This window comes from Pan paniscus, chromosome 8 (genome assembly GCF_029289425.2).
Source record: "Pan paniscus chromosome 8, NHGRI_mPanPan1-v2.0_pri, whole genome shotgun sequence".
NCBI classification, from domain to species: domain Eukaryota; kingdom Metazoa; phylum Chordata; class Mammalia; order Primates; family Hominidae; genus Pan; species Pan paniscus.
In genome coordinates, this window is record NC_073257.2 from 24,326,728 (window position 1) to 24,582,202 (window position 255,475).

The following is a 255,475-nucleotide window of genomic DNA, read 5'->3' on the forward strand; positions in this document are numbered from 1 at the left end:
ATGGTTTTGGGGTGGTTCCAGTGCATTACATTTATTGTGCACTTTATTTCTATTATTATTGCATTGTAATATGTGAGGAAATAATTCTACAACTCACCATAGTGTAGAATCAGTGGAAGCCCTGAGCTTGTTTTCCTGCAACTACATGGTCCCATCTCGGGGTGATGGGAGACAGTGACAGATCATCAGGCATTAGATTCTCCTAAGGAGCACGCAACCTAGATCCCTGGCACGCACAGTTCACAATAGGGCTCTTGCTCTTATGAGAATCTGAAGCCACTGCTGATCTGACAGGAGGCGGAGCTCAGGTGGTAATGAGAGTGATGAGGCGTGGCTGTCAGTACAGATGAAGCTTCACCCAGTCACCTGCCACTCACCCCATGCTGTGAGGCCCTGTTCCTAACAGGCCACAGAGCAGTGCCAGGGGTTGGGGACCCTTTGTCTAGATTATTCTTGGCACTTTTCCCTTCTATTTTAAATTTGAGATTCGTCTTGTCCAATTTCAGAAAAAATTCTTATTGAAACTTCAAAAGAAATTACATTAAATCTATAAGTCAGTTAAGAACGGACATCTTTATGACATTAAGTATTTCTTTTTATAAACATGGTATCTGTTTGAGCTTTCTCCATAAGTCTTTTATAGATGTATCCTTAGTTCCCTATTTTTTGTCATTGTTACTTTTTTTTAATTTCTTTACATAAAACTGAATTTCTGTTTGTTGCTGGTGTAGAGAAACACAGTTGACATTGTGTATTGATTCTGTCGCCAGAAAACTTGCTAACTATCTTATATATTCTAGTAATTCTTGTATTAGGGTTCTCTAGAGGGACAGAACTAATAAGATAGAAATACATTCAACGGGGAGTATATTAAGGATGCTGACTCACACGATCACAAGGTGAAGTCCCACAACAGGCGTCTGCAAGCTGAGGAGCAAGGAAGCCAGTCCCAGTCCCAAAACCTCAAAAGTAGGGAAGCCAACAGCGCAGCGCAGCCTTCAGTCTGTGGCTGAAGGCCCGAGAGCCCCCGGCAGATCGCTGGTGTGAGCCCGAGTCCAGAGGCTGAAGAACTTGGAGTCCGATGTTGGAGGGCGCAACGGGCTCTGCTGCGCAGCGTGGGGCACCTTGCAAGGCCCCCAGGAGTGACTTCTGGATTTCCTGAGCAACTCCAGACACGGGGAGGAGCCGCCAACCCCTGCAGCCAACTCTCAACGCATCTCAGAATTAAAGGGAAAGAATGACACCCCCACAGCCATCAAAACCGAAGTCCTTGTTTCCTCCCCTGGCTGGATCCCGGGGGTTGGAGAAAGCCCGCCTTGGCAGCCGTGGCGGGATCTGTGATGCAGGCAGAGCCCTCCAGGCCCCGTGCAGGTTTCATCACCTGCGGTGCGCACCTTCCCGAAAGGGTGGCGTGTGGTCAGGGGTCTGTGCGGAGACCTCCTGGCTCTCCCCACACGCGGTAGGTATTCGTGCAGCCGCGTCACGCGGAGGCCCCACTCTGCGCGGCCAACACAGGGTCTTCCAGCCCCTCCTTCCCTGGCTATGTGACTTGTAGCCTCATTCTGGGAACCTTCCCCAGCTACGTGACTTATACCTTGATTCTGGGAACCACAGAGTTCAGCCCTCGGTGCTGAAATGGGAGACGTGCCCCCTGCCCCCCGCAACACCCCACCCCGTTCCTCACCCACCACCCTCGACACTGGGCTTTTCTCAGAATCCAGAAAGCCCAGGGTACCCTCTGCACGCGATCACCTGCCCTCAGTGGCCGCAGCAAGCTGAAGTGTCCCTTCCCCCTTTTCCTGCCCGACGCCTGCAGAACCAGGACGGAGCGGCCCTCTTGGACGTCCTTCTCCACCTCAGGGCCCTCCCAGAAAACAGTTTCCAGAGTTTCCCAGACGTACCCTTCGCTAACCCATGCTCTCTCCCATTCTCCATGCAAGAAAAGAGTGAGACCTCCTTTTCTGGAAATTTCTAAAAATAGGTGAGAAATGCATCTATTAGAGCTGGAGAACTGGGGACTGCCCAGAGAAACGTCTCCTCCAGCCAGCGCTGTCCGCGGCCCCAGTCAGTCCCCCGCTGAGTGGTCTGAGTGGTGCTGGTCATCTCAACAGGGTGGACCGGCCACCAGCCATGCCCCTAGGTCACGATGGCCCTGGGCACTTTGACATTTTCCCCACCCGGCTAAAATTAAGATTGAACTGCCCTGGGAATAGGGCCCACGTGCTGTGCGTGCAGGGACCCATGGGTTGTGTTGTCTTCTCTGAGACCATAGATGGAACACTCCAGATGCTCTCTAGGCCATCTGGAGTGTTCCTTGAGTTTCCGTGGGCCCGTTGGGGAGCAACATATTGGGCATGGTGGTGCATGCCTGTCATCCCAACTACTTGGGAGGCTGAGGCAGGAAGATAATTTGAGCCCAGGAGTTTGGGGCTGAAATGAGCTATGATCACACCACTGCACTCCAGCCTGGGTGAAAGTGAGACCCTGTCTCATATACATGCATATATACCTACATGCGTACATACATAGATGACCAATACCAGCTGAGTGCAGGGGCGGGCACTTGTCATCCCAGCTACTCAAGAGGCTGAAGAGGTTCACTTGAGCCCAGGAGGTCAAGGCTGCAGTGAGCTATGATTGCACCACTGCACTCCAGCCTGGGCGACAGAACGAGTCCCTGTCTTTAAAACATTTTTTTTAAGAAAGAGAGAAAGAAGGAGACATGGGAAATGGTTGGGGATACTTGAAAACCTTCCTGAAAAAAAGTGAAGTCGAAGCTGAGCTTCAAGGACCAGCCAGATTTTTACCAGGGCAGGGGACAGCCCAAGCAAAGACGCAGGACCGGGAAGTACAGAAAGTGCTCAGGAAACAGCAGAACTGCAAATATTAAAGCAAGAGAATCAGCAAGGGACTAGAGGGCAGCGGTCATTTGGGGGCCAGGTAGAAGAATACAGCACTGGAGGGGCTGAATTTGGGAAGCCATTGAGCGTTTTTGAGTAGGACTTGGCTGTGAGGGGTTTCTCAGGCAGCCCAACATCTGGAAACGTGCTCAATTCCTGCTTTCCCACTTACTAGCAACAAAGGAATGGAGTCATTATTACGGCTGCAAGGTGTCCCTGAAATTCACATATGCCAAGCCTCCTGGTCCTTTTCCACTAATGTAGGAAAAAAGAGAGAACTCAACAGCCTTATGAACAGTAATTGACTTCAGAGCCTTAATGTGAGCAGCATCAGAAGTTTCCACGCTGAGCCTCCCGCGAATAAAGCATGACAAACTGCCCTCTTCCCTTCTCAAATGTGCTAACCAACAAATCAAACCTTGGGGTGAAGGACAGGTCACAGCTCTGCCCCTCTCTGAAATTCAGAAGCTGCTCCAGCAGGATTGAAGGAACCTGGGCTTCCCACGTTAACCTCTCAGCTTCTGTTCTCTCCCAGTATGGCTTTTATTGTGAGAACTGGGTCATCACAAAACCATCTGGAAATGCCTGCCAAGAAGGCTCCTTCCCCAGAGTACCTGCAGCAAGCCCAGGTGAAATGGAAGGCCTTCGAGATAGCACACAATGCTGTCTGCGGATAGTGATCAGACCCCAGAGAGGGTGGTCAGGCTAGTGCTGAAATGTCACACTACCCTGGCGCATGCCCATCCTCCTGTTTCAGTTACGAGATACTTTTTCACTTATTTAAAGATATCTGGCCAATGCCACCCTACGACATCTCTTCAATGGGCAAGAAAAGGAAGACTATATGTTTACAAAATATATTTAAATATTTTTCCCCTGATCCAATGTTGATGGCTTTTTTCAAATAATTAACTGAAAACTATTTTGCTAAAAAAAATCATAGTGTGTTATTCCAGCACTGTCTTGTTTTGTTTTGTTTTTTTGAGAAGGAATCTTACTCTGTGGCCCAGGCTGGAGTGCAATGGCATGATCTCAGCTCACTGCACCTTCTACCTCCTGGGTTCAAGCAATTCTCCTGCCTCAGCCTCCCAAGTAGCTGGGATTACAGGCGCCCGCCACCATACCCAGCTAATTTTTGTATTTTTAGTAGAGATGTGGTTTCACTATGTTGGCCAGGCTGGTCTCGAACTCCTGACCTCAAGTGATCCGCCTGCCTCAGCCTCCCAAAGTGCTGGGATTACAGGAGTGAGCCACCATGCCCAGCCATAACCTGAATTTTATTAATGTACCAAAGGAACTTACTATGGAAAGGTACCTTTTAGCAAATGCATTTATGAAATGAAGAATTATTTTGCCCTCTTAGAAACACTTCAAACATTTGTGTTTTCTTAGAACAACTTTTAATGCAATGTAAGCTAGAATGACTTCTTCATTCTGTAATTCCACTTATTAAATTAGATGACTTCTTGCTCATATGTCATATTGCATGCTAGCGTCAGATCTTAATTGCTTAGCCTGTTCAATTGCTGAATCTAACCTGGCCTGTTCCTCTTTGGAGCTCGTAAACACTTCTTCCCGGGAGAGGAAGGACAACAGAAAGTCAATGAAAATTAGAGTTAATTTTGTTATTTTTAGTAGATTTTGGAAACGGACTGATGAAAGATGAAGCTCAAACCAATTATGGAATTATGTCTGTGTATCAATTATCCCTGCTCTCCTGACATAGTTGCTTGAAAATGGGCACATGGAAAAACCCCATTGAGAATAATTATTCCCCCAGCATAACACACGGTTTACAAGGATGGCCCATCTGCTCTGCCTGGGGGTGTCAGAGAGAGGAGCAGCCTGTATCCTGTGGCCAGGTCTGCCTCTCACCTGCACGGCCTCGACTTTCCTCTTTGTCACTTGTGACAGTTCTGGCTAAAGGCTTCCAAAGAAGACTGAAGAATGACGTGACGATATGCAAAATGACGACGTCTGTGTAGTATGCATCCCGTGGCATGATCTCTTTGTGGCTTCTGAGTTTTGCTTGAATGTAGGGCTTTTGTCTGTCTCCAGCAGAGATGATGCTTTAATCTATGTCCGCTGTGCCCATGGCATTCTTCTATTTGGGGTTTTGTTGATACATGGAAGCACCGAATCTTTTCATACACATAAAACAGCACTTTGTAGTTGGCATTTAGTAATTCTTCATGGACACTTGAGAAAGATTTTGATGCTTTCCATCAAAATCTTGATGGATTTTTATGAAGTTTTCAACCTTTTGCTAGGAAACACAGCTTCTATTTTGTTATCATTCTCCCTGTAGCCCTTCCTCTTCGTATCTATCAGTTCTCTCTACTTAGATGAATATTTAATAAGGTGAGATTTCCACATTTCTAATGAGATTTCCACATTGCTCATGTTTATTACAATTCCTTAAACTCTCATAAAGGTTGTGCTTTTCCCCAATACTAATTTAATAACCTTGAAAAGGTCAACAATATGAGCACAAGTCCCTTAATGGGCTTTATAGAGAGCAAACTCATGGAAAAGGTACTGCTACACCAGGCAACCAGAAACTCATGAACAGCAGCCCTGGTGAAAAGCAGACAGCGGTAGACCTAGAGTGATCACTCTGCCACTCACTACATGAGTGAGACAGAGCAAAACATTGAATCCTTTTGAGCCTCAGTTTCCTCATCTGTGCAATGGGAATAACAACACCTTCCAAGGCTGTCGTGAGAATGAAACGTGCGTGAATCAGTTTTGTAGGCTATGAAATGGTATAAAGATACAAGGTGATATTATTTATACACCTGAAATGTGAGAAAGAGGGTGTCTAGGCTTTTTAAAGAGCTTAAGGAAGAGGACGGGGGTGGGGGCCTGAGACAGAAGATGATGAGCCCAAAGGGAAGGTGAGGAGCCAGCACTTAGTAATAGTAAACACATTTACCTCATGAGTTCTCTCACATATGTGGAGACTACGCACCTAATGCCACAGGGCAATGGCACGCACACGAATTTTTTTTTTTTTGAGACTGAGTCTCGCTCTATCGCCCAGGCTGGAGTACAGTGGCATGATCTTTGATCACTGCAACCTCCACCTCCCGGGTTCAAATGATTCTCATGCCTCAGCCTCCTGAGTAGCTGGGATTACAGGTGCCCACCACCACACCTGGCTAATTTTTGTATTTTTAGTAGAGATGAGTTTCACCATGTTAGCCAGGCTGGTCTCAAACTCCTGACCTCAAGTGATCCACCTGCCTTGGCCTCCCTAAGTGCTGGAGTTAACAGGCGTGAGCCGCTGTGCCCGGCCATGTACATGAATATATAATTCAAGCATCTCCATGATCTCCAACTTCTTTTTTTTTTTTTTTTTTGAGACGGAGTCTCACTCTGTTTCCCAGGCTGGAGTGCAGTGGCGCGATCTCGGCTCACTGTAAGCTCTGCCTCCTGATTCACGCCATTCTCCTGCCTCAGCCTCCTGAGCAGCTGGGACTACAGGCGCCCGCCACCATGCCTGGCTAATTTTTTGTATTTTTAGTAGAGATGGGGTTTCACCATGTTAGCCAGGATGGTCTCGATCTCCTGACCTCATGATCCGCCCGCCTCGGCCTCCCAAAGTGCTGATTCCAGGCGTGAGCCACCGTGCCCAGCCGATCTCCAATTTCTGGAGGTCACTATTTTATTTAACATCAAAATAAAATGCCTTAAGTAGTTATAATAGGAGCATCTAGAACACTTGCTCCCATTTCTTTAACATATTCAGGAGCAAGGGGGTTTGCTTTCGTTGTTGTTGTTGTTGAGAGAGGGTCTCGGTCTGTCGCCCAGGCTGGAGTGCAATGGCACAAACACGTCTCACTGCAGCCTCGACCTCCCAGGCTCAAGCGATCCTTCCATCTCAGCATCCCAAGTAGCTGGGACTACAGGCGCGTGCCACCACTCCCAGCTAATTTTTGTAATTTTTGTTAGAGATGAGGTTTCGCAACATTGCCCAGGCTGGTCCCAAACTCCTGAGCTCATGCAGTCTACCCACCTTGGCCTCTCAATGTGCTGGGATTACAGGAATGAGCCACCGCACCCAGCTGGCTTTGTTTTCTTACTCATAATCACTGACTTCTCTGCATTCCTCCAAACCGTCACGCCCAGCTCTATTTCAGCCTCTACTTGCTTTCCTGGAAATGACAGGATGCGACCCCAACAGCTGCTAACACCAGGCTGGCGTCACTGAAGTTCAGGGAGCGCTGAATGTCCACACAATTTGCAAACACTTCAAAGTGAACGCCCGACATCATCGGCCTGTTAACGTCCAGGCCATGTCCCACATAGAGAACGCTTTACTTCCACGTCTGCATACATAGGTCCTGGCCTCGTATCACATTGCCACGTAGCCCTCCCTCCCCTTCCCCCTACAGGCCCTCTTCAGGGCCCCAGTCCCCCTCTGAGACTCCCATGGATCATTCCTGTTTCTGTATCAGGCAGTGATTTAACTCCTTTTTTGTTTATACTCTCCCATCTCAAGCACTCCGAAAAGAGAAACTGGCCTTTCACAATGAAATAGAGGTGATGGATGGATGAACGCATTTAATAAGTGAGATGCCCGGCAGATGGTTTCAAACACGGTTCCCGAGTGGAACCAGAGTCAGTGCTCAGCTTGTTAAACAAAACAAATAATGCCCAGCGGTGGTGATTTTTCAGGTCATCATCATCGAGGTAATATTTGAGGCCAGGGTGATGAATGCTTTTGCCCAAGGAGAGCTGTCTGAACCCCGGGCTGAAGATTCAACTTTGGGAAAAATACTTACATTTAATGGATGATCCAAACAGCCAGATGCCTGAGAAGTGGATAAGACGTACGAGAATACAGCTTTAGAATCGTGGTGGGAATAGAACCGAGACACCAGGCATTTAGAAAATAAATGGCGGATGAGATAGTGAAGGCAATAAATAGATTTGGCCTGCTACAATCTCACGTGAACCATTTTGAAAGTTAGTAAGCATTTTAAGAAAAGCCAAGAAAGAAAAAAACTCTCTTTTTCTTATTGCTTTATATTCCCGTAACTGGTTTATTCAGGACTCTCAACTTAATGGGGTATAAACATGAAATGGTTTTATTGCCGTCAGTATCTGTCCCAATGCTTCTTCGTTGAATTTCCATTTTCCACAGAGTGGCAGTACATCAGTGATCAGATGGGCCAGATTTAATAATTTTTCTAACATCTCACATTTTTTACTTAATAAGCAAATTAAATTAGACTAGCCTAATAACCAGTCTCATTTTTATAGCTAAGATGCAGCCCTATTTTTTTTTTTTTTTTTTTTTGAGAGGGAGTCTCACTGTGTCACCCAGGCTGAAGTGTAATGGTGCGATCTCTGCTCACTGCAACCTCCACCTCCTGGGTTCAAGCGATTCTCCTGCCTCAGCCTCCCCAGTAGCTGGGATTACAGGCGCCTGCCACCATGCCTAATTTTGTATTTTTAGTAGAAATGGGGTTTCACCATGTTGGTCAGGCTGGTCTTGTAATCCTGACCTCAAGTGATCCACCTGCCTCAGCCTCCCAAAGTGCTGGGATTACAGGCGTGAGTCACTGTGCCCAGCCCCTACTTTTTTTTAAAAAAAAGGAAAATAACAAATGTTGGCAAAGAAGTGGAGAAGCTGGGACCTTCATACATTGCTGGTGGGAATATCAGATAGTGCAACCACTGTGGAAGACAGTATGGTGGTTTCCCAAAAAGTTCAACATAGAGTTATTATAGAATTAGCATAGAATTCAGCAATTCTTCTTCTGGGTGAATACCCCAAACCACTGAAAGCAGGGACTCAAACAGATATTTGCACACTTCTGTTCATAGCAGCATTATTCACAATACCAAAAGGTGGACACAACTGCAATGTCCGTTGGCAGATGAATGGATAAACAAAATGTGATCTATGCAGACAGTGGAATAGTATCCAGCTTTAAAACATGAGATCCTGCTACATGTTACAGTATGAATGAACCTTGAAAACATTAGGCTAAGTGAAAGAAGCCAGTCACAGGCCAGGTGCAGTGGCTCACGCCTGTAATCCCAGCTCTTTGGGAGGCCAAGGTGGGAGGATCACTTGAGGTCAGGAGTTCAAGGCCAGCTTGGCCAACATGGCAAAACCCCATCTCTACTGAAAATACAAAAATTAGCCAGGCATGGTGGCAGGCACCTGTAATCCCAGCTACTCAGGAGGCTGAGGCAGGGGAATCGCTTGAACCCGGGAGGCAGAGGTTGTAGTGAGCCGAGATTGTGCCACTGCACTCTAGCCTGGGTAACAGAGCAAGACTCCATCTCAAAAAAAAAAAGAAGAAGAAGAAGAAGAAAAAGCAGCCAGTCACAAAAGGATATATTGCCTAAAATAGGCAAATTCATAGACAAAGTAGAATGGTGGATGTCAGGGGCTGGCAGAGGGGAGAATGGGGAGTTACTGTTTAACTGGTGCAGAGCTTCAGCTGGGGAAGTTGAAAAAGTCCTAGAGATGGGTGGTGACGATGGTCGCACAACATTTTGAATGCACTCAATGCCACTGAATTGTACCCTGAAACACAGTTAAAATAGTACATTCTATGTTATGTATATTTTACCACAATAAAACAAATTTAAAAAATTCAGTCGTAGGCATTTGAGAGCTTCCATTTCAAACTCAACTGCCCGCCCATCAGCCCCTCACCTTCTCGCTCTGCCCCTCGCACCAGAACTTTCTGTGCCCTTCCATGTAGAGACTTGGGAAGTGAAGGGTCCCCTTCCATTGCCTTGGAGGGACTTGGAGAACTGGGGTGGGTAGAGTTGTCCCATCGTCTTCCCAGACTCACTGAGCTTCCAGTGCTTCAAACCTCAAAGGAGCAGATCACTCCGGTGAACTCCACAGCCTGGAGACGGGCACAAGTGTCACAGGTCTACCCCTAACCTCAGTGCGAGAGGGACAGAACCAGATGTGGCACCATCCTCCTGGATCCCAGAGCACTCGCGCTGACGCCTCTTACCAGGCCCAGCTCTGTGTGGCCTGGGAACATCTGTGTCATCTGTATCTTAGCAAGAGTCCAGCTGGAGAGAGATGCTGAGAGCCCCATCTTGCTGAACTCCTTATGAGTGATTGTCTCAGGACACGCCTCCTTACTTAGCTTCAGGGATCAAAGGGACCCCTTCTCCTCTGTGATAGGAAGAATTCTAAGACAGTCTCCACGATCCCCACTCCCCACCCTGGTATAATCATATAATCCTTCCTCTTGAGTATGGATGGAGCCTGTAAATATCCGTAATGGAGCTCGCTTCCGTGATAATATTACATCACCTGGCCAAGGGATAGCGCGGATGTGAAGTCCTAATCAGCTGACTGTGTGACCATCAGAAGGGAGACTGCCCTGGGTAGATGGACAAGGAGGAATACCTCCTTCCCAGCTCCTGTCACCAGGAACACTGACTGTACCTCCACATGGCTTAGGACCCAAAAACCTCCTTAGTTTGGAAATGAGGGTGGGGTTGGGGTGTCATTGGTGGTAGAGTCAGTTCAGACCTGCCGACCTCAGGAAGCCCTAGGATGTGGTGAGCTCCTGGTGACATCTTGAACTTGGACTGTGAGAGCTAATGAGAACCTTTGGCCCTGAGGTTTGGTCCTATGTTGCAATTTTAGGACAACAGGAAAAATCCCACTTAACATTTTATGACGGGCAGTGGATGGCAGCGTTTGGTGTGTTTCTCCTTTCTTTTCCTGTTGTGGTTCTCTGTAGGAAGAGTTGTTTTTTTTTTTTAATCCTACTTACCAATTTAGAAATTGAAATAAGATATGTTAAGTGTTTCCAGGAATTGTCAGTAAGGGTCCTCCATCATCCCCTCCACCAATATCGCAACACGGAAATACAACGGAGACTGAGTACCTGAGAGCCTGCTCATAACTAAGGTGCTCTGCCCAGAACCCGGCGTTGGATCTGTAAGGCTCAGGGACACACCTGGGCCTGCTGCCACACTAAGGGGGCAGCTCTCCTGCTGCTGACCCCTCTATCCTGACCCTACAAGTGGGATAAAGAGCTCAACTCAGAATTCAGAATTCAGGAAATGAACACCCTTCAGTTCAGGGGCAGATGGGAAAGGAAGTTATGTCATGAGTCACCACTGAATTCATTGTATGGAAAAATTAGAAATCTGGTATTATGAAATACCCAAACTGAAAAGGCTTGACAACAATGAACTTCCCAGAAGGGTAACACCAGCTCCCAGCGTGCGCCAGGTCCTCTCCGTACGGTGCCCATCTTCCCTTTCCGATGGGCCGCCTCCTATGTCTGTAACACAAACAGAACTGGGTTTCAGTGGGGACCCCTGCTGTTACCTGGCACTCACCTGAGGCCAATGTCACTCATATTCAAATCTCCTGAAAACAAAGTTCACTCGCAAAGCACTCAGGGAGAATGTAGGTTTTACTGGAGGTTTGGTGGGAAGCTGGAGGTTAAAGGATGCCTTACCTAGGAAACTTCCTGAAGCTCTTCTTTAAAAGAAAGCCTTGGCCAGGCGCGGTGGCTCACACCTGTAATCCCAACAGTCTGGGAGGCCGAGGTGGGTGGATCACCTGAGGTCAGGAGTTCAAGACCAGCCTGGCCAACATGGTGAAACTTCATCTCTACTAAAAATACAAAAATTAGCCAGGCGTGGTGGTGCATGGCTGTAATCCCAGCTACTTGGGAAACTGAGGCAGGAGAATTGCTCCAACCCAGGAGGCAGAGGTTGCAGTGAGCCAAGATCGCGCCACTGCACTCCAGCCTGGGGGACAGAGTGAGACTTCATCTCAATCAATCAATCAATAAAAGCCTCGCTTTCTCTCTGCAGCTGCCTTACCTTGATCTCCCCAGATACTGCAGGGTTCCCAAGCCAGTTTCAACATCCTGCCAGAGTGGCCTACTCCATCTGCAAACCGAAAACTAGCCAGAGGTCAGCAGAAGCAAAACACATAGTCCTCAGCAAAATTTTAACTGCAGACACTTCTCAGGCTTATCTTTAGGGAAATCATCCTACCTGTTGCTTCATTTGCAGAATCACTTATATTCTATCTGTGGATTAATTAATTGTTAGCCATGAATGGCTTCCCATCTGATTCTTGCCTGTAGCCCCCAACCCCTCCTGGACTATAAGTTCCATGCAGGCAGGGGAGTTTATCTCTGCTGTTCATGGTGGCATCTCTCGGACCTTATGCACAAACAGCACAGAACAGACCACAGTTTATTTTTGTTTTTTTGTTTTTTTTAGAAAGAGTCTCACTCTTGTTACCCAGGCTGGGGTGCAGTGGCACGATCTTGGCTCACTGCAACCTCTGATTCCTGGATTCAAGTGATTCTCCTGCCTCAGCCTCCCAAGTGGCTGGGATTACAGGCATGCATCACCACACCCAGCTAATTTTTTTTTTTTTTTTTTTTTTTTTTTTTAGGTAGAGACAGGGTTTCACCATGTTGGCCAGGCTGGTCTCAAACTCCTGGCCTCAAGTGATCCACCCACCTTGGCTTCCCAAAGTGCTGAGATTACAGTCATGAGCCACCATGATTGTCCTCACAAATCATTTTTGAATGAAGAATAAATGGGTGCCATACACCCTCTGGCCCTGTTTGGATCTCAGTCACTTGCAGTTCCTAAAGTTTGCACAAACAACACTTATTTCTTACCAGACACCATTTGGAGACCTGCTTCTCTTTCAGAACCCTTATCATTAACCTTAGACATCACTACTGTTTTCTTCCACAGTCAAACAAAACAAGACATGTGTTTCTCTTTCAAAATATAGGCCTGGAATATGGACAAGGCGGCACATCACTCCTGCTGGGTGTGTGAAACTAGTTTGTTATCTTTTTATAGCTTTTCTCTAAACTTGTCACCAAAAAGTCTCCAGGTCATAATTTCCTCATCTGTAGAAATAGAATAACTTTTAACTTTCTTTCTTTTTTTTTTTTTTTTTTTTTTTTTTGAGACGGAGTCTCGCTCTGTTGCGCAGGCTGGAGTGCAGTAGACAGTGGTACGATCTCGGCTCACTGCCACCTCCACCTCCTAGGTTCAAGTGACTCTCCTGCCTCAGCCTCCAGAGTAGCTGGGATTACAGGCACCCACCACTATACCTGGCTGATTTTTGTATTTTTAATAGGAACGGGGTTTCTCCATGTTGGCCAGGCTGGTCTCGAACTCTTGACCTCAGGTTATCCTCCTGCCTCGGCCTCCTAAGGTGCTAGGATTATAGGCGTGAGCCACCTTACCTGATCTTCTTTTTTTTTTTTTTTTTTTTTTGATCAGGAAACTTCACTAACAAGTTGTCCCTGAGATGCATCAATCTCCTCTTCCTTCCATACACCTATCAAATATTTATTGAAACTTTGTGGACGGGCATGGTGCCACTCGCCTGTAATCCCAGCTATTCAGGAGGCTGAGGTGGGAGGACCACCTAAGCCAAGGGGACAGAGGTTGCAGGGAACCATGATCCCACCACTGCACTCCAGCTTGGGGCACAGAGTGAGACTTTGCCAAAAAAAAAAAAAAAAGTTTGATATAAGCCAGATTCTATGTTGTGCACACTGGCATTTATTGTCTCATCTAAACAAATGAAATATGTTAGTGTTTGTTCATTATAAAAAGAATATGAGGCCAGAGTGGTGGCTCACGCCTGGAATCCCAGCACTTTGGGAAGCCAAGGTGGGCGGATTACCTGAGGTCAGGAGTTCAAGACCAGCTTGACCAACATGGTGAAACCCTGTCTCTACTAAAAATACAAAATTAGCTGGGTGTGGTGGTGCATGCCTGTAATCCCAGCTACTTGGGAGGCTGAGGCGGGAGAATTGCTGGAACCTGGGGGGCAGAGGTTGCAGTGAGCCGAGATCACACCATTGTATGCCAGCCTGGGCAACAAGAGTGAAACTCTGTGTCAAAAGAAAAAAAAGAAAGAATATGAAGTTACAAAAGAAAGTTTGAAACATATACAATGCTATAAATAAGAATTACACATAATTACATCCAGAAAGAGTAACTGTTATCCTTTTAATATATTTCTGTCTGGGTTTTCTGTATATACATGCATTTTCCATAGCTGAAGTAATAATTTACATACAATTTTGAAATGTTCTTTTTTCTCTCTTAACAATATATTTAGGTATTTTCCTGTAGTTCATAAAAAATTCCTTTTTTTTTTTTTTTGAGACAGAGTTTCACTCTGTCGCCCAGGCTGGAGTGCAGTGGTGCAATCTCAGCTCACTGCAACCTCCTCCTCCCAGGTTCTAGAGATTCTCCTGTCTCAGCCTCGCGAGTAACTGGGACTACAGGCATCTGCCACCACACCTGGCTAAATTTTGTATTTTTACTAGAGATGGGGTTTCACCATGTTGGCCAGGCTGGTCTTGAATTCCTGACCTCAGGTGATCTGCCTGCCTCAGCCTCCCAAAGTGCTGGGATTACAAGTGTGAGTCACCGCACCTGGCCAAAAAAATTCCTCATTTTTAACAGCTGCATAATATTTATTTAAACTTCTCCCTGATTTGGGGTATTTTGGTTGTTTCTAATTTCCTGACGGTATGGAAAAGGGAGACAGTGTGTACATATCTTTAAGCATAAATCTTTGTGATTATTTTTTATTTTTTCCATAGAAGCCCTAGATATGGAATTATAGGGTCAAAACACATAAACATTTTAAGCTCTTGAAATATTTTACAAAATTGCTTTTCAGTTAAGTTATATCAACTTATGTTCCCACTAATTGTATTTAAAATTGCCCATTGGAGCTGGGTTCAGTGGCTCATGCCTGTAATCCCAGCATTTTGGGAGGCCGAGGCGGGTGGATCACGAGGTCAGGAGATGGAGACCAACCTGGCTAACATGGTGAAACCCCATCTCTACTAAAAATACAAAAAATTAGCCGGGCGTGGCGGCACGTGCCTGTAGTCCCAGCTACTCCGGAGGCTGAGGCAGGAGAATCACTTGAACTTGAGAGGTGGAGGCTGCAGTGAGCCAAGATCGTGCCACTGGACTCCAGCCTGGGAGACAGAGCGAGACTCCATCTAAAAATAAATAAATAAAATTGCCCATTGGCTAGGCATGGTGGCTCATACCTGTAATCCCAGCACTTGGGGAGGTCGAGGCGGGTGGATCGGTTGAGGTTAGGAGTTCGAGACCAGCTTAGCCAACATGGTGAAACCCCATCTCTGCTAAAAATACAAAAAATTAGCCGGGCGTGGTGGTGCACGCCTGTAGTCCCAGTTACTCAGGAGGCTGAGACAGGAGAATCGCTTGAACCTGGGAGGCTGAGGTTGTAGTGAGCTGAGATAGCACTACTGCGCTGCAGCCTGGGGGACAGAGCAAGACTCCATCTCTAAATAAATAAATAAATAAAATTGCCCATTTCTTTGCACTCCTGCCAGCATTGAATATTAGAACCTGAAATATATTTTCTAATTTATAAGGTGAGAATATTGTATATATTTAACATTTTTATTTTTGAAATTACTAGGTAACCTAAACCCTTTAAAATATAATAACACACACTTACACAGATATACGCATGGCTAATTACTAACCACTTTAATTTTCTCGTTAAGGAAATTTTCCCACAGACTTATTAGGGTTTTCTTATTAATCTGTGTGTACTCCTAAAGATGCAATTAAATCTTGGATTTGTTATGCAGAGTTTTGTCATTTCAGATTTTTTTTTTTTTGTCTTTTAGAATTCTGTTTGCAATATTTTTAGTTACCAGAATTTTAAAAATTTTATGTAATCTAATCTAATGGTCATTTCCTTCCTGAGTATTCCGTTTTTCTTTCCTCACCTTGAGATCACATAAATATTTGCCTATATGTTCCCCTAATTTTAAAATTTTTTTTTGTTTTTTTGAGACAGGATCTCTCTCTGCCTCCAACCTGGAGTGCAGTGGCACAATCACAGCTCACTGCAGCCTCAACCCCCGCCAGGCTTAGGTGATCCTCCCATCTCAGCCTTGTGAGCTGCTGGGACTAAAGGCATGCACTACCACACCTGGGTAATTTTTGTATTTTTTTGTGGAGACGGGGGTCTCATTATGTTGCTCAAGCTGGTCTTGAAATTCTGGGCTCAAGCAATCCTCCTGCCTCAGCCTCCCAAAGTACTGGGATTACAGGTGTGAGACACCACGCTCGACCTTAAAATTATTTAATGTAGCTAGAACATCTTTCAGCATATAATGACAGGTAAGGGCTTAACTTGATTATCTTTTCAAATTACTACGTTTCTTACCTCCATTTACTGAGACTCCATCTCTTTTTCATTTATTTTTGATGACTTTTATCACATATGAAAGTGGACACTACCTTTTCCTGGGTTATATTGTTCTATTATGATACATTTCATCAGTAAAGCCTTAGACTATGTTTCAATAATAAATAGGTCAATTGCCCATATTTTTCTTCATTTTCTTAATTTTGTTAACTTTTCTCACCTATTATTTGTTCAATTTGTTCAGATACACTTTAAAATACTTTCATTTTAGCCTTATAGGGTAGGCGTTAATAGCCTCATTATATAGATGAGGAACTGAGGCTCAAAAAGGATAAACAGCTTGAGGTAATAACAAATCATGTCTTTTACATCTCCCCTGTCAGATCCAAACTGCTGTCGATTTTTTAGTAAAGTTATGAAATTTTCTTACCTTTCTTTCTCCTTTCCTGTCTGCCTCCCTCTAGTGGTCATGATATATATTACAATATAGTACAGTTTCTGAAGTCTATTTATTTATTTATTTATTTTTGAGACGGAGTCTCGCTCTGTCTCCCAGGCTGGAGTGCAGTGGCGCGATCTCTGCTCACTGCAAGCTCCGCCTCCCGGGTTCACGCCATTCTCCTCCCTCAGCCTCCGCTACAGGCGCCCGCCACCACGCCTGGCTAATTTTTTGTATTTTTAGTAGAGATGGGGTTCACCGTGTTAGCCAGGATGGTCTCGATCTCCTGACGTCGTGATCCACCCACCTCGGCCTCCCAAAGTGCTGGGATTACAGGCATGAGCCACTGCGCCTGGCTCTGAAGTCAATTTTATACAGTAATTAATGTACTCCTTTATAACATGAAAAGACATAGCTTTTCTTTTTAGCTTACTTTAAAATTCTTAACCTATATAAAGTTCATTAATATTTCTTTAATATTTGGGGGTCATGTATTATCAGGATTTTCTTAGCAAAGACCAGCCTCAGAAAACATTTATGAAAAAGTCAAGTGACATTACAGTGAAATTTTAAAAATTTCATAAGTTTTAAAACTGTAACAATACAAAGACCCTCCAGATATTTCTTTGTTCATTTCTTTTCCTATGGACATTATCTAAGTACTTTCATAAATAACTATCTTTATTTACTTATTTTTGAGACAGACCCTGTCACCTAGTCTGGAGTGCAGTGGCGCAATCTCGGCTCACTGCAACCTCCACCTCCTGGGTTCAAGCAACTCTCCTAGCTCAGCCTCCTGAGTAGCTGGTATTACAGGCATGTGCCACCACGCCCAGCTAATTTTTGTATTTTTGGTAGAGATGGGATTTCGCCATGTTGGCCAGGGTAGTCTCGAACTCCTGACCTCGGGTGATCCGCTTACCTTGGCCTCCCAAAGTGATGGGATTACAGGCATGAGCCACCGGGCCCGGCCAAATAACCATCTTTAAATTTCCCCCTGTAAACCATTTCTTTTCCTCTGACCTGGCTTCACTGTCCTTTCTCACTTTTTAGTCCCTTTGTGCGTTCAGTTGTCATAAAGGTGCATAGGCCAGGGGGACATCAGGGCAGTGGGCCAGCCTGAGCTAACTTTCTGGCCAGGTCTGTGCCAGGCCACAGGAGGGCCACCTGATCATAATTCCCATAAAGATTTAGGACATGCTAGCAGGGGCTGGCCTCACATCCCTAACTGCCTGTTGGTTGAAGCCTTCTCAGTCTCATTTTCTTCCTTGTTTATTTTCTGCTTCTATTTTTCTGCCTTTTTCTTTTCCCCTTCTTCCTTGCCAACCCCATCATCCTTCAATCTCATCCCTCTCGTTTCTTTTTCAACTGTAAGAAAAGGCACCATAAAAGTTTAACCAAGCAAAAAGAATAATAATAAAAAGAAAAATAATTCTAGGAAGCATTTATCAACATTTATCAAAATTATCATTTGTCAAAATCAAGGGAAAATTTTTTTTTTCTCTTGATCTGATTTCCTTAAAGGGCCGGGCGTGGTGGCTCATGCCTTTAATCCCAGCACTTTGAGTGGCCCAGGGGAGAGGATCACTTGAGCCCAGAAGTTTGAGACTACCGTGAGAGTTAGACCCTGTCTCTACAAAAAGAAAAAAAAAAAATTAGCCAGGCATAATGGTTCGTGCCTGGAGTCCCAGCTTGGGAGGCTGAGGCAGGAGAATCACTTGATCCCAGGAGTTGGAGGCTGCAGTAAGCTACAATTTCACCACTGCACTCTAGCCTGGGCAACAGAACCAGGCCCTGTCTCAAAAAATAAAATAAAATGAATTCCTTAAAGACAGCAGCTGCTATATTACCTGTCACCTATAGGTAGATGTTTAATATTACCATTTATTATGTCACTTCATGATAAATGCGTTCATATTTAACACAACATGAGACAAAAATGTAAGAGGGAAAATAAAAGAACATAACCAGAAAGCTTAGGTTTATTATTCACTGAGGATTAAGGATTGTCAGAGTTGATTGTCTCCTGGATTTTGTTCAGAAAAAGAGGATAATAATACTGACCCAATTAAGTAGCATGTTGGGTAGATTAAAGTGCTTTGTAAACATTAATTAAAGATGCAGGGAGTTAGGTGAGGCCAATGTGTTATTAGAGGAAAAGTTTTCTTCCCTTTAATCAGGTATCTCTTTCTGGGGAGGGCAAAGAAATGACCTCAGGACTAAGGCATTGGGGCTCAACCCTGAGTGGGGCCAGTGACTCAGTCATTCTGTGCAACCATTTCCTTCTTAGTTTTCTGTAAAATGGGAAGCAACACAAACATTTTGGGAATCTAGGTTGTTACAACGTTTGTCATTTGAGTATATAACAAACCCTACAATTAATACAACCCCATAACTCTTGCTTTCTCCCTGCCTACTGAGTTAAACCCAGTAACATTAACTTCCACCAACTTACAAAAGCCTTCCGCAACCAGCTATTAACCTTGGGAGATATTTCCACGGTGATAGCCTGAAGAAGAAAATGCAACGAGCCATGGGGTCAAAAATTCTCCCATGAGTTTCTTCAGCTGTCTGAACCTCAGCTTTCCTGCTCTGTAAAATGGGGTTAAGAAACCAGAAAACCATTTTAAGGATTAGATGAAATAATGTATGTGGTGTATGCACATTAAATGCTGTGTCTGAGGGTACAGGTATGCAATAAATTGCATCAGCATTATTAAGTATAAAATAGCCTCTCAAAGCTGACCATAATAAAAAACAAAAGAAAAAATTAAAGGCCAGGTGCAGTGGCTCAGGCCTGTAATCCCAGCACTTTGGGAGGCTGAAGTGAGAGGATCGCGTGAGCCCAGGAGTTCGAGACCAGCCTGGGCGATACAATGAGACTGAACCCATCTCTACAAAAAATTTTAAAATTAGCTGGGTGTGGTGGCATGCACCTGTGGTACCAGCTACTCGGGAGGCTGAGATGGGAGTATCACTTGAGCTTGGGAGGTGAAGGTTGCAGTGAGCCAAGATGGTACAACGTGCACTCCAGCCTGGGCGACACAGCAAGACCCTGTCTCAATAAAAATTAGATTAAATTAATGTCCCATCTCTTGCAAGCTTCAGACACACATCCCTATTGCTTTTCTCCGCGTGGGTCGCTCGGCGATGGGGTTGGGGATTTTCACGGTGCTGTCCCCCAACTCGAACTTCACACCTTGACCGAGGGCCCCCGGGAGGCGGCCGCGAGGTCCCCCAGCGCGACGGGGCCCGGCCCTTTAAGCGCCGCGGGCGCGCGCAGTGCGTGCCTAAGGATTGCGAGTCCGGGCGGCGCGAGCGCGCGGCGGCGGTGGAGCGCGCGCGGGTGGGCGCGCACAGGGAGAGCGCGCGGCGGGGCGGCCCGGAACAGTCTGCGCCAGACGGGCGGCTGCGTGAGGGCTCCGGGTCGCTGGCGGCGTGGACACCTGAGTCCCGGGGTAGGGGTCTCCCGCGAGGTGAGTGCGGCCCTAGGACTCCGGGCAGGGCTGGAGCGACGGGAGGGCGTCCTGGCGGCGGTGGCGGCGCTGGGCTCTGGCTGGGACGCCGGCGGTCGGGCAGAGAGGGGGCGCCGGACCCTGCCTTGGCGCGCTCCTCGCTCTGACTAGGGGAGCCCGGCGCCGCCGCAGAGGCCACCCGGTGCCCGACCCCCGACCCCGGGGCGTCGCTGCCTCTTCGGGGACCTCGGAGTCGGGGCGCGGCAGGGAGCGCGCTGGGTTCCGAGTCTGGGGCTATCCTGAGGGCTCGGGTGGAGGCGGGTTTCCCAGCCTTGGGCGCAGAGGGTCCCCGCTGTCCCCACCGTCCGTCCCCCAACCCGGGACCCCTCTCCTTTGCGCCGTGGGACCCCATGCGGCCTCGGGGAGAGGGTGCGGGTCCGACACGGCGGGCGGAGCCACCTGTTCCACCCGGGCCCCCAGGTCCTGGAATCACGCGGGGATGTGCAGGGTCTGCCCAGCCCAGCGCGGCGGGAGGGACTAAAATAGAGGAGAAAATGTGGCCCGTGTGATGAAATTGAACAAAAGGCAGTAAAATAAACTCCAGTATTTCTCCAAGGCTTTGAAAGTTTCCCAGTATTGTTTTACGGAGTCTAAATTTAAGCATGTAGTTGTTTGGTGTATTTTTTTTTTTTCCTTAACTGCAGGAACTAACCTCAGAAAACTTTTAACTCTACCAGAACCTAGTGCGTGCAGAGCAGAAAAGTTAAAGTGAGTGAAGGAAAATGAGTGTGTGTGTGTTTTTCCACCCTAAACAGAGTAAAACGTTCAGATCTGTAGGAAGAAGGTTCTTTCTGGCTCCAATTTTAACTGAGAACATTTTTTAAAAATCGGTATTTCTGAAAGGTATCGAAAGACCAAACCAGGCATACGTGGAAACTTGAGGGAAATACTCATAGGAGAAAACTTTATTAAAAATACTTTTTACATTATTTTTTAAAAACACGACATAAAAGTGCCCCAGCATGCACTAAAAAGTTTGCCCTCCAAGTTCCGTGTCTGAATGTTACTGATTGTTTTTCTAGGTGGAGGAGGTATTTTCGTTCATGAAGCCAATGTGGAAATACAAACAAATGCCCTATTGACTTGGGATTGGGTGGGAAGGATGGAAGTTGTCTAAAATCTTTCTTGCCAAAGTTGACAGCGTATGTATGGAATCTTGTGTGTTTTCTTGTCCAGACTAGTAATAGCCATGATAAAGCGACTGGATTATATTCCTTGGTAACAGCACTTCAAATGAGCTTTCTTTGAAAATTTTAGATGCTGATGATTTAAAAGTAACACATTTTCTCCATTACTAGAAATCAGAAATCCAAAATTAGAGTGATAGTGAAGCGAAGGCTGGAAAGAGGAGCGATGCTTTTAGGAAGGTCTGAGCGTGTTTGAATCTGTGGTTGCTGGGGGTGGGGGAGTTGCCCATTAATTCATTCAGGAATATTTGTAGACTGACCACCTACAGCGCGCAGAGCCGTGACTGGTCATCCAGCATACAGTCATTTCTAGATAATAGCCACATGGCCCAAACTGATTAAAACCAGATCAAGCAAGCCTTCATCGGCAGCTGAAGAGATACCTGGCCTTGGTTCCAAAGTTCTTAGACACCCAAGGCGCCCAGAGTTGGCACTGTGTGTTGATTTGGAAGATCATCTCAGATAACTCCAGGAGTGGAGCCTGGAAACCTGAAGGAGGGAGAGGAAGGGCCTGCGTAGAGCAGAGCTGAGAACAGGGGAGCCTCTAGAACTAGAAGTTCGAAGTGCATCTTATCTGCAGTGTTGTGGGGCAGCTGCCGGTGGCACAGAGGCCATTCGGGAGGTGCCGGGGGAATCCTAGGAGCATCCCAGAACCTGAGCTCTTTCCTTTGACGGTGAAGGCCATCGTTGCGTTTCACTTTCCTTTGCACTTGGTGGCTTGCTTCCTAGGTGCCTGTGTGCTCTAAGAGGAGGGCCTTGCAACTCCGCCCCTGATTGACTGCAGCCATCCCCGCTCCACTCTGAGGGGTCTCCTGGCCACCATAGGAAAGCCTGTGTTCATGGAGGCACTGCCCTCTGCACGGGTTGTGTCCAGCCAGTGGCATCAACAGCCTCTGCCTGCGGAACTCACAGTGAAGCTGCCGCTTTCCATAATGCCCTTGTCCCCTTTCTAGACTGGCAGCATTCATCTTGAAACCTAAGAGTATTTTAAGAAAGTTGGTGCTAGGTTTCTAATCTGTGCTTTCAGGATTGGCAGGGAAGGACTGTATGGGGAGAGCGTTCTGCCTTGTCGGACAGGGATGGGAGAGCTCTTCGTGAACGTGTCTCTTCGGACTAGGTATTGCCAGAGACTGTAGCACTGTGAAGAGGTCATGCTGTTTATCTTTTTTATTATAGTCAAATACATAGAACATAAAATTTACCGCTTTAAAGTGCACAAATCAGTGGCATTAAGTACATTCCATTCCCAAAGTTATGCAATCATCACCACTATCAAGTTCCAGAACTTTTTCATCACTCCAAAATGAAACCCATTAAGCAGACGATTCCCATTGCCCTCTCCCAACCTCTGGCAGCCACTGATCTCCTTCTGTCTCGGTAGATTTGCCCCTTCTTGATGTTTATACAGATGGAATCTTAAAATCTGTGGCCTCTTGTGTCTGGCGTCTTTGACTTAGCACAATGTTTTTCAAGGTCCGTCCGTGTCGCGGCGTGTATCGTTGCTTCCCTCCTTTTTATCGCCGAATAATGTTCCATTGTGTGGACAGATCGCATTCTATTTACCCATTCATCAGATGAATGACTTTGGGTTGTTTCCACCTTTTGGCTATTGTGAATAGTACTGCTATGAACCGTTGTGTACAAGTTTTTGTTTGAACACCTGTTGTCAATTCTTTTGGGTCGGTACCTGAAAGTAGAATTCCCGGGTCATATGGTAATTCTGTGATTAACTTGCTGAGGAGCTGCCAACTGTTTTCTATAGCAGCTGTACCATTTTGTGTTCCCACTAGCAACGTGTGAGGGTTCTAATTTCTCGACATCCTTGTCAACCACTTGTTATTTTCCCCCGCCTTTTTATTTATGTATTTATGTATGTATTTATTTATTTTTTTGAGACGGAGTCTCTCTCTGTCACCCAGGCTGGATCTTGGCTCACTGCAAGTGATCTTGGCAGTGGTGTGATCTTGGCTCACTGCAAGCTCCGCCTCCCGTGTTCACACCATTCTCCTGCCTCAGCCTCCTGAGTAGCTGGGACCACAGATGCCGCCCACCACCACGCCGGGCTAATTTTTTGTATTTTTAGTAGAGTCGGGGTTTCACCGTGTTAGCCAGGATGGTCTTGATCTCCTGACCTCGTGATCTGCTCGCTTCGGCCTCCCAAAGTGCTGGGATTACAGGCATGAGCCACTGCACCCGGCCTTTTTTTTTTTTTTTTCCTCTGACATAGGATTTCACTGTGTTGCCCAGGCTGGAGTGCAGTGGCACGATCTCAGCTCACTGCAGCCTCAACCTTCCAGGCTCAAGTGATCCTCCCACCTCAGCCTCCAGGGTAGCTAGGACCACAGGCACGTGCCACCACGTCCAGCTGTTTTTTTGTGTTTTTTGTAGAGACTGGGTTTTGCCATGTTAGCCAGGCTGGTCTCAAACTCCTGGGTTCAAGCGATCTTCCCACATCTGCCTTCCAAAGTGCTGGGATTACAGGCATGAGCCACCATGCTTCGCCTTCCTTTACAAAAAAAAAAAAAAAATTCCGGTCCTCCTAGTGGGTATGAAGTAGTATCTCACGGTGGTTTTGGTGCATTTCTCGAACGACTTCGTTGCTGGACATCTCTTCAGATGCTTGTTGGCCACATCTTCTTTAGAGAAATGTCTGCTGAGAACTCGATTCTCTTTGTGTTAGCTTTCGTATCATGAAATTTTGCATGTGACTAAGTACAGTTATTTGTATAGGGCTCGGTTTGTATATTTAGGTTCCTTCCTAAAGCTTCATTCTGTTGTGGGTTTTTTCCTGCTTTCTCTTCTAGGCTGCTGCTGCTTCTCCTTGGAAGCCAGTTGTCTGACTTGTGCTTTGTCATTTTTAATCTTCTGCCTGTTGTAGTTCTTGACCCCAAGCCTGGGGTATTGATCAGTTCATCTGGCAGTACAGTATTTATGGATTGACCACGTACAATGTGCCAAGCTGTTGGGCGGGTCATTGGGCATACAAACATGGAAGCCCTTTTTTTTTTTGAGACATGGTCTCACTCTGTCACCTAAACTGGAATGCAGTGGCACAATCACAGCTCACTGCAGCCTCGACCTCCCAGGCTCAGATGATCCTCCCCCCTCAGCCTCCAGAGTAGCTGGGACTACGGGTGCGTGCCATCATGCCTGGCTGATTTTTGTGTTTTTGATAGAGCTGGGTCTCGCTGTGTTGCACAGGATGGTCTTGAACCCCTGGGTTCAAGCAATCCCCCCACCTTAGCCCCTGAAAGTGCTGGGATTACAGGCAAGAGCCACCTTCTCTTTTTGATACACGTCTCTTTGTGATGTGCACAGATTACATTTTTTTTTAATTAGGCTAATGGGCATATCAGGATAAAGAACGGTACTGCACTGGAATTTAAGGGATCTGTGTCAGGTTTCAGCCCCCGATAGCTGTGTGGCCTCAGGGTTCACCCTTCACCCTTCTGGAACTTGGTTTCCTGGTCTATAAAATTTGGGGTAAGGCTGAATGACTTCTCACACCTTGAAACTGGAGTTTCACTATAGCTTTCCTTTACAAACCGGATTCTGGGGGTATTTCAAACCATGTAGTTTGCACATATTACTTAAAGGAACTCTCTGTGTGAAAAAAAAAAGTCTATACTCTTTTGTACTAGACTATAAACAGGTGAGTTGGGTCCATTGCTGCCTCCAAAAATAGTACAATTGATATTTTCTATAAACAGAGCATTTTGGCCGGGCACGGTGGCTCACACCTGTAATCCCAGCACTATGGGAGGCCAAGGCAGGCGGATCACCTGAGGTCAGGAGTTTGAGACCACCCTGGCCAACATGGTGAAACCCCATCTCTACTAAAAATACAAAAAATTAGCTTGGCATGGTGGTGGGTGCCTGTAATCCCAGCTACTCGGGAGGCTGAGGCAGGAGAATCGCTTGAACTCAGGAGGCGAAGGTTGTAGTGAGCTGAGATCACGCCACTACACTCCAACCTGGACGACAGAGTGAGACTTTATCTCCAAAATAAATAAATAAATAAACAAACATGCTGAGAGTTTAAAGAGTTGTAGTGAAGATTCGAGTTCCTAACACGCTGGGAATACGGAGGTGACTAAGGCAGTGTGGGCCCTGCTCCCATGAAGCTTTGCTTGGGTAAAGGAGACATTCAGTGTCCGACGTGAATTGATAACAGAGACCCACAGGTGTTTTGGGAGCAGAGGACAGAGTGTCTTTCTGTCAGGGGTGTCAGAACACCAGCTGGAGAACGTAACATTTGAGCTGGGCCAACAAGGGCAGCATAGGGGACAATTTAGGCCAACATGGTGGAATTGAGGAGTCAGTTATTATGCTGCAAGGGGTTAGCCTTCCAGTTGGGGGCATGGACCAGCGAAGCTTTCTGAGTAGGTTGCAGTGGCAGATCTTGTTTCCCGGCTCTCCTGTGGAGTAGACGTTTACATATGGAGGGATTAACTTGAAGTTGAACAGGATGTCAGGGACTGAGGAAGGCAGCATAGAAAAAGGAGGATATAAGATGGTATGAACAAGGGGAAGACACCTAGGCATGTCAACTGTCGAATTGAATTTTAGGTTCAAAAAAAAGTTTTTTAAAAGTATTACATACCCGGGCATGCTAGATCGTGCCTGTAATCCCAACACTTTGGGAGGCCAAGGTGGGAGGATTGCTTGAACCCAGGAGTTTGAGACCAGTCTGGGAAACATAGGGAGACCCCCATCTACAAAAAATTAAAAAATTAGCCAGGTGTGGTAGTGTGTACCTGTAGACCCAGCTACTCAGGACGCTGAGGCAGGAGATGCTTGAGCCCAGGAGGTTGAGGCTACAGTGAGCTGTGATTGTGCCACTGCATTCTAGCCTGTAAGACAGAGCGAGACTCTGTCTCAAAAAAAAAAAAAAAAAGTGTTGTGCTACAGTAGAAAGCTAGAACCAGCTCTGTCAGACTTGCCAAACTGACTTAGAGGCGCTGTACCGTGGTTTCTTCATATGCCACAAATTGCCCTCCATCTACACCAGGTAACCAATGAATTTGTTGCATGAGCTCCTGCTAATGCCAGCAGTATCACTTTAAGAATGAGATGGCACTAAAATGTGCATGAGGTGAGTCTGCTCTGTTAATTTTCTTTTTTTTCTTTACTTCTGATTTTTTTTTTTTTTTTTTTTAGACCAAGTCTTGCTCTGTCACCCAGGCTGGAGTGCAGTGGCATGATCTTGGCTCACTGCAGCCTCCACCTCCTGGGCTCAAGCAGTTCTCCCACCTCAGCCTCCGGAGTATCTGGGACTACAGGCGTGTGCCCCCATGCCTGGCTAATTTTTGCATTTTAGTAGAGACGGGGTTTTGCCATGTTGGCCATGCTGGTCTCGAACTCCTAAGCTCAAGTGATTCACCTACCTCAGCCTCCCAAAGTGCCGGGATTACAGGTGTGAGCCACTGTGCCAGCCACAATAGGCAGTTTTTCAGCCCTCCTCTCCCCACTCCATGGACCTTCCCACCTTTTGGAGTCTCCCGTGTCCATTATTTCACTCTGTGCATTTATGTGGACCCATCGTTCAGTTCCCACTTGTGAGAACATGCAGTGTTTGACTTTCAGAGTTAGAGTTTGACTTTCACTTAGGATAATGCCTTCAGTTCCATCCACGTTGCTGCAAAAGACATGATTGCATTCATTTTTATGGCTTAGTAGTCGTCCGTGGTGTTTATATACCACATTTTCTTTATCCTGTTGTCTCTCGATGGACGCCTAGATTGATTCTGTGACGGTTACTGTGAACAGCGCCGCGGTAAAGATGCAAGTGCAGGTGTCTTTTGATGTAATGATTTCTCTCCCTGTAGGTAGATAACCAGTAGTGAGATTGCTGGGTCCTGTGGTAGTTCTAGGTTTAGTCCCTGAGAAATCTCTATTCTGTTTTCCATAGTCGACTCTACCCTTGAGCTACTTAAAGGTGTCCTGATTTCTCTGAGAGAGGTTGATAGCCATTCCTTGGACTTCTGAAAATAGTCACATGGGAACTGTTAGTTGGAATCTTCCAGTTTTTTCAACAAACATTTGGTGGTCCCCATTGCTTAAAAATGTGCTAAAAACCCCTGCTTTCTCTCTGCCCTATTAAAACTGGGTAATGCCTTTGTGCCCACAGGCTTGGATTGACTTGAGGAATTTGCTAGCAGGTTCCCCAGAGGTATAGGAAGAGCGGGAGGAGAAGCAGCCTCTAGCTCCTGCCCAGGGAGGAGGTGGTTACTGGCCTCACCTTACTGACATCATCCATCATCTGGCTCACAAAGGGACTGGTGGAAGACGAGGTTAAAAGTTTCATGCTTTGGATTCCCACCAGGAGGTCTTGTGTGAGCTTGTTCCACCCTGGTGTGGATTTAAATCTGTTCAACTTGAGATAAGATATGTAAATCAGACCACGGCTGCCAGTCTAACCAGGTGTTATAAATACCAGTGCTAAATGAACATGCTCTAAGCCAGCTTTCTTTTCACTGGGAGCGTGGATTAAAAATTCAGCCAAGAATTTTGAGCTTCTTGGGGTGGGGGTGTTGGGGGAGCACTGTAGAACCCTATAAAACAATAAGGTGTAATAATTCCTTCCTAGCAAGAAGTACTACATTTATCTCATTAGTGAAGCACATATTGGGTGCTTGGTAATATTTGCTAAGCAAATAAAGACAAAGCACACAAACTTGTTTCACAAAAGTAGAATGACTTCAACTGGAATTTTCTTCTATCCATGAATAATTTGCTCAGGAATCCAGAAATGTAATAGACATACCAACTGTCCATTTTTCAAAAATGAGCTGAGTAAAAAACGTGCAGTGTCTCTCTTCACAAACATTTCTTTTTTCAATTTTCATTATTTTCCAAAACCTCGGAGATTGATACCAGTTTGCAAACATTGCATCAGCTAGAACTGTTCCCCAGCTAGACTCTGCTCTGGTTGACCTCCCCTCGCCTTCCTTCTGGGTCATTCCTTTTTGTTACTAGGACCCAATCAGATGTCTGGTCAAGATTGTTTTCAGGTGAGATTTTGCTTTAGGAAAATCTGGTTTTGGTATCTTTTTCAGTGATGGCGAACCGACAGTAGGAAACTTCTTCCCTCGGGGCCTGTTAAAACCCAGCCTCTCTAGGTAAGGCGACCTGGTGAACTTGTTTGCTTTAAGTGTGGGCGAATCAATTACTTCCATGTGATGTGTGGCTGGGAGTAAATCACTGCTCCTATTAACACAGCTGAAACTATTCACAACAGAGACAGTTTGAAATCAACCTTGTTTTTGTACATTGTTCAGAAAGTGCTTTTTATTTTAAAAAAATTAATTTAAAATTAAAAAAATAAGTGAAAGCATGATCATTCTTCCAGGAAGTAGAATTACTAGCCTTTTAAAATCTGTGTTTAAGGTTCTAAGTTCTTACGTAAGGCATTTCAGAAGTAAGGGAAATCCCAGTTTGGAGGAAAAGCAGAATCATAGGAAAAGGGTGCTAAACCGTGACCGCATCGATGTTTCAAACTCCAGAACAAAACTGCCCACACTCCCAGCAGCCAACTTCCACCTGGATCTTTCTTTGATCTTCAGTGCTGGGATATAGTCCTAGTTTGCTTAGGGAGAATTTTTGGAAGCATTCTTTTCTTTCCAAGGTTTTTTTCTTGAAATTGAGAAATAGCGCAGACTAAAGAGTAGTTGCTTCATATGCTTCATATTTATTTTACTGCAGCCTCTGTATTTCTGTGGAGGCCCATTTTTAAGATTAATTTTGGTCATGGATTACACGTGTAGATGCATACACATTCATATTGACATGGATTACCTGTTAATATTGGGAGGCGTTACTGGGTTAGCGTGTGTAATGTTTATTGGTGTCAACTTTTTAATACATCGTTATTTATGAAGCTGGGTTAAACATCCTTTCTACTGCTGTGTGTTTAAAGTCACTCCCCTCCACCGCCCCATGTCCCGATTTAAATGTATAAATTGGATGAGATTAATTTCTCTTAAATTGGAAGGACTTGATCTATAAATATGGTGGAGAGGGAGGGATAATAACCACACTGATGTTAACATGTTTGAAACTACTCTTAAGTATTTAAGCTTTTCTTTTAGATCCAAGGTCTGTTTTTAGGGTGCTCTTTTTTTTTCTATTTAGATGGTTTTAGAGTTTTGTTTTGTTTTTGAGACAGGGTGTCACTCTGTCACCCAGGCTAGAGTGCAGTGGCTCAGTCTTTGCTTAGGGCATCCTCCACCTCCCAAATTCAAGCAATTATCCCACCTCAGCCTCCCGAGTAGCTGGGATTACAGGCACACGCCACCATGCCCGGCTAATTTTTGTATTTTTTGGTAGAGACAGCATTTCACCTTGTTGGCCAGGCTGGTCTCAAACTCCTGACCTCAAGTGATCCACCCACCTCAGCCTCCCAAAGTGCTGGGATTACAGGCCTGAGCCATTGTACCCGGCTGGTTTTAGAGTTTTTAAATATGAATTTTGGTTACGTAACAAATAGTGATTAAGTCTGTATTTTGTGACAAGTATTATACAAAATGTTGTGGCTTTTTTTTTTTTTTTTAGTTCTTTTGCTGGGTGCAGTGGCTCACACCTGTAGTCCCAACTCGGGAGGCTGAGGCAGGAGGATTGTTTGAGCCCAGGTGGTCCAGGCCAGCCTGGGTGATGTAATGAGACCCCATCTCCAAAAAAATTTTTTTAATTAAAAAGCTTTGCCGGCTGGGTGTGGTGGCTCACACCTGTAATCCCAGCACTTTGGGAGGCCAAGACGGGTGGATCACCTGAGGTCAGGAGTTTGAGACCAGCCTGGCCAACGTGGTGAAACCCCATCTCTACTCAAAATACAAAAATTAGCTGGGTGTGGTGGCTGGTGCCTGTAGTCCCAGTTACCCTGGGGGCTGGGGCAGGAGAATCTTTTGAACCCAGGAGGCAGAGGTTGCAGTGAGCCGAGATCACGCCATTGCACTCCAGCCTGGGTGACAAGAGTGAGGCTCCATCTCAAAACACAAAAAAAGAGCTTTGCCTACAAGGAGTTTATCGTCTAATGGAGGAAAACAAGAATTACATGCAGAAACCTTATGGGATCAATTGTATCCAAGTGGGAAAAATGGCACATAGAGTGAGCAAGTGGTGGGTATCAACAGCAGACATGAGAGTCCGGCGGGGAGGCCAGTGATGAAGGAGTCACGAAGGCTTGACCATGTTCGGTAGAGTTTTTGAGCCAAGCTTTGAAGCCTGGGAGGAGGGCAGCAGGGAGGCAGTGGGAAGGGGTTCCCAAGTGAGTAGCTCTTTCTTTTTTTTTTTTTTTGAGATAGAGTCTCGCTCTGTCGCCTAGGCTGGAGTGCAGTGGTGCAATCTCAGCTCACTGCAACCTCTGCTTCTCGGGTTCAAGCGATTCTCCTGCTTCAGGTTTCCAAATAGCTGGGATTACAGGCACTCACCACCACACCCACCTAATTTTTGTATTTTTAGTAAAGACAGGGTTTCACCATGTTAGCCAGAATGATCTCGATCTTTTGACCTCGTGACTTACCCACCTCGGCCTCCCAAAGTCCTGGGATTACAGGCGTGAGCCACCGCGCTTGGCCATGAGTAGCACTTTCATAGGAGACCTGGTTCAAATTGTGGAAAGGAAGGTGGAAGAGACAAGGCTAGGCCAGATTCTAGAGAGACACTTTTTAAAGCCTCACGTTCTTACAGATCGGCTCCTTGGCAGTACAGATGAGGAAAATGAAAACTCAGCCACCTGGCAGGGCGTGGTGGCTCATGCCTGTAATCCCAGCACTTTGGGAGGCCGAGGCTGGTGGATCATCTGAGGTCAGGAGTTCGAGACAAGCCTGGCCAACCTGGTGAAACCCCATCTCTACTAAAAATACAAAAATTAGCCGGGTATGGTAGTGCATACCTGTAATCCCAGCTACTCAGGAAGCTGAGGCAGGAGAATCATTTGAACCCAGGTGGTGGAGGTTGCAGTGAGCCAAGATCGCACCATTGCACTCCAGTCTGCAGACAAGACTCCATCTCAAAAAAATAAATACATAAAACTCGGCCACCTTGCCTGGCCTGTGGTATCAAGAGTAAACTGGGATTTTAGAAATGTTAGTTATTGAGGCTGGGTGCAGTGGCTCACGCCTATAATCAATCCCAGCACTTTGTGAGGCTGAGATGGGTGGATCACCTGAGGTCAGGAGTTCGAAACCAGCCTGGCCAACATGGTGAAACCCTGTGTCTACTAAAAATACAAAAATTAGCCAGGCATGGTGGCAGGTGCCTGTAATCCTAGCTACTTGGGAGGCTGAGGTAGGAGAATTGTTCAAACCCGGGAGGCAGAAGTTGCAGTGAGCTGAGATCATGCCACTGCACTCCAGCCTGGGCGACAGAGTGAGAATCTGTCTTAAAAAAAAAAAAAAAAGAAAAAGAAAAAGAAATGTTAGTTATTGCAATATCTGGTAGTTTACAGGTGGGTGTGATATGAGTGTTGGTTTCTTTTGACCTTGGAGGAAGAAAACGCTCTAGGAGCCCCAGCTCCTCTTACCTCTGCCTGAAGTTTGCTCTGTGCACTTGTGTATGAATGTGCAACTTTGGTGTGGTGGGGACAGGGATGACATGGACATTGGGCTTGGTGTGTGAACGTAGAGAAGGAACCAGGCGTGTGCTCAGAGCTCTCGGGTGTGTCACGATAACTAGGGTAAAATCCTATTTTTACGAAATAGTCTATAAATTATTTTTAGAGTAAAAAGGAAATGGTTGATTTAGTCTAAGGGTTTGTTTTTGTTTTTTAAAGCCCTACTTAAGTCGAATAATAGAAAACAAAGAATGTATGGACTCAGTTTCCTTCAATTTATGAGTTGAGTTTAAAAAACTCTACAAGAGTCTTGACATCATTCATTGCTTCCTTTTGCAGTACATTTATTATAAAACTCATTTTTGTTAATACACAATTACATAAAAATAGGAAGTAACACAGAACCAGATGGAAACTATGAAAAAGCAGGACTCTTTTCTTCGTTTGAGTAAAATCAAAGCAAAGTGCCTGTCACATAGAAGACACTGATGCCTGTTCACATGGATGAATGTCGTCAAGAGCCACTAGCCTTAGGGCCAACAATAGCTGTTTTGTGTTCACTGATCTTTATTTTCACCCACCGCTTCCCCATATGAAGAAGCCCACTCATGGTAGTGAGCGGGGTGATTCAGAAAGAGTTCCCACCGTGAAACGCTCTCATTCATGATGCTCTTGAAGGTCAAGGAAAACACAGCTTTTTGAAAGGGGCTTGGCTGTTAAGTCACCATATAGGGATTTTTGGGGGATGTGGCTTTATTTATTTATCTAGAGACAGAGTCTCACTCTGTCGCCCAGGCTGCAGTGCAGTGGCACGATCTTGGCTCACTGCAACCTCGGCCTTCTGGGTTCAAGCGATTCTCCTGCCTCAGTCTCCCGAGTAGCTGGGATTACAGGCGTCCACCACTATGCCCGGCTAATTTTTTTTATTTTTTTGAGACAGAGTCTCACTCTGTTGGCCAGGCTGGTGTGCAGTGGTGTGATCTCCACTCACTGCAGCCTCCACCTTCCAGGTTCAAGCGATTCTCCCATCTCAGCTTCCCAAGTAGTTGGGATTACGGGCGCATACCACCACACCCGGCTAATTTTTGCATTTTTGGTAGAGATAGGGTTTCACCATGTTAGCCAGGCTGGTCTCGATCTCCTGACCTCAGGTGATCCTCCCACCTCGGCCTCCCAAAGTGCTGGGATTACAGGTGTGAGCCACCACGCCTGGCCAGGATGTAGCTTTAAAGACAATTTCTTTCCTAAGATATGTTTATTCTATATTTTGGAACAAATCTTCACAAAATTCATGGTATGCACGCCGGCCCCTTCCTAGCGTGTTAGGTGTGCACTTTGACCCTGCTGTAGTGTGTAAGTATGCTCACTGACCTCTGCCCTACTGTATATCCTGACACAGGAAGGGGGATGTCTTTTAGAAGCTCATTTCTACCTCTTTCCCAGCTCAACTGTGCTTGTCTTGACTGCATCTTAAAAGTGCTGGTTAATGGTGGGTGTCTGGACAAGGTAGGAGAGTCTATAAACCTATACCGAAGTCCTCTCTTATACACGGTTTTGCTTTCCATAGTTTCAGTTACTTGCAGTCAACCGTGGTCCAAAAATATGCGATGGAAAATTCCAGAAATAAATCCTTCATAAGTTTTAAATTGTGCACCATTCTGAGTAGTGGGATGAAATGCGTCGTTCTGATCCATTGCCTCCTGCATGCGAATCCTCCTTTGCCCGGAGTCCCCACCTGCCCATCACTTAGTAGCCAACTCGGTTCTCAGATCAGCTGTCTATGTGGCCGTGCTTATGTTCAAGTCACTTTTATTTAATAATGGCCTTGAAGCAGAAGAGGCATGATGCTGGCTGGTAATTTGTATATGCTGAAGAGAAGCTACCAAGTGCTTCCTTTAAGTGAAAAGGTGTGAAAGTTCTCAACTTGGAGAAGAAAAAAAAATCAAATGCTGAGGTCGCTGAGACCTACTGTAAGAACAAATCATCTTCTGTCTGTGAAGGTGTGAAGAAGGAAAAAGAAATTTTATATTAGTTTTGCTGTCACACTTCATACGTTCAAGTTATGGCCACTGTGTGACAAGTGCTTAGGGACATTTGTAGGTAGAAGACATGAACACAAGCTCCGATTGCTGGCAGACGGGTTGGGATTGGTGCTGTCTGCAGATTCAAGCATCCACTGAGGGTCTTGGAACATACCCCCTCAGATAAGGGAGAACTGCAGCAATGTAGGTACATGGGGTTGTCTTCAGACCCAGCCTGGACCTGTTTTTGTGAAGTGTTTGCAATGGCAATGAGTTGCGTAACATAGACATACTAAGCAAGATTGGTTCTACATCACTTGGTTAAGGGGAATAATTTTTCCATTCACGTTCAGAACTACCAAAGACAGTAATTACCTTGTGATTTGGTTGAAGCTGTCTGTAGGGAATCCAAGTCTTATAAGACACGATTTCTTTCCCTCACATTTCCTCAGTGCAAAACCTAATAGTAGAATGTGAGAAACTTCATATTATTTGTTCCAGCTTAGATTCTTCAGTAAAGTGCGTTGGGTTAACCGTTCCCTGGTTAGTTGTGAGCTGAACTGTGATGCTAGAAAAGGTTACCTTCGGGGTTTTTCCTCTTCCTGTTCCTACACCCTTGCGGTCTTCGGACTTCCCTCCTGAATTGCCCCGGGGTTTCTAGGTGGTGCCTGTCTTTTCTTCCCTCATTAGATCATAACTTATCTGCCTGTATCATCTCCTGACATACTGGGTCTTTCAAAGGCTCCAAGGTGCTGAAATGACCTGATAAATCATTTCTTTAACCTCCAGGAAACCTTTCCTTTCTGTGTTGGTAGCAGCCAGACTCAGGTGCCCTCCGGTGAGTGAGGCGGGCGGGTGTCTATTTTAGAACAATCAGGTCATGCCCCCGACACACACTCACCCCCCAGACTCACCAGTGGCATTCGAGCCTGGCTATGCATGTAAAATACAGCGCTGGGTTTTAAATGTACATGAATAGAATTGCATTAAGAATCTAACTCTGACTTTTCATTGAGTGCTTTGAAGGTCTGTGCATGGCCTCATCCAGCTGATCTAACTGATATGCAGTATTCCGTAGTAAGCATTTACCACGTTTCTACTTATAGAAAGTTCATGGTAGGCGAAGAACCTGGACTGCCACCAACTCTTCTCAACAGCAGGCAACACTGTAAACCCATCCCGGCACGTGTTTCCATATGTTCCTAGTAGACAGCTCCCCTGGAGTGAAGGCTGAGCAGTGGAATGTGTGGCTCGTAGGACACGCTTAGTTTCTCTAAGTATTGCCCAGTTGCCCTACAGAAAGGTTGTATGAATTCACTCCCAGCAGGTTCACCAAGGTTGACCCACATTCTTGCTGACACTTGTTATTTTTTGTCTAATTTTTGCCACTCCAGTAGGTATTAAATAATGTAGTAGTTTTAGCTTGCACTTTTTTTGTTCACTAGTGAGGTTGAACATCTGTCTTGTACTTCATAATCATCTGGTTTCCTCGTTTGTACACTGTCTAATCATATTCCTTGTTCATTATTTTTTTCTGAGTTTCTTATTAGTTTAGAAGGTTTTGTTATATTCTAGCTATCAATTCCTTATACGTATTAGACATAGTACATATCTTCTATGAGCTGGCAGCTTTTCTCTTAATATTGTCTATGGTGTCCTTAATTTTTATGTAGACAGATGCATTGAAATTTTCACCTTATAACTTGTATTTTTTGAGTCCTAATGAATAGAAAGATTAATAGAGCAAAATAGGAAATTCAGAAATAGAACCAAAAACATATAAACATTTAGTACAAACAACATTAGTATTTCAAAACAGTGGTAAAAGTTGGTTCCTCAGTACTTGGCACTTGAGCTGTCGGATAACCTTCTTGGCTTGAGGGCAGGGAACAGGTCTCTACTCCACACATTACACTGACATAAATCCAAGGCAGATCAGATATTTAAATATGAAAAGTGGAACCATAAAAATGCTAGTAGAAATTCAAGAGGTATATTCTATATTCTTAGGGTAAGAAAGGCCTAAATTTGCAAAAACACAAGCTATAAACAAAAAGATTGATAAATTCAACTACATAAAAATAAATTCTTTAGGTCATATTACAAATTTTAAAAAAATACTTGCGATTTATATCAAGCGATTTCTGTTGGATAGAAATAAAACTTTCCAGTCTGTTTCACTGCTGTCTATCCTAGTACCAGTGCCTTGTGTTTTACTTACTGCTACTTTATAATAACTCCTTGGCCGGGCGCGGTGGCTCACGCCTGTACTCCCAGCATTTTGAGAGGCCAAGGTGGGCGGATCATAAGGTCAGGAGTTCAAGACCAGCCTGGGCAACATGGCGAAATCCCGTCTCTACTAAAAACACAAAAATTAGCTAGATGTGGTGGGGGGCACCTGTAATCCCAGCTACTCGGGAGGCTGAGGCAGGAGAATCACTTGAACCCGGGAGGCAGAGGTTGCAGTGAGCTGAGATCATACCAGTGCACTCCAGCCTGGGCAACAGAGTGAGATTGTCTCAAAAAAAAAAAAAAAAAAAAAGACTTAAAATACAATATGGAATAGCAGTGGTGAAAATAGGAATGATTTTTAATATTTTCCAGTAAGTATGGTGTTTGCTGTCATTTATTTTTATTTTTATTTTCATTTTATTTATTTATTTATTTATTTTTGAGACAAGGTCTAGCTCTGTCACCCAGGCTGGAGTGCAGTGGCCACGATCTCAGCTCACTGCAACCTCAGCCTCCCAGTCTCAAGTGATTCTCCTGCCTCAGCCTCCCAAGTAGCTGGGACTACAGGTACACTCCTCCACCCCTGGCTAATTTTTGTATTTTTAGTAGAAATGGGGTTTCGCCATCTTTGCTGGGCTTGTTTCAAAAGCCTGACCTCAGGTGATCCTCCTGCCTTGGCCTCCCAAAGTGCTGGGATTATAGGTGTGAGCCACCATGCCGTCCTCATTTGTTGTCATTAAAAAAAAAAAAGAAAAACTCTTATTTAGTTAACAAAAAAATTCCTCCTAATTTGTGAAGTTTTAAAAACATTTCTGCATAATTTTAAGTTTCTCAAATGCTTCTTTCATCATCTATTGAGATGATTGAATGGCTTTTCTAATTTAACCTGTTAATGTGCTACATCACGTTGGAAAATTAATGTTAGGCCAACCTTACAATCTTGGGATTAACTCTTCTTTATCATTATTTGGTTTATAGACCCAGTTTACTAATAATTTTATTTGGGACTTTTTGCATCTGCATTCTTAAATGACTGGCTTGTCATTTTTCCTTTCTCATATATTCTTTGGGTTTTGGTGTCAAGGTTTTAGTAGCCTCAAAATTAGATAGTGGGGGCCAGGCGCGGTGGCTCATGCCTGTAATCCCAGCACTTTGGGAGGCCAAGGCAGGTGGATCACCCTGAGGTCAGGGGTTCGAGACCAGCCTGGCCAACATGGCGAAACCCTGTCTCTACTAAAAATACCAAAATTAGCTGGGCGTGGTGGCTCATGCCTGTAATCCCAGCTAATTGGGAGGCTGAGGCAGGAGAATCGCTTGAACCAGGGAGGCGGAGGTTACAGTGAGCGAAGATTGCACCGTTGCACTCCAGCCTGGGCGTCAGAGTGAGACTGTCTCAAAAAAAAAAAAAAAAAAAAAAAAAAAAAAAAATATATATATATATATATATATATATATGACGGTGGGGGTTGCTTTTCTCTTCTCTGGAAAAGTTTGTGTAAGGTTGGAGTTATTTGTTCCTTGAATGTTTGGTAGAACTCTCCAGCAAAACTTTCTCACCTGCTTTTCACTATTGAAAGATTTTTGTCTGCCGATTCATTTTCATTAGTGGTTATAAGACTTCAGACTTTTTATTTTATTCTTGAATAAGCTTTAACGAGATATTCTTCCAGGAATTTGTCCATTTCATCCATGCTTTCAAATTTACTAGCATAAAATTGTTCATAAAAAACCTTTTCGACACCCATGGCACCTACAGTTATGTCCCCACTTTTTATTCTGATATTGTTCATCCATTTTTCCCCTCAGTTCTGTTGAACGTTTGTCAATTTTATTAATATTTTCAAAAACCAATTTTTTGTTTTATTTTTCTCTACTGTATGTTTTTCTATTTAATTTCATGTTCTTTTTCTTGTTGATTTTGTATTTATTCTTTTGGGTTTTTCCTAACTTAAGTTAGATGCTTGGTTCATTAAATTTCAGCCTTCTTGCCTGATGTCACAGGCATTTCAGTGATGTTTGAGCTGCATCCCACAGGTTTCTGTGATTTACTTATGAGTATTTCTCAATTCCCAATATTGTTTCTGAGAGTTATTTAGAAGTATAAATTCCTAGTGCCTACACACATGGGGTTCTTCCAGTTACCTTTAGTCTATTGATTTCTAATTTAATTGCTTTGTAGTAAACAAATATATATTTGATACCAGTCTCTTAAAATTTGCTGAGACTTGCTTTCTGACCCCATGTCATCAGTTCTCCTACGTATTCTGCATGAGTCTGAAAGAATGTGTATTGTGAAGCTGTTGCATATAATGTGTTGTAAATCTTGATGAGATCAAATTTCCCATTATATTGTTTAAGTCTTCTGTATTCTCATGCTTGATACATCAGTTGCCAGGAAAGGTGTGCGAAAGGCCAGGCTTCCTAGCACTTTGGGAGGCCGAGGCAGGCGGATTGCCTGAGCTCAGGAGTTTGAGACCAGCCTGGGCAACATGTGGAACCCCATCTCTACTAAAATACAAAAAATTTGCCGGGTATGGTGACGTGAGCCTGTGGTCCCAGCTACTTGGGAGGCTAAGGCAAGAGAATTGCTTGAATCCGGGAGGTGGAGGTTGCAGTGAGCTGAGATCGCGCCACTGCAATCCAGCCTGGTTACAGAGTAAGACTCAGTCTCAAAAAAAAAAAAAAAATCCAGTGTGACAATGTTTTTATTTTAACTGGATCATTTTCCATTAAATGTAATTATGCAAATATTTACATTTTTATCATAATTTGTGCTTTTTATTTGTCCTCTTCTGTTTTGTCTTTTGTCCTTGCCTTCTTTTGGAATGATTTTTTTTTTAATCTTTCATTTATCCCCTCCTCTAATTTAGATGGTAAATGTTCTGGGTTTTTTTTTTAGTGGTTTCTCTAGAAATTTTAACATGAATGCTTATACAATTTTAAAGTTGGTCAACATTTTAACTTCCTCCAAAACTCAAATCCCCTCCCTCCCGTGTGTGTGCTGTCACTGTGGCGTGTTTCAGCTCTGCCTTGTAGTAGAAAACAAGACTGTTTGATATACTGTTTGTTTACATTTACTCGCATTTTTAGTCCAAATCTTTCCTCCCTGAAATAGAGCCTTTTTAAAACTGTGCTCTATTGGTAGCCGACTCGCTCTGTTGTTACTTATATAGAAATTTATAACATTTTCCTTTGGTCTTTTTTTTCACAGACTTTTTTTAATCTGAGGTACAGATTTTCAGCGGTTATAATCTTCAGCAGTTTTTCCCAAATATATGTATGTATACATGGACATATATGTGCGTGAATGTGTGTATTTTTCAGCCTGTCTTGGTTTCAGATGAAACAGAACTCCTCATTTTCTATACTATTTTGCCATTGTTCTTTTTTTTTTTTTTTTTTTTTTGAGATGGAGTCTTGCTCTGTCGCCCAGGCTGGAGTGTTGTGGCACGATCTCGGCTCACTGCAAGTTCCGCCTCCTGGGTTTACACCATTCTCCTGCCTCAGCCTCCCGAGTAGCTGGGATTACAGGCGCCCGCCACCATGCCCGGCTAATTTTTTGTATTTTTAGTATAGACGGGGTTTCACCATGTTAGCCAGGATGGTCTTGATCTCCTGACCTCGTGATCCGCCCACCTCGGCCTCCCAAAGTGCCGGGATTACAGGTGCGAGCCACCGCGCCCAGCCTTGCCATTGTTCTTGAAAGAATATTTTTATAGGCCAGGTGCAGTGGCACACACCTGTAATCCCAGCACTTTGGGAGGCGGAGGCAGGCGGATCACCTGAGGTCAGGAGTTCAAGACCAGCCTGGCCAACATGGTGAAACCCCATCTCTACTGAAAATACAAAAAAAGGCCGGGCGCGGTGGCTCACGCCTGTAATCCCAGCACTTTGGGAGGCCAAGGCGGGCAGATCATGAGGTCAAGAGATCGAGACCATCCTGGCCAACATGGTGAAACCCCGTCCCTACTAAAGATACAAAAATTATAGGCGTGTGGTAGCACACACCTATAGTCCCAGCTACTCGAGAGGCTGAGGCAGGAGAATTGCTAGAACCTGGGAGGCAGAGGTTGCAGTGAGCCGAGATCGCACCACTGCCTTCCAATCTGGACGACAGAGTGAGACTCTGTCTCAAAAAAAAAAAAAATTAGCCCACCGCGGTGGTGGGCTCCTGCAATCCCAGCTACTTGGGAGGCCGAGGCAGGGGAATCACTTGAACCTGGGAGGCAGAGGTTGCAGCGAGCCAAGATCATGCCACTGCACTCCAACCTGGGTGACAGAGCGAAACTCCATCTCAAAAAAAAGAATGTTTTTATAGTACATATAGGTTTAGGTTGAGGGGTTTTTTTTTTCTCAATGTGATTGTTTCCATTGTTGCTGTTTCAAGAAGTCAGTCTAATTATCACTTCTTTGAAAATAATCTGTCTTTTCTTTGAGTGCATTTGATTGATTGAGACAGGGTCTTTGCCCTGCCCCCTAGGCTGGAGTCCAGTGGCATGATCACAGCTCACTGCCACCTCCAACTCCTGGGCTCAAGTGATCCTCCCACTGCAGCCTCCCCAGCAGCTAGGACTATAGGCATGTCCTGCCGTGCCTGGCTATTTTTTAAATTTCTTATAGAGATAAGGTCTCACTATGTTGCCCAGGCTGGTCTTGAACTCCCAACCTCAAGAAATGCTCCCACTCAGCCTCCCAAAGCACTGGGATTACAGGTATGAGCCACTGCACCCAGCCACTTTGAATATTTTTACAGTATCTTTAAGTTTTTCAAAAGGTAATACATTCATATGGTTAAAAAAGAAAAGGTAATTATATTTCTAAAAACTCTACATTTAACTCTTGTCCTCAACTCACTTCTACCCCTCACGCCCAACAATTGTTCTTGACTTGTATATCCTTCCAAAGTTTCTTATGCATGTAACAACAAGTACAAATATACATTCTTAATCTGTAATCTCTCGGTTTTACACAATGCATAGTATTTTATATATAGTCCTGGACTTTGCATTTTTTTGCTCAGTAATATACCTAGAGATCTTTACTCATCAGTACATGGAGAGCTTCCTCATTCTTTTTTATTTTTGAGATGGAGTCTCACTCTGTCACCCAGGCTGCAGTGCAGCGGCACGATCTCAGCTCACTGCAACCTCTGCCTCCTGGGTTCAAGCGATTCTCCCACCCTAGTCTCTCGAGTAGCTGGGATTACAGGCATGAGCTACCACGCCTGGCTAATACTTGTGTTTTTACTAGAGACAGGGTTTCACCATGTTGGCCAGGCTGGTCTCAAACTCCTGACCTCAAGTGATCCGCCCGCCTTGGCCTCCCAAAGTGCTGGGATTACAGGCATAAGCCACCACTCCCAGCCTTCCTCATTCTTTATACAGCTGATTAGTATTCAGTTACATGGATGTATTCTATTTAACCAGCCCCTTATGTGAGACACTTAGGTTATTTGGGGGATATTTGTTATTACAGACAATCCTACAGTGAATAACATTATAAGGTTGGTGCAAAAGTAATCACGACTTTTGCCATTGAAAATAATGGAAAAAAACCTGATTACTTTTGCACCAACCTAATACATATGTCCCTGTGTGTGTGTGCAATTTCTCAGTAGGATAAATTTCCCCAAATAGAATTGCTAGGTGCCTGGGAATATATTTTACATTTTGATAGATACCATGCAGTTGCCCCCAGAGGGGTTATGCCAGTTTACACCCCCACCAGCGGAACCTCGGAGCACCTTGTTTCCCCACAGCCTTTTAACTACGGTTTTGAGGCTGCTTTCAAGATTTGTAGCTGCTTTTAACTTTTTCTTGTTTTCGGTGTTCTGTGGTTTCATTGTGATTGTCTAATAGTACATTTAAAATTTGTATTCTGTTTGGGATTCATCAGAATTCCTCTGTCTGTGACTTGATGTCTTTATCAGTAAGCAGGAAATAGAGGATACACACAAAAATGAATAATTGAGGAAAGTTTAATACATAGATTATTTACAAAAAATATAGGCAGGGTTAGGGAAAGCAACAGAGGATGGTTCGGTACCTAGAGGACAGCAACACTCCGTAGCTGTTAGCACCCCTAGGCCCTGGGGGAAAGGGAGGGAGCTGTGGAACCTGGGGAGGGAGCTGAGAGGAAGGGCAGAGGCTGGGGTCCTCGGCAGGACCCACCAGCCTGCAGGGAGCTGGCAGCCTGCCTTTCATGCTGGGGTCTCATTGGCTGGACTCAACCAGCAGCCCCACAGCAAGGGTGCCCATCTGATACATTCCTGCTCCTGAGGCAGGAGAGTGAGGCTAGAGAAAGATGGAGAATGGTTCTGGTGGGGGGACCCTCAGACTGAAGCTATACCACCTAGTATCTTTCATCCATTGTGAAACACGCTCAGCCATTGTCTCCTTAAACATTACTTCATTCATGCATTCATTCATTCATTTTGGAGATGGAGTCTCACTCTGTTGCCCAGGCTGGAGTGCAGTGGTGCGATCTCGGCTCACTGCATCCTCCACCTCCCGGTTTCAAGCAACCCTCCTGCCTCAATCTCTCAAGTAGCTGGGATTATAGGTGTGACCCACCACGCCCGGCTCATTTTTGTATTTTTAGTAGAGACGGGGTTTTACCATGTTGGCCAGGCTGGTCTCGAACTCCTGACCTCAAGTGATTCACCTGCCTCGGCCTCCCAAAGTGCTGGGATTACAGGTGCGAGCCACCATGCCCGGCCTTGAACATTACTTCTGCCACATCAGCTCTCCTCCCCTCTGAGAAACTCCAGTTAAACACAAACCTTAGACATAGACATAAACTTTCTCAACCTGTGTTGGGTCTCTTAACCTCTCATTGGTTTTCACATCTCTCTGTGCTACAATCTGGACAAATGATAGGTTTCTTCAGATCATTTTTCTTTCTGTCATTCTCTCTCTAATTTGATCTTCTGTTTATGCCATCTGTCGAGTTTTTTCTTTGTTATCAATTTTTTCTTCATAAAAAGTTGTATTTGGTTGTTTTTCACATTACTCTGCTTATTTTTTAGGTCGATAGCATTTCCTCCTGCCTGTCGCTGGATGCAGGGAGTCACAGGTGTTTTATATTTCATCCAGCGCTGAAACAGCTTTGAACAGGCCGGCCAGGCCATGGAGTCTGTCTAACTGCCAGAGTGGAAAGTTTCTGGGATTTGGTTTGGGTTTTGTTTGTTTGTTTGTTTTAGAGATGGCCAGCTCTGTCACGCAGGCCGGAGTGCAGTTGTATAATCATAGCTCACTGCAGCCTCAGATTCCTGGGCTCCAGCCATCCACCCACCTCACGAGACTACAGGCACGCACCACCACGCCTGGCTGATTTTGCTATTTTTGGTAGAGTTGGGGTGGGGTCGGGGGGCATCTCTATGTTGCCCGGGTTGGTCTTGAACTCCTGGCCTGAAGCAATCCTCCCACCTCGGCCTCCCAAAGTGTTGGGGTTACAGGCGTGAGCCACCACTCCCAGCCTGTCCAGGGTTTTACCTTCTCTTTTCTCCAACTTTTTCCCATAGCTCATGACTAGGCTCAAGTGTCTCCTATTCTTAAAGAAAAAAAAGAAAAACATAAATATATGTGTATATATGAATCCAAAATGCTTTTCTTCAACCCCATTTTCCTCTACAGCTATTGCCTCATCTCTCTTTTCTGTTACTCTTTTCACCCCAAATTCAAAAACCACTAACCATCTGCTTCCAGGATTGCTGTTCCCAGCGCAGCCCACTGCAGTGTGATTTCTAACCCGCCTTCACAAGGTCACCTTAGTTGATGGAGTCAGTGGCTGGTTTTTAGTCCTTATTCTGTTTTGTTGTTTTGTTTTGTTGCTGTTGTTGTTTTGAGACGGAGTCTTGCTCTGTCACCCAGGCTGGAGTGCAATGGCGCAATCTCTGCTCACTGCAACCTCCACCTCCCATATTCAAACAATTCTCCTGCCTGTCTCCCGAGTAGCGGGGATTACAGGTGCCTGCCACCACGCCTGGCTAATTTTTTGTGTTTTCATTAGAGATGGGGTTTCACTATGTTGGCCAGGCTGGTCTCAATCTCCTGACCTCAAGTGATCCACCCACCTCGGCCTCCCAAAGTGCTGGGATTACAGGCGTGAGCCACCGTGCCCAGCCCTTATACTGTTTTGAATTTCTGTGGCTTCTGTTACTTCTCTCACTGTTGAAATGTTTTCTTCCCTTACGTCAGCCACTAAAACTTCGTGGATTCTTTCTCTTTGATCTCACAGCTTTTCTCTTCTTACCTGACAGCCACCACAGTTTTCACATCTTCATCGTCTCTTTTGTGAACTGATAAAATAACTTGATAACGGTTTTTATTACCTCTTAAATAATCTATTGAATAGTTAAGATGTGCAGCATTCCAAAGATAAGGAGATCATTTGGTAAGAGTGCGTGTCCCTCCATCCTCGTCTTCACCCATTTCTCTTCCCAGAGTCAGCCATGGTCATTTTCCTTGTGTATCTTTTCAGAGGTTGTTTGCGCATAAAACCATTCACAGACATATTTTGTTTCCCTGTCAAAGTGGGAGTGTGCCCCACTCTGGTTTGTTTTTGTTTTGTTTTGTTTTTGTTTGTTTGTTTTGTATTTTGAGACAGAGTCTCACTCTGCTGCCCAGGCTGGAGTGCAGTGGCATGATATCAGCTCACTGCAACCTTTGCCTCCTGGGTTCAAGCAATTCTTCTGCCTCAGCCTCCCAAGTAGCTGGAATTACAGGCACCTGCCACCACGCCCGGCTAATTTTTATATTTTTAGTAGAGACGGGGTTTCGCCATGTTGGCCAGGCTGGTCTCGAACTCCTGACCTCAGGTGATCCACCCACCTTGGCCTCCCAAAGTGCAGGGGTTACAGGCGTGAGCCACCGTGCCTGGCCCCCCACTCTGTTCTTTCCCTTGCTTTTTAAAGCCAAATGTGTGGTGTTCAGTTAGCCTCACTGCTTTCAGGGCCTTCTCTTGGTTCTGCCCACCCTTCAGACCATGGCCAGAGTCGTCTTTCTAAACTGTAAGTGGGTCCTGTCCCTCTGCAGGGCGTAAACCTCCCTTGGTGCCCCCCTACCTGTCGGCAAAGTTCAGAAATCAAAGCTGCTTGTACTGAGGTCCAGCTGACCTCATCCCCGCAGTTTGCACCTCCCTCTACCTGTTTTGCAACCCGTGTTGTATCTTGTGCTTGAGCTGAGTTCACTGCTTTATCCTGAGCACTCGCCATTTTTCAAACAGGCTTACATTTCCACATCTTTGTTGATTCTTTTTTCTGTTAGGAATGCCCATGGGAGTGGGTGACGTTGAAGTGGTGTTTCAAGAGTTTGTTTAACGAGCTAGGTGTGGTGGCTCACGCCTGTAATCCCAGCACTTTGGGAGGCCGAGGCGGGCGGATCACAAGGTCAAGAGATCAAGACCATCCTGGCCAACATGGTGAAACCCCGTCTATACTAAAAATACAAAAATTAGCTGGGCGTGGTGGCTCATGCCTGTAGTCCCAGCTACTTGGGAGGCTGAGGCAGGAGAATCGCTTCAACCTGGGAGGTGGAGGTTGCAGTGAGCTGAGATCGTGCCACTGCACTCCAGCCTGGGCAACAGAGTGAGACTCCATCTCAAAAAAAAAAAATCCAAAAATTAGCCAGGCATGATGGCGGGCACCTGTAATCCCAGCTACTCGGGAGGCTGAGGCAGGAGAATCACTTGAACCCAGGAGGCGGAAGTTGCGGTAAGCCGAGATTGCAACATTGCACTCCAGCCTGGGCGGCACAGCAAAACTCCGTCTCAAAAAAAAAAAAACAAAAAAACAAAGAGTTTAACTAGCTTTCTCCTTAAATCTTAGGGCCATGGTGGGCCCTCCTGGACTCCCTGTAATGGCACTGAACATTGTTACATATCTGTCTTCCCTTACAGTTGGTGCTATGTGGCAGAATCACTTGTGGAACTCCTTAAAAACACGCACACTCCCAGCCTTTACCCCCATAAATATATTCTGTAGGTCTAGGTCTGAGTCCCAAAGAGCTTCTGATCCATTGCCTGGGTTAAGCATCAGTGCATAGATGGGCTCCTCTCTGGAAGGGAAGCCTCTGACTCATCCGCCTTTCTCTAGTACCTGGAATCTCCCCAAGGTGAGGTAGGAAAATAGTAAGCATCAAAGAATATGCTTAGGCTAGAAAGGAAGATGGGGTTCAGATGGAAGCAGGTGATGACTGAATGGCTGAAACTTTTATTCTCAAGCCTGTTGGGAATGGGTTAAAATTGACTGCTTTTGGGAGAGTGGTAACAATTAAGTGATGTTTCAAGATTAATCCAACTAGAGAATCCGGCAGAAGTGTAGAGAAGAGGGAGAAGGCAAGGAGGACAGCAGGTGGCGGCTGTAGTTGGAACATGTATCCCAAAGCTCATGTGTTGGACACTTAATCCCCAGCATGGCCATGTTGAGGGGCAGGGACAGGAAGAGGTGGTTAGCATTTTAACATTGTTATTGCAGGAGTGGGTTCACTATAAAAGCGAGTTTGGCCCTTTCTTGTGCTCTCTCTCTCTCGCCAGTGATGCCTCCCGTTATGTTACGGTACAGCAGGAAGGCCTTCAGCAGATGTGGCCCTGGATCTTGGATTTCCCAACCTCCCAAACCACAAGCCAAATAAGTTTGTTTCTTGTACAGCAACACAAAACAGATGAAGACAATGGCTGTGGCAATAATGTAGGCACGTGCTAAAATGGTCCTGAACTTGGGTGTGGGACCAGAAGGGAAGTGGATACAACTGACGTCGTAAAGGAAGAGTCTGCAGGGCTCGGCAGCTGGCTGCTTGTGAGTGGCAGGGAGGGGAGGAGTCGGAAACATCTCCATGGCTCATTTGTGTGACGAGGCTGCAAGCCCCTGTGTCTAGGGATGGGCGCTGATTAACACAATGTGGCTCTGGCGTTTGGCAAAACCAGCCCTTTCAGGGGAATGGCGGGAAGACCTGGTTGCTTGAGCTGCTCCGTATACCCGAGTGTGGCCATTTGCTCCTGAGATGATGGCGGGATGGGAAAAGGAGGGCTTTGTGCGTAACACCATCTAGGTCATTCTAGGGCCTCCTGGAATGTACAGGGAAGGTGAAGGGAGCTGCCTTTCTCTCCTGGCTCCACAACCCACCAGCTCTCCTAGGACCATTGACTTTGTCTTTATTTTACTATTTGGAATAGTGGCAACTTTATGTATATGCATATCATCTTCTGGTTTCCTAGCCTTGCTCTTAAATCACCATTTGATGTGTACCGATTGAGCAGAAATGTGTTTCTTTTTAAATCTGTTTTACAGAGATGTCTGTAAGGTTTTTCAGAGGAAGTTTTCATGGTAATGCTTGAAGTCTTAAATGACAGGTTCCCCTAAAGGTGTTCAATGCAGATTGCACTTTCTCCACAAATGGTCATGTTTCCATTAATCAGCAAGAGGCTTATTCCTATGAGTCTTCTTTGGTCTTCTAGAAGGCTTTGTTGAACTGTCTAACATGCCGTTCAGGGGCTGGGCTGGATTTCCTGCTAAAAGGGTCAGAGGACCAGACATAGTGGCTCACGCCTGTAATCCCAACACTTTGGGAGGCCAAGGCAGGCGGATCACTTGAGCTCAGGAGTGACTCCTGAGACCAGCCTGGGCAACATGACGAAACTCTGTCTCTACAAAAAATAAGCTGGGTGTGGTAGTGCAAGCCTGTAGTCCCAGCTACCCAGGAGGCTGAGGTGGGAGGACTGCTTGAGCCCATGAGGTCAAGGCTGCAGGGTATTGTGATTTTGCCACTGCACTCCAGCCTGGATGACAGAGTGAGACCTTGTTTCAAAAAAAAGTAGCCAGGGTTGGGGGGGGGGGGCAGTCAGAAGACTGTATGAAATTAAGGGGCTTACAGGGGACAGTTTCAGTGTCTTTGCTCCTGGAAGTAAAGATGGCAACTTCCTCATAGTTTTAACCTGGGGTACTTTACTTTTGATGTACACATTGCAATAGCATGAGGCTTCCATAGAGTCTTCAGTTTCGGAGATGTCAGCCAGGCTCCCCATGGTAACATGTTAGCTCTTGTCACCTCCCCTCAAGTCTGAACTGTAACAGAGCTGGAGAAGCAACCACAGTTTATGGTGTCTGAGGCAGAAAAGCCAGGAAGAGCCTGAGTGTGAAAGAGCTTGGAAGTGCAGAGGAAGATACCACATTATTCTGTCATATTTCCAGCAGCAAAGTCATCTTGAATATACCCATCTTTCCTTCAGATTATTCCGGCTGGGCATGGTGACTTGTGCCTATAATCCCAGCTACTCAGGAGGCCGGGGCAGGAGGATCGTTGGAGCCCAAGAGTTCAGTGCCAGCCTGGACAACATAGCAAGACTCTATCTCTGAAAAAAAAAACAACAACAAACTTTTAAAAATTATTCTTATGTGTTCAGAATGGTTAACAATATAAAGGAGACATGGCAGTCAGCATCCTCAAACCGGTTGACTTAGCGTTTCCCAATCGTCTTTACCCTAATGGTCGAGTCTGAGAGTGGAGATGAATCTAAGCCATGTTTTTGAGGGATTGAGGCGTTTTACAGTCTCGGCTTACTGACCATTGTCATTCGTGTTTGGTGTCTCTAGGAGTGAGCTGTTGCCGTAGAATGGGCTGCTGGCTCCTGCCCTGCTTCCTGTGATCGAGGCGGCCCTGAGGACTCTGTGGAGATGCCTGTAACCCACCGGAAATCAGACGCATCTGACATGAACTCGGACACGTCCCCCAGCTGCAGGCTCCGAGCCTTCAGCAGAGGCGGCAGCCTGGAGAGTCGAAGCAGCAGCTGTCGCTCCAGAAGCTTCACTTTGGTGAGTGACAGTTTTTCTTTCATGCTTTCCTGTGCCTGGGTCAGTGGATTTTGCCTCAATCCCTCTCCCTTGAAGGAATATTTTAGCAGATCTTTTTGGGTCAACTAGCTTGATGTTCTGGAATACTTCTTTGTGAAGTGGTTCTTTATTTTTAATCATCTTAAATTTTGCACAAATACAGAGCATTACCCATAGCCATGGAGCAAATCCCTCGCTGTGGCCAGTAACTCATGGCTGCTTAGACCTAGACAGGACCAGGCCCGGGGCAGAAACCAACCCAGGCAGGAGCGCTGCTGAAGAGCTCACACGATAAACACAGTTGACTCTTTTTTTTTTGAGACAGAGTCTCACTCTGTCCTCCAGTGGCGCGATCTTGGCTCACTGCAACCTCCGCCTCCCAACTTCAAGCAGTTCTCCTGCCTCAGTCTCCCAAGTACTGGGATTACAGGCCCGTGCCACCACACCCGGCTAATTTTTTTTTGTATTTTTAGTAGAAACAGGGTTTCACCATGTTGGCCAGGCTGATCTCGAACTCCGCCCACCTCAGCTTCCCAAAGTGCTGGGATTATAGGCGGGAGCCACCGCGCCCGGCCTCCCAAAGTGCTGGGATTATAGGCGTGAGCCACCTCGCCAGGCCTCCCAAAGTGCTGGGATTATAGGTTTGAGCCACCGCGCCCGGCCACTCAAGCTGATGTTTCACTCCTGTGCAAGTAAAGATGCTTTTGTATCCTTCTCAGAATCCAGACCCTTGCATAGCTTTGGGAACTTTACAAAAAGAGTTTGTGAAGTTAAGAGGATCTCGTACCTTCCCCGGTGAGGACATTCATCTTTCAGGAGAGGGGAGACCATGACACTCACTCCTAGAGGGAGGAGCACAGGAGAGAAATGGTTCCCTGGGCCTCACTAGGAACCACTGGGGGCACCTCTCAGGTCCTCTCCTTCCAGTGGGAACGCCAGTTTCCCTCAGATACACTGAGCCATAAAATTAGCCTCAGTTACGCTGAAGCTAGATATACATGGTATGGGGTAGTTATTAGTAATGACAGAATTTTCTAGACCCCCACTTGCCTATTTTCTTTTTTAAAACCATTATGGTAATATGCGATAAATATTATTTAATTGGCCGGGCACAGTGGCTCACGCCTGTAATCCCAGCTCTTTGGGAGGCCAAGGCAGGTGGATAACCTGAGGTCAGGAGTTTGAGAACAGCCTGGCCAACATGGCGAAACCCCGTCTCTACTAAAAATACAAAAATTAGCCGGGCGTGGTGGCGGGCACCTGTAATCCCAGCTACTTGGGAGGCTGAGGCAGGACAATCACTTGAACCAGGAGGCGGAGGTTGTAGTGAGCTGAGATCGCACCACAGCACTCCAGGCTGGGTGACAGAACGAGACTCCGTCTCAAAAGAAATGCCCAGCACCCAAGCAGCGCTGGTGCCAGCTTCTCCTTCCCTGGTGTCCTGTTAGTGTCCAGGTGGGGCGCCATTCCCCTTCATCCTGCCGCCACCATCTTGTTTGGATTCATGCTCCTCCTTCCATCTCCTTCTCTTCTCCGTAGACGTTTAAATTATTTTTTCTTTGATCGCTAAAGGTGAGGTGGTAAAAGGGAACATTCCTTCCTCCTATTGCACACATTTCTTAATTCTACCAGTTTTATGGGCATGAGTTTGATTTTAAATTAAAGGATTCCTGTTCTACCCAGTTCTTTCCTATCCGGTAAATCATCCAGTAGCACTCCCGTGGTATATGTGATGTTTCTGTCTGTTCCCTGCCGTGCCTGTCCCTGTATATCATAGGGTAGAATAATGGAAACAGCATTGTAAAGCCCACTCATAGGATGCCCATAATTAAGTTACGTCTACATGGTATCTGTTTGGGATCACAGAATTCTGCTGCATATCCAGCCTTAGACCTGTTCTCCTCCTGATGTTGGAGGAATGTTCTGGTCGCGTTTCCTTGCCTTCCCCTCAGGCCTGTTAACTGTTTTCAGGCATTTTCCTCCAGGGACAGTTATTGAGCTAAGTTTACTTGTCATCTTATTATTTCACAGTTGTGTACTTTCCTTTAGAACTAGCAAAATGAGAAAATATGGCATTTAACTTTAAATGACAACTAAAGTGGTTTTTTGTTGTTTTTGTTTAAGACAAGGTCTTGCTCTGTCACCCAGGCTGGAGGGCAGTGGCACAATCATAGCTTACTGCAGCCGTGACCTCCTAGGCTCAAGTGAGCCTCCTGCCTCAACCTCCCAAGTAGCTGGGATAACGGTTGCAGCAGCACCACACCTGGCTAATTTGTTAAATTTTTTTGTAGAGATGAGGTCTTGCTATGTTGAACAGGCTGGTTTAGAATTCCTGGCCTCAAGCAATCCTCCTGCCTTAGCCTTCCCAAGTGCTGGGATTATAGGCATGAGCCACCATGCCCAGCCTGCTGAAATTTTTTTTTTTTTTTCAACCTCTGCCTCCTGGTTTCAAGTGATTCCCCTGCCTCAGCCTCCCGAGTAGCTGGGATTACAGGCATGTGTCACCATCCCCGACTAATTTTTGTATTTTTCCTACTAAAGTTTTTTAAACAGTCACATGACACTTGATTTTCACAGAGCCGCACTTAGCAGCCAGTCCCTATCACAGCATTACAGCGTCTTTAAACGTCATACTCCACTTTTTTGGAAGTGTAAATTCTGAGTGTAGCTATAAGTTTTATTCTAACTCATCAGGTCTTTTTTTTTTATGTGACTTTTCTCTTTAAAACAAAAATCAACCGTAGCAGTCTCTTCAATTAAGCGGTGTCCTTTAATTCCCAAGGTCATGAAAGATTAGTCAACAGCGTTTTTAGGCCTCTAGGTTGTACGATATGTAAATGCACCTCTTAGAAGGCTCTTTAAGTAAAGCATAACCTAGTTAGGCTGTGGGTTTCTTAAGAAAGAAAACCTCGTTCCCATTTATAGAGGTTTTTTTTTTTTTTTTTTAAGCAAACATTATTCTTAAGATAAGGCCAGGTGCGGTGGCTCACGCCTGTAATCCCAGCACTTTGGGAGGCCAAGGCAGGCGGATCACGAGGTCAGGAGATCGAGACCATCCTGGCTAAGACGGTGAAACCCCGTCTCTACTAAAAATACAAAAAATTAGCTGGGCGTGTTGGCGGGCGCCTGTAGTCCCAGCTACTGGGGAGGCTGAGCCAGGAGAATGGTGTGAACCCGGGAGGCAGAGCTTGCAGTGAGCCGAGATCGCGCCACTGCACTCCATCCTGGGTGACAGAGCAAGACCCCGTCTCAAAAAAAAAAAACGAAAAAAGAAGATAAAAGATGAACACCTGATTTTAATTGAGAGTACCCTAAAGTTTTAAGTGCTAGTTGGAGTGTCACCTGGTATATAACAGATCTTTGCTCATTAGAAACTTTTCTCCTGAGCCAGTGCAAGTTAAAAATTTAAAAAGTGTCCAGGTTTGGTGACGCACAACTGTAGTCCAAGCTACTTGGGAGGCCTGAGGCAGGAGGATCACTTCAGCCTAGGAGTTAAAGGCCAGCCTGGGCAACATAGCAAGACCCCTATTTCCACACAAAACAAATACATAAATTCTAGAAGATGATCTCAAATATTTTTTAAAGTTAAAATAGCCACTTAAGTAGGATTGTTGACGCTATCTGTATGGCCACAATTATGACTGAGGCTGTTCTAAGAGGGCAGTGAACATGAAGTTTTTATTTCTCAAGAGGCTAGTTGTGTGTGTGCATTTTTTTGGTAAAGAATCCTGCCTGTGAACATTTTTTAATGAAAGGTATAGGTAGAACTAGAATGAGTTGTCCAAATCCTAGAATATGTGGCTACAAAGGCATCCCTTGAATTATGTCTTTTCATTTGAAACATAAGAGGGCAGCTTTGATGTGTGTGCAAGGCGGTGCTTCCTGACAACGTCGGGAGTGTCCTTGTGGAGCTTACTACCTCGAGAGGTGATGCAGGCACAAAATAAAAGGCCCGAGAAGGGCTTGAGACGTCCATATGTGACAGCTCTCCTCTCCATGGCTGCTGCAGGCGGCTCTGGGTGTTTGGTTACCAACGTCACCCTCTAAGGCCTGTGTCTCCAGGGCTCACCTCGTCTCACAAAACCCCCTGGGTGCACGGCGAGGGCACGGTGCTGCCTCACACCAGTGTTCCCAGGCTCTCGCTCTGAATGAGGTCCTGAAGTCGGGTCTGCCTTCACACATCCCGAAGCTTCCTCTAGAAGAAAATAGGATTTGGCTGCTCGGAAAGGGCGGAGAGCTCTCCACTCGCATGGTTCTCAAGGAGCGGAGCTGGAACAGCATGGCTGCTTTTGTGAGGGTGGCTGGGGACATCCCAAGTCTACCTGTTATTTGTTTTTACCTCTGGCTTGGGCAAAAACAGTGATCCAAATTTATGAATGAGTTTTTAGGATTTAATATTTGATGAACTGTCTCGAATCCCCCTCTCCCTACGCCCGTAAGTGCTGTGGCCCTGAAGTCACACAGCGGTCTGTGACCAGGCAGCCGGCAGCTCCTGAGCCACCCTGTTCCTCCAGAGCACTTGACACCTTTGGCCCCACACATGGCTCATGGACTAAGAAGGCATGGCAAGCACTGGGGGACTTCCCACGTGGCCAGGCCAGAGCAAAGTCTGAGGAGTGTGCTAGAAATCCGATGTGCTATTTGCTCTGTGACTTCAGGAGGGGACACTGAACCGGAGAAGCCTCGAGGGAGGAGCCACCCCATCAGCCATAACCCCGCCCTTTCATGCTGCCTTCTCACCCAGCTGGAATCCAAATGGTCCTGGTCAAACAGCTGCTTTAAAACATAACTCAGCAGCTTTTCTAAAAGGCCAATTCAGTCAACATTTCATAAATGCCTACTGCATATAAGAACTGAGAGGTGATGGGACAAGACTCAGTTTGCCCCCTTTTAGGAACTCACCATATAGTGGCGAGGCAGCCATGGAGGACCCAAGCTCATGAGGGTCTCGGAGCGCCTTAAATGCTGCACACTTGGGGTGTGTCTGTCTCAGTCAAGATCTCTCTGTGAGAGAGAGAGAGAGAAGAAAGCAAGATCTGTATTACCTGTTTAAAGACACTGAAGGCAGCCCAGGAGCCCAGCCGTCATCTTGTGAAGCCATTATTCTTTGGTTTTATAATCAAAACTGTACACGTATCTCATTCTTCATGGGTTTGGGTCTCTTTCCTGCCAGAAGTACAGGTTTAAGTGAGCCATCTTGAAACGTGACAGTAGTATCTAGCTAGAAATAACCATTATTGGCCGGGTGCAGTGGCTCACGCCTGTCTGTCATCCCAGCACTTTGGGAGTCCCAGGTGGGTGGATCATCTGAGGTCAGGATTTGGAGACCAGCCTGGCCAACATGGTGAAACTCCGTCTCTACGAAAAATACAAAAATTAGCCAGGTGTGGTGACGCGTGCCTGTAATCCCAGCTGCTCCGGAGGCTGAGGCAGGAAAATCACTTGAACCCAGGTGGCGGAGGTTGCAGTGAGCCGAGATCGCACCACTGCACTCCAGCCTGGGCAACAGATGGAGACTCCATCTAAAAAAAAAAAAAGAAACCATAATTAAACCTTTGTCCCGAAACTGTGGGACGCTCCACCTGCACTTACAGTCTCTCTTCCGAGGTTGCCGAAGTGGGCGCAGCACTCAAGCTGAGCAGGAAGGGGCTGCCTGCATTTTCTTCTCTCTGCCCCTATTCTGTTTCAGCTCCGAGGGGGTCTCTCATCAGGTTGGATTATTAAATCAATAAAGCATTGCTCGAATGTCAGAGAGCTAACTGTGGTGTTTGTAAGAAGACACCACATCACACTCTGCCTAATACCTCGGTACCAGCTAGCCCAGGCTGCCAACTGAGGACACGGGGGTTCAGAGACACCTGGCTCATCTCCAGACATTTTCTTAGCCATCAGCAGCTTTTTTATGATTTTTTTTTTTTTTTTTTTTGGTCTAGACTAGAGATGAGTTCTGCTGCTTCACATTTTTTTAATCCCTCACAGGGAGTTGCCACAATTGTCTTAGTCTGCAGTTAAACTAAATTTCTTTTTTTTTTTTTCCCCCAAGATGAAGTCTTGCTCTGTTGCCCAGAGCTGGAATGCAATGGCACAATCTCAGCTCAGTGCAACCTCTGCCTCCTGGGTTCCAGCAATTCTCCTACTTTAGCCTCCCAAGTAGCTGGGATTACAGGTGGGTGCCACCACGCCTGGCTAATTTTTTTTTGTATTTTTAGTAGAAACGGGGTTTCACCATGTTGGCCAGGCTGGTCTCAAACTCCTGGCCTCTAGTGATTCGGCCTCTCAGAGTGCTAGGATTACAGGCGTGAGCCACCACGCCTGGCCAATTCAGCTGTTTTTTAGGTAGGGGTTACTTCAGTACACGTATTTTAAGCCTTCTCAGCATTTTTGTTCAACCAACCAAAGATTTGATTCTAATCTGTGCTGGTATAGGAATAGCTAGGACTTCTCGACCTGTTGCAGTTTTTTAAAAAGTTGTCATCTAGCTTTTTATTGGGCTGCTGCCCTCAGAGCTTGAATGGGGCTTGGATAGACCTTTTTTCTGCCATCTCTGTGCAGGAGTCAACAGAGATCGGCTAGACTGGGACTTTGTTCTCTACGTGGGGGCTTGTTCTGGTGCATTATAATTACCTTTGTATGTTCAGCATTTTGAGTTTTCTGGTTTGAATGCCCTAGAAATTCTCTCTTCAAAATCATATCATATATTAGGGTAAAAATACATTGCTCACATTCTTGAAGCAAAGCAATATTTCCTTCAGAGACTTGTCATTTCTTGAAGTCAGCATGGTAGGATAGAATATGTGAGGGATGGGCCCGGCACAGTAGCTCACGCCTATAATCCCAGCACTTTGGGAGGCCGAGGCGGGTAGATCACAAGGTCAGGAGTTCGAGACCAGCCTGGCCAATATGGTGAAACCCCATCTCTACTAAAAATAAACAAGTTAGCTGGGCGTGTTGGCAGGTGCCTATAGTCCCAGCTACTCAGGAAGCTGAGGCAGGAGAATCGCTTGAACCCAGGAGGTGGAGGTTGCAGTGAGCCGAGATTGTATGACTGCACTCCAGCCTGGCAACAAAGCGAGACTCTGTCTCAAAAAAAAAAAAAAAAAAAAAAAGGAGGGATGGTTTTCTAGCCTGTTCTTTTAACATCTGAAGATGTGTATCCTTAAAGAACTGCCATTTACTCCACAATCCAAACTGGTACATTAAAAAACATCATTTGGGCCAAGCATGGTGGCTCATGCCTGTAATCCCAGCACTTTGGGAGGCTGAGGCGGGTAGATCATTTGAGGTCAGGAGCTTGAGACCAGCTTGGCCAAAACGGTGAAACCCCATATCTCTGCTAAAAATACCAAAAAACAAAAAAGGCCGAGTGTGGTGGTGCAGCCTGTAATCCCAGCGATTCGGGAGGCTGAGGTGGGGGAATTACATGAACCAGGAGGCGGAGGTTGCAGTGAGCCAAGATCACACCACTGCACTCCAAGCTGGGAGACACAGTGAGACTGTGTCTCAAAAAAAAAAAAAAAAAAAAAAAAATTTGTGAGAAGGGAATTTTCTTTTCTGCTGTCCGCCGCCTTCTACCTTTCTAACTAATAGGGACAAACTTAACGCTTTCTCCAACTCACCCTTGCCCAAGAAAGTGGCTATTTTTGCTTCTCATTTCCTATCTACATAGTTCCTAGGGACCTGAATCATTAGCAAACACCTCTTCCAACAGCACCCAGCCCTGCAGGAGCCTCCACTGCGGGCTCCAGCTCTCTCCCGCCTCCACGGACCACCAGGCGATGCCTCGTGCTTTTGGATTTTTTACTATAACAGCTTTATCGGGATACAAGTCACATAGCATACAGTTCACCCGTGTAAAGTATACATTCAATGGCATTTAGTGTACTTACATCCCCACAGTCCATTTTAGAATGTTTTCCTCTCCTGAAAAGAAATCATGGCCCATTTGCAGTCACTGCCCATCCCTGCCCCTGCCCTCACCGCCATGACCTGCTCCCCCAGGCCATCTCTTTCTTTTGGGCATCTCCCGAGGGAGGGGTAGACAGATTCTCCCTGCCAAGGGCCACAAGCCTCTTTTCTGACCCTGAGGCCCTGATCCCTTCCCCACCGGCGCTCTCTGCTTCTGCCTCTCCTCCCCTCCCAGGGAAGGCAGATCTGGGTTCACTGTGGAGGGTGGCTTCGTCCCCCAGGATTAGGCAGCAGACAGCCCACAGCATGGCTGGCCCTGCCTTGGGACTCAGGGCACAAGGCCAGACTGACTACAGAGAAGATGCTTGGGATACACACCAGGCGCCCAGCACTCACTCCAGTCCCACACCCTAGAGGGGCTCGGGTAGGTTGAGGATGTGAGAATCTCAGGCTTCCAGGACCTGGGAAGCTGCTCACCAACTGGCTCAGTGAAAATGGATTTTTGGGCTGGGCACAGTGGCTCACAACTGTAATCCCAGCACTTTGGGAGGCCAAGGTGGGTGGATCACGAGGTCAGGAGTTTGAGACCAGGCTGGCCAGCATGGTGAAACCCCGTCTCTGCTAAAAATACAAAAATTAGCCAGGCGTGGTGGCGGGTGCCTGTAATCCCAGCTACTCTGGATCCTGAGGCAGAAAATTGCTTGAACCCAGGAGGCGGAGCTTGCAGTGAGCCAAGATCGTGCCACTGCACTCCAGCCTGGGTGACAGAGCGAGACTCCGTCTCAAAAAAAAAAGAAAATGGATTTTTGTCTCATTTTATACAAATAATAAGTAAGAAGAGGAAGAAAGAACCCTGAGGTGAGACCGTGAGCGGAGGAAGTCTGGGATGAAATGTATGAGGCCTGTGTGGGGATCCAAGCAAGGGTCAGTTGATGCTTGTTAGTGTGTGATGGGAAACAACAGAACAAAAGCAAAAGCAAGTATGCAGCTGGGTCAAGGCCGGGCATGGTGGCTCATGCTTGTAATCCCAGCACTTTGGGAGGCCAAGGTGGGTGAATCACTTGAGGTCAGGAGTTCGAGACCAGGCTGGCCAACATGGCGAAATCCCATCTCTACTAAAAATACAAAAATTAGCCGGGCATGGTGGCGTGCACCTGTAGTCCCAGCTACCCTGGAGGCTGAGGCAGAATTGCTTGAACCTGGGAGGTGGAGGCTGCAGTGAGCTGAGATTGTGCCACTGCACTCCAGCCTGGGCAACAGAGCAAGACTCCTAAAAAATAATAACAAATTATTTCCCATATTCAGTATTTTCTGTACTATAACCAACATGATCTTTCCAAAATGCTGTGTGGATGACTGTGCCTTGTTCCTTGTTGCTTAACTCTCATCCAGTTCTTTCAGGTTATTGACTGACATGTCATTTCCTCTCTGAAGTTTTTCCTACACAGACCCCTTTCCCTGGAAGCGTGGCTTGGTAACCATGCACGCTGTGTTTCCATCACACCCCAGGCTCACCTTGTCATAGGAGTTCCACACTCTAGGGCAGTTGCTGATCTTATCTGAAGCCCTCGTTGGGTGGTAAGCTCTAGACAGCAGGAGCATGATTTATACTGTGGTACTGGATTGTGTGCTTAGCAGGTGCATGTGTGTGGCTGTGATTCAGGGGATGCTGTGGGGGTGGGCTGAGGTTTGAAATCCGGCCGTGAAAGTAGGTGAGATGCAGCCGTGCACGGATGGGTGTTGCTGCCTTAGAAGCCGACATAGGAAGAGCCAGTGATGGACTTGAGCAGGGAGCAAGAAGCGACAAACCATAGCCTGTGGCCCGTAGCTGCCCCCACTCCGTGCTTTTGTAAATACAATTCAGTGTAACAAAAGTGAGGCTCATTCCTTACCTTGGTAGAGTTGAGAAGCTGCTACCCTAAAGCCTGCATAGCCCAGAATATTTACTACCTGGCCCTTTACCAAAGAGTTGGCCATGCCTCCCGAGGAATATAAAGGAGAGAATGGTGGAAAGTTAACTGTGAAGGGTAGGCGGAGCCATAGCAAATACCTAGGAAGACATAGGGCAGAAGACGTGCAAGATGTCTACACTGGAAACTATGAGAAATCATTGGGAGAAATTAAAGAGCCAGATCTGTGCATCTAAACTGTCAGCGCATCAGACTCCCTGGAGGCTGCGTCCAACACAGACTGACAGGCCCAGCGCCTGAGAGTTTCTAATGCGGCAGGTCTGGGATCGGACCCAAGAATGTTTCTGACAAGTTCACAGATGCTGCTTCTGGTCCAAACACCACACTTTGAGAACCACACATCTAAATAAATGAAGCCATGAGCCATATTCATGGGTCAAGAAAAGATCGCAGAGACATCAGTTCTCTGCAATTTGAGAAACTTTCATGCAAATCCCGCTTAAAGTCACCACAGGGGCATGCGTGTGTTTATGTGAATATGGAAATTGACAAACTGATACTAAAATTTATGTGGAAATAAAAAAGGACTAAGAAAGCTAAACAGACTTAAGGAAGACTTTAAGAACTCCAACAAAACCGGAGGACTCTGCCAGATATCAAGACTTACTATAGAATGGGCACAGTGGTTCATGCCTACAATAACACCACTTTGGGAAGCTGAGGCCAGAGGACTGCCTGAGCCCAGGAGTTCAAGATCAGCCTGGGCAATGTAGCAAGACTTTGTCTCTACAAAAAATATATAAAAATTAGCTGGGTATGGTAGTGTTTGCCTGTAGTTCCAGCCACTGGGGAGGCTGAGGTGGGAGGATCACTTGAGCTGGGGAGACCTAGGCTGCAGTGAGCTGTGATTGTACCACTGCACTGTAGGCTGGGCAACAGAGTGAGACACGGTCTCCAAAAAATCAACAAAAGGCATATACGAAACATCAATATTTCATTATGTATATGCAAATATTTCAAAATGTGAAAAAATCCAGAACACTTCTTATCCCAAACATTTCCGATGAGGAGTACTCACCTGTATTATGGAGAAAAAAAAGCTCAACATCATTAGTCTTCGTGGAAATGACACTGAAAATCACAGTGAAATATGACTGCATTCCTCTCCTTCAGGGCGCTAGAGCAACCAGCCCTGCCGAAAGCAAGTGTCAGTCAGTACAACCACTTCGGAAAGCTGTGTCCACCCACCCAAGCAGACACACATCTTCAGACCCGGCGATTGTGCATAGGTTTATATCCAACAGGTACGCATTGCTTATCTTCCCTAGCAATGTTCTGCCTGCCTACCTAACCCGTGCCTAGGTATCTCTCCTTTTCCTGAGACATCCTTCTTTCAGGATTAAGCTAATAAGACTAGGCTAGCTTGAGAAATTTGCATGTGTTCTTGTGTTTTCATCCCCAAAACAACAGTGTACTATGCTTTCAACTATAGTCTCTGAAATTGTGTAGACCACAGGCTCTGTATGGGCCTGGGAGTTAGATGCTTTGGGTAGGTGGGCATTTGAATACCTCTCAGATCACAGTGTGGAAAGCATCAGACTACACCACATGGATCAGCTCTCAATCACTTCTGATAAGACAAAAAAAAATACATTAGCAGGGCACAGACGTGCACCTGTAGTCCCAGCATCTCTGGAGGCTGAGGCAGGAGAACCACTTGAGCCCTGGGGGCAGAGGTTACAGTGAGTCAGGATCGCGCCACTGCACTCAACAGCCTGGCAACGGGAGTGAAACCATCCCCCCCACACACACACACAAAAAGTACAGCAGAAGCAGAGTCCACACTCATAGTATTATAGAGTCAAATAGTCTATAAGGTTTATAAAAGCATCAGTCCGCATGTACCACCTCCACTTCCTACTCAATGGGAGGCAACAGCTCTTAACTCTACCTATTTGTTATTTACCTCCACTATTGACATATTGCTATATATCCTTTGTCTTTTTTCATGTGTCTGTATTAAGTATGCACAATTTCAATCTGAGACAACTCTGTTATGGTGTCGGTGTGTATATTGCTGTACACAGATGATAGATAAATGCTTTCTCTCACATTAGTTTTTCTGTGGTTGATCATGGTTTCAGTTTTGCTTGCATGGTTTCCTTTGCCACCGTTGGGCTTGTTGTGAACTAGACTACTTGCTGAGCGCACAGGTGGCTTCCTGGGGAGCCCTCGTTATTCTGGGATTCCCTGCAGCTTTCTCATGTGGACGCTTCTGTTACCTGGCTCCGTGTCTTCTGTCTGGGTTTACTCCGTGTTTAGAGGAACAGCTACCCTTCCTGACTACCCTGCAGTGGCTTCCTCAGACAGGCTGACATGGGAGATCAGATTGAAGACCTTCCATGACTTAAAAACACCTTTATTCTTCCGTAGTTCTAATTAATAATCGGATTATGTATAGGATCCTAGTTCACAATTTATCCGGGTTTTGAGCCCCCATTGTCTCCCGGCTTCTGGTGTTGCTGCTGAGAAGTCTGTTGCTGTTTTCTGATTCCTGATCTTTTGTTTGTTTAAATTGTTTGGAAGTTATTTCAAACTTAATGAAGTTGTAAGAATAGTACAGAGAACTCCCAGCTACACTTTAATTAGATTCACCAATTTTTAAATTTTTTCCACATTTTAACATGTGCTCTCTCTATATACACAACACACGCACACTTTATTTTTTCTGAACCATTTGAATGTAGTTGCTACATAATGCTCCCCTCAATACTGAGGTACATTTTAAAAACAAGGATATTATTCTCTTACGTAACTTAGGCAGTTATCAAATTCTGATTTCTGAATTTTTTTCTTTTTTCTTTTTTTTTTTTTTTTGAGACAGAGTCTTGTTCTGTCACCCAGGCTGGAGTGCAATGGTGCAATCTTGGCTCACTGCAACCTCTGCCTCCCAGGTTCAAGTGATTCTCCTGCCTCGGCCTCCCAAGTAGCTGGGATTACAGGTGCACACCACCATGCCTGGCTAATTTTTGTATCTTTAGTAGAGACAGGGTTTTACCATGTTGGCCAGCCTGGGCTCGAACTCTGGAGCTCGAGTGATCCACCCACCTCAGCCTCCCACAATACTGGGATTACAGGCATGAGCCACCGCACCTGGCCTCTGATTTCCGATCTTTTGTATGTGACCTGCTTTTTCACTCTGGGAAGCTTTCCAGATCTTTTCTTGGCTTTCAATATTCTGAAATGTCACAATGATGCATACCTTGGCATGGGTCTGTTTGATTTTTATTCATTAGGTTGTACACTAAAGACCCCTTTCAGTTTGGAAACTCACGTGTTCCTGTTTAGGGGCATTTCCCTGAATTATTTTATTTTATAACTTCTTCCTCTCATTTTCTCTGATTTCTCTTTCTGGAACTCTCATTATTCACATAGTGGCCCTCCCAGATCCATCCTTTGATTTTCTTATCCTTTTTTTTCATAGTTTTCTGATTTTACAACTTTATCTTTTAGGCTTTTATTTAGTTTTTCATTTTTTTGTGCTGTTAGTATTTTTTATTTATTTCTAAGTCTTCTTTTGTCCTGTAAAGAAAAAAAATCATGCTGTTTATGGATTCAGTATCCCCTCTTATCTGACAACTGATGATAGCCTTTTTGAAGTTTTCCATCACTCCACATAGTTCATTTCCTGTAAGTTGCTTTTTTATCCTTTGATTTTGATAGCTGTTTCACATTAACAGTTTTCCTCAAACGCTCGGTGGTTATTAGATATCTGCGCATACTCCAGAGTAGGACAGTAAGAAACTGCTGCACAGTTCTACACTGGGATTCGTTGACTGTAATCTTTACCTGTGGATTGATCTTGCTGGGGAACCCTGGGGATCAGCCTTTTTTGGCTCTTGGATTCCTCGGGTTCCCCGGAGATGACGTGCACAGTCCTCCGTCTGGAGGGCGGTCACTTGGCTGCACTGACAGCCCACACTGTTAACACGGCACTCCACCGTCAGCTTTGCTCCGTGGCCCCACTTCAGGGTTCCTCTGTCACCTTTTTCGAGAGTAACTGGCGAGTATTGTGCCGGGATGAGCTCATTGCTTCTGAAAGAGACTTTCAAACAGTTCAGCTCTCTTCACCGTCACCTCGCCCACACTTCCAGAGCCACTCAGCACCTCCAGGGCCTGAGCTTCTGGGCAGTTCTTCGGGACGCAGCAGGTGGGTCACTGGCTTTCCTGGGCCTTCTCAGTCAGTTTCCACCTGTCCTGCTCTCCGGCTGCCCTGCTTTTGGCTGTTGGATTCTTCAAGTTCCCCAAAGATGATGCGTGCTCCACCATCTCTCTTCCTGTTATTTTGTCGTTGTGATTTGTGCCTTAAAAAAAAAATCCCTTCGTTTTAGTAAGGTTTCTGGTGAGAAAGGAGATAAATATGTGAGTTCAATCCACCATCTTTAAGCAGAGGTTTCCCGTGATTATGGAAAAACAAGTGTGTCGGATAGCAGTAGGCTGACTGCAGCTCTCCAGTGTGCTCCCGAAAGGGTGCTTTTTGTCATTGACTTGCTAGGAACCCCAAGGCGAGGGCCCGTTATAACAGCTTTGAGGCTCTGTTATTTGCTCTGCCTTTCGGAACACGTTCTCTTCCGTCTGGGTGATGGAGAGGCACACGCAGGCACTGTGTGGCAGGGTACTCTCGGGACACAGTGAGTTCCGCCCTGGGCTATGGACCAGTCCCAACTTTGCTTCAGCTTTTGTCTCTTTAGTGAAGCCAGTGTTTGTTTTCTCTCTTCTGTTCCCAATCCCTGTACTCTAGGATGATGAGAGCCTGAAGTACCTCACCCATGAGGAAAAGGACGTCCTCCTGTTTTTTGAAGAGACGATTGACTCCCTAGACGAGGACTTTGAGGAGCCAGTGCTGTGCGATGGAGGAGTGTGCTGCCTCTGCTCCCCATCTCTGGAGGAGAGCACCTCCAGTCCCTCTGAGCCTGAAGATGTCATCGACTTAGTGCAGCCAGCACCTGGCGCCGGGGAAGCCGAGGGCCTTCCAGAGGGGACCCAGGCAGCAGGTGAGGGGGAAGACAGGCCATCCCTGGGATGTGGTTTCCTGGTGTCTGTGAGACCCAGAGATACTTCTTTTGTGTTCCCCTGTGTTTGCCAGTAGAAGTTGTTGAGTCTTACCAGATTTTTATAGGGGAAAATAATCCTTGGCAGTTTCATCATCCAGCAAAGGGAAATGCCAGAGGGACTAGAATAAAGAATGGAATGGGCCGGGCGCGGTGGCTCAAGCCTGTAATCCCAGCACTTTGGGAGGCTGAGGCAGGTGGAGGATCATGAGGTCAGGAGATCGAGACCATCCTGGCTAACACAGTGAAACCCCGTCTCTACTAAAAAATACAAAAAATTAGCCAGGCATGGTGGCGGGTGCCTGTAGTCCCAGCTACTCAGGAGGCTGAGGCAGGAGAATGGCATGAACCCGGGAGGCAGAGCTTGCAGTGAGCTGAGATTGTGCCACTGCACTGCCAGCCTGGGGGACAGAGTGAGACTCCGTCTCAAAAAAAAAAAAAAAAAAGAATGAACTGTGCACATAAGTGGAGTTTACATTTTTTTAAATACACAATGCATACATGCACAGAAAGAAAATTGGAAATGGCTTCCAGGTAATTATTCTATTTTACAGGCTGGGCGCCATGGATCACTTGAGGCCAGGAGTTCAAGACCAGCCTGGCCAACAGGGTGAAATCTCATCTCTACTAATAATACAAAAATTAGCTGGCGCACACCTGTAGTCCCAGCTGGTCTGGAGGCTGAGGCACAAGAATCACTTGAACCTAGGAGGTGGAGGTTGCAGTGAGCTGAAATCGTGCTACTGCACTCCAGCCTGGGTGGCAGAGCGAGACCCTGTCTCAAAAAAAGAAAGAGAATCTAATACCACTGCTGACGTGGCAGGAGGTGGAGCTCGGTAATGCGAGCCATGGGTAGAGGCTGTAGATACAAATGAAGCTTCACTCGCTCACCACTCACGTCCTGCTGTGCGCCCCAGTTCCTAACAGGCCAGACTAGTACCAGGGTTGTTGGGGATCCCTGAGCTGGAGGGAAATGGGCGGAGAGAAATATCTTCCAGTTTTTTTCCCCGATTGGAAAGGATACTGGAAACAAATGTGGCCAAGGGGTTAACATTGGAAGGGATGAGGAAACATTACTTTTGCCCTGGTAAGGATAAAATACTGTCATTTGTCTTGAGCCACTAGAAATAAAGTGTGTACACATGTATGTCTTTTAAGCAAGGCTATGTATTACTCAGAACTTCACATACTACGGTTATGGATTCCATGTAAATATGGAGCTTGGTTTGCAGCCATCTCTTCAAAGAGGAGAAGTAATGTACTGTACATTTTTACTGTACTTCTGCTTCGAAATAGAGTTCCAAAAGTAATTTGAACCAGCCGATTCTTTTAAAATGTGAGATCACGTAGTCATGCCAAGGAAAACACTCTTTGAAAAATCAGCTACACCTGTCCATCTGTTCTCTAACATTATATTTTCATAACAATTTTTCATTTTTCTGAGACAGGAACTCGCTCTCTCACCCAGGCTGGAGTGCAATGGCACAGTCCTGGCTCACTGCACCCTCCAACTCCTGGGTTCAGATGATCCTCCCACCTCAGCCTCCCAAGTAGCTGGCACTAAAAGCATGTGCCACCATGCCTGGCTAATTTTTTTTTTGTAGTGATGGGGGTCTCACTATGCAGCCCAGGCTGGTCTCGAACTCTTGGGCTCAAGTGATCCTCCCACCTCAGCTTCCCAGATTGCTGGGACAGGTGTGAGCCACCACACCTGGCATATTCATAACAACTTTAAGTGCCCACAGAGTACAGAGGAACATAAAAAGATACGAATTTCAGGTTTTTTGTTTTGTTTTGTTTTTTTCTGAGACAGAGTCTCACTGTGTCACTCAGGCTGGAGTGCAGTGGTGCCATCTCAGCTCACTGCAACCTCCGCCTCCCAGGTTCAAGTGATTCTCCTGCCTCAGCCTCCAGAGTAGCTGGGACTATAGGCACACGCCACCACGCCCAGCTAATTGTTGTATTTTTAGTAGAGACAAGGTTTCACCACGTTGGCCAGGCTGGTCTTGAACTTCTGGCCTCAAGTGATCCACCTGCCTCGACCTCCCAAAGTGCTGGGATTACAGGTGCGAGCCACCGCGCCCGGCCCAGTGTTGTATTGAGAGACAGATGCATAAGTACAGCAGTGCCAGGTGATCTGTGACTGATACATGCTATGTAAGGACTCAGAGGCAGGCCTGTTAAATTCTCTGTCATAGAGGAAAGTGACACAGCTACATGTCCTTCATCCAGAAAGACCTGCTGGTGTCGGTGTGTGCCACACACTTTCTAGCCTCAATTTCCCCTTTGTAAACTCCCCTGATGAGTTGGTCACTACTTGCGTCCTGTCCCAGCCTCAGGGGCTGGAGCCTCAGCAGCCCACATGGACGGAATGTCTCCTAGGTGTGGACTGTCTGACTTGCAGGGCTATCGTGATTTGTCCCTTATCAGCGTGAGGTCATGAGCATGACATACCACCTTCTCCTTCCCTAGTCCCGGGAACAGGGAGAGAGGAGTTGACTCACAGGCAGCACCGGCGAAGTTGGTGTCAGGTCCAGGTTGAGGCTCTTTTCAGTTCAGTGAGAGGGAACTTCATGCATTTACTTTCACGTGGGCCGGTGGCTCACAGGCTCCTCCCTCGTCTTCCAGGGCCTGCACCTGCTGGGAAGGAGCACAGGAAACAAGATGCTGAGACTCCTCCACCTCCGGACCCCCCGGCTCCCGAGACCCTTCCTGCGCCACCACCCCTGCCTAGCACCCCCGATCCCTCCAGGAGGGAGCTGCGCGCCCCCTCCCCGCCGGTGGAGCACCCCAGACTCCTGCGCTCTGTTCCCACGCCCCTCGTTATGGCGCAGAAGATCTCCGAGAGGTTGGCGGGGAACGAAGCCCTCTCGCCCACCTCCCCGTCCAGGGAGGGCCGGCCCGGGGAGTGGAGGACACCTGCCGCCCGGGGGCCCCGCAGTGGAGACTCTGGCCCGGGGCCCAGCCACCCGGCGCAGCCCAAGGCACCCCGCTTCCCCAGCAACATCATCGTCACCAACGGCGCGGCCTGGGAGCCCCGCAGGACCCTGTCCAGGGCGGCCGTCAGCGTACAGGAGCGCAGGGCGCAGGTGTTGGCCACCATCCACGGCCACGCCGGCGCCTTCCCCGCCGCGGGGGACGCGGGTGAGGGGGCCCCAGGGGGCGGCTCCTCCCCGGAGCGGGTGGCACGTGGCCAGGGCCTGCCGGGCCCCGCTGAGAGTCTCCGGGCAGGGGGTCAGGCTCCGCGGGGCCCGGCGCTGGCCAACGGCTTCCCAAGTGCGCACGAGGCCCTGAAGAGCGCACCCAGCTCCTTCGCGCCCGCCGGGAAGTCCCTCTGCTTCCGCCCTGGCCCGGCCCTGCCCAGCACGCGGGCCCGCCAGAGCTTCCCCGGGCCCCGGCAGCCCAACGGCGCCCAGGACTGGCGCCGCGCAGACTCCCTGCCCCGGCCCCAGGGCATCACCGTGCAGTTCGCGGGCCGCGGCTCCTCGGAGGAGGCGCGCAGGGAGGCCCTGCGGAAGCTGGGGCTGCTCAGGGAGAGTTCGTGAGGGCCGCGCGGGCTCCGGTCCACCCTGTTTCTCCCCACCCTGAAGAGAAGGTGAAAGAGTCGCTGCACCCAGGAGCTGTTTGGCCTAAAATGGAAGTGACAGCGGGAGCCCCTGCCCTCTGTGGCGCATCAGAGTCTAGAGGTGCCTGGCTGGGGCCTCCTGGCTGAGTCCGCACCGCAGGCTCCAGCCACCGGCACAGAGAACTCTTCCCTAAAGGAATCTGGCCGAGGGCTTGTCTCCCTTTTCCCAAGAACTGAGAGAGAGAATAACCTGTTAGACCCATAGGTTTCCGTGATGTGTAAATGCCATCTTTTGGGGGTTGGGAGGAGCAGGACTGGTCTGATTATCATTCTTGAGTCTCATCTACCCTCTTCTCGAAGTACATGACATGAAAGTTCAGATCCCTTCCACTCAGGATTCTCGCCGCCTTTTCTAAGAAAATAATAAAAAAAAAATGCTTGTTTCATTTTTTAATGTCTTAATATACTTTTGTTTTTGAAGGGTGAGGCATCATGGTACTTTGCTTTTGCTTCTTGACGTACTTTAGTTTGCCCAGTTTTGTTTTTTACTGAAAACTGAAATGAAACCTTTAGATATTGAGTTTTGGGAGTGAAATGGAAAGGTAATTTTGAGAAAGCAAGTCTCATCAGACTCTGAGGTCTGGGACGTGTGCGTGAGCCTGTGTTTGTGTGTGTATGTTTTTAGATACGTACGTGTCAACACATACATGCCTAGGTATCCTGTGTGTCCACATGCATCATTATTACATAAATAGAAACTTCTGAACACCCTCCTAAGTCACTACAGGATGCCAGCGCTTCCTATTCTTGGGTAGACAGAGCCACCTCAGCATCCTGATGGATGATACAAGAAATTGTTACTTCCTAGTATGGAAGTGTCTTAAGGACACGTCTCCATGATATTTTGGTGAACCCAAAGTGCTTTTTCCTCAACAAAATGTTCCTCTGTTCCCAGTTAAAGTAATATTCCCTGCTTCCAAGTAAGCAAGACTGTTCACTAAAGAAGGAACTTTTTAGAAAACTAATCTCCTTTATCATCTAATTTTAGTTCTGCATGTTCCGAGGTAGCCAGTCAACAGAAGGAAGCAAAAGATTCTTAAAGATCCACCGACTGTCATGTTCCACAAGCAAGATCTCAGAGTAGGGAAAAACCAGTGAACGAGGTTACATAGCAGGAAAAGAACCGGTTTCCTCCCAGACTATGTCTTACACGCTGAGTTATGCCACAAGCGTTATTATCAAAACTATTTAAGGCCGGAGTCTTAGACCTCTAAAAATAGACAGGAAGGGCTGCCCTGAGCAGTCACACCCTTGTGTTTTTATGTCTCCGCCAGCGCCGTAACAGAGCCTGTTTCTTTCCCGTTGAGTATTACTTAAATTCAGACTTAAATGTGCTATGAAGGGCATTTTTCATAGTATCCCATTTGCCTTGTAAGTTATATAAAGTGCATGATTATAATTTTTTCCTTAGAAATGCAATATTTAGTTTCATCCAGCTCTTATTCTCATGAATAATAACCTCATAGATTCTTGATCTTAATTTAAATAGGTGCTTTAATTTTACAGCTTTCAAAAGTAGTTAATGTAAATTTTACTCCTGTTAATGCTGGATTGGTTTAAAGGATTTATAAGGGCTGTGTTTACTCTTTACAAAGCAAGATGCCGTACAGTGTTCAATAATAGAAGGTCTTGATACAACCGACATTGTAAATATTCTTTATACATGAGGACTGCGTCTTTTTCGCTGACCCTATGATTTCACTGTGAGTAGGGTGAACTGGACTGCATATTAGTTTATTTGTTGCCATAATCACATATTTGAAAAATAAATTTAAGAGTTTTTTCTTAAGCTTGTTTTTGCATTGCATGCTATATTCTCAGTTACTTTCTTTTAAATGGTTATACCCTTTCCTTCTATTTGTTCATAATTTCTTCTCTTTATTCATAGTTACACTGACTGTCACTCTGGTCATTTCTTGTGTCTAAAACCCTACTAATTATAGCCATATGTTTTGCACAAAGTTCAAATTATAGCTGCTGCTAAACTAACCTTTAAGTGTACTTATGTTAGCAAACCCAGTTTGTGGAGAGGCATTAGTTTCCTTGCCATAATTACGTGATGTGATTTCTTAAAGGTCATCTGGTTCATGGTAATTTGAAGGACCGTGCATATCTCAAAGCAAAACCGTAATGGAAAGGAAAGATGAAGTGTTAAATGCCCCACTTTTTCCCCCAAGTTATGCTTGAAATCATTCTCCACTTTTACAAAACTCTTTATCTTAATGCTTAAATCAGAAAAAAAAAAAAATTACCCGTTTTTTTTTTTGAGATGGTCTTGTCTCCCTCTTCCCAAGAACTGAGTGAGAGAATCACCTTCGCCCAGGCTGGAATGCAGTGGCATGATTTTGGCTCACTGCAACCTCCGGCCTCCCGAGTAGCTGGGATAATAGGAACGTGCCACCATGCCGGGCTAATTTTTGTATTTTTAGTAGAGATGGGGTTTCACTATGTTGGCCAGGCTGGTCTCGAACTCCTGACCTCATGTGATCCCCCTGCCTTGGCCTCCCAAAGTACTGGGATTACAGGCATAAGCCACTGCCCCAGCCATATCCTTTCCTTTTCAAAAGGTGTGTGCAAATGGCCAAACCAGAGTCCCACGGGCAGATGGCAACACCAAACACAGGATCACAGCATCAGCCGCAGTCCTCTCCCTTCTCCTCCCCTTTCTGATACTTGGTTCCTAGCATGCATACCCAACTTCGTGAGACTGGCAGAAATGTTGATCTTTGCTTCTCCCCTGCCCGCATTCTCCTGTAAGGCTGGCTGAGGAGAGAAGGGACAGGAAAGACAGACACAGATCCTGGGATGCTTTCATCAAGAATTCGGGGGACAACTTCTCCATGGTGTTTAATGATAGAGCCCTCGGCTTCATGAATTATTGACCAAACTCACAGGCATCTGAGGGCGGCCCCAGGCATGGGGCTCGCAGCCTACACTGCCTGCCTGCTCTTCAGCCCCTCCTGGGCTATACAAGCTGTCTTCTGACTCTAGGATTCCTCACTCAAAATTCCTGGTGCAGAGTTCCACTGTAGGATGCCCATTTGAAACCAGCTGTAAAGAGCTGAGCAGAGGTGATGAGCAAGGCCTTATGGAAACCTTAGGATTGACTGTTTTATTAAAAAACACAAAATCGGAAATACATTCTCTTGGCTGGTGGCTCATGCCAGAAATTTGGGAGGCTGAGGTGGGGGGAATCGATTGAGCCCAGGGGTTCGAGACCAGCCTGGGCAATATAGTGAGTCCCTATCTCTACAAAAAAAAAAAAATAGCCCAGCCTGGTGGCATGCACCTATAGTCCCAGTTACTAGGAGGCAGAGGTGGCAGTATCGCTTCAGTCCGGGAGGTCAAGGTTGCAGTTAGCCGAGATCTTGCCACTGCACTCCAACCTGGGCAACAGAGCGAGACCTTGTCTCGAAAAAAGAAAAAAGAAATGGATTCTCCTTAAATTTCCACACCTCTGGCTGTGAGGATTCTGACTTGTCAGAGGATTTGGTGGAGTTTTTTTAAATATACAATAGGTAATCTAAGGAAATCAGTTATTTAATGGTTAATAAAGAGGAATGAAAGAGAAAGATAAAATATGACAACAATTTACTTTTATCGAGAAACTCCTGCCAGGCGCCGCGGCTCACGCCTGTAATCCCAGCAATTTGGGAGGCCGAAGTGGGCGGATCACAAGGTCAGGAGATCGAGATCAGCCTGGCCAACATAGTGAAACCCCATCTCTACTAAAAATACAAAAAGTAGCCGGGCGTGGTGGCAGGCGCCTGTAGTCCCAGCTACTTGGGAGGCTGAGGCAGGAGAATGGCGTGAACCCGCGAGGCGGAGGTTGCAGTGAGCCGAGATTGCGCCACTGCACTCCAGCCTGGGCGACAGAGCGAGACTCTGTCCCCCCCCCAAAAAAAGAAACTCCTAACTGCTGTGCTGTTTTCCCGATGGTGACTCCCCTCAGGAAGGCACTGTTTCTCTGCGTGTATTTATCGCTGTGACGTGGCGAGATTAATAAACTTGTTTTCCCCTAAACTGCTTCCCTGAGTTCTTAAACTTCTGGCATCAAAGAATGGTGAACTCTGAGGGAGCAGTCGCCTTGTTTTCCTGTTTCTTCTCATCTTGCCTGTGGTCCCCGCCAGGGCTGCTGGGGGGAGGAGGAGGGGGAGGAGGAAGGGGAGGAGTTGGGAGTGCTCACCTGGAGAGGTTTGTGTTTTCATTGAAACGACAAGTCACCAAACAGGTTTTGTGTCTTCTCTTCACAAGGCTTTTCTCTCCCCTGCTTTTAAGTAGGGGGAACAAGTTCCATCTCCTTTTCTAATCTGCTAGTTGGACAAGCCCTGCTTTCAAATAGCTGAGGAAAGAAGACAGAGCTGCAAGCCTCCGTTTCCTGGGAAATCACGTGCTCTGTCATTGAATTTGAAGCGGAGGCGTGGCTGGGAACCCAGCTCCACGTGGCCTACCTCCCCCAGGCCTCTGGGGCTTCTCCCTCACCGCCAGAATCACCACTTTCTCTCTGCATGAAAGCCTTGTGGGGGGATCCAGCCAGCCACAGAAGAAAAAGCCCGGGGGCCCTCCCACCCCACGCTTTTCACCATGGCAACAGTCCGCCCTGGCGTTTGACAGATAAAGGCTTTCTGAAAGGCCTCTTCCAAACAAGATAGCAGAACTCAGCCCTCTGCATTCCAAATCCACAAGACTTATGAAATGCCCATCACTCAGCGAAGCAGACTTCATGCTTCCTCCTGCGTATTGTCCTGGGGGAAGACGGGGAGCCAACCCCCAGGAGCCCAAAAGGGTGTCCTCCAGGCTTGCTTTTTATGTAGACTGTAGGAGCTTCCTATGCAACAACCAGCTAAGAAGCCACCGCATGGTGACTCCCAGTAATGACCTAAACAGCCTCAAAACGGCAAACTCCAGCCTAGGGGAGAAGCACCCCAATCACCCTGCAGAGTGCAGCAGGGTCACAGCGCCCCAGCATTGCCTGGATCCCACTGCAATCCCCAGATCTGAGTGCGGGGTCCACAGCCAGACCTCTCCGCCCTGGGCACAGGAGGATGTGGAGCAAGGCGGGGTCGGGCTGGGTCCCCTCTTGCTTCACTGCTTGGGTTTCAGGCAGGTTTTCCTCGCTCCTGAGGCTGCTTTAAAGCCCTGGTCGCCCTGTTCCCCACTGACCCTTGCTTTTGAGGTTCGGGAGCATCTGGAAGTACAACCCGCTCTAGGCATGCTCAAAGCCCCAGGCCTCTCTGCTGCAGGCTGGGTAGACAGCAGGAACCCCAGGCCAGCATGCGACCCCCACCCCCATATCCCCTACTGCAGTCAGAGCTGTGACCAGCCCACCCTAGCCCAAGATCAGAATTGACATTTGCAAGCGGAGGCGGCTGGAACTCAGTGGTTGATAAACAGGTCACCCTTCATAAACTTTAACCTCAGAGTGTTTGTGTATGAAGCAACGCTGCCAACAGTAGTGACCTAAATTCTGGAAATGCCTTTCAGGGGTGGGGCTGAATGAACAAGGGAGCTGCGTGCCGGGCCTGCACAGCCTGCGCACATGACTAAGGGACAGCTCCCATTCAGGCCCAGGCTCCTTTGACTGCGGGGCTGGCACGTTGCCTTTCACCCCATGAACTGCCTGTGAGTGTGAGGATGGCAGCAAGGGACCTGCCCTTGTTCCTGAAGACACCCTGGCCCTCTGTAGCCCTTATGCAATGGCCCAAGTCCTCATACAACCCATGTCCCTGACAGGTTACGGTGCCGGCAATGCCACCTGGCCACCTTCAGTTTCCAACTGGTTCTCGGACTGTACAAGCTTCCTGGTCCTTGAAATCAGACAGACTGTATCCCTTTTACCTGGCTATTCACTTGGTGTCTGGTGTATTGAATTTGGGGAAAATAATCTCTGCTTGGGAAGATGGTTTTCAAAGAGTAAGAAGGCTTAAGAAGGCCTGGCCATGCCCAGATATCGGAGCAGCTGAGGTGCCCCATCTCCTGCGCCTGCCTTCCCAACTCAGGACTGAGGGGCTCACATGGCCGTGACTTCCCTAATTCATCACCCACGTGACTGTGAAGCTTTCTGTGAGGCTCTTCATTCTTCAGCCCAGTCTTTGTTTTTGTGTGTGTGTGTTTTTTGTTTTTTGTTTTTTTTTTCTGAGATGGAGTTTCTCTCCGTCATGCAGGCTGGAGCGCAGTGGCGCCATCTCACCTCACTGCAACCTCTGCCTCCCGGGTTCAAGCAATTCTGCCTCAGCCTCCCTAGTAGCTGAAATTACAGGCGCCCTCCACCACGCCTGGCTAATTTTTGTATTTTTACTAGAAACAGGGTTTCGCCATGTTGGCCAGGCTTGTCTCGAACTCCTGACCTCAGGTGATCCACCTGCCTCGGCCTCCCGAAGTGCTGGAATTACAGGCGTGAGCCACCGCGCCTGGCCCTTCCGTCCAATCTTAAAAGCCACAGGAACTGAATTTAAAAACATCTATCATGTAAAACAGTTGGTGGCAGTGGGGAGATGCCAGATATGACAGTCTCATTCGTTCATTCATGCATTCAGCCAATCTTTGCGTCCCTTCCATATGCCGACACTGAGCAGTGCTAGATGGTGGCTCCTTTCTCCCTACGGCCACCTGACAGGTGGGGCCGTCCCAGCAGCTTACACATGGAACAGGGAGGCTTCACTTCTCTCCTCGGGTCCTCTGGGGGCTGCTGCGGGTGCCCTGCCCTGGCGGCCGGGCTGCACCCTCCAGTGTGTCCTGCCCTCTTGCTTCCCTTCTTTCCTTGCCACCCACGGAGTCACTTCCTGAACGAAACTGGCCCCCTTCTCCCCATAGCTCCTCCTGATCTTTAGGTAGGCTTCAGGGGCATAGTAATAGGGACGGGGCCACTTAGAGGGGTGACAAGAAAAGGCAGCTGAAGGCTGGGCCATTTGAGGGCAGCCTTGGCAGGAAGAGGGAGTGGGGGCAAAGGGCAGTTTCCAAGAGGAAAAAGGGAGGTGGGGGGTGAGTCTGGGCCTGAGAAGGGCCCCCAAGGCAGTGGGTGGGGAAGGTCCTTGATATCTGGTGCCTGTGACCTCGGCCTTGGGGACCCAGCTCCAGGCAGGTCCTTTGGTGGCCTCTGTCTCCCTTCCCCCACTTAGGAGCTGGTTCTAGAACCTGGAATTGCCTGTAGGAGTTTCCAGCGCCCCAACGTGCAGGACTGCCACGCACAACACGGCTACACAAGCTCCCGGGGTTGCCCGATCAGCTCCTTGGCAGGCCTTTGAAGCCGTGGTTGTTGCTAGAAAGGCAAGGAGGCTTCCGTGGAGAGTCCAGGGGCCTGGCTCCAACCCAGTATCTGGGCAGCACTGCGTTGCCCAGGCCTGCCTCTGCCTCCACCCCGACCCCAGCTCAGGGGGCAGCAGGGACCAGGTGGTATTTCGCCTTACACATTTACAGCTGCAGCTCCATCGTGACACAGGTACCCTACAAACTGTTGGCCCCCTCCTGCCCTGTCACAAATTATCACAATTCTGCCAATATTCCTCAGTGGCACTGCTGACATTTTTGTCTCTGTTTTATTGGGTGTGCCGGCTGTCAAGGAACTGAGGTCTCCTTGCCTTGGGAGGCCCCACACTTTGTCTAGTAACCTTGCTATCATTTCGATTATCTTTTGTAAATTTCTCTAGAAATAACTACTTTCAGTGCCGGTTTAGGCCAGGTTTTTGTTCTTTTTTTTTTTTTTTTTTTTTGAGATGGAGTCTTGCTCTGTCGCCCAGGCTGGAGTGCAGTGGCGCGATCTCTGCTCATTGCAAGCTCCGCCTCCCGGGTTCACGCCATTCTCCTGCCTCAGTCTCCGGAGTAGCTGGGACTACAGGCGCCCGCCACCACGCCCGGCTAATTTTTGTATTTTTAGTAGAGACGGGGTTCACCTTGTTAGCCAGGATGGTCTCAATCTCCTGACCTCGTGATCCTTGGCCTCCCAAAGTGCTGAGATTACAGGGGTGAGCCACCGTGCCCGACTAGGCTGGGTTTTTAAAATCACTCAAGTTTTCCTTTTAAACCAGATTTTTGTTTTTTTGTCAGCTCAATCGTCCACCTCATACAGTTTTGATTCCAAGGGACTGCTTGCTGTTTCTAAAAACCAGATCCTCCTGGTTTCAAAGGTACATTTTGCTGTCAGTGTACCCTGCTGGATTTTCAATTCCACATTGAAGCCTGCAGCTTCCAGAGGAGCCCAGAGCCGGTGGAAAGCACAGAGCACACTGACTCAGGAAGTACAGACAACTGGGAGGTTCCAAAGGCTGAGGGGCCATTACACTAGATCATTCTGTGTGGCCACAGAGAGGACAGGTAGAGAGATTTCGACTCAGTCCGGGGAACTGTAGAGCACTCAGACTGCCTGGGATGGAAAGAGCCATTCATAAGAACATGGTCTCCCCTCCCCATGACGCGCAGAGGCAGGGCCAGGGCTAGGGAGAGAGACTGTCCTCAAGGACCGGCCTCAGCAATGCAAATGTCAGGTGCTTGGCGTGTGCCTGGCTTACACCTTCCTCATCCCCATCATCACCGCAGGGAATTCCTACATGGCCCTGGGAACTCGGGAGCAAGACCAGACGCAGGAGTGAAAGCCCATGGGCCTGGCAGCCCCAGCCAGGGACAACCAGCCAGTCCTGACTGGCGACAACCAACCAGCTCCAGCCAGGGACAACCAACCAGCCCTGACCAGGGACAACAAACCAGCCCCAACCAGGGACAACCAACCAGCTCCAGCCAGGGACAACCAATCAGCCCCGACCAGGCACAACCAACACGCTCCAGCCAGGGACAACCAACCAGCCCCAGCCAGAGACAACTCACCAGCCCCAGGAAGGACAACCAACCAGCTCCAGCCAGGGACAACCAACCAGCCCTGACCAGGGACAACCAACCAGCCCTGACCAGGGACAACCAACGAGCCCCGACCAGGCACAACCAACCAGCCCCGACCAGGCACAACCAACCAGCCCCAGCCAGGGACAAACAACCAGCCCCAGCCAGGGACAAACAACCAGCCCCGACCAGGGACAAACAACCAGCCCCAGCCAGGGACAAACAACCAGCCCCGACCAGGGACAAACAACCAGCCCCAGCCAGGGACAAACAACCAGCCCCAGCCAGGGACAAACAACCAGCCCCGACCAGGGACAAACAACCAGCCCAGCCAGGGACAGACAACCAGCCCCGACCAGGGACAACCAACCAGCCCCGACCAGGGACAACCAACCAGCCCTGACCAGGGACCGAACAACCAACCAGCTCCGACCAGGCATAACCAACCAGCCCTGACCAGGGACAACCAACCAGCCCCAGCCAGGGACAAACAACCAGCCCCGACCAGGGACAAACAACCAGCCCTGACCAGGGACAACCAACCAGCTCCAGCCAGGGACAAACAACCAGCCCCGCCAGGTACAAACAATCAGCCCCAGCCAGGCACAACCAGCCAGCCCCGACCACAGACAACCTATCAGCTCCAACCAGGCACAACCTATCAGCTCCAACCAGGCACAACCAGCCAGCCCCAGCCAGGCACAACCAACCAGCTCCAACCAGGCACAACCAACCAGCCCTGACCAGGAACAACCAACCAGCTCCTACCAGAGACAACCAGCCCCCACCAGGGAGAGGCAGCCCCAGCCACCCTGCATCGTGGGCCCCTCCCTGATAGTCAGTGGGGACTTCAGCAGAGCAGCCAGTTTTACATATACATTTCACCACCCCCTGAGAAACAGGGCTTTCCCACTTTCTACAAATATGTGTCCAGAGTTTATTTTCCTTCCCCGGGGCTGGGCAGGCCTGGCTTCCTGCTCAGAGACAACACGGGAGGAAGCCGCCCACCCCAGCGCAGGTTTTTCCACGTTCCCTTCCTTGCCCGTGGAAATACGGAGCTCTTCTTAGAGCCAGGCCCTCCCTGTGCCTCCCTCCCAGCCTCTTCTGATGAGACAGCACTGAACCCGGACCAGCCCGGCCCAGTCCAGGGACACTGGAAACTATGAGGCCCAGAGTCCCACGGCCACCTGGGCTGGCACAGAGGAGGTGATTGTGTAAACTGCAGGGCCACAGGCCCCAGCCTGGCCATCACGCACAGCACCCTCAGGCCAAGGCTGCCCTGACCTCCCGCTGGGGCCTGTGCAGAGGTGGGACGACCCAGGCCCAAGTCCCAGCCGCCGAGGGAGAGGAGGACCGCCCAGTAGGGAGCGCCACCTGCCCCTCCTCTGCCTTCTAGGTAGGGGCCTGGGGCCCTGCCCACGAGCCGCTCTGCCTCCGCCCATCCTGCCAAGCCAGTGCTCCTTCCAGAACGGAAAGGCAACCCGCCACACTGCCTCCCAGACATGGCCTCCTCTGGCCTTTCTCCGGGAAGCCTCCACCAATTCCCCACAGCTTCCCTTGGCCGGGCCCCACAGCTCTCCTAGAACTCTGATGGCACCGGAAACTGTTCCTGTACCACCCGGTGCCGCTAGGAGAGGGCAGCGTCCAACAGGAAGACCTGGGCCCGAGACACAACGCCGACTCTCCCCTGCTGTGTGCACTGAAGTTACCAAGGAGAGGGAGGCTGAAAGACTAAATGATTAGGTCGTGGATGTGCAGGACTCGTGAAAACTGCCAGCCTAGCACAGTCTAGGGCAGGGCTTCTGACTGCAGGCCCCTGACGGCAGAGCATGCAATGGGGAATCTGAGAGACACACACATGATCAGACTCGCCTCACGCCTGATGGATCAGAAACTCTGGGGTGGGCTCCAGGAAGGTGGGATCTCAATGCACTGGGCTGGCAAACAGAACCCAGCGCGCTCCCCCGAGGTGCACAGGAGGAGATGCACGCTCAGGCGCAGCACAGGCATGGGGCTGTGACCTCCTGGAGGTGGGGCCCCACTGTGCTAATCTCTGCACCCCCAGTACCTAGCATGGCATCTGGCACATAGTAGGTGTTTAATAAGTAGCTCTTAAAGTGAATCACTGTGTGAACACTGATAAACAAGAGTGGCTCAGAAGCGTCACCGTGAGCATATGTCACAATTAGGAAGCAGAGAGTCCAGCTCAGATGAGAGAATAGTAGGCCCAAGCCACTTTCTTAGTCGTGAGCATGACCACCAATGACCGGAGCAGCTTCCACCTCACACGGAGCCAGGCCACACTTCCTGCACCCCCGTACGTGACCTCCGGGTGTCCCTCGAGTAGCTCACAAGGCCACATCTGGATGTGGCCAGCTATTCCTTTGTTTGTCCTTCTAGCATGTGGCGCCTGTTATGTGTGTCCAAGGCCATCCTGAGGATACAGTGGTGAGCAGGACAGACACAGCCCCACACTCCCCAGGCTCGCAGTCCAGGGGAGGGGAGAGGACAGACAAGTGATCAAGCTACTTGCAAGAAGGCGTGGCAGCACCGTGACAGGGGAGACATGGGGCTGGGAGACCAAGTACGGGGCAGTGGTCAGGGAAGGCTGGAAGGACGCCAAGGGGAATATTCTAGGCAGAGAGCACAGCCTGTGCAGAGACCTAGAGCCAGTCAGGAGTCAGAGGCGTGAGGAAGCGGGGGGCTACCCACGTGGCGCTGTCAGTCTCTAAAGTCCCTGTATAGAGCACTGTGCCACGAGTGGGGGCACCCTGCCCACACAGGCCTCGCAGTCTAGCAGTCATTCAACAAATACTCGGGCACCATCCTAGATGCTGGAGATACAGTATAACAAAAGCAAAACACGAAGCAAGACTCTTCTCTTGAGGAGCTTGCCTACTCTCATGGTAAAGACAGAAAGCAAAGCCAAGAATGGTGCTTCAGGGTCAAGCAGAAGTCATGGATGGAATCCCTGCCCAGGAGAGACTGGGTGGGGCCAAGGAAGTTGAAGGCCAGTGTCATCACCAGGTAATCAGGAGTTAGGAATGTGCCAGCTCACCCAAGTCACAGCCCTGATCTGGCCTCTGTGACTCCAACCTGATGGTTTCAGCCTCCCCGTTTGCAATCAAAGGGAAGGTAGCCAGGCTTTCAGGAGAGGAAGGAACAAGGCAGAGAAGACTATGCGAATTAAGCTTATTATACTGTACCACCATATTGTACCATGAATATTATGCATATTGTACTGATCTATGACATGATACTGGACATGTATTAGACTTATACTGTACTATAATTATGCTACACATATTGCCCTATACTAGGCTACACTATATGTACTGTACTACAGTAAACAGCCTAATGCCCAACTCGTAATCCACATTTAAACGTTCATACAACTAAGCTGAGGTTTTTTTCAGCTGAGAATAAGGAGCCGTTTGTCCTGCTTGGCATTTGGGACCCGAGAGAGTGTCATGTCCAAAGCTGGTTTTCCATCCGCCCAAGTACCAGATCTGGTCTAGATAAAGCAAAGGAAGTGGTGAATGACAAGGCCAGGGAGGCTGTTTGTGGGTGAAACCTCACCGAGGCTAAGGCTAATAACACTTAATGGGAGACTGAATCCCAGACGTCAGCCGCCCCGGCTGATCCTCTAATGACAGGCTGTGTGGCGAGTGTGCTTCCTGGGTTGGCTGCCGTTGGAGGCATCACCATGCGTGGGTCCTAACCAGGTATTGTCTGAAATAGGGCTTAGAACAAAACCCACCTCACATTCACACTTGCTTCTGTATTTCCAAAAAAGTGTTTAGGAGGGAGGAAATGGGCAGAGGTAGGAGGTAGAATGACAATGAAGATGGGCTCTGGGTTGGGCCTGCCACTTAACGGAAGGTACAGCCTGGCCCAAGTCACCTCCATTGCTGGGCTTCAGCATCATTGGATTAGTCAGGATGGATGAGGCTATGCAGTGGTAACAAACAGAGCCTGTGATCTCAGCGGCTTAACAAAATAAGCTTATTTTACTCACACTTCGTGGGCCAGGCATCCTTTTTCTACCCTGTAGCTACACTAGCAGGAACACGTGGCCTCTGATGCTCCCAGAGGCTGTAGGGAAGGAGAGGGATTTGGAGGGTCTCATGGATTCACCGGAGGGCAGGCCTGAAGCTGGCTGGCATCACCCTTCCACGTCTCACTCACCACACAGCCACACCCACCGCAGAGGGACCAGGAAATGCAGTAACCTCTCCAGGAAGCAGCAATGCCATGGGGAGAGCATGATCCAGTCCTCACCCCCTCAGCTGTTCAACCCCTTCATTCGCTCAGTTTGGGGAGGGCACCTAGTATGTGCCAGGCATCATGTTAAGTGCTGGAGCCACAAAGGTCACTGTGTCCTCAATAAGTTCAGTAAGTGAGACACACGAAGCAGTGTCACACTAGAGTTCTGGACAGGTTTCTGTGGGAGCAGCAAAGAGAGGCACCAACCCAGCCCAGGCAAAGGAGGTGGGCAGCAGTGTGCTGGTAACTGTTCAGCAGCTGGCTCTCCAAAGAAACATGTTTACTTATAAATTTATAAATTCTAATGATACAAAGGATACAGAGCACACAATTTACAAATAATGTTAAAAATTCAATTTCACATAACAGATTGATGCTCACAGAATTTTTATTGATTTTTTGCCAAACATATTCAGCCATGATTTGACAGAGTTGCATCTTACTCTGCTCTTTCCCCAAGTATCCTTAAATCCAGTAAGTGAACAGCTGGTAAACCATTTCTCACCTTCGTGTTAATTATTTTTATTAAACTGAAGCCTCTTTTTGGCTTTGGCAGCATGTATTTCTGAACTTGTTAATGACATGAACAACTTCTTTGCTGAATCACAGAATAATTTCCAAATGCGAGAAAAATATTTCCTCCACTTTTTGTGTTATTCACAATGGAATGGCTACAGGTACATGCACTGTTAAGTTTAATCTGTATTACTAACATCACTGTGAAGAATAATCAACAGAACCATAAGTCAAGCCTTGATTTACAGCATTTGCCAATTGCAATGGTGTAAATATTCACACCGTGGCCCATTTCCAGCTATCAACCTGACGGTGTCGAGCTCAGAGTCAGGAAGAGACACGCACGAGCAAACCATCACGTGGTGGTCTCCCTCCACACAGACACAGTGGACACACATAACATCCAAAGTATAGAAAATAGTGATATGGGCCAGGCACGGTGGCTCATGCCTATAATCCCAACACTTCGGGAGGCCAGGGCAGGCAGATCACTTGAGGTCAGGAGTTTAAGACCAGCCTGACCAACATGGTGAAACACCTCGTCTCTGCTAAAAATACAGAAAAATTAGCCGGGCATGGTGGTGCACGTCTGTAATCCCAGCTATTCAGGAAGCTGAGGTAGGAGAATCGTTTGAACCCAGGAGGTGGAGGTTGCAGTGAGCCGAGATCATGCCATTGCACTCCAGCCTGGGAAACAGAGACTCCATCTCAAAAAAAAAAAAAAAAAAAAAAAAGTGGTATGATTAGGAAGTCATGAATTTAGAGTACTTATTACCTTTGTCTTATTATTTGATTGTACATTTGCCTAATTTTAAAATGATGGCTGTGTTTAACACCTGGCTTGTAAAATTCCTGAAATTGTACCCATCAGTCTGGCCAGCCTGGACAAGCCAGCTCTAGCAGTCAGAGAAGACAGGGCCCGGCCTATGCTGAGTGACTGGATGCCTTGGAGTTAGTGATTCCGGAAGGAAAAGGCAGGCCAGTGCAGAGCCAGCAGCCAGGGCTAAGACAAAGGGCAAAATGTTCCCGGCTTGAACAGGGTGACCACACAGCCTACCCACAGACTGGCCAGGGCAGTCCTGGTTATGCTTGGTGTCCCCCAGTCCCTTTTAGTTTCAAAGCATCTGTTTAGGATGGACATTACATACTTTCCCTGTGACACTTGCAGAGCTATGGCCCTCTGGGTCCCTAGAACTGGCTGAAGAGGGAGTGGGCCAGGCTGGTGAGCAGAGGCCAGGTTGGGAGGGCAGGGGTGAGTGCAGATGGAGGAGGCCAGGCTGGGAGGGCAGGGGTGAGTGCAGATGGAAGAGGCCGAGCTGGGAGGGGATGGGTGGGTGGAGATAGAAGAGGCTGAGCTGGGAGGAGATGGGTGGGTAGAGATGGAAGAGGCCGAGCTGAGAGGGGATGGGTGGGTAGAGATGGAAGAGGCCGAGCTGAGAGGGGATGGGTGGGTGGAGATGGAAGAGGCCGAGCTGAGAGGGGATGGGTGGGTGCAGATGGACGAGGCCAAGCTGAGGGCAGGGGTGGGTGGAGATGGAAGAGGCTGGGCTGAGAGGGCAGGAGTGGGTGGAGATGGAGGAAGCCAAGGGAAGGAAAAGGTGGTGACAAGAGTGGCAGGCACTTTCTGGGAAGCTGGAATAAGGGAAGGCACTGGCAGCCATCCGCTGGTGCCAGGGAGAGTTCCATTACAAGGAGCAACTGAACTCAGCTGTCTCCAGAGCCAGGGGCTAGGTGGGCGGCTTCTCCAGGGGAACAAGGGTGCCCCCCGTCCCTGATCAACTAGGGTGTCTGTCATTCATTGTCGGCCTTACAACGCTGGTGAGGGAACAAGAAAAAAAATGCACACGAAGTTCAAGTGCTTCACACCTAGCTTTCCAACACATAGGAGGAGACGGCAGGAGGGGTCAGAATCCCCGACCTGTGGGAGGCCTGGGACTCCTAGGTCTCAGCTGGAGCCCCCCAGATAAAAGCCCCCTCGGAGACTGGCAGGGGTGGGGTGGGGTTGTTCCAGCAGCCAGTTCCCATCACTCTCCCCCTCAGCCAGCAGCCTCCTGAAGGCCCAAATCCCGAATCTTTCCTGGCCTTCTTTTCCCTCCAGTGGGGACTGGGCATAGCTGGCCCGTCTCCTGGAAGACAGAGCCAGGACCAGGCCAGCAGGCCCTTCACTTCCTCTGCTGCCAACGTGCGAACACACCCGTGTGTGGTGTCCAAAGCCAAGCCACTCTCTGGCAAACCAGCGAAAGACAGAAGATCCCCAAACCCAAATGTTCTGAAATCTTTTCCAGGCTTTCAAACCTTGGCTAAACAAGGCAGAGGAGCTAGGGAACAGTCTTTGGCCTTGAAAGATGAGAAGGTCGAGGGCTCTCCAGGACACAGGGCAGATGCCTTTGATGGCAGCATTTTATAAAGAGAGAAACAGAACACAGCTAAGTGCTGCTCTCAAGACCCTCTCTTTGAATATCAGTATTAGGTTATTTCATCTCCACATGGAGCCTGTGGAGTAGGTTCTACTGCAGGAAACTGAGGCACGGAGCAGGTAGATAACGTCCAGATCCCATAGCTGATGAATGTCAGAGCTGCGACATGGACCCAGGCTGCCTCGCTCTCAGCTGCGACGCTGAGCCGACCCCTGCACAGGGGCCTTGTTCTCGGTCCTTTCCTGCCACTGTGGGAACTGGGAGCCTGGGAGTTACATCGTATGTGACATCAGAGCCAGAGCTGGCACAGGGTCACAGGGCACAGGGTCACAGGGCCTACAGCTTAGATGCTTTGAGGGACACTTCTTAAGGTCAAGACTATAAAACTGTGACTGTGAAGAGCTCAGGCTTCAAAGCAGCCCAGGCCAGCCAGGGAGGCTGAGCTGGAGGCTTCTCTAGCCTCGTGGGAGATGGGCCCTGCCCCAGGGGACCTCCCCAATGATCTATGCCAGGGCTTCCCGGAGCCCCTTCTCCTCCAGGCAAGAGAAGCCATGTCCCGAAAGCCCCGCAGGAGGGGTCTGAGGGGAAATCCAGAAGCAGCCCAGCCTCTCGTCACGCACCACTGAGGCCGACACCCGGCTGGGGCCCAGATGCCGAGTGATTCAGGGGAGGCCCTGGCAGCCTGCCTGCCCCCAGACACTCGAGTAACCAAGGCAAGATGTGGAAAACCCCCTGACCAGACCCGAAACCAGTGGGAGCGTTCAAGTTTAACCCACCCAGGGTCGGGAACGTGGCCTGAAGCCAAAGTAGAAGCCCTGGAGGAGAAAAGGGCCCATTTCTTTCCTGGGCACCGCCAATGGCTTTTCCTTTTTAAGAGGCACAGACAGGGTCACAGATGACCCCAGGCAGATGCCTTGGTGTGGAGGGACCAGTCCACTGCAGGCCCTATCTTGGGTTTCGAAGATTCAAACACCACCAGCACCACTGACTAGAATGTTCTGTGCCATCGAAGGCCCTCATTGGCCACATCCCTCTTGCTTCCTGAACAACGGCTGGGCAAGGCTGGGGTCTGTGGGGCAGGATGGCCTCTGCAGAGGAAGGCATCAGGGCCCAAGTGAGGGAAGCCTGGGTCCTGGGTCCAGAGGCCCGGTGTGGCATGGCAAAGTCCAGGTGGGGTGAGGAGAGCTACTGGGCAGCAGGGGGCCTGGTGCTGAGTCTCAGAGCCGGGGGCAATAGGGGGAAGGCAGCGTCCCCAGGGAGGAGGCAGCATGGGATGAGGCCAGTCACAGACGAAGGGAGGGACCCAGCATGTCCAGAAGAACAAATGAGCTCACCAGGGCGCAGCTGCTCACGCCTGTCATCCCAGCACTTTGGAAGGCTGAGACAGGAGGATTGCTTGAACTCAGAAGTTCCAGACCAGTCTGGCCAAAATGGAGAAACCCTGTCTTCACAAAACAAACAAACAAACAACAAAAAAATGAAAAATTAGCTGGGCATGGTGGCACACACCTGCAGTCCCAGCTACAGGTGGGACACTGATAGATACAGAAGCAAGCATGGATGTAAAGCACGTACATGCGTATGTATCCCCAGCTCAGTCCACTCAGGGCTGAGGGCTGGGATACCCAATATCCACGAGCACAAACGGCACCCAGACACTGACTTCTGAATTTCCAACCCCCACTAAAAAAGAATCAGGGAGGCCAGGCGTGGTGGCTCACACCCGTCCTCCCAGCATTTGGGAGGCCGAGACAGGAGGATCACTTGAACCTAGGAGTTTGAGACCAGCAGGGCAATACAGTGAGACTCCATCTCTATAAAAGATGAAGAAATTAGTTGGGCAGGGTGGTGTACACCTACGGTCCCAGCTACTTGGGAGGCTGAGGTAGAAGGATTGCTTGAGCCCAGGATTGTACCACTGCACTCCGGCCTGAGCAACAGAACAAGACCCTGTATCTGAATAAATATATAATTAAATTAAAAATTAAAATAAAAAGAATCACAGCTCTTCAGAGAGATGGTTGACTCCAGAGCCTGGGCAGGGAAATGACAAGATGAGCCTGGAACATATATTTGGGCCAGAAGGTAAGGAAGTGCTCAAAGAACGATGGAGACAGGTCAAAATAACACAGAAGTCAGCTTGAAGGGACTCCCGCTGACCAAATCTGGCCTAATTTGAGCATAAAGTAAATAATATAATAACAAATAGATCGTAACCCATTACAACCCATTGAATAAAATGGGAAACCACATAAGGCCACACCTGTATTAATTACATCCATTAGTTATATGATTAACTATAATTGAGATATTTATATAGTTCCAGAGTACCTCTTCTTGAAACATTTAATTACAAAGGAAAAATAACATCACCTGGAGAAGCCTGGCTAATTCTACCTTCATCGAGTGATGGAAGTGACACCAGGGAAGGGGCAGATGAAAATGGTGTGCCTGGCTGGGCGTGGTGGCTCACGCCTGTAATCCCAGCACTTTGGGAGGCCAAGGCAGGCGGATCACAAGGTCAGGAGATCGAGACCATCCTGGCTAACATGGTGAAAACCCATCTCTGCTAAAAATATAAAAAATTAGCTGGGTGTGGTGGCAGGTGCCTGTAGTCCCAGCTACTCAGGAGGCTGAGGCAGGAGAATGGCGTGATCCCGGGAGGTAGAGCTTGCAGTGAGCGGAGATCGCACCACTGCACTCCAGCCTGGGCGACAGAGTGAGATTCTGTCTCAAAAAACATACAAAAAAAATGGTGTGCCTGTGGAGAGGACCCCATGACAACACAACACTACTTCCTGCTGTTCCTACCAGAGATGAAACCTGCCTCCAAGCACGAGAAGACCTCAGAAAACCCCACTTGAGGGGCATCCCATAAACACCTGAATCTCAAAGCTTCAGACTAAGATCATGCAAGTCGGCTGGGTGCGGTGGCTCACACCTGTAATCTCAGCACTTTGGGTGGCCAAGGCGGGCATATCACCTGGGGTCAGGAGTTCAAGACCAGCCTGACCAACATGGTAAAACCCCGTCACTACTAAAAAAGAAAAAGTATTAGCTGGGCATGGTGGTGTGCACCTATAATCCCAGCTACTTGGGAGGCTGAGGCAGGTGAATTGCTTGAACCCAGGAGGCAGCAGTTGCAGTGAGCTGAGATTGCGCCACTGCACTCCAGCCTGGGCAACAGAGTGAGACTATTTAAAAAAATAAAATAAAATAAAATAAATAAAGATTGCACAAGTTAATAACAAACTGGGGCCCTCTCCCAGACTGAAGGAGTCTAAGGAGATACATCTACGTGAAACTACAGGTGATGCGTTTCTACACTGGATTCTGTTGTGAAAAAGGACATCATGGAGAAGACTGGGGAACCTTGAATAGGCTATGAGGAGTGGCTGGTGGTGATCGAGCAACACTAATTTCCTACCAAAGATAAAACCTGCCTCCAAGCACGAGACCCCAGGTTTTGTCTCTGGAGGAACAGCAGGAAGTGCTGTTATGTCCTCATGGTGTCCTCTCCAGGCGCCCACCATTTCTGTCGGTATTTTATACTGGTATTGTAGTTCTACAGAATGTCCTTCTTTGTAGGAAATACACACCAAAATAGTTGGAGATGCTGGGGCACCATTTCAGCAATTATTTCCCAAATGATTCTGGTGGGGGGATGGGGTGCAGAATGTTTACTGTACTTGTAACTTCTCTGTAAAAGTTTGAGGTTGTTTCTAAATCCATCTATCAGTCTTCCATCAAATTCCAGGTCTCAGAGATGGCAGGGAACTCAGGAGAACCTTCAGGCATGGAAGGGTTTTATTATTCCCATTTTACAGGAGAGATTGTTGAGACAGAGTGGGTAATGCAGTAGGCCTTTGGCCACCTATTTAATAAGTGGGCTGAAGGTGGAGATGGCAGGAGCCTGGCATAGAGCGGCCCAAGTTCCCAGCCAGCCTTCTGCAGGTGCACCTCCCACCAGGACCTGGTGCTTCTGCAGTGGAGGCCATTCCCAATTAGGTCATTTCCACCTTAAAAGATCAATGCTGGCCGGGTGCGGTGGCTCACGCCTGTAATCCCAGCATTCTGGGAAGCTGAGGTGGGTAGATCACCTGAGGTCAGGAGATCAAGACCAGGCTGGCCAACATGGCGAAACCCCATCTCTACTAAAAATACAAAAATTAGCCAGGTATGGTGGTGCGTGCCTGTAATCCCAGCTACTCAGGAGGCTGAGGCAGGAGAATCGCTTGAACCCAGGAGGTGGAGGTTGCAGTGAGCTGAGACTGCGCCACTGCACTCCAGCCTGGGCGACGGTGAGACTCCATCTTAAAAAAAAAAAAATCAATGCCATCCCAAGCAGAAAAGAAAAAGCCATAGAGTATTAGGCATGGACTTGATGATCAGAGCTAAACTGGGATAGCTGGGCCCATCTGTCTATTTATAAAGTCCTCTCAACAACAAAATCGTCCCTCGCAGCCCCTTCAGGTACCCTGAGGGGAGAGGGCAGGGCAGGTGGAGAAGGAATTCATCAAGTAAAACTTTCCCCAGGAGAGAGGCAGGGGCCACTCATGAAAGGACAATGAGACAAAGATATTTATTTTAAGGAAGCGAGTCCCTTGCTCAAAGATGCGAAGATGCAGAAATGGAAGGTAAGAGCAGGAGTTCTGTGGGAAGCAGAAGCGGCACTTGTTCTTGCCCGTGAAGGTCGTGAGAGATGCTCTCGTCTGTGCCTGGACAAGTAGGCCCCAGGGGACCACCTACCCTCCCCACAGCACAGTCCAGACCCAGCTGGACACCAGAAGGCCAAGCTCATCACTGAGGTGAGAAGTCAGGAAGGGTGCCAAGCTCCCCTGGTGGGTGTGTGGCAGCACCAGGGCCTAAGCGTAGGCAGGCTGGCTCCAGGACTGTGTCAGGCCGTCCCTTGGGACACAGAACTGATGCCATCTGGGTGGTTTTCCACTTAAGTCAAACTACGAGACATCAAATCAAAGATGGTCGCCGTCTCTGAGAAATGCAATCCACCATAGACTTGAATTTTAAAGTTTCCCCAGGTTCCTGGGGTGACAGAGCATTATGGAGGGACAATGACATTTGTTTTTACAAACAGAGAAACTGGTCTACAGCCACTCCATGACTGGTGAACGGAATCTTTTCCCCCTGCCCTCAGTTTGAAGGAAATAACCAGGGTCAGTTCCCCTTTCTAGAAGCACTGGCCAGTCCGCCCACCAAGTGGCCACAGGCCTGCAAGGAAGGAGGCTGCCTGGAATAGCTGTCTTTTCTGTTTTCCTACAAACTGACCCCAATATGTAGTCCCTGTGACCCCAGGCAGATGAGACCCAGCATATGCTGAGCCCTGTAGCGTGGTGTTCCATATGCATGAGGAATTACAAAACCACTGCACCCAGAGCGAGGGCATCGGGAGCCCCGCTGAGCTCTGAGCTGCGGTAGTAGCATCGCAGCTTACCTCTGTAATAAACAGACCCGAACAACACTGGCTTAGACAGAATCGGTGCCACTGCCATGCCGGAGTTCCAGTGGTGGACAGAGCCAGTATGGCAGCTCCACAACCATCAGGGATTCAGAGCCCCTCAACTTACAGTCTTGGGCTGCATAACGATGGCACACTGGCGACAGACTGCATATACAAAGGAAGTCCTGTAACATTAGAATACCGTATTTTTACTGTACCTTTTCTATGTCTAGATACACAAACACCACTGTTACAACTACCTCCAGTATTCAGTGCGGTCACACACCGCCCAGGTTTGCAGCCCAGGAGCAGTACTCTGCCATATAGCCTGGGTGTGTAGCAGGCTCCCCGGTCTAAGTGTGTAAATACATTCTATGACGTCCTCACAGCGAGAAGATCGCCTGGTGACTCATTTCTCAGAACGCATCTTCGTCATTAAGTGAGGTGTGACCTTATTTTCTCTGCCATCCTCAACACGTACTTCCATGTTGGGACCCAAAATAACCGTTCCAGTTCCTGCCATCATATTCAGAGTCAAGCCAAAACGAAGGCAGCCTAGAAAAAAGTGAGGACACACCACTTCCTTTGAAACACACCACCCAGAATTCATACACATCTTGTTCATTCCCACTCCATGAGCCAGGATTTCTGTCACATGGTCACGGTCAGCGGAAGGTGAGGCTGAGAACCTAGCAACTCTAGTACTTCGTGAAAGGGTGAGAATGCACAGTAGGGCATCAGTTAGCAGATTCGAGCACAAGAGTTGTGCATTTTATTATTTATTTATTTATTTATTTATTTATTTTGAGACAGAGTCTCGCTCTGTCGCCCAGGCTGGAGTGCAGTGGCGTGATCTCGGCTCACTGCAAGCTCCGCCTCCTGGGTTCCCGCCATTCTCCTGCCTCCGCCTCCCCAGTGGCTGGGACTACAGGCGCCCGCCACCAGGCCTGGCTAATTTTTTGTATTTTTAGTAGAGACGGGGTTTCACCATGTTAGCCAGGATGATTTTGATCTCCTGACCTCGTGATCCACCCGCCTTGGCCTCCCAAAGTGCTGGGATTACAGGCGTGAGCCACCGCACCCGGCTGAGTTGTGCATTTTAGCTGCTAGCATCAAGAACTTCCTTTTCCGCCACCCTAGCACAGCCAGGTCTAAACTGGAGCCAATTTTCTTGGCTAAGAAGTGCACACTGGACCTGAGCCAGACTAGACCAGAGTGTCCCCTCAGCCTCTCAGGAATCTTTTTTTTTTTTTTTTTTTTTTTAAAGACAGTCTCACTCTGTTTCCTGGGCTGGAGTACAGTGATGTGATCTCGGCTCACTGCACCCTTCACCTCCCAGGTTCAAGCAATTCTCCTGACTCAACCTCCTGAGTAGCTGGGATTACAGGCGCCCATCACCACACCTGGCTAGCTTTTGTAGTTTTAGTAGACAAGGGTTTTCATCATGTTGCACAGGCTGGTCTGGAACTCCTGACCTCAGATGATTCACCCGCCTCGGCCTCCCAAACTGCTGGAATTACAGGCCTGAGCCGCTGCCGCCCCAGCCCAGAATCTACTATTCCACACTCTCTTGCCTGTTGGCTGGGTCCGTCCCTTCTGCTCAGAAGGATCAGGCCTCCCAGCCTCCTGCTCTGTCACTGGGGAGTCAAGCTCCTGGGCATCCACCTCTACACAGTGAGCCTCAGTCTGGCCAGCAAAGATGAGACAGGGGGGCAGGAACAGGCAGTGGGCCCCCAGGAGAACCAAGGCTCTCTTGGCCGAGGTGAATTTTCAAGCTCATCAACCAGTACCAGCATTGCCTACAGATGTAGAGGTGAGGGCAGCCCGGGCTGCGGGCCCAGCCTGAGCCAATGCTGCTGGCAGACAAAAGGCAAAAATGCCCCATGCCCACCAGCAGACCCAATGCGGGAGTCCCGAGAGACTGGGATATGGTCCTCCAGTAGCCAGGCTGCACGTGTCGCTGGCAGTGGCATCCCTGGGGCTCCTTTCAACCCAGCCGGCTTAAAGCAGCTCTAGGGCCCACAGGAGGGGCCATCTGGCCTGGGCATTCAGGCAGCTTCAGCAGGCGGCAGGGACGGGAAACTCAGCCCACGCGTCTAACAGCTCTGCAGGCTGGAAGGGGCCACGGAGCCTGGTGATAACATAAAGCTTCAGTGTCGGAGTTACTAGACTGGGTAGCTTGTGGCGGGCGAGTTACCTGATGCCTACACGTCCTGGTTTCCCATCTGTAACACGGAGACGGTCATTCCTGTGTGGTGGATGGCAACACGTGGCGCGGAGGGAGCCCTTGTTATACCCGCCGCTGGCATAGCGCATCTCTGTGCCTCAGTTTCGTCACGCAGACAGGCGAGCAGACTGTCCACCCGGCACGGCAGACGAGGAGGGCACCGGGCCCCGCCTGCCTCCTCCTTGTTTCTCCTCTGCGGCCCCAGGTCTCGGCTTAGCTGTCTCCTGCGGGAAGGCCCGTGCTGGCCCGCCTGCTCCCGGGAGGTCGCACTGGCCTTCGGTGCCGAGGTGGGTGCGCCATCTTCTTTGCGTGTCTTGTCCCTTCTGCTGCGTCCTGGCCGATGTCGTGACCCGCCGTGACGGGCAGGGGAGGCAGAGCAGAAAGGCCCAAGCAGGGTGCCGCACTCCGTGCTAACGGCAAAGTGGAGGGCCGGGTAAGCAGGAGGCCACCAGCCCAGCTGCCGCACGCGGTGCTGTCCTGCATGCGACTGAGGCCCACCGGAAGCAGGGAGCACTTCAGCTTAAGGGGCGGGAGGAGGCCCGCCGGAAGAAGGGGGAGGGGGCCCGCCGGAAGAAGGGGGAGGGGGCCCACCGGAAGTGGGGGGAGCTTGTCCTCCGGAAAGCGGGGGAGGAGGCCCGCTGGAAATGGGGGAAGCACGCGTGCTGGAAAGAGGGGGAGGAGGCCTGCCAGAAGTGAGGGGAGCATGCCCACCCGAACGGAAGGAGGCGGCCCAGCAGAAATGGGGGAGCACGCCCACTGGAAAGGAGGGAGGAAGCCCAGCAGAAAGCGGGGCGAGGGGGGGCATACCCACCGGAAAGCGGAGCACGCCAGCCAGAAGAGGGGGGAGGCCCGCCAGAGAGCCGAGAGGACGCCGCCAAAACAGGGCAGTGTGGAGAAGCACACCCACCAGAAGTGGGGAGCATGTCCAGAAAGAAGGAGCACTTCAGGAAGCCACGGGACTTACAGGGGAAGAAGAATTCACAAGGATAACACGACAGTCACCCTATATAGCAATGGACCAGTCACTGGTCACCTTCCAGAAACAGGGCCCCCATGACCAGCGAGAGGCGGGATCCCCAGCAAAGCCACAATGCGTCTCGCCCGCTCATTCCCCATCACTGCTCAGCTCACAGGCCAGGGGACAGTTAGGAACTGCGGGTTCTGAGGTCTCAGAGCAAGAGACAACCGCCTAAGAGCAAATAGAAGTCTCAGGAAACAGAAGCAGATTCTGTCAAAAGTCTGTTGACGTGTCTTTGACACCACCAGACATTAAGGACCTTTTGGTTTTTATGTATTTTCTTTTCAGATATTATTTTAGGTTCAGGGGTTAAATGTGTGGGCTTGTTGCATGGGAATTAGGTATACAGATAATTTTGTCACCCAGGTAAGAGCACAGTACCGGTAGTTTCTCTATCTTCTCCCTCCTCCCACCCTCCACCCTCAAGTACTCCCCAGTGTCTGTTGTTCCCTTCTTTGCATCCATCTGTACTCATCATTTAGCTACCACTTATAAGTGAGAACGTGCAGTATTTGGTTTTCCCTTCCTGTGTTATTCACTTAGGATAATGGCCTCCACCTCCATCCACGTTGTTGCAAAAGACAGGATTTCACTCTTTTCATGGCTGCATAGTATTCCATGGTGTATATGTACTGTATGTTCTTTATCCAGTCCACCATCCATGGGCATTTAAGTGGATTCCAAGTCCCTGCTATTGTGAATGGCACTGCGATTAAGGCAAGGGTGCATCTGTCTTTTTTTTTTTTTTTGAGACAGTCTCGCTATGTCACCCAGGCTGGAGTGCAGTGGCGCGATCTCGGCTCACTGCAAGCTCCACCTCCTGGGTTCACGCCATTCTCCTGCCTCAGCCTCCCAAGTAGCCGGGACTACAGGTGCCCGCCACCATGCCCGACTAATTTTTTTGTATTTTTAGTGGAGACGGGGTTTCACCGTGTTAGCCAGGGTGGTCTCGATCTCCTGACCTCGTGATCTGCCTGCCTCAGCCTCCCAAAGTGATGGGATTACAGGCGTGAGCCACCGCGCCTGGCTTTTTTTTTTTTTTTTTTTTTCTTTTTGGGACGGAATTTCACTCGTTGCCCAGGCTGGAGTGCAATGGCGCAACCTTGGCTCACTGCAACCTCCACTTCCCGGGTTGAAGCCATTCTCCTGCCTCACCCTCCCGAGTAGCTGGGACAACATGTACCCACCACCACGCCCAGCTAATGTTCTGTACTTTTAGTAGAGACGGGGTTTCACCATGTTGGTCAGGCTGGTCTCAAACTCCCGGCCTCAGGTGAGCCATCCACCTCGGCCTCCCAAAGTGCTGGGATTGCAGGTGTGAGCCACTGCCCGCGGCTGCATGTGTCTTTTTGGTAGATGGACTTATATTCCGTTGGGTATATACCCAGTAATGGGATTGCTGGGTCGAATGGTAGCTCTGTTTTAAATTATTTGAGAAATTTCTAATCTGCTTTCCATAGCAAACTGAACAGTTTGCATTCCCACCAGCAGTGTATACGTGTACCCTTTTCTCCATAACCTCCCCAGCAGGTCATTTTTTGGCTTTTTAATAACAGGTCTTCCGACTGGTATAAGATGGTATCTCATTGTGGTTATGATTTGCATTTCTCTGTTGAGCATTTTTTCTTATGTGTGTTGGCCACATGTGTGTCTTTTTTTGAGAAGTGTCTGTTTGTGACCTCTGCCTGTTTATTTCTCCTTCTAAATATGAGAAGTAGTTTGGAGCAGATAAGGGTGCAGAATGAGGCCTCAAGCAAGGGTCAGCACAGGGTCCCTGGTGGTGAAGTGGGTCCCGCAGTATCTGTGACAGCTGCTGTACCCTCCCATCAGCTCCTGGGCATAACCTATCTGATGTGCATTTCTCCTGGCTTCCAGGCACTTTTTTTTTTTTTTAATAAAATATTCTTAGTCCCCCTTCATGGTTCTTGTAGAATTTTGTCCTTGTGGCCTGGGCTCTCCCCCGGTATATTTTGCCGACTTTTTCTTGTGATTTCTCAGAGTTTTATACTTGGTTCAGTCCTGTCTTTACTTCTTAAAACTTTGAATCTTTTAGGTAAAGAGATGCAGAACATTCTGCTGCATGCCCTTTGCTCCGGGTTAGGTTCATAATGAGTAACATGGGGTAACACTGATAGAAATGTTAACATGTGATCTTTGTTTACTGTGAGGTAAGCAAAAAAATGTTTAATTAAAATAATTTTAAAAAGAAATTCTAACCTTAATTTCAAAAATATGATGTTAGTGTTTAGAAAAGCTTATGTCTGGTATACCAGCAGTCGCTACCAAACCGTCACCTGTAATTCAAGATTACAAGTGACCAGCCGGGCATGGTGGCTCAGGCCTGTAATCCCACCAGTTTGGGAGGCTGAGGCAGGCGGATCACCTGAGGTTAGGAGTTCGAGACCAGCCTGGCCAAGATGGCGAAACCCTGTCTCTACTAAAAATACAAAAATTAGCTGGGCATGGTGGTGCATGCCTGTAGTCCCAGCCACTCGGGAGGCTGAGGCAGGAGAATCACCTGAACCTGTGAGGCAGAGGTTATAGTGAGCAGAGGTCATGCCATTGCACTCCAGCCTGGGCAACAAGAGCAAAACTCCGTCTAAAAAAAAAAAAAAAATTATAAGTGACCTAGAGGGCTGTCATAGGATCACAGGATACTTCTACCCATCAGGGGCTGACGTGATCTGGAGTGATCGTCAGGGAGCTGTGTTCCTCCCAGCCTGGAGGAAGCAGATTTAACCGGCATATAGAGAGAAGACTTTCTGTTTTGTCTTTACAGTGATAGCAACTTCTCTCTCCTCTATAACCTGTGTTTGTTTTGATAATTGTTGTCTTATCTAATAAAACTGATGTTCAGAAAGGTGCACCATGCTATCCTATGGCTTTGTCTAGCCCCCAGCACATCACTAGGTAAACCTAGAGATTTGCGATCCTTGTTTCAGAAGCCCAAGATGAAGGCCATGTCAAGCTTGTTAAAATAACAGAAGAAAGGAGATGGCAGAGCAGCGAAGTGCTGTCAGTCATTTACACTACAGTCTAAAGTCACCCCCTTTCCTAAGGAAAGGTTTGAGATGAGGGGAGAGGAGAAAGACCAGGATAAGTGAGGGCAGCAGCAGATGAAAGGGAGGGAAAAAGCTGGGGTTAGCAAACTCAGCCTTCACTTCTGTGCGTCTGGCCCAGGGCCAGCCCCGATTCCTCTGACATCACTGAGCAAGCATTTGTAGCACTCATTACACACCTGTTGGTCCCAGAACATTCCATTCTGAGTCCCGTTGCCTTGCCGGGAAAGGACTGCATTCTCTGACCGGGAATGAAGCCCCAGGGAGACAGAGACCCCACTGGGACCTGGCTGGAGTTCGTGCCTCTGTAATCACAGGGCTGGGCAGCTTCCGCTGAGGGCCGCCTGTATCTCTCATCTTTCATCTCCAGGCTTTTCGCGCTCCTCAGTCCGCCCCCACAGCTGCCTGGACTCCACCCTGGGGGAAGAAGAGGCCCTGGGATGGGGTGGCCAGGAGGTGACTTACAGACCAGGCCGGAAATGGCATCATGGCCCCCGGCCTTGTGAATTCGCGGTCTCCCGCTCCCACCCTCACCTTATCCTCAAGGCCCAGACACCAAGGCCCACTAAGGCCTGGAGGAGGGGAAGCCTGAGTGTCTCTCCCGTATCTCTGCGCCAGCATCACCTCTGCCTGCCCCTGGCGCCATTCCGGGGGCTGTCTGCATTGTGTTTGGAGGTGTCTTAGGGAAGTGGGTCAAGCAGGCTCTGCCCAGGGCTTGTCTGAGTTGAGAGCAGCCAAGACCCCAGGGAGTATTCGGCTGAGGGTGTCTTTGAACCTGTGGGAAACTGGTGGGCTTTCTCTAATGCCACATGGCCTCTGTCTGCTTAAGGTGTGGCCATGGAGTCCATAAATTGAAGCCGTGTTTTTCCCTTAGGGAAAATGAAGCTCTCTGTAAGGTAAGATGGTGACTGACAAAGCCACGTCCCCATGACTCAACTTGACAAGGCGTTGTGGCCCCCTCACGTCCAACAGCCCCAATCAATGCACACTCACTGTTTTCATCACCAAGGAAAACAGCGGGCCTCTGGGACTCCAGCCGACTCCACCATGGGATGGGTGAAGAGGGAGGCTCAAGACTAACAGTCAATAGAGGCAAAGTGTGGGCCTCTATGCAACAGTTACCTGGCCAAGGGCCGTGTCTAATTACCAATTCATTCGCATGACAAGTTCATGAAGTAGCTCCCATTGTTATCTCCGCTGCAGGATGGAGAGGCTGAAGGTCAGACACCACAGAGAGAAGGCATAAACCAGTGGCCCCACTCTACCAGCCCCAACCCCATCTAGACCATCTAGATCCAGCCAGGTACAGCGAGCATGCCCCGGGACCACGCAGTATGCTAAAGCCCACTGTATTGTTGAGCCGCACGGCCACTGCCCAGGCCAGACAGCGGGGTCCCTGGCATCGTCCATATGCCCTGTGCTCATCTGGGTAGGCACTGAAGAGGTGATGAGAAGCCATCCCGCTCTCCACCCTCACAGCCCACGACCCTCAGCCAGCACCCCAACAGGGAGGTGAAGACTCAGGGGCTCACGGGAGCCTGCAAGTCCTAAAGCATCTGCATCGAGCCCACGTCCACATCAACTCCATCCCAAGAACAGGAGCAGATCCTGCCCCGTCAGGAGGCAGATGGGCTGCCTTCTACAAGGCCATTCAGTTCTTTTTTTTTTTTTTTTTTTGAGACAGAGTCTTGCTCTGTTGCCAGGCTGGAGTACAGTGGCGCAATCTTGGCTCACTGCAACCTCCACCTCCCGGGTTCAAGCGATTCTCCTGCCTCAGCCTCCTGAGTAGCTAGGACCACAGGTGCACGCCGCCACCATGCCCAGCTAATTTTTGTAGTAGAGATGGTTTCACCATGTTGGCCAGGATGGTCTCGATCTCCTGACCTCATGATCCACCCATCTCGGCCTCCCAAAGTGCTGGGATTACAGGCGTGAGCCACCAGGCCCGGCCAGCCATTCAGTTCTTAAAGACTCATTTCCTGAGTGAGCCCAGTGCCTGCAGAACGAGGCCTACTGACCACATCTCCCAACTCAGCCATCTCCAACCAGGAGCTGCCTCCAGGGACAGCAGGAGTAAGTGTCTCAAGTTAGGACCGAACAAAGCCTGGGTCCTGTGGTCCCTGGACATGACACGCTCCTTTCCTATTTCCACTCGCTTCACCCACCCACACGAGGTGGGCATGGCCACAACGCACAGGAGCCACACTCCTGCCAGCCCCAGCTCTTCCTGGTGCGACACCACCACTGACTGGCAGGGGCGCAGGAGTGGTGCCTCTTTGCAGGTGTGATTTGAGGTGGAGCCGCAGAGATTCTCACAACCCAAAAAGTCAGAGCCGGCTGGGTGCGGTGGCTCACGCCTGTAATCCCAGCACTCTGGGACGCCGAGGAGGGCAGATCACAAGGTCAGGAGATCGAGACCAGCCTGGCCAACATGGTGAAACCCGTCTCTACTAAAAATACAAAAATTAGCCAGGTGTGGTGGCGGGCACCTGTAGTCCCAGCTACTCGGGAGGTTGAGGCAGGAGAATCGCTTGAACCCAGAAGGCGGAGGCTGCAGTGAGCCGAGATCGCGCCAATACACTCCAGCCTGGGTGACAGAGCGAGACTGTCTCAAAAGAAAAAGAAAAAAAGAAAGAAAAAGCCAAAGCCCAGGAACCGATTTGTGTTTTGTAAAATGCCTTTTGGAATCTCTAATGAGACCATGCTGTTCACTGTGGCAGGCGTGGCGCTGGGGGTGTGACCACAGTAGCGGGGAGCCGCCCAGTGACAGCCTTCTTGACTTTCCCTTTCTTTCCTAGCGTTCTGAAGGGGGGCAATGGCCTTATTACACTGAGCCAGAAAATACCCAGCAAAGGTCACAATAAGGCTATGTCGAGAACAAACCAGCTTTATTGTTACGTGTTGATGTGGCTTCTCCAAAGACCATGTTCTGTTGCCATATGGGCGCGGCCGCACCCAGAAAGACAATAGCTACTATTACACTGCCAAGACAGGTCTCAGAAGTTCCATTTTCCTAAAAATGGCATTTCTGGCTCTGAAAGGGATTGCCCAAAATTTGTTTTTTGATAAAAACATGTTTTAATAAGAACATTTTTCTTGGGGTTCAAAAACATGTCTTTTTGGCCTGAGGCAGCCCAGAAACAGCAGGGGGGCATGCAGTGGGGAGGGAAAGACAAGTTCCATCCAGTAGGCAGAGGGCAGAGGCCCCTGCAGTGGAGATGGGCTCTTGCCCGCCCTCCCCACCCTTTCAAGAACCGTCTCCCAAGGGCGGATCTTGACCAAGGCTGTGGTTCCTGCTGTCTGCTCTGACCTTGCCCACCAAAACTTTGGCCCCGTCTGCAAATACAAACAGAACGGATGACTTATCTGTGTTGCCTAATGAAGGCAGGTTGCCCTTCACATGCCCAGGTTCCTGCCCAGGCTGAGCTGCTGGCCCACACACGTGCCCAGGGAGATTCTTTTTCTGGCGGCTATTTCCTCCTGTCAAGAATTCTCCTGGATTCAGGAAGTTCCGTTTAAGAGTTTCCTCACTGCCATCATAGAAACCTAAGTCTGGAAGGATCTCTAAGCAGTTACGAAGTCTATTCCCAAACATCGCCACACTCCCTGCCATTTTCAGAGGCAGAACCCCCCCCATCCCCCGACAGCTGCCAGCCACGCTGTGACTCACTTCTTCCACCACTTCGTGAGGTCTCAGCTAAGGTCTTCAGGTTTCTGGGGGGCCCTGCTCCCGTCGGCTCGTCTCTCAAGTGAACAGAACTGTTTCTGAAGGGCACACGTAGGGCAGGTGTCCCCACCCACACTGTTCTTCCAGTTCTGGCTGGGCCAGGTTCTCAAAGCCCACCCCAGACCCACTGAGTCAGAATCCACATTTTAACAAGATCCCAGGTGAGTTGAGTCCTCATGAGAGCCCGGGGATCACTGCTGTAAGGGGGCCCAAAAGCGCCTGTCAGGCATCTGCTATCAAAATCCTATACGTCTTTTAGGGCTCAGCTTGACCGTGCCCTGCTCCATGTCACCTCCCACTTGCCCTAATCTCACCGTATGTGCGCGTGCGTGTGCGCATGCACACACGCGCGCGCGCACACACACACACACACACACACACACACACACACACACACACAGATGTACTGCTGCCTTTCCTGCAGTGACCACATCGCTGGGTCTCTTTTAGCCCAGAGCTCACCCTCTTTCCTGAAGTGCATTTGAGACTCTCCCTCTGCTGTCAATTATAGCCGTGTGCTGAGTGAGGGCCTTGTTAATCTATAGCATCCCGTGCCATGCCTTGAGAGATGCTGTGGACAGAGCCTGAACAGCACAGATGCATGAAGCAAATGAATGGAATAATGGAGGGAGGAACAAACAGAGGTCAGGCTCTCAACACAGGAAGGTCTGCAGGATTCCACTGGCAGCACTGTACTGGACACTCTGGGGTGAGTTTCACAAGCTTTCTTCCCTTGAGCAGTGGGGAGCACCTTAGTTTGCCTGCCCCCATCTTGGAGTGACAGGAAATGAGACGCACCCTGGGGTGCGCCCAGGAGCCTCAGAGGCCATGAGGCTGTCCCTGTAGGTCCAAAGAGGACAGGGGCATCTGCCTTGCCAGAGGACGCACAGCAAAGCCTGCGTTTGCAGCAGGAGCCCGAGCCCGCCCTCTTCAGTGGCCAGCTCCAGCACTGGGATATGAGGGCAAACTCACAAACTCCCTGACCTTGGCGAGCTGTCCTCCTATCCACTCATCTTCCTACCTGCTCATCTTCTAGGAAAGCCTTCCTGGACCGCCTTACCCAATCTCCCCTTTCTCAGGATCCTGGCACTTGGTGGGTATATGGTTTTCTCTGTTGATACTACAGGGTAAAAGTAGAACACTTTCCTTCTAAGACTGGAAATGAGGCAGCCGTATCACCCCCACCACTTTCATTGATTATCGTGCTGGAGAGTCTAGCCAGTGCAGTCAGGTAAGAAAAAGACATAAAAGACATCCACATGGGAAAGCTGGTACCGCTGCCATGATCCCGGATGAAGAATATCCTAAGGAATGTACAAAACAACCACTAGAACTAATGAAAGAGTTCAGCAACGTCACAGGATACAAGATCAGGGTAGAAATATCAATTGCATTTCTACGTATTAGCAATGAACAATCTGAAAATGAAATTAGTGGCTGGGTGTGGTGGCTCACGCCTGCAATCCCAGCACTTTGGTAGGCCAAGGCGGGGGTGAATTCTTTGAGGTCAGGAGTTCAAGACCAGCCTGGCCAACATGCTGAAACCCCGTCTCCACTAAAAATACAAAAATTAGCCAGGTATGGTGGTGGGTACCTGTAATCCCAGCTACGCGGGAGGCTGAGGCAGGAGAATCACTTGAACCCAGGAGGTGGAAGTTGCAGTGAGCTCAGATTGCACCACTGTACTCCAGCCTGGTGACAGGGTAAGACACTGTCTCAAAAAAAAAAAAAAAGAAGAAGAAGAAAATGAAGTCAGTAATTCATAAAAGCATCAAAGATAATGCTATTCGTATCAAAATCCCAGCAACATATTTTGCAGAAATAGAGAAGCTTATTCTAAAATCTATATGGAAAAGCAAAGGAACTAGATTAGGTGAAAACAACCCTGTTGAAGAAAAAAGAGGGAGAAATCACTGTCCTCAGTCTCAAGGCTTACTCCACAGCCACAGCAACCAAGTCAGTGTGGTGGTAGCGGAGGACTAGACAGACCAAAGGAACAGAACCCACACCTAGGCCCACACGAGCATGTTCAACTGATTTTTTGAGACGGAGTCTTGCTGTGTCACCTAGGCTGGAGCACAGTGGTGCAATCTCAGCTCACTGCAACCTCTGCCTCCTGGGTTCAAGCGATTGTCCTGCCTCAGCCTCCAGAGTAGCTGGGATTACAGGCAAGCACCACCACACCCGACTAATTTTTGTGTTCTTAGTAGACACGGGATTTTGTCATGTTGGCCAGGCTGGTCTCAAACTCCTGACCTCAGGTGATCCGCCTGCCTCAGCCTCCCAAAGTACAGGGATTACAGGCATGAGCCACCGTGCCCAGCCTAGTTTTTTTTTTTTTTTTTTTTTTAATATATATCCAGCAAAACTCTATTTCAAAATTGAAAACAAAATAAAGACACTTCCAAATGAAAACAAGCTGAGAGAATTTGCTGCTGGCAGACCTGCCTTATAAAACATACTCGTGTCACCTGATTTTTGCCAAAGGTGCAAAAGCAATTCAACAGAGCAAGGAGAGCTCTTCAACAAATGGGATGAGACTGGACGTCCACAGGTGAAAGTGATCCTCGACCCAAACCTCACACCTGATACAAAAAGTTGGCTCAAAATGAATCATGGACCTAAATGTAAAACATAAAACTGTAATACTTTTAGGAAAGAAAACAGAAAATCTTTGAGACTTAGAGCTAGGTGAAGACTAGAGATTTTTGTTTTTTGTTTTTGAGACAGTCTCGCTGTGTTGCCCAGGCTGGAGTGCAGTGGTGCAATCTCGGCTCACTGCAGCCCCCACCTCCCAGATTCAAACGATTCTCCTGCCTCAGCCTCCGGAGTAGCTGCAATTATAGGCGCACACCACCCCGCCTGGCTAATTTTTGTATTTTTAGTAGAGACAGGTTTTCACCATGTTGGCCAGGTTGGCCTTGAACTCCCGACCTCACGTGATCCGCCCGCCTCAGCCTCCCAAAGTGCTGGGATTACAGGCACGAGCCACTGCCCCCAGCCAACAGTAGAGTTCTTAGGCATGATACCAAAAGCACAATCCATGAAAAAAAAAAAAAATAGGTTGGACTTCATCGAAATTTAAAACTTGCTGAGTGAAAGAACTGTTAAGAGGATGAAAAGACAAACTACTTACTGGGGAGAAATGTTGAAAAACCACGTAACTCACAAAGGACTTGTATCTAGAGTACATAAAGACTTCTCAAAACCCAATGGTAAAAACACAGATGAAGGTCCTGCTTCTAATTAAATTAGAAAGCGTGGCCGGGCGCAGTGGCTCAAGCCTGGAATCCCAGCACTTTGGGAGGCCGAGGCTGGCGGATCATGAGGTCAGGAGATCGAGACCATCCTGGCTAACACGGTGAAAACCCCATCTCTACCAAAAATTCAAAAAATTATTATCTGGGCGTGTTGGCACGCGCCTGTAGTCCCAGCTACTCGGGAGGCTGAGGCAGGAGAATGGCATGAATCCAGGAGACGGAGGTTGCAGTGAGCCGAGATCGCACCACTGCACTCCAGCCTGGGCAACAAAGCAAAGCTCCATCTCCAGAAAAAAAAAAAAAAAGAAAAGAAAGCGGGCAAAAGACAAACACACGTTTCACCAAAGAGGAGGTAGGTGTGAACGGCAACCAAGTGCATAAAAGCACATTCAACATCGTAGCCAGCAGGAAAATGCCAAGGAGAACTCCAAGGATAGGCCCCCAAGCACCAGTTAGAGCAGCTACAATAAAAATACTCCTAACAGCAGGTGCCAGCAACATGAGGGAGAAACTGGCTCTCTCAAACACCGCTAGTGGGAATGTAAGACGGTACCTTTACTCTGGAAACCAGCTCAGCAGCTCTTTCTTAGAAGACCAAACAGGCACTTTCTATGTGACCCAGCAATCATCCTCTTGGGTGTTTGTCCCAGAGAAATGAACACTTTTACATTTACACAAAAACCTGCACCAACCCAGAATTGAACACTTAAAAATGGTTACAGGCCAGGCACCGTGGCTCACGCCTGTAATCCCGGCACTTTGGGAGGCTGAGGCAGGAGGATGACTTGAGCTGAGGAGTTGAGCCCAGTCTGGGCAACATAGCGGAACCCCAGCTCTACAAAATAATAAATTAGCCAGATGTGGTAGAACACGCCTGTGGTCACTTGAGCCCAGGAGATCGAGGCTGCAGTGGGTTGTGGTTGCACGACTGCACTCTAGCCTGGACAAGAATGAGACCCCACTGCAAAAATCAAACAAAAAAGGCCAGTTGCGGTGGCTCACACCTGTAATCCCAGCACTTTGGGAGGCCAAGGCGGGCAGAGTGCTTGAGGTCAGGAGTTTGAGACCAGCCTGGCCAACTTGGTGAAACCCCATGTCTACTAAAAATACAAAAATTAGACAGGCGTGGTGGTGGGTGCCTGTAATCCCAGCTACTCAGGAGGCTGAGGCAGGAGAATTGCTTGAACCTGGAAGGTGGAGGTTGCAATGAACCTAGAACACACCACTGCACTCCAGCCTGGGCAACAGAGCAAGACTCCATCAAAAAGAAAAAAAAAAACTTACCTTTTCACAAAAACCTATATATGTACTAAATTGTATATTTAAAGGTTACTGGTGCCCGGGCACAGTGGCTCATGCCTGTAATCCCAGCACTTAGGGAGGCCAAGGCAGGTGGATTACCCAAGGTCAGGAGTTTGAGACTAACCTGGCCAACATGGCGAAACCCCATCTCTACCCAAAATGCAAAAATTAGCCATGTGTGGTTGTGCCTGCCTGTAATCCCAGGTACACGGGTGACTGAGGAAAAACCGGAACAAAAACCAAAACAAAACAATAAAATGGTTACTGGTAAATTTTATATTACATATATTTTACCACACAAAATCTGTACATAAATATTCATAGCAGCTTTATTCAGAAGAGCCGAAAACCGGAAGCAACCCAAACATGCTTCCGTGGGTGGATGGTTAAACCAACGCTGGTCCATCCAGCCACAGAATTCTACTCAGCCATAAAAAGAAACACAACACGCACAGCAGCTGGCAGGGCTCCCAAGGCCATCGCAGAGCCACACTGTATGACCCCATTGACATGAACATTCTCAGAATGACAGAAGAGTAAGGATGGAGACCGGATTGGGAGTTGCCGGGGGACACGGACAGTGGTGCTGTGACTACAGAGAGTTCCTCTATGTTGGCGGAAGTTCTGTATCTTGACTGCACGGAGTTACAGGAACCCATACACGGGATCACGTCTGGTAGAACCACACACGCACACACGTGTATGTGAAAGTGGGTGGAACTGCGTAAGGTTCAATGTCTGATCAACAGCACTGAACCAATATCACTTTCCTGGTTGTGACGTTGGACAGTCATCCTGTAAGATGCCACCATTGCGGGGAGCTGGTTGAAGGGTTTGTGGGACTCTGTGTTATGTTTGCAACTTCAGGTGCATCTGTAAGTCTTCCTAAATCAACAGGTTTTTATTATTATTTTTATTTTGAGAGGGAGTCTCGCTCTGTCACCCAGGCTGGAGTGCAGTGGCGCGATCTCCGCTCACTGCAAGCTCCGCCTCCCGGGTTCACACCATTCTCCTGCATCAGCCTCCTGAGTAGCTGGGACTACAGGTGCCCACCACCATGCCCGGCTAATTTTTTTTTTTTTTGTATTTTTAGTAGAGAAGGGGTTTTACCATGTTAGCCAGAATGGTCTCAATCTCCTGACCTCGTGATCTGCCCACCTCGGCCTCCCAAAGTGCTGGGATTACAGGCGTGAGCCACCACACCCGGCCATAAATCAACAGTTTTAAGTTGTAAATGTGATCAGGAATTTTCATCCTTATTTTGAGTCTCCTCACCCAGTAACAGAGGGTGTTGCTGCCTTCTGTGCATTTGACCCCCACGCTTGGATCTGATCGGAGATGGCAGGGCTGAGTGCTCTTGGAGCCCAGGTGGGGCGCACTGGCTGATCGTGGAAGAAGGAAGGACGCCAAAGCCCCACAGGCCTGGCACCAGTGATGTAAACACTCCCCCACCTTCAGCCTCTGTCCCGCCGGGCCCCAAGAGAGGGACCCAGATGGCTTTCTCCTGAGGGGCCGAGTTAGGGTCACTGCCACAGAGCCTCAACAGGCCATTCTCTGCCCCTCCTGCTGTAAGCGGTGAGGCAGGCGGCAGGGCAAGGGTCAGGGCCCGGGCCCAGGTGGGCGCTTCTCGCCTGCTGCTGTGGGAAGGAAGCTTGCTTCCCAAGCCTCGGGTCTCAAAGAAGACACAGCGCAGCAGGCTGTGGCCGGGAGCCCTCTGGCCTCCCCAGGTGTGTGACGTTCTCCATTGTCCAATGCCAGCAGCCCGGGCCACCACGGTCACAGCTCCTGAGGCTCGCTTAGGAACAATGCAAAGCAGATGCCCAGCAAACAAACAAAGTCAAAGCAGAAGGAAAGGAAAACCCGGCCAGGCAGAACAGAGGGAGACGCCAGCTCACAGCCAGCCCCTCTCCCCAGCTCCTGTCCCTGCTGGGGCGCTCCCTGCACTCCTCAGACCCCAGCCCCAGGCCTGAGGATCCCAAGTGGCTCTAGAAGCATCTTCAGTCACCGCGGTTCTGGAGGGGAGCCTCCGTCCCACGCACCCCAATGCCTCCTTTGCCTTTCCCAGAGCAACGCGACCTCCTCAGCTCCCCAGCCAGACCTCTGCCTGCCAGCTGCAGACCGGGGGCCTCCAGAAGCCAGGTCCACCTGGCAGGGGCCATTCTCCCTGGCAGCAGTAAAGCCATGAGGCCATGCCAGGCACGCAGACCAGGAGAGGCACACGGCACTTAGGCAGCTCATCCTCGCCCTCCCCACGAGTGGCACCACCAGGGGCTTCCCACACTTTACCACTCTCCCAGTCGCCAGGCCAGGAGCCCCGAGTCCCCTCACCCCACCTGCTCCTCCATGGAGCCCATTGCCCAGGCCTGGCAGCTCTGCTGGGAACACACGCTCGAGCCTGTCTGCTCTTTTCCTCCCGTCCACCATCCCCCCAGCGTCCCATGTCCAGGGCCTCGCCCTCCTGACTCCACCTCAGCCCCTACCATCTGCTCCCCACCCCACAGCCAGAGTGAACCTTCAAGTCAGATCCAACCAACCCCGTAACACTTAGAAGGAAACGTACATGTCCCACTGGCGACCAAGCCCGCTCCAGCACGGGCCCTGCCCTCACACTGCTTCCACTGCAGCTCTCTCCACCTCCCGCTGCATCCTCCTCGTTCCTCAAAGGGCCACACTTAGTCCTTTCCCTCCATCCTCTTCTCCTGCGCTGTGTCCCCCAGTCTGGGGCTGACCCCCTGTCAGCTCTTAATTCTCTCTTGGCCTGGAGGACTCCTCCTCCACACACGCAACCCGGGGTAGCCAACAAGCCACTGAGCTGTCGTGGGCACAATGGCTCAAACCTGTGACCCCAGCACTGTGGGAGGCCAAAGCGGGAGGGTTGCTTGAGGCTAGGAGTTCAAGATCAGCCTGGCCCACAAAGTGAGACCCTGTTACGCAAAAAAATTTTAAATAGTTAGCTGGGCTGGACTGCATGTGCCTGTAGTCCCAGCTACTTGGGAGGCTGAAGTGGGAGGATCACTTGAGCTTGGTAGGTCCAAGGCTGCAGTGAGCCGTGATCATGCCACTGCACTCCAGCCTGGGCAACAGAGCAAGTGACTTACTCCAAGAAAAAAAAAAAAGTCACTAAGCCTTGACACGGGCCCAGCAACAGCTCCCAGGAACCCTCCAGTGAGGACGGCCCTTTCAAGTCGCCTTGACTTGGGCAGAGGCATTGGCCCTCATACTCCCACACTGACCAGCGTTTACATGGGGTGTCCCCAGGCCACCCCCAGCCACGTCTGCAGCCGAGACCATCCCAGGAGCTGACAGCTGGAGGCTGCCTGCCAAGAGCACTCCTGGCAGCTCCCAGCATGAGTACTCCAGGGAAGGCAGTCTAGGCAGCAGGCACAGTCTCCATCAGCAGTGACCTCTGTGAGACACTGTCCTTAATCACTGTTTATGTGTCTCACCCTCAGAAAACGTAAGCGCCACAGAAGCAGGACTTTCTCTGCCCTGCACATTACTGTAACCTTGTTTATTACCCGTAACTAGCACGCAGGAGGGCTGAAGGAATTTTAGCTGCCCAGGTCTGGAACCTGTTTTCCATTCTATTTTCACCATCACCCTAGAACTTTCAGAAATTTATTCTCATTATACAAATACTTTAAAGAGGCTTCAGTTACGGAACTTACCTGGTAAGTGGCAGGAGCAGAACTGACATCCAGCCTTGCTTCACCCCACAGCCAGTGTTACCGGGCGACACGCCTGCTGCCCCACACGCAGAAAAGCCAGTACTATGGCGCAGGTGGTTGTGAGTGCCCGGCACGGAGACAGGAAGCCACACTCCCACCTGTCTCCCCAAGATGAGGTGGGTCAAGCCCTCCTGACTGTTCTAACTAGTCTCAGCTGATGGCAATGCAGCCGGTCTGCCAGGCTTGTGGTGTTAACAGTGAGGATGTCAAACCCTTCCTGCTGTGCGTGCCTGGGAATTTTGGCTCTGTCACCTGTAACAACTTAAGAAAAAGTAAATTGGTGTGAGCTGGTCCTGCGGGTACACCCGCATCCCTGCCACTGTACCGGAAGGATGGCAAAGTAGCAGTCGGTGGTCAGTCCTGTGTTGAAGGATGAGGATACACATTCCAGATGGGTAAGGATTTAAGCAAATCCCTACAATTCCTCATACTCTCAGTGTTGAATGCAATGCTCCCGGTATCATAGAAGTCATAGTAAATGTGGGCTCATTGATTTGAGAACTGACCCCCGCATCCCTTTGTTCTAGGCACGCAAGCCAGGGGTCAAAACTGATTATTTCAAATCTTCTTCCTGCTTTGCTTCCTTCATTTATTCTTTGCCAATCCTGTCTCAACGAAGCCCTGTAAAAATCCCACCTTCAGTCTCAAAATGATTCTGGAGTATTATTCTGGCCCCACTCTACTGAAAGAAAAAGTCACCAGCCTGTGGGGTTTAAGAATTCCCATCTTGCTGGATGCGGTGGCTCACGCCTGTAATTCCAGCACTTTGGGAAGCCGAGGTGGGCAGATGACCTGAGGTCAGGAGTTCGAGACCAACCTGGCCAACATAGTGAAATCCTGTCTCCACTAAAAAATACAAAAATTAGCCAGGCGTGGTGGCAGGCACCTTAATCCCAGATACTTGGGAGGCAGAGGCAGGAGAATCGTTTAAACCTGGGAGGCAGAGTTGCAGTGAGCCGAGATGGAGCCATTGCACTCAAGCCTGGGGGACAAGAGCGAGACTTCTCTCAAAAAAAAAAAAAAAAAGAATTCCCAAATTCCCATCTTTTCAGCCAGGCACAGTGGCTCACCCCTGAATCCCAGCACTTTAGGAGGCCAAGGTGGGCGGATCATGAGGTCAGGAGATTGAGACCATCCTGGCCAACATGGTGAAACCCCATCTCTACTAAAAGTACAAAAATTAGCTGGGCATGGTGGCACATGCCTCTAATCCCAGCTACTCAAGAGGCTGAGGCAGGAGAATCGCTTGAACCTGGGAGGCAGAGGTTGCAGTGAGACGAGATCGCGCCACTGCACTCCAGCCTGGTGACAGAACTAGACTCCATCAAAAAAAAAAAAAAAAAAAAGAATTCCCATCTTTTCCAAAGGGCACCTTGAATTTTGTTGGTCCCGACCACCATCCACGATGTATCTCAGAAGCTAACACCTGGCGTGGTTTGACTGATGCCAGTTCCTGTCTACGCACTTTGCAGGGCTCAGAAGCTGCCATGATACTTTTTGGATGAAGGAATCATATAAACTGGGAATACCATGTATTTCTCCTTGATAGTCAATAGCCTCCCAACATTATTGGGAGGGAAGAGCATACAGAAGAAACATTAATAAGAGAATAAAAGGTTTGTGCCTGAATTTAAGTGGTCAGTGGTCTCTGGGGAGGTGGGGACATTGTTTCTCTACTTGGCAAGGCCGTATTCCCTGAAGGGTGGCATTCCCATGGTTCCCACTACTGTTCAGGTACGTTTCTACGTGCAATAAAGCATAGTTGTTGAAAGTCATGTGTGTGATTTTAGCTGCCCAGTTCTGAACCTGATATTGACCGTGTACACCTGAGGGGTTTCTGAGGTCTTCAAGGACAGAGCCTGCTTGATCCACTGTGCGTTCAACACCGTATCCGACACACAGACACTATGATCATGATAATACTAATAGTTAACCTTCCTTGAGCACTTACTCTATAACAGCCACTGTCCCTGGCTGGGCGCGGTGGCTCACGCCTGTAATCCCAGCACTTTGGGAGGCCGAGGCGGGCAGATCACGAGGTCAGGAAATCGAGACCATCCTGGCTAACACAGTGAAACCCCATCTCTACTAAAAATACAAAAAAAATTAGCCGGGCATGGTGGCGGGCGCCTGTAGTCCCAGATACTCAGGAGGCTGAGGCAGGAGAATGGTGTGAACCTGGGAGACGGAGCTTGCAGTGAGCCGAGATCGTGCCATTGCATTCCAGCCTGGACGACAGAGCGAGACTCCGTCTCAAAAAAAAAAAAAAAAAAAGCCATCCTCTGATGTCCTTTATCCCATTAACTCCTCATACAACTCTACTAAGTTATCCCCATCTTACAGATAAGAAAACCGAGAGTCAGAGGTCAATAACTACCCAAGGTCATAATGGTAGGAAGTGCCGAAGCTGGGGCTCAGTGTGTATCTAATGAGGGGCCACCACGGCCAGCCTGGAACCTTCACTCTCCTCTGACTGTAGCAGGTATTTCTTGCCTCTGGGCTTCTGCTGCAACAATGTTCCGCAGCTGAATGCTCCCTAGTGGCAAGTGTACATGAAGCTTGCCTGTTCATCTGGTAGATTACAAACGCAGCTAACAGTTTGTGGCAGTAGGTCAGTGTTCTCTGCCCATCAGTCCAGGCAAGCTATTTCCTGCCAGCACTGACACCAGCAGGCTCTAAGTGACCGTGCCGCCATCCAGAGTCAGTGTGAAATGGGGACATGGTGACTGGCAAGACCTGCCTTTATTTCCCAAATTCCTGAGCTCCTCTGGTGCAGCCAGACCTGACAAGTGACAGCTCACCAGCAAGCCTGAGGTCAGGCAGCGTTTGGGTGAAGCGCGGAAGCCCTGTTCCAAACCAGGGCAGGGCCATTCCCTCCAAATCTCCGTAGTCTGGGTGGTGGGAGGGAGCATTGGTTGAGCACTTCCCAGGGGGCCCCCATTCCTAACCTTAGACTGCTGTACACAGGTCAAGCTTGTTTCTTTTGCAAGAAAGCAGTCGACTAACCACCCTCCCTTTAAACTCATCCCTCCGCCAGGACTGCAAGCAGGCAGAGAGACACCTCCTACTAAAGCTCAAGGGAAGGAGCCCCTAAATCACGCAGGGGGCCCAGAGGACGGCCGCGCATTTCCATGAAGAGGTGGTGCTTGAACTGAATCTTGAAAGGCTAGGGGCATGAGCCTAGGAAACAGCACACGCAAAGGTGTAATTACAGCAGCGGCCACTAAAGGAATCCTTCCTACGTGCCAAGCCTTGCTCTAAGCACTTCACAGATACCATGGCTTAAGTTCACTGAATTGTTCACATTTCTTGTCTGTTTCCCCTGCTGGAAGGATGTTAGTTCCTCCAGGGCAGTGACTGTCCCTCCACCTCTATCCCCAGGGCTTACAACAGTGCCTTAGCACATAGAGTGAGATCAATAGCTATCTGTCCGGTGAATCTCTGTTTTCCCTGGGTCTCCAAGTATTCATATAAAAGTTTAAATCCAGCCAGGCACAGTGGCTTATGCCTGTATTCCCAGCACTTTGGGAGGCCGAGGCGGATGGAGCACTTGAGGTCAGGAGTTGGAGACCAGCCTGGCCAACATGGAGAAACCACATCTCTACTAAAAATACACAAATTAGCCAGGCGTGGTGATGCACGCCTATAATCCCAGCTACTTGGGAGGCTGAGGCGGAAGAATTGCTTGAGCCTCGGAGGCAGAAGTTGCAGTGAGCACAGATCATGCCACTGCACTGCAGCCTGGGCATCAGAGTGAGACTCTGTCTCAAAACAAAAACAAAAACAAAAAAATCTACAAGACACATTGGGCTCCCAATAGCTGAAAGTTTACCTCTGAATATATAAAAACTTTAAAACAATTTTTTTTTTTTGAGACAGAGTCTCGCTCTGTCACCGAGGTTGGAGTGCAGTGGCGCGATCTCGGCTCACTGCAAGCTCCGCCTCCCGGGTTCATGCCATTCTCCTGCCTCAGCCTCCAGCTGGGACTACAGGCGCCCGCCACCATGCCCGGCTAATTTTTTTTTGTATTTTTAGTAGAGACGGGGTTTCACTGTGTTAGCCAGGATGGTCTCGATCTCCTGACCTTGTGATCCGCCGCCTCGGCCTCCCAAAGTGCTGGGATTATAGGCATGAGCCACCGCGCCCGGCCAGATGAAAACAATTTTAGAAGGGAACCTGAGACATGTTTCATCTCTGCCTTTTCCAAAGAATATCTTGAGTTTTTCACTCTGAGTATCATGAAGATATTACATGACATGGTTGGAGTCAGGAAATCTGCGGTCTCACCTCTCTACTGTAGGTCTCACTACTCCAGGACTACAGTTGACTCTTGAATAGCACAGGTTTGAACTGCATGGGCCCACTTATACATGGATTTTCTTCCACCTCTACCACCCCTGAGACAGCAAGACCAACTCCTCCTCCTCACCTACTCAACGTGAAGACGACGAGGATGAAGGCTTTTATGACGATCCACTTCCACTTAATAGTAAATATATTTTCTCTTCCTTATGGTTTTCTCATTTATTTATTTATTTATTTATTTATTTAGAGACAGGGTCTCACTCAGTTGCCCAGGCTGGAGTGCAGTGGCACAATCTCTGTTCATTGCAGCCACAAGCTCCATGGCTCAAGTGATCTTCCCACCGCAGCCTCCAAAATGCTGGGATCATAAGCATAAGCCACCATACCTGGCCCATGATTTTCTTAATAACAGTATCCTTAGCTTACTTTATTGTAAGAATAAAATACATAATACATATAACATACAAAACATGTTAACTGACTACTTATGATATTGCTAAGGCTTCCAGTCAACACCAGGCTATATTTGTAAAGTCTGTGGGGAGTCAAAGGTTACATGCAGGCTGGGCGCGGTGGCTCACGCCTGTGAGCCCAGCACTTTGAGAGGCTGAGGCAGGTAGATCACCTAAGGTCAGGAGTTTGAGACCAGCCTGGCCAACATGGTGAAACCCCATCTCTACTAAAAATAAAAAAATTAGCCAGGCGAGGTGGCAGGTACCTGTTATCCCAGCTACTTGGGAGGCTGAGGCTGGAAAATCGCTTGAACCTGGGAGGCAGAGGTTGCAGTGAGCTGAGATTGTGCCACTGCACTCCAGCCTGGTGGCAGAACTATACTCCATCTCAAAAAAAAAGAAAGAAAGAAAGAAAAAAAGAATTCCCATCTTTTCCAAACGGCGCCTTGGATTTTATTGGTCCCGACCGCCATCCACGATGTATCTCAGAAACTAACACCTGGGGTGGTTTGACCCAGGCCAGTTCCTGTCTAGGCACATTGCAGGGCTCAGAAGCTGCCATGATACTTTTTGGATGAAGGAATCATATAAACGGGGAATACTACATATTTCTCCTTGATATTCAAATGGCCTCCCAACTTTGGGAGGGAAGAGCATACAGAAGAAACATTAATGAGAGAATAAAAGGTTTGTGCCTGAATTTAAGTGTTCAGTGGTCTCTGGGGAGGTGGGAACATTCTCTCTCTACTTGGCAAGGCCATATTCCCTGAAGAGTGGCATTCCCATGGTTCCCACTACTGTTCAGGTACGCTTCTATGCGTAATAAAGCATAGTTGTTGAAAGTCGTGTGTGTCGGCCGGGCGCAGTGGTTCATGCCTGTAATCTTAGCACTTTGGGAGGCCAAGGCGGACGGATGACCTGAGGTCAGGAATTCGAGACCAGCCTGACCAACATGGAGAAACCATGCCTCTGCTAAAAATCCAAAATTAGCTGGGCATGGTGGTACATGCCTGTAATCCCAGCTACTCGGGAGGCTGAGGCAGGAGAATCGCTTGAACCCAGGAGGCAGAGGCTGTAGCGAGTCGAGATCGCACTACTGCACTCCAGCCTGGACGACAGGGCAAGACTCCGTCTCAAAAAAAAAAAAAAAAAAAAAAAAAGGCTAGGGGCATGAGCCTAGGAAACAGCACACACAAAGGTGTAATTAAAGCAGCGGCCACTGAAGGAATCCTTCCTACGTGCCAAACCTTTCTCTGAGCACTCCACAGATACCATGGCTTAAATTCACTGAATTGTTCACATTTCTGTCTGTTTCCCCTGCTGGAAGGATGTTAGTTCCTCCAGGGCAGTGACTGTCCCTCCACCTCTATCCCCAGGGCTTACGACAGTGCCTTAGCACATAGAGTGAGATCAATAGCTATCTGTCCAGTGAATCTCTGTTTTCCCTGGGTCTCAAGTATTCACATAAAAGTTTAAATCCGGCCAGGCACAGTGGCTTATGCCTGTAATCCCAGCACTTTGGGAGGCCAAGGCGGATGGAGCACTTGAGGTCAGGAGTTGGAGACCAGCCTGGCCAACATGGAGAAACCACATCTCTACTAAAAATACACAAATTAGCCAGGCGTGGTGATGCACGCCTATAATCCCAGCTACTTGGGAGGCTGAGGCGGAAGAATTGCTTGAGCCTCGGAGGCAGAAGTTGCAGTGAGCACAGATCATGCCACTGCACTGCAGCCTGGGCATCAGAGTGAGACTCTGTCTCAAAACAAAAACAAAAACAAAAAAATCTACAAGACACATTGGGCTCCCAATAGCTGAAAGTTTACCTCTGAATATATAAAAACTTTAAAACAATTTTTTTTTTTTGAGACAGAGTCTCGCTCTGTCACCGAGGTTGGAGTGCAGTGGCGCGATCTCGGCTCACTGCAAGCTCCGCCTCCCGGGTTCATGCCATTCTCCTGCCTCAGCCTCCAGCTGGGACTACAGGCGCCCGCCACCACGCCCGGCTAATTTTTTTTTGTATTTTTAGTAGAGACCGGGTTTCACTGTGTTGGCCAGGATGGTCTCGATCTCCTGACCTTGTGATCCGCCCGCCTCGGCCTCCCAAAGTGCTGGGATTACAGGCATGAGCCACCGCGCCCAGCCAGATGAAAACAATTTTAGAAGGGAACCTGAGACATGTTTCATCTCTGCCTTTTCCAAAGAATATCTTGAGTTTTTCACTCTGAGTATCATGAAGATATTACATGACATGGTTGGAGTCAGGAAATCTGCGGTCTCACCTCTCTACTGTAGGTCTCACTACTCCAGGACTACAGTTGACTCTTGAATGCACAGGTTTGAACTGCATGGGCCCACTTATACATGGATTTTCTTCCACCTCTACCACCCCTGAGACAGCAAGACCAACTCCTCCTCCTCACCTACTCAATGTGAAGACGACGAGGATGAAGGCTTTTATGACGATCCACTTCCACTTAATAGTAAATATATTTTCTCTTCCTTATGGTTTTCTCATTTATTTATTTATGTATTTATTTAGAGACAGGGTCTCACTCAGTTGCCCAGGCTGGAGTGCAGTGGCACAATCTCTGTTCATTGCAGCCACAAGCTCCATGGCTCAAGTGATCTTCCCACCGCAGCCTCCAAAATGCTGGGATCATAAGCATAAGCCACCATACCTGGCCCATGATTTTCTTAATAACAGTATCCTTAGCTTACTTTATTGTAAGAATAAAATACATAATACATATAACATACAAAACATGTTAACTGACTACTTATGATATTGCTAAGGCTTCCAGTCAACACCAGGCTATATTTGTAAAGTCTGTGGGGAGTCAAAAGTTACATGCAGGCCGGGCGCAGTGGCTCATGCCTGTGAACCCAGCACTTTGAGAGGCTGAGGCAGGTAGATCACCTAAGGTCAGGAGTTTGAGACCAGCCTGGCCAACATGGTGAAACCCCATCTCTACTAAAAATACAAAAATTAGCCAGATGAGGTGGCAGGCACCTGTTATCCCAGCTACTTGGGAGGCTGAGGCTGGAAAATCGCTTGAACCTGGGAGGCAGAGGTTGCAGTGAGCTGAGATTGCGCCACTGCACTCCAGCCTGGCAGCAGAACTCCATCTCAAAAAAAAAAAAAAAATAGAATTCCCATCTTTTCCAAAGGGCACCTTGGATTTTGTTTGTCCTGACCGCCATCCACAATGTGTCTCAGAAACTAACACCTGGGGTGGTTTGTCCCAGGCCAGTTCCTGTCTAGGCACATTGCAGGGCTCAGAAGCTGCCATGATACTTTTTGGATGAAAGAATCATATAAACTGGGAATACTACATATTTCTCCTTGATATTCAAATGGCCTCCCAACTTTGGGAGGGAAGAGCATACAGAAGAAACATTAATGAGAGAATAAAAGGTTTGTGCCTGAATTTAAGTGTTCAGTGGTCTCTGGGGAGGTGGGAACATTCTCTCTCTACTTGGCAAGGCCATATTCCCTGAAGAGTGGCATTCCCATGGTTCCCACTACTGTTCAGGTACGTTTCTATGCGCAATAAAGCATAGTTGTTGAAAGTCGTGTGTGTCGGCCAGGCGCAGTGGTTCATGCCTGTAATCTTAGCACTTTGGGAGGCCGAGGCAGATGGAATACCTGAGGTCAGGAATTCGAGACCAGCCTGACCAACATGGAGAAACCCTGCCTCTACTAAAAATACAAAATTACTTGGAAGTGGTGGTGCATGCCTGTAATCCCAGCTACTCGGGAGGCTGAGGCAGGAGAATCACTTGAACCCGGGAGGCAGAGGCTGCAGTGAGCCGAGATCGCACTACTGCACTCCAGCCTGGACGACAGGGCAAGACTCCGTCTCAGAAAAAAAAAAAAAAAGGCTAGGGGTATGAGCCTAGGAAACAGCACACGCAAAGGTGTAATTACAGCAGCGGCCACTAAAGGAATCCTTCCTACGTGCCAAGCCTTGCTCTAAGCACTTCACAGATACCATGGCTTAAATTCACTGAATTGTTCACATTTCTGTCTGTTTCCCCTGCTGGAAGGATGTTAGTTCCTCCAGGGCAGTGACTGTCCCTCCACCTCTATCCCCAGGGCTTACAACAGTGCCTTAGCACATAGAGTGAGATCAATAGGTATCTGTCCAATGAATCTCTGTTTTCCCTGGGTCTCCAAGTATTCATATACAAGTTTAAATCTGGCCGGGTGCGGTGGCTCACGCCTGCAATCCCAGCACTTTGAGACACCAAGGCGGGTGGATCACTTGAGGTCAGGAGCTCAACACCAGCTGGCCAACATGGTGAAACCCCAGCTCTACTAAAAATACAAAAACTAGCCAGGTGTGGTAGTGGGCACCTGTAATCCCAGCTACTCGGGAGAGTGAGGCAGGAGAATCGCTTGAACCCAAGAGGTGGAGGCTGCAGTGAGCCGAGATCAGCCACTGCACTCCAGCCTGGGCGACAGAGTGAGCCTCAGTCTCAAAACAAACAAACAAACAAAAAAGAAGTAGCTAATTGGATACCTTCCATTTGCAACTAAGAAACACATTGGGTGGTAGGCGCAGTGGCTCACGCCTGTAATCCCAGCACTTTGGGAGGCCAAGGCAGGCAGAGCACTTGAGGTTAGGAGATCAGCCTGGCCAACATGGAAAAACCCCATCTCTACTAAAAATACAAAAATTAGCCGGGCGTGGTGGTGCACACCTATAATCCTAGCTACTTGGGAGGCTGAGGTGGGAGAATCACTTGAGCCTGGGACGGGGAGGTTGCAGTGAGCACAGATCATGCCACTGCACTGCAGCCTGGGCAACAGAGTGAGACTCTTGTCTCAAAAAAAACAAAAACAAAAAAACTTACAAGACACATTGGGCTCCCAATAGCTGAAAGTTTACCTCTGAATATGTAAAAACTTGAAAACAATTTTAGAAAGGAACCTGAGACATGTTGCATCTCTGCCTTTTCCAAAGAATATCTTGAGTTTTTCACTCTGAGTATCATGAAGATATTACATGACATGGTTGGAGTCAGGAAATCTGCGGTCTCACCTCTCTACTGTAGGTCTCACTACTCCAGGACTACAGTTGACTCTTGAATGCACAGGTTTGAACTGCATGGGCCCACTTATACATGGATTTTCTTCCACCTCTACCACCCCTGAGACAGCAAGACCAACTCCTCCTCCTCACCTACTCAATGTGAAGGCGAGGATGAAGACTTTTATGACGATCCACTTCCACTTAATAGTAAATATATTTTCCCTTCCTTATGGTTTTCTCATTTATTTATTTATTTATTTAGAGACAGGGTCTCACTCAGTTGCCCAGGCTGGAGTGCAGTGGCACAATCTCTGTTCATTGCAGCCACAAGCTCCATGGCTCAAGTGATCTTCCCACCGCAGCCTCCAAAATGCTGGGATCATAAGCATAAGCCACCATACCTGGCCCATGATTTTCTTAATAGCATTATCCTTAGCTTACTTTATTGTAAGAATAAAATACATAATACATATAACATACAAAACATGTTAACTGACTACTTATGATATTGCTAAGGCTTCCAGTCAACACCAGGCTATATTTGTAAAGTCTGTGGGGAGTCAAAAGTTACATGCAGGCCAGGCGCGGTGGCTCATGCCTGTGAGCCCAGCACTTTGAGAGGCCGAGGCAGGTGGATCACCTGAGGCCAGGAGTTTGAGACCAGCCTGGCCAACATGGTGAAACCCCATCTCTACTAAAAATACAAAAATTAGCCAGGCGAGGTGGCAGGCACCTGTTATCCCAGCTACTTGGGAGGCTGAGGCTGGAGAATCTCTTGAACCCACCAGGCGGAGGTTGTAGTGAGCCGAGATCGCACCACTGCACTCCATCCTGGGGACAGAGTGAGACTCCATCTCAAAAAAAAAAGTTCTTTGTGAATTTCTGACTGCACGGGGGGTCATAAACCCTAACCACCAGTGTTCAAGCGTCAACTCTATTCCTTCCTATAATGAAGTTACTAATATTTCTGCTCATTATAAAAATCCTGAAAGCATCAATTACTGATTCTACTGTACTGAATGGCATTAACACACCTCTCAGCATGATTCCTTGACTATAAAATGAGTGTTTCTTCCAATCCGAATCTTCTGTATGCTCTAGGGTTAAGACCATACTGAGCTTCTCAGGTTTTTGCTCTTTTGTGTGTTTGTGCCTGGCTTCTGTTTGGGTTTTTGTTTTCTCATCATGATCCTTGCTTTGCGCTCTCCTAGCCACTGTGCACTTTCTGCACCCTCCGTCAGGCTGCTTGGTTTTGCACACCTCAGGTCTGCAGTAGCTGTATGTAAACGCAGAGTGTCCAAGGGCCTGTGAGGCTCCCATAGGGAAGTAAGGGGACTGACCTTGAGACAGATCCTGAGGCTGCCGGGATGCCTTTCCAGCTTATCACTCCCCCAAAAAGAATCAAAGTCTCAAAGGAAGAAGTCTGACAGCCAGATGTGTTAACACCTGCTTACCTCTCCTGATCACAAGGGGGAAAAAGGAGGCCCAAAAGACTGACAGTTATGAGAATCATAAACATTTCCAAAATTCAGGGGGCTTGTCCTTTCAAACTGAAGATGCAATGTTGTGAAGAATCTAATTTGGCCCACTTTCTGGTTCCCCAACATATTACACCTGCTAGTGACTTTATTCTTTCTAGATGAAAGGTAAATAAAGGTAAATCATCACCATGCACCTGATTTTCACATTGTCTGCCTTGTGTATGACATGAAATTTAAAGGGTGAATTTAGAATGATCCTGGCTCCCTGTAATAAATAATCTGACACCTAGAAATAATATAAAAATGATAAACTTGTAAACCCAACAAAAGGACAGTGAGTAACAGTACACAAGTCAGTGATGAAGATGGTGATAAGGGCTGGATGATAAACTTCCGGTAAGTGAAATCTGGAAGGTTCTTTCTTTAATAAATCCTTGTTTTTTTTCAAATGATAATAACTCTCAGCTTGATTTTTGAAATTTTAGCAATGGTGATTACAGTAACTCCGTTTGGAGTGTGTAAATCAGCCTTAAAATTAACACCTGGCAAGAGATGAACAAGAGTGGTTCTTGCTGTTCCTTTGTGAGTTACCTGCTTTGCAGAGGCTCTGCCCACATAAATCACAAACGCTGCCCCAGGCTGAACCACGCTGTACCATTTCCCATCTTCACCAGTATTCGGCCTCTTCTAAAAATGTGCATTCTATTGGTCTGTGTAGGCTACTTTTTTTTTCATTAGCCCCAAAGGTACATTAACTCCGGCACCTAAGAAAAGTCATGCAGAGATGGAATCCTTAAGGTGAACACAACACTAGTCGTCTGAGAATGTATTTTTTTTTTTTTTTGAGATGCAGTCTGGCTCTTTCACCCAGGCCGGAGTGCAGTGGCGTGATCTCGGCTCACTGCAAGCTCCGCCTCCCAGGTTCACGCCATTCTCCTGCCTCAGCCTCCCGAGTAGCTGGGACTACAGGTGTCCGCCACCACGCCCGGCTAATTTTTTGTATTTTTAGTACAGATGGTGTTTCATTGTGTTAGCCAGGATGGTCTCGATCTCCTGACCTCGTGATCCGCCCACCTCGGCCTCCCAAAGTGCTGGGATTACAGGCGTGAGCCACTGCACCTGGCCGAGAATGTATTTTTAAAGCACAAACATGACGCTGGGAGATACCAATTTACCCGTTCAATCGGTTTCCAAAACCCAAACCAAACAAAACAACACCACGCCAAATCTAAATTACAACACTTTATTGCAGCATCGGCAAAGGTCAGATTTCTGAAGCTGGTGAAGATTGGGCAGCATTTCCATGTGAAATGTTACAACTTTACAAGTTTTGTTTTTTATTTAAATCTACATGCAGAAACTGAAACATGGTAAAAGAAAAAATGCAAAATAGCTAGAAAAAAAGATGTAATCAAGTTGTCGCATACAGATGTGCTCTCTGACTAAATGTACTACGCCTGCTGGAAAGCAAACCAAAGACAGCTGTCCTAAGAAATTAACAGATTGTCAGAAACAGACTAAGGACCCTCATTTCTATTTAGTGGGGGAAAACAAAACAAACAAAACAACAACAAAAGCAAAATAAAAGCTCTACTTGTTTCCATACTTTGTTTAGAGACAGAGGCTGTAAACCCATGAAGGTCAACAAAATATTCTCATCCACTTCTTGTTGTCCTTCGTTCGTTTTCTGTGACATGCTGATGGGCATGTTTTGTTTTCAATGATACTTACAATGGGCTCAACTAGATCCCTGTTCTTGGGCTGGTATCACTTTTCTAAGCCATCTGAATTAATGCTCTCTGTATAGTAAAATAGTCTCCACATTTTTCTTTTACCTTAATAGGCAATTTTATATCACTGACTCTGATGGATAAAACGGATTTTTCTCCCTCATCCCTTGTTCCTCTTGAAACAAATTCCTAAACAAAAGCCTTCCTGGTGGATTATCTGGTATTTGGATATCTTTCATCATTTTGTTGTCCTGCATGTAAGTTTTACTAGAAGATTTTCCTGCTTGCTCTATACTTTTCTACTGTAGTCCTGGAGCCCCCAAATGTATCTTCTTCCAAGGTGGGATGTTCAATTCAGAGACACTGAAACTCAAATCAAGTTTAAAGCTCAAGTTCATTTCCCCCACACCATTACCATCACAACCCGTTTCTTCTCTGGCTCAATCATCTCCTTCACGCTCTCCTTGGTGTAACTGCTCAGTAGTCAAGTGAACCATCTCATTTCTTGACTGCCATTCTCAAGAGAAGATTAACCCTCGCGAGATTTCCATTACAAAAGGCCTTTTCCGCCTTGTCTGGAAGCGTCGGCTTGTTCCGGTGTTGGCAGAGGCTGGTGTTTCTGCCTCCTGGCCCCAGCCTGTCCCAGGTTTAGATTCGCAACTCTCTAGACCGACCTGCTGAGATGTGTCCACTGCTCTCATTCAATTGCTGGAGGACTCCACTATCCACAACATCAGATACAGGACCTAATGAAATGACACGTGCTGCTGGATCAACGTCTCCTAAAGGAACAAACAGGGTCACATCAGAGAGCTAGCTGCCACAGGACAAAGTCCAGCAAGACGGCGTCTGCAACGCTACCCACCACCACCAAGTCACTACCCCAAGTTACAGTTGGCCCTGGCATCTGCGGGTTCCACATTCATGGACCAAAAATATTCGGGGAAAAAAACCCCAAACAATAAAAAATAACATAAATATTAAAAACAATACAGTATATCAACTATCTCCATAGCATCTACACTTTATTAGGTATTACAAGTAATCTAGAGATGATTTAAAGTACACGGGAGGATGTGCATATGTTATACATAAATGCTACACCATTTTTTACCAGGGACTTGAATGTCTGTGCATTTTGGTGTCTGAGGGGATCCGGGAAGCAACCCCCTGTGGATACCGAGGACAACTGTAGTGCTTTTTTGAGAGCATTCGTGCTCTCTACTGAACTACAACTTAACCAGAGCCATTGGAGCAATGGCTGGAGGGGTGGCTCTGTTCTCTTCTACAACTTATTCTTAAGATGCTAAGAATTCACAGTTTGTGTTATGGTTCAGTTGTGTATCCCCAAAATTCACATGTTAACACTGACCTGCAGGACCTCAGAATGTGATCGTATTTGGAAACAAGGTTGCTGTAGATGTAATTACTTCAGATAAGGCCATACTGGAGCAGGGTGGAGCCCTAATCCCATATGACTGCATCTCTATAAAAAGGGAAATTTGCACACAGACACACACAGGGGGAAAAGGCCACGTGAAGACAAAGGCGGAGACCAGGGTGAGGTATGACAAGGTATGGAAGCCAAAGACTGCCGGCACCCCCAGCAGCTAGAAGGCAGGCCTGGAGCAGTCTTCCTCCAGGCCTCAGAAGGAACCAGCCCCGCTGACTCCCTGACCTCAGGTTTCCTGCCGGCGGCCTCCAGTGCTGCGAGACAACAGACATCTGTCGTTTAAGCTACTAGGGCTGTAATATTTTGTCATGGCAGTCCAAGCAGATGAACAGTTTGTTTTTCACAGAGCAAGCTACCTTAGCAAGAAACTTTCAAAGCGTTAAGATGCAAATATGGAAAAGCATATCCTCAGCTGGATAAGATCCATAACTCTTCCAGAAATGAACTGATGGAAAGAACACAAGTATTCCCTGAGAGAATGAAAGAGAAGATTCAAGCATCTCTCCTGAAGTCAAGAAAAGGCAGCTATCTAACCTAGAATACTTTAAATAAATGCAGTAAATGACAGGAAAAAATGTTCAAAATCTTTGCTAAGTAAGGGATAGTTATATCACTACTTATAGTGTAAGGTGTCATTTGACTGGTTTATAGGCAAACAATCATTCTGAGTGACTCAAAAATCTATCAGCTCAAAAACTGTTTATTAATACAATATACACTTTGGATTAAATGCAATTCTACAATGGACTCTATTTTATAACAAAACTATCACTAATTTAACCTTACATAAAGATATAAAAAAAAAATCTGACGAAAAAATGCAGACTCTACTTAAGATAGGTTTACAAGAGTTCAAGATCAGCCTGGGCAACATAGTGAGACCTCGACTCCACTAAAAATAAAAAAAACTAGCCATTGGTAGTGGTGTGTGCCTGTAGTCCCAGATACGGAGAGGCTGAGGCAGGACTGCTGAGCCCAGGAGGTCAAGGCTGCGGTGACCTGTGATCACGCCACTGCACTCCAGCCTGGGTGACAGAGAAGACCCTGTCTCAAAAACAAAATAAAACAACCACAAAATCATCTTTAAAAAGATGGGTTTAAAAGTCAGACAGTATACTCCTATGCCGCTAAGTGTAGGCCACACACCAGCAGCTTTGACATCACTGGAGATCTTGTTTAAAAGTAACCAGAGCTTGTTGTGCTCACTTCAGCAGCACATATACTAAAAATTGTAGTGATACAGAGAAGACTAGCACGGCCCTGTGCAAGGATGACACACAGGTGGGGTGCAGTGGCTCACGCCTGTACTCTCAGCACTTTGGGAGGCTAACGCAGGCAGATCAGTTGAGGTCAGGAGTTTTGGAGACCAGCCTGGCCAACATGGTGAGACCTCATCTCTACTAAAAATACAAAAATTTGGCTGGGCGCGGTGGCTCATGCCTGTAATCCCAGCACTTTGGGAAGCCGAGGAGGGTGGATCATGAGGTCAGGAGTTCAAGACCAGCCTGGCCAAGATGGTGAAACCCCGTCTCTACTAAAAATACAAAAATTAGCCAGGCGTGGTGGCAGGTGCCTGTAATCCCAGCTACCCAGGAGGCTGAGGCAGAGAATTGCTTGAACCCGGGAGGCGGAGGTTCCAGTGAGCCGAGATCATGCCACTGCACTCCGATATAGTGAGACTCCATCACAAAAAAAAAAAAAAAAAATTAGCTGGGGGTGGTGGCACATGCCTGTAATCACAGCTACTTGGGAGGCTGAGGCACAAGAACTGCTTGAACTCGGGAGGTAGAGGTTGCATTGAGCCGAGATCCCAGCACTGCACTCCAGCCTGGGCAACAGAACAAGACTCCATCTCAAAAAACAACAAAAAAGAATGACACGCAAATTCATGAAGCTTTCCACAATAATAAAAAAAAGTAATAATAATAAAAGAAACGAATCAGAACTTGCTTTTTAGTAAGAGTCTAGAGAGTTAATATGTATTTTAAAGTTTGAGTAGCATTAAAATAACCCATATGAATTAGTACCATCTAAGCCATATAAGTATTAACACTTGCCAAAAATGTTACGCTTCACAGGTTTTCAATACTAGTGTATTAGAAAAACAACCTTGTTCTGCAATACAGAAAACCCTACATAATAGTTTTACTTACAGCACTGTTGCCGTTTCAACTCATTGTAAGCAAATGCCTCTGATTTGTTAAAGGGCTGAAATTTTAATTTATGTCCTTATTTCAAGGATCTCCTGGTTAGAAAATATACAAATACAAATTAAAATCTGGGAGTCCATCAAAAGCTACAGGAGAAAAATAGTTTATGCTGGGCATGGTGGCTGACACCTATAATCCCAGCACTTTGGGAGGTCCAGGCAGGCAGATCACCTGAGGTCAGGAGTTCAAGACCAGCCTGGCCAACATGGCGAAACTATGTCTCTATTAAAAATATAAAAATTAGTCAAGAGTGGTGGACTGCATACCTGTAATCCCAGCCACTCGGGAGGCTAACAGAAGAATCACTTGAACCCAGGAGGTGGAGGCTGCACTGAACTGAGATTGTGCCACTGCACTCCAGCCTGGGTAACAGAGCAACATGTCGTCTCAAAAAAAAAAATTTTTTTTTTTTAAACTACTTTTTTTTTTGAGACAGGGTCTGGCTCTGTCGCCCAACCTGGAGTGCAGTGGTGTGATCTGGCAGTCTCTGCCTCCTGGGCTCAAGCGATCCTTCCACCTCGACCTCCCAAAGTGCTGAGATTACAGGTGTGAGCCACTGCTCCTAGACCTAAACTACTTTATAATCAGTTTCCAAATAAATTTCCCTTTATCTGCCGTATAACATTACTAATATTAATAACTGATTTTTTAAAATAGAGTTTCGCTCTTGTTGCCCAGGCTGGAGTGCAATGGCGCAATCTTGGCTCACTGCAACCTCACCTCCCAGGTTCGAGTGATTCTCCTGCCTCAGACTCCTGAGTAGCTGGGATTATAGGTGCCCGCCACAATGACCGGCTAATTTTTCTAATTTTAGTAGAGACGGGGTTTCACCATGTTGGTCAGGCTGGTCTCGAACTCCTGACCTCAGGTGATCCGCCTTCCTCGGCCTCCCAAAGTGCTGGGATACAGGTATGAGCCATCACAACCAGCCTTAAAATGTAAATTTTAAAAAAGGCAAAGAACATCTGGTCCTCTAAAGGGTAAAATCTCATGTTTCCATGTTTGTTCGTCTACCATGTTTATCGCACCTATACTTTAGGAGCATTGACTATAAAAATTCCATTTGTGATACTTTACAGAGTGCTATTCTTAAGACTGATGGACAAGTTAGGTTTTCTTTTTTTAAGGTGCTATTTTAAGAAGAGATCTTAAAACAGGTTGAGTGGCTAGCTCAAAAGCTAGGACTCTTACAAAAAAGAAAAACAGGGAAGAGCTAGGGAGCAGAACTGGAATGAGAACGTTTATTCAGTGACTGAACACAGACTGTGAAAAGTTCTTTTGTCCACTCACCAAATATTTACTGAGCACCTACTAGGTGCCAGGCACCAAGAGCTGTGAAGGAGACAGAATGGAAACAAATGAGACTTAGTCCCTGCCCTCATCGCCTGTAATCTCATGGGGAATAGAGACAAGCTACGCGGCACTTAAGGAGGACAGGGTCTGCAGAAATACCGTAAGTCATGGCAGCAGATCCGCACTGACCTATGTCAGACTCAGGAACACCAAGGCAGGACCCGAAGGAGCAGGAGTTCTCCAGGGGAACAGCTGGAGACTGTTCCACACAGAGGAGGCAAAAAGAACACAGAACTAAAGGTCAGCTAGGCTGCAGCAGGGGAAAGAACAGCAGGAGATGAAGCCAGTAACGTATGTCCACCTGCACCACGGGGCCTTGGGAACCAAGTTGAGGAGTTTAGACTTTTTATCCTACAAGCCACGAGGAGCCGTTGGATGATTTTGAGCAGAAGGGCACACACAGATATCACATTTGTGTTTTAGAAAGAACACTGGGTCTGTAGGGAGAGAATGAATTGGAAAGGGTTGAAGGTTGAGACGGAGAGGATGATGAGGAGGCTGAGGCAGCAACAGCAATCCAGGCAAGAGGTGATGGTGGCTTGACCCATGGTCTTGGCTATGGGCAGAGAATAGAAAAGGCAAGAATGAGGGCCATTTGGGAGCAGAATGCAGAGGATTTGCTAATGAACTAGATTTAGGGATTGAGGGAGGAGGAGCTGTCAATAACACAACTTCCTTTTCTTTTGTGGACAAGGGGGCAGACAACGCTTCCTCTCCCTGCACTGGAGACCCTGGGGAAGAGGGGTCTGGGGCAGGGGCACAAGTCTTCCATCTCTGAGTCACAGTGGGGTGGAAAGTCAGAAATGAAAATGTAAGATCTGGGCTGAAGACCTGGATGGAAGCCAGGCCACTGGGAGGGATGACACCTCCTTTGAGAGTGCAGAAGGAGAAGAGGGCCCAGGCTGAGCCCAAGGAACACAGACATCCCTAGGCAGGGAAGCGCAGAAAGGAGGCAGTGTCAGCAGCAGGAGCCACAGTGATCGCGGGAAGGGAAAACCCAGAAGCCAGCAGAATCACAGACGCCAAGGAAGGGTCTGTTGGGAGAACAAGGAGGGCCTACAATGCAAAGTGCTGCTGAGATGAGGCCAAGAGATGGCAGGTGGGGATGCCAGTGACGGCAGAAGCTGCCTAGACCTAGGGACTGAGAAGGTGACAGGAGTCAATAATGAACCTCTCTTTTCTAGCACAGCCACTGGGGTGGGCAATGCCTCCCACTGCCAGCTGTGACTTGGCAGGGGTAAGCCACCCAAGTGGGAGCAAGGAAGAAGGGGCAAGTGTAGCCGATTCTTCCAAGGAGGAACTGGAGGGAGGAAGGGAAAACAGAAAGTGAAGGAACTCTGCAAAGTGACTGACACCGGTAACCAGGTTAAGAAAGGCTTACCTCTGTTCACACGCACGTCGCTGACAGCACACACATGCTTACATATCTCCTGCCTGGTCCTTAACAGACTCTCACCCAAGGTTTTTGAAACAGACAAATGAAGAGGGTGGAATTATCTTTCAAGTACCCATACTCGGCTTCCCTACTGGACCACAACCGTGCAGGTAAAGACCCTGTCTTGTACTCCATCTTCCACAGTGCAGTCCTGGATGAGTGTACACGGAGGGAGGCAAATCCTACTGGATGCCCCTTATGTCATCCAACTCCATAGTGAGTCTACACAAATTACTAAGACACTATACTTGCAATACATGAATTGTGAGGGGGTTAGGGATTAATAAAAACGTGCTATTCAGAGACGTTAGGCTGCAATATGAACAGGTGAAGATGATGGAAAACATCAAGATATTATGCTGGTGCAAAAGTAACTGCAGTTTTTCCCATTACTTTTATTGGCAAAAACCGCATTACTTTTTACCAACCGAAATACAAATATTCTAATAGTTTTGGTCTCTGATGATGAGACAGGAGGGAATAGATGTTATCAAGAACACTGTGGCATATATTTAAAGCTACTCTAAGAAAATGCAAAAGCAGGAAATGAACATTTTTCATTGCCTGTTAACCTAGCTAGTGTCTACATTTTAGCAGCAATAAAACAGGCTTAATTAAAGGACTTTAATAAAGTTTGGATAATTAAAAATAACCTAATATCTTATTATGCCTAATTAGATGGGTTTACAGGTCATTTCCAACTTGGATTTTTTTTTTTTAATTATACTCAACAGATGCTAAAGAACAGATCTCTAAACTGTCTTGACAAGCCAGTTTTCTACATTACAATTTGATTAGAGTTATCTGAGCAAATAGTTCAAAGAAAGATGCCACCAGAACACATGAATATGTTCAGTGATGTCCAGTGAGTAACAGACACAGGCTCTGATGACTACATTTTCCCCCATGCTACCCTCCTGAATCATGATCTAATTCTGCCATCCCCAGCACACTCCCCATCTACACCTGCTCCCCTGCTCCCAACAACAAAGTGACATCTTGGGCTGTTGTAGAGCCTCGGTTTAAACACTAATCCACTAAGTGAGATCAGTAAGGGCAGCAGAAGCCACTGTCACTTTAATTTAACCGCAAGACAAAATTAATTGAGGTGGGTGGACCACCTGAGGTTAGGAGTTCGAGACCATCCTGGCCAACATGGTGAAACCCCATCTCTACTAAAAACACAAAAATTATCCAGGCGTGGTGGGTGGGCACCTGTAATACCAACTACTTGGGAGGCTGAGGCAGGAGAATCACTTGAACCCGAGAGGTGGAGGTTGCAGAGAGCCAAGATCATGCTGCTGCACTCCAGCCTGGGTGACAGAGTGAGATTCGGTCGCAAAAAAAAGAACAAAATTAGTTGATGATATGGGTCTTTAGATCATGTCCCAGAAACACTTTAAATTACTTACCCTTAAAAAACATAAAAGAGGCAGTGGCTCACGCCTGTAATCCCAACACTTTGGGAGGCCGAGGCGGGCGGATCACGAGGTCAGGAGATCAAGACCATCCTGGCTAACACGGTGAAACCCCGTCTCTACTAAAAATACTAAAAATTAGCTGGGCGTGGTGGCGGCACCTGTGGTCCCAGCTACTCAGGAGGCTGAGGCAGGAGAATGGCATGAACCCGGGAGGCAGAGCTTGCAGTGAGCAGAGATCGCGCCACTGCACTCCAGCCTGGGCGACAGAGCGAGACTCCGCCTCAAAAAAAAAAAACAAAAACAAAGACCATAAAAGAGGTCTTATTAGGGAACATCTTCATTTTCAAATTCTTTATAGAGTTTTAAATTATCTCACATTAAACAATTTAACTTTAAGTGGAACTGGTAGGAATTCCATCAGGAAATTCTATAATTTAAAAAAACAGGCTGGACGTGGTGGCTCACGCCTGTAATCCCAGCACTTTGGGAGGCCAAGGCGGGCAATCACCTGAGGTGAGGAGTTCGAGACCAGCCTGGCCAACATGGTGAAACCCTGTCTCTACTAAAAATACAAAAATTAGCCAGATGCGGTGGCGTGCCCTATTGTCTCAGCTACTCGGGAGGTTGAGGCTGGAGAATCGCTTGAACCAGGAGACAGAGGTTGCAGTGAGCCGAGATCACGCCACTGCACTCCAGCCTGGGCAACAGAGCAAGACTGTGTCTCAAAAAATAAATAAGTAAGAGCTTAGGAACAAACTCTACTTGCATGGTTAAAAGTCTAGAAAATAGATTTTTAGTTTTTGTAAACATCGATATTAATTAACCCTGACCTGAGAAATTCTAACACAAAGCCTATGATGTCTCTCTCTTGTTCATCTATAACAACTCCTTCCTATTAAAGCAAAAGAAGAAAAAAGAAGTCCACTCAGAGAGGGCAAAAGCCAAGATCTAGCTGAAACCAATGTCTTTGTAAGAACAGCCACGTGGGCAGATGGCTTGAGCTCAGGAGTTCGAGACCAGCCTACACAATGTGGCGAGACTCTGTCTCTACAAAAGACATACAAATTAGCCAGGTATGGTGGTGCATGCCTATAGTCCCAGCTACTTGGGAGGCTGATGTGGGAGGATCACTTGAGCCCAGGAGGGTGAGGCTGTAGTGAGTGAGTTGCGATTGTGCCACTGCACTTCAGCCTGGGCGACAGAGCAAGACCTTGTCTCAAAAAATAAAAATAAAAATAAAAAAAACAGAACAGCCATACTATGGTATAAAGCAGTTTTTTTCCCCTCAAATATCTACTTTTCTATTTTGCTAAAATATCAAAGACTTTTCTATTTTGCTAAAAATCGGGCCTTTGCCAAAAACTATAATCCACAATTCCCTAATTTATTCTTATGGACATCATGGAAACAAACAGCTAAGGAAAGAGTAATGACTGCTTTACCTCCCACCAGTCTTAAAGATTAGATCTGCATTAGGTGCTCCCTTCGGATGTTGGTAGCGAGGCCGCCTCTCACGATTGGTGTTTGCTGGAGCTGGGCGCTGTGCAAGAGACTGCAACATTTCTGTAATTAGGAGCAAAAAAAGAGAATGCTGTTAACTCTTAGAAATGTACTCCTCCTACAGAGTGAATGAAATGTTGGGGAGATTAAGTTTATTAGTCCTGTCAGGGAGCTGACTAAAGAAAAACAGCCATTATACAGACTAAAATGATTAAAAAGTTTTAAAAGAGCATTATCAAGAGAGGAGACTCTTTTAATACCCAATGTTCCCTTTACTATGAATCTGGCCACCACATAGCTATCTTATGAGGCAGTAGAAAAGCCTAAGAGGCAGTGCATTGCAATAGCTAAGAGCATCGTGTGTAGAGCGAGACTACTGGTTAATATCCCAGCTCTGTCACTTTCTAGCTGTGGGACTTTAGGTTCAATTTCCCTCAATGTAAAATGCAGATAACAACAACACTTATCTCAAAGAATTGTTATGAGGATTATATGCTTTGAAAAAGTACATAAACCAGTGTCTGGCCAAAGAGTAAGCACCCAGTGTTAGCTATTATCATTAAGAATGTTGGAGCCGGGTGTGGCGGCTCACGTCTGTAACCCTACCACTTTGGGATGCAGAGGCGGGAGGACTGCTCAAGCCTAGGAGTTCAAGATGAGCTTGGGCAACATAGCAAGATCCCCTCTCTACAAAAAATTAAAAATTAGCCAGGTATGGTGACACATGTCTGTAATCTTAGCTACTTGGGGGGCTGAGGCAGAGGCAGAGGGATCACTTGAGCCCAGGAGTTTGAGGCTGCAGTGATTCTGCCACTGCACTCCATCCAGCCTGGGTGACAGAGGAAGGCTCTTAAAACAAACAAAAACACTGTTGGGTATCGACTGGGAGAGAACATTCTACAAGTGAGATTAAAAGATTAGAAACCACAAATACTGATTTACATACACTCTCCTGCACAGACGGTGGTTTATTCAGTACAGTGCTGTAGAAACAACTGTTAATGGCTGTAAAATCTGCATACCACAGGAACACCAAAACGCTAGCCTATGAGGTCTCCATGGACTCGATGTGTAAGGTTCCAATTAACTGAAAAATGCTGGGTATGTATGCATAAAATGAGAATCCTAATTTGAGTATTTCCTCAAATCTGAAGGAACACAGGTTCCTCAAGACCAGGACTCCAAATAGACAAAAGGAGGTAAATACAGTCGTGTGCCGCGTGACCATGTTCCAGTCAATGACAGACACCTACACAATGGTGGTCCCATCAGTTCATAACAGCTACACCATACAGCCTCAGTGTGTAGTAGGCTACACCATCTAGGTTTGTCAAGTACACTCTATGATGTTTGCACAATGATGAAATTGCCTAATGCCACATTTTTTAGAATGCATCCCTGTCATTAAGCAATGCATACTGTTTGTTAAATGAATCTGCACACAACTGGCTGGCAATGTGAAGCAATTAAAAATTGATTATCACCTTGCTTGCAAACGTAGCTTAGCAGTTTATACTCTAATTTAATTAGAGCAAAATATGGTGAAAATTACATTATTGTTATTTTACACATAAGTGAAAGAAAAACAGTGGGATACAAAATGAATTTCTCAGCATAAATGTGGAAAAATATGACATGAGAAGGTGAGACAAAATAACAATTTTGATGCTCAAAAGGCAACAAAAATTTCCACTTCTCTTATAGATGATTTTATACCTTGATAATCTTCCTGTTCTTGCCGTTCATTGATATCTAGTGTGAGCTTTTTCATTCTCATCCTCTCTTCTTGTTCTGCCTGTTGCTGGTTCCAATGATTTGCAGCAAGTTGAGAGGACATGGGTACATTAAGGATCTTAAACTGGGAGAAAATAACAAAGGAGTTACAAATAGTTTGAGAACACTGAGAGAAAGAAAAAACAGACTTCAAATAAAATAGCAAGTACAGGCTGGGGCACGGTGGCTCACACCTGTAATCCCAGCACTTTGGGAGGCTGAGGCGGGTGGATCACGAGGTCAAGAGATCAAGACCATCCTGGTCAACATGATGAAACCCCGTCTTTACTAAAAACACAAAAATTAGCTGGGTGTGGTGGCATGCACTTGTAGCCCCAGCTACCCGGGAGGCTGAGGCAGGAGAACTGCTTGAACCCGGGAAGCGGAAGTTGCAGTGAGCCAAGATTGTGCCACTGCACTCCAGCCTGGGCAAAAGAGCAAGACTCCAACTCAATTAAAAAAAAAAAAAGGTAGATAGATAATTTCTTAATCATCATGAACTGGAAGTTGCAACTCTAAGATGTTTTTATCTAAACACTCAGAAATAAAACAGGGTGGCCATTTTTCCCCCTTTTTAGGTTCCTGATGATAAAATTTGAAATTTCCTTCATAATCTACTAATAAGCCTAATGATGATGGTACTAATCACAATAATAAAATAGTATAAAACATTATAGAGAAAATTTCATAACGTGATCAAAAAAGGTGAGAAATATAGGCTTTCTTATTCATTTATAAGATTAACAATTTCTTCGTTTAGATCTTCTAAAGGGAAACAATTATAAATAAAAGATGAACAAAAACACATTTTATGAACTCTGAGACAAGTTTTACAAAAGGCAAAGTTCTCAAGTATTATGTACTTAAAAAGAACATAAAAGAGACAGTAATAAATACAGGGAAATGAAGAGACAAATTTACTGATGGCCACCTTTGCCTACTGCCTTTACTGCAGAGCTGCTAAGATACTATTAACAGAGACACACTACTTTATAGCAAATTAGATGATAAAAATATTGAAGCCACTCAAACTAAATTTCCTGAACATAATAGCAATGAAGGTGATTTAGCTGATATTTTGCAGCTACTCCATGACTGTAGCTAAAATTAAAAAACATACAATCTCAAGTTACTATGACATGTAACTATCAATTATTCTAGTCAAAATATAACAAATCATAACTCCTTATATAAATATTAATTGCAAAAATGGTTTGTCTGCCAGTATTAAACTATACTATGTTATGCATTTGTTTGAATAAAAAAGCTTTTTAAAGCATTTTATAACATTTATATTACATTAAAACTTGCTTTAATTGACATTTATTATTCTAATTCAGAAATATTTAAATCTAGAAAAAAATAAATGGCTAAAAGCATTATCTTTTTCTTTCTCTGCAACTACTCACTTCATTGGTGCAATTTTTTTCTAATGACCACAACAGAAAGTTATTTCTGAGTACAAATTTGATGCACAAAGAGGTCTTTCACTTAAAATCCAAAGATTCCTATAAGGCAAGACATTTCACATTTGTAGAAAAACCGTTGCACCAGAAGGGCCAACACCCAAAAGCCAAATAAAGGAATAAAAATCAGAACAAAATCTACTTTCTTTTTCAGACCACAACATACCAGCGATGTTTCTTCAAATAATGTTCCAAAAAACTGAATATTTTCCAAAATTCCAAATAAAGTTTAGAAGCACTGAAAATTTACTTAATAACCAAGTACTCTGAGTTTTCATTTCATGTCTGCTAATATTTTTTAAATTTAGTAATAATATATCCTTAAAAATTAAAAATTAAACTAAATGCCACATTTTAAGAAACAAGGACTTCAAATTCATTTACATAAAATTACATAAGCCACCCGGTTTATAATCTACCTACTTTGAACCAAAAATATTCCTTCTAAAATACACATAATCTTATTTTGACCCACACAATTTAGAATTTCAGACTGCTGGGGTATACTTATTTTCCAAAGTCCACAAGTTTCTTTTAAGTAGGCATTGATTAATTTATTTTCAATTCCTACACGTTCTATAAGGGCCAGATGGGGTGTAGAGTTGACAAAGGTGTTAATGAATATTCATGTACTTCATGAAAGGGAGGAAGAAAAAAAACTCATTATTTACTGTTGTACAATCTGACCTTCAAAAAGAGATATTCCTAAACTCTCTTTTAGTTAACAAAAATCATGGCCTTCCTGTGCCAATGTAACAGCATTATCTAGCAGCTGTGCAGGAATGGAGACCAAGGTATATCTAGCTGAAGCTGCCATGTACTGCCCTCCACAATTCAACAGACAGATATGTGCATGTGTGCATGCCTTCCAACTTTACAGCCTAATTACCTTTAGAAACTGTGTGCCAAGAAAGCCGGTGATGGGGGGAATGGAGGAGGAAGCTAAGAGTTTTTAAAGAGAAAGAGAATGAAGGAGATCTAAAACGTGATAACTGAAATAGTAAAGTCTGGTTCAGAGAATTAAATAGTCCCTAGAAAAGCAAAAATGCTGGGATTTGTGAATCCTCGTAACAGTGGTGAATTAGCATTTCCAGGTGCTCTGAGGACAGCAGTCTTAGCAAAGATCTCAGGACAATGCCAAATTTAGGGCCTGATTTTTTAAAAAGCTCTCATTTTCCTCACAGATAGAGAATGGGGAGTAAAGGAATGGGGATGTGCCAGAGCCCAACCCTGGTCGAAGGAGGGGAGGGGTGTGGCTCTCCTGAAAGCACCAGGAGGCCTGGCTGGAGCCTGGACTGGAGGCAAGGCCGGACGATGGAAGTGTCTGAGGAAGATTCAGCAATGCTCTGATCCTGTCAAAGTTAACTCTCAATACATGAGTCATGCCGTGAAGTCTTTGCCAGCTCCACACTCCATGATTATTTTATTTATTTATTTCTTTTTTTGAGACGGAGTCTCGTTCTGTTGCCCAGGCTGGAGTACAATGGTGTGATCTTGGCTCACTACAACCTCCACCTCCTGGGTTCAAGTGATTCTCCTGCCTCAGCCTCCTGAGTAGCTGGGATTACAGGCACACGTCACCAAGCCTGGCTAATTTTTGTATTTTTAGTAGAGACGGGGTTTCACTATGTTGGTCAGGCTGGTCTTGAATCCCTGACCTTGTGATCCGCCCGCCTTGGCCTCCCAAAGTGCTGGGATTACAGGTGTGAGCCACTATGCCCGGCCACACACCACAATTCTAATTGGTATATAGGTGGTATCACTGCAGCAACAAGTAGTATACTGCTCAAGTATATCACTTTCATGCCGTACAAGTATATCACTTGTATACTGCACAAGTATAGTGCACAATTTTGATCTCGGTGTACATGAGAAGTTGCCTGACAAATGCAGGGATAAAATTTAGGCATCATCTGTTTGAGGCTGTGCTAGTGGGGAGGACATCTCAGATGCAACTTATTGTAGGGTCTTCCCTGATCATCCTACCTAAGAGGCAGCCTCCCTCTCCTGGCATCTCATCATCCGTGTCTCTTTCTATCCTCTTACCCTGCTTTATCCTCCTTGGTAGCCATCCCAACGTGACTTGGTGTATTTCTCATATGCCTCCCAACACCAGAATGAAAGCTCGCAAGAGAGGAAGGACTCTGGCTAACTGCCTCTATATTCTGCACACAGAAGTGCTTGGTGTGTAGCAGGTAAATAATAAATACTTGTTAAATGACTGTGTAGATGAATGTGGTATTGGACTTGTCTAAGATAACTGTGGCAGCTACCATATGCAACAAAATCTAACATTCTATTAATTCTAAGATACACCATTATTTTACTTATCACTAAAGCAGAAAGAAATGCTGTCAATTATCACAGGATTTCATGGACTCTAAGAAGCAACTTGATCTCAGAAATGTTAAGATGTAAAAAAATTTTACAGAATTGACCTAAATACACCTAAAGGTGTATCTGAGAGCTGGCCTATATTCTCTTCATACCATGTTTCACTATCTGCAAATATGTGCATTTGTCTCTCTGCTCTCTCAGTAGGAGATAAGTTCCACAAGGGCAGGAACATTGTTCTGTTTATCACTGTAGCCTCAGGACCTGAAATAGAATAGTACCTGGCACGTAGTGATGCTCAATAGTTGACAAATCAACTATGAATCGCTAGAGTAACAGCTTGGTAGAGGGGGAAACGGTTTTGAGGGACCATCTTGTACGAAGGGGGAAAGAGCAAACAAGAAGAATGGAGAGGGATATGGAGAAGGGTTGGTGTGATTTTCAGCTGACGGCAGCCGAGCCTCTTCCTGAGCTGCATCAGTCGCCATCCTCCTTTCCTTCCCCGCCCGGGGCTTGCTTGTGGAAGTTTGTGCTAGAAGTCAAGGTACTTACATATTCTTACAAACATGTATGATTTAAAACACATAAGGGGCCAAGCGCAGTTGCTCACGCCTGTAATCCAAGCACTTTGGGAGGCCGAGATGGGCAGATCACCTGAGGTCAGGAGTTCCAGACCAGCCTGGCCAACATGGTGAAACCTCGTCTCTACTAAAAATACAAAAATTAGCCGGGCGTCATGGTGGACGCCTGTAATCCCAGCTACTCAGGAGGCTGAGGCAGAAGAATCGTTTGAACCTGGGAGGAGGAGGTTGCAGTGAGCCAAGACCCTGCCACTCCAGCCTGGGCGACAAAGTGAGACGCCGTCTCAAAAAAAACAAAAACAAAAACAAAAACAAAAAAAACTATATAAGGGAAGAAATTATTCTACCACTGAATGGTTTAAAACTGTCCAACCCTTATCCCCTTGTAGGTCAAAGATAAGTTAAAACCTAACTGGATAACTCACAATCAGCTATAATTACAGGGCGGGCAGTTTCTTACCTGCTGTTTATTGCCTTTTCTTGTTAACATGACAAACGGCATTGTGTCTGCAGACTCAGCCTCTCCTTCCCCACCTCCCAGTGGGGGCCCTTTCCTCAGCTGGCTTTTGAGATGCAAAGGAATGGCAACATCTAGTTGGTGCACTTTAACAGATTCACCACTTCGTTGCTAAAAGAAATTAAAAAGGACATAATAAACACTCCAAGATATATATGGATATACGTCAGTATAAATTGCAAACTCATTCAATGCTGTATTTCTTAAAACACAACAATCATAAGAGCCATAACAGTCAACAATTACAACCACCATAATACTCTTTCTGAAACGTGGATAAATCTAGGGAGTATTTCTCCCTCCACCTAACACCTCTGCCTATGACATGGAAGGAAATGCAGGACTTGGCTGCTGTTGACTGCTCCAGCCTCTCCCAAGCACGCAGTGCTGCGGGTTCTACCGAATCCCCCTGCTCCTCAAATACACTACACCCTTCTATTCATCCTCCTAGATCACATCTTCCTTCATAATCACCAGGCAAGGTGGGCTCATCACTGCATCCCTTTCTCCAGGGCTCCCCAGCAGGGCGTTACCCACAGCAGGAGTTCAGGGAGTACTGAAGAATGAATGGAATCTATGACCATTTGTATTAATTCCTTGGTTGGTAATATCAATTATTTTTAGCATTTACACTGAATTTTCCAACCAATTAATTAAATGAACCTTCACCGAAGACTTGCCATGTGTTACAGGCTTGGAGACAGTAATGTTAAAAATACTTAGCCTCTACACTCAAAGAGCTCATAAGCTTGTTAAGACAGATACAGAAACAATGATGATGATACATCATAGGTGTACCACACCTGTGGAGGAGATGAAGTGACTACCTGTACCTGGCTGAGAGTGGTTCCGTGCCTTTCACAAAAAGCTGAATAGAAATGGCACATTTGAGAATGTTAAAGACTTCATCAACTTCTTCCAAGCAGATGGTAAAAGAGCAGTTTGGGGAATGCGGAGGGAATCGAGGCAGGGGAAGAACAGGTGCAAAGAAAGGACATGGACCAGCATGGTACACTTAGGGAACTGCAAACACATGACTGATGAATGAGCAGCAAAGAGGGACGAGCTGAATGTTCCAGGAAGGTAGGCAGGTCATGCTGAAAGGCCCTCAATGTCTTAGAAACTGCTCTACCACCATTTAAATAGTCTTCTGATATAGGCCCCATATATTCAAGAGACTTGCAAATCAAGCAAAATCCTGTTTTATTGTTTCTTTTTTAAGCTCTAGTTTATCATAATCTGCTTGAAGTCTTCCCAGGTTCGTAAGATTTATAAAGACTTTTTACTTAAAATTCAAAAGGATCACAATAGACAAACCTTGATTTTTCTCCTTGATTATAAAATTAACATATTCTTTTCATAAAATATTTAAATACAAAAATGTATTGGTAAGTATGTCCATACTAACTCCTCCAGCGACTTCCCACTGCCCCAACCCCAAGACGCAACAACTATTAACAATGCAGTATGTTCTTTTGGATTTTTTCAACTATTAACAATGCAGTATGTTCTTTCGGATTTTTTCTTGCATATACTAATAATATAGACACAAGCAACCACAATGCATATTGCTGTATACTCAACATACATATTTTTTATTCTGTTTAATCCTATATCTTGGTTATCTTTCTCTTTGAGTATATACAGAGCTAATTACATTGATATGCCCTTATTATTTAATTATTGACAGACAATATTTTTTTTTAAATGATCCTTCCCACACATGGAAGGACTTTCCTATCACAATGTGACAACTTTGTATATTTAGCTTTATAAAGAGAATTACTAACTAGGGGTAAATTTTTAGATCAACTGGCAAGCCCATTCGACAGGTTTACTGAATTTCCCTCTAAAAAAGCTGGACTGATAGATATTTACAAACCAAACCATTACTCAAACAAAACCACACTGGATATTATCACTTAGTAAATCCCAATATCTGATGGTCTGATAAGTGAAAAGGCTCATACTATTTTATTACTCATGACCTTTGGCATGATTTTGCCATTACCTTTCACACAATTAAAAAAAAAAAACACTAGATCATTCATCATTTCTCATTGATTTGCTATAGTAAAAGTATTAGGCCTTTGTGTAGACCATAAATATTTTCTTCCTGGCCTGTCATTTCTTCAAGTTTCTTATAGCATCCTGTGCTAGAAGGCAACACAGTAAAACAGTTGAGAACAAACTCCACCACGTCCTAGCCATGTGGTCTTAAGCAAGTTTTTTTTTTTTTTTTTTTTTTTTTTGGAGACAGAGTCTCACTCTGTCCCCCATGCAGAGAGACTGTGCAGTGGCACAGTCTCAGCTCACTGAAACCTCTGCCTCCTGCGTTCAAGCGATTATCCTGTCTCAGCCTCCCAAGTAGCTGGGACTACAGGCACCCACCACCACAACCAGCTAATTTTTTGTATTTACTGGAGACGGGGTTTCACTGTGTTAGCTAGGAGGGTCTCGATCTCCTGACCTCGTGATCCTCCCACCTCGGCCTCCCAAAGTGATGGGATTACAGGCGTTGAGCCACCGTGCCTGGCCAGCAAGTTTCTTGTCTTTCCAAGCCTCTGTTTCTTTAGCTAAAGCAAAGGAATACTAACAGTATCTGACAGCACTATGCAAAGAATAGATGTAAAGCGCTTGATGCAGGGCCCAACAGTCTTCATAATTATTGGAGTGTTTGATAGATTTGCAATTAATTCTGCTGTGGAAATAAAACAGGACGTCAACTTTATTTTTGTTTATTGTCTGTTTTCCCTTAACTGATTTGCAACGTTATCTTCATCATATTACTAAACGGTCATGTTTTGGGTCTATTTTGGATTCTTCTCCATTTCATTAATCTGTTCCTGTATCAAACTATTATTGTCAGTTTAAAATGTTTTATCTTTTTTTTTTTTTTTTTTTTAAGACGAAGTCTCGCTCTTGTCTCCCCCAGCTGGAGTGCAATGGCGTGATCTCGGCTCACTGCAACCTCCACCTCCCAGGTTCAAGTGATTCTCCTGACTCAGCCTCCTGAGTAGCTGGGATTACAGGCGCCTGCCACCATGCCTGGCTAATTTTTTTGTATTTTTAGTAGAGACAGGGTTTTACCATGTTGGCCAGGCTGGTCTTGAACTCCTGACCTCAGGTGATCCACCCGCCTCGGCCTCCCAAAGTGCTGGGATTACAGGTGTGAGCCACAGTGCCCAGCCATGTTTTCATATCTTGTAGAGCATTTCACTCATTTCCTGAAAATCTGTTAGCTATTTTGCTTATTCTTACAGATGTTTTAAGAAATAATTTTAAATTCATTCTGCATTGATCTCCCTGCTCTTCTCTTTCCCTTGGAAAAACAAAACAAAACATCTTCCTGGTGTGATATAATTAGGATTATACTAAGTTTAAGGGCTTGATTTATGGAAAATTAATATCTCTAGGATACTGCATCCTCCTATGACAATCTCATCAAAACAAAGAGACTCTGTACAGTTGTTCAGTACTTTGATAATGCTTAAAAACTAGGGCCTAATATAGAATTAAGTTTTTCTCCAGCACAAAAAGCACATCTCCTGCAAAAATGTGAATTCGAACTTCCCTCCTCGATTACATCTTCCCATCCTTCCAGCTTGCTTCTTCAAGAACTGTCAATAAGCAAAAATTATTGGACCATATCAAAAACTTCTATTCCTTTGACTTCATCAGCTTTTCTACCTTATTTCTAAATGTTAAGGTTCTTCAGGGCTCAATCCTGACCCTGCTTCTCTTCTCTGTCCACACTTTACACCAGGGATGAATCATTTGTTCCGATGCTTTCAATATATTCTACCCATCACATTTCTGTTTTCACTCCACGTAACCTTCTGATCTCCATACATTTCCACTTGGACACCTCAAAGGCTTCTCAAGTGGAACACGGCCAAAGGGAAACTTTTGCTCATTGGTCCTTTGTTTCCTGTCCCAGAGATTAGCCAGTGGCCCAATCTGGAAAACCAACTATCATCTTTGATGTCTCACCCCCTACACACCCATATCCAATCCAGCGCCAAATAAGCCAGGTCGTTCTACCTCCGAAATAGCTCAAATCCAGACTTCTCTCCATGTGCCTTGCCATATGCTAGACAGCTGACTGTCATCTCTCACCTGAATCACTACAAAAGCCTTCTGTCCAGGCTCCCTGCTTTTAGCCTTGCCCTGGTGGGTACCTCTGCCCTCCCACACAGGATTGTGCCCTGCCCTCTATTAGTGCTGGCCTTCTTTTAGTTTTTTAAATACAGGTTCTTTTCTCCCTCAAGACATTTGACACATTGTTCCCATCTTCCCTTAAATTTTCACCTGGATGGATGGCTCCACTTTACTTTGCCCTGTTTGAAATTCATGACCTCAGAGACTTCTTCCCCACTATCCTATCTAGGAATGCCCTTCCCTTAATCTCTACCAAAGCATTCTGCTCTTAGCATTTATCACAATTTGAAATGATATATTTGTTTAGTTGTTAAATATCTACCTTCTGTTAGAACAGGAACCACCTCAGTTGTATTTATCACTTTATACTTAGCCCGATGCACACTGTTAAGCACACAATAGGTACCCAATAAACATATCTGCTAAAGAAATGAGTGGCTGAGTAAATGGCTACTGATTTATGTAAGATGGGAAGTTTCTCAGAGAAGTAAACTATTCTCTCCTCCAAAGGATTATAATGATTATGTTTTATTTGATTGCTTGCGCTCCTAAATAACATAAATGTAAGATTTATTTCATAAATTAGGAGCTTTCTGGATATATGAAGACATGTTATTTTAATATATAAAGAAAGAAGATCACCTAAGACACCTATAACACTAATTTGTACTTGATCATACCTTTGGCTGTAGCAGCATCAAGGAAAGTAAAATCCAATATTTCAACTCTAAAGGACTGCTCCATGAGCATATAAAGATTCCATAATATCTTCTACCTTTAAAAAAAAAACCCTGTCTTTTAACTCTACAACCTTCTCTAGCTACCTCCCCGTTTCTCTTCCCTTTCTGGCAAAATTCCTCAAGACTTATCTATATGTAGTATCTTCACTCCCTCCCTTCTCATTCTCCACCAAACCCACCCCAGTGGGGCCTGCATCCTGCCATTCGAACAAACCCACTCGTCACGTCACCAAAGGGTTAACAACAAGTACATATAGGGCTGAAGTAAGCAGTCTAAGATTTTGTCTCTAACTCTAGAAAAATATAGTTACTTGAAATTACTGTGGCATTCAAAAAACTGCTAAGTAGTGTTTTTTAGAAAATTCAGTTTATTAATGTTATGAATACATTAAACAACTAGCATTTCTTTAAACATTAAATAACAAACATTTTTCCATTAACATAGAAGCTATTCAACTAATAAATGGAAGAATTTACTGAATTAAATGACCCCAAATGTCTATCTTCTGCACAGTTTGGCTTCCAAACAAACTGCAAGAAAGAAGTCTTAGAAATATGACTTAATAGGCCAGGCATGGTGGCTCACGCTGTAATCCCAGCACTTTGGGAGGCCGTGGCAGGAGGATCACCTGAGGTCAGGAGGTCGAGACCAACCTGGCCAACATGGTAAAACGCTGTCTCTACTAAAATACAAAAATTAGCCCGGGGTGGTGGCACATGCCTGTAATCCCAGCTACTAGGGAGGCTGAGGCACAAGAACTGCTTGAACCCAGGAGGCAGAGGTAGCAGTGAGCTGAGATCGTGCCACTGCACTCCAGCCTGGGCAACAGAGTGAGACTCTGTCTCAAGAAAAAAAAAAGAAAAGAAATACAACTTAAGAAATAAAAGGCAAAGATTGGCACAATGAAATTATTCTGTTCCAAATCTTGTGTGTGTTGCATTTTCACCGACTCTACCTCATGCAAATCAGGATGTGGGATGCAAGAAGGACAAGAAGCTGGCTGCAAGCTTTCTACACATGATCTAGCAAAAGCTGCTGCAGAAGAGACACTTAGATAGGAGAGGCCTTCAAATGAACCAGAATGTAATGGGCTGCAATGTTTTGTATCGAGAAGAGTCTTTGAAACAAATGACATTTAATACCTGTAGATTTTCTAGCATCATTTTATCCAGAGCTTGAATGAAGTCCTCATCTTCTACACAAGGTACATGCTTAAGTCCACCGCCTTTAATCATTACCTCCTTATTAAAACAAAACAACAAAATCAGACCAGAAATTTTAACTGTAATGTTTTCTAGGGCAAAGCCTTTTAGTATTGACAACTTGTTTAACATAACTCAAGGAGTAAAGTGAGTACAATATCTAACATTATTCAATGTTAAAAGAATTTAAAGAAAATGGTTAGGAAAACAAATTGAAAATGAATTTCTAAAGAAATATTTTTCATAATCAAAAGAAACAAATTCAGTTTCATGACTAAAATTCAAATACTATAAAAATGCTGCACAATTTCAAAAAGTAAAATTTTCAGCCATACGTACAGTATTCTCTTCATCGGTTTCATTTTCCTTATTGGAATCTGTAAGGTAATCTGTATTCTCTTCCTCCTCTTCTTCTCCCTCATCATCATCATTATCAGAACCCTCCTGAAATTATTGAACATTAGAAGATTAAATAACTTTTCGAAGTGTAACCATATTTTACATGCCTTAAAAAGATTTCAAAACTTCTGTATAATTGTTTATTATTCTCAAGTTTTAGCTCTTTAGGTAGTTGGTTTCCAATGGGAGGGCAAAGTCAGCTAGCAACATTTAAGACAAATCAGTAGTTGAAAACCCATCTCACTACCTTCAACTGATCTAACAATACAGAGATCTATTGTAGAAGCTCTTTCTTGAATTCCACAGTGAAGAAGTTTCCTGAGCCTTTTGTGTTCTCCTCCTCCTGAAACAAATCTGGAGAGGCTGAATGTCTCACAGTAGTTCTTTAATACCCATCTAACTGCAATGGAAACCAACAAAAGTTCAAATGTAACAGCATTACCAGCTGAAAGCAATGATACAGCATTACCTGTTACAAAGCACTTCGATTTGGAAGGTGTTCTCATACACTTCATTTTGTTTGCTCTACCCAAGTCTGAGGATGGAAGGACAAGCTTTATTGTTCCTATTTTACACATGAAAAAACTGAGGCTCAGAAAAGTTAAGTGATCTGCCCAAGGGCACACTGCTGTTAAGCAGAAGACCTGGCCGTTCAGCTCCCCTAACTGGTGGTTTTCAAGGACTACTTCACCCCATCCTCACAGTCAGTCCCTGCCTCCCTCCACTTCGATCAGCTGAAATTTCTTGTCAAACAGAAGATGGGGCAGAGCACCGAGAGATTTTCAAAGGGCACAAAGCACAGAGTGGAGCTTCATTTACCCCTCCACCCCAGTATCCCAAGTCACCCCCGCATGGTTCCTTAAGAGTAAAGAAAACAAAAAACAAACAAACAAAAAAACCAAAAACCCACTAAATCCAGCTGCCTCTCACTGTGCCATGATGGCTGAGAAATAATTCCTGAAACAAATACTTAAATGTGTTACATTATCTTTAGTGTATGTAGCAATTAATTCCAAAACCCCAACAGTGTATAGACAGCTGAAGATTCTGAGTTCTTAAAATGAAAACGTTTCAAAAATGTATACCAATGGTCGGCGCCACGGCTCACACCTGTAATACCAACACTTTGGAAGGCTGAGGTCAGGGGATCACTTGTCAGGAGTTCAAGACCAGCCTGGCCAACATGGCGAAACCCCGTCTCTACTAAAAATACAAAAATTGGCCAGACGTGGTAGCAGGCACCTGTAATCCCAGCTACTCAGGAGTCTGAGGCAGGAGAATCACTGGAATCTGGGAGGCAGAGGTTGCAGTGAGCCGAGGTTGTACCACTGCACTCCAGCCTGGGCGACAGAGCGAGACTCCATCCCCCACCAAAAAGAAAAATGTACACCAATACATTACCTTTTTCCCCCCAAATGCATTAATGTTTTCTGAATTAATTTTATAATTCAAAATTAAATTTGCAATAGAGGTACTCTTAAATTTGCTCTTGAAAAAATGAATCCTTTCTCAACACTTAAAAGACACTTCCCATTCATAAACTAAGCTAAAATACATTAACTTTTCCCCTCTCTCCATCCTTTACATTTCATATTACTCAGGGAATGTAGCATGCATTAATTTTTCAAATTAAGATTTTGAACAAGAATTTCATTTGTCCTATCCCAGTGTACACTGATATAATAATGGGTGGAATTAAGAAGTGCTCGTCAATGGACCACAAAACCTAAGCAGGCTAGGGAAAGCAAGAGGAACAGCGTCGCAAAAGGCAAACTGCCTGAGTTCAAATACCGGCTCTGCCATCACCTGCTCTATGATCTTGGGCAAATTATTCAACCTATCTGTGCCTTTGTTTCCCACCTACTGCAAGGGTAGTATGAGAAATGGTAATACAAATACAGCCCTTAGGGCAGTAACCATGAACAATAAATGCTCAGTAAATAACTATTATTGCTATTATAAGAATGAATCTTGCACTTTCTGTTGATAAATTACATAATGCTAGAGAATATTGGAGTTATCACAGAAGAACATTTAATTTAAACAGTTATCTTTAACTTATAGAGCTGACATTTAAGAGAAAATGTTCAGGTTGTTAGGTGCTCAAAGTCACCCCCACTCTTCAAAATGTCAAATAGAACTTTAAACAGCTGAAGACCAAGATAAAAATAGAACACAGCATTTGTTTTTAAGAGCTGAATTCTAACCCTTCTGTCTCAAAGTAAATAACTGTAGAATATCCATTGCTCTTATTACTTCATAATCAATACATCTTTCTTTAATAAATTTCTCCTCCTTATGTTTGGAGGGCGGTCATAGGAAACTGGTCTTGGGGTGAAAGGAGAAGTGAACTATTCCAACCTAATTTATCACAAAGTGAACCAGAGTCCCAGTTCACTTCTCCCACACACAAGCACTTGGAACCTCCCTCTGCACATTTTGCTTGCATTTTTATGTAGCAAACACACATGTATCCTGTGCAATATGCATTCTCCAACTGGAAAAGTAAGTAATAGTTACAAATGATATAACTATCAAAATTATAAAGTTCATGTTTAAAAAGTAGAAAATGCACTTAGAGGAGGAAACATATCAGAACTCTTCAAATGAGAAATTAATAAGAAAATGAGCCCTCCTCAATATCATATTTACCAACAATGCTGGATTTATTAGATACTGCTCATGTAATTAGTACAGTAGCCAAATCCAAGACAACCATAAGATTAGTCTGAAAATATGAAATGGAAATACTTTCTCATTTCCCTTTGTTGTTATAAAATACTTAATGAGTCAACTTGAATTCTATTACTGAATGTTTCTATTACAACCTCATTTTGAAAACAAAGCAATATAATGTTCATCTAGTATACTGAAGCCAATTAAAGAAACATATTCCAGTTCTAAATTTTTACTAACTTATTTATATCTAAGGAAGTTCTAAGGTTGTCAAGAAAAAGTGGTAGCAAACAACATAAATACTTAATGGTGCATTTCCACTGCCTATAAATACTTGCCAATTAGGAAAACCATACATTATTGCCCATACTGTCTTTTCACAACCAATCCTTTTTAACTAATAGCAAAGCAATTTGTTATGCAGTTAAACCATTCCAAATTTCCAATAAGTTACAAAGCTTTAGGGCTAAAGGAAACACAGCCTTATGGATTTTTACATCTGACCGTAGAAAACTTTAATCACCTTAAATTATGAGTCCTTTCTCTTTAATTCTAAATAAAGCTTTTTAAAAATCCAGTTTGCAAATCTATCTTATGAATGTCATAAACAATTAACATTCCTTTAAATATTAAACCAACATTCTCAAAATATTTACATCCCATTTACTCAAATAAAAACTTTAAAAGTGAAATTAAATTTCCCCAAAACACTTAAGTATTGACTGCAAATTTAAACTTCTTTCAATATTTAATTAAAATCATACTTCCAGTGAAAAACTGCTAATTTCATGACTTAAATTTTAATTTCATCAGTATTCTATTCGTATCTTTACTCACTCTAACTTTTTAAACTCTCGTTTTGTTTCTTCTATACCCCTAACCCATTCCCCAATCTACCTCGAGATTATAAAGCAAATCTCAGACATCCTTTTATTTTGATCGACTTTTTTTTTTCAATTTAAAGAAACAGGGTCTCACTATGTTGTCCAGGCTGGACATGAATTCCTGGGCTCAAGCAATCCTCCCACCTCGGCCTCCCGAGTAGCTGGTACTATAGATGTGCACAGCTTCATGGAACATATAAACGTAAGTGAGTTTGGAAGAAAAAACTGAAGAATCATGGGCCAAACGTGGTGGCTCACGCCTGTACTCCCAGCATTTTGGAAGGCCAAGGTGGGGGGATCACTTGAGGCTAGGAGTTCGACATTAGGTTGGCCAACATGGTGAAACCCCATCTCTACTAAAAATACAAAAATTAGCTGGGGATGGTGGCACACACCTAAAATCCTAGCTACTTGGGAAGCTGAGGCACAAGAATCACTTGAACTACGGAGGTGGAGACTACGGTGAGCCGAGATCATGCCACTGCACTCCAGCATGGGCGACAGTGAAGGCTGTCTCAAACAACATCAACAAAACCCAAAGAATTAAAACTGCTAGTTTTAATCACACAGAAATGACATTTTGCTAAGTCAAAAACAGTACAAGAACAATTTCATATGGTTTAACTTAATAGTCATAGATACAAAAAGGGTGTATCAATTACTATCGTATATGTTGAATTTCGGATTTCATATAACCATGAGATCTGGGAAAAATAAAGCAAACCTCATTAATATCTAGCCAGTAATTTTGTTTTGAAGAGTATAAAATCCACTGACTAAAAAGTCCATATTCAACAGCGAGATTAAGATACACAAGAAGTGGGGTGCAATGGCTCACACCCGTAATCCCAGCTCTTTGAAAGGCTGAGGGAGGAGGACTGCTTGAACCCAGGAGTTTGAGACCAGCCTGGGCAATATAGCAAGATCCCCATCTCTACAAAAAAACCCAAAATAATTAGCTGGGCATGGTAGCACGTCCACATAGTCTCAGCTACCGAGGAGGCTGAGGTGGGAGGATTGCTTGAGCCCAAGAGGTTGAGGCTGCAGTGAACTATGATCACACCACTCCACTCCAGCCTTGGCAACAGAGAGAAACCTTGTCTCAAAAAAAAAAAAAAAAAAAAGACGTGGAAATCAATTTTTTCTTTAAATTGCTTATTAAATAAAAATGCTATAATCAGTATTTTATTACTTTCTTTAAAAACTTTTAATTAAACAAGGGGTTTTATGATAAAAACATACTACTCGTTACATTTACTATAATAAAACTAAGGAGGAGGCCAGGTGCGGTGGCTCACGCCTGCAATTCCAGCACTTTGGGAGGCTGAGAGGGGCAGATCACCTGAAGTCAGGGGTTCAGGACCAGCCTGGCCAACATGGTGAAACCCCATCTCTACTAAAAATACAAAAATTAGCTGGGTGTGGTGGTGAGCGCTTGTTATCTCAGCTACTCGGGAGGCTGAGGCAGGAGAATCACTTGAACCCAGGAGGCAGAGGTTGCAGTGAGCCGAGATTGTGCCACAGCACTCCAACTTGGGCGACAGAGCAAGACTCTGTCTCAAAAAAAAAAAAAAAAAAAAAACCAGGAGGAGGTCTTATGTATTAAAAAGATTTTGGCTCATACAATCAAAATACTCTTACACAAATGTACTCTATGTCGCTACATATAAAAGTCATCACCTCTTCTTCTGGCTCATTTACTTCACTTTCATTTCCAGATTGTTCTTCCGTTTCAGCCCCACCTTCTTCTTCTTCTTCATCCTCTTCAAGATTTTCTCCTTCTGCCATAGAATCTTTTGAGTCTTTGTCATTTACTAGGCCTTGAAATGAGAAGGTGGAAATGGAAAAATACATTAAAAATAGACACAGGCTAGTTTTCTACACTATACCAATTCATGTAAAAGTATGCATTAAGAATTCAACAGCCATTTTCTCAGAACAAAGGTAAAAGAATTAAAAACTACGGTGAGAAACATTTAAAAAACTAAATGTGTAGGCCTACATTTCAACAAATAAACACAACTAACAAAAAGCGAGAAAAAATAAGTGTATGTGTGTGTATACTTTTCCCTCTTTTCTTACAGCTTTAAATACTTGGATAATCTTGTATATCTCAGTCTTGGACAAAGGTAGAAAACAGTAACAGATGAGGTACAGTCTCAGCCATATGTAAGATACAGCGTTGGCCACACTCTTTACCAAATGAGATTTAAAGAGTCTCCAAAAACTCAAAAGACATGAAAAAAATCGTGCCACTTTAATGGAGAAATCATATGTGGCTATCAATTTGAATGTATGCAAATTAAGACGGGGGAATGGGGCAAAACGCCATAAGCAGCTTTGTCACCATACAGACTAATTTTTTTTCTTCAATAACAGCATTCTCCTCCTAAGCCTAATGGAACTCACTGGCCTGAATTTGCTTTCACCTCCTGTGTCCATCCCACATTTCACTGCCCAGTCAATTCTTCCTCCTGTTGGAATTCCAATCCACCCTCTCTACTTTTGATATGCACACAATGTGGTCTCATCTGATCCCACTGATCTGCTACCCACTCCTCTCTCCTAAGCCCTCCCCTGAAGTTGCCTTAGACGTCTCCTGTCACAGAACACACTGCTTTGAGATCTTGCTTGCCCAATATCCTTCTCAATAGAGAATACCCTTCAATATGCACTTTCAAATCCCATCCACTCTTCAAGGTCAGTTTCAGTTTTACTTCCTGCATGAAGTGTCAATGAGTACTTCAATCTGTTACTTTTTCTCCTATTTGCTCCTAAAGCATGTGGAGAACTTACAGCATCTTACATTTGATGATATAGCATGTTGTTATTTTTTCCTAACGATCTCATAAATATTACATCAGATTATAAGACCCCTGAGGACAAAGAACTTGTCTTAAATGTTCAAAACTTAAGACAGCCCATATATTAATAAATACACAGTAGGTGTTAAATAAATACCTGTTCATGCATAGAATCTTAGAGGATTCAAGCAGGAAGAAACTTTAGCGATGATGTGATTTAACCCTCTCATTTCATGAATACTGCTTTGAACACTTCCAAACCAGAATTAAATAACATTGCCAATTACCATTTTAGTTTTGTTCTTAAATTAAAATAAAAATCTGAGCCAGTAATCCTATCTATCCTGAGAAAATCACAGGTACACTAAAAATATTACTTACAGTGGTATAAAACTAGAATCAACCTAAGAGTGAAACAGCTGTATTAAGTAAATTATGGCACATAGATACAAATGAATACAGCCAATTACAAAACAAAAAATAAAGCTTTAAGAGAATATGTGTAATGTCAAGAAAAAATTTCATAATGTATTAAGTAGAACCAATTGGTTAGAAAATCACAAACACAAAAAAAATTTAAAAAGAGTAGAAAAATATGTATTAAAATATTAACACATTATCTTTCTGTATGGAATATTGGTATTGTTTTCTTGGTTTTTTAAAAATTACTGTCATGAACACATTACTTTTAATACTATTAAAAGTTATTTTTAAAATATGATAAAATGGTTTTAGTGTTTTCCAATTAACTATTATGTTAATATTGGGATACTATAAAACTAACATGAGACAACGAATTTTCAGGTGTCTGAAAACAAAAAAACTACCAAAGGCACAACACTGTATTATCTTTTGGTTTCTCAGTAGGAAACGGATTTAATATCGATTTTTCTGCATGCGTCTTCTTCCTCAACCAGGAAGCAAATGGAGACTTGGGGGTGCACTGATTGCGGCCGCTACCATCTTTAGAGTTTCATTCACAAACAGCGATCTATTTTTACCTCCATATTCTAAACAAGGACAAAGTCCTCACAAGAAGCCTGCAGTCCTTTAATTTAGCCTTTTGATCTACAAAGGACACAGCACAACTGTTCTCTTTTCTGTCACTAAACTAGGTGTCACACTAATATTTACTCATGTCCACTATACAGAGAATACCATTCATGCAGGTTTTTGGGAAACAAGGCTAAGACTTAACAATTTTCCAAGGATCCAAAGCAAGTGAAATAAGTTCATAAATACTCTGCTCAATATGAGATCATGTATTCAATTAGAAATTTCAAAAGGAAAAGAAAGTAGGTAACTTGGAAAAAGGTTCAAAGAACAAAAAGAATCATATATGCCTTTACGGGTTAAGTTGTAGGAAAAGTTAATACTTGCACAATCAGTAGCAGCACTTGTAAAACCTTTACCATGAAAAGTGGTTCTTCAGATATGCGATGTCGTAAATTTATATAATTTGCATAACTGGTGAAAGTAAAGATCCCTTAATGACAGACATGAATGTACCAAGTTCTAGTGGGAAATCAAATACTAGCTTAATAGTCTGAAAATGGGTCACTTTTTATTTATTTATTTTATTTTTTTGAGATGGAGTTTCGCTCTTGTTACCCAGGCTGTAGTGCAATGGCGTGATCTTGGCTCACTCCAACCTCCGTCTCCCGGGTTCAAGCGATTCTCCTGCCTCAGCCTCCTGAGTAGCTGGGATTACAGGCGTGCGCCAACATTCCTGGATAATTTTTGTATTTTTAGTAGAGATGGGGTTTTGCCATGTTGGCCAGGCTGGTCTCAAACTCCTGACCTCAGGTGATCTGCCTGCCTCGGCCTCCCAAAGTGCTGGGATTACAAGTGTGAACCACCACACCTGGCCAAAACGTGTCACTTTAAAATGACTACAATAAAACATGCTAAGAACTATCAGCATATAAACCAGATTGGTATGGCTATACCTTGTACTGGTTATTTCTAAAGACATATAGGTTCCTGCAGCTCTGGTGGAAGCTGTTCAAGAGTTAACTCTTCTCCCCAAAACAACCTCAGGATACTAAAGTATATAGAGAACCTTCTAATTATCTCTAGATTTTCTCTAGTCCTTAGAGACAGAAGCAACTCTGCCAGTGGGTAAGCTCTGAAATCCTGTAGGGTAGAGTTCCAAACTTCTGACAGGTACTCCCTTCTACAGTTTCTTTGCTTGCACTTTCTAGGAAATAATGCCTGTTGAAAATATATACGCAAAAATAAGAAATGCTTTAATAAAAAATAGATTTTATATTAGCAACCAAAAATTCTAAAAGTAAGAGAGGTAGACAGGATTGTGGGTTTTTTTTCCCCCATCACTGTCACTTGCTTCAAGTCCTGTCCTGCAAGTCCTGCGTAACTGCTGTCCTCCGGTTTGAAATTACTTAGTGAAATCAAGCACACCACACAGGCATTACCTAACACTACTACGTAACACTCAACACCGAAAACAGAAAAGATACAATGTAAACTCTGACTGGTAACATTATAAAGCAAATTCCAGAAATAATCTGCCAAATATCACCTTCATTTTCTGTCTGCAATCAATTGCTTACCTAGTTTTATTAAGAATTCTCGTTCCAAGTCTTGTACCTGCCTGATGGATTCTTCCAGAGAATTACAGAGTTTGATCTTTGGTCTTAGCAGTTCTAGTGTATCACTGATCATGTAATCTATATCAATAGGAAATGGATGGTCTTTTGTCCAAACCTCCAAACTTTTCTTCCACCAAACATAACGCTGATAACAAATGAAAAATAAATTTAGCTATAAGAAATTAATAACAAAATATTTTAAAATAATAAACTATATTGTGCTGTTTCCCAGTTATAACTACTAAGCTAAAAGGTTATAAAAGACACTTACCATTTCTATTAATGGTCAACAGCAATGATCCTATTCCAATCATTTCCCTCTGTCTATACAGGTCTTGAGCTATTTGGTGAATTTATTAAATATCTTTTTTTTTTTTTTTTTTTTTTTTGAGATGGAGTCTCGCTCTGTCACCCAGTCTGGAGTGCAGTGGCGCCATCTCAGCTCACTGCAAGCTCCGCCTCCCAGGTTCACGCCATTCTCCTGCCTCAGCCTCCCGAGCAGCTGGGACTACAGGTGCATGCCACCACGCCCGGCTACTTTTTAATATTTTTAGTGGAGACGGGGTTTCACCGTGTTAGCCAGGATGTTCTCAATCTCCTGACCTCGTGATCTGCCCGCCTTGGCCTCCCAAAGTGCTGGGATTACAGGCGTGAGCCACTGCGCCCGGCCCTAAATATCTTTTTATTATAACTGTCACAGTTTTTTTAAGGCAAGGAAATATTATAAATAAAATACCAAATAAATTTTTAGGTACTCCAAAACAAGGCACTGATTTCCTATATTTAATTTTACAAATTTAACTAAATTCAAAGCCATCGTTGTGATAAATGTTCATTATTTTCTTTGTGCTACTTGCTTTGATTTTTGAAGAGTTAAAGTACCTGAAAATAAGGTTTTTGAAATATATAAAAATCACTAATCATCAACAAGCATTTATTGAATATCTACTGTGTATATGGCATGGTGTGGATATTTTCCCTCTCTACTCCAAGCCTGGTTCCCACATTCTATTTTATACTTGTTTTAATTCCTAAATTTACATTAACTGAAAGCACAACCCAAGAATTTACTAGTATATGAACAGGTATTCCTCTGGGAGTTTTACTCTTCCTCTCCAGTTTGTTCCAGGTCCTTGCTACTCCAAGTGTGGACCTCATCTGGGAGCTTCTTAGAAATGTAGAATCTCAGGCCTCCCCCTAGGTCAACTGAATCAGAATCTGCATCTTTACAATGTCCCCAGGGGACATGGATGCACAGGAAAGTTTAAAAGCACTGCTCCAGGGGATCCTTTCTTCCTGACCTTCTAATACTAAACTGTACACTCCATGTTCTGGGTGGAACACACAGACCTCATCACCCAGGCCTCACTCACTTCTGACTCCAATTCCTAGGTATGGCTCTGTTACACATTTTTGTCTGTTAATCAGTTTGGAAAATATTTTTGTCTCTTTTGGCTCCTGAATATTTCTGAGTGTTTCTTTTCTCTCAGCCTAAGATGTCAGAGTGAATCCAAAGAAGGATTCTCTTCTGAGAGAGATTCTACTTTGGATGCTGTTATAGCTGCCATTTTGCAGCAAAACTCTGGCTTTTAATACAGTATCCAACTTAAGATGGTCCTTACATACAACAGGGACTGCAACCCTCAAATCTGCAAGTCCTTTTCCCCACTTTTTGCTCATCAATTCAGAAAGTAAGGGAGTAATAAGTTTCCCTCTACTGCAAAAGAATAGCGGTAGGAGCAAGCTAACAGACCGCAATTCCCCAAGAATATTTACCCCCAACTTAACACACGCCACCATGTGGATGTATTTTTGATACTTCAAGTTACATTAAACTTATTTTCTTCATAATGGGTAAATGAAAATACTAACAATTGTGATTATATAGAATCGAATGGTACTATCACCACTTAGTAAAACTTAAAGCACTTGATAGTGAGTTGTTCACCCTAATTGGCACTTAGAAAATTGTATTTTATGGGAAATAGTAATTGGGCTCCAACTAATCAACCTATAAGTTAACTTCTGAAATACAAACTTTGTAGAGGTTGTAGTACTGTCCCTGTATTTGTATATGAATTTAATTTATATTGCGCTTGGTCTAAATCACAAGTTTATATAATAACCCAACATTAAGATATGGAAAACACAACCCAAGAATTTACGAATAAATGAACAAATATTCTTACTGTATTAAAAATAACACATTTTCCTCAAAAATGATAGGTTTTCTTTTTTTAAAAAAAAATTAGGCTGGGCACAGTGACTCACGCCTGTTAATCCCAGAACGTTGGGAGGCCGAGGTGGGCAGATCACCTGAGGTCAGGAGTTCAAGACCAGCCTAACCAATATGGTGAAACCCCCTCTCTACCAAAAATACAAAAATTAGCCGGGTGTGGTGGAGTACACCTGTAATCCCAGGTACTCTGGAGGCTGAGGCAGGAGAATTGCTTGAACCTGAGAGGTGGAGGCTGCAGTGAGCTGAGATTGCACCACTGCACTCCAGCCTGGGTGACACAGCAAGACTTACTCTCAAAAAAAAAAAAAAAACATATATATATACACATATATATATCTTTTAGAAACAAGAATTTGGGCTGGGCGCAATGGTTCATGCCTGTAATCCTAACACTTTGGGAGGCTGACACGGGAGGTTTACTTGAGGCTAGGAGTGCAAGACCAACCTGGCCAACATAGCAAGACCCCATTTCTATTTTTTAAAAAAAAAGAAAGAAACAAGAATTTGAGATGTAAACCAGAATATACATGAGTGAGAAGAGAACATTAACAAATGTATTACAAATCACAAGTAATTTAATCAATAAATTACTGTATTAAATATCACGGTCCATAAATTACTGAACCAAATTTATAAACTGTATGAAAACAACTCCCAAAATTAATGACCAATCATTATCAATCATAAAAGTTATATGCAATGAGAATGTTCATATAATAGAATCCATCATACATCTTTAAATTTCCAAAAGCATTCTTATATGAAGAATATAATCTAATTATGAACATATATATAATATATGAATACCATAACGTTTCTTCTCTCATAGTATTCTTTTAAAACACATGCAATATGTTAAATGATGCCAAACTGAATATTTCAGCTTATATACCTGAAAATATACAAGGAAACAATCAAGTTTTCGTTTACTGGAACCTCTGTCAAAGTACTGGCCACATGTGTCCAGAATAGTGCATACGAGTCTAATTCTGAAAAGATGCTCAGGTGGGTCCAGGGAACTTGGAGAGCCATCAGGATTAACACCAAATGAGGTAAAAGAATACAGAGTTCTGAAAATAACAGCTGATTCCACCATTCGGTAATTGTAAAGTTCTCCTAAGAACTTGGCACTGCTGATGCGCCTCTGATTAAATTTAGGTTGATTAACCTAAAAGGCAACAAAAACACAGATTTTCATTAAAGAGGAGTAGTGTATATGAAAACAGGTTAAACTTGTCTCTGTAACTTGAAAATATCTATTACTGAAAGAACACTGAACAGAGAAATGACAGATCTTTTCTAATAAACTGGTTACTTCTAGGTGTCCTTTTCTCTCTCTAGGAAATGGCTATCTTTAAAGTGTTTTCATAAAAAGAACATGTTAGGTATTAAATTTAGCTATCATTACATGAATTGTTTCTAAAACAGTTAAAATGTAATTCTACCCTTAACCTATTTTCTCTGCCATCAGTGAATTAAGGAAACAATAAATCTGGGTTTTACAGTAAGAGGAAACTGTTAGGCCGGGCGCAGTAGCTCATGCCTGTAATCCCAGCACTTTGGGAGGCCAAGACAGGTGATCACCTACGGTCAGGAGTTCGAGACCAGCCTGGCCGACATGGCAAAACCCCGTCTCTACTAAAAATACAAAAAAATTAGCTAGGCCTGGTGGCATGCACCTGTAGTAGTCCCAGCTACTCGGGAAGTTGAGACAGGAGAATTGCTTGAACCCAGGAGGCAGAGGTTGCAGCGAGCGGAGATCGTGCCAGTGCACTCCAGCCTGGGTGACAGAGCGAGACTCAGTCTCAAAAAAAAAAAAAAGAGGAAAGTGTTTACAGGAAATTCTTATAAAATGATTATCAGCTTTTTCTAACTAATAAATTTATAGATTCCTATAACTTGAGTCTCAATAGTAACCTAGAAATAATAAATTCTCCACGAATTCCAGTTGTGTGACATTAAAGGAAGTCTTGTTTACCTCCATTCCTAATCGAATATCTTCTAACACTCCATCCACAACGTGGATCCCAACATCCTCTTGGTAGAGCACTAGTCCTGCTAAGAGGTTGGCTACACAATGAATACTATTATATTTCACATTCCAGATGTTTATCATACAACAAATAACATAGTCTTTCACTTCTTGGTCCTGCCAGGGCAGCTTTCGCATCTGTCTCAAAACCTAAAGAGAATTTTGTTCAAATTATTAAGATAAGTACACAGTAGTCTGACCAAATAATACAGAAATTTTGCTATGATTGTGCAGAGAACTTTTGAAATAGAAAATACATTAGAAATCCTCTATCGGCCTCTTCAGAAATAGAAAAAATGAGACTTTCTAATTACGATAAAATGTATTATCATCTTTCCTAAATCCTTCCATAGTGCTCTCAAATTTTCTAGAGTTTTCAGGTCTTCAATCTAGGTGACTGTTCTCAGGTCATTAAAATAAATATCCAATCAGGAGTTTGGAGTAGGTTTTTTTTTTTTCCCCCCAGACACAGTCTCACTCTGTCACCCAGGCTGGAGTGCAGTAGCGCAATCTTGACTCACTGCAACCTCCTCCTCCATGGCTCAAGCAATCCTCCCACCTCAGTCCCCCAAATAGACTGGACTACAGGCATGCAATAGCATGCCTGGCTAATTTTTGTATTTTTTGTAGAGGCGAGATCTTCCTATGTTGCCCAGGCTGGCCTCCAACGCCGACGTCAAGTAATCCCTGTGCCTTGGCCTCCCAAAGTGCTGGGATTACAGGCATGAGCCACCATGCCCAGCATGGAGTAGGTCTTTAAAAACAAAAATGGGCCAGGTGCAGTGGCTCATGCTTGTAATCCCAGCACTTTGTGAGGCCAAGGTGGGTGGATAATCTGAGGTCAGGAGTTCGAGACTAGCCTGGCCAACATGGCAAAACCCCATCTCTACTGAAAATACAAAAATTAGCCAAGCACAGTGGTGGGCAACTGCAATCCCAGCTACTAGGGTTGCTGAGGCAAGAGAATCACTTGAACCCGGGAGGCAGAGGTTGCCGTGAGCCGAGACTCCACCACTGCACTCCAGCCTGGGTGACAGAGCGAGACTCCATCTCAAACAAAAACAAAAACAAAAACCCAAGGTTTATGAAAAATAACATGCTCTCTTTGGTGCATAATTTGACATAAATAATCTCACTTTCTTTCTTTCTTTCTTTCTTTCTTTCTTGAGATGGAGTCTCGCTCTGTCATCCAGGCTGGAGTGCAGTGGCATGATCTCAGCTCACTACAACCCTCCGCCTCCAGGGTTCAAGCAATTCTCATACCTCAGCCTCCCGAGCAGCTGGGATTACAGGCATGCGCCAACACACTCGGCTAATTTTTGTATTTTTGGTAGGAATGAGGGTTTCGCCATGTTGGCCAGGCTAGTCTCGAATTCCCGGCCTCAAGTGATCTGCCCACCTCGGCCTCCCAAAGTGTTGGCTCATAGGCATGAGCCACTATGCCAGCTAATAATCTCACTTAAAAAATAAAATCATTAATTTCCAACAAATAAATAAACAAACCCAAAGTCAACTGGCTAAAAGATCCCTTAAGGTGGAGGACACTGTATCAAGACTGAGGCTGTACGACAACCTCAATTTCCTCATGTGTAAAACGGGGGATAACAAAAAAAGTACTTACTTCCTAGTTTATGGTAAAGACTAGACAAGTTAAAAATATGTGAAGTACATAGGAAAGTGTCTGGCACATTATAAAAATGTTAGTGGCCAGGTGCAGTGGCTCACACCTGTAATCCCAACACTTTGGGAGGCTGAGGCAGGAGGAGGATTGCTTGAGCCCAGGAGTTCGAGACCAGCCTGTGGAACATAGCAAGACCCCATCTCTATTACATTAAAATTTTTTAAAAAGTTAGCAATTACTATTTCAAAGCCTCTACTATAGCAAGATGATCAGCAGAGCTCTAAACCATAATCAAAGTCTTTCCATTTTTCTCCTTATATAAAATGGATACTATTAGCCAATTGCAAAGTAAGCCTTTCATCTCTACTCTCTATTATCATCCACAATTCATCTTTCAAACACTAAACATGATTCTGACATTTCCAACGAAGCTGGTATGAGAACTCGTTTAGCCATTCTATACTTTTCAAACTTTTAGCCAATTCCAAAACTATTTGAAACAACTACTGCCTCTGACTGAGGAAGCTGGTTTCAATTTTCAAACCTGCAACATCATTCCTTATCACCTTCCATCCTAAAAGGAAAAAAATTCTACCCTGTATTATATGTCAAGTGTAGAGTTCACCAAGAAATGTTTTGTTCAACATATCTTACTTAAAAGCAAAGTTTCTAACATGGTAACTACAATTATTAAGATAATAGGTCAGTGATTCTTTACCTTCACTGGAAATTAACCCCTGTTGAGAATCTAAAGAAAGCTGCAGACCCTGTTTCCAGAAAAATACAAATAGCCAGAGACGTTCAAAATTACGAGATTTCAGAGGGATCATGGGCCTCTTAGAACGTCTACTAAAGGTTAGGATCCTGTGTACTGATGCAAAATAATATTTAAGTACAAATTTATTATGGAATACCAGAGAGAAAGTAATAATTTCAAATATATACATAAAATCAAAATTTACTAGAGTTACTATTTCAATTAAAACAAAAATTATCATAAAAGGAAAACAAAACCTATGTCCCAAATATTATATATCATCATAAGAATTCCTTCTTAGGGTGACTTACACAGAGCTGATTATAAAGGAACTTGAGCTCTACCCCCACTTCTCCTAGACTCTACATAAGCTTAGCACTACCACAAATCTCATGTTAACTATTAACTGCATGATTTCATAAGATTTACCTTCTCGGTGGTAACCTTAGAGAGATCCTTGTACAAAAGTTTCCGGACATATTCCTGGAGAGGAGGACGTTTCTTTTTCACGGTTTTTTCAGCTGGAGGTGGGTTGCAGTAGTAATATGCATTCTCTACCATTGTGACGTATCTCGCATCAAGATGCATTGCTTGCTTCTTTCTCATCATTTGCTCCTGAAATAAAAAGTCCAAATTAATCAAAACACTTTCCTTCTAAGATTCCTTTACTCCTAACTAAACTTCTATTCTCAGTGATTTGCTATTTCAAAGTAATGGGTTAGAAAGGCAAAGAAAGGACTGGGCACTGTGGCTCACACCTATAATCCCAGCACTTTGGGAGACTGAGATTGCAGGATCACTTGAATCCAGGAGTTCAAGACCAGCTTGGGCAACATTATGAAACCCCATCTCTACAAAAGATACAAAAATTAGCCAGGTGTGGTGGCGCACACCTGTAGTCCCAGCTACTTGGGAGGTTGAGGTGGGTGGACAGCTTGAGCCCAGGAGGTGGAGGCTGCAGTAAGCCATGATTGGCACTGCACTCCAGCCTGGGCAACAGCAAGACCCTGTCTCTTAAAAAAACAAAACAAAAACACACAGAGAGGTGGGGGTGGCGAGACAAAAACAATCAACGGGCATATCAAAGAGCATGTAAGCATACTAACTGTTATACTACTTATCATTTTTAGAACATACTAGCCCATGCCTACTTAGCCTTACGTTTCATCCAATAAAATACTAGAGAACTTTACTACCAAGGTAACTTCTTTCATAACTTTGTGTCTAGGGTTGCTCAGTATCAGCTCAGAAGAGGTAACTAACAAATACAGATCTAGTCACTCACCGTCTACTTCATGGTTTCTCAGCCTCAGCACTACTGACATTTCGAATTGGATAATTTGTTGTGGGGGATTATTCTGTGCCTTGTGGAATGTTTTACAGCCACTCTGGCCTCTACCCACTAGATGCCAGTGGAGAACCACTGACAAGTTGAAGATCTTTAAACAGCACTCCTAATTCTTAAAACAGCATCATACCAAGCATTAAGATTACTGAATAATTAAGTCATTTTAAAAACATCTGCTGGGTGCAGGGGCTCAAGCCTATAATCCTAGCAACTCGGGAAGCTGAGGTGAGAGAGTCCCTTGAGATCAGGAGTTTGAGACTAGCCTGGGCAACAAAGTGAGACCCCATCTCTACATTAAAATAAAATAAAGTAAAATAAAATAAAATAAAATAAAATAAATAGCTGGACACAGTGGTAGGTACCTGTAGTCCCAGCTACTCGGGAAGCTGAAGCAGGAGGATCACGTGAGCCCAGAAGCTCGAGGCTACAGTAAGCTATGATCATGTCACTGCACTCCAGCCTGGGTGATGGAGTGAGACCCCACCTCTAAAATAAAAAGTAACAGAATAAAAGAAAAATAAAGTAAAAAATTACCCAGGCACGGTAGTGTGCACTGTCATCCCAGCTACTCAGGAAGCTGAGGTGAAAGGACTGCTTGAGGACTGCCTGAACCCAGGAGTTCAAGGCCGCAGTGAGCTACGATCATGCCACTGCACTCCAGCCTGGAAGACAAGCTTAAGACCTTATCTCTTAATTAAAAAAAAAAAATAAGAAAGAAAGAAAGAAAGGAAAGTAGCCAGGTGCACTGGCTCATGCCTGTAATCCCAACACTTTGGGAGGCCAAGACAAGAGGATCACTTGAGGCCGGGAGTTCGAGAGCAGTCCTAGCAATGTAGTGAGACCCTGTCTCTATAAAATAAAAAAATTAGCCAGGCATAGTGGTGTGCATCCATAGTCCCGGCTATTCGGGAGGCTGACGTGGAAGGATCACTTGAGCCCAGGAGTTGGAGGTTGCAGTGAGCTATAATCACACCACTGCACTCCAGCCTGGGCAACAGCGGGAGACCCTGTCTCAAAAAAAAAAAAAAAAAATTACTTGGTACTTATTAGTGTTATGCACTATGGCAGGTGCGGGAAACTCATCAGTGAACAGGACAGACATGATTCCTACTTACAAGAAACTTAACAGTCTGGTGTCAGAAGACAGAATAAAATCAACAAATAAATCAACTACTATTCTTTTCAATAATAATTGCAACAGTAGTATGAACAATAAGTACTGAGATCCGAAACAACAGAGAACCTACTTCAGTTTGGAGTGGGTTAGGGAAGGTTTTTCTGAGAAAGTGACATTTAAACTAGGATCTGAAGGATAACAAAGGCTGAAGAACCACAGGAAGAGCACGCATGCAGAGGCCCAAGGAGAAAGAAAGGCATATGTGGCACGAACAGAAGGCCAGTGTGTTCCTAGTAGGGAGCAGCAGAAGAGGGAAGAGGAGGGAGGGGCCGGGTAATAGAGAGCACTGCACACCAAGGTGAGAAGGCTGGGTTTAAGTGTGCAGAGGGAGATCACTGACGAGCTTCAAGCGGTGTTGTGGACTGGGGTGCTGGGTGGTGGTGGATTTCAAGTTCTGTGTGTATGTGAGCTCAAGGAGGGCGGGGGCTGTATCTTTTTCACTGTCACATACGTAGCACCTAAAACAGTGCCTGACAGACATGCAATTCGTATTTAACGCATGAATAAATGAATGAATTTTTAAAAACATATTCACTCTTTCCTATGGACTGCTTTTCTATCTGTGCGAAATCATCATATACTAGGAGAAAGTTTTGCTATTTATAAGTTCAACTGTGGGTATACCAAGTTTCATAACTGTTTCTCTTGTCTCCTAGGATTTCTATAGTACACTGACTATAGCTAAGCCCCTATACTGACGCATCTCTGTACTATAATTAGTGAATGCCTGTTACATATTCAGTCTTCCAAACAGGCAAGAAAAGACTCCCATGTTTAAAAGAGGTAGAGATTTAATGACCACACCCTATAAGTTCTTTGGACAAAATAGAATGCATCATTTAACTTATCACTCGTACACAGATAATCCAGCTTTTAATCTCAATTAGTCTCAACCTGTTAGCTGGCCTGCTTTAGAACCTTTTCCCCCACACATGCACACTCACACATACCCCAAACTAATTTTAACATTAGCCAAGACTAATTTTGAAGGCAAACCAGTTAAAAGGTTATATGTCTTCTCAAATAAATGTGAATACATTTTAGATGATCCCATAAGCACTGATGTGCTTCAAACCAAACTCATCATCTGTTCCCTCCCCTTTATTCCCTCATATCTGTGACTGGCACCATCATCTGCTCAGATGCCCAAGGCAGAATTTTAGTCTTATCTTAGGGTATTTCCTGCTTCCTCATCCCTTATATCTCACCACCAAGTCTCCTCAGTTCTACCTCCTAAAAATTTTCATATAGCTACTCAGAATTCTCCAGCCTCTCCCCAACCATCCATACCCCGATTCATTTCTGCATTGTTGTCCCCCTGGGTTTCTAAACAGCCTTTTGACTGTTCTCTCTACCTTGGGTCTCAGCAGTTATCGCCTCCATACTAATCTTTCTAAAAACGTGAATCTGATCATATCCACCCTACCTGCTTAATTAAAATCCTTCAACAATTATTCACTGCCACCAGGAAAAAAACTCAAGCTCCTTACCATGGCACTCTGGGCTCCTTATAAGCTAGTGTGTGCCTATCCTCCTCTCCAGTCTTACCTGCAGCTGTTTTATTCAACTGGTTTCTCTTCTCTGCCTTTAAGACTCAGCTTAGGTCTCTAAAATAAAAACTGCTTTTTTCAAGAACCCTTTCCTGATATAGTAAATTAGGTGCCTCTTCTACCTACACCCAAAATACCTTAGGCTTATACATTAAATCATAATGTACTTTTTTTTAATTTCCCATAATGTATTTCAATTCTCTATTTATTTGTCTGACTGTCCTATTAGGCTATAAACTACGTAAGGGCAGAAACTCTTCCAATTTTATATTCCAAGGGTCTAGCACAGAGTTCACACCCCATAAATACTATCAAGCCATTAAGGGAGACCTTTGCTACTCTCAGTCTGGTTTAAGTACCTCCTCCGTGAGCCCACAGTATCCTCTGCAGCCCTCCATTACAGCACCTACGACACTGTATTAGAATTATGTAGTTAACTCTCACCCATTACAGGTGAACCACTTTGAAGATGGTAATTATATTTCATTTCTTTTTATCATCCCTCCTATCCAGCTGTGTGAGTATTCATTCATTCATTCATTCATTCATTCATTCATTCGAGACAGGGTCTCATTCTGCCGCCCAGGCTGGAGTGCAGTGGCGAGATCATGATTCCTGCAGCCTTGATCTCCCAAGTTCCAGAGATCCTCCCACCTCAGCCTTCTGAGTAGTTGGGACTACAGGAAAGCATCACCACGCCTGGCTAGTTCTAAAATGTGTTTGTAGAGAGGAGGTCTCACTATGTTGCCGAGGCTGGTATTTTGTAAGTGCTGGGAATACAGGCATGAGCCACTGCGCCTGGCCTTAATTTTAAAATTTAATATATTTAAGCTTACATTTTATGTGCTTACATGACACATGAATAATGGTTTGAGATGCACCAAAACATTCATAACATAACAAAAACATTCATAAACACGGTTCTAACAAAACAGTATTGGGTGCCTGCTCATCTGCATCATTTGTTAAAAGTGTTACAGGTTGAACTTAATTACCCCTTGCAATACTGTGAACTCGCTGGTAGCCAAGTGAGAAAAATGTCTACAGCTCTCCAGGGATTGCAACTCATATGTATGGGATGTTCCAGTTTAGGTAGAAATGTTTGTATTCATATGAAAGAATAAGATAACCAGCACTGGTCAATATTTTCAACCTCTGAAGCACAGGTAAATCAAGAACCTCTAGCTCTTACCAGCATCCTCAAGCCCTTACCAAAAGTACACTGGTCCTCAGGTGAGATTCTGGAGATCTGAAAAGAAACCGTCCACATGTCTCCAGCAGGGTGCATGCCATTTCAATATGGTGATGAGAGAAGTCTGACAGAAGCATCTGCAACAGGAAGAATGATGAAAACTACAAAGGCAACTCTTCAATCCTAGTAGAGAAGAAATTATCATACATCTAATGTGTGTAACAACTTGGAAAACGTGAAAAACAGAAGTGAGTCTACTTGGGTTCACTGCTGAGCATCTTTTGTGTTCTGCCATTAATTTTTATTGAAAAACTTCAATATATTTGACGTCTTTCACAGAAAGATATGTGGAAACGAATGTCAAACCCCTTTCTATATTTATTGTTAGATGTTTTGTATTTAAACACATGCCACATACACAGCAGACATTTTCTCAATGCCTTTTGTCTTGGTCTATATATTTATTTTCCAAAATTCTCACTACAAAAGTATTATTTGCTCATTATATGAATTACAGACACAACCTATCACTAGGACATTTTAGTATTTACCCTCCTAATCATTTACGCGTATTTCTAAACTAAAACAGATTGAGACATTTGAGAACTTAGTTTCTATTGTATCATTTAATCACTTGGTTCTTCTGGCTTACTAGGAAAATTTTTTTGTGTCCTTTTTTGTCCTTCTATGGCATGATTTGCAAAGTATATAGTGCTACATAATATGAACTAGATTAAAACTTACTTGATTCTTATCCATCAACCCAATTGCCTCCCATTTCTTGCTACAGGTGAAGTATCCCTTATCTGAAATGCCTGGGACCAGAAATGTTTCGGATTTCCAATTTTCTGAGATTGTAGAATACAGTATTTGCACATATATAATGAGACAGCCTGAGGATGGGACCCAAATCTATACACAAAATTCATTTATGTCTCATATAACCTTATAAACACAGCCTGAAAGTAATTTATACAATATATATTTTATATGAAATAAAGTTGTGACTGTGTTTTGACTGTGACTTGTCACATGAAGTCAGGTGACATGTGTCACAATGGTACTCAAAAAGTTTTGAATTTTGGAGGATTTCAAACTTTACATTTTCAGATTAGGAATGCTCATCAACCTGTATTATAAAAATGGTGGGACATACATCATTGTAGAGAAATCTGTGGACATATTTATGATTATTTCCTTAAAGTGAATTCCTGGGAAAGAAATTTCTGTGTCAAAAAAAATGTATATTCTTCCTATATATTTTTAAGAATTAGTACAAAGAAATACACCAATACATTTAAACAATTCACAGCATATTCCTTTCAATTTCGGCACTCAGAACATTTTCATAATCCCTTCTATAATGCTATCTGGAATTTACCTAAATATACTTATCAGTATACTAGTTTCCAGAGATGCTCTAAGAAGGATTAGGAAACTTATCCCTTCAATATTTACAATACTTATTAGTATTTTATTTATTTATTTTTGAGATGGAGGCTGGCTCTGTCACCCAGTCTGGAGTGCAGTGGCGCGATCTCGACTCACTGCGAGCTCCACCTCTCAGGTTCACGCCATTCTCCTGCCTCAGCCTCCCAAGTAGCTGGGACTACAGGTGCCTGCCACCACTCCCGGCTAATTTTTTGTATTTTTAGTAGAAACGGCGTTTCACCGTGTTAGCCAGGATGGTCTCGATCTCCTGACCTCATGATCTGCCCGCCTCGGCCTCCCAAAGTACTGGGATTACAGGCGTGAGCCACCACGTCCGGCCTCTATTAGTATTTTAAAAACTCTAAGAAGTCATGCATTAAAAAAAAAAACTGTTTAATTTTGTTTACCTCAGGATGTTCCAAATGTATTTGAATCCATGAGACCTGTTTTGTGTGATATATCTATTAAGATCTCAAGGAAATCAAGTTGCTGAAAAATTTGTTATAGAAAAAAACAACCTTAGTAACGGAATGATCAATTTCAAATGCAGAAGAATTATTCCATCTATTCTCCACCAGCTTTACCACATATAATTAATTACTGTTACTAATTAATTTCTACTTTAATTCTATTTGGACAAAAAACATAATCTGAGTAATTTCAATCTTCCAAATTTTCTAAGACTTTATGACTGATTATGGTAAATAATCCATAGGCATTTGAAAAGATTGTAAATTCTGCTGCTGTTGGATATAGTATAAATTAGATCACCATTGGTAACTGTGTTGTTCCAATTCTGTATATACTTACTTATTCTGTCTGCCTGTTGTTTCAGCTACTGAGAGGTGTTTTCAAGTCTCTGACTATGATTGTAAGATATTTACTCTGTTACTTGACAATTTTTGCTTTATATATTTTGAAGCCATGTTATTGGTTGCATACTGATTCAGAAAGGTAATCTTTTCCTGTTAAAATAACCTCTTTATCATTACAAACCAGCCTTCTTTCTTTTTTTTTCTTTTTTGAGATGGACTTTCACTATTGTTACCCAGACTGGAGTGCAATGGTGTGATCTTGGCTCACCACAACCTCCGCCTCCTGGGTTCAAGTGATTCTCCTCCCTCAGCCTCCCGAGTAGCTGGGATTACAGGTGCATACCACCACACCTGGCTAATTTTGTATTTTTAGTAGAGACGGGGTTTCTCCATGTTGGTCAGGCTGGTCTCGAACTCCCGATCTCAGGTGATCCGCCTGCCTCAGCCTCCCAAAGTGCTGGGATTAAAGGCGTGAGCCACCACGCCCAGCCCTTCATTTCTAATAATACTCATGGCTTTGTCAAAAGTGTTACAGGTTGAACTTAATTACCCCTTGAAAGACTGTGAACTCACTGGTAGCCAACTGAGAAAAAATTTCTACAGCTCTCCAGGGATGGCAACTCATATGTATGGGATGTTCCAGTTTAGGTAGAAATGTTTGTATTCACATGACAGAGTAAGATAACTACCACCAGTCAATATTTTTAACCTCTATGATAATACAGAGAAACCAGCTTTCATTTTATTAGTATTTGTATAGCATATTTTCCCCATCTTTTTATTTACTTTTTCTCATCTTCATATTTAAGGGTAACTCTGTTGTAGATGGCTCCTAGTAGTTGTTTTAATCAAGTTTTATATTTTTAAGGCTTTTACTTGACATATTTCACCCTTTTTAGATTTCATGTAATTACTCGTAGAACTGCATAAGTATCTAAGATCTTACCATTTGTTTTGTATTTTGCACACTTGTTTAACGTTACTTTTTCTTCCTTTCTTGGTCTTCTTTTGGATTAATCAAATATTAAATTATTTCACTTTATCCACCATTTATAATTAAAACTTTAAACTTTTCAATTAAAAACAATCAACTAATTCAGCACTAACCTTTAAACAATGCAGTGTGTCATTTTTGGTGAACATCTTAAACTTAGTTAGTTCTCCTATAAAACGAACAGTTTTATTCTTTGTTTCAATATTGATCTGGTCCTTTTTCCGTACCTAAAAATTAAGAGAGAAAAGATAATGCTTAATCAACATTTTGAATCTCTGTGATAAAAACTATTATTTTAATGCATTCGAATTCACTCCAGTTTTTTTTTTTTTTTTTTTGAGACGGAGTTTCCCTTGTTACCCAGGCTGGAGTGCAATGGTGCAATCTCGGCTCACTGCAACCTCCACCTCCTGGGTTCAAGCAATTCTCCTGCTTCACCCTCCCGAGTAGCTGGGATTACAGGCGCCCACCACCACACCCAGCTGGGTAATTTTTTGTATTTTTAGTAGAGAAGGGGTTTCATCATGTTGGCCAGGCTGGTCCCCAACTTCTGACCTCAGGTAATCCACCCACCACGGCCTCTCAAAGTGCTGGGATTAGAGGCGTGAGCCACCGTGCCCAGCCCACTCCAGATATTTTTAATACATATGGGTAAAATTTCTTGCTATAGGCCGGGTGCGGTGGCTCACACCTGTAATCCCAGCACTTCAGGAGGCTGAGGTTGGCGGATCACGAGGTCAGGAGTTCGAGACTGCCTGGCCAAGATGGCGAAACCCTGTCTCTACTAAAAACACAAAAATTAGCCAGGCGTAGTGGCAGGCGCCTGTAATCCCAGCTACTTGGGAAGCTGAGGCAGGAGAATTGCTTGAACCCCGGAGGCAGAGGTTGCAGTGAGCCAAGATCATGCCACTGCACTCCAGCCTGGGTGACAAGAGCAAGACTCCATCTCAAAAGAAAAAAAAAATTCTTGTTATATTCAAACTATTGTAAGTTAAAGAAAAAATTGCTCTGTATAACACCAGTCCCAAGATGTGCTCTGCAAAACAGTTCCATGGTCAAGTAATTTGGAGAATAAAATGAATTTTACCCGGCCTAAGGAGGCTCTTAAATAAGGAAAACTTTAAGTCAATGTTTTTCAAATTTATTTGGCAACACCAACCTTCTTTTTGAAATGTTAACTATTAGTTAACATCCCATTAAATTAATACTATAAGGAACACACTTTAGGAAATGCTGCTTTAAAAATAAGAATGCCAAGTGCTCACCTAAGCAAAACTGGTATTCAGGCTGGCTAGTGCATTGTAATTATAAACTATGCTACATTTTTATTATAAATACATTACAAGGAAAGAGCCAATATAATCACTGTTCTTTTTTATCACCAGTCATGGTTGTATGTCAAAGTTTAAGTCCTTTGCACATGTAAGTCCTCTAATTAGGCACAAATTTCAAGAATTATCAGATGCAACAAAATCCTCCTGCAACAGTACAATGCAAACAGACACATCAAGATAAATGTAATTGAATTTAACCTCGGAATTCCATTTTCATCGGAAAACCAAACCTACAGTCTAGAAAACTTTCATTTTAACACCAGTGACCATAATGTGGTGCCCTGAATTAGTTTAGCACTTTCTTTTCTTGTTTTCTGAGACAGTCTCACTCTGTCGCCCAGGCTGGAGTGCAGTGGCACAATCTCGGCTCACTGCGACCTCCACCTCCTGGGTTAAAGAGATTTTTGTGCCTCAGCCTCCCGAGTAGCTGCGATTACAGGTGTGTGCCATCATGCCCGGCTAAATTTTTGTATTTTTAGTAGAGATGGGGTTTCACAGTGTTGCCCAGGCTGGTCTCAAACTCCTGGCCTCAAGTGATCCATCCGCCTAGGCTTCCCAAAATGCTGGGATTACAGGCATGAGCCACCACAATCGGCCTAGAACTTCTTTTTTCTTTTTTTTGAGACAGAGTCTCACACTGTTGCTCAGGCTGGAGTGCAATGGCGCGATCTCAGATCACTGCAACCTCTCTGCCTCTCGGGTTCAAGTGATTCTCCTGCCTCAGCCTCCCGAGTACCTGGGATTACAGGTGCCCGCCACCATGCCCGGCTAATTTTTTGTATTTTTAGTAGAGAAACGGGGTTTCACTATGTTGGTCAGGCTGGTCTCGAACTCCTGACCTCGTGATCCACCCGCCTCGGCCTCCAAAAGTGCTGGGATTATAGGTGTGAGACACTGCTCCCAGCCAGAAGTTTTTTTTTTTAATGACATCATTTAAGCATACAAAATAGTTTTGCAATTAGAGACAAATATAAAATAGAATGTCTCATTTTTAATATTAAACAAAATGATACTCAATAAACTTGACTGCTTATTATTAGCCTTGTAATTTAGAAAGAAGTACAGCCTTCATAAAGAAAGAAACTTTCACAAATAAATGTTTCATATACATGCACATAAAAAACTTCTCTTATTAATTTACCTTATTTTCTGAGCTTCGAGGATTGATTGAGTGTGCACTGTGGACCAGTTTTGCTGGATTTCAATCCCAGCACTATTACTTACACTTACTGCCTGTTACTTAACCCGTGTCTCAATGTCCTTATCTGTAAACTGGACCTAATAGGGTTGTGAGTCTTAAATAAGATAATAGTTGTAAAGCACATAAAACAGTGCTTTGGACCAGTAAGGGTTCAATAAATATTAGCTATCACTAATTTTATCCTTCCTTGTATATCTGTATCTCTAATACATGGGCACTAAATAAATGTTCACTGAAAAATAACTGAAAAGCTAAAGCTTAATATACATATTGCAGTGACGTGAAAGAGCAAAAGTTCTAGAGTTAGAATGTCTGTGCTCTTGAGATCACTTTATGGGATACATTATCTTGAGCAAGTCATATAAACTCCCTGAGCCTGTCTGCCCACTTGGTAAAGTAAGGATAATGATGATGATGGTAGTGACTACACTTCACTTGGTACTAAGCAATTAATGTACAGGACAAAAGAAGATTATACAACTTTTAAAATGATGTTTAAGGAGTATTTTAATGACAGGGTAAAATGCTTCCGAGAAATAACAGAAAATTATACATAAAATATAATTCAGTCATGAAAAACTATAGAGAAAAAAAGGTAAAAATAAAACTAAAAAACAACCACCAAAATGTTAAGAGTCTGCTATTAAGTAATGAAACTGGGATTTTTCTTTCCTTTTTTTTTTACTTTAAACGTTTTCTAAATTACACTGACCTTGTGTCTTTGTTTGAGAAAACACGTAAGAAAGCACATCAAAAACTACACACTAAAATTGGCTGGGCATGGTGGCTCACACTTGTGATCACAGCACTTTGGAAGGCCAAGGCAGGTGGATCACTTGAGGTCAGGAGTTTGAGACCAGCCTGGCCAACAGGGTGAAACCCTGTCTCTACTAAAAATACAAAAATTAGCTGGACATGGTGGCACGTGCCTGTAATCCCAGGTACTCGGGAGGCTGAGGCACAAGAATTGCTTGAACCTGGGAGGGGGAGGTTGCAGCGAGCTGACATCATGCCACTGCATTCCAGCCCGGGCGACAGAGTGAGACTCTAACTCAAAAAATAAATAAATAAATAAATAACAAAAAACTATATACTAAAACTAAGTCTTTAGGGTCAGTAGGGTTGGGAAATATATATATACATATTTTTAAATCTCCTTGGATGACGTTGGATGCATATCCTCTTCATCATCTGCTATGGAGTATCACACCATTTTAAGCATTACTAAGCATTCTAGTTTTCAAAACATGTTAACATCCTGTATCATCCACATCATATATTTACATTAATTCTAATTATTCTGAAATATTATAAAGGTTAAGGAGGTTAGATCTAATAAAAATGATAAAATTATACAACATTTAAATGAAGTGTTATAAATCAATGATCTCACTCCCTCATTTTCAGATGAGAAAACTGAAGGCGTTTTAAAAGGTTGTAACTTATAAAAATGGCTAACGTTTTCACTCCTCATTCAACATTTTTCACTCTCATTTCTTTCTTTTTTTTTTTTTTTGAGACAGTTTTGCTCTTGTTGCCCAGGCTGGAGTGCAACGGCGCAATCTCGGCTCACCGCAACCTCCGCCTCCCAGGTTCAAGTGATTCTCCTGCCTCAGCCTCCCAAGTAGCTGGGATTAAAGGCATACACCACCATGCCTGGCTAATTTTGTATTTTTAGTAGAGATGCGGTTTCTCCATGTTGGTCAGGCTGGCCGAACTCCTGACCTCAGGTGATCAGCCCACCTCGGCCACCCAAAGTGCTGGGATTACAGGCGTGAGCCACCGCGCCCGGTCTTCACTCTCATTTCTTAAAACCTTAAGATCAAAAATATGTCAAGACACTTCTGGATGAATTCACAATGTAACATTTTCTATATATTTATAGCTCAATAATGCCTCTTGTAAGATTTTACTTATATAATCAATCATCCATAGCAAAAATGTGGCTTGCAACTCTGCTAAAGACAACTAAAATTTAGATTAATTGAATAACAAAGTTTGTATATACTAATTAAAACTCTTCAGGCCGGGCACAGTGGCTCATGCCTATAATCCCAGCGCTTTGGGAGTCCAAGGCAGGTGGATCACTTAAGGTCAGGAGTTTGAGATCAGCCTGGCCAACATGGTAAAACCCTGTCTCTGCTAAAAGTACAAAAATTGGCCAGGTATGGTGGCCTGTGCCTGTAGTCCCAGCTACTTGGAAGGTTGAGGCAGGAGAATCACTTGAACCCAGAAGGCTAAGGTTACAGTGAGCCAAGATCGCACCACTGTACTCTGGCCCGGATAACAGAGCAAGACTCCGTCTCAAAAAAAAAAAAAACCACAAAAAAACACTCTTCAGATATGTCAACACACATGAACTGTAAGGATTTCCTAAGGCCTATCATTTATCACTTTCCTACAGAAAGAACCCTCTGTTCTAGTCAAGCTGGCCCCTCTAGAAGGGCCAAATAGTTATTCACCCAAATAGAGATTTTCTATCTTCCATAATTTGCTCACTTTGTTTTACATGAAGTTTATTCACTCATCAAACTTTTCTGAAAACCTACTGTAGGCTAAACATAAAATCAGTACTGACTCTATAAATAAGTAAATTTGCCTTGACATAGAAAACTCTCTTTTTTTTATTATTATGATACTTTAAGTTCTAGGGTGCATGTGCACAATGTGCAGGTCTGTTACATAGGTATACATGTGCCATGTTGGTGTGCTGCACCCGTTAACTCGTCATTTACATTAGGTATATCTCCTGATGCTATCCCTCCCCCCTCCCTCCACTCCACGACAGGCCCCGGTGCGTGATGTGCCCCTCCCTGTGTCCAAGTGTTCTGACTGTTTAATTCCCACCTATGAGTGAGAACATGCAGCGGTTGGTTTTCTGTCCTTGCAATAGTTTGCTCAGAATGATGGTTTCCAGCTTCATCCATGTCCCTACAAAGGACATGAACTCATCCTTTTTTATGGCTGCATAGTATTCCATGGTGTATAATGTGCCACATTTTCTTAATCCAGTCTATCACTGATGGGCATTTGGGTTGGTTCCAAGTCTTTGCTTTTGTGAATAGTGCCACAATAAGCATACGTGTGCGTGTGTCTTTATAGCAGCATGATTTATAATCCTTTGGGTATATACCCAGTAATGGGATGGTGCGGTCAAATGGTATTTCCAGTTCTAGATCCTTGAGGAATCACCACACTGTCTTCCACAATGGTTGAACTACTTTACAGTCCCACCAACAGTGGGAAAGTGTTGCTATTTCTCCACGTCCTCTCCAGCACCTGTTGTTTCCTGACTTTTTAATGATCGCCATTCTAACTGGTGTGAGATGGTATCTCATTGTGGTTTTGATTTGCATTTCTCTGATGGCCAGTGATGATGAGCATTTTTTCATGTGTCTGTTGGCTGCATAAATGTCTTCTTTTGAGAAGTGTCTGTTCATATCCTTTGCCCACTTTTTGACGGGGCTGTTTAATTTTTTCTTGTAAATTTGTTTAAGTTCTTTGTAGATTCTGGATATTAGCCCTTTGTCAGATGGGTAGATTGTAAAAATTTTCTCCCATTCTGTAGGTTGCCTATTCACTCTGATGGTAGTTTCTTTTGCTGTGCAGAAGCTCTTTAGTTTAATTAGATCCCATTTGTCAATTCTGGCTTTTGTTGCCATTGCTTTTGGTGTTTTAGACATGAAGTCCTTGTCCATGCCTATGTCTTGAAAGGTACTGTCTAGGTTTTCTTCTAGGGTTTTTATGGTTTTAGGTCTAACATTTAAGTCTTTAATCCATCTTGAATTAATTTTTGTATAAGGTGTAAGGAAGGGATCCAGTTTCAGCTTTCTACATATGGCTAGCCAGTTTTCCCAACACTATTTATTAAATAGGGAATCCTTTCCCCATTTCTTATTTTTGTCAGGTTTGTCAAAGATCAGATGGTTGTAGATGTGTGGTATTATTTCTGAGGGCTCTGTTCTGTTCCATTGGTCTGTATCTCTATTTTGGTACCAGTACCATGCTGTTTTGGTTACTGTAGCCTTGTAGTATAGCTTGAAGTCAGGTTGCATGATGCCTCCAACTTTGTTCTTTTGGCTTAGGATTGTCTTGGCAATGTGGGCTCTTTTTTGGTTCCCTATGAACTTTCAAGTAGTTTTTTCCAATTCTGTGAAGAAAGTCTTTGGTAGTTTGATGGGGATGGCACTGAATCTATCAATTACCTTGGGCAGTATGGCCATTTTCATGATATTGATTCTTCCTATCCGTGAGCATGGAATGTTCTTCCATTTGTGTCCTCTTTTATTTCGTTGAGCAGTGGTTTGTACTTCTCCTTGAAGAGGTCCTTTACATCCCTTGTAAGTTGGATTCCTAGGTATTTTATTCTCTTTGAAGCAATTATGAATGGGAGTTCACTCATGATTTGCCTCTCTGTTTGTTATTGGTGTATAGGAATGCTTGTGATTTCTGCACATTGATTTTGTATCCTGAGACTTTGCTGAAGTTGCTTATCAGCTTAAGGAGATTTTGGGCTGAGACAATGGGGTTTTCTAAATATACGATCAAGTCATCTGCAAACAGGGACATTTTGACTTCCTCTTTTTCTAATTGAATACCCTTTATTTCTTTCTCCTGCCTGACTGCCGTGGCCAGAACTTCCAACATTATGCTGAATAGGAGTGGTAAGAGAGGGCATCCCTGTCTTGTGCCAGTTTTCAAAGGGAATGCTTCCAGTTTTTGCCCATTCAGTATGATATTGGCTGTGGGTTTGTCATAAATAGCTCTTATTTATTTTGAGATATGTCCCATTGATACCTAATTTATTGAGAGTTTTGAGCATGAAGGGCTGCTGAATTTTGTCAAAGGCCTTTTCTGCATCTATTGAGATAATCATGTGGTTTTTGTCTTTGGTTCTGTTTCTACGATGGATTACGCTTACTGATTTGCATATGCTGAACCAGCCTTGCATCCCAGGGATGAAGCCCACTTGATCATGGCAGATAAGCTTTTTGATGTGCTGCTGGAATTAAAGAGTTTTTAAACTCTTTAAAAACTTTTGTGAACCAGTGATCTCCAAAGTAGAGTGCATAAGACTATTTATCTACTTGGAGTAGGGAGGGGAAACTGAAAATTCTATTTATATGTTTTATCTCACACATATCTATTTGTTTTTGTATGGTTTATAATGCACAAAAATATTTGGTACAACTGCCAAGGTATATAATTTTGAAATAAATATACCTATAGTGGGGGTATATAGTCAACTTATTTTAACAAATAAAGAAACTTAATCAAAAAGTTGGAAGATGATTAATTTTTAAAATGTCAGTGACTGTAATTTGCTTATGTTAAATAAAAGTTGTCTCCCCAGTCAGGCGTGTTGGCATGCGCCTGTAGTCCTAATTACTTGGGAGGCTAAAACAGGAGGATTGCATGAGTCCCGAAGTTTGAGGCTGCAGTGAGCTATGATCATGCCACTGCACTCCACCTTGGGTGACAGAGTAAGATACCATCTCTTAAAACAAAACAAAAAGCTGTCCCCCTCATCACTAAAGAAGTAGGCCGCACTGAAACTTTAGAGAACACAGAAAATTAGAACGGAAAAGAATTCCTCACGTTCCCACCATCCAAAGACTGCTACGTTAACATACTGATATGTAATTGTTTTCTCTTTTCTACTTTCTAAGCATTTTAAGTGTCCGTTTATTATATGTAAGATTTTATATCTCGCTTTTGAAAAAAGCACTTTCTGATATAAAAACTTTGTTGTTGTTGTTGTTGTTGTTTGAGATGGAGTTTCACTCTTGTTGCCCAGGCTGGAGTGCAGTGGCGCAATCTCAGCTCACCGCAACCTCTGCCTCCTGGGTTCAAGTGATTCTCCTGCCTCAGCCTCCTGAGTAGCTGGGATTACAGGCATGTGCCACCACGCCCGGCTAATTTTGTTTTTTTTTTTTTTTTTTTTTTTTTTTAGGGAGACGGAGTTTCTCCATGTTGGTCAGGCTGGTCTCAAACTCCCAACCTCAGGTAATCCACCCGCCTTGGCCTCCCAAAATGCTGGGATTACAGGTGTGGGCCACCGCGCCCGGCCCTAAAAACGTTTTTGTAAACATCAATTCAAATGGCTGTCCATCATTTCAGCATTGTGATTAGATGACCATTTTATTAATCCACTGTTGGGCTTTCAGATGATCAGTTTTCCCTATTAGAGTCATACTGTGAATCACAGTTTTTTGGTACATAGATTTGTTTACTTAGGACATGTCCTCATAGCTGTCCAATGTGTGAATGCCTCTAGGGCTCTTGAAATCTAGTGCCAAACAGCTTCACCAGATTCCCACCTGAAGTATCTGAGAATGTTGGTTTCTCATTTCTATTACCTTTTCTAATCGTCAGTGAAATTAGCAAACCCATTGTTTCAACTAGAATTTCCTTAACTGCCAGTGACATTTCATACAGCTTTGTTAACCTGCTTTATTTCTCAGCTGAGGTTCTTAGGGGGAAAAACATACCAGACTGCAGAAATATACTGGATCTAGGTAGAAGACAGAGACGGGAAAAGCTCGTTAAAAATCTACTATCATAACTCCAGGTATGGAAAATGAAAGACAGTGGCAGGAGGTATGAAGAGGAGATGCTAGATTTTAGTTGTTTTAGAAGACAGCATCAAATGAATTTAGTAAACAATGGCTCCTAAATGTCTAGGTGCAAAAGTAAAGGTATTTATCTCAGTAACTGGACAAAATACATTGTAAATTTACATGGGAAATACAGAAGCAGATTCAAGGAAGTAAAAGACATTTTTAAGAAGAAAATAATGAATTTGGTTTGGGGACTAATTTAGCTCAAAGTACATGAAAACTTTCTAAGTATCATAAGATTCTGGCAAGATATGTATATTTGGGGTTGTTGAGAAATAGATGTGAATTAAAGGCCAGGTAAATGCATCCCATTAAAAAGGAAGAAAGCTGAGCCAATCCCAACAAAGAAACTCAGCTAGGAAAAAAGGTGGAGGAGATTAAGAATAGTAACACAAGTAAGAACCAGGAGAGAATGGTGGTATAGAAGGTATAATTATTATTAAAATAATATTTATGTACAGATGCTATGTGAGGAGCCGCATGTGCATTATTTCATTTAATCCTTAAGAACAATCCTATTTTAAAAGATGCAATTATGAACCCCACCTGGTAGACATGGAAACCAAGGCTTAGAACAGTTGTGTAAGTTGGCCAAAGTTACGATGCTAGCATGTGGTGGAGGCAGAGGCAGGCTTCCGAAAACACCAGAGAGTGGGGCAGTTTCGAGTCTGCAGAGACACCAACTAACAGGCAACTGGAAAAACACTGGTGGTCTCTGCCAGGGTGCTGCTATGATGGTGAATCAAAGAGTAAATGTCAGGAGAAACAGAGACAAGTATACTGTAAAACACTTCAATAAGAAGGAAATGAAATAGTTGCGGCGGGGGGAGGGCGGGGGATGCTGAGAAAAGGTGTTTGTTGCTGTCACTTTGATTTAAGGATGTGAGTGGTGAACGTGTTTCTGCCTAATAGAAAATTGTTGGCAAAGTCTATAGATCCTGGAGGAAGTAGAAGGTGATCAAGCCTGTAGAGTGCTCTTTCTTCTCTCCTTCGAGAGCACTGGTTCCCAAAGTATGCTCCTGGAGTTCTGATATTCTTCCCTTGTAATGAAGCATTGCAACAGTACAATAAAAATGCTAATTCCCCAACTCTCACCCCCATTTTCAAATGAGAGAGTACATATAGACAGAATTTTCTTAATTTAAGTTTTTCACCAAAAGCACTAATTATGCTTGGTCCAGCAACTTGTGTTTTAATTTGGGGATTGGCTGAGGGGTATAGGCATATAACCAATATAATAACTCATACTGTCCACTAGTAAAACAGTTCCTTCTTTGTACAATGGGATTAAACATATCAACAAGAATATCACGGCTTCTGCTATATCTGTCTCTGAACTAGCAGCATTTATCAAAGTGTGTTCTTTGAGGGGTTCCATATTCATGTCCCTCCAGGAGATTCACAGAGCACATTACCATATTAATGCTTTGAGAATTCTTACAACAAAACAAAACAAAACCATTTAACTTTATTGAGTTCAGTGTTTCCAACCTCTCTAAACATAGAAAACCTTCCCTTACGTACTACTACCTATGAAAATCTGAAAAACACTTTAGCAAAAGTTGGCCCAGAAAAATCTTAACCACAAATCTCATAATAACAAGAAGTGCTTACAGACCATTCTCCTCTGCAAGAGACTCTCTCCTTCCTTCGCACTCAAAGCACCCACTCTCCAATAATTCACTTGGCAATTCAGCATGCAATTCCTTACAGCTATTATATTTAAGGATTAATTTTTATTTAAACCTTGTGTCCTCAACTACATCATGAGTTCCTGACCTCAGAATTGTGTCTGTTCTTGCGAGAGCTTGGCAATACTACTGACTGGTGCACAGTGAGTGAGAGAAAGCATGTGCGGACATTTCCCATTTTCATTTGCATTCTGAGCAACTTAAGATAAAGCGAAGTTTTGTAAACACCACTTTTCCATTGGCTAACTACAATTGAATTTCATGTTTTTTCACAGTCTAACAATGTCCACTTTTAGTCACCTCTGGCAGTATCATTTCCCCACTATCAAGCCTGTATTTGAAGCAGAAGCACCTCCGTGAAATAACTGGGTAACATGGGTTGGGAGAACCACTAACACATAGTTTGTTCATACTTCTAGGGTTAGAGAGGAAGGGAAGCCATCTGGTAACAGGCCCCTGTTATTTCCCAGGGTGATCTTTAAAAAACTCACCATGGTCCAAGGTAAAATTTCTTAAGGCAAAATCAAAGAAACACAGGCTATGGCAGCACTTGCTAGTATCAGAGTATTGATGGAAACTTGCAGACGCCACACATTTGGACCCAAGCACCTAAAGAAGCATATCCTATGCGGCACCACACCCGGACTCATGGCAGCCAATGATGTTTCTTTTGGAAACACCAGTGAAGGCTCTCGCTGTCTTGACCCTGGAGAATGATTTCTACCTTAGAAAAGCAAAAAGTGCTGTTCCTGCAATGGGGGAACAAGGTAGCAGGAACAGCTCACCTCCCAACCGGAATATCACTGATCAATTTCAAGCTTCGTTAAGTAAATCACATTTCAAAAATTTAGAATGCAGTAAATTCTAAACTGTTATACCACTATCAAATTTCAAGAATATGCTTACCAACAATTACATTCTTAAAGAATCCTCACTCAACGTATAAGAATATAAATATTTCAAAATAAATGCTTAAATACATACATGAAATCTGAAATCCCCCCTCAGCATGGAACAAAGATCCTCTGCTACATCAGACATGCAGGGATGCAATGTAGCAACCAATCTTGCATAAAATGGTAGCAAATCCAACCTGCAAAAGTTATATGTGATATGTGTCAAAGGAAAGACATATCAAAAATAATTCATTTTAAAATTTAAACTTTTCAGATGTATTCACACATTAAATGATCTTAAAACTCATAATCATACAGACATGCCTATTTATTGCCATCATAAAGAAGTGTTTGAAAATTCAATGAGCCTTCTACAATTTTATTAATATTCTGGCATTTTCCATTCCGTGAATTTACTGCACATCTGTAGTTTTATTATGTAATTTTGATGAAATATGAAACACCACGCACAAAAAAACAGTACGTTTTGACACGACTTAAATTTTTAATCACATAATTACTGAGTAACTGCATATTTACAAATCTCAAGGTAACTTCTCTAGTGCAAGACAAAATCCTTTAAAGCCATTTCCTTCATTTATCTCAGGGTAAGTTATTTGGAAACCTCAAAGTCTAAAGTAAAAAGGTAATCAATAGGCTGGGCGTGGTAGCTCACGCCTGTAATCCCAGCACTTTGGGAGGCCGAGGCAGGCAGATCATGAGGTAAAGAGATCAAGACTATCCTGGCTAACATGGTGAAACCCCATCTCTACTAAAAATAAAAAAATTAGACAGGTATGGTGGCATGCGCCTGTAGTCACAGCTACTCGGGAGGCTAAGGCAGGAGAATTGCTTGAACCCAGGAGGTAGAAGTTGCAGTGAGCCCAGATCACGCCACTGCACTCCAGCCTGGGTGACAAAGCAAGACTCCATCGAATGAATGAATGAATGGTACTCAATAACTGAAAAAACCTCTACGAAGGCAAAATAATATTACAAAATCTAAATACTAATTTATGTATTTCAACTCATTACAGAACCCACTCAGATCTTCATTCAGGATCTTAATTTGGACAGTAAATGGCAAATATGTGGCACTCACACTGCCACCCTCTTCCATTGTCAAAGCACTCTTTCCCATTACACAGGAATGATGCTCCAGAATCCTGCTTAGCACAGCACTCCAGGTGGCCACTACTAGTTGGAATCAACACACAAGCTAAAATTTATTTTCCATTCCTGCCATAGATGTTATTTTGTAAAACCTGATTAATCAATGATTCAACACTCAGCAGATCAGACTCTGAAGATGAGAAGTAATGACCAACTGATAAAAGCAGCTTAACTGACAGCAGCAAATAATGGAGCTGACAGTGAGAGAGGAAGCTAAAAACTATAAAATTACAAGAGCTTAAAAATTATGACAGCTTGAAGCCAATTAGAACAGACACAAATAATCATACGAGTCTTATGGAGGCCGGGCACGGTGGCTCACATCTGTAATCCCAGCACTTTGGGAGGCTGAGGCAGGCAGATCACCTGGAGACCAGCCTGGCCAATATGGTGAAACCCCATCTCTACCAAAAATATAAAAATTAGCTGGGCGTGGTGACAGATGCCTGTAATCCCAGCTACTCGGGAGACTGAGGCAGGAGAATCACTTGAACCCAGGAGGCAGAGGTTGCAGTGAGCTGAGATCACACCATTGCAATCCAGCCTGGGCAACAAGAGCGAAACTCCATCTCAAAAAAAGATTATTGCTGAGTACATCACTGTACCATACAATAATATATGAAAATGTTTGATCGTCAGGGAAAAAAACACATAATTCGATCTGGAAAGCTCCTCAGATGGATACATTAACCCTTAGCTAAAGGGACACTGAAAAAAGAAGGATGGAAATAAATTTGAAAGGTATGGTTAGGCTGGGCATCGTGGTCAATAATCCCAGCACTTTGGCAGGCTGAGACAGGTGGATCACCTGAGGTGAGGAGTTCAAGACCAGCCTGGCCAACATGGTGAAACCCCCATCTTTACTAAAAATACAAAATTTAGCTGGGTGTGGTGGCACCTGCCTGTAATCCCAGCTACTCGGGCCTGGGAGGTGGAGGTTGCAGTGAGCCAAGTCCATGCCACCGCACTCCAGTCTGGGCCACAGAGCAAGACTTTGTCTCAAAAAGATTTTTAAAAAAATTGAAATAAAGAAGAAAGGTAAGGTTAAATGGAGGAAACTGGCTAAATTCATACCTAAAAGCCTCAAAAACATGGTACTCCTCAAAAACTTGGGCTATTATAATTTCTAAGCAAATTAGTTTTTACTAATGTGCTGGGCCCTGTCCTAGGCCTCTTACATATATAACTCAACTTGTTAAACCTAATAACCACTCTATAAGGTGGATATTACACTCACCATTGCAGAAATAAGGGAACAGATGCTGAGAGAAGTCAGCAATATGATAGCTTTGTAGTATTACCGCAATAATTTTTAAAAATAAACCATATCTTTCTTTAAAGAAACAGTGAAAACTACAATCCATTATATAAAAACATTTAATGATAAAATTTAAATGTTGATTTAAAGTATTTTTAAGGTTTTATCAATTAAAGTCTAAGCTGCTGTCACATGGAAAATGCACATAAGTAGGTCCCACCACTCTCTAAAGATATTACAAAAATAAGGTGTTCTTGTAAGGTACTCTTTTTTTTTCTGAGACGGAGTCTCGCTCTGTCGCCCAGGCTGGAGTGGAGTGCAGTGGTACAATCTCGGCTCACTGCAACCTCCGCCTCCTGGGTTCAAGCGATACTTCTGCCTCAGCCTCCCAAGTAGCTGGGATTACAGGCAAGCACCACCGTGCCCGGCTAATTTTTGTATTTTTAGCAGAGACAGGGTTTCCCCATATTGGCCAGGCTGGTCTTGAACTCCTGACCTTGTGATCCATCCGCCTTGACCTCCAAAAGTGCTGGGATTACAGGTGTGCGCCACTGCGCCCAGCCCCTATAAGTTACGCTTTATAAACATGTAATAATTTCCCTACTGTTCCTACTATTAAAAAAAAAAAAAGCCTGGAGCAAATGAACATTTAATGTTCTTACATAACAGATTAATTTACACTAAGATTAAATTTACAAATTTTAGTTAGAATATTAGGTTATTCATTCATTTTCCACATCCATTTTAACAAATAAAGTATTCTGTTTCAGCTCATGATCAATTATCAAATTCAAATATAGGATTTAAATCTATGCGGAGGTTCTTTTGCTGCCATTGCCACAATTTCACGTCAGAAAAGTACAGGTACAACAGCAAAGGTAACAAGATGGCAAAGCAACGCACTGGGAGTGAGGAGACCCAGGTATAAACTCTACAGCAGCAAACAGCGTCTCCATGACCTCAGGGACTGATCCACCCTCTTCTCCCATACCTCCCAGCTTGCCTGCACCAGGCCCACTGGCTCCTCACTGATGCTCTGACTCAGGGCCTATGCAATGGTCCTTGCCTTGGGCTGGAATATGCTTTCCCTAAACATCCATACTGTTTACTCCCTCCCTAAAGGGAGTCCCAGTCTCCCTGTTTTGACCCGTTCCAAATACTCCAAGGAAACTGCACCTAATCCATCATATCCCTCCCAATCCCCTTACAAAGCATTTTGTTTTTTTTTGAGACAGAGTTTCACTCTTGTTGCCCAGGCTGGAGTGCAATGGCGCCATCTTGGATCACCATGACCTCCGCCTCCAAAGCGATTCTCCTGCCTCAGCCTCCCAAGTACCTGGGATTATAGGCATGCACCACCACACCCATTTAATTTTGTGTCTTTAGTAGAGATGGAGTTTCTCCATGTTGGTCAGGCTGGTCTTGAACTCCCGACCTTAGGCGATCCACCCGCCTCAGCCTCCTAAAATGCTGAAATTACAGGCATGAGCCACTGTGCCCAGGCCTACCTGCACTACTTTTAAAAATGGAATTTACCACTTAACATAGTAAATAATTGATTTGTTATGGTTAACTCATTTGTTACCCCTACCCACCGAAATTGTTCAGTTCCGTGGCAGACAGTTCACCAGCACTCAAACAGTGCCTGGAACATAGGCAGGTGCTCAATATATACATTTGTTAGATAAATGAATTATCTCTGGTAACTCACTCTTAAGTATACTGTTAGCATTTAGTCTAAGACATTCTTCCCCATATTAAGGAAGTAGCATCTTATTGTTGTAATAACATTACATTTTATCAAGCAAAAGCTAATTTATCAAATATCTTTAAGCAGTTAATGGGACATTCACATAGTTACTTACTCTCCTACTGATGTTATATATATTAATAGATTTCCTATGTTAGAGTATCCTTCCATTCCTAAGATCAATCTTTGGTCATGCTGGATTCTTATTTACTTATTTTTTTTTAGATGGAGTCTCGCTCTGCCGCCCAGGCTGGAGTGCAGTGGCATGATCTCGGCTCACTGCAAGTTCCGCCTCCTGGGTTCACGCCATTCTCCTGTCTCAGCCTCCTGAGTAGCTGGGACTACCAGCGCGTGCTATCATGCCCAGCTAATTTTTTGTATTTTTAGTAGAGACGGGGTTTCACTGTATTAGCCAGGATGGTTTCGATCTCCTGAACTCGTGATCCCCCTGCTTCAGCCTCCCAAAGTGCTGAGATTACAGGCATGAGCCACCGCGCCCGGCCTTGGATTCTTATTTTTAATATACTATGTATTAAATATGATTTGCTAGTGTTGTACTTGGAATTTTTTTATTGACACTCAAAAGTGAGATTGGTCAATGCTTGTGATTTTCTTGTTCCTTCTTCTTAGAATTTTTAATATATGAAATAACAAGTTTTCTATGCTCTGGAACAAGCGATATTATTTTTTCCTTAAAAGGCTAAAAATACTCAGTTAAGCTTCCTAGTTTTATTCTATTTAAGATGAAATTAATTGATAACTTTTTTTTTTGAGACGGAGTTTCGTTCTCGTTGCCCAGGCTGGAGTGCAATGGCGCGATCTCGGCTCACCACAACCTCCACCTCCCGGGTTCAAGCAATTCTCCTGCCTCAGCCTCCTGAGTAGCTGGGATTACAAGTATGCACCACCACACCCAGCTAAGTGTGTATTTTTAGTAGAGACGGGGTTTCTCCATGTCGGTCAGGGTGGTCTCGAATCCTGACTTCAGGTGACCCGCCGCCTTTGCCTCCCAAAGTGCTGGCATTACAGGCGTGAGCCAGCATGCCCGATCAATTAATAACTTTTAACGCTTTCTTCCATGATTACCGTTCTATGTGGGTATTTTATCTTGAATGAATTTTGAAAATGTGTATATTTTTCAAAAAATTATGTTTCACTGAGGTTTTCAAGTGGTTTTCAAATATTTTAAGCGTATCATCTGCTCATTTCTTAAACTTTTTAATGTTCTTTTTCTTTAAAATATATTTTCTACACACTTCTCTATTTTGATTTTTCCAGGAACCAGATCTTGAATTTCTAAAACTTTTATCTTAGTTGTCTTTTTCAATGTATTTTTCAACAAAGTTTGTGATAAAACAGCATCAAATATTCTTAAACTATGTCATTTCACTTTTCTTCTTTTTTTCCTTCCTTGTGCTATCTAGTCTAAGATCGTTTCACTTTTCTTCCACTTGTTGGTCTGTCCCTTGCACTTCACTTCATTTTCTTCTAAGTAGCCCAATCTACTTTGAGACTTTTTCTGAGTCCCCCACAAAGAGGCAGATATAGCCATCTTTTTTTTTTTTTTTTTTTTTTTAAGAGACAGAGTCTCACTCTGTTGCCCAGGCTGGAGAACACTGACAGGATCTCAGCTCACTGCAACCTCCGCCTCCCAGGTTCGAGTGATTCTCCTGCCTCAGCCTCCCGAGCAGCTGGAACTACAGGTGCCTGCCACCATGCCCGGCTAATTTTTGTATTTTTAGTAGAGACAGGGTTTCAACATGGTGGCCAGGCTGATCTCGAACTCCTGACCTCAAGTGATCCACCCGCCTCGGCCTCCCACAGTGCTGGGATTACAGGCGTGAGCCACCGCGCCTGGTCCAGCTATGCATTTTAAAGCAAGGCAGTTTTGTGCTACCTGTTCAGGCACAGATCAATGAAGTAACAACACGGGAAAATGCTTTCAGCTTTAATAGGGATTTTTAAAATGAGTTAAGGAAGTTATGAGTTAAGGAGTTATGGAAGTAAAGTTAGATACTCCATTTTCTTGGAATCCTCTACCCCTATAAAAAGGATAGTTGATACAAAATACCACCCTGCTCTATTTAAATCTTGAAGTCCTGTGTCTGTTCATCCTTCACAAAATAAAATCCTTTATGTTGTAAATAATCAATTATATAGTTGTTCAATGCTAGTCCTGCTTAAGAATGCTTTCTGCTGGCCGGGTGCAGTGGCTCACGCCTGTAATCCTAGCACTTTGGGAGGCAGAGGCTGGCGGATCACGAGGTCAGGAGATGGAGACCATCCTGGCTAATACGGTGAAACCCCGTCTCTACTAAAAATACAAAAAATTAGCTGGGCGTGGTGGAGGGCGCCTGTAGTCCCAGCTACTCGGGAGGCTGAGGCAGGAGAATGGCGTGAACCCGGGAGGCGGAGCTTGCGCCACTGCACTCCAGCCTGGGCGACACAGCAAGAGTCCGTCTCCAAAAAAAAAAAAAAAAAAAAAAAAAAAAAAAGAATGCTTTCTTCGTGTTCTGTCTTCCAAAGGGCACACAAGCTCAAAAATGGGATGGAGTGCAAAATGTCACATCAGTCACATTAAAGTCACATCAGTCACATTAAAGTTATTAATAACACAAAATAAAATATTTTCATCAACTGCAAATTTGTGCTAAAATTTAAGCCAGATGGGTATTTCATCTAATTTGAGTGTTGAAAAGCAACCGAAAAATAATTAGATCCTTCCTTTTTTTTTTTTTTTTGTAAGACGGAGTCTCGCTGTGTCGCCCAGGCTGGAGCGCAGTGGCACGATCCCCACTCACTGTAAGCTCCGCCTCCCGGGTTCACGCCATTCTCCTGCCTCAGCCTCCCGAGTAGCTGGGACTACAGGCTAATTTTTTGTATTTATAGTAGAGACGGGGTTTCACCGTGATAGCCAGGATGGTCTCGATCTCCTGACCTTGTGATCCGCCCGCCTCAGCCTCCCAAAGTGCTGGGATTACAGGCGTGAACCACCGCGCCCGGCCTAGATCCTTCCTTTGAAAACGGAATTCTATAATCTTATAAGATGGTGACAATTACGTTTACCAACAATGAACAATGAATCACTTTAAAAGAATGCTGTTTTCCCTTAAATAATAAAATCTTGTTTATGTTTTTAAGGTCTCCTGAATCACACATTTAAGTATCCTACTAGCAGTTAATGATTATCAAGTCAGTAAACAGTCACTAACTACAAGCAAGCAGAAACAACAAGAGCAGAAACATAAAAACACTTTTGTTATTGAGAGGGAAAGAAGAAATTCTTATGGGTTTTCATCTCCTAATCAATTGGTTTTCTAAAAGAAATGTCTAGCTCTCTTTTTCTCTTTAAAATCTGAAGAATTTGACTGTTGAAAGCTATTTAATTTTATCTCTGTGCTCAAAAATGCCTGGAAAAAAATGACTGTGAAAGAACGCTGTTACGGTGCAATTAAAGAATATAAAGGATTTCATAGGAAACACTAAAGCAGAAGATGATTCCTAAAAAATGAAATATAATAAGCAAAAGACTGGGGTCATTTACTCTGAAATCGACAACCAAATGCCCTGTTGACTTTTCCACAATGCTGCTGTTTCCAACACAACAGCGCCACCAGGTGGTGCAACATACTAACAGATTTCACGAAAACATTCTCTCTCAGTTCCAAATTGAGTGAAGGAGGAGGTCCAATCAGAAAATCTCTTACAAAAAGTCCAGCCAACTCTCCTAAAAGCTAGATAGGGAAAAGCTGTTCAAGAATCAAGGGCAGCACTTCACCTCTGAAGAGTATTCTGTTTACATGAATCTGAAGAGCCAACACTTGGCTAAAACAATACCAAGTGCATCTATACTTTAAACATAAGGAAAGAAGAGATTCTTACGTACTTTCCCTGATATTGATTGACTTTAAACTTAAATATTGGCTTAGGTGAGGGGCCTTCTGAGGTGCTGGGAATGTCATATATCTTGATCTGAGTGATAGACACATATGTATACTTTAGATATAAACACCTCAGGAAGAAGAGTTAGTGGAGGCTGGGTTTAACACCTAGGTGATGAGATGATCTGCGCAGCAAACCACCACGGTACATGTTTACCTATGCAACAAACCTGCACAACCTGCACATGGACCCTTGAACTTAAACTTTAAAAGTTGAAGACAAAAAAAGATATAAACACTTAATGTGAAATCTCAATCAGTTGTGTGTATAGCTATGTTATAATTACCTATAAAATAAAATGCAAATATCTAAGGGGATTTCTACATCTCAGTGGAGTCCAAATTAATAGGCTAAGAGAGGCTGGGCACGGAGGCTCCTGCCTGTAATCCCAGCACTTTGGGAGGCCTAGGCGGGTGGATCATTTGAGGTCAGGAGTTCATGACCAGCCTGGCCAACATCATGAAACCCCGTCTCTACTAAAAAAATATATAAAAATTAGCCAGGAGTGGTGGTGCATGTCTGTAGTCCCAGCTACTTGGGAGGCTGAGGTGGGAGAATCACTTAAGCCCGGGAGACAGAGGTTGCAGTGAGCTGAGATCACACCACTGCACTCCAGCCTGGGCGATAGAGCAAGACTCTGCCTCAAAAAAAAAAAAAAAAAAAAAAAAAAAAAAAAAAAAAAAAGGCTGAAGGATATAATGATAGTGTTTTGAGATTTTTTTCATCATTATTTATTTAATGAAGGAAGAATGCAACCGAAAGTTAAAACACTGCTTCAGATCAAACCTTTAAGAACTGTAAAGATGAACTACATCAAACTTTAAAAACTGTGCTGCAAATTATACTACCAAGCAAGTGAAAAGACAACTCAGAGGATGGGAGAAAATACTTCCAAATTATGTATCTGATAAGAGATGTGTGCCTAGAATATATAAATAACTCTTAGAACTCATTCATAAAAAGACAAATACAATTTTACAGGGGCAAAGGGTGTGAATAGATACTTCTCCAAAGAAGATAATGCAAATGGCCACTAAGCACATGAAAAGATGCTCAACGTCATATGTCATTAGGGACGTTGTCCCTAGGTATCCATGAGGGACTGGTTCCAGGAACTACTACCCCCACCCAAAAGATACCAAATTACTTATAATGCCTAACACAATGTAAATGCTATATAAATAGTTGTTATGCTGTGTTTATTTTTGTAATTTTTGTAATTTTCTTAGAGACAGAGTCTCACTGTCACCCAGGCTGGAGTGCAGTGGTGAGACCAGAGTGCACGAACTTCAAATTCCTGGGCTCAACTGATCCTCCCACCTTAGCCTCCCAAGTAGATGGAACTACAGGCACATGCCACTATGCCTGGCTTATTTTTTGTAGAGGATGGGGTCTCACTATGTTGTCTAGGCCGGTCTCAGACTCCTGGCTTTAGGCCATCCTCCTGCCTTGGTCTCCAAAAGTGTTGGGATTACAGGAGGGAGGAAGGAGCATGCCAGAGAGGAAGACGAGAATCTGACTGAAGGAGTCTCAAACAGGCTGGGTGAGTATGGGTGCAGGACAAGGCCAGGATGCCAAAAGGTGATAGTATTTCCTTGCCCCCTCTCCCAAAGTGTTCCAGCCTGCCCCAAGTGTTCCAAAGACTCAAAGTAACTTGCTACCTCCAATACCACTTCACTGCCTGCTTACTCTACACTCAACTCTCTTTACTCCCCTTATCTCCCCGCTTGAGGGCTATCAGTCATCACTGTCACTCAAAGGATAGAGAAAGCTGTGTGAATATATGGGGTCTGGAAGAATCAGAAATGGGATGACAGAGAATTGACTGGCACTTGATTACTATCTTTCTACTCCAGGCTCCCTAGGGATCAAGCCGTCCCCCTCAGGGATAAGCCAAATCCTGCAGGTAGGGTAGAAATGCACCTGGAAGTGAAGGACAAAATAATACCTTCAAAATGACAGGCTTTTCTGATCAATAAAAATATACAGCCAACCAGGAAATGTCAACCTGGTCCAAGTCCCTCCCTATTACCTCATTTTACGGATCTGTAAACAGAGGCCTTGGCTTTCCAAATCCCACAGTAATGAACTTTAAAAAGATTGAGAAAGTTTAATTTAAACCTGAAAAGACTACACAGAGTACTATTAACATGAGAAATGTATAAAAATTAGAAATCTACTTGAACAAATTATAGCTCAATTGATTAAAATCTATATAAAATATGAAAATGTGCCAGGCATGGTGGCACATGCCTGTAATCCTAGCTACTCAGGAGACAGAAGCAGGAGGATTGCTTGAGGCCAGGAGTTCAAGAGCAGCCTGGGCAACATAGCAAGACCTTGTCTCTTAAAAAATAAATGAATAGAAATGTAAAGAGTAACAGTCAAAGCTATGTATAAATTACATCCTTCAAAAGACTGTCCTCTACCAGCCAAACCATGAGTATTTCTTTTATTGTTTTCAACAAGGTAACTTACTAGAGAAATATTAACACAAGTCTACTGACTGAAAACAAATCCCTGTGAGTATTTCCGTAGCAAGGGACACAATGTTACCCCAATGCTTCACATGCTTCCCTACATTTTCTAAATGCTCTTGTTGTCCTAGACAATGAGCTAAGAATAAAAATGACATGGCACTTCTTGTCCAAAGTATCTAGGACTAAGCTGAGTTCACACGCCTGTCTCCCATGCCACGGCCACCTAGAAGCCATGCTAGTGACGTAGATGAAAGTGGTCTGGATCCTTGAGTCACCTCCTGAAAGGGTAGTCTAGGGAGCCCACCAAACCCAGAGGACTTCGAGAACCTCAGATTTCAGAGGTTTGTTGTTCCTCCAACATCCCTAACCTATCCTGGCTTATCCATTTTCTCAGGAAAAGTAATGGCCCACACCAATAAAGCTGAAAATAGTTTTTCAGTTATAGGAAGCTAGAATGATATTAATGTAAGAAAACATGAACTTCGAAAAAAAAGTCTGGCTGAAGCCACCCAATCTGTCCAGATTTGCTTCAAGGTAAATTACAGCAGGATACGCAAATGAAAAGAAAAGGGAAAGCTGGCCCAAACAGGGCAGATCTTCAAATATGCAATCAACATGCTTCTTTCAATGATAAACACATATTGTTTCTCTATAGTTTGACCACTTATCCTCAAGTTCTACCTTTCAATGATAAACCCATATTCCTGACATACAACAAATGCTTAGCATCTGGAAAGGCAGGGCAAAGACTAAGCAAAAGCTCCATGAGGAAATGCAATGCCCATGCAGAACAGGGAAATAGCCCCCAAAGCAACCAACATCAGAAACGATAGCAAAAATATGTCCTTAAAAAGGGTTAGGAGGCCGGGTGGATCACGAGGTCAGGCGATCGAGACCATCCTAGCTAACACGGTGAAACCCCATCTAAACCAAAAATACAAAAAATTAGCTGGGCGTGGTGGCAGGTGCCTGTAGTCCCAGCTACTCAGGAGGCTGAGGCAGGAGAATAGCGTGAACCTGGGAAGCGGAGCTTGCAGTGAGCCGAGATCATGCCACTGCACTCCAGCCTGGGTGACAGAGCAAGACTCTGTCTCAAAAAAAAAAAAAAAAAAAAAAAAAAAAAGGAAACCTGTTGACCAGGCCCAGTGGCTCACGCCTGTAATCTCAGCACTTCGGGAGGCCGAGGCTGGCAGATCACTAGGTCAGGAGATCGAGACCATCCTGGCTAACATGGTGGAAACACTGTCTCTACTAAAAATACAAAATATTAGCTGGGCGTGGTGGCGGGCACCTGTAGTGTCAGCTACTTGGTAGGCTGAGGCAGGAGAATGGTGTGAACCCAGGAGACGGAGCTTGCAGTGAGCCAAGATCAGGCCACTGCACTCCAGCGCTTGGGCGACGGAGCAAGACTCCATCTCAAAAAAAAAAAAAAGGAAACCTGTTAATAACAAAGCTGAGCAAATCTAACTCATGATACGTAATAAAAAGAGGGTAAGTACAGCATCAATGCAAAGGTACTGTCAATTTTTTTAAATTAAAAAAATAAGAATGAAAAGAATAAATTCCTCAAAACCTACCAAACAAAATTCTCCAGAAACATACTGCCATGAAATATATGAAAATTCTGGCCAGTTTTCCATGCATTTTTTAAAGAACTGAATGAACTAAAAGAAGAAATGAGAAAAAGAGTAGTAGAGGGAAAAGACTTTGCAGAATGCTGAGTAAGAAAAAGACAACACTGAAAACAGTGATTGGTAAGAATAAAATCTCCAGAAAACAACCACAGCACAGTCAACATATGCATCATTGGGGTACCTAAAAAAGAAAGCCAAAACAAGATAACAGAACTAGTATTTAAATATATTTGAGGAAATAAATAAATTTTAAAAATTCCCTGAATTTTTCAATATGAAAATGGAAAGGGCATGAAGAAGGACCCAGAATGATCAACACCAAGAACTATTTATCCTAGGAAAGTTATTGGATTTACTTGATTAATTAGAGAAAAAATTATTTGGGCAGCCATTTAAATGACCAAGTTGATTTTAAGAGAGGGAAAAAAAAAAGGCCAGCTCGCCTAGATTTCAACACAGTAATGGCAAATGCCAAATGACTATTGAGTGACACCTACATGATATTTAGGGTTAAAAGGTATGAGCTGTGGATTCTCCACTATAACCAGTCAAGCAGCCATTCAAGTAACATAGCCCCAATTCTGAACATAGAGAAATTCAAGGCACATTTTTCCCCAAGAACACTTTTTGAGAAAACTATTAGAAAATGAACTTCAGGCCAGGCGCGGTGGCTCACACCCACAATCCCAGCACCTTGGGAGGCTAAGGTGGGCGGATCACCTGAGGTCCAGGGTTCAAGACCAGCCTGGCCAACATGATGAAACCCTGTCTCTACTAAAAATACAAAAATTAGCTGGGCGTGGTGGCGGGCGCCTGTAATCCCAGCTACTCAGGAGCCTGAGGCAGAAGAATCGCTTGAACTGGAGGCAGAGGTTGCAGTGAGCCAAGATCGCGCCACTGCACTCCAGCATGGGCAATAGAGCAAAACTCAGTCTCAAAAAAAAGAAATGAAAATGAACTTCAGCAAATAAGGGCATTAGAGCAAGAAATTTTAATATAAATGTTTTATTCCCTACCAGGATATGTCATCAATATAAAAATAAGTGAGGGGGGATGGAAAAGCAGACAGGAAGTCAGGTGTGCTGCTTGCCTACTTGTAATGCTGAAAGTTAAATATCACTCAAATACAAGAATAAGTACATTTAAGAGTAAAAAGGAAAATATTAAGGAAGAAAACATTATTAGCTAATATCAGATGAGTGACTAAAGAGAGTAAGAAAAGAAGACACCACAAACTAATCTTACCACTGCTCATGGTAGAAAACAACAGAGACTGTCTAAATAAATAATGGCTAAGCAAACTTACAATCATAAAGTACTAAAATAATAATGCAAACCTTCCTAAAACCAAGAAACATACACTCATGCGTGCACACTAAATTAAAAAATATAAAAGACCACATAATGAAAGACTTTTAGGAATTAAACCAAAAAGGAAAATATTACAGAACTCAAGCCAATCATAAATAGCCTAAATTACTTTCATTAAAAGAAACATACTTTCAGAATATGTCTGAGAGTAAAATTCAATTCAATTGTACATAAAAGAGACTCAACTAAAATAAAATGATTCTGAAAGATGGAATATAAAATAAAGGGCACAGGTATACCAAATAAAAGGCACATGTATACCAAACGCAAATAAAAAGAAAGCAGCAGTCAGGCGCAGGTGGCTCACACTTGTAATCCCAGCACTTTGGGAGGCCAAGGCGAGTGAATCACTTGCGGTCAGGAGTTCAAGACCAGCCTGGTTAATATGGTGAAACCCCGTTTCTACTAAAACTACAAAAAATTACCCGCGCGTGGTGGTACACGCGTGAAATCCCAGTTATATGTGAGGCTTAGATGGGAGAATCGCTTGGACCCAGGAGGTGGAGGTTGCAGTGAGCAGAGATCACACCACTGCACTCCAGCTTGGGTGACAGAGTGAGACTCCACCTCAAAAAAAAAAAAGAAAAAAAAAAGGCAGCAATCATAATCATTAATATCAGATGAGTTGGAATTCAGGCCAAAAGGCATTAAATAAGACCAAGAAGAACACTTTATAATGATAAAAGATGTATGTAATTCACAATTAAGTTTTATCTATACAACAAATAACACAACAGTAATATACAGAAAGCTGGAATCATAGTAGCTATTAGGAGAAATGCAACACATCGGGAGTCACACCTTTAATCCACCTCTCAGGCCATGACCTCTGGGCAAGAGGCCAAAAATGTAAGAAAATAGATCTGAATCATTATTTAATCATGTAAACCTGATCAATACATTTACTGACTATATAATTAGAGACAAAGTAAACTTCAAAAATTCCAAAAAAAAACCAGACAGTATTTTCTCTAATCAAAATGCAATAAAAATATAAATTATTGACAAAGCTACAAAACAAAAAAAAAGCCCCTCTACCTGGAAATTTTGAAATTCCTTGGGTCACAAAGGAAATAAAACTAAAATTACCACATGTCAGAACTAACAGATGGCTGGGCACAGCGGCTCATGCCTGTAATCCCTGCACTTTCGGAGGCCAAAGCAGGAGGAGCTGCTTGAGCCCAGGAGTTCAAGACTAGCCTGGTCAATATAACAAGACCTCGACCCTACCAAAAAAAAAAAATTAATTAATGTAAAAATTAGCCAGACATGGTGGTTCATGCCTGTGGTCCCGGCTACTTGCGAGGCTAACGTGAAAGGATTGCTAGAGGCTGGGAGGTTGAGGCCGGCTACTTGCGAGGCTAACGTGAAAGGATTGCTAGAGCCTGGGAGGTTGAGGCTGCAGTGAGCTGTAATCTCACCACTGCACTCAAGCCTAGGCAACAGAGCAGGACCCTGTCTCTAAAAAAAAAGAACCAAGAGACATGGCTTAAACTATGCTCAATGGACAACTCATATATGAAGTGCCAGAAAAGAAACAAAATAAATGGAAGAAACCCAAAAGAAGAAATTAATAAAGAACAAAGCCAAAAATAACAGTAAGAAAATCATTAAAGAGAATAAATAATAAATCTAAAAGCTGAGTTTTTTTAGTAGGAAAAAACTAGGTAAACCACTAGCTAACATAATCACGAGGAGAAAAGAGGAAGTACAGATTCAAATATGGCACTGTCTGTAACAGTTAAATATAGTACATTCATCAAAAGAAACACTGCAGCTTTAAAATAACGAACAAAGGAAATCTTTATGTCCTGAGATGAAAAGATATGTATCAGCTGCCCACTGTTAAAAACAGGAAATAAGAATCTATAATTGTATTTTCTTGTATACGCAAAAGAATCTTTGGGAGAATACACAAGCATCAAGATACTGATTTCCTACTGAAAGGAGTGGAAATTGGGTAGATGGGAAGGCAAGGATAAGAAGGATACTTTTCATCATATGTTTTCTACTTCTGGATTTTGAGCTATAGAGCCTTATAATTTATTATTTAAAACTGCATATGACCAAGATTAATTCATCAAATATTTTAAGCTTGGACTATATGCCAAACACTATACTTGGTGTTGGAGATGCACAAAATGAAAAGATCGAGTCCTCTTTCCTAAAGAGTGATAGTTTCCGCCTGTAATCCCAGCACTTTGGGAGGCCGAGGCAGGCGGATCACGAAGTCAGGAGATCGAAACCATCCTGGCTAACACAATAAAACCCCATCTCTACTAAAAATACAAAAAATTAGCCGGGCGTGGTGGCAGGCGCCTGTAGTCCCAGCTACTTGGGAGGCTGAGGCAGGAGAATGGCGTGATCCTGGGAGGCAGAGCTTGCAGTGAGCCGAGATCGCGCCACTGCACTCCAGCCTGGGCAACAGAGTGAGACTCCATCTCAAAAAAAAAAAAAAAAAAAAAGAGTGATAGTTTCAAGTCTGGCAGAGAGACAGGAAGCAAACCAACAATCGGAATATGATGTGCCTAATTCTTCGTAAGAAGACATGAAGTGCTATAAAGAAAACCTCTATCTACACAAGGGAAAAAAGGAAGGCTGTTCATAGAGGATAGCTCTTGTTAAAGACTTAAAGGTGAGTCAAAGATTTCCAGTGGAAAAATAAAGGACATCCCAGATAAAAGCAGAAAGCAGTGGCAAAGGTATGGGAGTAGAGAGAGCAAACAGTATTCGAGAAACCATTACGGATCAAGATTCTGCAGGAGGAAGAATGGCTAGAATTAAGACTGAAGAAGTTGAAAACCAGCTAGCTAAGAAAGGGCATTACATATCTTGTTATCTAATTTTATCACCTTTCACATGACAGGCATTGTGCTATGTGCTGGGTATAAAGCAGTAAACATGGCCTCCTTCCTGCAGTTTACAGTCTAGAGGACAATGTCAAAGAATTTAAAAGAGTTTTGGCTGGCGCGGTGGCTCACACATCTAATCCCAGCACTTTGGGAGGCTGAGGCAGGCGGATCACGAAGTCAGGAGCTCAAGATCAGCCTGGCCAACAGGGTGAAACCCCATCTCTACTAAAAACATAAAAATTAGCCGGGCATGGTGGCAGGAGCCCATAGTCCCAGCTACTCGGGAGGCTGAGGGAGGAGAATCGCTTGAATCCTGGAGTCGGAGGTTGCAGTGAGCTGAGATCGCACCACTGTACTCCAGCCTGGGCGACAAGTGAGACTCTGTATCAAAAAAAAAGAGGTTTTACCAGGAGTTTGATGCCATGACCTTTCCTGTCTCTGACTCCCTGCACATACTGTTGCCTCTGTCAGCAATGCTCTCCCTACATTCCCAATCCCCACCCATCCCTTAGCTAGTCCATTCTTCTCAGGCCTCAGATTAAATGACCCTTGTTCCAGGCAGTCTTCTCTGACTCCTCAGACTCAGTCAGTCAGTTCCACTTGGCTCTATGCTTCAAAGCATGCTGCGCTTCTTCTTGACAATGGCACTTAGAATTACTCCTCTGTCTTCCTCTCCAAAGTGTAAGCTGTATGAATACAAGAACTAAGATGATCTTGTTCACCCCTGTACTGTATCTCCAGCATGGATCACAGTACACAGCAGACCCGTAACGAATTATTTAATGAATGAGTACATTTTAGAATAATATAACAATCTTTCCTGATTATCAGGCTGATTATAATATACTTAATTGTATTTATATACTGCAAGTATATAAGACTATGAGATCTATTTCTCATGGCTCTAGAATACTTGCATCTTTTTTTAATACTTATGATAAACTGTCACTTCATTCAACCTTTTTTTTTTGAGATGGAATCTCGCTCTGTTGCCCAGGCTGGAGTGCAATAGCATGATCTTGGCTCACTGCAACCTCCGCCTCCTGGGTTCAACCGGTTCTCCTGCCATGGCCTCATGAGAAGCTGAGTACGGGCATGCGCCACCACACCCAGCTAATTTTGTATTTTAGTAGAGATGGGGTTTCACCATGTTGGTCAGGCTGGTCTCAAACTCCTGACCTCAGGTGATCCACCTGCCTCAGCCTCCCAAGGTGCTGGGATTACAGGCCTGAGCCACCGCGCCTGGCCTGAAGTATGTAATTTTACGTTATAAAAATATTCATCCATATGACTTCTTCAATTACATAATTCTTAATTACCTACTCACTACATTAACACATTCCCTCTCCCTTGCCCCACTAAAATGAATAATGCTAGCAGGAGATTAAAAAACTAACATGAAAGAAAAAAGGCAAGTAGTGATTTGGTTTCACTGAGAAATCTTACCATTTTCAAGAGATCATGGGCCTCCATCAATGAATGAACCACATTAAAATTCTGCTCAAGAAACCTTCATTGAAATCCCTCAGAATCCTTATCTTTTGGGGAGAGTATCTGTCTGAGCTATGTCATATGCAATCATCTTAATAGTTAACAAAATTATTTAATTATTTATTGTTGAATAAACAGAAACAGATCTCCTCCAGGATTCTAAGGTCAACAGTCTATGAGTGGTCCTGAAATGTTCAGGTGAAGTAGAAATTTTAATTTAATGTAATATAATGCATCAGAATTCTCTAAAAGCATTATGCAACTGAATGTGTGTCTTGAATTACTAGCAACATAATCATTAATATGATTTCCAGTTCTATCCAATGAGTCTCTAGGCAGGCTATCATACCTCTTAACTATCATAATTACCTAAATAACTTGAAATTTTTCATTTAAACATAAATCTGAGAACTAAATATATTACATTACCCTCATCTTTGCACAAAATAAAAACTCTCCAAAAAAATTATGTTCCATTTATTACTTTTTCCTCAGAGGCAAAAATGCAAAACAATTGCTTCTAGCAATTCTTCTTCTTCTTCTTAAGCTACTCTTAAACATTTTATTTTAAAATAATTAGATATCAGAAGAAATATTCCCATTAGAGCTAACAAGCAATGAACAAAAATTAATGGGAAACAAGTTCTAAAAAATATGCTAATAATGCTAATGACCTACAGAGTGAATAAAATCAAAAGCAATATTTTTCAAGAGGTAAGAATTTTGATCTTACAGCCAGCACTACAGAGTAAAAACACTAATAAATTTCTCTTTCATAACACTTACCTTTGTCTAGGAACTATGAAGAGTGCCCGTACCAACTTCTTCCTGTTTGCTTTTGTGTTCATGTTCATGCAAAAATCCATTGCTGCCTATTGGGAAAAAGTAAACTTTTTCTTTAAAAACCTCTAATTAGTTACGGAGAGCAGAAATCCTGCCTACTATGATATTTTTATTTGTTCTTAAACATTTCAAAATGGTTTTAAGAAACTAGTATTGTTAGTATCAGGAAACTTTTCTGATAGAGCTCAAAAGTAGCAAGAATAGTTACCAAGAGCCAAGAAAATTACTAATGCTAATAAGGATAACCAAAAAGCAGTAAAGGTGAATGAGCAAAGAGAAAGAGACAGGCACAAATTACACCCAAGAAGATGGAAGAAGAAGAAGTGTGCCCCCACATTCACTAAAAAAGTTTAGTGTCGACAGTCAGATTTGGTAATGTTAGGGTTTAGAAAGCAATACCCCAAAATATGGCTCTTTGGATGCTGAGTACTTCATTTGAACTAAGAAAACTGGAAAGCCTGATAAGCGGCCTCAGTGAAGGTCTCTCTGACCATCCCTTGTTTCTCTTCACAAGTGCAGGAAATGGCGCTCTCTCTCTCTCTCCAAGATGCCTTAACTGACAGAGGAGAATTCTTCCAAAAGAAACTCAACTGTCTTCAATCCCCTGCCTAAAATTTCATAAAACAGGGAATTTATCTAGATGACCATTACCACCTGGACAGACTTTTTTCTGAGACAAGGTCTCACTCTGTCACCCAGGCTGGGGTGCAGTGGCACAATCATGGCTCACTGCAGCCTTGCTCTGCCAGGCTCCAGGGATCCTCCTGCCTCAGCTCCCGGCCAAGCAGCTGAGACTATAGGCATGTATAGTTGAGGTTGAAACATAATAAAAATTGCTCCTTGGCTGGGCACGGTGGCTCACACCTGTAATTCTAGCACTCTGGGAGGCCGAGGTGGGTGGATCACGTGAGGTCAGGAGTTCAAGACCAGCCTGGCCAACATAGTGAAACCCTGTCTCTACTAAAAATATAAAAAATTAGCCGGGCATGGTGGCGGGCACCTGTAGTCCCAGCTACTCGGGAGGCTGAGGCAGGAGAATGGCGTGAACCCGGGAGGCGGAGCTTGCAGTGAGCCGAGAACATGCCACTGCACTCCAGCCTGGGCAACAGAGCAAGACTCCGTCTCAAAAAAATAAAAAATAAAAAAATTAGCTGGGCGTGGTGGTGCACGCCTGTAGTCCCAGCTACTCAGGAGGCTGAGGCAGGAGAATCGCTTGAATCTGGGAGACAAAGGTTGCAGTGAGCCAAGACCGTGCCACTGCACTCCAGACTGGGCTACAGACCAAGACTCCACTCAAAAAAAAAAAAAAAACTCATTTGTATGGACTCAACAAGGAGACTCTTAAGTGACAGTGGCACTGTTTTTTTAATTGCAAATGCATGGTGAAAATATAATGCTAGTATAATTTGGTACCACTACCTTGAATCATGATAAAATGCTAGTAGCTCTACCCACCATCACTTTTGCAAATGTCAAAACAATAAAAAAGAAAAAAAAACATCAGCCGGGTATGGTGGCTCATGCCTGTAATCCGAGCACTTCGGGAGGCCAAGGCAGGCGGATCACAAGGTCAGGAGTTCGAGACCAGCCCAGCCAATATGATGAAACCATGTCTCTACTAAAAATACAAAAAAATTAGCCGGCATGATGGCGCGTGCCTGTAATCCCAGCTACTCGAGAGGCTGAGGCAGGAGAATTGCTTGAACCTGGGAGGTGGAGGTTGCAGTGAGCCAGGATCACACCACTGCACTCTAGCCTAGGCGAAAGAGTGAGACTCCATCTCAAAAAAAAAAAAAAAAAAAAAAACACACAAGAAAAAAAAACTTAGTATTATCATCAAAAGAATTTTTGACCTCACAGAACCCCAGGAAGTGCCTCAAAGCCATTAAAAATCCAGAAACCATACTTTTAGCACCTTTGATCTAAAACAATATTTTCCAAACTATGGGATCCATGTATGAACAGGACAGGATGCTACAGCCAATTCTATACCCAAACAGAGCATCTATGAATTACATCCAATTTTGTCTGCTTATGCTGAATTTCCATCTAAGACTTTATTTGAAGAAATGGTGGACTTTTTAGCTCAAATAGTCTAAAAACCATAGACATTCCTTATCAGAGGACTCCTACAAGGTCCATGTGCTTGAATAAAGTTACACAGAGATACCAATACCTTGTCTATCAGATCTCGGTTGACACAGTTGGGTAACTGCTGTAGGAAAGCATCTACTATGAGCTTGAGATGAGATCCAGTGCTGGCTTCCTCATCTTCTTGTTCTAATGTAAAATTAGTTTTTAAATAGGTTAAAAAAAAAAGAGAACACAGAATAAAAACATCCAATGATGAATTATTTGGAAAATAGATAATCTAGACCAATTTTTGTGCCCAGGAAAACATTAGTCATTTTTTAGAATATTATCCTAGAAAGTTTAGGTAACTCTAGAATCATAACATCAATTCACTACAGTCCTTCAGGTATCAACTATAAAAGTCAAACTTTTTGCATTAGGCACAAAAACTTGGTCAGAAAAAGCATGCAGTGTTATGGTAAATGTTATTTGTGTCTGCCCAGCATCCCTTCCCCCATGTTCTTCCATTAACAGCACTCCCAATTCTTGCTTTTGAAGAACTAAGCCTCCCTATTTCATGTAATTCTAAGGAGGGTGGCTGGTTTACATAGAGAAAGAATCTGCAGTAAGATAGGGCAAAGCCAACAGAGAGAAAAGCAATATTGACAGAAGGCATCCTTCTAATAAAGAATCTTGGCCAGGTGTGATGGCTCATGCCTATAATGCCAGGGCCTTGGGAGGCTGAGGCAGGGGGATCACTTGAGGCCAGGAGTCCAAGACCAGTCTGGGTAACATAGCAAGACCCTGTCTCTAAAAAATATAAAATAAAATAAAACAAAATAAAATAAAGTAAAATAAGCTGGGTGTGGTGGTGCACGTCTACAGTCCCAGCTACTTGGAGGCTGATGCAGGAGGATGACTTGAGCTCGGGAGTTTGAGGCTGCAGTCAATTATGATCATGCCATGGCACTCCAGCCTGGGCAAGAGTGAAACCCTGTCTCAAAAAAGTAAATAAATAAAGGAATCCTAGCTAATCAACTCAAAACTCGATAGGAAGCATTTAGGGAATAAATGTAATATTTGTATTACTGAATACAAAACACAACTCAATTATAAAGACAGACAAAATTAACAGATGAACTGATAAGCTAGTCATATTCCCACCTAGTAATCATTTCAGAATAACCTTCAAATACATTTATGTTGTTTGTAAAGATTATGTCATAGAATTAAATCAATCAGGAGAATGCTATCAAGTTCTCAGAAAAGTGTAAGTATCTTTATTCTATCATAGAAGGGGTAGCGAGAAAAGTATATTTTAAGATATTTAGGGCCGGGTGCGGTGGCTCATGCCTGTAATCCCAGCAGTTTGGGAGCCAAGGCAGGCGGATCACCTGAGGTCAGGAGTTTGAGACAAGTCTGGCCAACATGGTGAAACCCCATCTCTACTAAAAATACAAAAATTAGCTGGGCATGGTGGCAGGCAGCTGTAATCCCAGCTACGTGGGAGGCTGAGGCAGGAGAATTGCTTGAACCCAGGAGGCAGAAGTTGCAGTGAGCCAAGATCGTACCATTGCATTCCAGCCTGGAGGACAAGAGTGAGACTTAGTCTCAAAAAAAAAAAAAAAAAAAAAAATTATTTAGAACTAAGGTATTTAAAATTTAGATGATCATTAAAGTTTGTAGACACACAATACTGGGTATGTAGTGTCCTGTTATAAATCAAATTCTGAAAACAGTGATGGACTGAAAACAACAGAAAAACAAGGAATTAAAAAACACAGAATTAAGGAGAAAAGATCTATATTCTTAGGCAAGAGCTCTGTGTGTAAAAACCAATTAAAAATGAAAGTTGGTAAATTAGTTCTTTACCTTGTTCATCAAGAAGTTTCTTTGTAAGATCTTCAGCTTCATCTCCACCCTCTAATTCTAAGGTGTCATCATTAATTTCTAGATTCTCCAACTCAAGTTCCAAATCATCGGGACTTGATACCTCCTTATTCTCCTTAGATTCTTTTGCCTCTGTTGAAAAACAAACAAGTATACCTAAATTCAAAGTCATGAAAATCCTGCTGCACAAAAGTAGATTAAGACTCACAAAATCTGCAGGTTCTTTTAGAAGCTGCATGTATACCTGGCAACTGAAGTTAATATATTTAGATTTTATAAAACACATTATGCTCAGCTGGGCATGATGGCTCACCCCTGTAATCCCAGCACTTTGGGAGGCCGAGGAGGGAGGATCACCTGAGGTCAGGAGTTTGAGACCAGCCTGACCAACATGGTGAAACCCCATCTCTACTAAAAATACAAAAATTAACTGGGCACGGTGGCACATGTCTGTAATCCCAGCTACTCAGGAGGCTGAGGCAGGAGAATTGCTTGAACCCAGGAGGTGGAGAATGCAGTGAGCCGAGAGAGCACCACTGCACTTGAGCCTGAGCAAAAAGGGTGAAACTAAGTCTCAAAAAAATATATACATTATGCTCATTGAGAACGAAGGCTATATCTTCTCTGATTATGTATACCATTTGTTAACTGAAGAGATGGATGGATGACTGGATGGAGAGAGATTGTGTGGATGAGGACTTAGATGGCGTGAGGATCTATCTATGCTAAAGATGAGGGGGAAAAAAGGCTGATTACAGTGGACTCACATTAAAAAGGGTCTCAAACTCCCAGATGAGGAGTTGAGACTTTCTCCTTTATGCAAGGGATAACATTTAAAAGGTATCTGATGTGAAAATTAACTTAGCAGCAATATATAAAATCAATTAGAAAGTCAGAAAAGGGTAGATGTAGAAAGACCAATTAGGAAAATATCCTTATCATTTCAATGTGAAGGGTTAGAGAAAACCAAAAAATGAAACACAACAAAGGAAAATGGCCAGTAATTGGTAAAAGGCAAAATTGGAAGAATAAAAAAGAAAGAGAAACCAAACCTTAGCTGAATAAAACTGACAAAATATTAATAACTGAAGTTGAGTGATAGGTAAATCCAAGTTCACTATACCAGCCTTCTTTGGTGTTTTCGCAAATCAAATAAAATTCTCGTAAATAAAAAACAAAAGCCAATAAAACCTGAGTTCAGGAATGTATACTTAAATTGAAAGTATGGTATTTCTCAGCTTCATCTCTTATAGTCTCTAATCTCCTAATTTCTGCATTGAACACAGAAATGTCTTACTGATACTTGATGTCATATCTTATTTGGGAGGACGAAAACTCTAACTAGTATGAATCAGTTTTGCTACCTCTAGATGAAAACAGACTACTACTTTCTCATTCATTCATCTTTTCATTCTACTTTTATTGAATTCCTACTATGTTCTAGGTATTGTTCTAAGCACCAGGAATATACCTGTGAGTACAGCAGAGAAAAACTCCTGCCCACATGGAGCATGCATTCACTCCCCAATGTCCCCTGATGTCTGGCTACTAAAACATCTACTAATCAGCTACATGTTCAGAATGACGCTAAGCTGTCAAACATTCTGAAAAAATCTTAAAATGTGACCCTTGCTCTAAAAAAACATACAATTTATCTGAGGAAATTAAACTAATATGTATAAGGTAGTCAAATAGGGTATGGTGGGAGAGGGTTCCAACCAGAAAACAGAACAATGCAGGAAGGCAGGAAGGCAAGAAGATGGGCCCATTTCAGAGACTGAGAAGGATGGCAAATTAAGGGTAATAGAATTGTAATGGCAAACCTGAGAGAAACTATGCAGGGTCCTAGAGACAATGTTAACAATTTTAAATTATATTCCAAGTACATGTAAAGTTATTCAAGGACATTAGGTAGGCAGGAGAGTAAAATTAACGTTTAGGAATGCATAGGCTGAGCGCAGTGGCTCACGCCTGTAATCCCAGCACTTTGGGAAGCTGAGGCAGGTGGATCACTTGAAGTCAGGAGTTCAAGACCAGCCTGACCAACATGGTGAAACCCCGTCTCTACTAAAAATACAAATTTTTAGTGGCAGCACACTTCTGTAATCCCAGTTACTTGGGAGGCTAAAGCAGGAGAAACACTTGCACCTGGGAAGCGTAGGTTGCAGTGAGCTGAGACCACATGACTGCACTCCAGCCTGGACAAGAGCAAAAACTCCGCCTCAAAAAAAAAAAAAAAAAAAAAAAAAGAATGCATAGAAGGAAACAGCAAATACAGGGCAACCAAGTAGGAGGTATTACAGTAACCTGGGTGAGAGAGGATGGGAGTTAGATTAGAATAGCAGCGGCAAATGTAAGACAAACCTGAGAAACACAATGTAACCGGCATTCAGAAACTCCCACTCTATTAACGACCTAAAAGCTCTGACTTCTCTAAAGTCACTCTTCTTCACAAAGAGTTGGTTCTATCTAGCCTAGAAAGGGCAGTACAGGTAACGAGCATCATAGAGCTAACACCTGCCCTAACAATCTGATACCTGGGGGAAATGTGCGTCTTACCAAGACCTCACTTGAATTCACTACAAGACATTATAAACAAACACTTTCCAATTAATTCACATTAACTTAAATGTATCAGCACTGTTAAAAGTATGTCAATTATCATCCTTTAATGCTCCATCATTCCATATAATTCTGTCACTCATTTACTCTAATGACTCAATGTTCATATTACAAAACTAGTAACTACAATTTTTTTTTTTTTTTTTTACAAATACTATTTTGAAGCTAATTCTTATAGCACTTAATGTAAATATTTTTTCTCTAGAATTTACCTTTGGTATCATCTTTGTTGGACTCTTTATTCTGACAACTTTTTTCATTGTCTTTAAACAAGATGGCTGGGACAAAAGCCTTCAAATCAATGAGGTTCTCATAAAAATTCCGAGCATCTTCATCTTCCCATATACCACCTTCCAAGTCATATTCTCCAGGTTTACCAGGTGTGAATATATCAATTCCAGGCCCATGTTCTACAATAAAATAAATCACAAGTAATTAACATAACTTGAGGTTATAGCATGATAAACATGACATAAGTTATTTTTTCAGTTTTACATCTATTGAATCTTGAGTGTTTCAACTGACAGGAACTTCTTCAATTAACAAGCACATGTGACCGTTTTCAACACCAAATCACAAACTGTGTTTTAAATAAAGCCCTAAAATAAAACAGACTAGAGAACAACATAAAGATTTTTTTCTCTTACATTTGTTTTAAGCAATTAATATGAGATTAAGTAGCCATTTGATAAATTAGGTCTACTTTCATGAAACTTAAAATCAAAAAATAAAATATATAAGCCTGGCCACTCCTAAGACATCCGTTTAAAGTCCCACCTCCCCCATGAGTATTTTTTTTTTTTGGCAACTCATAATCCTCTATACTATTTACATCATACTTATATACCATTTATATCTCCAAAAACAGACCATAAACCTTTACTTAAGAAGCATCCCTCCTTTTGGCATAATCCTTGGCACATGGTAGATTGCCACTGTCAACCTAAAATAATCAAAAAGGTCAGAATCTAGTTTTAAAGAGAGTTTATTCAATTGCAAAGTTTGAGGACAGCCTCCCAGGAAGCAGAGATTCCAAAGAACAGAAGTCAGTGTTCCAAAGGGTAGAAGTTTGAGATTGTTTATACAGAGAAAGTTTAGGTAATTTCAACATCTTTCCACATAAGGTTTAATGCACAGTTACAACAATCTGATTAGTAGAAGTCGTCTTTTTTGGGAAAGATACATACTGGTTATGTAATTCAGTCTCCAAGGCTTAATTTCCCCCTTGCTATAATAAATTTAGAGGGTCCTGAAATTTTATTTTTTTTAAACAGAGTTTTACTCTGTCACCCAGGCTGGAGTACAATGGCGCGACATCAGCTCACTGCAACCTCCACCTCCCAGCTTCAAGTAATTTTCCTGCCTCAGCCTCCCAAGTAGCTGGGATTACAGGCGCCCGCCACCACACTTGGCTAATTTTTTGTTATTTTTAGTAGAGATGGGGTTTCGCCATGTTGGCCAGGTTGGTCTCAAACTCCTGACCTCAGGTGATCCACCTGCCTCAGCCTCCCAAAGTGCTGGGATTACAGGCGTGAGCCACCACGCCCAGCGTTTATTTATTATTTATTTTTTTGAATTGAGACAGGGTCTCACTCTGCTGCCAAGGCTGGCGTGCAGTGACATGATCATAGCTTACTATAGCCTCGAAATCCTGGGCTCATGCAATCCTCCTGCCTCAACCTCCTGAGTAGCTGGGACTACAGGCATGCGTCATCAAGCCCAGCTAATTTTTCTATTTTTAGTAGAGATGGGGTTTCATTATGTTGCCTAGGCTGGTCTCAAACTCCTAAGTTCAGGGGATCCACCTGCCTCAGCCTCTCAAAGTGCTGGGATCACAGGCATGCGTGACCACGCTCAGCCTTTATTTTCTTTTATGCCATAAATGTCAGTCAATTGATAACTGGAAAAGAAGGGAAGAAAGATGAAGCATACAGATCTCTTATTAGAGAATGGAAAGTATGTACCTATTTACACACATGCAGTACATACAACTATAGATCATCAACTCAGAACACTGAAAGTAATTAACTTCCTACTTTATGATTATGAGCCCATTCATGAACTTATCTACTCTCACATACTTCTCTCCAAATGAGAATTATAAATAGATTATGTAAATTAAAATTAACCCTAAGTTAGATTATTCATTAAATGTGATTTATGAAAATAAGAACACCAAAAACAAAAAAAACACTGGCTCCTTTAAACTCCTTACTTTCCTTACAGAAAATATATTTAAACACAGACTTATTAGGACACTAAACCCATACACCAAAAAGAAAAACACTGACATATTTACAACTTCTGTTTAATGAAAAGTATAAACAAAAGCAAAAAACAAACTAGAAGACAATATTGACAATATTTAAAGAATACATCCATAATATATAGAGCATAGTATAATAAATATATTTGGTGTTTGTCCTTGGTTCCTGGCAGACCTCCTAAAACCCTTGGAATTTCCTGAGTGAAAGGAATGTATTTTGTTATTCATAACAAGCTTTTTGATCCTACCTCAGCTGATGCTAATGAGGTGACTTAGGGTGGAGTCTCTGGATGGTCTCTACGATGGAGCCAGTCACCAGAAAGACCGAGTGATTACAGGCTTAGAACTTTCAGCCCCACTCACCCACCCATCTATGAAGCAGAGTCCTCGCCAGACACCAACTTGGCTGGCACCTTGATCTTAGACTTCCCAGACTCCAGACAGAGGAACAAGTTTCTGTTGTTCATAAGTTGCCCGGTCTAGGGTATTTTGTTACAGCAGCCTGAAAAGACTAAGACAACTATGTAATATTAATCAGGTGTTAAAAGGAATGAGATGTATCTACAAGAACTGACTCAGAAAGCTCTCAAAAATAATAATTGAAACAATAAAGGAAATCATGCAAAATATCTCACCTAAGTTAATGAAGCTAGAGATATCTGATTATATATATTTTCTGGAAAAAAGTAAAGTCTGGACACATTACTATCAAGCTGTTAAGAGTGGTTACCTTGGAGAATGTAATGCATCTGACAGTAAACTTTCACTTTTTAATCTATAATATGCATAAATATTTTGTGTATCTAAAAAATAATGTAAATCATAAAAAAGAAATTCAACTTTTGAGAGGTAAAAATACTACCAAATCAAAAGTAATAAAAAATAGGAATATCACAGGCACAGGACAAGAGAAAAACAGAGGAGTGATAGTTGCAACGCATATAAAAAATATAATTTCCGTCGGCCGGGCACAGTGGCTCACGCCTGTAATCCCAACACTTTGGGAGGCTGAGGCAGGTGGATAACGAGGTCAGGAGATCGAGACCATCCTAGCTAACACAGTGAAACCCCGTCTCTACTAAAAATACAAAAAATTAGCCGGCCGTGGTGGCAGGCACCTGTAGTCCCAGCTACTCAGGAGACTGAGGCAGGAAAATGGTGTGAACCTGGGGAGCAGAACTTGTAGTGAGCTGTGAACGCGTCACTGCACTCCAGCCTGGGCAACAGAGCAAGGCTCCGTCTCAAAGTAATAATAATAATAATAATAATTTCCTTAATATACAAAGTGCTTTTTTTTTTCTCTCTGATATGGAGTCTCGCTCTGTCACCCAGGCTGGAGTGCAATCTCAGCTCACTGCAACCTCTGCCTCCTGAGTTCAAGCAATTGTCTCACTTCAGTCTCCCAAGTAGCTGGGATTACAGGCGCACTCCACAATACCCAGCTAACTTTTGTATTTTTTGTAGGGATGGGGTTTCACCATGTTGGCCAGGCTGGTCTAGAACTCCTGACCTCAAGTGCTCCACTCACCTCAGCCTCCCAAGTGCTTTTATAAATCAATTTTTTAAAAAGATACAAGGGGAAAAAGGACAGGGGGTGGGGGTATAAAAGATTCAAATAGGAATTTCACAGGGAAAATAATACATTTATAAAACAGCCAATAAACTTAAAGATGCTAAAACCTGACTTCAAATTTAAAAATTAAGAACTGCAATGTGGTAAGAGTGTAAAGAAACAGTCATTCTCGGGCCAGGCGCAGTGGCTCATACCTGTAATCCTAGCACCTGGGGAGGCCGAGGTGGGCAGATCACGAGGTCAGGAGATTGAGACCATCCTGGCTAACATAGTGAAACCCTATCTCTACTAAAAATACAAAAAATTAGCCAGGCATGGTGACACATGCCTATAGTCCCAGCTGCTCAGGAGGCTGAGGCAGGAGAATCGCTTGAACCCGGGAGGCGGAGCTTGCAGTGAGCTTAGATCGCACCAATGTACTCCAGCCTGGGTGACAGAGCAAGACACCATCTCAAAAAAAAAAAAAAAAAAAGAAAAGAAACATTCATTCTCATACACTTAGTGGCATGTAAATTTTTTTTTTTTAAGTTCCAAGATACATGTGCAGAATGTGCAGGTGTGTTACATAGGTATACATGTTCCATGGTGGTTTGCTGCACTTACCAACCCGTCACCTAGGTTTTAAGTCCCGCATGCATTAGGTATTTGTCCTAATGCTCTCCCTCCCCTTACCCGCAACCTCCCAACAGGCCCCAGTGTGTGTTGTTCCCCTCCCTGTGTCCATGTGTTCTCACTGTTCAACTCCCACTTATGAGTGAGAACATGTGGTATTTGGTTTTTTTCCTATGTTAGTTTGCTGAGAATGATGGCTTCCAGCTTCATCCATGTCCCTGCAAAGGACATGAACTCACTCTTTTTTATGGCTGCATAGTATTCCATGGTGTATATGTACCACATTTTCTCTATCTAGTCTATTATTGATGGGCATTTGGGTTGCTGTAAATTTCTTTAATAGAAAATATGGCATCATATATTGAAACTTAAAATGCATATATCCTTTTAACCCAAGAATTCTACTTCTAGAAATGTATCCTGTAAATACTAGCATATATACAGAAAGAAGCAGGTTCAGAGATTTTGTTACAGCACTGACAATAATAGCTAAAAGCCAGAAATATTAAGTGTTAATCAACAGAGGACAAGTAAATTACAGAACAACCATACAAAAGGATATTACTATGTAGCAATTAAAAATAATTAGATGGCACTAATGTATTAAAATGAAAAAAATCTAAGACATGATTAACTGGAAAAAGTGGCTATAGAATAAAGGATATTCTGATCACTGGACAATGTAAGCCTCTTCTGCACAAGGTGAAGTACTATATCAGTGACCCAAAATAACTAAAGATTCAAGCAAACAATATTAAAACAATGATTTTCAAACACTGGACATCAGGCGGTATAGGAAAATAATCCCTGATAGGGAGCAGACAAAAAACTCAGCTCTACAATTGCCCCAGCTTACTTCATAAAGAGATTTTTCCAGGCTGTGGCCAAGTAAGTGAGAAGCCAGGCAGTCTCCCTGAGTTGAGGATGAGAGCTGAGGGTCTGGTAATACTCTACCCAAGGTAGGCAGAGTTCCCAGGACACAGTACCAGAGAGGAGAAACCAGCACAAAGATAGACTTCAAAACATTTGCAGAGTCTCCTTGAACATTCAGCTGAGTACTGATCAGCTCCTATGTATAAGGAAACAAAATGTTCACCTGAGTACTGATCAGCCTCTATGTGTGAGGAAACTAGGTGAGACTGGGAAAATAACTACTGAAAAGAATTAAGACTCACAGAGAGGCTCATGGGACCAGGAATAGTCTGTATACCCACAAGGCTGACTGGAAGAATCTTCTATGACTCTACTTCATCAGAAAAAGTCCAGAAAGATACTGCCTCAGTATTAGGAAAAACTAGCTTTAGATTAAAGGCTGCTCTGGTACCTCCTAACAAAGCATCCTTTCAAAGATGAAACTATTTCCAAGTAACTTAACTGCACCCCAGGATGACGCTTAATGATATTTATAAGAATACAAAAATATCCAGGACACATCCAATAAAACATAAGCGGGCAGCCAAAGAAGTAGAAAAATGACCAGACATGCAAAGGAGGTCAAGCAACTGCAATCAATTGAAACCAACTCGGAAATCACACAGATGACAAGAGATTTGTAGACAAGGACTTTAAAACAGTTATTGTAACTGTATTTCATATGTTCAACAAGCTACAAGATTGAACATGTCAGATACAAAGAAAATATGACAAGACAAAGATATAAAAAACGACTTCTCTAAATGGAATTAAGTTATTAGACACCGTAGAAGAAAAGATTAGTGAACTTGAAGACATAACAACAGAAACTATCCAAAAGGAAAGGCAGGAAAAAATAATGAAGAACAAAAAGGAAAGGACATCAATGTACTGTGGGACAACTGAACAACCTAAAATACTTGTAATTGAGTCCCTATAGGAGAGGTGACGAAGGAGGAAAGAGAAAACACAATTGAAAAATAAAGGTCAAGATTTTCCTAATTTGATGATAACTATACACCCACAGATCCAAGAAGTTCAAGGAACCCGAAGTACAAGAAACAAAGAAAACCACACCAAGCTACACCATAACTAATGCTTGAAAAATCAGCGATAATGAAAAAATTTTAAAACAATGAGAGAAAAAAATATAGATTATATAAATAAGAACAAAGGTCAGAAAGGTAGGAGCATTCTTGATGGAACAATGCAAGCTAGAAGACAGAGGAGTAACATCTTTAAAGTACTGAAAGAAAAAAAAACTCTTGCCCTTAAGTTCTATGTCCAAAAAAAAAATTTTTTTTAAGAGATAGAGTCTCACTCTATCACCCAGGCTGGAGTGCCTGGTGTGATCATTATCTAACTGTAACCTTGAACATCTGGGCTCATGCAATCTTCCCACCTCAGCCTCCCAAGCAGCTAGGACTACAGGCTTGTGCCACATGACTGGCTAAATTTGTTTTATTTTTTAAAATTTTTTGTAGAGACAGGGTCTCGCTATGTTACCCAGGCTAGTCTCAAACTCACCTCAAGCAATCCTCCTGCCTTGGCCTCCCAAAGCCCTGGTATTACAGGCATAAGCCATCATGCCGGGCCAAAAAGATCTTTTAAAAACAATGACAGGGCTGGGCACAGTGGCTCATGCCTGTAATCCCAGCACTTGGGGAGGGTGAGGCAGGCAGATCACTTGAGCTCAAAGTTCGAGACCAGCCTGACCAACATGGTGAAACCCCATCTCTACTAAAAATGCAAAAATTAGCTGGGCTTGGTGGCGCATATCTGTAGTCCCAGTTATTGCTTGGGAGGCTGAGGCACAAGAATTGCTTAAACCTGGGATGCAGAGGTTGCAGTGAGCCGAGACTGCACCATCGCATTCCAGCCTGTCTCCAAAAATAAAAATAAAAACAATGACAGAATTTTTTCAAGGTCTATTAATTCTGGAAAATGTCTAAAAATACATTTAAAGTCATGACAGGGGGCAGTGGCTCACACCTGTAATCCCAGCACTTTGGGAGGCTGAGACGGACAGATCACCTGAGGTTGGGAGTCCGAGACCAGCCTGACCAACAATGAGAGACCCTGTCTCTACTAAAAATACAAAATTAGCCAGGTGTAGTGGCACATGCCTGTAATCCCAGCTACTCAGGAGGCTGAGGCAGGAGAATTGCTTGAACCTGGGAGGCAGAAGTTGCAGTGAGCCGAGATCGCACCTTTGCACTCCAGCCTGGGCAACAAGAGCGAAACTCTGTCTCAAAAATAATAATAATAATAATAAATTTAAAGTCATTTAAAATGAAAAGAAAAATTAGCTTAAATTTCAGTATGACAATTAGAGAAAAGGGGTAAAGAAACCAACTGAATCAATACCCAAGTATGCTAAATTTTTTTTTTTTTGAGATGGAGTCTCGCCCAGGCTGGAGTGCAATGGCGCGATCTTGGTTCTCTGTAACCTCTGCCTCCCAGGTTCAAGCGATTCTCCTGCCTCAGCCTCCTGAGTAGCTGGGATTGCAGGCGCACACCACCATGCCCAGCTAGCTTTTGTATCTTTAGTAGAGACACGGTTTCACCATGTTGGCCAAGCTGGTCTCGAACTCCTGACCTCATGATCCACCTGCCCTGGCCTCCCAAAGTGCTGGGATTAGAGGCGTGAGCCACCGCACCCAGCCATATGCTAAATATTATAAAGAGATTTTGGTTCTAAAATATCTTAACAAATACACTGAGAAAGTTCTGAGAAACAAGCCAGGGTCAACCAAAACACAAATTCTATGATGAAACTTTTTTAAAACATTTAAAAAGTTTGGCCAGGCACAGTGGCTCACGCCTGTAATCTCAGCACATTGGGAGGCCGAGGTGTACCTCGGCCCACAGCCAATTCTCAATCATGAGGTCAGGAGATCGAGATCATCCTGGCTAACATGGTGAAACCCCGTCTCTACTAAAAACACAAAAACTTAGGTGGGCGTGGTCGTGGGTGCCTGTAGTCCCAGCTATTCGGGAGGCTGAGGCAGAAGAATGGCCTGAACCTGGGAGGCGGAGCTTGCAGTGAGCAGAGACCGCGCCACTGCACTCCAGCCTGGGCAACAGAGCAAGACTCCGTCAAAAAAAAAAAAAAAAAAGTTTGAGAATGAGCTTTGAGATATTGAATAGGAGCCTGGGTGCAGTGGCTCACACCTATAATCTCAGCACTTTGGGAGGCCAAGGCAGGAGGACTGCTTGAGCTAAGGAGTTTGAGACCAGCCTGAGAAACATGGTAAAACCTTGCCTCTAATTAGCCAGACATGGTGGTGCACACCTGCAGTCCCAGCTACTTGGGAGACTGACGCAGGAGAATCATTTGAGCCCAAGAGGCAGAGGCTGCAGTGAGCCGAGATTGTGCCACTGCACTCCAGCCTGAGCGACAGAGCAAGACTCTGTCTCAAAAAAAAAAGTGTAAGAATTATGTACATTATTATATATAAATACAATAAATGCATTCACAGTATACAATAGGTATTTCTTACTGAGGATATTAAATATAAATTTTTCTTTAATTATAGAAGGATATTTTACAAATACTTCACCCTTAACATTTTTTTTTTTTTTGAGACAGGGTCTCACTCTGTCATCCAGGCTGGAGTGCAGTGGCACAATCTCGGCTCACTGCAACCTCTGCCTGCCAGGTTCACGCAATTCTCCTGCCTCAGCCTCCTAAGTAGCTGGGACTACAGGCACGTGCCACCACACCCAGCTAATTTTTGTATTTTTAGTAGAGACGGCGTTTCAATGTTGGTCAGGCTGGTCTTGAACTCCTGACCTTGTGATCCTCCCGCCTCGGCCTCCCAAAGTGCTGGGATTACAGGCATGAGCCACTGCGCCCGGCCACCCTTAAGATTTCTAAGTAAACAGAATTGCCAGGAAATTCAAAGATATCTATCTATTACACAAGAACCTGAATGAACTCATCATATTATCATGAGTTAATTATTATTTTCTATGTCCAGAGACTCTTCCATTCAGGGATCATTTCAAATAGCTTTTCAAGATTATCAATAGGTTTTAATACCATTTCTTTATTTAAGAAAAATTTTTTTTAATAGAGATGGGGTCTCACTATGTTGCCCAGGCTGCTATCAAACTCCTGGTCTCAAGCAATCCTCTTACCTTGGATTCCCAAAGTGTTGAGGTTACAGGCATGAGCCACCATGCTTGGCCCATTTTGAAAATGTTGAAGCCATTTTAAAAACTTAAATTCTCAATACTGCACATCTGACAAGCCTAAAGGTAAGTGACAGTGCTTACAGAAAACACAATGTTTGTTTTTAAGGATATCTCTTACCTTCTGGTGTTGGTTTGTCTTGAGGAAGATCTGGCATATTTTCATCCAAAAGGTCTGCTAAGGATTGAGAATTTGCCAGCAGCTTCTGGTAAGACATAGCAAATTCCTCATACTGTTTATGTCTATCTTCACTGAGCTCCCCTTTAGAATGTAGAATGCGCCTATAAACAAATGAAATCATCTGACAGTCTTATCAAAATAGATGTGATCACAAATTGTTATATATGGGAAACATTCCATAATTTGATTTTCTCATACAAATTTAGTATAATCTTCATTTTTATTTAACATTTGAATCTAATATTTTCAAAATGTATCTGAAATGTATAATCAAATTCACCTGAACATTTAAATTTTAACACTGGTTCCTCAAAGAATATGCAGCATGCTTGCTGAAATACAATATTTAACAATATACATCTAAATAATTTTAAATTATTCAGTATTTTATTACAGTCACACTCTTCTCAGATATAGAGTTAACCAAAACTAGCACAACTACACAAGCCAATTTTCAAAAGCAACAGGTTATACAAAGAATCAATTATTCTTAAACCTCCATGATTTGAATCAGAAATATCATATTTAACAATATATCACAAAATAATCAAAAATTATTTGGTTTTTTATTACTGTCATACTCCCCTCAGACATACAGAGCTAACCAAAAATATTTAACACAACTACACAACTCAGTTTTCAAAACCAACAGATTTTGAATAGGTTCAAAAGAAACAGAATCAGTTATCCTTAAACTTCCATAATGATTTGAATCAAGATTATCTTTTGAAAAAGCCCACAATCTTCCGCACAGCCAATTCTCAATCTACTGTGCAAGTACTGGTTATTTATCCAGGTAACAAATACTGAGAAGTCCACTTACTCAGGCCAGCCCTTATCAAGGAACTAAGGACATAACCACTCTTCCACTTTGCAAGAATACACCAATAAGCCCCTAACTACAAATGCAAAACTACTGAAAACACCAAAATGTATAGAGTAAAAGTCTTATTATATTCGTATAAATCACTGAGACTTATACAGCTGGATCCAATTTTTTACATACAAAATATCCATGTGGTACTATAATATTTGAAATTTATAAACCATAATGCAAATACATTGTTTCAAAAAGTCAATTATAAATTATAAAAGTTATTTTTACAAGTAATACTTAGAAGTTTTTTATTTCTTGTTATTTGCGTTTTCTTATGAACAGTGAAGAAAACGAGGTTTTCTGTAATGCCATCTTCCATCTTCTAAAAGTTACAGAGAAAAAGGCAGAAAAATAATGCCTATACTTATTCTTCCCAGATTATTTGAAACAATGTCAAAACTTTCCCATTTTACCCTATTTCTACTCACATAAGCTTTTGTTTAAGTACTATAACAATTCGGCCAGGCATGGTGACTCACGCCTATAATCCCAGCACTCTGGGAGGACGAGGCAGGCCGATCACCTGAGGTCAGGAGTTTGAGACCAGCCTGGTCAACATGGCAAAACCTCGTCTCTACTAAAAATACAAAAATTAGCCAGGTGCAATGGCGGGCACCTGTAATCCCAGTTACTCAGGAGGCCGTGGCAGAAGAATCGCTTGAACCTGGGAGGCGGAGGTTGCAGTGAGCTGAGATCGTGCCACTGCACTCCAGCCTGGGTGACAGAGTCAGACTCTTGTCTCATAAATAAATAAATCAATAAATACTATAACAATTCAAGTAACAATATTTTCAATTTTCCGAATATTAGTTCCCATTACAAGTGCATCAGTGCATAGATTCATGAAATCCAGTTATTTCCTCTTTTCAAATCTGGTCTATTAGGGTCTAAAATGAGAAATTTCATTTTCTTATTATTTAAATATATATTAGATATCATTCTACCAACACATTAGTAAAATGTTGAAATAGTTTAACCATAATAAGCCAGGCTAAAAAGTGCTTCTCTAAAAATATTGTCATTAGAGAGCATGTTTCCCCCTCTTCAAACATGTGTTTCAGACTACTGTTACAAACACAAACAAAATTTTTTCAGTAATTTTGTGAATGAATTTTAAAAAATTAAAACAAAAGCCCACAGCATTTTAACATATTCATACCTATGAAAGACACAACATTAGCACTCTGAATGAGCTTGTTAAAACTTTTAATCAGAAGTTCTAATAGAACTCATTTTGGAAGTGAAAAGTCATTAAAAAAAATTTTTTTTTAATTTACTTTTATTTTTTGTAGAGACGGGAGTCTGGCTATGTTGGCCAAGCTGGTCTCAAACTCCTGGCCTCAAGCAATCCTCCCACCTCAAACTCCCAAAATGTTGGGATTACAGATGTGAGCCACCACACTCGGCCAAAATTAAATAAAATACTCGAATAAGTAATGCTCAGAAGTAGGTTACTTAGGCTGGGCGCGGTGGCTCACGCCTGTAATCCCAGAACTTTGGAAGGCCGAGGTGGGAGGATCACAAGGTCAGGAGTTTGAGACCAGCCTGGCCAATATGGTGAAACTCTGTCTCTACTAAAAATACAAAAATTAGCCGGGTGTGGTAGCAAGTGCCTGTAATCCCAGCTACTTGGGAGGCTAAGCCAGGAGAATCACTTGAACCCGGGAGGCAGAGGTTGCAGTGAGCCAAGATTGCACCACTGTACTCCAGCCTGGGCGACAGAGCGAGACTGTCTAAAAAAAAAAAGAAAAAGAAGTAAGTTACTTAAAAATATCTGCAATGTAGGGCCGGGCACGGTGGTTCACGCCTATAATCCCAGCACTTTGGGAGGCCAAGGCAGGCAGATCACCTGAGGTGAGGAGTTCAAGATCAGCCTGGCCCATGGTGAAAACTCGTCTCTACAAAAACATAAAAATTAGCCGGGCACGATGGTGGGTGCCTGTAATCCTAGCTCCTTGGGAGGCTGAGGCAGGAGAATCATTTGAACTCGGAAGGCAGAGGTTGCAGTGAGCTGAGATTGCACCATTGCACTCCAGCCTGGGCAACAGAGCGAGACTCCATCTCGGGGGAAAAAAAAAAATCTTCAATGTATTAAGAAAAATGTTAACAGGTAAAAATTGAAGAGTTTATTCCATGGCACTTTAGTCTGAAAAAAAATTAAAGAACAAAAACCGAAGAGTTTATTCTGAAGCAAATTATATTAAAGGGATAATACTGGTTCTAAGAGATTTCAAAACCCCTAATGACAATTACTATGCAACATTATTTCATACTTGAAAAGAAATCGGAAAATATATCTCAGAATAACATAACCCAAAACTTTAATTCTCTTAACAAGTTCTGACATTTTGGTCATCCAAAGAACAAACATCCAGTCCATTGAGATACATAATAATCACACTAAGGATTTCTAACATATAAGCAGTAGCAAGGTGATGACTACCTTATGAAAACAAAAATGAACAGTCCTTTTCCTCAGTTTCACGTGTGGATTTGCCTGTGACTTTGCGCTGAGTCCATTAAAAGTGATTTCATTCTATGATGGTTCCCTGAGTCTGCTTTCCAGTTCCTCTCCAGTACTGCTGGAACCAACCAAAACTTTAAAGCTTCACTGATACTCCTTACCCTCCCCTTAATTCCATGATCAAATGCATTAACAGCACTAACTTACCTAACTAATGAGTGTGTACTTAAGTTACTATTCAGTGAGAACAGTCCTCAAGAAAAGTTTAGATTTTGGGTTTTGTTTGTTCGTTTTATAGCTCCATAAGCCTTTTACTCCCATTTTTTTATTATTATTATACTTTAAGTTCTGGGATACATGTGCAAAATGTGCAGGTTTGTTACATAGGTATACACGTGCCATGGTGGTTTGCTGCACCCATCAACCTGTCATCTACGTTAGGTATTTCTCCTAATGTTATCCCTCCCCTGGCCCTCCAACCCCCAGATTTTTTCTTTTGTTTTGTTTTGTTTTTAATGATGTCTTACACCGAGCACTTGGTTAGCAGGACAGAATGCCAATTAATACAATATGACTTCTGTTATATATAAAACTGACATATGTAGCCATATATCCTTTCTTTGACATCTAAGTAATACACATTTACTGAACTGACTAAATCCATAGCATGCAGTAAGACAATATACAGACAAAGCAGAGAAATAACTCATTATAGTGCCTGAACATTTAAAAACCTAAGGATCGGCCTGGCACAGCGGCTAACGCCTGTAATCCTAGCACTTTGGGAGGCCAAGGAGGGCCGATTGCTTGAGCCAACAAGTCCGAGACCAACCTGGGCAGCATGGTGAAATTCCATCTTTACAAAAAATACAAAAATTGGCCAGGTGCTATGGCTCACACCTATTATCCCAACACTTTGGGAGGCTGAGGCGGGTGGACCACAAAGTCAGGAGTTCAAGATCACCCTGACCAACATGGTGAAACTCCATCTCTGCTAAAAATACAAAAATTAGCCAGGCATGGTGGCATGCACCTGTAATCCCAGCTACTCAGGAGGCTGAGGCAGGAGAATCACTTGAATCCGGGAGGCAAAGGTTGCAGTGAGCCAAGACCACACCACTGCACTCTAGCCTGGGGGACAGAGCAAGACTCCGTCTCAAAAACAAAAAAAAAACAAAAATTAGTTGGATGCGGTGGTGGGCACCTACAGTCCTAGCTACTCAGGAGGTTGAGGTGGGAGGATTACCTGAACCCAGGAGGTCGAGGCTGCAGTAAGCTGTGACCGTGCCACTGTGCTGCAGCCTGGGTGACAGAGTGAGACCCTGCCTCAAAAAATAAATGAATAAATAAATAAACCCAAGGATCCTTTAGAAATTCTAATGAAATTAAACATGTTTAAATGTAGGTACTAAAAATGTCAGGGTATTTTTTGTAACTTTATGCAACTCACAGGAAAAGGTTTTCAGTTTAATTGTTTTTGAAAACCCACTTGAGGGAACTAAATATTACACAACACATCTGACCAACAAGTATCTCTGCTTTACATCAATGTTATCAAAAAATATGACCAAAACTTCTCATGTGAATTCCATGGGAATGTATCACTGAAAATATAACCAAAATCAAGCTGAAAATATGATTTCATCACATATTTTAATTATTGCCTTTTTAGAAATACATCAATTACATAAAGCTGAATTTAAGCCATTCTTTTGAGAATGTCATAAAGTAGAGGTCAGCAAACTTTTTCTGTAAAGGGCCAAACAATACATATTTCAGTCTCTGCAGACCATTTGGTCTTTGCTGAAACTAATCAACTCTGCTAACATAACACAAAAGCCGCCACAGACAATATGTAAACAAATGAGGGTGACTATAATAAAATGTTATTTATGAACACTGAAATTTGAACTTCAAATCATTTTCATGCTTCCCAAAACATTCTACTTTTGACTATTTTTCAACCATTTAAAAAAGTAAAAACCATTCTTAGGTGACAGGCTGTAGAAAAACTAGTCATAGGCTTAATCTGGCCCACAAGCCATAGTTCGCCAATGCCTGTCACACTACTACATGTCTTATAAATTAGTACATTCCCTCCTGCAATATCATTGCACACTAGAGAGGTACTTGTCCCCTTTTACAGATATAAACAGTAAGTAATGAGAACAAAATCTATGCCAACTCTTATGCTTTGTTATAAAAATAAAAAAAAAATTGCCCTCCTTTCGGCAACATACGTGAGACATCACTGTCCAGAAGAATCTCTAAAGTACGTCAGTCCTTGATTTTATGGAGTGTTTTTTTTTTGTTTTGTTTTTGAGATGGATTCTCGCTCTGCTGCCCAGGCTGGAGTGTAGTGGTGCAATCTGAGCTCACTGCAACCTCCGCCTCCTAGGTTCAAGCAATTCTCCCTGCCTCAGCCTCCCACATAGCTGGGATTATAGGAGCCTGCCACCATACCCGGCTAATTTTTGTATTTTTAGTAGAGACGGGGTTTTGCCACGTTGGCCAGGCTGGCCTCAAGCTCCTGATGTCAGGTGATCTGCCCACCTCAGCCTCCCAAACCGCTGGGATTACAGGCATGAGCCACCATGCCCAGTTGAATGTTTTTTATATTACTAATTTAATATTATAAAACCAACCAAAAAAGCCAGTCAATTTTTGAGTCAAGCATTATACATCATAAATAAAATTCATTAATGCCTAAAAAATTCTATTAAGAGAACTTTTTTCTTCTTTTCCATTTTTTCATTTTTATTGACTTTTTTATATTTCCTTCATTTTATTAATTTTTGCTTTGTATTATCCTAAAAAATAAATTTTATTTTATTTTTTTAAATTTTTTTGAGACGGAGTTTCGCTCTGTCACCCAGGCTGGAGTGCAATGGCACAATCTCAGCTCACCGCAACCTCTGCCTCCCGGGTTCAAGCCATTCTCCTGCCTCAGCCTCCTGAGTAGCTGGGATTACAGGCATGCGCCACTACGCCGGGTTAATTTTGTATTTTTAGTAGAGACAGCGTTTCTCCATATTGGTCAGGCTGGTCTCGAATTCCCAACCTCAGGTGATCCGCCAGCCTCAGCCAAGCTACTAAAGTTTAAGAAGTTTAACATAAAAATTTATAAAATCATAAAAAGACAGAAAGAGAAATTCTCATTCAAACGTCTTTCAGAAAGGTCAGGCAGGCAATCTATTAATAAAAGCTAACTAACATTTACTAAATACTTACAATGTGCCAGACACTGTTAAGTGCTTTTACACATATGAATTCACTATATGATTCACATTTACCTCAGAGTTACAGAACTATTGTTATGCCCATTTTACAGATGGGAAAACTGAAGCACAGAGATGCTAGGTAACTTGCCCAAGACTGCGGAATGTGCAAATGACAGTGCTCTAGCTCCAGAGTCCACGCTCTGAAATATTGGACTATGCTGCCTTTCAAATTATAATTATCCATTTTGTATGTTATAGTGAAGTTAAAATGTCTCTCAAACACATCCATGAAGGCAAGTCTTCACCACAGAACTGCTTATTTTATTTCCTCTTTTGGGTCCCTCTCTCGTTTGGATTTGACTTGGTAAATACTGAGCGGCTAACATGTATACTATACACTGCAAAAACAAGTGCTAAATGTAAATATGGGTGGATATTACATAATTGTGAAAAGTACAGTATGAAGAAGAAGAAAAGAACCTGACTCTATCACTCACTTTCCATGTTATATGGGGCAAGCCCTTTAATCCCTTTGTTTTACCATCTTCAAAATATAGGCATTTATATAATATAGGTACTGTTAGGATCAATTAAGATCATATAGGCCAGGTGTGGTGGCTCATGCCTGTAATCTCAGCACTTTGGGAGGCCAAAGTGGGAGGATCACTTGAGCCCAAGATATCAAGACCAGCCTGGCCAACATAATGAAACCAAGTCTCTACAAAAAAAAAAAATTTTTTTTAATTAGCCAGGTGTGGTGGTGCATACCTGTGGTCTCAGCGACTTGGGAGGCTGAGGTGGGAGATAGCGAGGCTGCAGTGAGCTATGACTGCACCATGACACTCCAGCCTGGGTGACAGGGAAAGACCCTGTCTCAAAAAAAAGGATCATATGTGTGATTTATTATGTTAATGTAAAATGGTATTTTCATGAGAAAAAAAGTGCCAAAGCCTAACATAGGAAAGGCAAGAACTTCAATGCCAAATTCTATTAATCATTAGACAAATTAAAAAGGAAAATAGTCTTGACAAACATACAGAACATTCATTTTAACTTTGCCCTTGTGCAGTCATACAAAATTATATATAACACATGGACAAAATCTTTAAAAGAATGATCATGAAGAAGACCCCAGAAAAACCGCTGGGTTTTATATCTCCTCCAGCATTCTGTCCAATTTTAATAAAAATTGGCCTTAGAATTATCTTAGATTTTCTTGGCTGGATGCAGTGGCTCACGTCTGTAATCCCAGCACTTTGGGAGGGCAAGGCGGGCGGATCACTTGAGGTCAGGAAACCAGCCTGGCCAACATGGTGAAACCCTGTCTCTGCTAAAAATACAAAAATTAGTCGAGTGTGGTGGCAGGTGCGTGTAGTCCCAGCTACTCAGGAGGCTGAGGCAGGAGAATCGCTTGAACCTAGGAGGTGGAAGTTGCAGTGAGCCAGGATCGCGCCACTGCACTCCAGCCTGGGTGACAGAGCGAGACTCCAGCACAGTGGCTCACTCCTGTAATCCTACCACTTTGGGAGGCCGAGGAGGGCAGATTGTGTGAGCTCAGGAGTTCGAGACCAGCCTGGGCAACATGGTGAAACCCTGTCTCTTCTAAAACACAAAAAATTAGCCAGGCGTGGTGGCATGTGCCTGTGGTCCCAGCTACTTGGGAGGCTGAGGCAGGAGAATTGCTTGAACCTGGGAGGTGGAGGTTGCAGTGAGCTGAGATCATGCCACTGCACTCCAGCCTGGAAACAGAGGGAGACTCCGTCTCAAAAAAAAAAAAAAAATTATCTTAGATTTTCTTTTGGTTTCATTTTAGAATTATTTATGGATATCTCATAATCTTGTAAAAAGACTCTAGAACATAGCAAAGCAAAACTGTACCCATTAAAATGGGTACTACTACTACAGCAAAGTCATTTAAACACAATTAGAATATCTAGGACATAATTTTAGAGCTCTTAGAACATTACAGCTATAACACTAAATCTAAAGTACAGAGAAGTAACATCTTAATTGTGCTTAAATACTACCAATTAATTAATTGGTATTAACTACCAATTAAACAACCTACCTGTGAAGCAAGGTACAACTCACCTGGAAGGAAAGTGAAAGTAAAAGCAGTACCATTTCATTATTGGCTGATGTGTTTTTAAGTTTCAATATCAGTCAATAATGCCTCAAGAATTAGCATTCATAAAAGAAACCTCTGACTTTTTTTTTTAACAATGGGCAGACGAAAAAGTCTGCATTCTACTTAAATTTTTTTTCCTGAACTTTGTCAACTCACTGCTGTTAGACTAAGCCTGCAATCATGAGGGTACTAAGTCAGGGGTGCTGAAGAGAAACTTGTTACCACTTCCACCAATTAGGGAGAAAAAAAGGAATAAAGATATTTTGAGATTACTCAAACAAGAATTCTGGCCTACGACCTGAATTCATGATTTCACTATACTGAAAGAAACAAATTCTGTAACATAATTGAGTTACAGCCATGAAAATGAAATCATTTCTTCATCCAATTAAATGCCCAAAATATACTAATAGGACCTCTATAATATTTCAAAGTACAAAGCATTTCAAAGCATATAAAGAGCACTTAACATTATAAAAGGCAAAACTCACCGAGAAAGTAAGGCTATTAATTCCAAATAGGCAAATACTACTGGATGACATTTTTAAATTTATAATAATTATAACTCACCAGGTCAATCACTTAACCAAAATGTGTAACAAAAAATAATATTCGGCTGGGCATGGTGGATCACACCTGTAATCCTAGCACTTTGGGAGGCCGAGGCGGGAAGATCATGAGGTCAAGAGATCGAGACCATCCTGGCCAACATGGTGAAACCCCGTCTCTACTAAAAAAAAAAAAAAAAAAAAATAGAGAATTAAAATTAGCCGGGCGTGGTGGTGCATGCCTGTAATCCCAGTTACTCGGGAGGCTGAGGCAAGGGAATCGGTTGAACCCAGGAGGTGGAGGTTGTGATAAGCTGAGACCATGCCACTGCACTCCAGCCTGGGAGGCAGAGCGAGACTCCATCTAAAAAAAAAAAAAAAGATATTGGCCAAGCACAGAGGCTCATGCCTGTAATCCCAGCACTGTGGGAGGCCCAGGCAGGCGGGTGGCTTGAGCTCAGGAGTTTGGGACCATCCTGGGCAACATGGAGAAATCCTGTCTCCACCAAAAATACAAAAAATTAGACAAGTGTGGTGGCACGTGCCTATGGTCCCAGCTACTCAGGAGGTTGATGGAGGATTGCTTGAGCTGGGAGGTGGAGGCTGCAGTGAGCACTTCAGCCTGCCACTGCACTCCAGCCTGGGTGACAGAGTGAGACCTTGTCTCAAAAAAACAAAATAAAATAATAAAAGATATTGAATAAAAGGCTTAAAGAAATTTAAGTAGGTAGGAATCTTAAATATCAGCTAGCTTAGTTTTCTTGCTTTATCACACCTCAGGGAAACCTTACTGGAAGAACTATTGCCCATTATTTAGTCCTATGATGTAGAAAAACCTCAAAACACCTACTAGATGAGAGGTGCAGTGGCTCACACTTGTAAACCCAGAAGTTTGGGAGGCCATGGCAGGAGGATTGCTTGAACCCAGGAGTTCGAGGCCAGCCTGGACAACAGTGTGAGACCATATCTCTGTTTACAAAAATTATTTTAAAGGTTGGGATGGGGGGCGGGCACAGTGGCTGACGCCTATAATCCCAGCACTTTGGGAGGCCAAGGCAGGCAGATCATCTGAGGTCAGGAGTTCGAGACCAGCCTGGGCAACACGGCGAAACCCCATCTCTACTAAAAATACAAAAATTAGCTGGGTGTGGTGGCATGTGCCTATAGTCCCAGCTACTCAGGAGGCTGAGGTAGGAGAATTGCTTGAACCCAGGAGGCGGAGGTTGCAGCGAGGCAAGATCACGCCACTGTACTCCAGCCTGGGCAACACAGGGAAACCCCGTCTCGAAAAATTAATTAATTTATTTATTAATTAAAGGTGGGGTGGCACCGAGCACAGTGGCTCACACCTATAATCCCAACACTTTGGGAGGCCAAGGCAGGAGGATCGCTTGACCCCAGAAGTTTGAGATCAGCCTGAGCAACATAGGGAGCTCCCTCTCTATAAAAAATTTTAAAAAATAACCAGGCATGGTAGCACGTGCCTGTAGTCTCAGCTACTTGAGAGCCTGAGGTGGGAGGATCCCTTAAGCCCCAGGAGGTCAAGGCTACACTGAGCCATGATCACACGACTGCACTCTAGCCCAGGTAAGAGGGAGACCCTGTTACAAAAAAAAAAAAAACAACACAGCTACTGGATAATGACTGGGAGGGACAAAATGATCATTTTAGCAGAACACCATAATGTACCCTTGCAGAAGGTAGGAAACTATCATTAGGCCAATAGGGACTGTGCACTAATCCATTCCTCATGTCTTTTTTGCTCAGTCACGTATCTGCATCTTCTCTATAGTGGCTGCTCAAGTTGAAGCTATCCTAAGGCATGAGTGATTTATTAAGCCATATGCCAATTATTTTCTACATGGTGATTAAGATTCTCACATCCTCAAATCATTACATCTAAATGAGCAAAGTCTCCCATCATAAAAAGGCTATGATGGCCAGGCACGGTGGCTGACGCCTGTAATCCCAGCACTCTGGGAGGCCGAGGTGTGCAGATCACCTGAGGTCAGGAGTTTGAGACCGGCATGGCCAACATGGTGAAACCCCATCTCTACTAAAAATACAAAAATTAGCTGGGTGTAGTGGCACAGGCCTGTAATCCTAGCTACTTGGGAAGCTGAGGTAGGAGAATTGCTTTAACCCGGGAGGCAAAGGTTGCAGTGAGACAAGATCATGACACTGCATTCCAGCCTGGGAGACAGTAAGACTCCATCTCTAAATAAATAAATAAATAAATAAATAAATAAATAGGCTGTGACAATACTAAGGTCAGTTTACACTATGTAAGTAAACTTCTCAAATAACTGTGGATTAATAGTTCTGTAACAAATGGATAAAAGTTTCTAAGGAAAGGCCACAAAGCTGTATTCTTAACTACATTCTTTTCAAATTTTTATCAATGACTTGAATAATAAAATAGAAGAGCTGCTTATCAAAGCTGAATGTGACCAGAAGATAAGCACTATTCAGTTTTTGTTTCGAGACAGGGTCTCTCTCTGTCGCCCAGGCTAGAGTGCAGTGGTGCGATCATGGCTTACTGCAGTCTCGACTTTCCAGGCTCAACTGATCCTCCCACCTCTGCCCCCAAGTAGCTGAGACTACAAGCGCATGCCACCACACCCAGCTAATTTTTATATTTTTTGTAGCAATGGGGTTTCAGCATGTTGCCCAGGCTAGTCTCAAACTCCTGGGCTCAAGCGATCCTTCTGCCTCAGCCTCCCAAAGTGCTGACATTACAGGCGTGAGCCACCACACCCAGCCAGTACTATTAATAATACACATGTAATCAATATCCAAAGCTTTCATAAAGCTAAAATAATATACAAAAAGCATCTAAATAAAGTTTAACAGAGATATGCAAGTACACATTTAGGCTTTAAAAATTGTATTTCACTAGTTTAAGGTGAAGAAGAAGTGGCTTGTCAGCAGTTCATATGAGAAATAAAGCTTTAGTGCAAATAAGTTTAACAAAAACCAAAAGAACAACAAGGTAGCTATAAAAACTAAGGCAATTTTAGGTCACAGATAGAAAAGAATGCATCCAAAACAAGTATCCTAAGAGTAGTGAAGTGTCTGGAAATCATGGAGCAAACTGAAAGAACTGGAGGTATTTAACATGGAGACAAGAAAAGGGAAACATCACGGCAGTCTGAATATCTGAGATACTGTCATGGGAATAAAAGTGGACACATATGTCCTCTACTGGTATTCCTCAAACCATCTGTGGTAAAGGGCCACCTTTCCTTCCCCAACCACTGGACACTTCTGTAAAAATATAGTAAGAATACCATGACCACTGAAAATTCCTATAAACTTTTTTTTTTTTTTTTAGGACGAAGTCTCGCTCTTGTCCTCCAGGCTGGAGTGCAATGGCACAATCTCGGCTCACTGCAACCTCCACCTCCCGGGGTCAAGTGATTCTCCTGCCTCAGTCCCCCACAAGTAGCTGGAATTACCAGGGCCTGCCACCATGCCCGGCTAATTTTTGCATTTTTAGTAGAGATGGGGTTTCACCATGTTGGCCAGGCTGGTCTCAAACTCCTGACCTCAGATGATCCACCCACCTTGGCCTCCCAAAGTGCTGGGATTACAGGTGTGAGCCACCATTTCCAGCCTGAAAATTCCTATAATAATTTCTAAATGCTCACTCTCACTTTCTGTGTTTCATTAAATTGTGAACAGGTTACAAGTTCATAGATTTCCTACTTCAAGTACCTGTATTCCATCCATACCAGAAAAAAGAACCAAATCAAAGGGAACCATTTTGTGGGAAGTTAAATTTCCACCTGATGTAACAAAGAATTCCTAGCCCATAAGTGTTTCCAACAGTGCAATGGCACCGAGAGAACTGAGCTCCTTTGGGAAGTATTCAGAGGAAAAATAATTTTATCTGTTAGATAATCTAAAAAATGTATTCCTACTTTGGAAAGGTGAATGGATTGGATTAAAACATCGTAGAAGCTCTCCACTCTCCAAGATTCTGAGTCCAATCAAAAGCAAATACACACATATACACCCTCAAAGTAGCCAAGAACTAATCAATCATTAGCATACTATTAGCATACTCACAAATCAGTTATGATGTATTAGGTAGGATGTACAAGCAAAGGACTATGAAATTGACAAAGCATATGGAAATCATAATTAAGCCCTAAGTAAGTGAGAAGTATGAATAAAGCACCACCATAATCCTTTTTAGTCCATTACTAATGGTACAAGTACACTCTCAGGTTGCCTCTTCAAAGTTTAAACCAGTCCTCGCAAATCAAAACACAAAACAAGGATAAGCCTTTTCCTTTTTCCTAAAAGAACTATTGATAACACCATTGCCGTCTTAAATTCTCACCTCTGAGTGACCTTCAGCCACAAAGATTTAACCAGTCTCTACCTTGACCCTGCCCTAACTGTACTACTGGCATACACTACTCCTGTTCAATCTTCTGGTCAATCATCTTCTAGTGGTAAGTACTTAAACCACTCCTCCCCTACCACAGACTTATGAAACTAGAAAAGGATCTCCTCCTATACAAATTTCTGATCAACAGTAATTTCAGATTCTCAACCATGCAATATAAATAGTTGTAGAAATATTAAAATAGTTTAATACTCAGCCACGTGCTATGGCTATTACCTCTTTGCTACACTCCCTCAGCCCCCCTCCAAATCCATCCTCCATAGAAATTGACCTAATGCCTAGCAACTCCATCAACTTCTAGCTTCTCGTTGCTCCTCAGGTACAAATACTACACAGTAGTCTACCATACCTTTTAACAACCAAAATTGGCCCCAAAGTCAGGTCTTTTCACCAATTACCACAGGCACAGTACATTCCTCCTTTAGAATTTTAAATGAATGCCCCCAGGAAGAAGACTCCTACAAATGAGTTTTGTAGTTGCATTTAAGAAATTTTTTCACAGCTAATTTTGTGCATTATTTCCCAAAACTCTAATCTGAAATACCACTGGTAATTAATGACTCATTTTCTTAAGAAGAGCAACAGTGACATAAAGAACTTAAAATACTAAACAATGAAAGCAAACCTGTTATAGAGAGAATGTTAAAGCACACAGAAAAATATTAGCAGGTAAGTTTAAGTGACAGAAAAGGAAATTTTACCCCTTGATTATTAAGGAGTATTTAAAATCACAGGAAGAATACACATCCACAAAGCAAAAATCACCATCTACTTGGCAGATTTTTTTTAAATCAGAAACAAAATCTATTGTAGACTCACATTAAAACATGAGTACTCAGACTGTTCTACTTTGAAATTTTCCTGGAATGTTAAGAAATCACCTGTAAGGAGCCCTTTTCCATAAGTTCTTTCAGTGGCATGAAGACTTTAAACATTTTTAAGTATGAGCTCCAAAATAAATTCTCAACTCTGAGAAACATTTGAAAATCACCTGTTTTGTCTCTCAGTATTCTGGAGCTCCCTGTGGTCCCTTTTCAGGTGTTTGGTCAAAGACGTAAAGTACTCTTTTAAAAGATTCTGGAAGGGCTGTTGTTTCTCTGGACTAATTATCTCACTAGGAGGAAAACTCAAATTAAACTTCTCTGCAGCACTCTTTACTTTCCTTGGTACAAGTCCAGCAATATCATCTCCACAATGTCGACAGAAACTAATCACTACAGAGACATGAGTGTGGGACTCCCGATCAGCATTAATAATATTTTTTAGCTGTTCATAGATTAAGGAAAGACCTTCCTTGTCAGTGAAAATCCCAACTATTGTCAATTCTGCAATAAAACGCAAATCAGTTCTTAACTTGGTGATGTTAGGTGTTTTCTCCTCTTTCCTTGCTTCAAAATGTTTTTTCCAGACCTGAAGAAGTGATGGGGCAAAGTCAGCATAACGCTGGTGAAAGAGAGAGCAGAGGTGCACAGCACAGTTCACATCAGAGATTTTTAGTTTTGCTTCCACGATGGAAGCTACAGCTTCTGCAATGTATTTGCTTAAATTTAGGCCATTAAAATCGTGGGACAAGGAGTCTCTCTGTTGTTCTGTAATAGTTTTTAGTTTCTTGACAAAAGCAGTATTTTTCTTCAAACTTGAGTCAAGGCGGCTGAAGAAGTTTTCCTCTGGTCGGCTGTCCGGAGCATTTTGGTTTTTGCTACGAAGTTCCTTTCTTAAATGATGTCGTTCCCAAGCTTCCTGATGAAGCTGAATGGATTCTTCTTTTTCTCTATATAAAAACAAACAAATAAATAAAATACTCTCTACATTTTGAAGGATTATACACAAATCCCCTAAGAGTAAAAAGCCAATGAAAAAAATTATCCAAGTATAACAATCTACAAGATTCAAAAGGCCTTTCACTACTTTTAAAGACATTTTACTGGCCAGGCATGGTGGCTCATGCCTGTAATCCCAGCACTTTGGAAGGCCAAAGCAGACAGATCACCTGAGGTCAGGAGTTCAAGGCCAGCCTGGCCAATATGGTGAAACCCCACCTCTACTAAAAATACAAAAATTAGCTGGGCGTGATGGCGCTCACCTGTAGTCCCAGCTATTCAGGAGGCTGAGGCACAACGCTTAAACCCAAGAGGCAGAGGTTGCAATGAGCCAAGAACGTGCCACTGCACTCTAGTCTGGGCGACAGAGCAAGACTCCGTCTCAAAAAAAAAAAAAAACAAAAAAAAACACACAAAGACATTTTACTAACGACTAACGATAACAAGTATTATCTTAATGAGAAGCTCAGTACTGGAGGTCGATAACAAATGTCATAGAGCAGAGGATACTGACACTAGATTAAAATTAAAAATCATTCTGCCAACTGGCAAGCTAACTAGGTAAGATATATAATGCTACTATGAAAAATATAGTATGTTTGGGATGTAAAATGTGAAACAAATAAAAGCAATGGGCAAAGAGAAAAAAAACAATTATACACAAAGAATTATTTAAAGAATTAGCACTACAAAACCAGGTGTGGTGGCTCCCAGCACTTTGGGAGGCGGGTGGATCACCTAAGGTCAGCGGTTCGAGACCAGCTTGGCCAACATGGTGAAACCCCGTCTCTACTAAAAATACAAAAATCAGCCAGTCGTGGTGGTGGGCACCTGTAATCTCAGCTACTTGGGAGGCTGAGGCAGGAGAATTGCTTAAACCTGGGAGTCGGAGACTGATGCTGCAGTAAGCCAAGATCTCCCAACTGCACTCCAACCTGGGCAACAGAGCGAGACTCTGCCTCAAAAAAAAAAAAAATAATAATAATAATTAGCACTATAAAAGAATGCATTAAAAATGTTTTGAGGCCTGGGCAGTGGCTCACGCCTGTAATCCCAGCACTTTGGGAGGCCGAGGCAGGCAGATCACGAGGTCAGGAGATCGACACCATCCTGACTAACATGGTGAAACGCCATCTCTACTAAAAATAACAAAAAATTAGCAGGGCATGGTTGCACGCGCCTGTAGTCCCAGCTACTCGGGAGGCTGAGGCAGCAGAATCGCTTGAACTCGGGAGGCGCAGGTTGCCGTGAGCCAAGATCATGCCACTGCACTCCAACCTGTGTGACAGAGCAAGACTCTGTCTCAAAAAAAAAGGCCAGGCACGGTGGCTCACGCCTGTAATCCCAGCACTTTGGGAGGCCGAGGCGGGCAGATCACGAGGTTAGGAGATCGAGACCATCTTGGCTAACACAGTGAAACCCCGTCTCTACTAAAAATACAAAAAATTAGCCGGGCGCAGTGGCAGGCACCTGTAATCCCAGCTACTCAGGAGGCTGAGGCAGGAGAATGGCATGAACCTGGGAGGCGGAGCTTGCAGTGAGCCGATATAGTGCCACTGCAGTCCGGCCTGGGCAAAAGAGCAAGACTCCGTCTCAAAAAAAAAAAAAAAAAAAAAAAAAAAGTTTTGCAATGTTAGATATTGTTTTTCCATCCTCAGCACATTAGCCAAACCTTTAACAAAGTACCTTGCTATGTTTGGGCTCTTAAAAATTCAAGTGATTTAGAAAATTTGGAAAGGAACCAGAAGACAACTATCAAATAAGAAACTTAATAAAAACCTAGTAGACTCAGTTTATACTGAAAAGAATAACCAAAACCAAATATACCTATTTTTCCACTAAAAAGACAGAACAAGTTTAAATTGCAGAAGTAATAAAATAGGCACGAGTGAGGGGCAACAATCTGATTTTGAAGTTTATTGAAGTTTTTGAGATAACAAAACACATAACTTAAATCTCCACTTTGTGAAGCTGAGGTGGGAAGAGCCCAGGAGTTAAGACCAGAATGGGCAACATAGTAAGACCCAATCTCTACAAAAAAATTTTAAAAATTAGCTGGACATGGTGGCACATGCCTGTAGTCCCAGTTACTTGGGAGGCTGAGATGGGGGGATCGCTTGAGCCCAGGAGGTCGAAGCTGCAGTGAGTCATGATCACACCATAGCTCTCCAGCCTGGGTGACAGAGTGAGCCCTGTCTCAAAAAATTATACGCATATCTATAAATCTCTAAAAAAGTACATTTTCGTCTTTCTGAGATAATCACCCCTGAGTTATAAGATAATTATTTGATTTTTCCATTAAAAGCTACAATATATTAACAGAAAGGTGGCCTCTATCACTGAGAACATGGACAGTTGAGTATCTCTTTGAAGTCTCCCAGCAACACACAAATACAAAATGAGCAGTGAAAGTACATTTTAAGAAAGTATGTACAAGGCTGGGTGCCGTGGCTCACGCCTGTAATCCCAGCACTTTGGGAGGCCAAAACGGGTGGATCACCTGAGGTCAGGAGTTCGAGATCAGCCTGACCAACATGGAGAAACACTGTCTCTACTAAAAATACAAAAATTAGCCAGGCATGGTGGCACATGCCTGTAATCCCAGCTACTCGGGAGGCTGAGCCAGGAGAATGGCTTGAACCTGGGAGGTGGAGGTTACGGTGAGCCGAGATCGCGCCATTGCATTCCAGCCTGGGCAACAAGAGTGAAACAACTCTGTCTCAAAAAAAAAAAAAGAAAGAAAAGAAAAGAAAGTATGTACATACATTAAATAACTCAATTTTCAGCTGCATTGAAAACACTTATATATCGAAGTTTTTATGGGTAAATGCTATGATGCTCTACAATACTCCAGGGGGAAAAAGTGGGTAATTATTGATGCTAGGTAGATGGGGGACTAGTTCACTATACTATTCTATTTTTGCATATATCTGAAATTTTCCCAGGAGCTCAGGAGTTCAAGACCAGCCTGGGCAACACAGAAAACCCCGTCTCTACAAAAAATACAAAAATTAGCCAAGTATGGTGGTATGCATCTGTAGTCCCAGCTACTCAAGAGGCTGAGGCAGGAGGATCGCTTGAGCCCAGAAGGCAGAGATCGCAGTGAGCCAAGACCAGGCCACTGCACTCCAGCCTGGGTGACAGAGTAAGACCCTGTCTCAAAAAAAAAAAAAAAAAAAGAATCTCTTAAGAATCATGGTTCTGAATATTCCAAAACTAGGCACTACTATAGCTTTGCAGACCTAAGGGTTCTGTTCCTTATTAAAAGAGGTCCTGGCCAGGGGTGGTGGCACGAGCCTGTAATGACAGCTACTCAGGAGGCAGGAGGAATCACTTGAGCCCAGGAGTTGGAGACTGCAGTACGTTATGATGGAACCTGAGAATAGCCACTGCACTCCAGCCTGGGTAACAACAGCAATGCCACCATTACCCCCCCAAAAATGGGAAGAAAGTAGAAGCCCTAAAGAACAACTCTGAGAAGAAAGGTGGCTGTTCTAGAGATCTATACAAAATCGTGCTTGCAAAAAGCTTTTTAAATTATGTATTTGGCCACGCAAAGTAGTGTACATCTGTAGTCCCAGCTACTAGGGAGGCTGTAGTGGGAGGATCGCTTGAGCTCAGCAATTACAGACTAACTTAGAAAAAAAAGAAAGACACCGTTTCCAAAAAACGACTTTTTAGGCCAGGCATGGTGGCTCATGCCCGTAATCTCAACACTTTGGGAGGCTGAGGCAGGAGGACTTCTTGAGTCCAAGAGTTCAAGACTAGCCTGGGCAACATGGTGAAACTCTATCTACAAAAAGTACAAAAATACCCAGGTGTGGTGGCATGCACCTGTAGTTCCCGCTACCAAGGAGGATGTGGTGGGAGGATGGCTTGAGCCTGGGAGGTCAAGGCTGCCGTGAACTGGCATTGTACCACTACACTCCAGCCTGGCTGGAGTTTGTTGAGCTCTTGTTATGTTACCAGGCACTGTACAAAATATATTAGCAAATATCCTTAAGACAGTACCAATGAAGTTAAATTCTACAAGCCTCATTTTAGAGATCAATAAAATGAAGCTTAAAAAGGGTAAGTTGCCCTCTTAAATTAAAAAAAACTTTTTTAGTTAAAAAATAAATAAGTTATATATTTATGCTTTCCCTTATTTTTCTTCATAGAGACAGGGTCTCACTATATTGCCCAGGCTGGTCTTGAACTCCTGAGCTCAACCAATCCTCCTGCCTCAGCCTCCCAAAGGGCTGGGTTTACAGGCGTGAACCACCATGCCCGGCCTAATAAGTTTTATATTTAGAGAAGAGCTTATGCTATTCAACAGTAGTCACTGCTGATGCATCTCTGGTGTTTCTCCTATAAGAACTACATTTTTCACTAGTTTATTATTTACTTGCACAGATTTACAAGCTTAAAAACAGATTTAAATAAAGATAAGAATGGAAGGCATTGTGGAATTGTGCTTAATGAATAGTCGAAAGTTTTAAAGTCAGACCAACCTAGCTTTAAATCCCAACAGCTCTACTATTTGCTGTGACCTTAAGCAACTTACCCTCCTTAAGCTTCATTTTGTTAATCTGTAAAATGAGGATCATAAAACTTACTTCACTGGGATTGTCCTAAGGATAGATGCTAATATATTCTGTACAATGCCTGATAGATAAGAACTCAACAAACATCAGCCAACTGAAGGTTTTCAATTTTTTAAAAAAATGGAGTACTATCATACCATGAAAAAAAGTTTTTATTTTATTTTATTTTTTTTTGAGATGCAGTCTTGCTCTGTTGCCCAGGCAGGAGTGCAGTGGCACAGTCTTGGCTCACTGCAACCTCCACCTGCTAGGTTCAAGCGATTCTCCTACTTCAGCCTCCTGAGTAACTGGGACTACAGGCATGCGCCACCATGCCTGACTAATTTTGTATGAAAAAAAGTCTTTAAAAAATAAACAGCCAGGCGCGGTGGCTCACACCTGTAATCCCAGCACTTTGGGGAGGCTGAGGCGGGCGGATCACCTGAGGTCAGGAGCTCAAGACCAGCCTGGCCAACATGGTGAAACGCCATCTCTACAAAAATACAAAAATTAGCTGGGCATGATGGCAGGTGCCTGTAATCCCAGCTACTCGGGAGGCTGAGGCAGGAGAATCACTTGAACCCAGGAGGTGGAGGTTGGAGTGAGCCGAGATGGTGCCACTGCACTCCAGTCTGGGCGACTGAGCAAAATTCCGTCTCAAAATAAATAAATAAATAAATAAATAAAAGATTACCCAGGACCTCAAAACAGTACTCATTAAAGATTGTTACTATTATTTAATTTGAATAATTAACACACCTTAAGCATGCCTCTAGTCAGTGAAACTAACAGAACAAGTAAATTAAGATACTCCCAATTCTTAAAGAGCTGCACCCAGGACACTATATTTCAAATAATGTTTTTTTCCCAAAATATTCCAATCTTCCCATTCCCTCACATCAATAAATACAATCAACTGCCTTACTTCATCTGAGCAGCTGCTTCTTCTTCTTGCTGACGTTTGGCCTGCTCTTCTTGCTTCTTTCTCTCTTCCTCTTGATGTTTCTTTTTTTCTTCCTCTTCTTTTTTCTTTGATTCTTCCTCTGCCTTCACCTTTTCTTCATCTTTTTTCTTGCGTTCCTTGTCTTCCTTTTTTCTCTTATCATCTTCCAGTCTCTTCTTCTTGTCTTCAGGGGCCTTGCTGACCTCCTTCTTGGCAGTGAGCTTGATATCGTCTTTTGGCCTCTCCTTGCTGCTCACTGTCCGCCTTTCACTGCAGTCTTTTTCCTTGTTGTTTGGTAAAGAGTCTTTTTCTTCCATACTTGCTGGCTTTTTACGCTCAGCTGGCATTATGTGACCCAGGACAATCTGTAAGAGGGAAAGAATGTCAGTACCATAGATGCAGCGACTTTTTAAAATGATATCACACTATTTTTTTAAACAGAACATATTAATGCAACTTGGCAATTGTAAAAGAGTAAATAAAGGCATGTAAAATGAATACTATTTCTGTTACAAAATAAGTTATTCATCACATTCCACATCCTATCATTATTAGTTAGGCCTATGTCTAAGTACTTGTTTTTTACTTTTTATAAGGAAAAATCCAAGCCCAGACAAAAGTAGAGAGCATAATATAAGGAACCTCCACATACCCATCACTCAGATTCAGCCACTATCAACTCCAAAACAATATGTCATTTAATTGTAAATACTTCAGAATATATCTGTGAACATTTTGAGTCAGCTTTAACCCTAGCATTTGACAACCATGAAAGATGGCGGTTCACTATTTCATATAATATTCAATGTCAGTATTTCAGCTGAAAAAGGAAACAAAAACAAGCCCTTGCCTCCTATATGTCAACGGACAAAACAGAACAGCGGACTCACGAATCTCACTTCATTGCTCTAACCTTATCATCAAACTTTCAGATACAAAAACTGTTAACTATCTCAAATTAAACTAGACTTTTAACTTCTTCATCTGTATTAGTTGAAGTTAATTTATAAATAAACATGAACCTAAAATCCGTATGTTCTGTGCTATATCTGTCAATACAGAGTAGCTATTAGCCCAGGGTTTCTAAAGTTCAGCACCATTGACAGTTTGGGCAAAATACTCCTTTGGTTTTAGAGGGAAGGGGTCACCATGTGCTCTGTAGGAGGTTTAGCAGTGTCCCTGCCTGCTATGCAGTGCATACAAGTAGCTCCTCCCTCATTTTGACAACCAAATATAACTCCAGACATTGCTAAATATCCGTCGGAGAAAAAATTATCACCCAAAAACTGCTGCACTAGTCATATGTGGTTACTTAAATGTAAATTAATTAAAATTAAATAAAATTTGAAATTCAGTTCTTCAGTCAGTATCTGTATTTCAAGTGCTCAATTCCACATGTGACTAATGGCTTCCATACACAGCAGGGCAGATACAGAACATTTCTACAGAAAGTTCTATTGGATAGCATTGGCCTATAGTACAGGCTTATAGTTAACTGAAAGTAACTGTGGAACAAAAAACTATACTTTGCAGGAAAATTCTGAATTTTTCTTTTCTAAAAATATATTTCTCTACTCAGAACTAGTTGTCTAATTTCTTTTAGGCATGGTGTTTCACGTTTTAACTCCTAAATTATCTAAGAGTTGTATATAAGAAAATCAAAATTCGGCCAAGCACAGTGGCTCATGCCTATAATCTCAGCACTTTGGGAGGCCGAGGCAGGCGGATTACCTGAAGTCGAGAGTTCGAGACCAACCTGACTAACATGGAGAAATCTCATCTCTACTGAAAATATAAAATTAGACGGGTGTGGTGGCGCATGCCTGTAATCCCAGCTACTCGGGAGGCTGAGGCAGGAGAATGGCTTGAATCCGGGAGGCGGAGGTTGTAGTGAGCCAAGATCACGCCATTGGACTCCAGCCTGGGCAACAAGGACAAAATTCCGCCTCAAGAAAAAAAAGAAAATCAAAATTCTATTTTAGAAGTAGAAAATTACCTAAATTTCTTAGTTTTATGTTTTCTTTTTGAAACAGGGTCTCACTTTGTCGCCCAGGCTGGAGTGCAGTGGCACAATCACAGCTCACTGAAGTCTCGACCTCGCGGGCTCAAGTGACCCACCTGCCTCAGCCCCCCAAGTAGCTGGAACAGTAGGTGCTCAACACCACATCCAGGTAATTGTATTTTTAGTAGAGATGGGATTTCCCCATGTTGACTAGGCTGGTCTCGAAATCCTGAGTTTAAGTGATCCATCCACCTGGGCCTCCCAAAGTGCTGGGATTACAGGTATGAGCCACTGTGTTTTTGAGCCTTAGTGTTTTTGTTTTTCTTTTTTCTTTTTTTTCTTTTCTTTTTTTTTTTTGAGTCTCGCTCTGTTGCCTAGGCTGGAGTGCAGTGGTGCGATCTCGGCTCACTGCAACCTCCACCTTCCGGGTTTAAGTGATCCTCCCACCTCAGCCTCCCAAGTACCTGAGATTATAAGTGTGTGCCATCACACTCAGCTAATTTTTGTATTGTTAGTAAAGATGGGTTTCACCATATTGGCCAGGCTGCTTGAATTCTTGACCTCAAGTGATCCATCTGACTTGGCCTCCCAAAGTGCAGGATTACAAGCATGAGCCACAGTGCCCGGCCAGCCCTTCGTTTTTTTTTATTAAAAGCAATAGTATCCTTAAATATTTTCAAATATAGGTTTTAAATTACAGCACTTAAAACTAGGTTACCAAAAAAAAGCATTTGTAATATTGATATTTTTTAAATACAAAAATACTTTACTTCAGTACTCTATTAAAATGTTAATTTCACAGAAAGCAACCTAGACCAATAGAAACACTTTAATTTTTGCAGGTACATGCCACAGCCTGTACCTTCTCATAACTACCTTTTTCCTTCTACTTTTTCTTTTACTCCCTCATTGCTCTCCACTCCCTTGTTCTATGCATTTATTTTGACAGTGACACCTAATAGCTGTAGTTAACCCCACTGGTAAAACTCAGAACAACAACAAAAAAGCTATTGGTCCTATTTTTAAAATCGTCATTAGGGGCTGGGTGCGGTGGCTCACGCCTGTAATCCCAGCAATTTGGGAGGCCAAGGTGGGCGGATCACCTGAAGTCAGGAGTTTGAGACCAGCCTGGCCAACATGGTGAAACCCTATCTCTACTGAAAATACAAAAATTAGCTGGGCGTGGTAGCAGGCGCCTGTAATCCCAGCTACTGGGGAGGCTGAGGCAGAACTGCTTGAACCCAGAAAGCAGAGGTTGCAGTGAGCCGAGATCATGCCGCTGCACTCCAGAATGGGCGACAGAGTGAGACTCCATCACACACACACACACACACACACACACACACACACACAAATGACCTTTAATATATGAAAAAGCAGGCTGGGCACCATGGCTCACTCCTGTAATCCCAGCACTTTGGGAAGCCAAGGCAGGCAGATCACTTGAGGTCAGGAGTTCAAGACCAGGCTGGCCAACATGTGGAAGCCCCGTCTCTACTAAATATACAAAAATTAACCAGGCATGGTGGAGGGTGCCTGTAATCCCAGCTACTCGGGAGGCTGAAGCAAGAGAATCGCTTGAACCCGGGAGGCGGAGGCTGCAGTAAGCCAAGATAGCGCCACTGCACTCCAGTCTGGGCAAAAGACGGAGACTCCGTCTCAAAAATACAAAAAACAACAACAACAACAAAAAAAGAAAAAGCATTTCTATGCCAAGACAACATTAGCATTTATATTATCTATTTTTTTAATTAAAAAAAAACTGTTTTAATAAAATAGAGACAAGGCTGGTCTCACACTCCCGGGCTCAAGGGATCCTCCCGCCTCGGCCTTCCAAAGTGCTAGGATTACAGATATAAGTCACTATACCCGGGCAGCATTTCTATTATCTAGAAGTGTAGTTATTGATTCTTATACATTTTCAATTAAATATCCAACTTTAATGTGAAAACATCATGCCCTTAAAGAAAGCAAACTTTCAAAAAGACTATAATACTAATACACTACTCATGGTACCATACTAAACATTTTACGTATATTATCTCATTTAATACTAAAATCTTTATGAGGTGGGTATTATTTTCCCTATTTTATAAATGAGTAAACTGAGACTTGACCAAGTAACTTGACCAAGGCCTGCACAGCTGGTGACAGAATGGGAATCTGAACCCATTCTCTGAACCAAAGAATCCTAAGAGTACCAAATTGTGAGATGGGAGACATGCTGGTAAATACTGACTATAGCAACCCACAGAATTATGAATCTCAAGAGTAGAAAGAATCCTTCATAACGGTTAAGGAGTTCTCATGTAATGTTTTTAACTTTTAGCAGACTCTGGCTGAAACATATGGGGACAATTTAATATCTAAGGTAATAACATGATCTTATTGAAGGATATTAATCATTAAGTGAAAAAAGTTTATATAGATTTCACATTTTCTGATGTGATGCATCAACAAGTAACATTTCAGGACCACAGGACACTACAAAGAATGGCATCAGAACTTACAATTATGTCTCTCTCTCTTTTTTTTTTTTTTTTTTTTTGAGATGGAGTCTCACTCTGTCGCCAGGCTGGAGTGCAGTGGCACGATCTTGGCTCACCACAACCTCTGCCACCCGGGTTCAAGTCATTCTCCTGCCTCAGCCTCCCGAGTAGCTGGGATTACAGGCATGTGCCACCATGCCCGGCTAATTTTGTATTTTTAGTAGAGATGGGGTTTCTCCATGTTGGTCAGGCTGGTCTCAAACTCCCGACCTCAGGTGATCTGCCCGCCTTGGCCTCCCAAAGTTCTGGGATTTACAGGCATGAGCCACTGTGGCTGGCATCATGTCTCATTCTGAAGATAAAATAACATCTTAAATTCTTCAAAGAAAAGATTAAGAAATTCATGTAGTATCTGACAAATTCACAAAGATCATCATTTATTAGTTCAACAAAGTCCCAAACTTTTATGACTCTTTAATAAGATTCATTTCTTCATTAAATTTTAAGTACTTAGTATAAGAAATAAAGCTGCAGTAGGCATGCAAGAATTAGACTCGGGGCTGGGCATGGTGGCTCATGCCTGTAATCCCAGCACTTTGGGAGGCCGAGGCAGGTAGATCACGAGGTCAAGAGTTCGAAACCAGCCTGGCCAATAACATGGTGAAACCCCATCTCTACTAAAAACACCAAAATTAGCTGGGCGTGGCGGCACACGCCTGTAGTCGCAGCTACTCAGGAGGCTGAGGCAGGAGAATCACTTGAACCCGGGAGGCGGAGGTTGCAGTGAGCCAAGATGGCGCCACTGCACTCCAGCCTGGCGACAGAGCCAGACTCCGTCTCAAGAAAAACAAAAAACAAAAAAAAAAGGATTAGATTGTACCCTAGAACATAATAAAACAGATTCTCCGTAAAACCCTTAAGTCCTGATACTGGTATCTCCTTTCAACCACTTCGTCCTTACATTACAAGCATACACCCAAAGTATACTTGGAACTAAATTTCCGTAAACAAAAAAGATAAGACAAAAATCTAGAAGTTCATGAAGAGGCAGCAATGCAACTTGTGAAAACAACATACATGGGCTTGGAAGTCGGACTGATTTTAAATCTGCATCCCAACTCTGCAGCCTGATAGCTACAGAAATCAGGCAACAACTTCTCTGAGTACACTTACTTATCAATAAGATGGATATACTGCTATCTATCTTGTAGAGTTCTTAAAATTCTAGCATTGTAACTAGCATGAGGGAGGCATTAATAAATGTTCTGTCACAAAGAACACTGAGAAGTTCAGCATACAATGAAAGATTTGTAAAGTCAGATAAAGACTATTAGATTTTATCTACTTCTATCCTCAATTTTTACATTCCAAGGATAGCAGCAGAGTCACCTACCCAAGATTATATATACAGCTAGTTTCCGTGGCTGGACCAACACTCACTACCCAGTGCTTTTTCACTACCTACACTAAAACGAATAAAATATACAAACACCATGATTCACCTCAATACACGTTTGTTTTATGTCAACTTTAAAAACTGAGCACTAAGTGATATTTAATAAAATGCTAAAATTCTTATTTCAATAACTTCAAGCTTTAACAGCCAAACTTTTCATCTAAAGTGTTTCCAAAAGTTTTTCAAGTCCAAATACAATTTTAAATAGGTCCTTTCTCAAGATAGTGAGGAGAAAAAGTCGTGATCTTTTCACTGGAATCCGATTAGCTGTTACAAATCAGTTTGCTGAATACAATTATATTCAGACTACCCTTAAAAGGAAACCATGCTTTAAAACCACCTTCCTAGCTCCCAAAATAGTGTCCTGTCACTTGAACTGTATATTTTATTTGGTATTCTAAATACATTCTGAACTTCCAAAAGAAAGTAAAACTAATTTACTAGAAGTACCAATGGAGTGTATTGGGGGGAAGAGGGCACAAAAGGGGGTGTTTCCCTTTTAAAGACATTCCCTTGCAAAGTACCATATGGATTATGTACGAAATCCCAATCAGAGTGCTCCGAAAACACTCCAGAGTGAGAGAATGCGGTTTTACCTTTCAATTCTCTTATTCAAAATGCTGTCAGGACAGAACAGCACAGGAACACTATCTCCCAGTTTCTGACTTTATTTTTTAAAGAACATCCTTAGTATAAAGGACGTATTAAGAACTGTTAGAAATTGTACCAGCTCACAAATGAGGAGACTGACGATGTTAAGGAACACCTAAGAACTATGGAAATGAGATAAAGCGTCAGCGAGGGTTTCACTTTGATCTGATGCATCGTTTCGTGTCGTGTAAGTCCTCTAAGAAGAGCAAGAGAGCTGAAGGTCCGATCACCCCAGCGTGGACCCAGCTGGCTCTGCTCTGCCAACCTGGGGACCAAATATCCTGTGATCACTTCCTCAGTCCAACAGTCCTAGCAAGAAGAGAGTGCTTGGCGCCTTGAAGAGGTGAAGGTAAAGTGAAGAATCAACCAGCCTATGTGATTAAAAGGAAGTCAACCAAACAGCCCATGCCCACCATCCCCAGATACACCCCAAGCCCCTTCCCCTACACACACCTCTCCTACGAACCCCTGCTCTGGTGGTGTAGGAACCTCTACACCCACCACACTTCCCCGACACAACTCCCCTTCCCACAGGTATCCACGGTCACCTTCGCGGACCATCGCTGCCCCAACCCCAACTTCTCGCCCCACACTCCCTCGCCACAGAAGCCTTCCCGGCCGGTCTCCCCACTCCGCAGCCTCCCACACACGCGCCCTCCCCACTTTCTCGCCCTCGCTTCCCTCCCGGCTCTCGAGGAGCTTCCCCCGACCTCCCCTCGCTCTCCTCCACGCCCCCGAACACCTTCGCCCCTCCACCGCGGGCTCCCCGCCTCCAGCCCCGAGGCCCGGCCCAGGCATGTGGGGTAGGCACCTCCTCCACCGCCCCCCAAGCATGGCCCGGCCCGGGGGCTCCCGCGTTGATGGGAGCCTCGGAGACAGGGGGTCTGAGGAGAACGACGCCGGACCCGCGGTCCCTCCACTGCTCGCCGACCCCGGAGAGCTGGAGTGTGGAGTCGCCTCTGGGGTCCCCCAGGGAGTAGGAGTCTAGGCCGGTGCCCCCCAGCCCCATTTCCTCCCGATCGTTGGAGCGGAGGGGAAGGAGGATCCCCGGGACTCACCTCGAGCCTGTTGTCAACATTAGCCCCGGGTTTCCCAGCACCAACTCCAGCGCTCGGGCTCTCCCCTCCCCTCCCCCCACCTATCTCGCAGCCGAGGGCCCGCCTTCCCTCAGCTCCCCCTCCTCCCTCCGCCCGCCAGCCCTCCCGCCCGCCACTCACCAGCGCGGCCGGGCTGAGAGTGGGGGCGGGGCGGAAGGAGGCGAGAGGGAAAAGGCCATCCGCGCGACTGCCCGATTAAAAACAGTCCTGATCGTCTTCCCTGCGGCATGCCGATGCCCTCAGCTTGACTCTGGGGTGGCGGGTCCGGGGCAAAGGCTCATATGAGTGCCACTCACTTAACGGCTCTTTCAAATTCCCCAGTCGATGAGAAGAGCGAATTTTTCAGACAGGCAATGCGTAAGGTAGCCACTACCAGCACCTCAAACCAGGGCCCCAGCGGAGGGGTGGAGTGTTCCGAGGACCCGAGGCAGGAAGTGGATTGGTCGCCAGGAAAGGGAAAGCGCCTGAATTGGAGCTGCGCAGGCGCAGGCGCTTCGCGGGGGATGGGGGTGGGAAGCGCGAATGGGGCGGGGCGGAGCTCACGGGAGGCGAGGAAGTGTGGTGGAATAGTGGGAGGGTTACGGAGCGCCATTAAGGACAAGCCCGGCCACGTGATTCTCCTGGGCGTTTCCTGGTGCGAACCTAAGGAAGAGGTCTAAGAAGAGAAAGTTTGATTGGACTAATTCGAGGGGAGACGTTGAAGATTTAGAAAATTGGAAACTGGAGAAACTAAACCATATGGCTGGTTTGGGAGGTGGGAGTCGCTTAGGAATGGGTCTAGTCTTAAGAATGCCCTAAAAGACATCGAAAGTCCTGCGGGGGGATTTCCAGAAGCACTTCTAGGTGTTCGACGTAAAAACCACCCAGGGCGAAGAAGAATCAAGGCTTTTTCCATACACTTCTTAGAAAGTACCTGGTTCTAGCAAGCAAACTTTTAAAAATTACAGTGGCAAGACTTCCCTGAGTTATCAAATCACCCATTTAAAAAAAAAATGGCTAGCGTCGACATTTCTTCTGAATGCGAACCCAGGCCGACTTTCAAAAATGGGTATCAGTTTATCCACACTGCTTATTTCCTCCTGAATTGCTGAAATGGTGCATCTGGCCTCGAAACAGTACTGGGTTCTGCCAACATGATCCGAGTAGGTGGCTCTGGCTGGTCCGGAGCTAGAGGAGCAAGGGTGCGAAACTGGTCTTGACGTTTGCTTGACTTGAGGGGGCCCCACCTGGTGTCCAAGCCCACGTAATGAACTACTACCAACCACAAATACTTGAGGCAAGTCCAGGTTCCCTATGACTCAACCTTTGCCCATTTGCCTCTATTTACTGTTTGCTTCCCCATTTACTTTTAGCACGCAAATTATCCTCTCATACTGAGTGTTGCTGCTTCCTGTATTTAAAAATATATATTTTTTATACACTACACATAGGTCAGTCATTTAAAGGATAGTGAAAGAGAAAGATGAAGGCCGGGCACGGTGGCTCACGCCTGTAATCCCAGCACTTTGGGAAGCCGAGGCGGGCGGATCACAAGGTCAGGAGTTCGAGACCATCCTGCCTAACACGGTGAAACCCCGTCTCTACTAAAAATACAAAAAAAATTAGCCGGGCGTGGTGGCACGTGCCTGTAGTTCCAGCTACTCGGGAGGCTGAAGCAGGAGAATGCCGTGAACCGGGAAGGCAGAGCTTGCAGTGAGCCAAGTTTGCGCCACTGCACTCCAGCCTGGGCGACAGAGCGAGACTCCGTCTCAAAAAAAAAAAGAGAAAGATGAATACTGCTATTCTGCAGCATTGATAAACAATTATGAGAACTGCCCCAAATACCATATTGGTGATAGCCACCCACGCTTCTCTTCAAGGTTTCCTTTTCCCATTTCATGGGATTACCTTAAGAAGCTTTACTTCTGGCTGGTGCGGTGCCTCATGCCCGTAATCTCAGTACTTTGGGAGGCCGAGGCTGGTGGATCACCTGAGGTCAGGAGTTCCAGACCAGCCTGGCGCCAATATGGTGAAACCCAGTCTCCACTAAAAATACAAAATTAGCCAGATGTGGTGGCGAGCACCTGTAATCCCAGCTACTCGGGAGGCTGAGGCAGAAGAATCACTTAGAACCCGGGAAGCAGAGGTTGCAGTGAGCCGAGATAGCGCCACTGCACTCTGGACTGGACAACAGAGTGAGACTCTGTCTCAAAAAAAAAAAAAAAGAAAGAAAAAAGCTTTACCTCTTTGTTAATAAATATAATAAATCCTTCTCATCCTAAATCAAGTCAACCTTTGTCTTTAATCAGGTGTTAAAAGGAAATCACCTAAAATCAAAAAACAGGAGGGCCTTTTTGTTGAGCATTTGCTATTTCACATTTGTGATTTTAGTTAATTGCAATCACCATTTTATAAAAATAGAGTCAGATGAATTTACTATCACAAAACTAATAAGTATGCTATCTAGTATTCTCAAATCTAACTCCAAAAACCCAAGTTCTTTCTGCTATGTCTCTACGCAAACTTTTACGTAAATTGAGAATGCTGCCAATCATTTTACTTCCAAAGACAGATGTCAAGCTAGCCACCAAAAGCCTGATGTGGGAATATCATTGTAATCTCTTAACTAGAAAAAACACCCCGCTCTGAAGAGGCCATCATTTTTTTATTCAGATAATAATTCAAACTTCATGATTTTCTGAAAATACATTCTCAAGATGAATTTTTGAGAAAAGTCTCAAAAATGTTCATTGTTATTTTTGCCTGCTCCAATTGACAGAACTGTTCTATATGGGGAAAAAAGAGAATGAAACTATTTAGTTTTTATTTAGACCTACACGATACTACTCCCTACTTAAAACCTACCTAGTGGCAGCTTCACAGACGAAAGCAAAGGCCAGGCAAAGAGATTACAATTACAGAGCAGGACAAATCCTGAGTTTAAGGAAAAGAAAAATGCATCAGATGAAGCCAACCAGCTATAACTACAGCCTCTGCCCACTGACCTCAGAGAACTGGGAGTGTTCTGTTCCATGAGGAAATCCAGCTTTGATCTTTTAGAAGCTGATGTTTAACTAACCTAGTTTAAGCTGCTTTTTAAAAAATACCCACCTCTTGGTATATCTCTGGTAGAAATTTTTTCAGCGTTCCCTCTATCTGCTTAACAGTTTCCAAAAGTAAATGTGTTGAGGTGTGTCCCTTCAATATGAAATATAAGCATCGGCCGGGCGTGATGGCTCACGCCTGTAATCCCAACACTGGGAGGCCAAGGCGGGCGGATCACCTGAGGGCGGGAGTTCGAGACCAGCCTGGCCAACATGGTGAAACCCTGTCCCTACTAAAAATATAAAATTAGCCAGGCTTGGTGGTGTGTGCCTGTAATCCCAGCTACTCGGGAGGCTGAGGCAGGAGAATCGTTGAACCCAGAAGGCGGAGGTTGCAGGCAGCCGAGATCACTCCATTGTACTCCAGCCTGGGCAACAAGAGCGAAACTCTGTCTCAAAAAATAAAAAAAGAAAAGAAATGTAAGTATTGAGGGTGCATTTAAACAAATATAAACATACGAAACGTATTAGTACTTATTACCAAATCATGTTGGAATTTCTTGTGGAACTGTAAGATGAAAATCAGTTCACTAACACTGGCTTCTCTGAATTCCACCAAAACAGAACACAAGCAATGTGAGATTAACCTGTTTTATTTTTCAAGCTTTTAATGTGGCTAGTCAAAAAAGTAAATTAATATTGGCTTGGCCGGGCGCCATGGCTGACACCTGTAATCCCAGCATTTTGGGAGGCCAAGGCGGGCGGATCACCTGAGGTCAGGAGCTCGAGACTAGCCTGGCCAACATGGTGAAACCCTGCCTCTACTAAAATACAAAAATTGGCCGGTCATGGTGGCGGGCGCCTGTAATCTCCACTACTCGGGAGACTGAGGTAGGAGAATTGCTTGAACCCAGCAGGCGGAGGTTGTAGTGAGCCAAAATTGCGCCACTGCACTCCAGCCTGGGCAACAAAGCGAGACTCCCTCTCAAAAAATAAATAAATAAATAAATAAATAAAATGATAAGACTTATAAAGTACTTAGAACAGCACTTGGCAAGCAGTGAAAGTCCGATGAATGAGATTACAATCTAATGCAGGAGGTAGATCGTAAATAAACAGATAAAAACTGTGATGGTTAGAATAAATGCTCAAAGGGAAAAGGGGTAGCGTCATGCAGAGTAACAGGAGAGAGGGAAGAGGGAGGCTGCTTTATAGTCAGGAAAAGGCTCTTGAATGATTTAAAATTTTAGCTAAAACCTGGAGAATTGGAAGTTCCTGGTTATGCAGCTAGAAATGTCAAATGGGCACTTGGAACACAGGGGAGAGCTCCAGCCTAGAGATGAAATTTTGAAAGTCATCCGAACAGATAGTATTTAAAGCCATAAGAATGGATGGGTTCAGGCCAGGCACAGTGGCTCACGCCTGTAACCCCAGCACTTTGGGAGGCCGAGTAAGGCAGATCACTTGAGGTCAGGAGTTTGAGACCAGCTTGGCCAACATGACAAAACCCCATCTCTACTAAAAATACAAAAATTAACCAGGCATAGTGGCGCACGCCTGTAGTCCCCGCTACTCCAGAGGCTGAGGCAGGAGAATGGCGTGAACCCGGAAGGCAGAGGTTGCAGTGAGCCGAGATGGTGCCACTGCACTCCAGCCTGGGCAACAAGAGCAAGACTCCATCTCAAAAAAAAAAAAAAAAAAAAGAATCGATGGGATCACCCAAGAAACTGCAGCAAAAGAAAAAGGTCCAGGACTAAGCCCTGAGAAACTTCCATATACAGAGGTTAAATATCTAAAAAGGAGACTGAATAAAGAAAGGGAAAACCAGGAGAGTGTGGCGTCATGAAAGCCAAGAAAAGAGGTGCTTCAAGAAGGGAAAAGTGGGAAGCTGTCTTCTGTGTTACTAGGACAGCGAAGAACATGAGGACAGAGAAGTGCTTGTTGCATTAACAATGCGGGAACGAATGCTTACCTTGCAGATGCAGGTCAGTGACGTGGTGGGGACAGATTGGAATGGTTGAACACTAAGTTGGAGATGGAAACAGTGGAGTAATATTTGAGAAATTGTGTTGAGAAGAGCAGCAGAAAAATGTAGCCATAGGAAAATGTGAGAAAAGGGAGGAATCTGTTTGGTTTTGCACCTTTTACTTTTGTATATTTTTGGTATTTTTACATGACAGATAAAGAGGATATGTGGGGGTTTTTTTTGTTTGATTGTTGATTTGTTTGAGACAGAATCTCGCTCTGTCGCCCAGGCTGGAGTGCATTGGCACGATCTTGCCTTACTGCAACCTCCACCTCCCAGGTTCAAGTGATTCTCCTGCCTCAGCCTCCCGAGTAGCTGGGACTACAGGGATGTGCCACCACACCCAGTTAATTTTTTTTTTTTTTTTTTGAGATAGAGTCTCACTCTGTCATCGGGCTGGAGTCCAGTGGCACGATCTTAGCTCACTGCAACCTCTGCCTCCCGGGTTCAAGCAATTCTCCTGCCTCAGCCTCCCCAGTAGCTGGGGCTACAGATGCACACCGCCATGCCTGGCTAATTTTTTGTATTTTAGTAGAGATGGGGTGTCACTGTGTTGCCCAGGCTGGTCTCGAAATCCTGAGCTCAGGCAATCCACCCACCTCAGCCTCCCAAAGTGCTAGGATTACAGGCGCCCGCCCCCATGCCCGGCTAATTTTGTATTTTTAGTAGAGACTGGGTTTCTCCATGTTGGCCAGTCTGGTCTCGATCTCCTGACCTCAAGTGATCCACCCGCCTGGGCCTCTCAAAGTGCTGGTATTACACAAGTAAGCCACCACACCTGGCCCTGGATTTCGTTCTTAATCATTACAATTTTTCAGTGAAATTTGAGGCACGGTCATCAGCTAAGAGTGAGATGAGGGAGACAGTTGGGCAGGTTTGAAAAGAGAAGAGAAAATGTGAGAGAGACTGAAGAGTTTGAAAGCCAGTGAGCTGCCCCTTAGGGATTTCCAGGTTATGCTGAGCAGCTCCTTCAGCTCTGAGGTCATGAGTTGAAAGTAAAACCAGGGCCAGGCACGGTGGCTCACGCCTGTAATCCCAGCAATTTGGGAAGCCGAGGCGGGTGGGTGCATCACCTGAGGTCAGGAGTTTGAGACCAGCCTGGCCAATATGGTGAAACCCCATTTCTACTAAAAATACAAAAATTAGCCAGGCATGGTGGTGAGCACCTGTAGTGTCAGCTAACCAGGAGGCTGAGGCAGGAGAATCACTTGAACCTGGGAGGTGGAGGTTGCACTGAGTGAGATCATGCCACTGCATTCCACCCTGGGCAGCAAGATGGAAACTCCATATCAAAAAAAAAGGAAACTAAAACTATCCAGCCTCACATGCCAGTTTCTTTGTTTTTTTCTTTTCTTTTTTTTTTTTTTTGAGACAGAGTCTCAATCTTGTCACCCAGGGTGGAGTGGGATCTCAGCTCACTGCAATCTCTGCCTCCTGGGTTCAAGCAATTCTCCTGCCTCAGCCTCCTGATAGCTGGGATTACAGGTGCCCAACACCACGCCTGGCTAATTTTTTTGTATTTTTAGTGGAGACAGGGTTTCACCATGTTGGCCAGGCTGGTCTCGAACTCCTGATCTCAGGTGATCCACCCACCTCGGCCTCCCAAAGTGCTGGGATTACAGGCGTGAGCCACCGCACCCCGCTGGCACATGCCAGTTTCTCCAGAAGATATGGAAAGTTAGGTTTAATCACAGTTGGGCTTTTTTTTTTTCATGATGGTAATGACAGACAAAGAGTAAGGGAATCAAGGGTGTTTGCAAGAGAATGATTAGAATGGAGGATCATGGAACCTAAGCTGGGCGAGGAGGGAGGTGAAGGGAAAGGAGGAATGCATGAGTGTGGATGGGGAAGATGGACAGACTGGAGTAAATAAAAGCTGCAAAGAGGCCGGGTGTGGTGGGTCATGCCTGTAATCCCAGCATGTTGGGAGCCCAAGGCGGGCGGATCACTTGAGATCAGGAGTTTGAGACCAGCCTGGCCAACATGGTGAAACCCTGCCTCTACTAAAAATACAAAAATTAGGCAGGTGTGGTAGCTCAAGCCTGTAATCCCAGCACTTCAGGAGGCCGACACGGGCAGATCATTTGAGGCCAGGAGTTCGAGACCAGCCTGGCCAACATGGTGAAACCCCATCTCTACTAAAAATACAAAAAAGTAGCCAGACGTGGTGGCACAGGCCTGTAGTCCAAGCTACTTGGGAGGCTGAGGCAGGAGACTAACTTGAACCTGGGAAGCAGAGGTTGCACTGAGCCAAGATCATGCCACTGCACTCTAACCTGGGCGACAGTAAGACTCCGTCTCAAAAAAAAAAAAAAAAAAAAAAAATTCTACAAAGAAGACAGTAAGATCCCAGCTACTCGGGAGGCTGAGGCAGGAGAATCGCTTGAACCTGGGAGGCGGAGGTTGCAGTAAGCCAAGACCGCGCCACTGCACTCCAGCCTGGGCAACAGAGCAAACCTCTGTCTCAAAAAAAAAAAAAAAAAAAGAGACAGGAAGGAGCCAAAACCTTTAGTGAATGAAAGGGGACAGAATTGGACACCAGCGGTGATTCTGAAGAGCTGTGGGAGTGTAGGGAGAAAGAACGAGTCCAAAGGACCCAAGGTTTTTGAAAGAGGACAGAAATGACCAGGTCAGGAAGCAAGGAACAGGCAGCTGTGCACTCAGACTGCATGAGTTCAAACTCTGATTCCAACATTTACTCACTATTTGAACTTGGGCTCATTATTCAACCAGTTTAAATAACAGCTTTTTATTCTTAACAATCATGATAATAATAGTACTCTTTCATGGGGTATTATGAAGAGTAAAGGAGGTAATTGAAATAAAAGCACTTAGCACCATGCTCTAGAATGTGCTCTGTAAGTGTTGGCTGTTACTAAATCATGTTGGAAACCACAAACTTGATCTAAATAGCTTTGCAGTTTGAATAAATACTACTTCAACAGCCCTTTCTTTGCCTTAACACTGTTGAGAAACCAGTGCATCTGAAACCTTTTACTTCAAGCATTAGGAATCTGTGCCAAGACATTGAAGATTAAATGAAGCTTAAAAAGAAGGACTTACAGCCAGGTGCAGTGGCTCAATGCCTGTAATCCCAGCAATTTGGGAGGTCGAGGTAGGTGGATCACCTGAGGTCAGGAGTTCAAGACTAGCTTGGCCAACATGGTGAAACCTCGTCTCTACTAAAAGTACAAAATTAGCTGGGCATATTGGCACACTCCTGTAATCCCAGCTCCTCGAGGGGCTGAGGCAGGAGAATCACTTGAACCTGGGAGGTGGAGGTTGCAGTAAGCCGAGATGGTGCCATTTTACTCCATCCTGGAAAACAAGAGCAAAATTCCATCTCAAAAACAAACAAACAAACAAACAAAAGAAGTGGTTACAAATGAAGATGAAAAAGGGGAGAAAAAAGGAAGAGTTTTCTTAGCTAAGCAACTGTTAATGACAGAGGTTTGTAAACTCTTTCTGCCAAGCCACTTTGGAAGCCATTTGGCTTACAGGGTACAATTCAGAGTCCTTAGCAGGAGCTCTTAATCATGGCCTCTTGTCTATGCATCTGGTCTCATTTCTTGCTACTTCCCCACATGTCTAAGTTCCGGCCATAACAAATAACCTGCATACACAGGACTTCCTCTTCCCTTAGTGCACATTATGCCTTTGCCTAGAATGTCCTTTCTCCCATGAATATTTCCAGACTAGTTAAGTCAAGCATTATTTCCTCAGGGAAGTCGTGGTTTATCACTACCACCTTACAAATACTGAGGTCCCAGCCCCCATCCGGGTTCCTGCAGCAGCCTCTGATCACCCATCTTACAACATTCATTATCTTATATTGGAATACCTTTAAAATATCTGTTTTCGGCCCGGTGCAGTGGCTCATGCCTGTAATCCCAGAACTTTGGGAGGCCAAGGATCACAAGGTCAGGAGTTCGAGACCAGCCTGGCCAACATGGTGAAACCCGGTCTCTACTAAAAATACAAAAATTAGCCGGGTGTGGTGGGCACCTGTAATCCCAGCTGCTCAGGAGGCTAAGGCAGGAGAATCACTTGAACCTGGGAGGTGGAGGTTGCAGTGAGCCGAGATCACCTCACTGCACTCTAGCCTGGGCAACAGAGCAAGACTCCATCTCAAAAAAAAAAATCTGTTTTTCTCATGAGACTGTAAGCTACTTGGGGCTATAATTTGTATCTCACTAATATACAAAGTGTCTTGTGGAAAGCACTTTGTAACATTTTGGTAGAAGGATTAATGTAAATGAATGTTTTCTTTGGAGAGGATGAGAAACTTGTGTACTGAAGCAGGAATGTGTAGGATTTTTTTTTTTTTTTAAAGACAGGGTCTCACTGGCCTGGCACAGTGACTCACGCCTGTAATCCCAGCACTTTGGGAGGCCGAGGTGGACAGATCACGAGGTCAGGAGATCGAGACCATCCTGGCTAACATGGTGAAACCCCATCTCTACTAAAAAATAGAAAAAATTAGCTGGGCATGGTGGCGGGTGCCTGTAGTCCCACTACTCGGGAGGCTGAGGCAGAAGAATGGCATGAACCCGGGAGGCGAAGCTTGCAGTGAGCCGAGATCGCGCCACTGCACTCCAGCCTGGGCAACAGAGCGAGACTCCGTCTCAAAAAAAAAAAAAAAAAAAAAAACCACAAAGACAGGGTCTCACTTTGTCACCCAGACTGGAGTGCAATGGCACCATCCCAGCTCACTGCAGCCTCAACCTGCCAAAGTTCAAGCAATCCTCCTGCCTTAGACCCCCGCCCCCACAAGTACCTGGGACTACAAGCTTATACCACCATGCCAGGCTAATTTTTATGTATTTTTTGTAGAGATAGAGTTTTACCGTGTTGCCCAGGCTGGTCTCGAACTCCTGAGCTCAAGCAATCTGCCTGCCTTGGCCTCCCAAAGTGCTGAGATTACAGGCATGAGCCACCGTGCCTGGCCAAGAAAGGATATTTTGGAGGAAACCATTACATTATAGCCTGGAGTTTCATTTTTATTTACCAAGTGATATACTAACTCTTAACAGACTAAACACACCCCTTTTGGTGATTTGCATGAAAGCTATTCAAGTTTTTATCAGTGAGAGGTTGAATGGACACCTCTAAGTATGTGTCAGGCATTAATCCATCTAATGCTTCTATTTGATAGGTCCTATTTTCCCTATTTTTATAGATGGGGGGAACGCGCTTAGCATAGTTAAATAATGTGCCCAGGATTACACAGCTACTCAACTCAGGGCTGTCTGATGACAAAGTTCACACTCTTATATAAGATTTCCTTCCATTCTAAGATGTTTCCCCCACCTTATACAACTGACTACCACATAGAGTGGTAATACAGATATCCCCATTAACATAATCAGAATATGGAATAAGAAAAGACATGATTTTACAGCACTCTGGGAGGCCGAGACGGGTGGATCACGAGGTCAAGAGATCGAGACCATCCTGGCCAATATGGTGAAACCCCATCTCTACTAAAAATAGAAAACATTAGCCAGGTGTGGTGGCGGGTGCCTGTAGTCCCAGGTACTCGGGAGGCTGAGGCAGGAGAATGGCGTGAACCCGGGAGGTGGAGCTTGCAGTGAGCCAAGATCACGCCACTGCACTCCAGCCTGGGCGACAGAGCGAGACTCCATTTCAAAAAACAAAAAAAAAAAAGAAAAAGAAAAGACATGATTTTATAATCTAGTTCAAACAAGACAGACCAATATATATAATAACACAAGAATGTCTGCCTGGGTCACACCAGTGTGTTGCTAAATCTATAACCATGATAATACAAAGGAAAGAAGGCTGAACTGAAAGTGAAAGACGTTTGTCTAGGCTTAGAGCCCAGCCAGGGCACGTGCAACCCAGCGAAACTAGGGCAAGTCATTTGTAACTGTTCCGTGACTCAGAGCCCTCGTTTTACAAATCAATGGATTAGACTTCACCGTCCCTAACCTTATTACTTTAATTTAATGTTGGGATGGAGTCTCACTCTGTCCCCCAGGCAGGAGTGCAGCGGCACGATCTTGGCTCACTGCCGAGGCTGGAGTGCAGTGGAACGATCTCAGCTCATTACAACCTCCGCCTTCTGGGTTCAGGCAATTCCCCTGCCTCAGCCTTCCGAGTAGCTGGGATTACAGGTGCCTGCCACCACGCCTGGCTAATTTTTGTATGTTTAGTAGAGACGGGGTTTCACCATGTTGGCCAGGCTGGTCTCTAACTCCTGATCTCAGGTCATCTGCCCCATTGGCCTCCCAAAATGCTGGGATTACAGGCGTGAGCCACCATGCCCAGCTGCTTCCAAACATTTCAGAGTCCAAGTGAAAAGTGGTTGCATGGGTAGGGCGTGGCTCATGCCGCTACTTCCCCACATGCCTAAGTTCCGGCCATAACAAATAACCTGCATACACAGGACTTCCTCTTCCCTTAGTGCACATTCACTTCTTGTGTCAGTTGCTAAGAGTAATCATGTAAAGAAATAGGTGTCATTTCTGATAGCTGATTCTGGAAGTTTCTAGTTTCTTCTGGAAGGTATACTGCAGACATAATAATATATGCATAATATATCCCTAAAGTTTCTCCGTGGAAGCTTGAACCCGGGAGGCACAGGTTGCAGCAAGCCAAGATCGCGCCATTACACTCCTGCCTGGGCGGCAGAGTGATCTCTTGGTTCGCTGCAACCTCTCCTCCCAGGTTCAAGCGATTCTCCTGTCTCAGCCTCCCAAGTACCTGGGATTACAGGCATGTGCCATCACGCCCGGCTAATTTTTGTATTTTTAGTAGAGACAGGTTTCACCATGTTAATTAACCAGGCTGGTCTCGAACTCCTGACCTCATGATCTAACCGCCTCGGCCTCCCAAAGTGCTGGGATTACAGGCGTGAGCCACCGCGCCCTGCTGGCAGTTCTATTTTTTTTTTTTTTTTTTTTTTTTTTTTTTTTTTTTTTGAGACAGAGTCTCACTCAGTCGCCCAGGCTGGAGTGCAGTGGCGCGATCTCGGCTCACTGCAAGCTCCGCCTCCCGGGTTCACGCCATTCTCCCGCCTCAGCCTGCCGAGTAGCTGGGACTACAGGCACCTGCCACCGTGCCCGGCTAAGTTTTTGTATTTTTAGTAGAGACGGGGTTTCACCATGTTAGCCGGGATGGTCTCGATCTCCTGACCTCATGATCCACCCGCCTCGGCCTCCGAAAGTGCTGGGATTACAGGCGTGAACCACCGAGCCCAGCCATTCAGTTTTATATTTTTAAGTGACTTAATTATGTAATCCTCACAATAAGTTATGTGGTAGATACTATTTTTTTGAGCCTGAATTTCATTGTCACCCAGGCTGGAGTGCAGTGGCTCAACTCGACTCACTGCAACATCTGCCTCCCGTGTTCAAGTGATTCTCCTGCCTCAGCCTCCAGAGTAGCTCTGACTACAAGTGCGCACCACCACACCCAGCTAATTTTTGTATTTTTAGTAGAGACAGGGTTTCACCGTGTTGGCCAGGCTGGTCTCGAACTCCTGACCTCAAGAGATCCATCTGCCTCGGCCTCCCAAAGTGTTGGGATTACAGGCGTAAACCACCTCGCCCTGCTGTAGATACGATTATTAAGCCCATTTTACTGATGTGAAAAATGACGGTTAAAGAAGTCAGGTAACCTGCCTAAGCTCACACCTAAGTGCCAGAGCTAGGATTAGGAATCAGGTTCTTTAGATTAAAAGTGATTTAGCCAGGCAGGGCACGGTGGCTGACGCCTGTAATCCCAGCACTTAGGGAGGCCGAGGCAGGAGGATCACCTGAGGTCAGGAGTTTGAGGCCAGCCTGACCAACATGGAGAAACCCCATCTCTACTAAAAGCACAGAATTAGCTGGGCCTGGTGGTACATGCCTGTAATCCCAGCTACTCGGGAGGCTGAGGTAGGAGAATCACCTGAACCCAGGAGGTGGAGGTTGCAATGAGCCGAGATCACACCA

General features: G+C 44.3%; 2 protein-coding genes and 1 non-coding gene across 5 annotated transcripts; 2 read left to right on the top strand and 1 right to left on the bottom strand.

Annotated features, from left to right (window-relative positions):
* The first annotated feature begins 19,894 nt into the window (after positions 1–19,894).
* On the top strand, positions 19,895–67,830 carry PROSER2 (proline and serine rich 2). The gene is made up of 4 exons (XM_034929940.3): positions 19,895–20,028; positions 48,649–48,867; positions 63,502–63,754; positions 66,440–67,830. Exons 2-4 carry the CDS (start codon positions 48,730–48,732, stop codon positions 67,354–67,356), a joined length of 1,308 nt encoding a protein of 435 aa, XP_034785831.1. The 5' UTR covers positions 19,895–20,028; positions 48,649–48,729; the 3' UTR covers positions 67,357–67,830.
* A 51,919-nt stretch (positions 67,831–119,749) lies between these two features.
* Positions 119,750–242,940, bottom strand: UPF2 (UPF2 regulator of nonsense mediated mRNA decay). Of its 3 annotated transcripts, none has more exons than XM_034929942.2 (22): positions 242,589–242,940; positions 234,756–235,138; positions 228,437–229,216; positions 213,731–213,891; positions 204,262–204,459; positions 201,410–201,559; positions 199,641–199,744; positions 197,408–197,493; positions 178,759–178,867; positions 167,042–167,155; positions 163,709–163,825; positions 158,851–159,036; positions 155,990–156,193; positions 154,904–155,179; positions 151,734–151,917; positions 148,037–148,176; positions 142,737–142,841; positions 142,338–142,436; positions 136,237–136,404; positions 131,339–131,480; positions 129,565–129,685; positions 119,750–121,032 (listed from the first exon to the last, which is right to left on the bottom strand). In XM_034929942.2, the coding sequence occupies exons 2-22, from the start codon at positions 235,118–235,120 to the stop codon at positions 121,023–121,025; spliced, it is 3,819 nt and encodes a 1,272-aa protein (XP_034785833.1). In that variant the 5' UTR covers positions 235,121–235,138; positions 242,589–242,940; the 3' UTR covers positions 119,750–121,022. The 3 variants fall into 3 exon arrangements, with proteins under 3 accessions (XP_034785833.1, XP_034785834.1, XP_008951395.2); XM_034929943.2 differs by having other exon boundaries at positions 242,765–242,899; XM_008953147.4 differs by lacking the exon at positions 242,589–242,940 and adding an exon at positions 242,430–242,564.
* Positions 122,902–123,009, top strand: LOC112441055 (U6 spliceosomal RNA). The gene has a single exon (XR_003029037.1). It is a non-coding gene; the product is annotated as a U6 spliceosomal RNA (small nuclear RNA).
* Positions 242,941–255,475: the final 12,535 nt, after the last annotated feature.

Coding starts and splice junctions, on each gene's coding strand:
- PROSER2 (XM_034929940.3), top strand. CDS start 48,730: ATGCCTGTAACCCACCGGAAATCAGACGCATCTGACATGAACTCGGAC. Junction 48,868..63,501: donor GCTCCAGAAGCTTCACTTTG/GTGAGTGACAGT, acceptor CCTGTACTCTAG/GATGATGAGAGCCTGAAGTA. Junction 63,755..66,439: donor AGAGGGGACCCAGGCAGCAG/GTGAGGGGGAAG, acceptor CTCGTCTTCCAG/GGCCTGCACCTGCTGGGAAG.
- UPF2 (XM_034929942.2), bottom strand. CDS start 235,120: ATGCCAGCTGAGCGTAAAAAGCCAGCAAGTATGGAAGAAAAAGACTCT. Junction 151,918..154,903: donor GTTTCCTTGTATATTTTCAG/GTATATAAGCTG, acceptor ATTTGTTATCAG/CGTTATGTTTGGTGGAAGAA. Junction 131,481..136,236: donor GAAAAGGCAATAAACAGCAG/GTAAGAAACTGC, acceptor ATTTTCTCCCAG/TTTAAGATCCTTAATGTACC.